Source organism: Brachyistius frenatus, unplaced genomic scaffold (assembly GCF_029030835.1).
Source record: "Brachyistius frenatus isolate BFR_SWC_R1_liver_20210118 unplaced genomic scaffold, ASM2903083v1 Contig_12, whole genome shotgun sequence".
Classification (NCBI taxonomy): Eukaryota; Metazoa; Chordata; class Actinopteri; family Embiotocidae; genus Brachyistius; species Brachyistius frenatus.
Genome location: NW_027210611.1, coordinates 5,310,637 through 5,598,994, shown reverse-complemented (window position 1 = coordinate 5,598,994; position 288,358 = coordinate 5,310,637). Strand labels below are relative to the sequence as shown.

The 288,358-nt window shown below is 42.1% G+C and overlaps 5 protein-coding genes across 32 annotated transcripts; 4 read left to right on the top strand and 1 right to left on the bottom strand.

The window, feature by feature from the left end:
- Positions 1–59,087: 59,087 nt before the first annotated feature.
- LOC138617419 (receptor-type tyrosine-protein phosphatase F) lies at positions 59,088–225,706 on the top strand. 22 transcript variants are annotated; one of them, XM_069692421.1, is made up of 35 exons: positions 59,088–59,710; positions 117,364–117,538; positions 129,881–130,026; positions 130,981–131,122; positions 153,369–153,557; positions 155,382–155,399; positions 157,801–157,911; positions 165,412–165,681; positions 166,510–167,091; positions 167,382–167,515; positions 168,260–168,404; positions 172,321–172,626; positions 173,418–173,611; positions 178,603–178,629; positions 181,862–181,979; positions 182,560–183,132; positions 183,894–183,994; positions 184,628–184,875; positions 186,236–186,314; positions 187,554–187,778; positions 194,695–194,849; positions 198,833–198,945; positions 201,901–201,933; positions 203,369–203,466; positions 206,857–206,980; positions 207,549–207,724; positions 213,079–213,198; positions 213,981–214,135; positions 214,770–215,055; positions 216,269–216,447; positions 219,779–219,905; positions 221,350–221,475; positions 222,779–222,933; positions 223,191–223,326; positions 223,850–225,706. In XM_069692421.1, exons 2-35 carry the CDS (start codon positions 117,439–117,441, stop codon positions 223,916–223,918), a joined length of 5,760 nt encoding a protein of 1,919 aa, XP_069548522.1. In that variant the 5' UTR covers positions 59,088–59,710; positions 117,364–117,438; the 3' UTR covers positions 223,919–225,706. The 22 variants fall into 22 exon arrangements, with proteins under 22 accessions (XP_069548522.1, XP_069548520.1, XP_069548526.1 ...); XM_069692419.1 differs by having other exon boundaries at positions 182,560–183,144; XM_069692420.1 differs by lacking the exon at positions 59,088–59,710 and adding an exon at positions 101,264–101,585 and having other exon boundaries at positions 182,560–183,144.
- A 950-nt stretch (positions 225,707–226,656) lies between these two features.
- LOC138617427 (la-related protein 6-like) lies at positions 226,657–232,181 on the top strand. The gene is made up of 2 exons (XM_069692460.1): positions 226,657–228,653; positions 228,782–232,181. Exons 1-2 carry the CDS (start codon positions 228,456–228,458, stop codon positions 229,778–229,780), a joined length of 1,197 nt encoding a protein of 398 aa, XP_069548561.1. The 5' UTR covers positions 226,657–228,455; the 3' UTR covers positions 229,781–232,181.
- A 419-nt stretch (positions 232,182–232,600) lies between these two features.
- Positions 232,601–244,152, top strand: LOC138617431 (neurturin). The gene is made up of 3 exons (XM_069692466.1): positions 232,601–232,997; positions 240,407–240,743; positions 241,280–244,152. The coding sequence occupies exons 2-3, from the start codon at positions 240,434–240,436 to the stop codon at positions 241,714–241,716; spliced, it is 747 nt and encodes a 248-aa protein (XP_069548567.1). The 5' UTR covers positions 232,601–232,997; positions 240,407–240,433; the 3' UTR covers positions 241,717–244,152.
- Positions 244,153–260,401: 16,249 nt separating this feature from the next.
- Positions 260,402–274,435, bottom strand: ranbp3b (RAN binding protein 3b). 7 transcript variants are annotated; one of them, XM_069692448.1, is made up of 17 exons: positions 274,342–274,434; positions 272,085–272,140; positions 271,734–271,770; positions 271,565–271,642; positions 271,385–271,456; positions 267,698–267,763; positions 267,422–267,514; positions 267,118–267,227; positions 266,036–266,155; positions 265,628–265,728; positions 265,455–265,530; positions 265,255–265,351; positions 264,439–264,563; positions 264,219–264,339; positions 263,330–263,472; positions 262,428–262,623; positions 260,402–261,629 (listed from the first exon to the last, which is right to left on the bottom strand). In XM_069692448.1, the coding sequence occupies exons 1-17, from the start codon at positions 274,361–274,363 to the stop codon at positions 261,586–261,588; spliced, it is 1,557 nt and encodes a 518-aa protein (XP_069548549.1). In that variant the 5' UTR covers positions 274,364–274,434; the 3' UTR covers positions 260,402–261,585. The 7 variants fall into 7 exon arrangements, with proteins under 7 accessions (XP_069548549.1, XP_069548550.1, XP_069548552.1 ...); XM_069692449.1 differs by having other exon boundaries at positions 272,085–272,098; positions 274,342–274,389; XM_069692451.1 differs by lacking the exon at positions 271,385–271,456 and having other exon boundaries at positions 274,342–274,435.
- Positions 274,436–283,578: 9,143 nt separating this feature from the next.
- Positions 283,579–285,620, top strand: ccl25a (chemokine (C-C motif) ligand 25a). Its single transcript, XM_069692469.1, is given in 6 exon segments — positions 283,579–283,592; positions 284,267–284,351; positions 284,622–284,703; positions 284,705–284,736; positions 284,869–284,989; positions 285,078–285,620. Coding segments are annotated over 5 exon segments (333 nt in total). The 5' UTR covers positions 283,579–283,592; positions 284,267–284,283; the 3' UTR covers positions 285,108–285,620.
- The last annotated feature ends 2,738 nt before the right edge of the window (positions 285,621–288,358 follow it).

Genomic DNA, 288,358 nt, shown 5'->3' with positions numbered 1-288,358 from the left:
TCATACTTTTTCCTGTGTAAACCACTACTTTGTTATACCCTTTTTAGGCTTGATTCCAAGGAAGGAAAGTTGTGTTAGGTACACTGGGGAGTTTTAGGCGTAGCAGCACTGTATTGACTTTTGTGTTGTTGGTCTTGTCTCAAGCTGCTTTCCTATTTTTGCATTTGCAGTGACAGAAAAACAGTTTATTGTTAAAGGAATGTTATCTCTTTCAGTCTGGTTTCATGTGGATTTAGCCAAATTTTTGAGCTGTGACTGGATATCCCAAAGCAGAAAGTAAAAGTGTATATATCTTAAAATTTTCATTTTTTTTGTTGTTGTTGTTCATTCAAAGGATAGCTCACTTCTATTTTTTTTTGTTTCGAAACAAAACTTTTGCAACTGTGAGATATGCACTTGTGTTGCTTCTGTGCCCCCATTTCTGGTTAAAGTCTTAATAATATATGATAAAGTAATTGCGTCATCGGAACAAGACTTACACTTTGTAAATCCGAGAAGATCAGTCTGGAGCCCCTTCCTTAAGTACATGGTATACTTTTATTCTTGAGCGTTTTCATTCTTGTTTGCATATTCCTTACTTGTTTTAGTGTCCAGCCTGTGCTCTTGCTCCCTCCCTGGAGCCCCCAGTCCTTCCCTGTAATGAGGACATTCTTACTGTTGGAAGGTTAATGGCAGACAGAGAGAGGTACCTGACGAATCTAAAACCTCATGACTCCTCAGGCAATTTCACACAGAATCTCTCTTTTTTTTTTCACTGGAAGGAGAGTCCATTCACTGTGTGAATGAGTCAGGTAAATCCAATTCCAAAAGGCAATGGGATTTGAGATGGGGAGCAAATTGCACCAAGGTGATGCTGGACTGGTCAAGAGACCCTTGAGGAAAAAAAAAAGTTAGCTCGTTCCTACACAATAGAGGACACTGCTGTTATCTTTGCTGTTAGTCGTGTTTTTATAATTGATTTCCCCCTTCGGCACAATGGCTGGGCAATAATGAAAAGCCTGTCATTCCTGTTCTTTTGTGTTGTACGTTGATGAGGTCATTGGCTGAAGGTGGCCAGATCTATGGACTGCATGGTCCGCACGGAAAGGTTGAGGGCACATAAGAAATCTAAATTCTGAAAATCTGGCAAAAGTAGAAATACTGTCAATTCAAAACAGGCAGTAGACTGAGGATTGTTCACTGTGTGGTCACTGGAATATAGTTAGAGAACTGTAGTCATGACCTTTATACAGTTACCATTGCATAGTAGTTATTTTTTTTCACCTGAAAAATTATCTTTTTTGAGTGGCTGCATTGCTTGCTTGCTGACTATGATCCTCAGCTAAATGTCTAAAATGCATAAGAAGATCCTTGTTTTCATCAGTGAAGTTTGGAAATAATTCAGAAAGTGACCCAGGCATGCTGTAGCATTGTCTGACACCTGAATCAAGGTGATAATGATAAGCTGTAGCTTGACTGAAGTAGCAATGATAATTAACATTTTTATTGTTAATAGTAGCTCAATTTATCTCACACGGAATGCATTGTAAACTCTGCCTATCTGACAGACTAATGCATTTGATCAGAATATAATAATTACCCAAGCAGTTCTATAGATGACAATTAGTAGTGTTTCATCTTCAACTCTCTGTAAAAGGTTTTGTGATGTACTTTTGTTGCGTAATTGCCTCAAAGCACCTCGAAGAATGGTGATTTAAGCAGTCATTCTGAGAATCTGTCAAGTTAATGCCCACCAGTTTGTCACATGCCAAATTACTTTAACAAGAGAAGCCATTTGGTCCTTTCACTAAAGTGAAGGTAAAGACAGACAGAGCACATTCAGTGGTTAATGTTGGTTAAAGGTTTATTTAAAGACTTTTTAGCAGTTTTTATTTTATTTGACAAGATGTCTAAACCACAGTTTCAGAGTTTAGGCCTTACACATTCCAGCTATTAAGACACTATTTAGCTTAAAATACAGGCTCTGTTGTGATTGAAATGGGATTCAAGTCTGGCCTTTGAATCAGCCAATCCATAACCCTCCATTTCTTTTTCAAACCTCTCCTTAGTGGATTTGCTGTATGCTTAGGATCATTATCCTCATGAAAGGTCCACTCCTGGTTCATCTTCCACTTTCAGACAGATGGCCTTACATTATCCTTGAGCGCTCTTCGATACAATGCAGAATTGTTGGAATCAATAGCCGCAGGCTGCCCATTTCATGAGGCAGCGAAGCAACTCCATCCCATAAAACTTCCACCACCGTGCTTCACAGTTGGAATGAGGTTGTTGTTCTAAAAATCTATGTTTGATCCTGCAGCCAAACAACTCTTTCAGAGCACATTATTCCAAAAGACCTGGTCTTTGCCTGCATATTCATTGGGAAACTGTGATTGTGTTCCAGTGTTTGTTTAGACAGTAAAGGCTTCAAATTTGGGCAATCTATTTCTGATTTCAGCTGCATGCATTTTGACTCCATCAGTTGCAAGAGTTACCTGACAACCTTGTGGTCAAATTTAGGTTTTTAAACAGTCTGCTTTTGAGCTGAATTTCTGGGGGGGGGGGCAGTCTTGGATAAATTGGCCGTTGTTTGATATCTACTGTATGCCACTTGTAGATTATTTTCCTGACTGGAATGAATAATTTCAAATAATTTGGAGATCTTTTTAAATCTCTTGCCAGCCAGGTATCCACAACCTTTTTTTTCTGAAGTCTTTAGAGAGCTCTTTAGATCCTGGCATGACATCACACACTTCAACAGCAAAGAGGACTCCAGAATTGAGATGTTAGATGTTTAAATGAGACCTGTTCTACTTGTCACTTAAGGAGGTTCTAATGTGATTAATCTGTTGACTGCAAAATATCCTTTTTTTTCTGCCATTTATTTGACATTATTGTCTTTGTTAATAGGCAGAAGAGGATCAAATATATTCTTGTCCAAATATGGAAAAAAGCAAGACAAATGAAGCAATTTCTATGAGATGTACTTACTTTTTCGCATAATCAGCCTCAACTAAAAGGAAACAGAGTTTTAAAACATGATCCTATAAATAAGGAGTCATGAACCTTCAAATTAGCTCATTTACTGGTGGCCCATTTTATTTCTAGTGGCATATTCAATGATGTCCATTTCCCTCTGCAAAAGAAATAATAATTTAGCATGAAAATTATAACGAATTGTATTTCTCTGTTACAAAGGTGCCAGATGCACTCTCTAATGCAGCGGTACTGCATGAAAGAAGTCATTTTAATTCCATTAGTAACCTTTAGCCTTAATAGCTGACATCCATGCTGGTGAAAAATGTTACATGAGCATGAAATTCTAAAACCACCTCCATGTAAATGATTTTTACACCTTTGGACTTTATCAAACTTTTGAAAATTATTATTATTTGTATTATTATTATATTGCCATACAGTAACAAGCTGTTGGCAAAAGATCTGATTGCAGTCAGCTGTCAAAGTCTTCAATGCATAAGTCAAACTTGAGAAACTTATAGCAGAATATTTAGACATCTATTTTGAGATTAAAACCTCATGTCCTTGAAATTATCTCCACACTACATTGCTTTCCCATTTATGTTACTGGTTGGATTATGTTCAGAGACAAAACCTTTTTGAGTAGCTAGGAGGTGGATGGTGGGCGTACAAAGTTTTCGCCGATAACACCAGAGACCTTACTTTGCATCCAAGGTTTCAGCAACCTTAAGGTCAGTTAAAGTCAGGGGGAGGTGGTGGAGTTTGTTGAAGTAGCACGCTACGTCTTACTATGTTGAGGACTTTAGTGAGTTAAACATCACAATAAATAAAGCGGAATAATGTCGTCTTACAAGTACATAATAAACTGCAAGCTCTGATTTTTTGCTATAAAAGAATTCTAATATATATTGTCAGTAAATATATTGGTGATGCATACTGTATTTGTCAACATATCTGTGACTTGCCAAATACATTGATTAACATAGTTTCCTCATTACATTGTTCAGAAAAGTAATCCGGTTCCAATCACATTTCCTTCAAAATGTGTTTTCTGTTCTAATCTAAATGGTAAATGGTCAGTCTAGAAGTGCTTTACAATTTGTGTCTCCCATTCAAACACACATAATCACACCAATGGTGACAGCGCTACCGTGCAAGGTGTTCGCCCTGCCATCAGGAGCAACTCAGGGTTCAGTGTCCTGCCAAGGACACTTCAGAATGTGGACCGGAGGACGCTGGGTTTAAATTGCCAACCCTGCAATTAGTGGGCAACCCTCTTCACCATCTGAGCCACCGCTGCCCAGGTTTAGTTGTATACAAATGCAGTTTCTTAGATTTGTAAAGATCTAAACTCAGCATGGTGGTAATATGTAGATATTTTGTTTCCACATAGAAAAAATAGTACTGTGACAACAAATGGTAGGATGCAATATCGTTGTTGGTTTAAGTGCGTTTCAGGGGTTCTATCTGCACTCTAACATTCAAAGGCAGGAAAACACAGTGCCTCGGCTCCTGTGTTAGTTCACCTCGTATTCACCTCTGGACCTGCAAATCTGAGACACATCACTGGGACTATCAGTGGAGTGAAATGATTGCAGCAGAACTCAATATAACACGACAAAAAAAAGTAAGCACAAAGTTTGCGGTGTACCTTTTTCCATCAGATGAACTGAGCTCATCTCATGAAAGCTGCAAGACTCGTGGTTGACAAACAGAAGAGTGGATGCGGCTCCGACTCCCCACAGAGATACATGGAACTGTGTGCAAAGTTCGCTCCCCTGCTGATAGAAAGTCGCAATATAAAGGTGAAAAAGACCAAGTCTAATTTAGTGAGAAATTCCATCGCCGGGAGGTTTTGATCCAAAGTCCAGCTTGTGATGCACAGGCGATGCAGAGATATGGGGAAGTGATAGGTTTTCCTTGAGGTTTATATCTCCCTCTACCCCCTGTCTAATCTTTGCACGTAATCACTCTCCCTGCTGAGCAACAGCACATTCAACACTACTGTACATGAAAAACGAGGAGGTAAAATCATCGTGACAGCTCGCGGCTCGCTTGTGAGCTTGGAGGCACTGTATACCCATGCAAGCTTGAACACTTACTATATTCATCTTTTTTCTCAGCTCACATCTTTCTTGCAAGCCCAACCGGGCCTTTCTGCAAACTCAGACCCAAGGTGACGGGGGACAAAAGTGGCTGACATGAGAGCAAACTCACTCATTCCCAACTGACTTCTGTAGCTCATTTGAATTCTGTTACACGTGTAGCATTAATGACTCAGTGGGATTTAGCTGATGACGGCTGTTTTACCCTCCCACATCTGCGGTTTGACCCACACAACACTTCCCTTCCTTCTGAATTAAATCCAGTTCTCGAAGCAGGTCAGTTCTCGGATTTTGTTGCGAGGGGGCGGGCTGGCATTCTTGTATACGTCCTGGTTTATGACTGCCTTGATTAATTGTGGGAGAACATAAGTCTTGTTGAAACAGAGCGTGTGTAATTAACTATCCACTCAGGCTCTGCCTTGAAATTAATAACTGTGATGTTTAATCAAGATTTACATCAAACAGCGGGAATACTGTATGAATATTTGTTCATACTGTGCCCTATCAGTTTGACGATAGGCTGTACTCTCTATTATTTTTGCCGTATTCCCAGTAGTGATATTACTCAAAATTATGGAAATAAGCCAAACTTGATCAGTTATATGTGGTATCAGCACCTGCCTCTGAGGTACCAGTTCTTTAATTAATTGAACAGTAATTAACAGTTAAAGTCAGGATCCTGAGAGAAAGTGAACTTGAAAGGCAAATCTAAACTAATGAGGTTCTACTTTGAAGTAATGAACTCTCTGGGTTTAGGGTAATCATAAGCTTCTGGGCTTTACTCAATTTATCGAGAAGACAGAGCTATATGGGGATGTACAGTTTTGTACTCTTCTTGACTTTTTGGGACTTCTTTAAGTTGCAAGTTCAGTCTTTTACTTACTGAGACATTAAAGTCTGACAGTATTATTTGTTTTATGGAGACACCGCTCATTGGTGAAAATAAATAACTTCAATGATTCCTTCTATTTCTCATACACTTCAGTGAAAATTTGCCCATTTAAAGAATAATGATTTGCCTTTTTTTTTTTTACAAAAAAAATATATTCACCCCCTGGAAATACTTTTATAACTGGGACCAATTAAATACAAGCCCCATTTACTATCAAAGGCGGTTATTTGGAAGTCTAAACAAACATTAAAAGTTATTTATTAGGATTTTTGTTTTTATGCAATGCAAAGCTACTTTGGAAGGGATGTGTCTCATATTTTTACTTGGGACATAGGACATGCCTAATAACTGACTGCAGACACTTGGATTCTTTTCTCACCATTTTACATTGTATTTTTTTTTATCTGACCTGCCTGAAATATGCAAATAGTTTTTGTTGATTTTACCATAAATTATATTAGCAAAGTTCCCAAAATATTATTTTTTTCAGAACATGATAAGTAAATGTTTTTCTGTACTGGTAAACAAAAATTGGTAAACATAACTTCAATCCTCTAAAAAGCGCTTTCATTGTGCTTTGTCGTCTTTTTGAATTCCTTTAGTTTCCATTGTTGTTGTATCAGAATATTCTGCGTCTACAGTACACTGATCAAACTTTTTGCCAATTTCTAAAATCCAGTTTTCCTAAAAATAAATTTGAGTAAGTTAAATTTCAATCCTTTGTAAACACATCTGGGATTATTAAAATGTTTCAGCCTCGTTTTAAAGGCCTTTACAGAACTGAATTTGCACTTTAAAGATTTGAATGATCTTTTGTTACCTACTGACTCTGGGGATTTCTTCATTCCTATATACATCTCAGCTGCATTCAACACAGTACAAAATATGTCTTGCCTAGAGCATTGTTAGCATTAAAGGTACTGTTCTGAAGTCATTCATGTCTAATTTGGTCGGAGATCATTTTTGCTGTCAGCTTGGGTTACTCTATCTTCCTGAGTGCTTATGCTTTGTGGAGTCCCTCAGGGTTCTATTCTTTTGACAATCCTGTTTTCCCTTTACATGTTCCACTGTTATGCAGATGACACTTAAATGTACCTGTCTTTGAAACAGAAAGATGCAAATTCTTTGAAATCATTGTTGGACTGTCTCAAGGACATCAAAGTTTAGATGCTCTATTTTTTTTTCAAACTTTAATGAGAATAAAACTGAAAATCCAGATATTTGGACCCAGTGGGAGGTGATGACTCTCATACGGACCTGCTTACCCTAGAACCATACACGAAACCCACTGCAAAAAAAAATCTGGGTGTGATTATGGACATGTTTTATGATGGATTCTTTTGCTTTAAAATCATTAAATGGGATAGCTCCAATCTGTCTCACTGACCTTTTACAACCACATGTCCAATCAATGTAATGCAGGTCTACTGATCAGCTGCTTCTGCCTGTCCTTAAATCACAGTTAAAGCAGGGAGATTGTGCCTTTGCAGTTGTAGCCCCCCAAACTCTGGAACAAGTTGTCTCTCCTTGTTAGGCTGGCCCATACACTGCCTGTTTGAAAATCTCATCTTTAAACACATCTTTATTCCTTGGCTTTTAACTCAGTGTGAGAGTTGCTTTTCATCACTCTGTTGTTTTAGTTTTATAGTGTTATTGGTTTTATTTTGTGTTTGTACTATGTTGTTTTATGCTTTTTTTGCTGTTTTGCTTGTACTGCACTTAGGTCAGCCATTGTTCTTCTTAAATGTGCTTCTTGAATCAATTTGACTTGGCTTGACTTAATTAAACAGTAAACTCACAGGCATGGTTAATGTTCTCTTAGCAAACAACAGCTTTGTCACTTTCCCTGGAGTTGTTGTCACTGTGAGGATGTCAGACAGCCAACAGAAATATTGCACCAAAGTGTCTGTTGTTCATCAAGAAATATTTACAGTATATTCTGTAACTCCCACTAAAACCATAAATTTACATTTTGCTGTTTATGTATAGAATAAACAAACTAAATGTGGCATATTCATTAATGAATTCCAGTCTTTATCCTTATTTAAACTAATTGCTTCCTGGCTATGGCTTCATAAAATAATGTACAGATATGAGTTTGGCATTCATCTTCTCATCTATGTCTCAAAAAGAAAGCATTTTCCCCAAAATGTCAAACTGTTCCTGTGATTTGTAACCTGCTTCAGCTCAGCAGTCCATTCCAGTGAATATTCTGCATCTTGTTTTTATTTTGGTGGAAGATGATGCAGTTGAAAATGCAAACTTAAACCTTAAGGTGTGATGTAATTGAGCTGGGAAATCAGATACTAGATGTAGATGCACAGCATTGTGCTAACAAGCTTAAAATAAATCTAAACAAAAAGACAGACAATAAGCAAACATTAACATGAGAAAATGTGAATTTGACAGCCAGCAGCTGTTGATTTGAACTGTCATACAAGGTGACTGATGTTGCATCAACAGCATCGGTGATCAATTTCTTTTCCGTCTAATACATCTTTTCTGTCCGAGGAATACATATCAATAGAAATAAAGAACAGCTTAGTGTGCTCGGTAGAAATGTGTATGCGGGTGACGCAGGTGCAGCCACACTCACATTTAGCACTCCCACCAGCAGCCTGTCCACCTGACTTTTTCAGCGACAGAGAAGAGAGTGAGGCAGCGTGGGTTATTATAGCTCTGCTGTCATTAATATCAGGTGTACTTTCTCAGCCATGCAGAGGTGCTGGTGGGGCTTAGTCATTGATGGTGGGGGTCATTACATCTCACTGGCTCTTGTCTACCTGTCTCTGCCTCCACAGGACACTAACAAACCCTGCTGCCTCCAGTGAACCATCCACCACAGGAGCACCCGGACAGAAAATAGGTGTGTTGCCAGTCACCTCAGTTCCCGACACGGTTCCAGAGGGAAAGAAAAAACTGCTCCCTCACCTCTCTAGCATATGAATAATGATTATTAGCCCTGCTACCACCATGGGATCTAAACTTCGCGGTCATTACGTCTAACGATATGACCATAAAAAAAATGCCAGCATGTTACTGGGCTAACTATGGCCAGTAAATATGAATGTACAGGAGCATTTGTATTGGTCTTTTGTTATGTGTCGAAGCTCCAGCAGTAGACAGGTCATTGAGCATAATGTTATAAAGAACATTTCAACAGGATAATATACGTTATAATTGAGATTTCAAGAAATACAATACCACTATACCAGCCAAAATTTTGCTTATGAACATAAAATCCTAACATAAAATGATTTGAGTCCTTTAGATTTGTGACCAATATTTTTACAGCACAGGGAGACATTTTAAAGTTGAAAAATATCCAGTGCTTTTGAATGGGCTAACTTTGCTTTTTTGTTTGTTTTGAAGTTTTATGCATTGAAAACTACTATTACTACAATATATCCAATATGTACACAAACACACATTTATACACACTTAATACATGTACACAGATATACATGAATACAAAGTAAGAGAGAATTTGTGTAGGTGAAGTAGGATGCTAAAATCTTATACGGAGACCTTTCCTAAAAAGTTATAACGAATTACACTTAATATGAAAAAAAAAAAAAAAAAAAAAAAGGATGGGAACTGAAAAATAGCACAATGAAACAGAAAAATAGATGGACAATCGGCTTAAACGACTGATCAGCTGATGTTCAGACTCGAGTGGTTAAATTCACGCAACACAAACAGTTTTACACTGGTTAAAAACAAATCATGGTTTAGTTGCTATTTGCAGATATGGTAGGAAAACCAGTGAAATAATATTGTCTGTGGAAAAACTTAGCAGATTCATTCAGTGTACATATGAACTCATTAAAATGGTAAAATAATACAAGTAACTGGGGGACTACTATCTGCAGGAGTGTCCAATGTTTCTGCCGTCTACTCACATTTTAGATTACAATTTGATTGAAAGTATTGTTTTTGACACCAAAGCTTTGCAAAATTATAACGCAATATGATCATACCATTACAATCTTAAAATTGATGCAGTATAATATGAAATCATACATTTGTGTCCTGGAATAGGGAGAAGTTGGGTCCCTTAAAAGGACAGAATAACTACAGCGAAAAGAAACGTTGCAATATCCTATTAACTTGACATTGTGAGAAGCTGGGAAGGATTTATTTTGGACCAGTCACCTTTTAAAGATCCGGGGGTGTCTCAAAGCAACGACGACAGAAAAACAAGCATAATGAAAAATTCATAAAAAAGACAGAAACAGGCGGAGAGGAAGGTGGTTGGCAGTATCGTAGCCCTAAAATAACATTTACATACGTGTTAATGCACATGCATATGTATTTTCGTGTTCCCTGCTACGGCTCATTTCCCTTTCCTTGTATTTTCTGCCTTACTGATACCTATGCATACATCAATACATAACACACAACACACTTTTTGTGTACAGAGCACAATGTGAAATGTAAATATGTAACTCTGCTATTAACATAACCGACCAAAACTTTGTATCCTCAGTTTATTTTCTGTGGAGTTTGTTGTACATCTAATTTGCCAGGTTTTTACCTAAATTGCATTAATGAAAAAAACCAAAATGATCACATTTCAATTTAAGGTGCTTTTGAATGGAAGTAACCATAAAATGACGCATCTTTAAAGTTGATTTATATTCCCTTGCCATTGGAAGAATTGCTCAAGGTTTGTGCACTGAAATTAGTATTGAACCCCTCAAACACATCTACTTAAACATGCAGCTGAGCACACACCCGCTTTTATGTTGATGTGCCTGTCATGATCATGTTTACATCCTCACGCGCACTGACTCACACAAACCCCACATAAAACCAGGTGGTGCAGCCCTCACCGTAGTTCATTGCAGGTGTAGCATTTTTATGGCCAGCAGACAGATTGCGTCGACTTGTGGTTTGCTGAGGAAGGTAGGGAACAGTATTAGTCTCCATCCCCTTACGTCAGTGGTCATAACATTTGCCATTACTTCCCCTGCAAGATTCAATCACAAGCGCACAAAGCCATGCTTCACGCACAATGAAAGGCGAGTGCTTTTTGTCAGGCATTCGGCAGAGTGAATTGCATATAGAGTGACTCCGAGATAGCATTGTTTCTGGCTGCCATAAAAAATCTATTTAAGGCAAATCTAATCTTCATAATCTTCTCCCTCAGAGGTGGTGAACGGCGATGGGAAAGATTTCCATCCAAGTCCTGGGTGTCTGGTTGGCAGCACACGGGGCTCGAGGATGTAGGAAATTGCTGGGAGCGGAGGATATTAAACTTCAATTTGAGAACACTGATAAGCACCGAATTGGTGATTTATTTAGGCATATTGTCAACTAAATCATCCTTAACCACTGGACACAAGTATATTCATAAACACAACCCTCCTGCTTGTTTTACAATTCTATTTTTTCCCCCCATATCTTCTATCTGAACTGCTGGGTAAATACTGTATGTCCCCACGCAAGTTAGAGATATGGTTTTGAATGGTGATAATTTTCCCGGTGATTAGTTGTGATGTAGCCTAGCAACCGTGAGAGTGTGTGAGAAAAGGAGATGGGGACAGAAAGCGAAATGGAACTTTCTGCCTGGTCCCTTTTCTTCCTCCTTTTCCTTTCTTTGAGCTCGAATGCTCGGGCCACTAAAGCGGCTCTGCACATTACTCCACCGTGCGTCATTTTGGGAGCGTGTAAATGGGCTAGTGTGGTGCAGTAAGGAGAAGCCGGCCCTCATAAGTCCACAGCAGTGAATGAATTATTAATGGGTATAAATCTCAAACAGAGGGATGCGGCCGATACTAATGTCCACTGGCATGAGTACCGTAGAGATGGGCAGCGTCTGAGGGATAGTCGGGCAGCCTGGTAGCTTCACACTGATGTCAGCTGAGGACACTGGAGCACTGCAGAGCCAGGGACAATCAACAAAGATCATCCTCACCTCCATGCCACATTGTAAACATTCACACCGGGGTGTGTGTGTGTGTGTGTGTGTGTGTGTGTGTGTGTGTGTGTGTGTGTGTGTGTGTGTGTGTGTGTGTGTGTGTGTTCGCTCTTTTATTTTTCTTCCTGAGAGCTTGGAGAGCTCTCTCAGGGATTCTTGGGATTCATTTATGCTCAAGATTTAGTTCTAAGGTTAACTTTAGAAGAAGGATTAAATTGAGTTTAGGAAGCGGTTAAGAGGTCAAGGAGTGAATCTAACAAATTAAGCCTCATAAGTATCGTAAAACAACTTATGAATGCAAACAGCTACTGCTCCTGGGTGTTGTTGTTTTTTTTACTGTCCACATGCAGCCATTTATATTTTCTTTATTCTTCCTGTGTGCTTCTTATTTTGTTTTTGTGTGAGAATGGTGGGATGTTGGAGGAGATTTTTTTTTTAATATATTTTCAAATCTGCTAAACTGAAGGAAAGAGAATTTTGCTCCACCCGCTGTTTCTATTAGCAGAAAAAAAAGCACTGCCATATACTCATGAATTGTCTGCACCTCAGGCAGCCAGAAACAACCATTTACAGCCCCTCGTCATGACTCATCATAATGAAAAATCTTCACACCAAAAAGTCTGCATTATTGAAAAGAGGAAAGTTTCATTACAGAGTGAAATAGCATTTAGGGGAGTGACACTCTTTTACAAAATAATTCCTGAAATAAAAGTAAAACTTAATATTGATTCTAACAAAGCAATCAGCCACCTCACAACCTTTGGTTGGAGCATAACGTTTGTAAGAATGGGATCATTCATCATCATCAGTTTTTAGGAAGGTCGGAAAATATAACTTCGGATTATATCCTTAAAATTATTTTATTTTATTGCAGTTTGTGGCTGCTGGCGCATTACGCAACTTAATGATGTAAGACATAAACTCCTTGTAATATAGATCTTAATTATGAGAGCAAATAGGGCAAATCAGGCATGCATATATACAACCCCGGTATATTTTAATGTAATAAATAAATATATTTGTAAAACAGCATTTTAAAGTGGAGGTGTTGATTCAAATCTGTTGTCACTTCGGAGACTGAATGTTGTCTTGGTGTTTTAATGCACAGCATTAAATCAGTTATTTTATTGACATCCAATACGACAATACAACAGAGTCCACGGGGAGTTGACTCAAGCTCTGCTTTTGTTTTTGCATTGCTGTGTCATAATGCAAGCTGCTGCATTGGCGATGGATAAAGAAACGATAAAATAGTTGCAAGAGTTAAAACTTTCCCCAGCTGCCAGTAAAACCACAAACCATTGTGAAGTGTTTCAGCATTTAATAGGCCTCACACATTTATCTGTTAGTCAGACTGGACTTCCTGTCTTGTATTTCATGCCATACTTTACACACCACGCCACAACCAACACAGCCTTCTGCAGTGTTGTAATGCAGGTCTGTTTTCAGTCGGAACCTCCAGTAAGAAGAGCCCCCCCTCCCCCTCCCCCCCCCCGATTATAAGACTTTCCCATAAAAGATAATGTTAATCAAGAAAACCATACCAGAAGCAAAGTACAAATAATAAACTTTGTAAAGTGAGTTAATTGCTCGTAAATATGGCAGACTTTGGTCTTCTGGTGTGTGTTTTACCACCGCAAAGAGAATGTTTTTCTGGTTTAGCTGTTTTGTGATTTCCAGACTTGCCAGCTTCTAACATCACATGCTGTGACAATGTTTCGCTGTGCTGTTTCTCTGGTCCACTGCTGCGCTAAAGATAATAGGAGCTGCTTGCCAGGGATTTTTAACAAGACCCAGAGGAAATCTGTAGTGGGTTAAACTGGGCATACTGGGCACTTTTGTAGGCTGACTAACTGTCAAAACCAGCTGGCCAGCTGACCAGTTGACAAAACCCTACTGTATAACACCTAAATCACCATATAGCTAATTTGGCCATTTCCACTGATATAACCATCTGGAACGTACTGGTGACAGGAAATTTGCTACTTTAACTGTTAAAAAACCCCTTTTGGAAATATAAATAATGAATCCTTTTATGATGTTGTGACAGTTTTATAGTGAAGGATTGGTTAGGTTTAAGTGTAATTTTGTTAGGGTTTGGCTTTAAGTTGAATACTTCTTTAAATTTAATCATCAGGGTTACAATACTAAAGCCGTGGTCGAGGTTATAGAATGGACAGGGTCAACAAAAAACAATGCTGGCTATCGGTTTGAACCAGGAAACATACAGCAGCGACCAATGTTTGGTTGACCCTTCCATCCACCCCGACCTCCTTCTCATGCAGACTTTGGCTCTCTATACCATTTTGCCTGATTTCCACCTCTAATCTTGTCATAATTACTGACGTCGCTATGGCTTTTTCACTTGAACATAAAGGGATGTTGTTTGGGGCATTTGCTGAAAGAACTGATGTGACCTCCAGAGGTTGCTTGACAGTAACATGTAATTGGCTGTAATAAGCTGGCTGGGTACAGTAGATATCTAATCCTCCAATATAAGATAAGATTTTAGGGATGACATTGTCAGGCGGATACTTTGTTCCAAGTAGTTCAACAAAGATTTGATGGATGGGCATGACATTTTTTACTGGCATACATGGTCCCCATTTATTCTTTTCCAAAGCAGAAAACTCAATGACTTTGGTGATCTTCTACTTTTTATCTACTCTTCAGATCCAGTCAGAATTTCTATCTGTCCATACTTTTGGTTTAAAACGAAGTATGTCGTCTACCAAGTGCTTATTAGCAAATATTAGCATGCCCAAATGCTAAACTAACTCAGAACATGGGAAACTTTACCAGGTAAACATCAGCATATTCACATTGAAAATGTTAGCATGTTACCATGTTGAAATTAACATTTAGCTCAAGGTCAGCCTCACAGAGCTGTTGTCCCTTTGCCACAAAGGGGAAATAGTATAAGACTTTATTGATCCTATAGGGGGAATTCACTGGAAGATGAATTCATAACCATTGTGTACATTGCAATAAATTGTATGTATATTCATATTTCCTAGGTGTCTCTTGTATAGTGTATTCACACTCCATATACATACATTCAATTGCACTGGGTTGAACTTTTTGCATCCTCGCCGCTCCATTAAATTTAGTATTAATGGGACAGACCTTGGTAACAAGGCAAACAGAGGAGCCAGCTGGGCCTTTGGGGAGGTTTGCTTATTAACAGACAGGGAGTCAGAACACACACTGAGACACAGAGACAGGTATCACTATTGAGCTGTCTGTCACCAGGGGAAATCTCTCCTGTCTGTGAGACTGTGAGAAAAAAAATGTCATCCCCAATAAGTGATTTATTTTATCCGGTTTTAAAATCACTTCCTAACAAGTGTGACCACCGGAGAGAGTCAGGGGGGGAGAGGGAGGGGGAAGTGTGTGTGTGTGTGTGTGTGTGTGTGTGTGTGTGTGTGTGTGTGTGTGTGTGTGTGTGTGTGTGTGTGTGTGTGTGTGTGTGTGTGTGTGTGCGCGCGCGCGGCATATTTGTTCTTGCCTTGTTTATTTTTGTGTTGACTCTTAATTAAACTTAACTTTTCTTACTTCAGTGTGCCACTCAATGCTCTTTCACATGCTAATTAATCTTCTCTCCTTTTAATTAAAAGTGTCTACAAATCGACTAGTTTACTCGATTGCCGAGATAATATCACGCTGTGGGGGAAAAAAAAAAAGCGTTTGAAACGAGTTGATGTACGTAACCGTTAATTTGTGCTTTTACTCATCTCGGCACCTTTTCGTGATCTCTCCACTTATTTGCGGTGGTTTTATGGATTCTCTACATTTGACTGAAGGATTCCAAAGGAAGAAGTTCATTGAACATCAGACCTCCTCTGCTCTCTCGCAGGCAGTCATCGCGCCGGACCAGCAGGAGAATAATGAAGCACATTGTTTGCTCTGAGAGGTCTGAGGAGATCTGTCACAGCAGGTGAGGCCCTTCCTTCCCAGCTGGTGCTAATGAAGCCTGTGAGTCCTCGCTGCGATTTCTTGTCTCTACTGTCAGAACGGGCTTTAGAGATTAAGTCACATCGAGATCCGGTTCTCATTTTGAAGCGAAGTTATATAAGAACACGAGAGCCAAACCACACATCATCTGCCCGCTTCTGCTCGCAGTCTGATGGAGATTTCCATGTGATTGCGTGGGATCTCTTGAAATGAGCCGTAACTTAACGTGGCATTGACTTTATGGAATGCTAATCAAAGTACAATGTAGGTAATAATTACAGTGAGAACATTTCCTCTCAAAAATAGAGAGGAAGAAGAATTTCAGGGTTTCAGCAGGTCATTAGTGGACCAGTCTTGTTCTCAGTTTAACATGCAGTACAGGGATGCAGTTCATGATTATTTCCATTTGTATTGTATAGAAATTGTCCAAAAATGTGATCACAATTTCCAACGAGCCTAAGGCGACATTTCCAAATTGTTATATCCATTCAAGAGTCCAAAATCCAAAGATCCATGGAGATTTAAAACAACTCTTCACGTTTGAAAAGCTGAATCCATTTTATTATTATTTTTTTTCTTGATAAACTACTGATAGCACTTTATTTTACAGGATCATTATTTCATAAGAGTGTCTTTGAAGATTTCACAGACAGAAAGAAAATCACATTTTTATCTAGTTTATTTTTCTTTCAAAGAAATGTTCTGTCTAAACCAGAGTAAATAATCCTTCCTTATTAATTTATCATCAAACCAGTCATTTTTCACATTTCGTATTAGTTTAATTCATTAAAATTAAATTATCAGAAGTGTATAATTGAACACTCCCTTTAATAAGAACTCGGTTACATACTTCTTTCCTTAAAAACGTTCCAGCATGTTGGAAATAATGAACCAGTAAAATAAATGATCAATTATCAAAATTGTTTTAAACCAACTTTTTTTTTTGGATCATTTCATTGTTTCAGGCCTTATACTGAATGACTCTTTACATCCTTTCTTATTGTCACTCTACAGTGTTCGGCTATCTTGCATAAGGTTATTGCATATATGAATTTGTCTTTTATCAAGAATATCTTCCGACTCAGGGGATCTCACTCTAGCCGTAAAGCTACATTGTCTAATGGAGGTCTTACTACATACAAATGGGGTGTGCTGATTATAGAATGACTTTCATATGCTCGAGGTTTAGATTAGTGAGGTTTTAGTGCCTGTGAAAACTGGTATAATGTCTTTAAAGGTTGACTTTTTTTTCTTTTTTTTATGTAGGTCTAGGTTTCACCAGCCTCTCAGCCCGAACAATGGGAGGCCCAGTTTTGTCACTCTCACGGTTTTGTGTGCTCCCAGCGAGGCTGAAGGTGCAGGGTGAAATGAATCTTGGGTAAAGGCTCAATTAAAAGGCGGGATCCCTCGGTATGCCGGAGGCGCTCTGCAGACTCCCTGGTCTGAATAGAAAGTGTCAGGAGGCGCTAAAGCGTTGAGCGGTGACCGTCAACTCAGACTGACAACATGTCATCTCTCCTCTTTCAGCTTCACCAAGCAGTTCGCCCTTCTCAACACCACCCCCACCCATTATACAAACACACTAGAATACACGTAATACACAGAGCACATCCATATCCTGCTCTGTACATACTGTACATACCAAACACACACAAGTAGAGCCTAACACGCTTTGGCTGTGAGGCTTTTAGTAACTCTGGTGAGTAAGTCATTGACTCAGGCAAATATTATCATATTCTCTCTTCTTTACTGCTGACACACACACACACACACACACACACACACACACACACACACACACACACACACACACACACACACACACACACACACACACACACACACACACACACACACACGTGCATGTAGCCATGTGCACATAAAAGTATGTTCACACATATAGAAAATACTCTCACAGAAGCATGTGTGCACACACTCACAAAGTAATTAGCGGGTAGGAGTTCAGAGTCCTGGTGGTTTGTGGTCTGGTCGCAATAAAAAAGAAACCTCGAGTTAGCCTCATTAATCTTGGTATCTGCACAGGGGAATTTAAAACCACCATCCTCTTCTTTCTCACCTGCAATGCTGTGCAAAACAGCATTCAAAGCACGAACTATCACATGTCCTTTGCAGACTTCAAGAAATATTGTCGTCATTGACGACTGCACAGCATGTGCAGAGATATAAATGTCCTTGTTTTGAAAAGGTTTTTATCAGCTTCTTTTGTCGGTTTGGGTGCCAGAAGAAACAGAAGCGCTTTGTTGACATGTGCATTCAAGGAGGTGAAAGCCTTTAAACGGTTGACCCAAATGTGCCCAACTAAAGCATCATTAGAAAGACAGCAGACTGGATTTTGTGGTGTAAATAGCACAATCGCTTCTAATACATGAATGTTGGGTGCAGTGGCACGCTGCCGAGCCAGTGCCGTTTCTATTCAAATGGCTGCAGTCACGTGTTTCGGGCAGTTTGCGCTTGGCTGAGCTCAGCTCCCTGGATTGGATCACCGATATAAGGCCCCCTGATTCGAATGTTGAAGTGGATCAGCAGATGATTCACCTTCCCTTTGCTCGAGCATAAAGATGCTCGTGTCTGCGGGCCATTCAACACACTGATCTCTACGCCATAGTTGACAGTACGGCATGTACATCTGAGTGTTTGTGTGCATTTTTGCCATCATGGCGACGTTTGACAGTAAGCCTGTTTTTGCACTGCACTGTGCAGAAATTACTCGAGATCATTTTTCAGTCACGTTTTCTTAAAACCAGCTTCAAGTGTCTGTAGATGATGTTCTGTTCTTGTCTGTCAATACACGTCAAGTAAAGTCAGTGTATTTATATACCATATTTATACATGACATTAAACAGAATTAGAAGAAAAAACTGAAAAGCTTAAAACATTTAGGCTATTGAAAAAAAAAAAAAAAAAGCAAGAAACATTTTTTTTTTTAAAGAAAACTAGAATTACCGCCGGGTGGTTGTATCCCTCCGCTTACCACTCAAGTTGTAGCGTACATGCAGTTCATGTACATGTTTGTGCCACATTTGTAGAGATTTCCTCAAGGTGTTTCTGAGATATTACCTTTATTGTGGCAAAAGGATGTGAACTCATCGTGACCTTGAGCTTTGACCACTAAAGTCTTGTCAGTTTTTGCTTGAGCGAAATTGAACATTTGTGACAAATTTGAATCAATTCCCCCCCCCCAGATGTTACCTCTATATCGCGTTCACGAGCGTAGGCCAACATGATGGGACAGTGATCTTCACCTTTGACCACCAAAATCATATCAGTACATCACTGGTACGAAGTACATTTGAAGAAATTCCCTCAAGGCGTTCTTGAAATATTGCGTTCAGGAGAACGTTACGGACAGATGAGGGAAACATGAGTTCACAGTGACCTTGAAATTTGACCTTTGACGACCAATCTCTAATCAGTTTATTCCTAATGTCACATTTGAATAAAATCCATCCAGGTGTTCCGGAGATATCATGTTCATGTGAATGTGTACAATTGAAGTCACAGTGACCTTGACATATGACCTTTGCCCCCCAAAATCTAATCAGTTCATTCTTTGTATCAAGTTAAGGTTTTTACCAAGTTTGGAGAAATTCCTTCAAGGCGTATTTGAGATGCAATATCTCAAATACGCCTTGAAGTTCACCGGACGGACAACCCGAAAATATACCCGAATGAAAGCCAAAACAGTAAACAAGAATACACCGTAATTTATACTGCAAAAAAGTATAATCAAAATTGGGCATAATCTGGAAATGTCAGTGAGAATAACTTTCGAGATTTGAACACTAGTGGTGAAGTTGACATCTAGATCTGGAGAGTGAGGCTGTTTCAAAGTTTTCTGAGCTGCCAATAAGAAAGTTTGGTCGGCCCTAAGAGCCCATTTGATTCTTGGAAGTCCTAAAAGCTGCTGGTTCAGTGACCTAAGTGAGCAACGAGGGGTAAAGGAGCGCAAGATAGGTAGACAGATAAACCGGGCTGTTCCATTTAGGCACTTATACACAAACACAAACATTTTTTATAAAACACCCCGTGCTGAACAGGTAGCCAATGTGAGCAGAAATGAATGTGCTCTCGCTTTGTGCACCAGTCAGGAGCCTCGCTGCAGCATTGTGCGCTGACTACCCATTACAGCGAGCAAAAGATTGCCTCTCAAGGTCTTCAAAAGAAAGGAAGGGCTTGACCTCAGGTAAAACGCTTAGCTGAAATAAGCTGGCTTTGACAACAGATTTAAACTTCAGGTCTAATTTAAAAGAAGAATCAGAAGTAACTCCCGGGATCTTTACAAGAGGTTTACGGTCGGGTACCAAAGACACAAGACAAGTTGAAATCTCATCAAGTAAAAGTCAGATGTTGACTTTGATAGTTTTTACTGATTCTGACTTGGGATGCATCGATTCCACCTTTTCCCTCAGAGATGTAGTTACCATTATGGACACTGCTCTATTTTGAAGTGTTCATTGTGGGACTTTTTGCAACCTTACACCCATTATTTTTCCAACCGAATTGTAATGCTGGCAGGGTGGAGAGGGTTTTGAAACAGGATTAAGACATTTATTTTTATTTAGTCTATAATTTTCGAGGCAGTTTCCTGGAACAAACAATGAAACCGGGTACTAATTAAAGACTCCAAAGAGTTCAATTTTAGTTCAAGTCTGTTTGGTTGTGTTGACTTCATAAGCAGTTCTTCCATATATCATTTTAAGTTTGAAATGTGAAAATGCCTGGGGAAATTTTCTAATGATATTGACCAAGAAATGGACTTTCAGACTAACTTTATGATGCACTAAAATTGATCCGCTGTGTGCAATATATGTGAGCCACATGTTGTTTCCAAGGAACTACCTGACTGGTGCTGGAATCAATAGTGTAACACTACTTGTGTATTATGTAAATAAGCATCAGAAAAAGAGTCAAATGTGCATTTATTCGTACCAAAATTTTGGTCAGGGCATCACTTCAATAAAGGTAGACCGCCTGAATTCGATTTCATAGTCCAATGAACTGGGAGAAGTTACACGAATCTATTCTGTCAAAGCTCAGAGCTGTGAAATGTGTTTTACTAAAAGAGAGAATGAATACATCCGCTCATGTTTTGTCAGTCATTTCCAGTTCGGCCCTGTAATTGTTGATGTGCATTCATCTGGTACTGACCCAAGCACAAAGGATGCATCATCAATAATTGATGCCTTCGGGCATAACTGGTCTTAAGATACTCACGGGCACCGTATTATTTTTTTACCCTAATATATTTAAAGCCATTACTTTTTTATATCACATTCTGAAATAGTTCAACATGTGTTAAACAGCTTGCAGATGGATGACTGCCCGAGTTGCTTCAACTCTCAGTTGGATAGTGCTGATTGGAAACTGGTTCACTGGTGCTGTGCTGCTGTTTATAAACCTAAACAGAACGTCGTTTCTGGAGATATTTAAACACAGATTCTCTTTTATAATGTAAAATATTGTGGCAAGTTATTCATTAACGAATGCTGAAGGTTCATTCACTAATGGATTTCACTAACAGCTGGGTAGCCGACATGTTTCTTCAACAGTAAAATAACGCATTTTAAATCAAATCAGAGAAGAGCAGGAGAAAAGACGACATATCAAAAAATGCTGTCAGGTGAAACCATACTTTGTCAGTATCTAGGTTTAATATCATTATCTGCACCAAGGGCTGAGGAGTTGTTGGTATTCAACTGATAATTTCTCTGACCCACAATCCTCTTTGGTTACCCGGCAACAGGCTGCCTGATGACGTCCCCCAGGAGGGAGATTTGGTTTAGGAAGGAAAGGAAACAGGAGGAGGCTGGCCCATGGCGGTAGACCGAGAGAAAAGGAGAGAGATGCTATCTTTTATCGAGTATAGTCGTATGAGCCAACCAGCAGCTACCTCTTGTTTCGACTTTATCTAATGCAGGTGCCACAGGATGCCTCCTGGTCAGCAGGCGCACGAGCGGGGGAAAAAAATAAAATAATAATAAAAAAAAAAAAAATAGAGACATTGAAGAAAAGCTTGTGCACTGTAGGTAACATGGGAAAATATATAGCACAGGCAGCTTGGCAAGAGGATGTCCACGGCCTTCAGCAGCGCTATAAACCTTCCACAGCTCAATATTCTTTGTGTAGGAATTTCATGTTGCTATGAAAAACTTTTTAACGCAATACCACTGTAATTTCTCTTCCCACTCCCAAGGTAATTTTGACAGCATAAATGCATCACCTGCTTGAGGGCTTTGTGTTGCACCACTAAATGAAAGTGAAAACAAATGGAGAAGCGTGATCCGGGGGGGCGGACGTCTACTCACTGCATACCTTCGCGTTCCTGTGAACGACGTGGCGCTGCTAAGCATCGATCCGCTCTGCGGCTTGTACAGCATCTGATCGATCAGCTGGACTTGTCGGGACAGTGCTCATCATGTGCGTCTGAGCAGAACAGGGAAGTCAAGAGGTGTTGTGGCTGCGTGAGTCAGCACTGACTTTTACCATGTTGTCCTCGGCTGAGAGGAAGCAGCACGCAGCGGTGGGAGACAAATGGTCGAGATCGTTTACTCAGTACTCTACTAATTGTCTTCCTTTAGTTACAGTACAAATGCTCCACAGTTGAGTGTACTTAAGGTTATAGTGTTTTTCAGTGTACTTACACTCTATAATGACCTCTCTCTGTACAGTAGCTTTTATTGTTAGTTGTGTGGTCCCTTATTGTCCTGCTGGATTCAGGTTACCTTCACTCACATAAGAGATTCTTAGGAAATGACGTATGTAATCCAACTTCACTGTCACATATTTCATTGATATGAGCCACCCTGTGTTCAATTCACTCTCATAACACCATATCTGAACTGTGTTAAGATGCTACTAATGGAAATCAATAATTTCCGACTAATGCTGCTGCTTCAACAGAACCTTGAACTGGCAAAAGAGTAAGACTTTACTTGAAGGGGTGATGACACCAAAAGGAATCTTTATGAATGTTTATGAGTGTCAATAGGTTTCATTCTATCAGTGAAAAATGTTGACTGTTTGGGATGCATTCGTTGCCCCAACTTGGCATTAACCGAGACGACATAACCCGTCGTAAACATCAAACCCTGATAGCCAAGTTGTTCGGCATTGCTGCTCCATACCTTGTCCATGAGCTTGATGTCTTTTCAATCAACTCGGATTGTCTGGACACAAACAATCAACATCATTGTTGAGATGTGATGTGACGTCTGTTTCTCTTCCTCACAGTGGGATTGGCTGATGCCTTTACTTGCAGCGCAAAAACAAACAAAAACATCAACCTCATTCTGAAAGAAAAAAAAAAAGACACTTTTTCTTTCTGTAATATTCACATTCTGTTTAAAAGTACTCACGACAAAATATTGACGTCAATTCATCAAGAAAAAAAACGTCCTCCATTGCGTAAAGACCTTGACTTTTACCAATGTATTTGTAACTGTTAAGCTATCATAACATGTTGTTTTGATAACTTATAATAGCTAAGACGTTCTTTACAGACATCCACATTTCTGAAAACTACTTCGTGTTGATGATTAGTGAAGTGCTGCCGGCAAACTCATTGAACAGCTCCTGTCAGGGTCACACTGCCGAACATTACTGGATTATTGTCACCGAGATTTAAATACTTGAAAATGTTATTGTTGTATATGTCGTCTTTGTTGGAGTTTATTGAAACTACTTCGTAATGCTGTTGGTTAGTTCAAACTATATATGTGTGTGTAGAATCATACGCAAAGTAACTGCAGCTTTCAGATAAATATGGTAGAGTAAAATGTAGTAGTATAGGTATAATTAGCTCAGAATTGTACTAGAGCATGTAATGATTGAGGTAAATGTACGTAGTTACATTGCACCACTGCTTGCTTGTATGATTTTGGCGGCAGCTTTAGGGAAATTGAAAACTGCCCTCTGTGTTTGTGCAATCACAACAATGATTGATTTCAAGTCATTTTACACACAGTCAGAAAACCCAAATATATTTGATGATGGCCGCATTCACGGGAATTCACAAGCAGACATTTATATTGATGCGAGCAGCTCTTCCATTGTTGCGCCTGCCCCAGAACAGACATTGATTCTGAATTCACCCTGCAGTATTGATCCCTTTTCTGTGTCGCCTAGATCTTCTGCCAAGTACAAAACTCGCAAATGTCTCCCTTTCAGCTGAGAGAAAACGACTTTGTGTTCTGAGAAAAAAAAAGACACACCAACAGTGAAAGCAATGTTGTTGTTTTTTTGTCTATGGTTCAGCACCCTAATTGAATTTTTTAATAACGCTCACCAAAAGGAGAGAACATAGTTTGCTTCCTCTCAACTCAGACTCACTTCTGGACTTACAAGGCATTAACATTCTGGAGAGAATGAGCCACTCTCCTTTGAGAGGAAGGAGAAAAAAAACAAAAAAAAACATTGTCAGGAAGCAATTGTCTGTAAATGAATGGCAGGGTCACCCACCACAGTAAAATGTTAATGAGGAACAGTACACTGGTTCAGAATGCACGAAGGCTTGAAAGAAGCAGGCTTGAATACAACACGCCGCAGTAATTGAGGCATACGCCGGAAGCGCTGCAAACAAACTATCAAACGATCTGGCAATGTGGTCACTGTTCGCAACTCTTTCCCTTAAGAAGCCACTTTTATAATAAGGTTCATGTGTCAGTGAAATAACATTTATATTCAGGCGTGGCTTGCTGGAGGCTGTAGTAGAAAAATCTTAAAATCTCAGATTAGCAACGCTGTCGCTAATAGAGTTTAGGGCAAAGGTCAATGCCACGACCCTGCAACAAAAGATGTACCCAGTCATTCTTCTGCACCCAGAACATGCGTATGACTGGAAATGCCAGAAAGGAACAGCCAGGTAGGAAATCTTTTCTCCCAGGAAATGAGACTTAGATTTGATCATTTGATTTACTTTTCTGTGAAATTGCACTTGCCAATTCTACAAGACGTAAACTCTGAAGGCTGTGTATTCTGAAGGACAAACATACTGAAATGCCACGTCATATCTGGCTAGCGGCGCAGTACAGGTAAGGAAGTGTCATTTCTAGTCGTTTGATCAACGCTTGATGGACACCTTGTACAAACTGCATGACCTTTCTGGAGCTTCTGCAGCTATCAGCAGTTTGTGGGAGCAACTGAGATGCGCTTGTCCGCTGTGCAGACACTGCCCTTTAAGAGAGAGATCCCCGAGCCTCTGCCACACAGCGTATTCGATTTTAGTTTCATACGTGGACAAAGTTAGACTTCTCTCTCTTGATTGATACAGACGATTGCCACCTGTCAGAGGGAATTCAAATGAACACGCGGATAGAATAACCACGGAATGCAAAAATCCAGAGCAACAAACACAGAGGACAGCGTTTTTCTGACCATGAAAATCATCAGGTAAGCTCGCAAACTTAAAAAAAGAGGAAAAAAAAACAAAAAAAGGACAAGGACGGAGATCAAACAGGACAGTTGAGACCAATTAGAATTACAAAGCACGAGAAAGGACTTGATTCAGAGGTACGGCAGTAACAGAAGGGCCTTCTTTTTTTTTTTTTTTTTAGGTTATAACACAGAAATAGAACATGTTGTAGGTGAACTCAGCGGCGGGTTTGGAGATTAAAATACCAAAACTAATACCAAAACCTGAGCTGTTAGCAATGACAGGAGAAATCAACAAGTAGGAACTCAGGGACAAAATAATATAGATCAAGCTCCTCAAGAATAGACTGTTACATATTAACCAGTAACTAATTATTACTTATTCTTACTATTAATACTAAGAATTACTAGATAGACAAACTATTTTTTTACATAAATTGTTCCTGATTAACTTTGAATTAGTTAATGGCACATAACTAATATTTAAACACTATGCCCTTGTTGCCATACATGTGCAGTATGTTATTTTCATGTTGTCTTTATATGTTTTGGCATCACAGTGAATTGTTTATTTGAAAACAGCCATTAATTATATACATAATCCGGAAACATTCAAGAAAAATAAAGTACTTCAAGTGCTCTTTGGCAGCGCAGTGAGAACAATGAGAGAAGTTATATTCATAACCTTTATTTAGTCGGGTATGTTGTTTGAGGGGCAGAGTCATACTCGACCTCACACGACTCCTCATCAGGGCAGAAATAGTGAAAACAGACCGACCACATCTACTGAATCTGAATTAATAGTATATTAATAAGACAGCTACATCTAAGTAACTATGTATTGTTCTTAATTATTCACTTCACATTGATTTGAGGCAAACATTGCGCTGAAATGTTGGCCTTCAGTTAAATCAGGACTTGTTCTTCCTTCAGCGTTATGCTAATCAGGATGAGGCAATCGTACCTGTGGAGGTTGTTCACTAACCCTGACTCATGGCTGCCTGAGAAGTGGCACATAGTTCACAAAGTCAAACTCTTGGAATGCATCAGAAGTCACTCCTGGCAAAATGTAACAGCTTCTATTTGTAGTTATCACGATGGTGTAAATACAGAGTCTATTGTTGTGTCTCTTGCAGAGATTCCTGCCACTGAGTAACAATATTTTCCACATGGCAGCTGAACTTCAAACTAAAAGCCCTCCATGTGAGACACTGTACCTGCAAAGCACTGTGCATATTGGTGAGGTCTGTGGAAGGGAAAAAAACCTCACAGGACTTCTTTAATCCCTGAACAGGCTTTTGTTTTTGCTTGGAGAATCAGATCGGTGAAATAATGAATCGTTTTCCAGGTCCCAACATCTTAGTACTAAACCAGCACTCTGCGTAATTATAGGCTCTCTGCTCACGAGGCTCATTGAGGATCAATTTGCCTTCAGCAGAAGCTCCTAAACTTTCCAGACCCTGTACCAGTATGGACCAGACCAAGTTTCCAACATATCACTTCCCACTGCAGATACCAACAATTCCCGTCACCTGCGGCAAGCTACCGTTAGCGTTATGCTGTGTCAGACATGACATCACGTCTAAGCAAATTTTATTTCTGAAATATTTAAATGATTAAAAACGTGTTTTTACGTCATTATAATGTGATGTGTCGATGTAATAACATTAGCCTGCAATGAGCTAAAATGACATGACTATTTCTTGGACTTGTCGCCTGTCGGAGTGCAGTTGTTTGGCCTTTTAGCAACTCTTGATGACCACCAGGTGGAACCTCGCGTACCACCAGTAGTACACCTACCACAGTTTGGGAATCACTGCCCTACAGCATTAACAGGATTTTTCAATTTAACTCGTTGACAGCAACCAGTGTTCTCAATCAGCAAAGGTAAAATATTCTTCAAGGTGCGAAGCATGTTAATTGTAAAAGCCCGAGGTGGTAGTTTTCTGAGCGAATTTTTTTTTTTTTTTTTTCAAAAACGAGTTATTCAAATGTGCTTGCTTTTAATGAACGTGTTATCTATCATCTGTGGCTCATTAGGTTTTACATAAGCGCAGTCCATCATGGACTCATATTCAGATGATTCATGTTCTCATAAAAGTGGGGAGGGCATCGTTATCTTCGCCGAATAGTTTTCTATACTTTGTAGCACAAATGATAATTTGATCCTTAATTAGATGAAACAAGTGGAAAAAAAAAAAAAAAAAGTGCGGGGCTGCGCTACTTGGCGTCTTCGTAAATCCTGCTCACTGCCGGAGTTGTAAAACGAAAACATTTGTCAGAAAGGTAGCTCAGCAGTCATTTCATAGTTGCATACTTACTTGTTTATCTTAATTTTCAGAAGAACAAATTAATTCACTTCAATCTTACAAACATAATCACTTGTGGCTGATGAAAATGTAGTCATCTTCATTATCCACAGCTGACTGAGTCCATTCTATCCATTTACATGGTCGCCTGAATCGATGCTTTCCATTTTTATAACGATGTATGCACAATGTTTCTGTCAATTGTATTGATATTCATCTTGTGAAATGTACATTCGTATTTATGTAATATGCATATTTTCTCATTCGTAAAACTGCTGTAATTAGTATCTTTATAGATGCACTAAAGATCCGTTTTGAATTGTCCAAATAAGGTTAGTTTGCTGGTTTGTTTGCTGCAATGATGAAATTGCCTCTATTTGATAGGAAGACGAGCTAATTGATTTAGTGGACAGGATGCTACAGTGACTCACTATCAACTCTTTAGGTGCGGAGGGCTATTACTAAAAATCATTCATATTGTACCATGAATGCAAAAAGAGTTGCTCATATTTATCAACTCATTTACAATTATCACCAAACTCGACCGTTCCTCAATTTGCATGCTTTTCGCCACACTGTGATCTGATGAACTCCCCGCCGACTACATATCCACCGTCGCCAAGCAAAGTTAGCAACTACTTGTCTGAACCTATAGCAACTATTTCCATAACGTGTTTGCCACGTCAACTTTACACGTCGATCCTCTTTACAATTTTCCTGAAACAAGAAAAATAGACCTCACTCTCAGAAAGACAGCAAATTTGCAGATTTCTCCAAACTGTTAAGTGCGGTTTAAATGCGGAGTACAGCTTTATTAACCGTAAAAACTCCGTTCTCTGTATAAAAGGTAGGTCAAGACAGTTTAGGTTTGGGTTTACACCCCCGCTACAACAACCTCGCTCCCGACATGTGAGACGGTGAGTATTGGAGGAGACACCGGAGAGCCGGTCAGGTTGTAAGTGCTTTGGTCTGTAGCGTATGCCATGACCCCTGGCAGGGCCTATTAGAGGAAATGTCCCTGTGGTCTACATGCCTCCAACCTCTCTGGCAGCCACCGAGCAACATCAATTACACCCACAGCAGCTCCAGCCTATAGCTACACGAGTATATTGCCATCACCACAGGGGTAATTGGTCCACTATATACTTCCAATTCCGAGCAAGTCGCAGCCTATTTTTCCAGTCAGTCGACATTGGTCCATGTTAAAATTGCTATTATAGCCTGCAGCTTCACTATGGGGGCCTGAGATTGAACAAGAAGCGGGGAGGAGCGAAATAGTGTACCAGCAGATATGTTAGTGATCAACTATTAGATATTTATGCATGTAGGATTGATGCAGTCTCTGCTGTGGCACATGACAACCATTAAAACAGCAGTGAATGACCACATGCAGCTCAGCACAATACAGTAATGAGGAGTTTTCTTTGCATATTCCTTTGAGATGGACGTACATGCATGATGCATTCTGCCCCCCCCCGCGGCGAGTCTGACTTAAATGTCCTCCTCTTCACTGATGCACACGTAAACGGCTGTTGCATTTGGACCTGTGACCTTTTCGGTTAGCTTTCACTTTCTCCCCCCACCAAGCCAATCCTACCACTTAAGGTCACCGGGTAGTGCCGTAACAGACGGGATGACAACAGTAATTAACTCCATTTATTAGAGCCCAGGATAATGTAAATGTCTCCAGTCATTTTTTTGTTTATTATCAATAACTTGACTGATATTTGCCATGACAGCAAGGGCACACACGCACACACACACACACACACACACACACACACACACACACACACACACACACACACACACACACACACACACACACACACACACACACACACGCTCAAATCGTAGCCACACGCTTGAGTACTTAATGGCACGCACGCTTTGAAATCATGCACGTGTGCATACACACTTAAGTTTAATGAACCTTTATTGGCATGACATTTTGATCACATTTTGTGCTGTAGGTGACTACAACATATGGCAACCCAATATAGTGAGGTGGTATATACACCACACGCATACAATAAAGGTACACAACATTTTTCCTTTGTGTGTGTGTGTGTGTGTGTGTGTGTGTGTGTGTGTGTGTGTGTGTGTGTGTGTGTGTGTGTGTGTGTGTGTGTGTGTGTGTGTGTGTGTGTGTGTGTGTCTAAACTCAGTGCAAATTCTGCGGATAAAAGGTCAGCGGAAGTACATCTCTGCCCAAAGCGCTGTATGTTGTGTACATTCAAAAAGACAAGAGTAGCAACAGTCGCACACACACACACACACACACACACACACACACACACACACACACACACACACACACACACACACACACACACACACACACACACACACACACACACACACACGCGCGCGCACACTTGAACACAAACAATCTCACGTACAAAAAGTGCAGAATGCAGATGTGTACGACACACAAACGGATGCACACGCAAGACAAAACATAAACACGGAGTTGTGCATCCGACACCGCGGGAAGACAAAGACAGACACATGCAGAGACACACATGGGTGCACACACACACACACACACACACACAGAAACATCATGTCCCCTGGCTGAGGCACTGGGGCCAATTAGGATGCCAAGGCCAATGCATCATCTGAGGGAGCCAGCTGTCTGTGGGCTGCCCTGATGTGGCTGTCCTCACTGCGCTCTGTAAGCCCTCTGCTCCTGGGGGCCTGGACCAGATCTGAGACACACAGGCAATCTCTCCCTCGCTTTGTCCTCTCGCTCAAGAAACAGGAGACACGCAACGAACAACAGGTCAGCCGGCTGGCTGGCTGGCTGGCTCGGTCGTGCAACCATTTTATTTCCATTTCCCCAGTTTCAATCATTCATGTTTCTACATTTTTAAACGTTAAAAACAAGACCGCAATCAAGACCGTCGGTTATCCTCTTCCCCGCTGCGGTGGTGTTGTTAGCCGGGATGTTTTTCCAAAACTCAGACCTCATTCCTCGTGAAAAATGTTGCTGCTTCCTCGAGGAAAGTGTCTGTCTGATAAGCAGGGCAGACATTTTCTTGTTTTTCCTGTCCTTTTTTTTTTCTTTCGATTTGCTGCTCTCTCGTACGCGCCATCTGCTGTTGTGAAATCTTTAAATTTGTAGCTTTGTTTGTGCTGGATAAACACCAGCGACCCACTGGCACACAAAATAGAAAGCTGTATATAGGCTGGTAGAATCTGAGAGTCCAACAGTTTCCTGTGCTTTTGGTAATTATGCTAATGTTCTCAAATGTGTCTCCAAGTACAGTATGTTAAAGTCACAGCATCACACATACTAAATTCAAGAAAAACCGTGTCAAAAACATGGAATACACAAACAGGAATACAGTCTTAATTATTCACTTCTACTCCCAGATGTAATTTTAGTCAGAAGGAGACTGCAATACATTTTACAGTGACTTCATGTTCGATTCAAAAACACAGTTTGATGTGCAGTTAAATCCAGTTAAGTGCTCAACCTTGACCATCTGCTGGGCAGAAGAAGAGCTGAAGTGTCCCAGGGGAGCGACAGAGGTGCTGCTGAGGGTGAAGGAGAAAGTGAAACCAAGCTGACTGACAAAAAGGAAGGGCAAGTGTGAGTTGATATTAAGGACAGTTTGATATGAAAAGTTGAAATATTTGATATAAAAAATGCATAAAATGATGAAACGGATTAATATGCAGCGGACCATGGTGCTAAAAAAATGTAAGATGAATGGGAGAAAAGTCATTCAAACCGTTAAGATATAGTCAATGAGAAGAAAATAACTTCAAACCTAACAGAAGTAAAAGGTACCCTGTGATGGTTTTTGACTACTAGTGGCCCTGTAGGCTGATGTTTTGATGTGACAAGACATTTCTGCCCAACGGTGTGATTGACAGGTGGCAGTGCGAACAAGGCTCTGTTTGGATTGTTTACTATATAGCGAGTCAGCAATTTTGCAGCACTGTTCAAAATGCAAATTCCATGTGCACTCAGAAATTGTCACGTGGCACAACAAAATGTAGTGAACAGAAGCTGTAGCTTACATCAAACGGCCCTGACCATCGTTCATCAAGGCCTGTTTCCTGAGCGTTGTTCCAGAAGAAGAAGACCCATCACAGCGGGTTAGGTGCTAATGTTAGCTGCTGGCTAATGGGATTTTGTTCCCTTGTTGAGAGTTCCTGGTGAGCATACTGCTCAGACATCTTGACTGTCTGAGCACAGTGGCTGGTCTCCTCCTCTGCCTGAGCAGCAGCTTCAGAAAATATAATTAAAACAGATATCAGAATCATATATGAGAAGCTTTGGGTCTTCAGTCTAAACTGGGAGAATTATTTTACATTGTTAAGTGGCTCGCTTATAAAATACTTGCACTTGAGGTATAACAGCTACTGTTGCATTAAAAACAAAAGGTTATTTTTTTTTTGTTTTGTATTTGATTGCTTGCATTGGAAATGTTTATTTACAATTGATATATTTGAAGATTAGTATATACCAGCACAGCTACAGTCCCCATCATGCTTGTGCAGGTAGATACAGTACAGCCAAGGCATGCTGTCATAAAGTTTTATTTCCACACTGCGAAGCGATCCAAAATCTTTATCTAAAAATATAATCATTGGTGTCCGTGGTGTCATGTGGTGCAGATGTTCTGGTATTTCTTTTGGCCACAAGAGTTAAATAACTGCATATATCTGCTGCATAATTATGTCTCAGCGTGACATATCACACGGTATTAAGTACATACAACTGCCCAGTTCTTGAAGTCTAGCCAACATGGATAACGAGAGCTGAAAGTGCTCAGAAGAAAGAACGGGGAAATTTCAGCATCTGCAATTTCAAGACAAAAGGAAAAACTCCAGTATACCTGAAAGCACTAATGACAGCTATCAAAAGGACCTCACGGTGGGATTGTTTACATCCACGTTTGCGGCCATGCAATCTTCCTCTTTGCAGCAAATGTTCCGGCGCGGAGCTTTGTTCCGCTCGCTATATACTATGTTGGTAAGAAGCTGCGGCAAACTGACCTCGTCGTAATTCATTTTTGTGACGATCAGCATTTTAAAATGGGATATTGAAATCATATCGCTTACTATTATGTCGTAGGAATACCACATGTATTTTAATACCCGGTGTTAAAGGTCACATGTTTTACACTTTTCTAAGTGTTTTACTTGCAATCTTGATTTCCATAAGAATAATTTTGTTTGACCTTTAAAAAATAAACTACTTACTGTTTATTACAAATAGTCTGGAAATATTTGATTTGTTTTAGAATAAGAATAGAGGCAGCACCGTACATACAACATGTTGCAGAGGTTCAATATACAACTAGCGGATCACAGTCGAATTGTATTAAATTATCCGTATGTCTGATGGTTGGTACTCAGTTTAAAGAGCAAGTTGAGACAGTCAACGTAAAATTATTTGAAACCAATTTGATAGGCCTCCATCCCACCAATCTCACCTGTCAACTCTGCCCGTTATCAGGAATTATTTTCAAAGACTTATTTCACTGGATCTGAATTAAACATGAAATGCAATACAGCTGGAAATGAGAGATCAGTCTGTTAATGACATTCACTCCTAAAATATATATATACATATATATATATATATATATATATATATTTTTAGTGGCCTTGGACAATTCAGTTCAATTGTCATTTGAGTTCCTCCTAGAAAAACGAAAAAAAAAAAAAAAGATTTTCTTCTTTATGTGCCAACAAAAGAAAAATACGTGGTCGTCTGATAGTGAGTGAAGGCGACTTTGCAGTTGCAATGATACCGACCAGGGTAGCTATGAGTGGATATGGGCACTTTTTCCTGTTAACAACTGTTCGCACTATGGTGAAATCATTTGGGTATAAAAGCTCAGACAAGCATTCTGTGAGCCAACAAAGCGCAGACACCAATCAAATGTCAATGGAGAGGCTCCAGGTTTGGTCACAGATCACAGGATCTCTTGCCCAGTTTCTTTATATGGTCGACACTTGTTCACTTTAATGATTTAACTGCATCAATTACACTATCACATAATTAATATACGTTGTTTTTAGCAAGCAGGATTCGCCTTTAAGACTGATTGTTAGGTGAAATGGGTCCTTAAGAGGGTTTGTTTCTGTTTCAGTTTACTTATGTGAATCACGGGACCGTGTGTGCAAACAGATGGATTTTAGTTGAGGTACAGCAAGAGAGCAGCACAGATAAAACACGCTGGCTACACTGGACGCGACACAACTTCCTCTTGAGGGCAAACAATGCAGGGGCCTGTTGCAGGGGATGATAATTGAATGAAATAGAGATTGGATTGGAAGCTCCTGTCAGTACCAGACATATCGGCAGGTTGATGACTCGTCGCCCCAGGCCCCCGAGGTCTGGCTAGTGAGAAAGAAACAGCCTGTTTGGATGGCTCTGTGCTTTGTTTTAGGTTTTTTTTTTTCCCTTTCAAAACGTCCTGCTCAGACCAAGTGGTTTATTACTGCACATAGACAAATCGTCTTCTTTTTTTTTTAACTCAGATATCTGTGTGTAATCTTGTCTGTTCCTTGAAAATATGCAGATACTCACACAAACTGGGAGCTTTCAGTGAAATACAATTACACACACACACACACACACACACACACACACACACACACACACACACACACACACACACACACACACACACACACACAAAACTTTCGAACTCACACACTGAGCAAAAACAAAGGAGGGAATGGGAACCCTTTCAGTTTTAATTAGTCGCTGCTGCTGTGTTTTGGAGGCGGTGCAGGGGTCAACAGTAATTGGGTTGTTTTTTTATATTGAGGCATTCAGAGCAGAACGGAGGGATATGGGTCACAGCGAAGTGATCCCAGAATCCCACTGCCTGCTTTCCACCCTCTCTTCCTGCACCCCCCCTCCCACCCCCTCAGTCCCCCCAGCACCCTCCAGCCCCCACCCACCATCCGCCCTGGCACCGGTGCGTTGACTGGAAAGACTTGTCGATCCTGGCATGCTTGGCAACTGGAGAGGGGCCACAGCACCACCCTCTCAGCGCAGCTCCAAGTCGGTTCTCACCAAGACCAAATGGAGGAATCTGGAGAGCTCAGCTGTGCCATGAAAGAACAGGCTTCTGGGAACATGTCTGGGAAAATAGAAGGCGGCGAGGACTCAGAATGAGGCGGAGGAATTGCAAAAGTGATGCCAGGATTTTTCTTCACCAGCAGAACCAAAGTGTGCGGTGCCAAGCCAAACGGAGGGAGGCCAGTTTAGGAATATAGAGAGGGAGATGATGGAAATGGTAAGACAGCGGAAATGGTTCAGTGAGAGCGTCGCCGCGGAGGATAGACACCATCCAGATGGTCAGCTCAGTAGCTTTCAATAAATTATTTATCAACTTCTTTCATTTTTATTTCGCCCGAAGCATAAAACTTTGTCTTTATTTAGCATTCGGGGATCAAACGCCAAGAATGAGTATTCCTATGACCACTTGTTTTGTGACAGTTGCATCACATTAATACAGAGAGTTAGCATAAATTACACTTAATGAATACACATAGGCTCTCCAAACAGTGAAGTGCCTCTGAGTGCTATTATGATACAGTAGGACAATGGCAGTGGACTTTTTTGAGCTGATTGCAATAGGCGAGTTGCAGTGCTATCAAAACGATGTGGAAAGGAGCACTTTGTGACAGACGTGCATCGAGATGAAATGGACTTGAAGGACTGACATTGCGTGGCTGGTCATAATCTATTATAAGGCTCTAAGAAGCTCTGCGGGGACGCCCTTCATGTGCAGCAGGTTATTGCAATTTGTCTTTTTGTCTTTTTTTATTTTTTTACATATACTTTTTAGAGGCTTATTGTTTTAGTGGTTATACCGATTTTTACAGAGAAATACCAAATTCTTCCCAAAAAGATCAACTTTGTTAAAATTGTATGTTTCCAGGCAGCCAAACTTTAGTGCGTTTTTAAGTCACTACCCTACACTGAATAAGGCCTATCACATTTCAGTTTTTTTTTCCACATGAAGTAGTGTTCATAGGGGCCGAGGACGAAAAATAAAAATATAACAATATGCAATAACGCGAGGAATGGTTTAAACAGTATGTTCGTCTGCAAGAGCCACTAATGTTAGCATTTCTTGCTAAACAAACAATCGTAGCATAACCCAGCAAACACGAGACGTCAGGGATCATTAAATGTTCAGATCATGTCTGTATAACATCGGCCAGTCCAGACCCACTTTTGTATATCTGGTGAATGTCCAAGATGGCTTCAATATCATTTTGACTCCTGACTGGACGTCATTTGAATGTCAGAAAAGATGTTAAACTCTTTTGGACATTTTTTTCAAGCCTAATTACTTGCAGATGGATGTGGTTACAAGTTACAGTAGACAATCTCCATTCGGGACTGACATATTGACTCTGTGTGTATCTGGTCTTTAGTCAACACAATGCTATGTGCAGTATCTATCATCAAAATCATATTTAGATCCTTTTGCTGATTTCTCATTTTCATACAAGCCAGCTGGAAACATTAGAGTCGTCTGGAGACGAGGTTTTAATCAACTCTCATCGGTTTTGTTGATACGCTTGTTACAGTTAATGAAATCTGCAAGTGACAGTTGTAATTTTTCTTTTTAAACTAAAGAGTGTTTTTCGAAATGACACATTTTGAGTGGTAAATCTGCAGCTGTAAACTGTTATACATGCAGCGCTATGAAAAGCTTGTTGTTGTTTCCACAGTTTTGTGTTTCTTTGTGGTGTGTTTGTGTTTCTGGTTCTCTTTGTAGTAATTTAGAAATGATTGGGTATGTCTGTGTGTTGGTTTGTGCCTTTTTGAAGTCCATTGCGTGTTTTTGTTGTGGTTTTGTGTCTCTTTGTTGTCATTTGTTGGGACTTTCCAACAAGAAATGGCAGGCTAAAAGTCACTTCAACCAGAGGCTCTGGGCCATGGGCCACTTGACCACGGGCTCATCTGCCTGTAACTCTTTAGTGCCCCAGAAGCCTTTTAGCTAATCCCTCCATGCAAATGTAGCAACAGTGAGGTGGTGGAGCTTAGCAGAGGGTCAACAGTGCAATCAGCAGCTTCAGGTTTTCAAAGTAAATTAGAAAATCAATGTTTAAACTACCGAATGACCTAATAGTTCTTATAAAATCAGCAATTGATGATTTCTAGTTACTAACTTTTACCGGCTGATATTCTATTAGGACCAAAAAAATACAATGTCCCTTTTTCAGAGACTTAGTTGTACAAAACACTGAACACGTGCTGAAAGCAACAAAACAGGGTTTGCCACAGCACAGCGGTCCTCCTCGCTGTCTTGCGGCTTGGCAGCATCCATCAGTTCATGCCGAGGATTTAACATCTTAGCATTTTTGATTGGTTCTCCTCTCTAATTCAAAGCCAAACTACCACCGCGATACTCTGACATTCCTCAAACAACACTTCCCTCTCCTGCCTGCTATCTGAGAGTCATGTTTGCAGAGTGCCACTCAAAGACGCCATGTTGCAGCCCGCCAGTTTTTCCGTTGCAGAGGAAACGAAAAAGCAAGAGGAGCAGAAGCGATTTTCGAATTCTGCCCGAGCTCACTCTTTGAATCATCATTAGTGTGATTAATTTTCCCTCCAGTCCTACAATCCTCATTGCTGATTCCCCTCCAACACTTTGGCCATGCTCCACAGAAGTGACAAATGTGTTCCCATGGAAACAGACCTGTCATGCCATTGTCACCGCTGGCCTGTAAAATGAAATCCAGCTCTGCCAGAGAGGAACCAGCTGGTGACCTGACTGATCTCACATCAGTACAACACTGTGACTTTTGACAACCAAGTTGGTATTAAACTACATATGAGCTCTCTCTGTCATTGTTAGACACATGCCTGTAACAGATTCTTTTTTTGTCCCTTTGTCTCAGCCCTTTTTGCCGCTTTGTCTCTGTCTATCTCATCATGCGTCTCTTTCCTTTTCCCTCCTATGGCCTGTCTTTTACAAAGGCTCAGCACCTCTCGGTTTGATGACACCGGCCGCTTGAAATGCAGCTGCCTTAAGGGAAGAAAAAGTTTTTCACCCCTGTTTGGTCAGAACGGTTAGGAAATGACTTTATGGCTCAAAAAGCTTAGAAAGTTCCCAATGAGCAGAAAGAAGTGGAACAAGGTTATAACACAGATAAATCTTTCACTTTGCAGGAGTGGCCTGACCCTACTCGCAAAAAGGTAATTCTGTTATAAATGAGCCCCTGTGGTAGCTGCACGTATTAATTATAAAGCAGGTGTAATTCACAAAAGTATACCCTGTAACTTAAACCTTTTCCCCTTCACAATGCGACTGAATAATTTAACTTCGGACTATTAAACACATTAGCGCACTTAAAGGAGGAAATAAAGCTGTTTCCATTAGGGATTTTTGAATAGTCAATGAAAAATTGAAGAGTTTATGCGACTATCATCTTGTCTTATTTCCCTTGCTTTTCCCTGCACCTGTTTATGTTATACCGCTCGAAAGAGGCGGTAATGCACCTAAAAGCAATTTTCCAACCAAATTTAAATATCAAAAGGACAACAGTGACCGAACAGTGACGTCACTTATTGGTTTCTGGACTGAACCGTTGAGTTCTGCATTTCATCCATTGCCATCTTGCTATTTTGAAAGCCAGAAGTGACCATATTTGGACGAGCTGATGAGGAGCCAGCAGTGGTTCTGACTCGATCTGATCGGCTCGCTCATTAGCAGAAACCTGACTGCACCACATGCCTGTCAATCAAATGGACACGCCCCCAAACATACCGCTTTTTTGAGGCCTAATATCTAATTAATGATGGGATGATTTTCAGATGGACCACCAGAAAACTTTTATATTTAGTCTGCGGTTACTACCAGGCTCTGGTAAAACATGTAGTGCTGTGAGATTAGATGTCACAGATAACAGTCAATTAGTTCCTAACATATATTGAATACTGTTTTGCCTTGAAATACCCGTCCATCATTTCTTTTGTGATATAACAATAAAGTGTTGCTTTGTGAAGGCAAGATTTTGTAAGTGATAGGTTCATTGGAACAATCATTACTTCAAAGAAAACATGTCTACACCTTTATACTGTACACCTATGTCACAAAATCTGCTCTTTCTGGTATGTATTTGTCAAGTGACAAATGGAGTGGCAGGTATTGAAATTTGGTACCGAACGACAAGGCATTTTTCAATGCTACGTACTATGGAACCAATTGGTCCGATAAAAGTGTTGAAGTTTGGTACCCAGAAGGAATTGAACTGAGGTCTAATACTCAATTTGCAGGTAAAAAATGACGCAGAAGGGTTTGTTTAACCACTCTATACAATGCAAGCTTTTACTACAATAAGTGGCATTGTGATGTGATAAAGTCATAATGAAAATTATTTGGTTTCTATAATGGTTTTACTGACACAGTGCATCATTTCCATACAGTATTTTCTTACCTTGTCACAGCGGCCGCAGGAAGCGGTTTAAACATTACCGAATGCCTGTTTGGAGATGAACAGCTCTTTCCATCTGCTACTGTTTTAATCAGCCTTATTGTGCAGTGTCTGTAGGCTGTTTATCTGCGGCTAACTGAGTCTACCCACAGCTCAGCTCAGTGAAATGCATCCAACATGTCGACCTCACTCCCCTCTCGTCTTAATCCAACCCTCGGCGAGTGTTCCCCTGATTAAACACGGATTTCAACATACGTGCCTTTGCTCTCAGAAGGTGGGAGGAGGCGAATCAATAGTCAAAAACTATCTCTGGATTCTAGAAATAAAGGCTCCCGTGACTGTGTGTGTGTGTGTGTGTGTGTGTGTGTGTGTGTGTGTGTGTGTGTGTGTGTGTGTGTGTGTGTGTGTGTGTGTGTGTGTGTGTGTGTGTCAGGTGCCCTTTGCTGTGAAATTGTTTTTCTCCAGAAAATAGTGAGAGGCTGAGAATGCGTAGAACAGCTTCACTTTCTGTTTTTGCATCTTTCAAAGAGACAAATATTGATGACAGCATTACATAACTCCTTCTTTTTTCCCCTCTCCCCAGCTCTCTGTTATCTTTTACTCTTTTCCCAAAACAGTTCATTAAAAAAGTACAAAGGAGGAAGGCAGCAATTTCTTCAACTAAACCGAGACTTACTGACATTGTTGAAATCCCAGTTTTTATTTTAATGCATGTTCTGTATGCACCAGCTTACGTCCTCCAGACCATTGCTATGCCTCAATGAATTGATTAGGGATATCGACTATGAATTATTAATGGGGCGTATTGAGAGGATTGTTCATATCTGAGGGGTCATAAAGCTCAAGGAGTGGTTTGACAACTAATTATGTGACACATTAAAATATGTTTCTTAAATTCGACTGCGGTATGCAGAGAAAATCTACTAATTAGGAAACCCGGATCCAAGTTAGACAACATAAATGAATACTTTTCTTGGTCTACATTGCCTCGTGGTGATGACTGTGTGGAGGTCATAGATTACACACCATTTTACTGCCTCTGCATGACTTGGAAAAAAATAGATATACGATGAGGGAGCTTGACAGTGGCTATCAGCGCTGTGTCTGCGGACTGCTGTGGACTTGGCCGCGGAGAGAGGACTCGGGACATATTGCTTTGGTTAATGACTGGTGACACTTGCAAGATTTGTGATCTTTGAAGGTCGTGCCCCTGCTGAAGTCACACAAGGAGGGGAATAAGTCGTGGGCTGATCCCCGCTGAAAGCTGCAGGAACGGACATCGTCGTGATTCATCTCCGTCTCATCGCTGCTGCTGCTGGGAGATTCCATGGACGGCTGCGCTCTGTGGCACTTTCTTCACCGGCCAGCTCTCAGCCAGTGACAGGAGCTCCGAGCTCAAATGTGGGCAGTATGGCAGAAATGGGGGCACTCTGTCTTTTTCTGTTCCAAGAAGTGTTTTCTAGTAAAGGGGAGCCTTAAAAGCAGCTTCACCATTGTGTTGAAAGTCAATTTCATCTTATTTTTCCATTCCCATAAATGACAACAACATTATACTCAGTTGTACTTTGTTGAATGAGACTGGTTGTATTTGACATGCAATGCATTTGATATGCAATCGACAGTACTCATGAGTTGCATGGAACTAATTAGCCTTTTTCAAATGAGACTAGATCAATACCAAGGTGGCAACGCATCCTGGCGTCACTCATTGGTTTGTGAGCTGCCGTTTTGTAGTGTCAAGTTTGGCATTTTGGACGTTGTCATCTTGTCTTTTTTTGGCAATATTTGGATGACATGGAGCAGAGTGAGGAGTAGATTTGACTGAGAGCCCAAGCACACTACGCCCGTCCACCTACCAGCAACCTGACTGCACCCCTGGCGTGTCAATCAAACCAGGTATGCTCCCAAACATACTTCACTTGAGGCGTGATATCTCATTAATTATGGAATTATTTTCATAAAGACCATCAGAACACTGATCAGAAGAAGTGAATTTTGTGAACACCGTCACGACCTGTGGAAACAAAGTATTCATATAGTATTTCCTTGAGGGAAGCAGACGCTTTTTGAATCCGAGTCTATTGAAGCTACATGTTTTTTGGATCCGGCCCCCAGTGGCCCTCAATGGTATTGCACTTTAAGGTTTCCAGAGACTGAGTCCATTTTTTTATATTCAGTCTATGGTCGATACGAAATATATGCCTGGGCTACGTATGAAACACTAGTGATTTGAAACAAGGGCTTTTCATTTAATCTCGCTGGGAAATGCGGCAGCAGTGATGCAGTCGCTGTACCTGACTGCGGTGATGAAGAGGAAGCTTATCCGTGAGGGAAAGCTCACGACTGGCTGATCTGCATTCCTACCCTCACCTATGGTCATGAGCTTTAGGTAATAATCAAAGGAATAAGATCACGGAGTCCCTCGGGATCACCCGGGATGAGCTGGCGGAAGTTACGGAAAACAGGGTTTTCTGGGCCTCTCTGTTTCACCTTTTGTCAAGGAGATTAGCTTTTCATTTGAAAGTGAACGTCGCAGCATTCGGGGGACCAGTAGTGAAAGTTTGATCACTAAATCAATCACTCAGTGACAGGCTTTTGCGTTTTTGGGCTGGCCCTGGTATTGCGGTTCAGCCAAATATGAAGTTATGTCCTTTTGACATGTCTTTAAGGATTTATCTTTTGTAGGAAGTTTGGCACTTCGGTTAATGCTTGCGTTATGTGTGGCTTTATGCTGTGTGCCACAAACAGGGTTGGGAAGTTGGAGAGACGTGTATACCAATTAGCATAACATGTAAAGGTCTGAAAGATACACAGTATGTTGATTCTCAGAGTCAATATGTCGGACGCAAGAGAAGTGAACAGGTGTTGAGATGTGAGCAATATGAGCAGAGTCCAAATCTTTATAGCCAGATGGTTGTGTCAGAGCAGTTTTGTACAAACCACAACTGTGGTTGTTTGCACACGGTTTAATTGTGCAATGATGAATTACTGCCAAACATTTCAGGTGCCCTCACCTTAGGTTTTACCTCTAAATAGGGAGGATTACAAACTGTCTATACAGTGTCTGCTTACAGTACTTACATCCTTCACATGACACATCACAATGCTTCTATATATCAGCAGTTACTTTGGTTGCGAGCACAGTTATCATTGCTGATTAAAAAATAAGTTCACAATCACAAAAATGAGACTCAACTTTTAACAATCTGGAATTATCTTTTAGTCCTACATTAGCTACACAAATTGAATTTACTCAGCAGCCTGTAACTTGACATCCTCTGATCAGGCCCTGTTAGCGTTTCTCTGGTGTGGTTTAAAGTCAAAGCTGTTTCTTTTTGGGTTTCAACCCTTTGGAATAACTGTAAAATTCTCTGAACTCTTTCAAATCATTTTCCTAATTATTTTCTCTTTTGCTTATTTTAGTTTCTACTTTTAATTGATACTTGTATCTATTATTTCTATCTTTAACTATTTTGTTTGTTATTTTGTGACTTTGTTCTGACTTGTTTTCCGGCTTTCATTTATTCTTCCTTGTTTGTGAAGCACTTTGTAACAACGTCTTAGGAAAGTGCTGTGTAAATACAATAATTTCCAATCCTATTGGATTCAAATCATTATCACAATGTGCCAGACACTTCTTCAGGTTTTCCCCACCGACAAAAGTTGTCTCTCTTTTCATATTTGTCATTCATCCAGTAAATGTATTAAGATTCCTGCTGGGATTCGGAGGAATTAACCACGGTAGATTTGAGCGCCCTATCTCTTGCGTGCTTTGTCTTCATTAACCCAAAGATCAATATGTTATCGGCTCAATTGCGACAGACATTGATGACATGGAGCCCACCATCCTATTTGTTCCGAGTCACTTCATCCCACCCTTAACCCCATCGCTGGCCGTTCATGTACTGGCTTCTGCATCCCCAACCATCTTTGGGTGTTGCCTCCTGCAAGACAATTTTCATAATAATGTTTGTGGAATAAACAAAGCTTGCTATGATTATGTGTACAAACCTCATGCACATGCCCCGTGGAGAATGGTTAGCTAATAGAGATTAAAATAAGGCAGGAGGAATACCAAACTATCAAGTAGAAGAAAAAGAAAAAAAAAAGACTGTGCAGGAAATAACAAAGCAAATGCAACCCCATCCTGCAACAGCAGGGCAGATGAAGTTATAGCTAATATCAACTGCGCTCATGAATCGGAGTCTAGAAAGCTTATTTGAATGCAAGTCATTTTATATGTACAAACTGAAAAAAGGAGGGTCTTCAAGGTTTTTTGTTCAGCAAAGTTGGTCTTGATAGAATTGTAAAGATCCAAAGCAGACTTCTTTAGAAAACACAGCAACAGACAAATCATGTTCTTAGAGGGTTTTTTTTTATTTATTTTTATTGCAGCTTTTGGACAGTTTCATGCATTTCAAAGCTTTTCTTTCCCTTCTTCTTTTTTCCCCAATGACGGGCCATTTCAGACCAGTTCTATAAAGAACCATTTCAAAAGGGCTTTACATTACCCCATTACGTTTTTCAATTTCATCATACAGAGGCAGGGAGAGAAATGCTCTGATGTGGGATCACAAAAGTGCAGACTAGTGCCCCTTGTGAAATACTGACTTTGGCTCTTCCGCGCTCCTTCAGTGCGTCACTTGATCCGCTCTTCATCTGCGGTACGACGATGTAAAAACACCAAAAAAAGAAAGAAAAAAAGAGGTGATTGAAGCTCATGTGATGAAGATACAGGTCAGGCAGATCCAGAGTGGGAGAGGAGCAGGTGTCACGAAGCCGTGTTAAATAGGATCTCCCCAAGCCTCTTGGATGTATTCCATGACTCCAGAGCTGTGTCCCACTTTTCTGGATGATATTACTTCTCATATCGTCGGCCCGTCTGCGTCGTTGCTATGTGATGAATGACCCAGTCGGCGGCAGTAAACTGTTTTATCTGCCGACTTTCATTTGCTCTAATAGCGCTGTAATTTCTATCACCTTTGGAGAATGCATTAAGTGTTTGGAAAACAAACAGGTCAGGTCTCAGCCGCAATAAAACATCTTTTTTTTTTTTTTTTTTTTTTTTACACACTTGCATAACAGGGATGTATTCAGTTACTGCTTTACATTTTAAATCTATTTAATTAAGAATTTTGAAGGCAAACACCTCCCACTTGTGCACGCTGACCTACTTTCTACCCATCAATTTGAAAATGCAACACAGCACGAGAGATTGTGCCACCGAATAAAATGGACGTGCCACATGTCCAGGGCTGGACCCTAAGAGCACACACAAAGACGCACACCACGCCTGCCCGGTTCATGACCCGCTCAGACAGCCCGGCATACCCGACCGTCTGTCGATTGTGTGGTCAGCTGCTCATCACAAAGCCTCTTGACAGCTTTTGTCTTTATTTAGTTCTGTCACCTAGCTGGCCGCGGTCCAGCTCTTGCTCGCAGAAGGGCTTATTTCTCTACTTAGGTTGCCGTGGCTTACACCCCTCGACAGACAAAGGCCACCGCAGTCTTTGTGTCGTCACTCACCGGACTCCCCGCCGTGTCCCGACTAAAGTGTGACGGTGGTTAAATTTAGATTTAAAAAGACACTGTGCATTTTTTTTTTTTTTTTTTTTTATTTCAAAGCTCGTCACGCGACCGTAGTGGTAGTAATATAATATCAAAACAAGAATCAAACCAAAACTTTTAAAGAGATTTAATTTTGGAAACACAGTCTGCCCTCCCGCATGTATGACGACAGCGTGGGAGCATGCAGTAATGAACATATGGGCTACCTATATACAGCAGATATGTAACTTAATATTTACACAACCCTGAGCAGCTCCATACAGCACTTACGAGTGTAGAGGTGCCTGACTGCTACATTAACCCCTGCTCTGCCGCCACACTGGTGAGCGGGAAGATGGATATTTTCAAGGCAAACACAATTAAAGCAGTGGGCTGAAACACATCAATAGAGTTGACGTGAGGGAGATGCAGGCATCTGTATCCTGACATGTTGTGCAGCTTCCTGCCTCCTCTCACATAATGCTGCACATTTGTCACCCCCAGTTCCCGCCTACATGCTCTGCTGCTGATGTGCAGGAGAGTTCATGCTCGTCGGAATAGCAGCCTCACTTTTATACCAACAAGATGGTGCTGGGCGGACAGGCTCGCTGGCTGACGTATTCATTATTCAATAAACATTTTACATATTCCCAGTTATGATAGCACAGTTCTGTCTCGGTGTGATTATCCTTTGTGGCTTTGCACCTCAGGCTATTGGGAGAGATAAACTCGGCATACCAATGATCAATGGCTCCCAGGAAGGGCAATAATGATGTATTAAGTAGGATTTAATGAAAGGGGGGACTTGGATATTCTTACAGTTGTTTAAAAGTCCAAAAGTTTTAATCGCCTGGATTTTATTGTGGACTGGAGCTCGAATGGTTTATTTCCTCTGAAGTGGATTTTTACCAGTTTTACACTTTGTTTAAAATGACCTTTTCTATTTTTTAAAAGAAATGAGTTACTGTCGACAACACATTGAAGCAGAAAGGCTAAAGACATAACAATTTGGTTTTTGTAATAGGCTATCTTCAGACTGCCAGCTGAAATCCGTTTTTTTTGTTGTCATATCCAGATTGTATCCAAAATGTATTTTTGAAAGTCTGAACGGCAAAAAAAAAAACATGTAAAAAGTGATTTTTGCAATCCGGATCCAAACCATATTTGGAGGTGGTTTGAAATGCGATTCCAATCGGTTTGCTGGAGTTCGGACGCTGTGCTGTTCAGGTCGGATTTTTTTTAAGTGCCTTGAAATAACGTGTTGTGATTTGGCGCTATGTAAATAAAAAATTAGCTGTGCATACGTTGTTACCACAGCAACCCGTGCAGATAGGTTGGTGATGTCAAATCCAATCTGTTCACTTGCAAATAACGGTGCAGACAAAGATCTCATTTGAGGAAAAAATCCGATTGGCCTGCAGTCTGAGCGTAACCTTAGACACAATCACGCCATTGCCGCTACAGGGATTACACAGCCTACAGTGTCGATGTTGTAAATTGAATCAGCCTGGGTGGTAAGGTAAAGGTTAAGTATAGGGATCTAATGTTGAGGGTTAGGGGTGAAGGAATGAATATGCCAATACAGTGTCTTCACATAGGCTGGCTGTGTGTGAATGTGCTCGGCTGATACTTTGTATACGTGCATCTGTGTCTGAATCCGCAACGCTGAGCTGTACTGAAAAGATAATCTGTGTTTTTGTGCCATTGCTGCCAAAAACAGCAGACTGATAACCTGATTTGCTGGTAACCTTACACTTGGGGGACACAGATGACAAATACCTTCCTGGGAGGCCTTGGCAGCCGCAGCCCATATATTACCGAGGGGTCACCTTGGCCCGGTCCCCATCTCATCACAAAATAGCATTCAGTACCTTCTCACTCTGGACAAGGCCATACGTCATGCTGCCATATATCTTACCTGCAGGAGCATCTCCGGGTGTATCAATATAAATAGTAGAAAACTGATAAACTCAGTGTGAATCCTTGCTGTGTTCTGCACAAACTATAATATTTTCTAAAGCGTTCCCAGAGATAAAAACTGCCTGCTCTCTGTTTCACATGAGAGATTGGACTCTGTCTACACCGCACACACAAACACTCAAACGCATGGAGTCGGGCGTACAAACAGACATGAAAACAGTCATGCAGACTATCCTCCAGGACAAGTATAATGTCAGATTAAGTATTGATGTGTCACAGGACCGTAGCCTGAGGTATGAAACTGTATCTGGCGTGTGTTACAGTAATTGCAAAAGACAATATTCCAAATGTAAAACAGGCATTTGAGCAATTGAAGGATGAAGCAACTTAAGACATGCAAGAAAAGTAGAAAAGTACAACAACAAAGAGTAGAGGTGGTGGATAAATGCCGGTTTCCTAGCAACAAGCGGCTTAGACAGAGGCTCAAACACTGGCCATGGCTCTCGTTCTGCGGCTACCATTTTTCATGATTAAGCTCAGGGAGACAAGTCAAATTCAGAGACAAACAATCATGGTGGTGTTAATAGCTCGACAGCTTCTGCCAAACCATCAGGACAAGCTAAAAGTGTGAGCCATTGTTTTGTGAGACCATTACGAGATTGACAATAATCGAAAATAGTTCCAAATTGTTGCTGATTTGTGGCATTAAGTGTGTTTGTTAAAGTGGCCCGAGGCAAAACGCGTCATTTTCAGAGTGCAGATCTAATGAATAGATATTTTGTCTGATTAGTTTAACACTGATGAATTGTGGTGTCTAGCACTGCTGCTGTGTATACGTGTGTGTGTGTGAGTGTGGTGTTGAGTAGGAGGAAAAGTTTGCGGCTTGGCTTGCATGCCAATAAGAGTGTGTATGTGTGTGTGTGCGTGTGCGTGTGTGCGTGTGTGTGCGTGTGCGTGTGTGTGTGTGTGTGTGTGTGCGTGCGTAACCGTTTGTTTTTTTAAGAGTAAACTTGGGTTTGAGTATGCGCTTGGATGTGTGTGGGTAGAATCTGATAGGTGCTCCCTTTTCCCTCAGTTTTTCACCTTCGATCAATGCTCTCCCACAGGAGACCCCATGACTTCACTCACAGAGGGATTCTGTTACCTCCTCCCCCTTCTCGAGGAAACAAGACCCTCTTCAAAAAAAGAGAGAGAAAAGACAGAAAGAGCTTCTTTTTTTTTTTTTTCCAACCATTTCCCTTTAGCGGAGCCTCCACTTCATTATTCACTCTTCTGTGCTACCTGCTTATCTGATTCAAGGGCCCTACTGGTATGTGCATGCACACAGCAGAAGAATAAGGAGACATACAGAAAATAACAATCAATGAAAGACTCAGTTGTCCCCTGAAATTGGTCTAAATCTGGTGGTGGTGAAGGTGGTAATCACACTGTTGACTTTTCTTTTTTTTTTAATCTAAATAAGTCTGTCTAACCTTGGATTTATATACACCCTGACTAATGGATTGATTGCATGTGTTTCTGCAAGTTATTTTTGCACATAACTTGCTCAATATGATGTTATTGAGGCTGATATGCAGGGAAATGATGGCTAAAACTACAAAAATAAGAGTGAAGTTTAACATCCTCCACTCTGGAGGTCCTTGTACTGATATCAGACCGTATCTGGCACCTTTTTTCCAAAGTTGCCAAAAATGACAATTTTATCGACGAGGAAGTCTGGTGCTAATATGACAAAAATGGATGTGGAAATCTTTGTGCTTCACTTCTGTTGCACTATATTTAGTGAGATTTGCAGTTGAGATCTATAGGTTCAATGACATCATTGCTGGCTGACTCTTATAGTTTTATTTAGGTAAGAGTAAAACAAAAAATGTATATTTAAAATCTCACACTGGCCTGTTGATGGGGAAAAAGAGACTTATTTAAAATTCTCCCAAGTGTTTCATATCCATAGAGCCCCAGGTTGCTCATTTGGCCTTTGCAGCCATTACTGATTAAATCTGGGAATGTTTTTTTTGGTTGAAGTTTAAAAAAAATTGTGGGCCAGGCTTAGTAGGTCAAAATAAACTACAATTATCCTTTAAACGTGACATCACGTGATTACTACCTGTGTGAATTCATTGCAGTATCCCTTATTATTGTCACATTTGTCCTCACCCATGCATGACAAGTAAGGTCCCCACGGTTTAGGCACCAAAAACTTTGTGGTTCGGTTTAGGAAAAGATCATGCATTGAGTTAAATGTCATACAGTCGCAATTTGGTTATGGTTCGGCACCGAAACTACTTGGTTGGAGTTTTGGAAAGGAGCATTGTTTGGATTAAAACAAGTCATTTTACGTGAGTAACGTTATTAACGTACGTTAAGTAAGTTCAATACGTTATGTTGTGCGAGTAACTTACTTTAAAGAAATCCACGTTGTCTTTTGCTCTCTCACAAACTCAAACACCTGTCGCCCAGGTGAAAGGCATGCGTTTGTTGCATTGAACCACCACTGATGTCTTTTATACGCTGTATCTCACATGACCTCCTTCTTCGAGCCTGGTCATACATGCGTGTACTTTTCACGCCTAGGCGAGGCAAAACGTGACACTGACACGACATCCTCAAATGGACTGATGTGTGTATTACACGCATTGCAGTGTTGAATCTCTACGTCATCCTGGAAATGACCTTTAGTGGGAGTCAACAGGCCACTTTGAATTTTTTTTTAGGGTTAGTTCATGTTGAAGCCGTTACTACAGTCGTAGTTGAGTGCAGTGCAGTGTGCAAAACAAAATATAAACAAAAATAAAAGTGGAAGACAAAGATTGGTAAAGACATTGTTTTTGAGACGGAATGAGTTGCAGGACAAAGGCCTTTGTTTCACCCCTTCAGTTAGGTATTCAAGCTGACTCTAAAAACTATGGTTCAACAAGTTTGTGCTGATGGTGGCATTTTAGGGACGCCTGAAAGTGGCTGCCGACTCATGCAGAAGGAGCAGGGTGACAGAATGATAATTCTCAGCCTCTCTGTGCTTAGCAAATACAGATGGTACAGTGTGTAAATGGAGCCTTATGGATGGAGACACAGAGGGGAACGAGAGGGGGAAGGATGCAATGAGACGTGTTCATCCAAATTGAGACAGCGAGCAGAACCAAATGAAAGCGGAGTGTGTCTGAATTAAAGGGGAAGATAATGGGACAGAAAGAGAGAACGAGATGAAGAGCAGCAATTGAGGTGGAGTGAGAGAGTGCGAGGAAGATGTACAGTGAATGGGCAGAGAGTGGGCTGAGCTGAGAGAAAGAGCTGTTTACCCGAGAGTGGAAGGCAGTGAACGAGAAAGAGACTGCAATAGAGGAGAGATAGATAATCGACGTGGGTGACAGGGAATGAGAGAGGGGGTGGTCGAGAGTGAAGCAGACAGTGACAGAGTGCGCAACGGTTAGGGAATAAGATAAAGGTAAGCTTTCCAACAAATGGGCGACAGTCGTAAAGAAAAAAGAAAAGAAAAAAAAAAGGGAAGGAGAGTTCCCGTCGTCGTTCCTCCGGGACGCAGTCCTTGAGCCGACCAGAGGGCAGCCAGAACGGATGCGGCCTTGGTTGGGGCTGCGGAGGGCATCGGGCAGGACAAGCACTTGCAATAGGGACATTAACAAAGCGTGAAATTAAAGCTGCCGTGCTTGCAAGGGACCCGGGGCCCTGCCTTAACCCGCCATCGTCATCACCATCATCCCTCCGAGGCCTGCTCGGAGGGACGGAGGGAGGTGGTAGTAGCAGTGGGGCATCGACGGGATGCTGAGGGGTAATAGAGCCTGGTGTATTACTGTAATGATGTGTGGAGAAAGGACAGCAAAGGGAGATTATAAAGGGAGGCTCTAATCACTCCTGCGTGACAGCGCAGCTCTATCTGGTACCACAGGCGGTGATGCTGCCACACACAGGTGTTCACGGACTGACAGCACTTCTCAGCCGTGTGTGTGTGTGTGTGTGTGTGTGTGTGTGTGTGTGTGTGTGTGTGTGTGTGTGTGTGTGTGTGTGCGCGTGTGTGAGTGAATTAAGAAATGCTGACGAGGCGTGTGTGTGTGTGTGTGTGTGTGTGTGTGTGTGTGTGTGTGTGTGTGTGTGTGTGTGTGTGTGTGTGTGTGTGTGTGTGTGTGTGTGTGTGTGTGTGTGTGTGTGTGTGTGTGCGTGTGTGTGTGCGTGTGTGTGTGTGTGTCTCTGCATGTTTCCCAATTTGAACAACTCTGCACCTTGTCAGTCACTGCGCCTGCACGTCTGTGTTCTCAAGTGGAGTTCAGCTGACAGGTTGAGGTGACATCCCGGTAAACACTCTATTAAGCATTCCGGTTTTTTTTTTTAACTGACGCTGTGACGTGAAACGGCGGTGGACATAACCACGGGCTTTCTCACAGTTAACCCCGGCTTTCTGGTTGTTTTCAGTTTGCCGAACGAGACTAAAGTGAAAGCGTGAAAACAAAGGACCCATCTCCCCAACATATATTTAAGCAATATTAATATTGCGGTTATATAACAGGTTAGCAACTAAATAAGATATGTAATGAAAATGTATTCATATTGTGGGGCAATTCGCTCTCAATGTACAAAACTTTTTGCTTGTGTGATTACCATTTCCATTGCAATAAATTGGCTATCACTAACAACTGGAATCAGTTGCGTCAGTAGACTCTTGTGTAATGCAGGCAGTATTTACTACGCCAGGAAGTAGGCCGAGCCTTAGCTACTTCCTAGCAACCGAGGCGATTTCTAGTCCGTTTTATTGTTTTCTAGAGATAATTTCTCAAACTGAATAAATACAGCACATAGAAACACAAAACTGCTTAGCTGTGCGCGACCATCCGTGGTGTTATGGTGTGGGTGATCGGATCCAAATGGGTCACATTAAACAGGCCTATAATAAGTAAAAACAACATGATATTGCATTTTATATGAAATTCAATTCCAATTATATATTGCCACTGAGAAGGCGGAGTGATATTTCTAGTGACGAGCAGAGTGTGCTGTCATGCTGATTTGAGCACGTTCCAAATGTACAGTTGACCAATCAGATCTTTAGGTCGGAACTACTTGTTGCATAATGTTTTTTATGCTGAAGAATAATGAAGAACATTCACTGATTCTAGCTTCTCAAATTTGAGCTGTACTTTCTTTGTCTTGTAACACCATATCTTTGGGTTTTGGCCACAACAACCAATTACACCTCGGGCTCTGGTACGCTGGACACTTTATGGATGACAATTAAAACATAATTTCCTCAGGCAAAATGTGCACAAAATTAGATGCTTTCAAGCCTTTGTATCACCAAATAAAATGATGTCGCAATTTGAACTCCCTTTCAAAAACACAGCGGATAACAACAGAACAGGCATGAACTATGCAACATGGATTTTGTGTTTGAACGCCTCAAGAAAAGAGGAAACTAATACACGTGCCCCTGACATCTTTCAGTTTATTTCCTTTTTTTAAACCTCGCCGAATCAAGAAAAAAAAAAAAAGGAGAAAAATACACCACCATCCCCATCCTGTTAGAGGAAACGGAGGGCAGCATTGTATTTTGCCCGTGTATGCATCACTGTCAAGGGAGCGCTGGTGCTCTGCTGCAGTGGCGGCCAGTTAATAACCCTAGTGTGAGGTCTAGTGACGGGGCATCATCAGCCGGCTCTGTGCTGCTGTCAGGACCCATTTACCCCAAGCAGCTCCCCGCCTAATGGAACATCTGAGTCAATAAAAACAATCATCACTGCCAATTCGACTGAAAGCAAGGAAATTATTTTAGGTCATCAAGGAAAACATGGCAGAGGTGTTTGAATCCGTCTGTCCAGGGAGCGGCTTTGACGTGCACTTAGCCAGACAGCCTATTACAGTCTCAGTCTTCTGCATTTGCCTTGTGTGAATACATTGATGATCGCAGCAGGGTTTTCTTCGCTGAATGGAGTCGGCTGTTGTTTGACCATGCAGATCCCTCATTTTGATCTCTCTTGGTGGGCCGGGACACTTGTTTGGTGGGAAACAGAAATCTATGTCTGGCTGTGTTGGATCGGCTACAGACCTTATCAACAGCTATGTTTTTACTCCCACCATGGCTTAATGAACCACTCTCAGCATCCACTCAATATCTCTTCAGCGAGGACCTCCATTGTGCTGCCAAAAGGTCAATAGCTGGACATTGTGTCTTTGAGAGGCTTTCTGCCTTACTTCAAGACTCTTAATGGTGTTCAATGGAGAGACCCACACAGGATTCCTTAGGGGCCGTTCCCAGATATCCGCCCGTGATACCTAATCCGGGCCCATTAGCTCTCCTTCCAGCCATGAAAGAGCGTGGCTCCCTTGCATCTCAGGAATTAAAAATTAACTAGCTAATATCCATTTGTCTGATGGGATGCTCTGCACGGTTGAAACAGCAGATTCCCCCAGCGAGGGTCTGTGAGGGATGACTCGTGGAACCCAATCTGCTGCAGGGAAAACGCTGACTGAGATGGCAGGAAGAAACAGAGGGGTAATGTCTGTCCATCACATCCATCAAGGCTTGAGTCGTGTCTGTAACAGCTGGCTACCGAGAGATGACCTCCTCCATAAAACCGGAGTCTATTCCTGAGCTGTCATGTAACACACATTACTCCGCGCTGCATCCTGCGCGACACTATATTATGACCTTGCTGTTGGTGTCTTTACATGTGCAACATGTCCCCTGCACTCGCAGTGAGGTGGAGCGGGAGCCGTACACGACACGCAACATGCAAAATACTGCACGTTCTGTCATATGCTACGGAAGATATGCAACATTTCCTGAATAATTAGCGTGTCATCGCTCGGGATGGCATGTTTGTTGCCGTGGGAAGTGCTGCACAGCAAAAGGGAAATACTGCGTATAGTGTCACCGTGTTCTTTCCTGCAAAAGCAGCGTTCAACACTCAGCACAATCCTCCAAATTGCAGAATAGAAAACAATTTGTGCTGTGTCGCCTCCTATTCCTTCTTAGATCCTTATGCTTAAGGGCCTTCGCCAACCTGCTGGCTGCCATGCATCTCTCCTCTATTGCTGAGTGGCTAACTACTCTAACCACAGTGGAAAAAAGAAGAAGAAGAAAAAAAAATGAAAAAAAACAAAACAAAGAAGAGGAGGACAGGCTTGTTTCTCTGCCCCCATCCCTCTGCAGGAATTTTCTGCCTTTGATTTCTTCTTTTTTCAATAACCAAGGGCTCTTTTCACTGTTGCCAACTCAATGAGAGCTTATGTGTCCTTCATCCAATTCCAACCCACCACTCTCTCCTCTCCGTCTCTTGCCGGTGCTGTCTCTTCCTCTTCGTTTCTCCGCGTTACGCCTTTTATATATAGCTTCTGTGAAAATGCTGCTGTGTGTTTCTTGTGGTTCCAGTCTTTGAAGGGGTGAGGAGGGGGGACGGGGGACGGGGTGGGTGGGGGGTTTAGATCATTCATGTATCTCTCTCTCGTGGTTTAAAAGGTGTGCTTATGATGGAGTAAAATGCTGTTTAGTTGATCACATAATATTTTCTTCAAAAAGACCCTTGAAGGGAATTCATATTTTCTTCAAACTGCGGCCGATAAATCATTATTATGGATACATCGAATGCGCCGTGCATCCTCAGTTTACCAGTTACATTGTGTTGTATATTTTAATGTTTATCTCAGTAGGTACTGCAGGAGTCCCTTTTGCTCACTCGTGGCATCACAGCTGCATGTCCCACGTACATTTTTATGCTTGAAATGGAACCAGATTCTGACAGGGTGTCTTTATTTCTTTCAAACATTTCCCCTTCAGATTTTCAGTGAGGTGTTGCAGTGCCTCAACAAATATCCTAAAATTGGGTCTTCATATGGTCCAAACCGTTGAGATAGTAACCGCAATCATTTACATGTTTCACTGCATGTTGGTTAATGATACAAGAGCTCTGTGTGTTCTCATCATTAACTTCCATTAACTGTTTTCCTGCCTCATTGAGTCCTGCATTAATTGTGCGACCGTTATAAGATGAAAGCATCCTGCCACAGAGTTGGCCAAAGGTCTCTTGATCGTCATGTATCAACTCTTTTTTTTTTGTCATTTTGTAACTGACCTTTTGGCCAAAGCATGTTTTCACGAAGCCGAAATGTGTTTTGGTCATTGTTATTTCTTTTGGATGTTTGAGCTTCACCGTACAGAGTTACATATATTTGAAATTTGACACGGGAGGAATGTTGTCAGTTTTCTCCGCTGGAAGCGGAAAGGTTTTCTGTGCTCAATCAAAATGTAAATTTTAAGGTGGATGGCTATGGCCAGAATTTGTGACATCACAAATAGTTTTGAGATCAATCCTGGTCCAATAGACTACAAGTGTAACATGGAAACCTTTATGTTGAGTGTGGTCTTCCAGTGAAGGAGAATACAGCTTGTCCTGTTAAAATTTTGTCATTAAAAATATTTGCATATTGATAGATTTCATATTTTTAAACGATGGAGGAGATGTGGACTTGATTTTAAGAATTTTCCTCCCAGCCCGCTATGACCACGTCAAAGCGTGTAATACACCCGTCACTCCACTTCAGGATATCGTGCAAGTGTCACGTTTTGCCTCGACTTGCTTTGAAAAGTACTCATGTGGTCGAAGACGGAGGTCATGTGATAGAGATCGTGTGATGAAGGTCAAACCAGGTTTCGAGTCCATGAGAGAGCAACGTGGATTTCTTTGAAGTGACATAAGGCAGTTACTTACAAAACACAACATACTTAGCACTTATGTAAAGTTAGTTGTTTTAACCCAAGTTACGACCTTTCCTTAAACCTAACTCACTGCAAGTTGTCGATTTGATCCCCGGCTTCTGTCCACGTCTAACGTTGGGCAAGACATTGAACCCCATGTTGCTCCTGATGGCAGGCGAGCACCTTTCATGGCAGCTCTGTCGCCTACGATGCTGGAATGTGTTTGTAAATGTGTGAATGAGTAAATTGCAGAGGTAAAAAGACAATATATCTTGTAAGAGTAGTCCATCCAAAAGTGCGGTCCATTTTCCTCGTTGAATTTCAATTAGTAACTACATTTTAGCATAAAAGTGCAATTTGATTCTAATCGCAAGATAGACTGATCAAATTGAAATTTTACAGCAGGGGACTTAAACCGACTATTGTATACAACTGTATGTTCAAGTCAAGGGACTGTGAGGGCCACCCAGAAAAATTCAGCATCCCTCGAAGGAGGCTAGTTCATACAGTAGATTTTGAGGTCTGCTTTGGATCATTGTTCTGTTGTATAAGCGAGCCTCTTTTTAGTTTCAGGCTCGTGACTGACTATTATTTATTGGAATCCACCCCTTCCTCCATGCGTGCAAAGTTTCCTCAGATGTCAATCCTTAATACCGTTCGCCGTAATGATCAGTCCAGGTGGATAATTCCTGTGTTTACTTTCTGTCCGTCTGAAATGACTCATGTTATAATGTGTTTATTTGGAAAACCGTAACACGTGTTTTCATTTTTCTCGATCTCCACAACAAAACTTGTTGAAGCCACTTTTTTGTTTTGTAAAAAACGACATGACGTGGCTTCTTCATTTGAGCGGTGCAATCGCGCTGCGTCCGTTATCGCTATCAGGTGAAACAGACACAGATGTGAGAGAGAGAAACGTCGAGCAGAAATAGCTTTTAAACTGCTGCAGTTAAGTTGTACAGCAATGAGTTGTTTTTTGCTTAGTATTTTTGAAAGACACTTTTGAATCCTTTGGTCTACAGTGGTTTTTGATGCATGCTTCCAACTTTGTTTATTGCAATTATCATAATGCACCCACACTCGCATGCACTTTAATACACACAGTTACTCATCTTTAATCAAGATCTTCAATCAACACAGCTAAACAAGTAGATGACTTTGAGGCTGTATGATCAATGAAACACGCTGAAGTCTGTCCTTAAGTGTCCATTAGGTTTGGAGCCAACATAAAGCCAGACAGAACTGGTTAGTGGAAAATTTGCATGGCAAATAGAGCCACCTTCGATATTCATAGGAAATATGCCAGGTTGAAATGCACTGAAATTTTCCTTTAGTTCTAAAAATTCTAAGAACTTTTGCACATGCCACATTTACTGCTTAATCTTTTTGATCAAAATAAAAGTAACAGCGCATTAACATATGAAGGGCGACTTGTTTTTTTAATTTCTGTTTGGGTTGCATTTATTTTTACTCTCTTCAAAAATGAACAAAATCACTCACATAACCTGCCAAGGGAAGTGAGTTTTGGTGCCACAAAATCAAAAGTTGAAATCCTTTCTGTGCAACTTTCTTTGTCACTGTTCAGTTTAAACTTACTCATAGTTTATATTCTATTTTTAACGACTCTTTGTAATATGGAGCACGGACAGGAAAGTGACTGCACCAGCATTAAATCAGACTTCAAACCATCAAGTACCAAGTGAGGGGCTTCTAGTTAGAAATGAATCTCTTTACAAGTAATTTCTCTTGACTAATTTCCCTATAGAGTTCAATAAAAAAAATTAATAAGGAGAAGCAGCTGATAAAGGGATCCATGTATGAAACTTCATTCGAGCAGTGTTATGGTTAGAGGCTGATATCGTACCTCAGACACTTTTTGATTTGCTCTAATTTAGCCAACCATTTATTCCAAATCACAGCAATAATTATGAGCAGGAAGTAGTTCAGAGTTGGAGTTTTGTTCCAATACCCTAATGGATATAAGTTGTTTAATTGACTGAAAAAAATGGGTTTAAGATTCTTTATGTCGAGCCTTAATTAATATAACGTTAATGTGCAAAAAGCTGGCGTTTCCCTGCTTTATGTTCAATAAAAAAATATAATTCTCTGAAACCTCACTGACTCAAACGGGGTTTATGTTGTGTGACTAAGCTGAAAACGGTCAAACGTTTACAGGATCACGGCATAAAAAAATTGTGTTACTCAGCAAATGTTTGGTGCCCAGTGGAGGAAATCTGGCAAAACAAAACCTCGTTGGCCTCTTAGGACTCTTTAGCAGTTTTGCTGCAACAAAAAAAATACAACAACCCAACTGGACATCTTTCCTGACCGTGGCAAATAAAGATTGTTTATAGGTCTCCGCCACTGTCCACATGAGATGTCTGCAGCAGGAAAGCAGGGTCGGTGCTGGCCACCAGAGATACTTAACAGCATTATTGAGCACATGCTCCAATCTATCTGTCTGGCACCTACATATTGATGGTCGTTGTATCAAAACAATGGCCTCCCTCTGAGCGTAATAATGCTGGCTGTGCCTCTTATTTGTCTAACAGGAACATTGTGCATTGAGCAAGGTTATCATTTGTGAGCCTGAAGGAACATAATTCCCTTCCAGCCGCTTCAAAATTGCATGGCAACTCACGTTACTTCGCGAAGCACAAGGTGTGCTTGTACGGGCGCCTGTTTGTGTGCGGTGACTGGACCAAGCCACTTGATTTCCCAAATGCGAGCAACATTTACAGCAGGGTGAAGCTTTGTCCAAACGTCATTTGCACCAGTTATTAGGAAGGTGTGGTGGATAGCCGGCCTGCAGTTCAGCGGGGGTTCTGCCACGCTAACGATTGATCATGGTAAGGTTAGAAGGCGGAGTAGATGGGTTGTCAGGATCCTGACGATATTCAGGCCCTCATTACTGGAGGTCACAGCATCCATGCCCTGCATGTTCAACCGAGTCGCTTGAGTGCCCACACACTAACAGCCAAGCTGCACTGTGAGCGGAGCCCATTTTCTGTCTCCACCCCTCCCCCACTCTTGCGAAGCTTCACCAGTGAATTCGGCTGTTCCCACCCAAAACCTGTCCTTGATTGCCATTTGGTTATTATGAAATCAGGAATTCTACATCTGGATTTGAAGTGTTTCGCATATATCCTCAAAGATCAAAAATAAATTCTGAATACCTGCAAGGACTGCGTGTGGTTTTTATAAATATCTTTCATAACGTGAACAACTTTAACGTCATCACGGTATTCCTCGCCAACGACAGCTCATTAACATTCCTCCGTGCCACTGAACAGTAGGGAATATTTCCTGCAGCCGTCTCCCAAGGCCGTCTTGAAAAAAAAAAAAAAAAAAAACTATTTCAGCTACTGGTGAAAGAGCCAGAAAGTTAGCCTCCACTTATAAATTATAAATGACACTCTTGTCCTGAGCCCTCACAAGGTGAGAGCAAGAATGTGAAGTGGGGCTGTAGATGCATTTTATTTGCTCAATAAAACGAGGATATAGGGCAGTATTTATAAATGTTCTATTCTCAGGCGTGATTCATGACTCCCAGAGTGAGATCTGGGGGGGGGGGGGCAACTGGATTAGCTGGAGGGGCTCCTCTGGAAAATGAGGAACAGGTTAATTCCACTGTTATGAGGAGCGAATGCATTAAGAAGTCTGTATTTATTCCGAGTAGTCTCTCCTACCTCCTGAACCGTAATTTACCCCACACCCCCCCCTCCCTCAAATTCCCCTTAGGCAGCGTTTCCTCGCGCAAAAAAACGTTGCAAAAATATATTTTAGCAGGTGCTTAAGAGTAAATAGAGAGAGAGAGAGAAAAAAAAAGAGTGGTTTGAGAGCCCCTTGTGTCTATAGTGCACGTTTTCAGAGGCTACGGGGACTTGAGGGGCAGGAATGAACGGACACGGAGGCGAGTGGAGCCGAGTGAATCCGAAAATCCCGTTGACCGACCTGCGTGTGTGTTTTCTCTACAGAGGCAGATAGAAGCGTGACTGAGAGGGGGAGAGACGGAACAAAGTCTCCCTGCCCTCCGCGCGGCTCCTTCCGTGGGGACTGTGCGCAGACTTGTTCTCACCGAATTAACTTAACAGGGAGAGGGAATTTTACTTCGGAAGAAAACCACAAAAAAAAAAAAAAAAGAGAGAAAAGAAATAGCATTTCTTTCTCGCCCCCTTCTTCGCATGTCGGCAGCGACACTGAAAACACTTGAGCGGAGCTGACGTTAACCCGTTCGCAAAGCGAGGCGCGGGGAGGCTGCCACGAATAGATCCGGTATCCACGACCCCGGTCGGCCAAACGCACCGGGATAGGACCTCTTCTCTCTGCCAGTGGACTCGTATCTTTCCTACCACCACCACCACCGCCACCACCCGCCCACCGCCGCCGCCACCACCACCCCCTCCTCCCCCCTCCCCTCCCCTCCCCTCCCTCGGGCTGGTTCTAACTCCTGCGTTTTGTGGCTGTAACATTACATGAAGTGGATTGTTGCGCTGGCTCCGAAAACTGAAGACGGGACTAAAACGTCGTGGTTCAGAGGAGGAGAAGACATGCCAACGGCGGTGACAAAGAGGAGATTCAGTAAGTGCACCGTTATCTTTTCTCGATGCCACCACCCCCCTCCACCTCCTCTCCACCTCCTCTCCGGGTGAACTTGAGACGCAGCTTTTGGCGTCGCCGTTTAAGTTACCCAACTCGCCAAAAAAAAAACACGTCAGTAACAACATGCACGACTCTTGTTTCCGTAGCGTGTTTGATTAAGCGGACGTACTTTTTTTTTTTTTTTTTTTTTTTTTAAAAGCTCTGTAAATAGTAGAAGTCAGCGCCGTCTGAGGAGGAGGAGGAGGAGGAGGGGGGGAATAGAAGAGGGCTCCGGCTAACGTCAGGGAGCCACGCATGCAGTTCGTGGCTTGTTTTATTTACCGCTAACTCCGAATGTATGGCTGACAGCAACTTTTTTTTAAATTTTTATTTCAGTGCCGAATGAGAGCAAATCATTATTAGTCTGAACCACAGATAAATGCAGCCTTCTTCTTTTTAAATTTTTTTTTTTTTTTTTTTAATGAGCTGTCCACGCAAATTCAGCTGAGTGGGGGGGGGGGGGAAGACGAGGCGTCTCTCAAATCACTTATTTATTAACAAGTGATTTTTTTTTTTTTTTTTTTTCGATGCACAGACCCGCGCGCAGTTTGGCAACGAGCTTGACCGCGTGCACTTTGCAGCGAGCGAATGCACGCGGCTGTCTGTGGTCTTTGCAGGGATGAAATCTCCAATCGAGGCAGGAAAATCTGTCGAGAATCACTAATGTAATAAATAATGAACGGGAGCTGCGGCGGTCTGTGGGGTGCGAGCCCTGTCGTCACCCTGGTTTTTTTGTTGTTGTTGGGGGGGTGACTAATTGCAATGTAATGATTTGATCCCGTTTATTGACCCATCGTATTGAAAACTGATTTGCCAAAAGGTCCTATAGGCTTTTTTTTCTTTTTTTTCCCACTTCGCGTGTGCGCGTGCAGGAGAGCGCGAGCACGTCCATGAATACCTCCCCTCCCTCCCTCCCTCCTCCTCCTCCTCCTCATCCCCCCCAGCATATGAAATCTTTGCTCTTTCTTAATTCATCTTCATCACAGACAGGTCTATGACTTCTCGTGTGCCCCTCAGTTGCAGAAGCTCCTGTCACGCATGTGCTATTCGTCTGCTTTTTTTTTTTTTTTTAATATAAATCACTACTGCTGCAGCACTGTCTGCAGAGTCTGGTTTGATGTCATGAATCTGCTCCCTTGCAGGTGAGGCAAAAGGAATAAATTCCAACAATCAGGCGTGAGACAAGTCAATCGTAAAACCGTTTTTTTTTGTGACAGCATTTACAGGTGTGCCACTTCGTATCATAAGAGGCCTGTTTGGGTTTTTGAACGTGTCTGAATTGGTGGGGTGTGTGTGTGTCTGTTTGTCTGTCTGTCTGTCTGTCTGTCTGTGTGTGTGTGTGTGTGGGGGGGGTGTTTTCACTGGGTGGATATACAGAAAGATTCTTAGCATTGCATCAAGCCCGCCGCTCCGTCGGGTTTATTTAAAGAAAGGAATTGGAAGCAATTTTGCAGGCTGACTGACATGCTGAAGTAGCCTCATGGCTACTCTTTATCAATACATGAATCCGATTAAAGCTGTCACAGACACAATGAAAAGCCCAAACCATGAGCCAAACTGAAACTGGATGATACAGGGTGGGTTAGTTTCTTGGAATTGCATCAGAGGCTTTCTTCTGTAACTGAATCCGAGGCCTTGCTGCATGTTTGGGTTTCTAACCCTCAGCTCCTGCCAGCTGAAAAGAAGGTGTCATGCTGTATTTCTATTCCAGATTTAGGGTAATTTTAAATTGAACTGTCCGACAGGTTGTAGTCTGCGTGGTGATTGTGCTGTATGTGGCTTCTGCGCGTATATTAGTTCGGCAGCGTACTGTATGTGCTGATTAATGGAGACTCTTTTTTTTCCATAAAAAACGTGACTCTCTGGCCGTGTTTGCCTCCAGGATTCAGTATTATGGGTTGTTATCTTGGTGGATAGCTGTGCTACCATGTAAACCCGTGTTGATAGGCCTCAAAGGTGCCATGCTGCTGAAGCCTTAACGTTTTCTTCAATCATGTTGGATAGATAGAGATTGTAGAGAGGCTATAGGTTTATTTGAATGTCTTTATCCTGGCTCGTGTTCATGTATATTCTCTCTTCTTTTCTTTTTTTTTTTTTTTTTTTTGGTGGGCTGTGAAAGCCACTATACAACAAATCTTGAACTTTATAATGCTTTCTCTCAAGCACTTTAATATTGTTTTGTACAATGTTGTTTATTTGCTGGAGGCTGTCACATTCCCTCAAGCTATTAAGCTTATTTTGTACTCAAACAAAGAGTGATTCAAGAGAAAACGTGTGACTTGTTTGACCATGACTCCTGAGGGATTAAACAGTGGCCCACAATGGATCACTGCAATGCTTTCTTCTTTTGTTTATTGCCAGAATACTGTCTCTGTTGAAATTTTTTTTATTTATTTATTTATTTTTTTATAAAGAGTGCCTGTGCAAGAAAATAAGTCAGGCCTTTCTGCTAGACACACATACTGGCAAAAGCTACAGTACAAAGAAGTAATTGGCAAAATAGTTTACAGGGACGGTGCCTTAATTGTAATGTCTGTTTTGGTGGTTCGACTTATGGCTAAAAGGACAGATACTGAAAGGGAAATTTAAGAGCCCTTCTTTATTTTTTTTTCATCATATAAATGGTACTTTGTTTGCAGTTACAACCGAATCGGATGCCGTAGAGGAGAATCAGCCTTTTGTTTGTTTCTCAACAGCTCATTGTTCAATATCTTGGCTGGTCTTACTCCAGTTTTCACTGCTTATAGTAAGCAGTGTCAGAAACCCTTCAGGTTGCCCTCCACAGGTTAAACTCCACTGTACATGATGATGTTTCAGAGTTTGACAGCGGGAGGCTGTTTTAAAATTCATCTGCTCAAAGTGGAACATATCTGCGAGCAGGATTTATGACATCACAACTGACTTGAAATCCTGGTCCAATGGGAAACCTACCGAGTGATGCAGAAACATGAAGTCTGCATTGCGCGTTGAGATTTGACTTCTTGGGGGACGTCTTGTTTCCAGTTGTTAAATGTTTGAAATTCAAAACATCTGCATGCTCACAGTGAAGGTGGATGTGTAGATGTTTTTTTTTTTTTTTTTTTTTAAGAACTACTAACAAGGTCGTTGTAATTTCGATGGCATCACAAACATTGTTGGGTATTCTACCTTACATGGGAAGACCTATATATATCCATTTGAGAGTGATGCCAGTAATCCGAGTTCATTTGTTTTGATATTCTGTTTTTTTCTGAAACGCTTGAATGACTGCTTTCTGAAGGATTTACCGTCATTTTTATGTTGTATTTATTGTGTTTGCTGGCCTAGGTAGAGCCTTGGCTAGTGTAAGCTTTCGCATGTTCTTGTGTTGGGTATTTCCTAGCGGTCCAGGGCTTGTAGCCAGAGCATCTGCCTCAGCCTCCTCGTATACCGCTCGTCCCTGGCAGGGCCCGGGCTGAATGGCACTGTTAAAGAGCTCCAGCTCCTCTGTGGCCACACGCTGCTGAAACCACTCGGCAGAACCCTCTCCCAGCTGACGCTTTCTCATGCTTTCCATATGGGTAAAATGTTGGTAATTTCAGGGCCTTGGAGTTCTAATGAGAGGTTTTGCCCATAGTGCGCTGGTCTGTGGTGGGCGGGATCAGCGTTTCTCGGGGTTTATAGGGGATTATAACCGCTCGGAGATGCCTCACTGTCAGGGCGTCGGCGCAGACAAACCGAGAAATCTTTTTTAACCGGGCGAACTGGTTCAAACTGGTTGTGATGGGCCTCTGGCGTGGTGTGTAAGTTAAAGTTTACATTCAGGGCTGAAAATCAGGTCAGTCGCTGTGGCAATGTAATGTAATGCTTCAGAAACAAGATGCAAAGTGTGCTGATTTTTCCGCTTAGAGGATGAGGATGTTTTGCTCTTGCATCTATTAGGAGGCTTCAAGCAACTTCTATTGTCCTGCGTAGCATCCCATCCCCACATAGAGACAGGGTGCTCTTAGCGGCATGCATGGTGGATTTTTAACAATGCCTGTTCCTTAATGTCAGCAGCATAGAGGCACAGAGTGATTTACTACCCTGTCTGCAAGGGTAATGTAGGAGCAATTTGACTGCTGATTGAAACCAGGTCTCCCATTTCAGAGTCCACTGGTGACATTATAAACCATTTACACCAATGTTTTACAGGGCACCCCTGCATTTGGGAAAGTGGAAACAGACACAAGGCCTAGAATTGGCCTGCGCTGCCACGAGCGCACCTCTTTTTTTTTAATCCGTGCCTCGTGTGATTTGTTGTTTTTACCTCAAAGTATGCGAGTGCCGTTGAGTGACGTAGTAAATATAGAAGACATCGAAAGGTCAAATGTTAGGTTAATCAGTTCTGTCTGTTTTTCATTTAGGCGGAAGGACCTCCTACATTTAAGAGGTCCGCCTGTTTTTGATCAGGCAGCCTTTTCTGCTTTTGTAGCCATTAAGTGTGGATCAGAACCGCGGTCCGCCGTCCGTGTCCAGACCTTTATTATTTATGCGCTTTGTCTGTCAACATATGTTAGAACGTAGCTGTTACGTAAATGGACCGAGCAGCCGTAATTAGGTTTCGACCATGTAAAACACACATTGACTCATTACGGAGTCAAAGTGTTGCTGGAGAGCAAGAGGAAGCAACTTCTTCCAGAGAAAGTGCAAAGATTAACGAGGGAGGGATGTTGGAATTTGATGGCTGAACTTTTAGGATGTCGGTGTTCTGCTAACTCCACTGCTAATGACTTAAACTCAACATGAACTTTTTACTTATGCTTATAAGTAAAAGTCTTATAAGCATAGATGACTGATTATGGTTTTATTGTAAAGTAACTGCAAGGTGTTTTGAGTTACAGTTAAATTGGGTTAGTGTTGTCCTTCCTGTAATTTTATTAGGCTTCGAAAAAGGTTAAAACTGGTCTAAATCTGCATTTGGATATTACAAGCATTTCTTTACCAATTCCCAAGCGACAAAGTCAAGATAAAACCAATAATTTAACACAGGTGACATCATCACCGAATGTTCATTTTACATCTGCCTATCTGAATTTGAGTTTTCATGCAAGCTTCCAGAATTTACACATCCCGTTTTTGAGATTTTATATCGTTAGTTTTTTTTTTTTTTACTTGCCAGCAGCCAAAAAGAGAAAAAAAAAGAAAAATCACTGCTCTTTTTTTGCTGTTGAGAGATTTTATGATGTGAGAAATGGAACTCTCGGAAAAACTGTCAAAAATCATACACACAATGTGCCAACCATTGGTATGCATAACAAAGTCTACAGTGAGATGTAGAAACTGTTGCTATTCATCTACAGTGTCTGTGATCTCAGATGGTCCCAGATGGCTTCGCATTCTCACCACACAGGCCATCTAATTAAAACCTTCAACCAACAACCACATAAAAGTGGATTGTTTTCAGTTATAATTGTTATATTATTTATCCTTGTTTCCCATATTAGGACACCTACCGATCTGTTTCTTTACTTTAACCCGCTTTACTGACATTTAAGTGGAATTATGTTAAGCTCGTCATTTTGCTGCTGCTGTTGGAACATACAAAAAGATCAATGTATTTGTTTCAATGACGACAACGTGTCTGCAATTTGTTCTGCGTTTGTTCTTTCCCCGACATAAGTAATTACAGGTTTGTGTGTGCTTGATGAGTTAGCTGCTTATTCATGACAATGTCACTGGTAGTGTGGGGAAAAAAAAAAGGCTTTTGATTGTTCAGAACCTGCGGGACATACTTCTTAATCACCTTGCTTTTTTTTTTTTTTTTTTATGACTGGAAAATGTAATTGTCGAGCTTTAAAAGTTGATTTAAAGTTGATCAACCGAAAAGATTATTAATTGACTTGTCGTCAGGCAAAAACAGTCAATATTTGTTGGTTGGGATGTGAGAATTCTCGACTTTTTCTGATTTATATAGCACTGTAAGCTGAATATTTTAGGGTTGTTTGGACAAAACAAGCAATTTCAGAGTTTGTGTCAGCCCCATAAGCTCCGTGGTGACATTGGTAAATGGAACTGACGGTGTGTGTGTGTGTGTGTGTGTGTGTGTGTGTGTGTGTGTGTGTGTGTGTGTGTGTGTGTGTGTGTGTGTGTGTGTGTGTGTGTGTGTGTGTGTGTGTGTGTGTGTGTGTCGATGGATTGCGGATATCATGTGCTGTTGGGGTATAACAATACAACTTAGCATCACTCAGTGCAGTGTGTTTGGTCGAACGAATGTGATGAATCAAAACAACTGACCGTGCAATTTACTCAATATTTGTTAAACAACGCAGCGATGCGGTTGTTCATCTGAAGTGATGTCTCCCGGTTTGACACTGCATGTGGTTGTGTTTGTTGTTTTGCACAGCGCTGCTTTTGTTTTGGGTCATCCCACAGAGAAACCACTAGAAATGAGACAAAACTCCTTTGTTGCATTTTGCGCTCTCACATATTACACTTTTATACTTTCATAGAGTTGAGTGTCAGAGTAAATTGAAAATGGAACCATGAGACTGACTCCCAGGCAGCCCTTGTTTTTTTTTTTTGCTGTGTGGAAAATATATTAAATCATAATGCCACTGTAATGCATCAAATCCAACTGTGAATTTTATGAATCATTAGAGTCCAAATAGCTTCATGTCCTCTACAGTTGCCGCTTGTGGGTTATTACCCCCTTTCAGTTGAGATGCTAACATAGATTTTGTGGATGCTCAGCCTAGGATGCGGCGCTGCAGACAGTTTTATCACATCTTGCGTATTGGTAAATGTACCGGGGAGCTGACAGGAACATGCGACATGCACGCAAGGCCTCAGTCCCTCGGCTTTTCATTTGCCCAGTCAGCAGAAGTGCACAGATGACGCACTCTTTCATTTCAGACAAACGCACGGACGGGGACAAATGGTGCAACGGTTCACCGGCTGGTGTCATTCGTTTTCCTTGTCATCGTCTGCCTAATTTTTTTTTTTGGCGGTTCCCATCTAATTAGAGCACACGCAGACCCACATACTCATAGGTTGGTACCTGAATTGATGCAGAACACTGCGTGAAGGTCAAACAGCCAGCCGTCTTATCAAGCTGGATTAAATGTCACATACATAGATTAAACCCCGACTGCGGTTAACAATGAGCCAGTTAGTCCCCCTGAGCGAGGTCTGGGTTTTCAGTTTTCATAAATAGTAGTTTATATTAGCTGGACAGGCTAAGATTGAAAACATGTCACTGTTTACAATGAACATGATGTAACGCAGTTGTACGACCGATGATGGGAAGCATTTGACAGTCATGATCCATTTATGTTAAGACTCATGACTCTGCAGGTTTCGTCTTGCATGCTTTCTCTCACTGGAAGGATGTCAGCACGCTATAGTTTTTTTTTTTTTTTTTGCTGAGCTATTTCTCTAAAAGCTCCTTTGCTCAAGGGAATATCTGTCCGAGCCATTACCAGTTTTTGGCGAGAATAAGGTCCTACAAGCGCACACAGGTTTTGCACGCAAAAATAATGCTGAAAAAAGGATTAGAAATCAGTATGAAGAGGTTTTGTTAGGACATTCACCAGGCTGCTGTTAACCTTATGGAAGTGGTGAGGACTGACATTTGGATGTATACTTTTTAGAAGCTTGATGATATGGTAATTACCATATCATCAAGCACCAAAAGGCTTCTTTTTTTTCTTCTTTTTTGCACACAGAAACAAAAACTCAGGAACCGACCATGTGTTGACGGTGGCAAGTGAAGATTGTGACACAGGAGCCCTCCTTGTCACTAGCTGGGCGTGCTAGAGCACAACAGTAAATGGCAGAAAAGTGCATGCCTTGCACGCCGTCTGCCCCGCTGATACGGCAGATGGATAGGATTTTAGGGGGTGGGGGCGGGGTTCTCTGGCAGTGAGGGACGGAGATGACAGCTCCTCGTCCGTGGAGAGCTACCAAGGGCCTTGGCTCTGAGCACCTACTGTGTCCCCCTGACAGAGCCTTGATGCCATCAGAGACCATTAGCGTTGACAGCATGTCACCATGTCACACTGGAGCTCATGGTGAAGTGATGAATAAGTAAGAGCAGTAAATAAAGATGGCACACTTGGAAATAAATAGGATTTTGCTAATGCTTTTCGGCAGACAGTTTTTGCCCTCCTGTCGGAACCAGTTTTTCATTAAGGCTCAGCAGGGCTTTTAGAAGCTGTTGGGACGAAGCTTCATTTGCAATCGAGGGATAGATAGATTACAGCATGAAAATCACTTCACATCAATCACAACACACACAAAAGGGAGAGATTGGTAAAACCAAAAAAAAAAAAAAAAGAAGCCAAAATCCAATATAAAGTAAATTATATGATGTCCAATTCTTGTTTGGGCTTTTGGCCTTTGCTTCGAGCACAGACTGTCTAGAAAGCTTCTGCAGCTCCCGTTGTGACACAAGTGAAGACAAGTGACTCTAATAAAGCCGTCTAATGCAATAATTCAGTGACTGAATTAAGGACTGAGCGATGCTTTAAAGAGTGCTGTTCCCACAGCAAGGTTTAAATCGCACAAACATTTTAAACGGTTAAGTGTGAGCTTACTGTAAATAATTTAGTCTCAGGGCTCTAGCTTGTGCTTGTGAAATGCTGAAGTGGGTGGAGGATGTTTCATTTGGTCAGACTATAAAGAATCATATCTTTTTTTAGGTCTCTGCAGTGAGTTTGGACAGCGAAAACCGTAGCTCGACCAATCTGCCTCCAACGTGAATGTTTACTTGCGAACAAACGCTTTTTGAGCATTGTAGGATTTTATTGGACTAAAAATAAATGAGCTACTACACGCTACGCAGGGGGAATGCACCTTCAACACTTGTCACGTGATTCTGCATGTTAATGCTGCAGTCATTATCACAAATAATTACAATTTATATATAGGAAACTGCCAACAGATAACGCTGCAACGAGCAGTATTTCCCACGAGGGACGGGCTTTACTGTTGCACTCCCATCTCTCTGCAGTGGAGTGGAGAAGCACTGGAACTTCTGAATTTGCTTTTAATGGAATGTCTTCGAAGTGACCGACATGATAAGTTGTTTCCTGTGTCCTGTTTATATATAAATATGGGCTTTGATAATATAAATGACCCAGTGCGCAGTTGCACATTACTAGCATTCATCAGACTCATAAGTACATTTCAAGGTTACACGCTGCCGTGCAGAGCTGAAATCGTGTTGAATTTCCCCAACTGTAGTCAGAAAGTAATGGAATATCACAGCATGAGGTTACAGATTGGTTTAGGTGGCGGAGGGAGGGCAACTCATTTGGCTCTGTCTCTACTAAATGGAATTTATTGTATATTTAATGTATATGGACATGGGATAAAAGGCTTTTTTTCCATTTCGGCAAGGTCTACAGGTTATTTTCCAATGAGGCGGATTCATGGGTGTGGTAGATCCTCCACATAAATACATATTTATTTGTTCATTTTCATGTCTCCTTTTATAGGGGGCAGATATACAAACGAAGGACATTTATCAAATACCGTATATCATAGCATTTCAAGCCGTGTTTATTGCGAGATGGATTTTTACTTTAAGAAAGACATGTATACAGTGTCATACAAAATAGATAGATAGATAGATAGATAGATAGATAGATAGATAGATAGATAGATAGATAGATAGATAGATAGATAGATAGATAGATAGATAGATAGATAGATAGATAGATAGATACTTTAAAACACATATCAAAACATATGTGCCATAAAAGTACATAAAATCCAGAGAGATGCCTCGTGATCGTGCAGGACGGTATGCCTGATCAGATTCAGAAGCTTGGATTTGAAGTGATCCTGGTTTTGATCCATTGCAAGTTATGGGGATAAGGAGTTTCACATATTGAACTCCTGAAGGAAGAAAACTGTCTATCCGAAGGATGTTTCACAAAAGAACATTTTAAATCCCTGTAGATCATCCCTGTATAAGTGAGACACAAGTCCCGCTCAGAGTTTGTATTTGTACATTTATTGATGGTGTTGAAATTTCACTTTGGCAACCGTGAGCTATTCCCAACTCCCAATCTAAACTCGTTATTGTGTGCTCATTTTAATCCACTATTTGAATCCACTTCTGGTAAGTTTTCTGGCAAATTCAAGTTTTCATTGTGCTATAAAGAGAGAAAATGCAATAAATCTTAACAATAATATGTATTGAGCAGGACATTTAAGTTGAAAACGTATTGGTGTTGCGAACAAAATATTACATTACATTTCATTTAGCTGACGCTTTTATCCAAGGCGACTTACAACACACCGATGGTACACCATCGGGAGCAACTTAAGGTTCAGTGTCTTGCTCGAGGACACTTAGGCATGTGGACAGGAGGAGCTGGGGATCGAACCACCAACCTTCCGATTAGTGTGCAACCCACTCTACCGACTGAGCTACAGCCTGCAAAATATAAAACTATACATACTGAACATATATTTGCTATTTATGTTCATACCTGGCAAAAAAATACATTGAAACCAAGACATTTCGGCTAGGCAGCCATATTAGCACAGTGCCAAAACGCTCAAGAGATGATGTCTCATGGTAATCAGACTTCACTAATGCGCAGATATCGGTGATTTACATGTTTCATTGAGTTAAGTGATACAAAAGTCTTCTATTCCATCCTGTCACTTTACTTTCCCATCCTTTGGGTATTTGGCAATGTCATATTCCTACCCAGCAGAGTAGCAATAGTATACTGTCACCTTTATCTTCTAAACCTTGTTATTGCCGGCGCCGCGTCATTATAACTTGATCTTTTTTGGATCTCTTGGCCACAATTCAAACATTCCCCCCCCCCCCCCCCCCCCCCCCCGCCCTTTGTATCTGCCTACCAGGAAGAGTCAAGAGGACCCTATGGACACAGCAAGGTGAGATCCATGCTGCAGCTCTTCTAAAAGGGCAATGATTCATGAGGCTGGCTCTCCTGTCCCTGGGGCAGGGAGGAATAGCTGGCATTATCTTCTGCAAATGGGTTTGAAAATGCTCTTGGCCAGGTTGACCAAAGCTGATTTATAGCTCAAGATGGGCTGAATGGTTCAGCTCTCTTTTCCAGCATAGGTATGAGCCCCTACCACCACTGCGTGCCCAAACACGCATACAAGTATACCCAGACCCCCCGCCCTCCCCCCACTTCACTGCTCACAATCAGTGCAGCTGAACAGTTTGCTCTAGCCATGTATTTAGAAGATAAACAGACAGAGAGAAGCAAAAACCATACGATACAGAAGTTGTAGAGTTGAAGAAATAGCTTATTGTTCTTAATATGTCAGCACAAGGATAAGCAGTTTCCCCACCTTTATCTTTCTTTGTCAAAGCTTATATATAGATATGAACCTTATCCTTGACTTAGAGTAGGAACCACTGTCAAAGAAATAAGAAATGGCCTCCTGAAAATTTTTATTTTTAATCTTCAATCTGAAAAGAGAGCTCCTTTCTCAGAAATAGTGTGAAATAATGTGGTTAAGCTCTTCTGGACAGTTAAGTCTTAAGAAAGCCTGCTGATTGCTTTGCAAGTTTTTCCAACCATAATAAGCTTTATTCCCATGTCGGAACTTCAGAGCCTCCCGGCACTTCTGCATTTCTTTCAGGCAGGTAATATTGCCTACAATATTTCAGATAATTAATTGACAAGAGTAAACTGGGAATATGTGGAAAAAGCTCAAGTCACTTGAAATGGTGCAGATTTATTTAAAGCCTTCAATTGTCAGAAAGCAATTAACGTGGCAAACAACTTCACTGAGCCTCTCAGAAGGGCTGAGAATTTCCGAGTCCTTTTTTTAAGTCAGACAAACTCCTGTCTCATTCCCACGCTGGTTTACACAGAGATGGTGTTATACTTCACTTGCAAACGGGCACCGTCTCATTGTTAAATCAACAGGGATTACATATAAAACTGACGGATTGTAAGTGATAGTCATGACGGAATAGCCGGTGTGTTTTCACATCAAGCATGTCCTTTGCTGCGGTTGTGTGCAGCCCTTTTCTCATCAGAATTGCAGCGCCGGGTGGAATCGGGCAGGGGGGGGGGGGGCAAGTCAGATCGCAAACGACAGTTGCACAAACTGGATTTGACTTACTTTGTGAAGCGTCCAAAATGCAAACTGACGGAGAAGGTTTTAGCCAACATCACCTGCTTCTAGTGTTTGAGTCCGCCCCATTAGGAAATTCCTTGCTCTGTCTCCCCATTGTTACATAAGATCTTCACGAAGGCAGAAAGGGGAGCTCGCGTCTCCCTCCTCTCTCCAAGGAGCTCCTGCAACCCTGCAAAGGATCAGCAGCAGCAGCAGCAGCAGCAGCAGCAGCAGCTTTGGGTTTTTAATGAGTGACATTTAAAGTCTGTGTGCTTTAGAGGTCTCCACATGATGTCTGTCCAAGCCATCATCCATCTTCTAAACCTCCTGCACCCCCCGCCCCCCCACCACCACCTCCCCCCCATCAGAAAACCATTTTTTTTTTTTCCAAGCTGGTTGTTAATGTTTCTAAATGGTGTACTTACAAGTGGATTATTTAAAAGACCCCGTGTCAGACAGATCTTTATCGGGCGGCTTGGCAGCTTGACTCGGACTCACTCGGCTTCCTGTCTCTGCATGTTGATTAGCTTGTTTTTTCCCCCTTTCCTCGCTTTGCTGTGAAGTCTTCTGCGCTAACTCACCTCATGTGATTTGGGCCAAGTTAGAAGAACTCCCAGGGACTGGTTAATCCTTATTCTCTTTCATGTAAGGAAGTGAATGGAACATTGTGGAGGTTGGCTGTACGGGTATTTTATTTGCATTGAATAGAGAAGAGTTTGGTGATTTTGTCATTCTTTAGCAGTGTTATAGACTTCATTTTGACTACATTGTACACATTTCTCTACAGTGGACTCCTTTAACCTTTTCCATATGAAAGCAGTTTGGTTAGAAATGTAAAAGGTAGTGTGGGTTTTGTTCACAGATTGTTTTAATGGCTGGTAAACTGATGGTGTGGCTTAATATGAAAAAAGGAAAATCTTGCTGAATGGAAAACAGACAGAAGTAGAATACATTTTGAAACCATTTGATAGTTTGGCATTTCCATTTAAGTACTCAGGCTGTCTTTCATTTCACTCAAATAAGGATGTTGAGCGCTTTTTAACCTTTTGGTCAACTTACTGATGCTTGGAAAGCATTGATTCACAACGTCACCTCTGAGTGTGGTGCTTTGGAGATTAGGCAAAGCAAAGGTAATATTTAACAGGCAAAAAAAACATCTATTCATTTATATTTGAGTACAGAAATTTAGCAGGCATATTACTCCAAGGTTAGAGTCCTTCAAATGAACCCCTGTGCTACATTTTGATATGTTTTCAGAGAACATTTTCAAAGTAAATGGGAAAGTAGATTGATGGTGGTAGTCACAATTGCTTTTCATGTATGAAACTCTGAAGTGACAGAGGAATGAGTTAAGACTTGCCCACCCATACAAAGCTTACGAGATGGGGTTTGAAGTGAAAAGCAAGAGACCTGCTGAGAGTCTGGCCCAATGTGTTTTTTTTTTTTTTTTTTTTGGGGGGGGGGGAGGGGGGGGGCAGGTTGGTTGGTTGGTGATGGTTGAAAAATATCATCAATCTTTGATTTAAGGAAGCCCCATGCAACATCTCGTCAGCCCTTACCACTCTTTTCTAGCATTTCATTCTTTTCTTTTCTCAGGCTGTAGTCACTGTCATGACACCATGCCTCGCTTTATAGTCCACTTTTTGTTCTAAAAACAGATAAGAACAAGGTTAAGGCGAGTACCATCACTTAGTAACAAGATATACACTAATATGAAGCTTCACGCCCCAAAAAAGGTATCTCTCACATTTGCTTGGTGCAAGTCTTATCTGCACTTTTGTACACGCACAAAGCTGAGGCACTTTGATCTGATCTGAAAGTAATGTTCAGGCATACTTTATCAGCCAAAGTACCACGACCAAACCAAACAAACATCAAAGTAAAGCCAAGCAAGTTGGGATATAAGTAAGATTATTTTAATAGAAACATGAATTGGAGTTCCAATTGACTGTGTCTGAAGGTAAACCTTTCGATGACTCATCTGATAGATGTTTAATCCAAATGTTGACGCTGCCATTTTCTTCAAGCAAAATTGGAACGCTTCATTATATTATATTATATTACTAAAAAAAAAAAGCTCCATGAGTGGGTTTGGAAGTGTGAAAGATGCTCAGACCTCGTACCTCTTATTTTGATGTGTGCGCTGGTCCTTTGATGTTGGGTTGAATCCAGTCTGATGACTATAATCACTTATATAATCCAACTCCCCAGTGCACGCAAAGTTCAAAGTGGATCTAATTTAAGATTAGCTCAATTGTATTGGATATCTTTGATCGCTTCACAGCGCTGCATTAACAAACTGAACCTTTTATTTTAAAGGCTTCATAAGGTCATATTTTAATCACTGTATGGTTTGTTATGAAGTTCAGTTCACTAACTATATAACTATTGTGGTAGTTATGGACAAGATTTGATCCTTTCTTCACAGCTGGCACGAACCAAACAGTTGAATTTATGTCGCAAAAGAGCAAAGTAGAGCAAAGCATGTTTCTCCACAAAACAATAAATACAGAAGCATTGAATGCCAGTAATTATCAGTAACTAACTACAGGCTTCTTCCTTTCGTCTTTGTGCGGTGGGTAAAAGTTGCAGTGTTTTAATTAAGAACAATTTCATATTCTTGACTTACATTGTACAAGAAACAAACAAAGTATTGGGACTGGATAGTGTTTTGTCCTGCTGGTATCAATCTATCAGAAAAACAGCCGATCCTGGCTCAGGGCATTCATATGACCACGCAGGACATGATGACTGCATCACAATGTGTCCGGTGGGTTTTGAACATATTGCGTTTTACAAATGAGTTTGCTGCTGTCCACTTGTGATTGGTTCGCCAGAGGAAAATTGAAGTCCTAAATGCCAGCAAAGTCGTACATACATTAAGGTCATGGATTAAGGTCCCTGGTTTTGTTTAGAATCAACAATGCAGAGTCCTCCTAAAAGCCAATGAAGAGAACATGATTTATAGGCTAAGCAAAAATAATTTGTGGTTGTCTGCATATTCATTGCTGACTTATCCCATTATTCAGAGGCTAATTTACATTTTAAGGAGCATATCATGGTCAAGGACTGTGTGTACTTTCTCCCATGGACCCCTGGAGCATTGCAATGAGTTTACTCTTTGAGGGAAAAGATGGGTCTATTGATTAGAGACAGCTTGACCTGTGTTGGTAGCAGATGAGCAGTCACTGTGTTCCAACTCTTCAAAGAACCACGGCAGTGATTGACCTTCGAACTGAATTAAGGCAACAACAACGTTTGCATTTAATTTGTAATCATTCTTAATATGCATTAATAACTTAATCGGGTTTGTCAGATCAACGTGTTTATTTTACTGTGAAGTCTTAAGAAAGGGAAGCCTTTCAACTTCCCATTTGTGCCTTGCCAATTATCTCCTCTCCTCAGGCTTTTATCTGCACCAATTTTTTTGTCACAGATGTTAAGTGCAAGTAAATGTTTGTCAATAATATGTCAGTCCATCTGGGCTGGTAAATATACAACGTGTGGTGCTTTGGATGTGTGACAACCTAAATATGAGCAACAACTATGACTGTCGGGGGTTGTAATGAATGATTATTGAGATCACATCCTCCTCCTTTCTTTTTTAGCTAATTAAAACAATGTGTCTTGCCGTTACGTACACTGACAAGCTAAACCCTTTTATCTTTACATCTCGAAAGAGGAACTGATGTGTTGGAGATAGGCTGGACATGCATATGTTTTGATAAGGCTGATAATGTATGCACTGATGAATTGGAAAATGTAATTTACAAGCCTATTGTTTTCCCAATTGTGGACTTTCAGCAGGTCATACAACCAATATTACATGTTGGACGGCACAGGGACATATTTTTGTTTTGTATTTTGAGCAAATTCTGCGATGGTAGAAACAGGCTGTATTTTTTTGTTTTTCCTCCGACTATGCAGAATGTAGTTGTGCGAGTGCGTTCCTCTCTGGTGCTTCTTTGCACCGCGGGCTACCGAATGATGAATTCATTGTTGCTTCTTCTTCATTGTTACATATTTTAGAACTATTTTTAAAGACCACACTGGCGTTTATGCATGTTTTAGCCCACTCTAATATGTGCTCGTGCTGCGCGATGTAGCAGCTCTGTAGTAGCTCTGTAGCAGCTCTGTAACAGCTGGACTTAGCTTCAGTCAACAGTGGGGGGCCCGCACTTGCTGTGACATGTGGCGAGTTCAAGTACTCTCGGGGAAACTCCCAACACCAGACTAAACAGAAGAAGTGACAAACATGAAGTAGACAATCATGACAAAGTTTTTTTTATTTTTTTAAATTTTTTTACTTAACTGCAGCTGGCGTTAATAATAATAATAATAATATTTATGACGCTCTGAACTGAATGTTTTATGGCTGTGGAACGATCTGTCCTGATGATCTTTCAGGGTCTCGTTGCTCAGGAAGTATGGATTCATTTAAACTAGTGTCAAAAGGCACAACAGCAGGTTTGTATCAGGTTTGACTTGGAAAAAGCATCAACACTCAGTTATAGTGTATTTTCTGTGCAAAAGCTAAACAGTCTAAATTGATAAGAACTATGTAATAATGTATTCCTACAATCATAAATTACCGCATTATCAAACTGCTGAGCAAATGAGAACACAGAGTGCGATGGTTTCATTGCATTAAAGTGTATTCAGAAATCATTTTATCTATTGTAGGCTGCTATTTAACTGAATATATCCAAATATGAGCTGAATACAAATTCTGGAAAGCTTGTTGAGTAACAGACAAATTACCCATATCCGAATTAAAGATGAAAAGCTCTGAAATTAAACAGTTTCTCACCCGTGTGATACATTTCAAGGTTATCTCCGTCATTAAACGACGGGAGAGGCTGACACTTCAGGGTTGATGCCGGATCCTGAAGAGCGCAGCGGCAGCCCCAGGGCCGGAGCTCAGTAGTCGCCTGTCCGGAGGCTCCCCCCAACCCCCCCCTTCCCTCTCACCTCCTCTGGTGCGCTTGCTCTAATGGGAGCACGTGCTTCTTTGAGTTAGCAAGAGGCAAGCCAGTGCGGCTGCCGTTCGACTGAGCTGTTTAACAGGCCGATGCAATGTTTGCGTCTGATGCTTGACACAGGAGGAGCAGTGAGTGTGTATGCACAAGACTGGGTCCTTTGGCACATGTCAATAAACAGCCTGGGAGGATGAGGATTATATTGCTTCTGTCAATCTCGACAGTCAGAAGTAAATGGCAGTCTTGCCAGAGGACAACGCCAAATAATACAGCATCTTGGCTGCTGTATATGTTATTAATCTTCATAACAAGGATTAAACCCACCAGCAGGGTTTGACAAAAACAATTGTCCTGTCACTCGGGGCCAGTTGCCCTCAAAAAAAACTTGATGGTCTTAATATTTGAACCTGGACCTGAATCCAGATCCATCATTCGTGTACTGTCCTCAGATTTGTTTTTTTTTTCTTTTTCCGTCTATGCACATTTATTATTTTACACCATGTTTGTTCTTTTGTGGCTTTTGTTATTCACAGCAGCCTGTATATCTTCACTGGAGCTTAATTATTCTCCATTTCATGATCTATAAAAGGTTTGTTGGCTTACAGGCTTATATCTTCAATGAAATGATAATATAACGAGACATAAACTCTTTGTGTTGCCTGAAAAGAAATTATTTTGATTTTGTGGATGAACCCACGCAAGCTGCTTCGGACTTTGTGGCCCTTAATTAGCAGTGAATTGCAGCAAGGCACAATGAATGTTATAAATGGAGCTGATTTCATACACTTGTCCTCTCAGTGTTTGTTTTCTTCAACGGTTTGAGTTTATATTTTTTGCCTTTCACACATGGGAATCAAAGTCTCATTACTTGTAGGAACTGGCAGTAAAGATCGCAAAAGAAAGATTTACAAGTCATGTGTGCATAAAAAAAAAAAACAACCAAGAGCTGTTTTTGTGAGATGGTTGAAATTGGAATTGGTTTTCACTTTGGACTCAAATTTGAATATTGAAATTTGTTCTGACAGCCTTGCTGGTTGCCACCTCAGAGTTTGTCAGAGTGGCACTGGGAGCAGATATGACATCATGCCATTCAGCAATTTCGGCAGGCAAAGAAATAACTGTGTTGTTTGTTTCATTGTGCAACCAAGACTAAGGTTGAAAATGATGACTACTGTGCCATGTGTAGGCGATGGCTTGTGTGCAGCAGATGTATTTGGCTGACTTTTTCGGAAAATTACCGCAAACACAGAGTAAATGGCCATACTGTAACAGCAGCCAGCAGCACCTTGTCTGTATGTTGGCATTGCAGCTTTCTCACACCCCCACATCAGGTCTCATTAACGTACTGGCAAAATGGATGTGTATGAATAGCCATTCTCTGTGATTTTCCATGTTACTGCTGATTGCATTTATACAGAAAGGCTTCTGTTAGGTAACGGGGCTTACTCATGAATGCAAATTTTGTGCAGCAAGGACCAATTCATATTATGGAGTTGTTAAAAATAATACATTTTAAATTATTCACAGTCAGTTAAAGTAACACTGAGGGATTTTCCCAAGGACTTTCCCTAAAGGCTCAGTCTTGCCCTGTAAAACAGCCGGAGTAACACCGCATGTTAATGATAGGATTAATCTGGCAAGTCAAGAATGATTAATTCAGTTCGTTGCTTGTCCAACGGAAAACAAAATCTTCACTGAAAGCATTTTGTCCGTCTTTGCAGTGTTCAGTCCACACAAATATTTGTCCTTGTTTATGGCTCTGACAGTCAAAGTTGGGTTCTTTTATTTTGAAAGACATTTGAAACGGATGATCCAACATTCAAATTCGCAATGTGTTTAACTGGATATATCTAGAGGTGAGAGGGGCTCTCTCCTCCTTCGTTTGTTACTGAGCTGTTTGTGGCTCTTTGTACATCTCCATCCCACGATAAGAGTCTCGCTGTAACTGCGCCCGTCTGAAGGTGTCCTCAGTTATCCCCAATTTTAAAGGATTTCCCGTCTCCTCCTTCTATATGACAGCCAGATTTCCACTCCGTCTTCCATCGTGCCCGTTATACAACTATAAACACCTTTTGATTTGATGTGGCACATCCTGATGGGCTTCTTGTGCTTAAATTGGAAAAAAGCACATCTTAGCAAAACGCTCATTCCGCAACACAAATACACAGAAGCGCAAGGTCCGGGGCCTGTTTCGTAGCGCTATACGGAGTCCGAGTTTTTATTGGTGTGTTCATTTTGATATTGGATGCCTCGTGAACTGCCCCAAGATTTGTCCCATCAATCTACTGTAGAGAGTGGGCTTCTTCACAGGCTGTCTGCCATTCTGTCATTGTGGCCCTGTAGGGCATGGTGATTGGATCCCAGTCAACCAGCAGTAGATGGATTGGCCCTCAACCAGGATGATGGAGAGGCGCTGCTGTCTATGCACGTGTACAAAAGCTTTGTGTGTGGCTGTTTGCGTTTATCCTGTATTCATGCTGCTCTCTCCGAACAACGGCACATCTGTTTCACTCCCTCTCAATCCGTGTGTCATTCATTCTTTTCATATTCAATTGAGAGTACAAATTCGGAAAATGAAAAAAAAACAAAAACAACAACCATGTGTTGTTTTGTTTTTCAGTTATGATTATTAAAACAAAAAGATAAATAACATTGATTTTATACTTGAGTCAAAAAAAGGAAATTCATTTGATTTTGTTATCTAAACTGTCCAATATGCGTGACGAGGAAGTTACTGAGTTTGCCGTGTGATGCACTGTAAAGCGTGCAGCAAATAGTCATCACTTTTAGTGAACAGTTACAAAACTTTTACAAGAAAGAGGAAGTACAGCATAACGTTGCCATGGATACAGTGGGTATGCCTGTAGGCAGTCAACCCGGTATGATTGCTGAGGATGCAATACACTTGTTAGTCCAGGACAACATAGTGTCAGTGTCACGTTTGGCCTCATTTAGGTGTAAAAGAAAAAGTGATTCGGTAGATTCAGGAAAAAAAAAACAACTCACAGACTCGAACCCTGGTCTCCTGGGTGAACACTTTAGGTTTAATCCATTCAACCACCCCGAGCCTACCTCTGTAATCAATTTAGCAGTTTTGTACCCAATCAAATGACCTATGTCACAGGTCCTTTTTGCTGCATACAATTTACTGTCATTGACTGACTTTGATACAGTAGAAATCATAAAAACTGCTGGATTCTTAGGCAAAGTTCTGAAGTGTTCCCTTTCCTGTCCGAGGACATAAAATACGTTACACTATTTACTGCCAGTTCACCCTCGTTCTTTAGCCTAAATGTTTACATTTTGTAATTTTAACTGTGACTACGAGATCCTGATGCGCATTTCCATTTCTGATCTGAAATCATCGATAGCATCTACTGTACATTAGTCCATTGGGGCAGGAACTTGCTTCAGAATCCTCCTGTTTTTAAGATTTCTTCAGAATCCAAGTAATTCAATGGTAGTTGTTAGGACAACGAATGATACATAGCAAAAATAAACTGTTAATAGTTAATTTGGGACATATGGCTTCATCTCCTCTCTCCCTCTTATTTGAATTTTGACTTCTCTGCTCTCTTTCGCTTGGGCGTGCAACGTAGGATGGTGTCCTTGTGCACAAGTATTCTTGATTTGGCCATCAAATTATTGCCAGGATACAACGGAATGTAAGCCCAGTGGAAATTAGCATTCATTCTGATGCCATTTGAGCGTCTGTACTATAAAATGAGCAAGCAGAACAAGATGTGAAGTAGCAGTCCAGCTATGTTTCGCATTCCTGAAACAAAGAGCAATTTCAATGCAAATGTGCAGATAATGACAATTCATTGAAACTAAATCCATCGTAGATTGCGCAAAAATGTAATCCCTAGAGTTCAACACAGCACATAGCCTGTACACACAAATATCATTTTAATTCAAGGAAACTTTCACACCGGCTGATCTCGAGGCACGTCACTCATACTTGTGTGCACCATGTTATATTGGTCTATTCCTTTTTTCTTTTTTTAATGACTTGGTAATTGCTTTGTCCCTGGTTATTGAGATGACTGCCATGCACTATTACACCAGTTTAATGGTCTGTAACTATTCCTCTTAACAAAGCCATCAATCACAGGTGTTACTATGGTAACAGCGTTAGCCATTATGCAGATGTTACAATCAAATGTATGTCACACCTAGTGAGGTAGCACAGGTACCGCATGCAACTTCCACTACCTGAGGAAGTCAAGCTTTATGAAGAACAAAAGAGCGGCTGTAGAAATGCTGTGAATGTTCTCCTTTCTATGGATGCTATTTATAGTTTTATTGAAACTGTCAGCGTTTTTTGTTTTTTTGTTTTTTGTTTTGTTCCACCACGCTTGAGCTTTGCTTTATGAAAATGTACTTGGCCAGCGGAGCAATCAGGAGAATTTCCATCATCTGTTTTTGTGTAGTAGGGCCAAGTTATTACAATCACAGCTGCTTAAACCTTGGACTCTCGAGCTGTTTGAAAGAGTTTATACTTCAGTGTTTCTATCGAAACCTGTGTTGCCAATTCTGGCCTTGCAGCTACATAAAACAGTACATGCCAATGCTAAAAAACACCGTGTACTTACCCTGTGGGCATGTGATTGAGTGTTGCAGATGAGTCGGATCTTTTGTTGTCAAAGGCCGTGGTTTAAGTGCTGTGCTGTAATGACCTTCTGTGATGACGGAGATGACAAAGGCCTCATGGTTCCTCCTACAGTAGAGGTTGATGAACATGCTTTCATTCAGAGGTATGAGTGCCAGTCAACAGGCTATTTACAGGCTTGACAACAAAAAAACTCTTTTAAATGTTATTGTTAGCCGCCATCATAGCTTTAGATTATGGTTATGATCTATTCACAGGGGCCTTCTGGTCTTGGCCAGTCCTGTCACTTTTCAGTGGCTTACTCATTAAGCTCCACCAACGCAGGGACAGCTTTTGCACCAAACATATTGCAACAATGTTTTTATAACTAGCCTTTCTCATAAATGTCCTAAAGGGAGTCCATAAAGACATTAATATACGCAAGTAACTGGATTTTTAGGAAAGAAAAGAATTGTTGACTATATGGCTGCAAACTGATTATCACAGATTTCTCATTCAGTTTTTCACTGCATGCTTTTGCCACGTTCACTGACTCTCCCGTCATTTCCCGTCCTACCACTCCCACCTGCCCTGCACTAACCCCGGCCTCTCCCGCCACTCCAGTCACCTGATTCCCCACTTCCACTCACTCACCCATTTCCACTCCTTCCCTGCAGTGTCGTACTCGCTGTAGCTTTTCCAGCCTTTGTTGCTCGATTGCTTCATTGTGTTTTTAGATTCCTTATCTGTGTTTGGACTTTGCCTCTTTTTTTTCTTTTTTTTTTCCTCTTCCCTTGGTGCCTTGTTTGCCTGTGATTTTTGACCCACCTGTTGCCAAATCAAACCTGCCTGCTGACTTCACATTTTGCAATTCTCTTTCGCCTGAGTCTGTCTGCCTGACTCTTTAGTAAAGGTGAATTGTTGGATTTGCATTTGACCTCTTTACCTAATCCATACATCTTTCCAATTCATTTGTGAAATGTCAAAAGTAATGGAAAATGCATGTTAGGAACTCCCCTCAAACTACAAAAAAAAAAAAAGAGTCTCTTTAGATTTAGTTTGAGCCGGAAACAAAAGCGAACGGTGTACACACACACACCGTTCGCTTTGTTGGTGTCGATGCTGAGATTTAGCAGCATGCCCTCTCGCTCTATTAACCGGTAAGCTCTGTTACACGTGGTGACAGTTTTAACAGTAGCTGAAAGAGTGAAATAGGCAGAGTCACTATGCAATTTTTGTTGCCCCACTCAGGAATCAAAAGCAAAAGATGAATATACATTGCATCAGATTATATTGTAACCTGTATGTTTATTGTTTATAACACATGCTACAGTGTGCCATTCGTCTGTTAGCCAGGCACAAATTCAAATCGACACAAGTCGGCAACTGATCCAAGGAGAACGTCACGATACCCAAGAAATCTGTTGCAGAGCTTCCAAAAATAGGACTGATGTTTGAAACAACAAATCTTGTTAGCGAGTAAAACCTCATGCCTCCCAGTGTAATGGGAATCCTGCGTGACCGACAAGCAGTCATACATCTCCTGCATCGCGGGGGTTACAGAATCAACTCTGCATCACGATGCAGAATTATATCAAAGATCCACCTGGGAAGCACGTAAAGCTGTAAACCGATTGCCTTCAGCCTTTATCACAGCTAAACCTTGTGATACCGACGAGCCAGGCCTGTACAATTAGCACAATCTCGACATCTCTGCTATTTTCTGTTCTTTCTATTTCACAGGTCTGTTTTTATTTCACTGTGTGCCTTTGTATAAATATTATGCCGTAGAAGCGGCAAGCATGTGTGCAGGTGTAAATCGTGAAAATAGAGGCAGCATTGAGTGAGCGTGAACCGAATGTGAATGAATTCAATGTCACTGCTGGCTCTTAATTTAATTTCGCTAAACTTGGCTGAGACATATTCTGGCCAGTTTTACGGCCAATGAGACACCATTTAATATATACTTTTTTTTTCTTCCAAAATACAGAAAAAAAACATGCTCTAATTCATTGATTCTGCAGCATTGAAAATAAATCAGTGGCCTCAAAACCGACACGCAAGCTGTGGATTTAGTTACACCCCTCTAACAAAGGCTTGCAGTGCTCTTATATGCAAGTAACCAAGTGACACTCAGCTTTCACCGGTAAGCTGATTTCTTTACTGCAATATAAACGAGAAAGCTGGTTTCTGTAATTTGTTGCGGGGGATTAGGGAAACATGATTTCCCCAGGTAGATTTCTCCTTGAGAATGCAGATTCCTCTGCCATGTCTGCCATTCCAATCGGTCGCGTGCATGACAAAAGTAAAGTAAAGGCACGCGGTGGCGAGGTGAAAGGAGAGGGCGCGACACGGAAATGCGATGTGCGTGCTCGTGTTTAAAAATGACCATCCCCAAAACGAGTCTGAAACCAAAACCAGCACAAATTGGCCGAAGTCAAAATACGTTGGTTTCCACCGGAGAGCATTTTTTGGGGTTATTTGTTGAATTCAGACACGGTGAAGAAGTGCTCCGTTCTGTCTGTCTGTCTGTCTGCATGCATGTCACACAGATACGCAGCGGATGAAAGAAGAAGTAATACGCTATACGGCTAAAAGTCAGCGAGGCGTGCTTCCAGAATAAGTCTGGGCTACAGGGGAAACCCGGTTACTGATCTGCTGCATGTACGCCGGGTCGGTCAAAGGAAACGTTGTTCCCCGATTCCCCAAATAACCCGATCGAATGACTCCCGTTACTTAAACACCTCCGTCCATTGAAAATCAAGTATTTTACCATGCTAACATATCCATGTGTTTTTTTTTTTTTTTTTTTTTTTTTCTGTTAGAAGACATGCGAGAGAAAAATAAGCAGTCATCGCCATTACTGATGTTTCTCTGCTTTGGAACTGGCGGTGCGGTCTCAAAATCGTGGGTTCACAAAGCCAGGCTTTCATACAGGGAAGGCCATTTCCGGCAAAATATAGTAGACAGCACTCACCAAAAACTCCGGTTTAATAAGGGCTGTAAAAACCCTCGCTTTATTGGACTAAACGGGTGGAAAACATGTTTTAGCTGTCATCTTTAAAATGAGGGATATTGTTTGCCGCGCACATCTAATATCATATTTACTTTGTTTGGCGGCAAAGCTAGCCATCGATTCTTTATTTGTGGGTTCATCGTCTGCGCGGTGCTTCACTCTGAATCGAATAAACTCAGCTACGGTAGAATATGCTAGCTTAACCTGGCAAAGTGTGCACTGCACCTAATTTATTTTTGTATTTCTTTTGAAGGAGGTATTCTGGTGATAGCGTGTTCTTCTTTTCCTCCTTTTTTTTTTTTTTTTTGTTTAACAGCAGCCGGCAAACAGCTTTCTGGTGCAATACCGCCACCTTCTGGCGGGAGTAGCACATTACTGCCAGGGGCCGACGATAACGAGGGAAAATGGACAAATAGTTACGCTATTTTATTTTCTGCTTTTTAATCAAAATTTAGAAATCATGACCCTATTTCATTCCTGACCTACCTTAGGAACTAATCCCATCAATTTGCAAGTTGGGACTTTCCATAAAGTTGCGAGTTTGAGCTGCAGAGCTTGCAAGTTTATAATGAATGAAGGCATAGGTTGTGGAAATACAGCTAAGCCACTGAGGTAAAAGGAGATTTTTTTTTTTTTTGTCTTGGAAAAACACTCTTAAATATGTAATTCAGATGAACGGAGGTGAGTTTTTAGGGGGCTAATCCACACCTGGACCGGGACTTTTCAGCGCATGTAAACTCACTGAAAGTTACAAGGAGAAAAGCAGCACGTTTTTTACAAAAGAACAACTTAAACCACAATTTATTTGTAGTTGATAAAATAGTCACCACTTGATTTTTTTTTTTTTTTTCTCAGTTAAATAAGTATAGAACAAGTTTTATTTGTAGATTGGAAGTTGTTTGGCTTAACGTCTGGGGTTCTGAGGGAGCGTATTATCTTGGCGTTATGTGGTTCTTCCATCCGTCATGACCTTCTAACTAACCATCTGGACATGAACATTTCTTGTGCTTCGTGATTGCCACGCTTTGCGACGGGTAAACTGGCTGCTTTAGGAATGAGTTGAAGCAAAACCGGTTCTTTGGCTATGCTCTACTTACTCCCCCCCACCCACCCCCCTTGACCTCTTCATTAGATAAATAGGGCAGTCTATTCTCTGGCCTTCACTTGTGATTGACAGCATCTGGCTGTTTCCGATACCCACCGTGAGAAATGTGGAGACAAAAGCCTCCATCTCCTCCCCTTTCTCACAGTTTCCTCTCTTTTCTTGCTTCCTTGTTTACGTCGCGCCGAAACTGAGCATGCACGATATCATATGTCTTTGAACGGCCCGCGCACATAACAGAGGGTAGGACTCAGCAGATGCGGATTTTCTCCACTCAGGGTGTTGTTTTTCAGGAGGAAGTGAAATTGATTGGTCACACTTTGCACAAAGATGGTGGTAAAATGTCCTCATGTGACAACAATGCTGTACTGGATGCCATTTTCTCAGGCATATCTTCATGCATTCCTCTGTGGATTTAGGCACATTAGGAGAATTATTTGGTGGGTCAAGTCACTGCACCAGCGCCGACTCCTCAGCTGATGTTCTCACATCTTTTGCTGTACGGCTTCTCCTTTGGTTTTATTTAAGTTATTACCGGAACTACTGCTTATCTGGAGGATGACTAATTTTAATGATCGGAAAACAGCTCAATAAGAACAAGCTTGGCGCCGGCCAGCAAAGTTGTTTCTACTTCTTCAAAAGTGGCAGCACTTAAAGGTGCTATGAGAGACTATGCATAGTAATGACAGGACGCTGAAGGGGTTTGTTTGAACCAGAAGGAGTCCGTGTCTGATTATTAAATTCTTGTTGGCGGTGGTGTGCACACGAATTAAATGTTGCTCATGATTCATTTCATGACTGTTTAATCTATTGATGGGTTTTACAGTTAATTCATAAACCGATAAAGTATTGATTCTGTGAAATGTCAAGAGACGCAGAAGTATACATGACTTGATTTGTTCAACCAACAGCACAAAGAGAATAAAAAAAGTAGCAAATCTATATTTATGATGCCTGAACCAGTAGATAAATGTTTTAATGTTTTATTGATAAATAATAACTTCTTATTGAGCAAAGTTATTGACTGTGGTTATTTGCTGTTGGAAAATCAATCGGTTAATGGGTCAATTGTTGCATCACCGATCTAATACGATATTGACTCTCATACTTTGTGGTGTCATGAAATTTTGAGATTGTGTTAGTGAATGTCAGAGCAGAGCTTCATATAGAGTTTATTCTGGCTTCCAGCAGGCAAGAGGGGGAAAAAAAAAAATAAACCCTGCCAGGCCAAATTAATTTCAAAAGTTTGAGCCTGTATCGGGAAAAAAAAAACAACTACTTAACTGTCTTGCTGAAATGTCACAGAAACTGCCAACCCAGGCCGGTATGTTGTGATGTGCTTGAAAGCTAAGCATTTTATCAGCACTTCTGTCTCCATACTGTATGTGCACGAGTTCAGGCAGACAGGCAATCTATCAGCGAGCAAAAATAGTACGTGTCACTGAGGAAAGTACTCCAACAGAGCGAGTGCCACACACATCCATATGTTTAACGTCTACATGTGATGTCTGGTCTCCTTGGCATGAAACTCAAAACCTTGGATCCTTCGAAGCATAATATTTAATTTGGCGAAAACTTTTTGCTCCACATAAGATTTTGCCATTACTGCATGCATTTAAAAAAAAAATAAAAACATTTATATTTCTTTTTCGATGTGTCTGATGGAAATACAACCTAAGCATACCTTTTACGATATATGGGGCAATAATTGCTGGTATGAGGCTTATTTTCCCTGAGATGTTTTTCTCAGCCGGATGAGAATTTACAGAAAACTGCATTGATCTTTCCATATTCCTCCAGCCTCGCTATGACGGTACATTACCAAATGAGGCTTGTGCTTATTGTTTGATTAGGAGTGCTTTCTGAAAGAATGTTTGCCCCCCCCCCCCCACCCCCGCCTTTGCAGCTCATTTGGTGCAGGGCAGGCTGACAGTTTTGAAAGTACAGGCCGCGGGGAATGCAGTGCACACGTCTGATGTCATATCTCCTTGGTCCAGCACTTGTTCTTTTGGAGCTCTGCTGAACCAATCCTGCTCCCCATACTTACCAGACCCCCGGGCCCCACTTTGATCTCCCTTAACAACCAGGACAGCAGTTCAAGCATCTTGTTATATTTGACTGTTTAATCCATCAAATGTGTTTGTCTCAGCAATAGGCTAATGAACATCTCTGTCTAGGCCTTGCTGCTGTTGAATGACTCCTGTGATAGCAACTTTGTGTAGGACAGACTTGCTTGACATTTTTAAAAGGGTGATGGCTTGTTTCTGCAAATTGCTCGTGTCCTAATATTTTCAAGTTCGACACTAGTTTCCACACCTTTGCTAAAATACCACGACTTAGCATGAAGGACAGTAAATTCGACCTGTCATATCATGTTCTGTGCTTCTGGTTGTTTGGCCTCTTTTTTTCTTTTTTTTTTTTCTTTTTTTTTTTTTAACAAAGTTTTAGTGGAACAAAGGATTTAGATTCCTGAATCAGCCTTTTAGGTTGAGTCCTTCTGCCACCATGTCCAATATAATCCACTGTATCAGCCCCCCTGTGGCTAAAATGCCAAGCCACTAAGCAAAATGTCTCAACTAATTAGGAGCTTTAGAGCAAAGCTGTAGAAATGCATCATATGACTACCTTTTCTTTCCTCTTTTCCGTTCTGTATTTTTTTTTCAGAACTATTGTATATGTCCTATATTTTTCACAATAACGGCAACGCAATTAGGACGTCGGAGTGACTGACGGGTCTTTATTAATCCTTGAATTCTTGAATACTTCCTCCTAAAGCTTGACATAAGACTTGCGATAGGATAAGTATCTTTAATTGGAGTCAACCGTATAAGAGTGCTGCTGTTTACAACGGTTTCCAGAATGATCAGCTGCTATGTAGAATAAGGCTTTCATCTGAAATGATGGATTTTACAGGGAAAAATGTTGAAATATCAGCGGGAAAAGACAAATCTTGAATTAATGTGTTTGAGCTCAAGGGAACCAATATCCTGCATGTATTTACCCGCATTCCTAATTTTTCCAATCTTACTAGTTAATATGCTGTTGGATGTGGTACTGCCAGTAGTGTCTTGCGGTTATGGCGGTTTGCTAATACCAGGTCTTTGTTCAGAATTTCTAGGGAAAAATCTCATACAAATTTGATTATTGTTACAGTTTAATGCATTTTTAGCACCCCCTTGTTCTTTCCCATGCGTCTGTTTTAAAATCCCACTGGGAGCCATACTTTGTTGCAACTAATACAATTGCTACGCTCTTCGAGGTCTGCTTTAACTCCTGACAGACATTTCACAAGTTCATGTGCTCAGTGCCGCTGCTCCCAGATGTTCAGTACATCTGATCTGTGTTTCGTAGCCGTTTTACAGAGCGCGCTCGCTGTCACTCGATGTCCCCCCCCCCCCCCCCCAGATTTTCCCACGAATCCTCAATTAACTCGTAATTATTTTTGTATCTTTGGGGAGGTGCTCCTTTTCGTCTCAGTAATATCTATTGTTGTGGAAAACAAAAGCCACCTGGATTCAGTGTAAAAATCCATAGGGGCTGGGCAGCGAAGACGAGGATGTGTCCTGTTCATGAGGATGTATGGACTATCACAAGGATTGTCAGTTCTCATTTGTTTATTTCACGGCAGGCACTCTGGCGACACGTACTGACTGGCTCTCCTTGAGAGTATCTTGTGCATGTCAGTCTGTATTATTGACGCAGAGAACCATGTGGAAAGGAGATGCCGCGAGGATGTCTGTGTCTGAAGTCAGAAAACCAACGTTGGCCCTATTTTCCAACCTTTGTGAACCCAACAAAGATTCACCAGCCAAGTACACACTTTTTTTTTTTTTTTTTTTAGCAATATATCAAGTTACAAACACGTTCACTGATATTGGAAATAGGGATCTTCATTCCGGTTTGTTCGACATGAGGCTTTAACTACTCACTCGTGCTACCAGACCCAACTATATGGATCCAGGCTAGGTGAAGACAATTATTTGCCAGCTTGTGCTAATTTCACTCCACGATTAGATCAACAATTATTTTTGCAAATAACTCATGATTTGATTGATTATTCAATGTATATAATACCAGAAAAGAGTGAAAAAAATTCCTGTCACGCCAACTCTATTGTAATGTTGTTTTTTTCACAGTTATTAGTTCAAAATTAAATTATTGCCGGTTGAAGTCTTCTCTGCTGGCGGCAGACTTCCCCATTTGGCATTCAACCCCGGCTTGGCTGTTGCCGTCCTCTAATATACAGCATATACTCTGTTAGCAGCTTTCACTGTGTGTCAAGTGCCAATTAAATTTAGGGCTGACACCGAGCTTGCTAAAGCTGGTTTGCGTGCATATAATCCTGCTACTTGTAATTTTTATGTAGAAGCTTGTATCTTTTGTCTACACACGGTCCTGAAATTATGTTACGATACATAATATTTCAAGTAAGCAGAGGAAACCGCAGGGTACGAGCTAAGTGAGCACGTGCACTTTGATGCACTGGATTTTTGTGCACCTTAAGTGAAGACATCTCTATCCTTGCTTGGGCTCCTTGCACAACTGTGATCCTTCTCCCCCCCCCCCCCCTTTTTTTTTTTTTTTTCCACCTTTGCAGTTTTGCATAGAACTTTGATAAACATGACACCAGGAGATGGATTTCCCAGCCAACCTAGCTCTGAAGTAATGGGAATCTAGAGCGTAACAAATGGTGGTGCCAGTACAGAGCAGGCTCCGCTGGGTGTGCAGGTGGTCCTCCATTCCCCTTGTCAAACCCCCCACTTCTCCCCCAAAGTGGCCATGGAGACTCGAGCAAGATTATTTTGGAGTTCAGGTTACAGACCAGCTCTTTCACCATCCATTAGTTACACTCCAATTTCTGCGATGGGAATTTTCTTTTTTTTTTTTTTTTTTACTGTCCCCTCTCATTTTGTAAATGTATACACAGCCTTTCCCCTTCAGACTTGAAAGGTCACAGCATGTTTTTGTAATTTGTTGTCTGCTGTGATTATTTTCATCTTAACCAGGGTGCTGTGCCTGTGGAAAGCTGATGTCATTTAGCCTTTGCATCTGGAAATTTCAGTGCGGTCTCCATTTGACATAAATTATGAATAAAAGGTTCGGAGTAGAGTTAACGGGAAATGTTCATTTCAGATTTCAGAGCGTTCAGAGGATCTCCCCTCTTTCAGATCCTGGCCCTCACTGAGCCAATAATGCGTACTGATTGGACTTTTCTGGCGTGTTTGCACTCGCAAATGGAGCCCTGCGTTATTGTATCCAAAATCCAGAAACATCTACAAGACTTATTGTGGATATTTTACAGTCCGTAAGCGCTATGAGATAAATAATGAATGCAAAACAAAAACCCATAAATCTAGATTGTAAGCACTCCTGACCCAATCTGCTGAACAATTTTTTAATAACCTATCAAACAACACACCAAACTGGATAAGATAATAGTTGACTTGTATTTAGATTATGTTGAAGCCCTTGTCAGTTTTAATTGTTAAGATTTGATGTGGCTGACGAACTTGCTACTTAAAATTTGAGTCATATTTTGCCCCAGAGACTACTCTCATTTCCCTACTTGTATTATTTAGTTAATGTTTAGCTGCTTGATTTAAATTGCCAATTTAGTTTAGGGTATTTGACACGTAGACTAATTTGCATAGTCACTTAAGGGAGGCAGGGTTAGTTTAATTCAGCAGTGAACATATTTTTTTCTGCCATGGTGGCTTGTCCGCCCACAAGTATTGGCCATCTGGTGACACAATTTTCAAAGCCTCTCCCCAGGAAAATTAGGCGTAGGGTTTCCTGAAGACTTATTTTCCCCGAGAATACATTTTTATGTACGGTAATATCCATGGTAATGTTCGGGGGTGGGACAAATAGCATAAACACCTGTGCGGTGTAATTGAATTTGATACAGTGGGTTTGGAATAAGCACTGTCCATGTGAAGGTTAGGATATTTCGCTTTAGCAGCGGGTTTCAAGGCTGTATGTCTGTGGTGGGTTTTTTTTTACATTATCTTCGAGGATATTGGTGCTTTGTTATGTGCGGGGCTTTTGTTTTTGTCTGTGGAATACCATTATATACGTGGGAATACTTCTAGAAACTACACCCCGATGCAAAGTAGTTCTGTCAACCGAGCCAACAAGCGTAAACCCAGGAAGATACGCCATCATTTAAAAGCATAAATCACGCTGTCTGACAAGTGAGACCTAAATAGGAACAATAATTTATTGATGATAATGTTGTTAGTGAATTCACCTTTTGTTCTAAAAATCTTCAAAAGTGCGTCTTAAAATTGAGTTTGAAAAAAAAAGAAGAAAAATATAAACTGGCTGTGATACTAACTGTTATTTATTCATAGATGTGAAATGCAAAGGGATGTTGAATATGTTAAGATATTACAGGCAGCTATTGGTCACACCTGTGTTTTTTTTAATACAGACCATAAAACATGGCTACATAACTGTCAGCTGTACACACCTGAAACCTGAGATTCTGTTAAAAAACAGACATTTCGCCACGGCCTTCCTGTTGGACCTCATTAACAGGCGGACATCATTTTTACTACAGCTCATATATTGCAAGGATCTGTATTAACAATATCTTGAAATTACAGTTATAGACCCATGTTCACATTTAAAAGGTGGGGGTGGGGTTACATCACGGTTCACCTCCCATTTCAATTTGGGGTTGTCCGATGGGATCAGCTGCGCCGCTCGGAGCAGAGATCAAATTGTGGAACAAGCAGTGGCTGTACCTTTTTCAACGGTCTAACTTTAAGCCACGCTGCACCTCGTGAAGTCCAAACTGTGATCCTGATGGCATGCTGTGTTTACCGGGTCGCAACACCCACTGTGACCCACGGTATAGGTTTGACCTCTCCCTGAAACATTGGATTCCGGGCAGGGAAGGCGGGCTTGTTCACGAGCGCTCCAGCGTTACCAACATGGTGGCCCACATAATGTGCGTCAGACAGTAGGGAGCCTTGACGGAATTTAGTAGCTCGAGGAACGCTGATCCCGTTGCCGCGCCCAGCGTGAACACGAGCGCAAAAAAAAAACCCACGATAAGAACAAATCCTTCTAATTCAATTTTAAACGTAACGTCTTGACTTGTGCTGAAGGTCTTTGAGAAAACCCCCAAAAAAGCTGTTAAATTGTTCCGGGGTTTGACATTATTTCAGTCCTGTGTTGTAATGAGATTCAGTTCATTCAAATGGAAGTGCATCTACTGTTATTCTAATATTAGGCAACCTCAAAGGGGAGAGGGGTTCTGAAAGGGAAATAAAGGAGTGAAATATAAGGTCATAAATCATTTAAAGAGCAAGAACATGGTCTTGAGTCCTGCTTTTGATGTTAAATGCATGAAAAGTATCATTCATTCTAATTTCTGAATCCCATCTTTGAAGTCACTGCTGGGTTTTTCCCTCACATGATCCACTGATGTCTGAGAGTAACCTGACAGTAGGCCTGACTTGACTGTCAATGTCCCAGAGGTCTTAGTAAAGTTAGACATTATGCTGAAGGCAAAAGTACAAGTAAGACATTGGAGGGAAATGTTTTTTTTGTTGTTTTGTTTTTTTTCAGCTTTTTAATACTTTTACAAATTTGCCAATGGAATGATGTAAAACCCGTCAAATATTAGTAGATGGTTGTGCGTGAGGTGTGTTTAGAAATGGAAGTCTTTATAAAGGTGTAGATTTTTTTTTTAATGTTCTGTGAACTTAGGATAAGATGTGCAGGTTTTCCCCTGTCTGCAGGCATTACTGTCTCTAAGGTACAGTGTGGTGGGGTTTTTTTGTGTGTGTGCGTGTTCCCTCCTCAGCTTTGCACTTTAGCACTTCTACATTAAGTAAAACTCCCCCATCGAAATGTAAAAACGGCACAGAGAGCTGTGGACACTTTGGAAAAAAAAAAAAAAAAAAAACACTCTCCCCCTGGAGCACTTAAGCTCACATCTTTGTCATTATTAGCTCGCTCTTTTAGCCGCAGACTCCTATTTTATAACTATAGAGACCAATGCCCTGAGCCCGGTTTGCCTGAGCTGCTGTGTGCCAGAAATCCCAGAGATAGAAGGTGTAGTTCTTAAAAGGGCTAAATGAAGTTGAATTGAAAGGAATGGAAATGACTAGCTTTCCTCTCCATTAGCACTCAAATTAATCCACTCATTTATTCTCTTTAAATTTATGAGATACTGATGCTATAATAAGAAGTTTTATGTTGAATATTTTATTTCCTTAATTATTTTAGGATAGCTTTCTAGTCAGTTGAAGTCCATTTGTTACTCCCAGCTATGAATGGTTAATGAAGAGAAAGGCACTGAGATTTCCTGCTAGCTGTGGTATGCTCAGATTACTGTTTAGCTCTGGTCACTTATTTAGTTATTTATTGAGTGTGTTGAAAAGCACAAGGTATTCATTTGCCAGGCATTTATCATCTCGTTTTTATCGTTTGATATAAAATGAAATATAAAGGATTTAGTCTTACCTTTAATTCTAGACAAATTGTACTTAAATAGATCATATGTTTAATATATAATACAATACTTTTATGAGCGTTACTATAGCAGTAAGAAACCACTTTGAAAAAACCCATTATTTGTTTGAATCTGTCATTTCCCACCAGTAGTTATTATAATCATGGATGCTAAATACTTATTTCCATACAAAACATCGTATGAGTTTTGTTTCTTTAAGCCGTGGAGTGATGACGTCGCCATTGCTTCACCATTTTGCTGTTTTGGTCAACAGAGGGCCCTATCCTTCCCTGTCAGTCAAGCCATTGTTGAAGAGAGCGACCCAGCAAATGCAAAATGGCACAAGTGATGGATTACTCTTTCATTTGACAGGCTTTTCATCTGTTGAAACTGTGTGTGTGTGTGTGTGTGTGTGTGTGTGTGTGTGTGTGTGTGTGTGTGTGTGTGTGTGTGTGTGTGTGTGTGTGTGTGTGTGTGTGTGTGTGTGTGTGTGTGTGTGTGGGGGGGGGGGTGTTCACGCATAGTCAGTCAGTGGATGAATTGGATAGGTTTTTTTTCCTTCACGCTTGCGATCCCCTTAACTAATGCCGATGTTGCGAAAGACATCTTCAATGTCTTCTGTTCATATTTAAACTTAAACATAATTAAGGAGTATTTGTGGAGAGTAAATCGCCTAATGATGTTATGTTATTGTCTTGCCGAAAATCAGAAGCTTTGCAATATTTTTGATATCCAGTTTATCCAGACAGTTTAATCGGCTATTTAAATATTTATTTACATAGCCGACGCCACAAGCTCTCATTCCATTATCAGATCATGCAAGAAGCTAGCTCATAATTTGTGTTTCATTTCCTTTTAGCAGTGGATAGCAGCCTTCTCCAACGGAGGGGATAATTTCATGTCCCCCTCCTTTTTTTTTTTTTTTTTTATCCAGCAAAGTGAAGCACTCTGGTGCAAAGCCAGCTTGGAGAGATTTCCTAATGAGTGCTATTAACGAGGCTATATTTGATTTGTGTTTTTGAATGCGTCCATTTGTGTCCAAGTTGTTTTCCGGCATGCCAATGGCAAATTATTAGAATGATAACAAAACAAACCAAAAAAAAAAAACGCTTTATTAGAACACCGCCGGTTCGTTCTGTGGAAAGTCCCCTTGAAATGTGAGAAGCGTGGCGCTGCATCGCGGGTTTGTGTTGTTGCGAGGTTGAGGTCGAATGCATGCTGAACGGAGGCTCAGAGTGCATTTGAGCAGCAATTAACACTTTTCACTGTTGGTGACTTACTTATTTTCTTGAGTGCCGGCACCTTGTCCTCTGCTTGAGGTAGACATGTGTTGAGTGAAAGCGTGTGGAAGGCGGTCCTGTCGGAGACAAAGTGTAGCCTCCTCTGGTAGTGAGAGACTTCTCTGTGGGGCTTTTATTAGGAGCCTCTCACTGAAAGCTTTTCAGATTCATCAAAGTGTCCTCGGTGAATACCTTGTCCATCTGAGCTCCTGCAGAAACTACTCTTCCGTTCACTACGTGCATGCGTGCGGGTTTTTAAACTTGTTTTGAGGCTGCTTTTTAAACCCTTTCTCCATTTAGTTTTCATCTCAATGGGAATGACTGCTTTAAACATACAAATGCATCAGACATGCTTTAAAGAGGAAAGCATTTGGCATTTCACAGTTAATGATGATTTACAAACTGCCGTGCAAACATTATTGTAGTTTGTGGCATACGGTTTGAAACGCGAGCTGAAAAATATAATTTAGGAGGAAGCATACTGTGAGAGGGAGCGATATCCATCCCGCCACTTGACAATAGTGCCACAAAATAGGATGCCTTGTAGAAGCAGCTTGCATCTTTGTGGCTCCATTGACTATAGCTTGTGAAATGTAACATCACTGAACAGCTGGTCACGGCACACCACAGCATTGCTCTTTCTCCACACTGATGTTTTTCTTTATCGGAGAATGAAGCAGGCTTCTTTTGGTTTCACTCTCTCTCCTCCTACACAGAAGGTGAGACATCTTCCGATATCCTGGTCTCGTGACCTTTTAGTATACTGAAAAAAAGTCTGATCAATGGGATTTCTTTTTTTTTGTGTGTGTGTGTGTGTGTGTGTGTGTGTGTGTGTGTGTGTGTGTGTGTGTGTGTGTGTGTGTGTGTGTGTGTGTGTGTGTGTGTGTGTGTGTGTGTGTGTGTGTGTGTGTGTGTGTGTGTGTGTGTGTGTGTGTGTGTGTGTGCGCGCCAGCGCTGAGATTTCCTTCCCCCCTCCCCCCAAAAAATGCACCCGACTGTAATCTCAGTGGAATGATCATTGATCAAAAAGACAAATAGAGGTCTGAAAATTAGACCAGAGGGAGTCCTATTCAGGTGAGGAACAAAGTGAATTATGCCGTGTAGGCACGAGTGTAGGAAGTGGATGACAGTGAAGGTCGCCTGCTGAGACACGTTTGGATAAATGGAGCCAACATCCATATCATTGATTGCCAATTTACCCTTTGAAGTTTCAGAGATGCGTCGAGTTCCTTGTCGTGCACGCTGTTCTTGACCCCGCTGTGTGCCTCGTCGCCCGTCGAGGATCCTCCTGAAAGCAGCTACTGTTACTTTCCGAGCGCGCCGTGCAAAAAATGAGGCACGCGAAGGTGAAACAATGCGATGATGATGATGATGATGATGATGATGATGATGATGATGATGATGTCACCCGGGCTCCCATTTCTGCCTCCCATGTTTCATACTTCACGTCGAAGCGACTTCTCTGCTTCTTTCTTTGCTTTCACCGCCACCGTACCCCTTAAGTGATTGCAATATGCAAGGAAGTCAGTCTCCGGAGAGGGAGCGCGCGGGAGGTGGGCGAGGGGGGGGGGGGGGCAGAGGGTAGAGAGGGGGCACGGTGCTGTAAAGTGCCTCAATGTCGCTTTATTTCCCCATTTTAATTGGGCTATCTAAATGCATCCCTGGTTTGTCAATACCCGACGGGGTCCCAGATAAAAATGATTTGTCTCATGCATTCGGCGGCATGCTCTGCTGTTCCCCTCAGAGAGCGTGCCCCGACAGTTGTCAGCAACAGAGTGTAATGGAGAGCGCTCGTTGTTTTTTTTGTTTTTGTTTTATTTTCAAGGAGTAGCAGGAAAAGACGTGCCTTCCTCTATCCGTTCCACCGCCCGTCTTTCTTCTCCTTTTGTTTTTGTTCCCTCATTCTGTCTGTAACTTAACAAGCCAAAACAGGCGCGCCCGCCTCCTATGGACGCTTATAGAGACACAACCGGAACACGTGCCCAAATTCACACGCTCCCCGCACACGGACCCGTATCTGCACAGGCATGTACGCATGCCTGCACTCGCTGAAGGTCAGCACCATGAAGCCAATCTTATCGCCGTTCTTATGTGCTCCGTTTTCCACTGCCCTTGTCTTTTTCACACCACCTGTCGCCATGTACCATCACCTTCCCTCTCAGTGCTGGAGCCAGTGTTATCTGCAGACGGTCCAGAGAGAAAAATCAGGGCCAAAAGTGTGTCCTTGGTGTTTTGGAGTGTTGAGTACAAGTGTGATGCTCAGAAGTCCATTTAAAAAAAAAATAAATAAAAAATAAAAAAAACGTTGTTTTTTTTTGCCGGAAAGAATACATTTGTCTGCATTTTAAAGATAACCATTACGCGTTTGACTGGATATTCAGTGCAAGTGCTGACATTCCGAATCACAGATGAATTATAATTTGACGTTTTGCATCAAGAAGATGACATATGGTTAGATATAATTGAATGTTTACTGACACATGCGCCCTGCACACCCTAAGCTATTCCTGTAACCCACCTCGTCCCCGAGCTCAGTGTGAGGTTAAATGTCACACTGATGTGTTACGCTTGACCCGTGTTTTTAAATTATAGCGGGATCCGTGTATGTTATATACATCCCGCTAATTGCAATCCGGAGGTGAATCAGCGAGCGAACTGACTGCAGCAGCCGAGCCCCGGTAAATTGTGAATTGGGCTGGGAGTTCTACGCCAGCAGGTGTTTGCCCAGCTGTGCTTCCGGACGCGATGACATGGTGCTAGTCTTAAGAGCCCATCAGCAGCAACACACTGACTTTCACAGCTCAGTGTTTACGACACGGGTCAGCATTTTTTTTTTTTTTTTTTTCACTGGCACGCAGCCAAAACTGTGTCGATCAGTGACCCCTCCGGATGGGAAAGTAAAGCGCGTCTATCCGGATTCCTCTTAAAGGATTTAAATGATTATTTTTTTTTAATTATTATTATCTTTAGCTCATACGTGCAGATTTTTGTTCGTCAACGGCAATGTTTCAAAATGCAGCAAATACAGCCTGGTTTTTTTGGGGTTTTTTTTCTTTTCTTTGCGATGCGATGATCACTCATTCAGTTAGAGTGCTCTGCTGAACCTCCACCGAGGAACTTATTTCCTTACCTCGAAGGCTGAACCTTGTTAAAATGTTTTGGCAGACTTGTTAGATGGTGCAGACGGTTATATTGATAAAGCCCAGGGCCGGTGTGATTCATCCCATCCCGCAGCAGCCGGCACATTATACCGTCGGGTGATGACTGGAGCTCCCACCGAGGAAGCTTGAGTTTGTTTGAGTCGCGTGTTCCTGTCCTGCAAACAACCCCCGGAGCCGCACAACAGGCTCCGCACATGCTCACGAAACAAAACCATGGAAAACAATGATGGTAAAAAAAAAAAAAAAATCAATAAATAAAAAAAAAAATCAATATTTGAGCAGAATCTATTAGTGGGGTATTGTCAGCGGACTAGCTTAAATCAAGAGGGGGGGGGGCTCCTTCAGATTGAAGAGGTTGTCAACCTTTTTCAGTCTAATGAAATGAGCGGGGGGAGGGAGGGTGGGGGGGGTAGTTGTCACAATGTTATAAATTCTCCGACTTGGTGTGGAGGGGGTGTTTCCAACTCCATTCAGGCTCCTTGGAGGAGGATGAGGGAGGGGGAGGGGGCGGGGTGGGGTAACATAAGTCCAGAAAACTGCCTGAGCTACGAAACCTCACTGGAGGCAACAGTTTCAATGTTGCGAAGGGATTTACTGCTCAAGTTCCATCTGTGTTTTGAGTTTAACATCGCTCAAAGATGAGATTAGACCGAAAAATGAAATGGCTCATGTTGTGCAGCGGACACGCGACACTACATTACCGTAGCTTACAATTCATTTTCTCTCCCACTCTGCTGTTAGGACCACCAGCCAACCATCTTTACTTCTACCCTTTTTTTTTTTTTTTTTTTACTGCAGTGCGGTTTGTTTTAACGAGTTCAGCACAGATTCATGTGACATTTGATTTGGCACAAAGTGTTCACACCCACAAATATACTTTTTCTCCTCTCCTTTGGGGTGTGTGGGTGCAATAATTATTCTCCAGAAGGTCCCCTCAAACTCTCATGAGTTTCTAAGGAAATGAGAGAGTTCCAACATGTCCAGATTGGCTGTTCTCCTTTTCTTTTGCAGATAGCTGTGTTGCCCAGATTTTAGTAAGTTTTTTTTTTTTTTTCGTGTGGCACGCTTGATATCCCGTTTTCTTCGAGTAAAATTATTGCAGCACATACAGCTGGAATATATTTATATTTTAGACTGTTCAAATTGAATTACTTTTTAATCAGATGACCCACATCCCGTTTGTTCTGAACTAGAAAGAAAGTTAAAGATGAAACAATTCTTTCTCTTTTCTTGCGGAAAAGTCTGTTGTGTTCACAGATCTGCAGCCTCCAGTAAAATCAGACTGTCTCCCATTGTTAACAACAAAGAGAAATGTAGAACACATTGCAGTTTGCCATTTCCCTCAGCAGAGCTTAAGCCGGGAACAGCTTCAGCACTGCTGCTGCTCTTAGTGGAAACCTTTCTAAGTGATTTTTACATCCTCATTTTGAGTATTTCTTGGTATATTAGTTTTTTTTTTTTTTTTTTAAATGACTCTACAGCCCTGTTATGGTTGATGGCAATTGCATCAGCCGACAGTAATGCAGATAGTTTATTTTCTCATTCAGTAAATACTAACTCTGTGATATAGTTATGTACTGTGTAATTTAATTGACACCGCAAACATGATGTTATGCACGGCCTCATCGAAAAACGTTTGTCTCGGTCCAGGTTATGGCTTTGCAACGTCAGCAATGTCACTGATATATAAAGAAAACATCATTATGTGGAGGGCGAAACACTGTTGAAGCATTGCTGGATGAGTCGAGTTACAGTCCACGCAGTATTATTGGGATAGATGAGCAAACCTCTCCCCAAGGTCCCGAGGCTCTGTGATCTATTAAGGCACAGTCGTCTCGGATGGTGAATCTCAGAGAGAGAGTGAAATTTTTTTTTTGAGTGGGGGGGGGGAGGAAGAGAATGTTTGTGCTGACATCCTCTCTCGGTGCAATCCCTTGTCCTTGTAGGACGGAAGAGAAAAACAGCACCAGGGGCTGACTTGGCTGTTCCTCTGAGCGCCGTCATAAATCCGACTGAACATTTCTGAACATCTGTTGTGGATGATTAGCTCCGTGGCTAGCAGTGTTTGACCAGAGGGAGTGAGAACCAGTGTGTTTGAGAGTCGTGTATGTGTGTGCTCAACGCCTTGCAGATTTAAGAATGAGGATTTTGCATATTTATCCCCCCCGCCCCCCCTGCCCCCGCCCTCCTCCTCCTCCCACACCCCCCCCCTTGTTTTTTTTTTTTTTTTTATTTTTTTTTAAACAGTTTCATTACCCACACAACATGTTACAGGACACATCTTATCTCATTCCCCCGGGGACTGTTTGCATGTTTCAAGGTCACACTTTGTTAACCCCTTAAGTTCTGTCAATAACTGCTCTCGCAAATAGATTTGGAAATACATGCAGGACTTTTATTCTGAAGCAGGAGTGCAGGCGTTTTTAGTCAGGTTTATGATTAGCCTACACAAGCTGACATTAGGTCACAGTCTCTCCCTGGAAGGCGGTCAACAGATAAAATATAATGGAGTCTCTAAGCCGGCAGGAATACATAACGTCACGTGTGTGTGTGTGTGTGTGTGTGTGTGTGTGTGTGTGTGTGTGTGTGTGTGTGTGTGTGTGTGTGTGTGTGTGTGTGTGTGTGTGTGTGTGTGTGTGTGTACCTCGCTCTTTTGTCCGCATGCAGGTGAACCGCAAAACGGACTCTTATTGGTCAGCGTTCAAAAAGGTAAGGCCCCTGCAACCTCCTCCTTCTTCCCACTGAAATTTGACACCAGTGACATCACACGGTGGGCTTGGCTTCTCTCAGGCAGTCCTGGAGTGTTGAGAGCTCAGTGTGTGAACAAGCCTTGCCTCTGAAGGATCTCTCTCCCGAGCCACTCTTGCTCTATAACCACAGCTGGAAACCTATTGCCGGAGAGCCAAAAGACAAGTTCCTCCTGTTTAATGAAACGCTGTGAATGGAATAACTGCACAGGAACTGGAGACTACTTTCTCTCTGGCACAGTTTTTCATAAGGCATCGTTCGGGATAATCTTTTTGTGGATACTGCTGGATTTTCTTTTGTAGGATTTGGATACTCTCTGTCTCTCTCTCTCTTTCTTTCTGGAATAAGTGCCTCACAATAAAAAGGAATCAAAAGGATTTCTTTATAAGTGGACCTACTTGACATGCATGGGTGAGTGAAGTGAATTTTGCGCCGCAGAATTTGTACGACTTGTGAAGAAAGTAGAAAGTTCTGATTTCTTAAAAAAGTAAAAACAAATGAGGCACAGGTGCATTTTTTTTTTTTTTTTGAAAGTGACTGAGCTTTGTCAGACTGTCTGAGCTGTGTTTGCCTACGTGTTCCCCCGGATCCTTGTTTTTCTCTCTCGGGACGTACCTTTAACAATTCGCCTCTTATGATAAAAGTAACAAAATAAGTTGATGTGTCACACTTCACTGGTCAGGTATTTTCTTACTACTCTTTTGTCCCCTTTACCTTTGTCCCTGCTCACTCTTGCTTGTTAAGCCAAAACAATAGTTTAACCTCGTCTTGGCTTAAGTCTATTGGCTGGCTCTCTGGCAAATTGCCCTGTCTGGTGCAAGTCCTCCCCTACGTATTCAGAGGACTTTGAATAGAAGGGCCATAGAATGTCCCCTAGCTACCGCTGCTAAGGTGAGCCACCCTGCCGTTCTACTGCATTAGGCCTCCTCCGCTGAGGCCAAACAACCTGTTTTTCCAGTTGTCCTTATCTCCCTGGGCAATCTGGAGGGTAAAGTTTCAGAGACAAGAATTCCTGAGAGAAGGAGACACCGAAAAAGGCTTTGAAATCCCAGATAATTGCAGAGGAGAACTTTTCGAAGTCACAAATTATGATTTTTAGGAAAATGCTTGGGCTTTGTTTCAACAAAGCATCTCCTGCAATGCATGTTTCTTTGTGTGATTTAGACGTTTAAAGTGTGTCTTGCTTTTACGATGCTTATTAGCTGAAGCGGTGTTGAAAGAATTTTTTTTTTTCGAGGAATAACCAGCTCTAAATGTTCCCGTTATAGTTGTGTCATAAATAAAAACTTTTTGTTTTTTTGTTGCAACATAAAACTTTGATGACCTTGTATGAGAAACTTTTGATCTGAGTTTTCATTCTTGGTCAGGAGAAATGTGGCAATTGTTACACAGCAAGTTTGTTGCTCCATACAAGGAGCTGATTTCTGAGAAAAATCAATTTTGTATCTTGGCAATTTCCATCATAGCTTGTCTTAAGCTTTGAGAAAGTGTAGTGTAGACAACCTGTACGTCTCCTTTTTGTTTGGCCTTTGAAATGGTCAGACCTCCCCACAGGTCTGTTTAATTGCAATGGGAACTTGGTGTTTTTTTTTTTTTCTCTCACTTGTACAAAAAGAAAATAAGTTTGTGCGTTTCTTTATTGCATTGTTTATTTGTTATATTCAGTTAATGATTGTTCAGCTTCTTCCCCAGTAGTCTTAAATTGGACTGGTGAACCCAGACTTGATTAAAAAAAAACAAATGACCTTGAGGGGAAAAATCAAGATGGGCACTACTGTTAAAATGTCCGTTCAGCTGCTCGGTAGCATAAACAGACAAGACAAAGAAACTGTCAGCTGGGGTCATATGTTCAAACAAAGCCAGCCCCGGTGCACACTGGGTGACCTGTAAGGTTGTCCTTCTTCACTGCCGCCGTGCAGGCCACTGACCCTTCATTCTACTTTTACGCCTGTGCCTCAGTCACTTCATCACAGGCAATGTTCCAGAGGAGCATTAAGTGATGTCTAGGATGTGACCTGAGGAAATAACTGCGGCCATTTGTGCGCCGCTGCTCTTTATTAGATTCCCTGACCAAACATACATAATATCCTTTGCTTTAAATGGCCGCCTTGGCTGAAGTCTTTCCGTCTGAATAAATTACCCTGCGAGGAACAGTCAGTCACTCAATCTTTCTCTCCCCATTGGATTCCTCAGAAGTAATTATGGGCTGGAGCATATGGATTTTTCCATATAACTTGATTTCTCATCATCGGTGAATTGGGTGATGTGTAATGGCCTGTTAACGCATGATGGATTTGCTTAATCACGCTCGTCCCAGTTGGAACATGAAAGAAGTTGCTTTCAATCACAGATCAATGTCTTGTGAAGTCAATTGTGTCAGTGGAGTCAGACATTTGTCCGTGACGGGTGCTGTAAGTCGACAGACGACCTGGTAGCTTCTGTTGGGTTATTAAAGCTCAAACCGTTGATGCAGAAGCTGAAGCGTAGACTTATTTATAATGCGGTCTCGGACTTTGAAATGCCAGCAGAGGGGGTGGGTTATTCACGTCGGCCGGTATTGACGAGGTCACAGGTGGTTTGTTGCCTTATGATGACGAGGCCTGATTTGCCAACCCTCCGCTTCCACGGCTAAATGTTTACGAGTGAGACGGACACGTCCCCGCGTAACGTGCGACGTCAATCAGTGGCCGCCGGCTGCGTGATGTGTTCGCCGTGCTGATCGTCGCTTTCCGATTTCAGTCGTGACAATTCCCCGCAGACAGTCGCTCATTCACTGTGACGGGTGCTGAGGAGGAAGGTTCAGGAAAAAAAAAAGGGCGTCTTTACCACCGAAATCGCCAGTGTTTTGACAGGAGCGCTTTTTCCGAGCTGCCCCAAGCGAAGAGCTCGTTTGACTAAACTCGGTCTGCGCCCGTCCTTTGACTTCCTGCTAAACACACATTAGGGTTTTGACACGAGATCACATCGGAGTAAGAAGACAGGTCTATTTTGGGGAAGGTGATGTTATTTTTGTTGATGAATGGAACTTGTTCTGTAAAAACCCCGCTGCGTCTGTGGCAGGGCAGCTAGCTTTAGCTCATTGTCTCTTTAAAGTGAAATGAAGTGGATCAAGAGTGCTCACCGCTCAGATTATATTCAGCTCTTTTCTTTTTTGCTTAAGTCCCTTTCTCTACCCTATTTTTTGTCTTCTTTTTTTTTTTTTTATCTTTTACATTATATAGTTTATTGTGCATTTTAAACATGCCTTTTATGACCAGTGATAGCTAGCCATCAGAGGCTTGTTTAGTGCTCATAGCCTTGCACCTTTCATTTAAACCGTAGCTCTGCGCATTACAGCCATGGCTTTCTCAATGGGAACACAAATCCGCTTTGTCAGAGAGGACATTTCCCTCCTTGCACAAAACTCATTTCAATTCCACATCATCCCATTACGCCTCCACATTGATTGAAACAGCCTCCATTTCCTTGGGCAGCTCCATTTTTTTTTTTTTTTCTGCACTCTGCATGTATGACAAGGCCAAAGCTTATACTTGGATATGTGAGCTGTGCAGCGGTGCAGGTGGGAGACGTACAGTGATTGTGGAAAATATGAATTCTGCCTTGGCTTAAACTATTTTCTCAAAAGCGGAAAAGTTTAGGCTCCACCGCTGTTGTTTCCCTGTTGTATGACACCAATCATTTACTTGACATTACATCACTGAACTATTGGACGATACACTGCTGCTATCTGATATCCAATATAGTTTCTTTTATTGAAGGAAGGCAGGGTCAGACCGGTGGCTCGTGGACTGCCATTAAAGGGAATTAAAGTTTGCAGTGTTACCTTCCTCTCGAGTGCGAGGGGGTATGTGTGTTGCTAAACTGCAGTAAAGCAAATAAAAGTGAATGTTGGCTTGATTTATTTGGTGCTTGGTTCTGGAATTATAATCATGTGGCTGATTTATCCCTCCGCCTCCACCAGCACCCTTGTTTGCTCAGCCTCACAATTTCTTCAAATGCCTTGCTTCAACCCGACATTCTACTTCATTACTTTATCAGCCCTCCTGTCACTTCCTTTATCAGCCCACTCCTGTCACTTCTAATGGAATAATAAGTCTTCACGGTCTTGGCTACTCGCACGCAGACGTGGCCGCACTCGTACTTGTATCTGGGAGTTTTCACAGTGGGAAGTATTTACCATCAAAACATTTTTGCCTTTGTTGCGTCCTCAAACACAGGCAATGACTCTTCCTCCCGCAGACCTCTGAGGTCCCCGACTTGTTTTGGGAAGATGGATGGAGATTCATTTGGTTTCATTATAACGCCTGACTTATTTATAGCCTGCCTGCGCAGCGCCTCTTGGCCCACTGTGGCCCGGTATGGCTGCAGGGGGGGCTGAGGCGTTGATGAAACATTCCTGTGTCCAGGGGATATTCTCTGAGGAGAGCACTGCTTGTTTAAGGGAGGGCGGCGGGATGACAATACAAGAAGCGCGGGCAAGGCCACTGAAATCGAATTCCACCAGCCCTGCCTAGCTACAGCATTCCTGTGTGAAAGCTTTCCCCTGTCAAAAGTCTTGCACTGAGGGCTGTTGGAGCAATGATGCCACAGAGCCCAACAACAGGAAGCAAAGTAATCTGATCCTACATAAGTAGTTTTGATAAATAAATACAAAAATAACAAGAATAAAGTGAACTTGCACAGAAAAGAATAGATCCAACTGAAACACACTTTCATATTTAAGTTATGCACAGTTTGGAGTTCTGAGTTCAACAACACCAAACCCAAACCTTTATCTGGATCTCCCCCTTCAGCCTCCGAGATTACTGCTGCACAACCGTGGAGCAGGGATGCCGTCTGCCTGGTAATTTGATGGCTAATCCCCTGCCTCTTCCCTACAAATCTCTTCCCTGATAAAGGGGTTGCTTCTACATTAGTAAACATGGGAGACTTGGCTGCTCTGGCTGACAGTTAGACAAGAAGAGTGGTTGACGGGAAAAAGGAGAAGTAGATGGTTCTCTCTTTATGCATTATAGGAAATACCCCCCTTTCCATATCCGGCTGGGAAATTCAATTTAATATTTAGACCAAGGAAATGCTTTTAAACTTGCTGGTAAGGCAGTCAAATTTCATGAGGTAAATAATGCATTGTACATTTTTGCATATGTTGGTCGAAGCATTAAAAAAATTCCCCCCCTGGCTCAGTATCTCTAGAGGTTAGTGGTTTTAATGGTTTGATGGTGAGCTGCGAATGTCGAGAGATTCCATACAGTCTATTGTTAATGCACCTTCATTAGCTTTTTGACCCGAATATGTTATTCTAATGATTACTGTGCTACTGCCACGACTAGACATGATGGCTCACTTAAAAGGAATCCACTTCCTCAGATCTTACTTCACAGGCAGACTCCGAACCGTACGCACCGACTACGTGACCGTTCATTACCGGATGGTCCTCATAACAGTTTTATTAGGTGTTACCCTGTGCCTCCCGCATGATTCCTGCTTCCTTCGCCTCCTGCGACGGGGCATCAACAAAGCACGCAGCCGGGGAATCAAAGCTGACGCCTTCAGCCCAAACATGTTCAAGCCATTTTAACAGGATCTGGCAAGATAGCATTTAACCAGTCTATGGAATGACTTCAGCTTGATGACTCCAACATTGGCCGTGATGGCTTTTCATTTGTTGACCTGACAGAGGCACTTTAGGCGTCAGCGTGGATCTGGTGGGGTGAGTGACAGGCTGCGTGTCTTCCTGTATGTGGAACGGCCTGGTGTTCAGTCTCATCGTTGTCAGACAGCGAGATGACATGTCAGGAGGAATTTGGCGAGATCTCTGTTTTCAGCACATTGCAGACCAGTCAAACATCAGGACTATACAAATGAGCTGCAGTGAAGGCTCCAACTTGTACGTTTGTGTTTTTTTTTTGTTAAACTTAGCAAGCGCTGTACTTTTGCCTCGTCCCGCATGTCTTTGAACAGCGAGTCAGAAGTTTCGTTATTGCTCTTCCTCTGCTGTTATTTCAGGTTTTTAATTCATTTTTCAAGATGTTATATCAGAAGTGACCTATTTCTTTGATGAGTTGCTGTTTTTTTTGGTCATGAGTGGTAATAATTCATTTTCTAAAAAATTATATATATGGCATCTTCACTGGTAATTTCTGCCCTACTTTGATAGAACGCTTCTCAGATCTAAATACCAGTTTGCTTGATTGGATGCATTCGTACTCGTGCTGAACCTCTGGAGAAGAAGCTCTTGTCTAGATTTTATTTTTCATTTTCAAGTGGATTTTCACAGAACTATTTGATTAGTCATTAAAATCCTATGACTCACCGTCAAACCAGAATATTCTCTTAACTGGATGTGTCCAACAGATCTGTGTGTGAGAGCACACCAGTTGTATGTGTTGTGTGTGTGTGTGTGTGTGTGTGTGTGTGTGTGTGTGTGTGTGTGTGTGTGTGTGTGTACTTACGTCTTGTTAGTGAGGCTGCAGAACAGTGACTACACTGCTGGTAATTGATAGTCTGGGGGCTGTCTCAGCTGCAGGTAAATCCTATCTGTGTGGAAGAGGGTGGGGTGGAAGAGAAGAGGGCATAAATAAGTCTTCCAAAGACCAGGGATTTCAGTATAACTAGAGGGAAAGGGTAATGGCGGAGAGATGTTTAATACGGAAGAGGGTTTTTTTTTTGTGCTCACAGGCAGTTAAAAATTTCTTCACGGTACCGCCGGCTCAAATGTACATTTTTCCTGCATTTTCCTCCAGAACACTGCTCTGAAGAACACTGTATTACCCCGTGTTGTTTTTGTCCCGCGTCCAATCCCGGCGTGACACAAAGTGCAGTGGCTTAGGTGCGGCTTTTGCCTCTTTTGAAACACTTCCGTCAGACCGACGGAGTGAAATTCACTTCTATGCTTTGCCCAGCGAGATGTACAGCAAGATGGAGCAATAAGGGGGGTAGAGGGCTAGAGAGATTGGTCCCAGAGAGAGATTCATAGATAGTAATGAGGACTTTGGTGAAGTGCAGGTCATCGCGTTGTGGCTCCGGCATGTCAGTATAATGGACCTTGCTAGTCAGCTGGCAATCGATTGTACTGCTCACGACCTCGTCCGCCTGTTGTTCTTCACTCCCGCTGTCTGTCAACCTGCCACCCCGAGATGGAGGACGGAGCAGAATCTTCTCCCAGACGACAGATGCAGTGTCCAGATACTTTCTCATTACCTGAAAGGTGGCCCGAGGTGATGCGTGGAGGAAGGCAGGGCTGACTCCACATTTTTATGGCTCACGCAACCTCGAGAGGAAACCACACAAACATCCGAATTAATGGTTTATTTTGGCCTGTGGCTAGTAACCACTAATCAGTATTGAGTTCATTTTGGGCTGCAACTAATTATCTATGTTTATTGTGTATGGAATTCTAAATCAAATGTCTGATAACAATGAAAAGCATTTTTGGGAACAGTTGAAAACTCAAAGATTTTCAATTTGCAGTTATACGTTACATAGAAAAGCATGTTAACACATTTGAGAAGCTGGAAGGAGAGAATAGTTTGTTTAAATCAATTTTATCATTTATAAAATGTGTACATCTTAATTTTCTGTCCATTGATGAATCAATTAATCATATCATATTTTGGTTGTCTTACTTTTTGGGCTACAACCAGTAAATAATTGTGTTTTTTCCTCGATAAAGGACATGCTGAAAGTAACTAATGGTCAAATTAGTCTTGATTGATTTTCTAGCACAAGAGAATTGCATCTGCTACCAACTGATATCATATGCTTGTATCATGTAGGACAAAGCGTTGGATTACACACTAATCAAGGGAAGACGTGCCAGGTTAGTTTAAGAGTCTACATCTTTGTAATATATCGCTCTCCAGCACCGTCATAGTTTTTTTTAGTAGTATTGCTCCCGTTTGATGAACACGGTGGAAGCTCAGAGTCCCTGATTCTCTTGCCCTTTATCGACTGGCCCCTGCCTATTCCACACACATCTCTTTTACATTTTAAATCCTCGAGCCTCTGGAGAGCGATGGGGATATATGGTTCCATCTGCTCCTCCAGGCTGGCTCACGACTCAGACAGAGAAGGAGACAGAGACGGAGGCTCGGTCAGGGAGAGAGCTAGGAGGAGAGCGGGAGGTGGGGGAAGGGGGTGGAAGGAAACACAGACTGACAGAACGACAGAACGGCTTATTAGAATCTGCCTCTTTTCACTAGTTAGATGGGCTGAGAGGATCACCGTCTCCAATAGGAGGCAGGACAGGAGTTGGATTAGGACCTTGGGGAGCTTCTTCTTTTTCTTCATTTGCAATAGCATCTAACCCATGTTAAATCTGTTTGGTCTTAACCGCTTCAGGTAGACCAGGAGTCTCGGCTTTTTCTTTGTGTAACACGTGGACTCTTTTTGTTTCAAGATGGAGCTCAGAATAGCATGTGTTTGTGTGCCTTTTAGATTCATGCAAACACATTTCTCATCAAGGGGCCACCCTTTTCTAAACAGAACCTTATGCTTAGCCCCAGACACCATAAGGTGCAATGTTTTTGTTTCCCACCGCAAATGCCTGATTATATAGGAGGTGCTTTTCCCAGCCTTCCCTGAGTTAGTCTAACCCTTCCCTGTGTCAACACTGGGTTTGTTCTTCTGTGCCTCAGGCCACAGAGGATCTCTCCCCCTGTGTCTTTTACGTACTCTGTTGTAAGGTGAAATAATAAATTGTATCAATGCACCGTTTCCTCTGTGTGTTTCAGCTCTGACTGAAGACTAACAGACCTTTCCAGTTTAGTATGAAAAATGCTGGATGTTCTCGTCACCGCTGTGTCTAGTAGTTGTGTTTTCTGAGGGGAATAATTTGGCTGACATAGCACTTCCTTTTCGCATTTGCATTTAAACGGATGTAGTGAGAAGGAGCCGCTTTCAAGCACAGACCATCCACCCAGAGCACATAAATGAATGAATGACCACTTTTTTTTTTTTGATTAATAGTCAGTGGAAGCAGGCTGGTTAATCCATCCAAAGGCAGTTTTTTTTTAATTTTGCCCGAATGAGTAGGCGAATCCAAGTTTCTGTAGAAAAGTGTTTACACGGAGTTGGAGTGTTCAGCACAGATAAAGTAAGAAGAACTACACAGGAGTATCTATTTTGTCAAACCTGCTTAATGAAGTACTTGACAAATGGTATTTTGTCGCACCGATGAAAATTTCTGCAAATCCAACTCTGCATTAAAGCAGTCCTGCATCATTTTCTGCATTTAGACACATTGTAATGAGGGAAAGGGTCCCACAGCATACATCCTCATATAGCCCCACCTTAACAAGCATTGTGGGTAACAATTCCCAGAGTTGCTGCTCTGTCACTGAGCACTGAGGCCACAGCTTCTTTCTCATGTCTTCCTCGGGAGGGTCCACGCGGGCCAAAGAACTTCATTCCCAGATCTTTACAGTCACTAATGTGGCCTGACACCAAGCTGATTTACAATACCCCCTACCCTAAGCACTGACTGCCTAGAGGTAATTGATTTAGAACAGTGGCGACACCTGCTGAATAGTATGAAGCCCTCGTAACCCCCCCGCCGCCCCCCCCACGCTCTTATACAAAGTTTTGTCCAATATTCCCACCTCAGTGGCACCTGTAGAAAATAATAGACCTAAAAGGAGGAAAAATGCTCATAAAGTGTATTTTCAGTTGTTGTGGTACTTCACAAATACACAATTGCTTAATTCTTCTAATATATCTGCTCTCTGGCTGCTAAAATCCATCCATGTTATATCCACAGATCGAGCTGAGCCCTGAACAACTGCCTCTGTTTGGCCAGCTATTGATCTGTGGAGCTCCGTATCTGCCAGTCTTTCTGCTCACATGCCTTCACTCTGTTTGTCTTTTTTTTTTTTTTGTACTGGCGGAGACAAGGCTTTCTACCCAGGGGGTGATGGGGGTGTGGGTGGGAGGAGGTTTGAAGTCCTCGGCGTGGTGCGATGAGGGGGAGTCTGTGCCTTCTGTGCTGCCTGCCTCGTCATTTTATGGCACCATCTGTCCACAAGCAAACCGTCGAGTGGTGACGTCTTAGCTCATCTTTCTTGCTTATTTACCTTGCGTGCGAATTTCCTTTTGATATATATATATGCACATCTGCTGTTGAGCATGTGTCTCAGTTTATATTGCTAATTTAATGTTTGGCCACAAAACAGAATCCCTGTTAGTTATTCTGTAATTCATTTGTAGAACTCTCTAAAATGAAAACAAAGAGAAAATGTGAAATCGTCTTTCAGCCTTTGAACTGGGGCAAGGCTGTTTGGCTTCATAGAGATCCTGAGCTGAAAACAAAGCTCTGCTATTTCATCATTCTCTGTTTATTTGTTTTAGGTGCTCACTTTGAGCAATTACTGTACAGGTTGGCCCAAGTGATACCACTTTTAAAAACAAAGATGTCTCGCAGTGAACAGGGACAAAAAGCAAAGGGCAAATCATCAAGAGAATGATTTATAATGAGGAGTTATTAATGCTAATCATGTTAACACCCATGACAGAAATGTCAAATTAATCTAAGATGTTTGGAGGTCAACAAACATTTAAAAAATGGTAATATTGAGAGTGAGTTTGCAATACAAACGCTGTTAGAGGAGGAGATTAAAGAAGAAGCGAAAGAAAACAAGTCTTTGCATTTGAGACTCTTTTTATAATTTCGTTTTATGGTTTTATTCTTATTTCATTGTATTTTTCAAACTGAAGTGGTTTATATTCTTGAAATAAGGCTTTACAGAATGCTGTTTCATAGACTCTGTGGTTCCAGGTACACACCGCATTTCTGTTATTTGATGAATGTGTTTTTTTTTTACAATGAGCCAGCTTTTTTGATTTATTGCCGGCCTTTTGCCTGGCACTTTGTAGTGCAAGCCATTTTCTCCTTGCTCTGCAGCTCGACAACGCCAATAATCACTCCTCAATAAATTCAAATGGAGGTGGCACAGTGGTATGTCTCTCCTACTCTGTGTAATACATATCAGTGTAATACACATCACCTTTCATTCCCAGATTGATTTGCGGCTGAAAAAGATTGGAAGCCCCCCCACCACCACCCCAGAGGTGATTGTAAATCCCCTCTTCAGTGGAAACGTGCGGAGGTGCTCGAGCTTTGTTAAACGTTCATTCAACCAGATTAAACGCCGATCGACATTGTACCACATGGGCGAAGCCAACATGCGACGGTCTTTGTAATCTGTTGAGAGGCAAGTCGGCGCCTGCGTCAGACACCGTCAGCAGCGTGAGGCGTTGGGTTCGGCTCTCGCACGTCACAGATGACGCCGCGGTGCGTCATGGAGACTCTGAAACACGTTGTAAACGTCCGCATTCATTTTACATGGCAGTAATGGTTAAACTGTGGGAAATAAAGTTGTGCACGCGGGCGAGACCCTTTGCTCATATGATTTATTGCACGAGTGCTTTCATTGTAGGTCAGCATTATCAGTGCTGCGTACTTTCTATTGCTCAACTTAAGGAAGGGCACTCATCTGTTGCAGGTGTCTCGCGGTCTCTCAATCTCGTGCTCGGCAGTAAAGCGTTAACAATTAACTTTGCGGAATACGCTTGTAAACAGAAGTGCTGTAAAACTCGATAGGTTACAGGACATTACCCTTCGTCGGGTGAAATTCAATGCGAGGTCTTGTTGCAGCCCTGTAAAAGAAGACACGCACCATCAAGTCTGTGGATACAGCGAGGCTTTCAGAGTTGAAGGGAAAACCTAATTTGGTTACTTTACACTTTTCATTTTACAATACGGGCAACACCAGCTCGCAGGAATTCTCCCAGGATCGTGCGATATGTATTCACCGCTGAGGTAAAACAAACAAAAAAAAAGTAAAAAAAAAAAAAAACCAACAGGAGTTCAGACTTGTGAGGGTGAGCCTTTCCAGGGCATGGAAAACTAATCAGGAGCCAAAACACTGCTGTTGAAATTCAGCTTGTAACTGTGTTTATGGAGCCGTTGCGGGCTTAGCCAATACAAACCTCTCCGGCCCCGGGTTTATCACCCCCAGAGACGGCCATGATTAGCTCCCCACACCGCCAGCCATATATCTCAGCTGTCCCACCTACCCGCGCTCAGGATGACCCATTAAATAGAGCCGGAGAAAGAGAGAGAACATGAGTAGGAGGGATGGAAACGATGGAGAGCAGAAATGCTACCTGTAGTTAGTGTAATAGTAGTGTTTACTCAGACTCAGCGCTCTCTCTCTCTCTCTCTCTCTCTCTCTCTCTCTCTCTGCGCAGCTGTGACTTGCATTGTCTGTCTGTATAGACGACCCTTTCTGTAATTGGCGGCCACTCCCTTGCCACGCACAGAGGTGGGAGGGGGGGGGGTAATAACTTGAATGACAGGCACCTCATGTGGGCGGCAAACAGGACAGGTGTGTGTCAGGTGTGTACATTGAGCTCGCTCAGAAGCTCTTTCTGTCCTCCACGGTTTACCGTTCGAGACGTTCCCATCCCATTGTTCTCCAGTTAATTACTTCACTAAACCTCTTATTCTTCTGCCGGTCGCACAGTGTGTTTACAGTAGACCGTGTTTGTCCAAAGCTTCTTCCTAAAGGACGCAGGGAGCGGTTGCCCTATTGAGTGAATTATCCTCGGGGTTATTTCCAATTCTCGATCAATTCAATAACCTTGTCGTCTCTTTCATGGTGTCTTTGTGTTGGTGCCACTACACAATCATCTCTCTATATAGGATACGCGACCCTGACATATTGACAAATTGGGGGGGGGACCCAGTTCTACACCGTAAATTGTGTTCAGGCTTGGCTGCAGACGTCAGAATCACCACCCACATTCTCAAGTGATTAAAGAAAAAAAAAAGGTCCATAGTTGTTGTGACTGTCTGTTGCAGTTGATGATGAGGTGGAGGATACGCCCCAATCTTTTATTTTTTTTCCTCCCATCAGGACGTGTTGTCATAGGTAGTCGGCTAATTGTAACACAATACGTTTACAGTAACAAATTCTTCTCTCCATGAATTCACGTAACTCGACTGCAGACGGGCAAATAGTAACGTCAGAAGGTAATGACAGTCCAAATTGTGCTCGCTAAAATGCTATAATTTTAATATTCGCAATTTTAAGACAAAAGTAGCGCTTCAAGATATGCTGCGGCACACTGGTTTATTAAACATTAGCTCAGTTTGCGCACCTCAGTTTCAAACGATTAATTTACCGGAGCTGTGAAAATAATTTACCCCTGACTAATTATTGTGGATATTAATTTAGATCTCAGTTTGTGGTGAAGTAATCTGGGTGATCATTTTAGCCATAATTATTCGCTGCTCACTCAGTCTATCTCACGCATGCTAACCAGGCTTTGGAATTAAATCATTACCATGACAGAAAGATTCTCATTCACGCTCACAAGGGCAGACGTCCACCCCTACATCTTCCCACTGTTCCTCTCTCTCTCTCTCTCTCTCTCTCTCTCTCTCTCTCTCTCTCTCTCTCTCTCTCTCTCTCTCTCTCTCTCTCCCCCACATAGTTGCAAACAATGTCCTCCTGTGTTGCCGAGCCCCCTCGCTCAGATTTTGGATCTCACTGCACCATTTTCCCCGTGTCGGTGCCCTGTCCTTCTCCCCGTTCGCCCGTAGTGTTTGCGCGCAGCTGGTGGAGGGGGACCGAGCAGCACCGGGGGTAAATAAGTCGCTAAATAAATAAAGAACGAGCCTCGCTCTAGGAATTTGTTTCATTGAAGATGAAAAGCATCTGCCTCTCCCTGGCATCTGCTGTGAAAGATATCCCTCCACCGCCAAGGGTTCGGAGCACCGGCGAGTAGCCAACTCCATCAGCTCCACTCGCTCTCCGCGCACACCGACACCAACCAGCGCAACGCTGGCGCGCGCAGAAACGGGTGTCAAAACAGATTTGTCAGCCAACAAACTTGATAGGAGTTACACTCCTTTTGCGAAAGCTAACTTGGGGTATTAAGTTCAGATAAAAACGGGGCCTAAATGTCTTTTAATTCTGGTTGCAGAGGAGGAGGAGGGGGGTGTGTGTGATCCACTTCTCTGGCATCCTGGGAAGTGTATTTGTGTATTTTGTTTTTGCTTCTCCAGGCTGCTACAGCTTAACACAACAACAATAAACTGCGTTGTCATTACCAGTTAAGGTGAGGACGCAGAAATATATATATATATATATATATATATATTTTTTTTTTTTTTTTTTTTTTTTCTTCAGACATTTGAAATGATTTTAGCTGCACTTGTTGGTATTTCTCCAGATCTCTACACACAGGGAGGGGTGTCGTACAGTTTGATGCGATCACAGCTTGAACCTTCACTGACGATAGATGGTGTTTGGAAATTCCTTGGATGTGAGGTGTGTACGGAATTGGAAATTGGTTTAGCAGACATGAGAGCCTGGAGGCACATTCCTGTAAGTGACAAACGGTGATGAAGAGCGAGCTGTCAATGATACCTGTCTGCTTCTGTGCCCATAGGTGAGGCGCCTGCTCTGACTCGCCATTTCTTCACATAGTTTTACTCAACCATGCGTATTGTTTTTGGGTTTTTTTGTTGCTTTTGCCAAATGACTTGTCAGAAGAGGTTAAAGCGAAGCTCAGATGAAGAAAAGAAGCTATAGAAATTTTGCTTTGCTGAGACCTCTGCCTAACAGTGTTTTCCTTGGTCTTGATTAACAAAGAGGCTGGTCGAAGAGTTGCCCGGTGTGTGCGTTTTTCTCTGTTTCCACCCGCATTGAAATGGCCACATGAGTAATGGGCTGCTCAACACCTCCACAGGCTTAAGAATGTTTTTTTTTTTTTTTCCCACAAGATAGTGGAGACATTGTGTTCCCGACACTCTAACTTATTTAGCTGAACTGAATAGACTAAAGCTGACCGACCACCCAGCGAGCTTCAAGATATTCCACATTGTGAGTTCTTCTCTTTCTCTCTTCACAAATATCAGCAATCAGTATTGTTCAGTCACTACTGTAAACTGGGCAGTGAGATTGAACAGACGAACTGAGAAAGTTTTCAATTCAATTCCAATAGGCCTGTAAAGCCTTTGTACAGAAGCATTGTCAGTGAGCCCTTGAAGACAAAAGTAGGCTTACTTTAAAACTTTTAAAAGTTTTCTCATTTTAGTTTTTTTTTTTTTTTTTTTTTTTTTCCAAAGTCCTCTGGAGATACCGCTTTAATTCCATCAAGAGAGCGAGAGATATCTATCCTTACCATATTGTGGTCTCCTTTACAGCATTATGATTACTCATCAGAGATGGCCATGGGCTAGAGAGTAGGGATAAGAAAATGTAGTTAGTTCAATTCATGGGAATACATTACTTTGTTTATAATAGTATTAGACGTTGAAACTGGAGGCTGTAACAAACTTAAGGTCATATATCAAAATCTTTATCAATTGACTTTGTTGTTTCCTTCTCTAAATCTAATTCCTAAAAATACAAAGTGTCAGTGTTTGTCAGTGCGGTTTCATTTGAGGGACAGCCTTTGTTTGACTTCTTCTGCTTGAGACGACCGAGCAACGCTTTCTGTTTTCCAGCTTGGTTAATTACAGTTCATTTGTGGTCCACCTGCTGCTGTTTTGTTGACCGGCCAGGCTCCCCCGTGGGATATGTTGCGTATTAATTGTTTACGTATGCATACATGTTGTCGTTCTATGAGATCATGGCACTTTGTGTGATTTGAGACCATCTGGAAGATGGGACAGTTTCAATTTCCTAATGGGGAACATTAAGTGGCCGGTGGTCCTGGGGGAGCCGTATTTAGGAGGTCCTCTGGGTTTTTAACTGATCCTCATTGTAAGAGGGTGTCTGAGGAGCTTAAAGCCTGTGTCTTGACCTCCCCTCTGTTCTTGTTATTTTTTTTTGTCCAATAATTTCCCTCTGTAGAACTGCACCGCTTGTTTCGACAGCTCTTCTGCTGATGTTGTTTGCGTGTTGCGCTCACTTCACTTGTATTTTCCTCTGCCCCGAGCAGGATTTTGTTGTGGGTATTAGGTGCTTTGTTGATCGCGACCAAAGATCTCCAGCGTTGTCTGCTGTTGTTTTCTTACAAGTATACAAACATTTCTGTCTGTTTCGGTGCTGCTCTGCGACTCCCTTTTGATATTTCTGCTTTACTGTGTTATTATGCTCATTCAAATATATGCAAATGTACGGTGAGTTTGAATACTAATGTTTCTGTACCACTGTTCTGCATGTGTTTGCTCTCCCAGGTGTTAGTCTTTGATCCTGTCAGAGTGGGACGTGTCTAGCAGGGGACCGAGGAGGGAGCAGTGCCAACTTGGAACATGGTGCCTAATATTCACCTGGCAGTGCCCCTCCTGCCCAGAGGGGCGTTGCCATTCCTGCTTCTACTCAGCTGCATGGTGTTCTCCTCTCTGGCAGACAGTAAGTAACCCCATTCACGTGTGAAGTACCTTCCCCGCAATCTGATGTCACAGCTTTACTGTATGTTGCGGCGTCATTTGCTGAACACATTACGAAAATTGCACTTAATGGGAGGATAAATAGCAAATTCTTTAAGAATAATTTCAGGTTTTCGTTCGATCTGGTGATCATTTGAACAATTCCGAAGCCTGATGCGAGATGTTCTCTACGTTTAAAAGGACTGACATTTATTATCTGAAGTTGAATTAAACACACTGCATTGCCGCACATATATATTTGAAGAACAAGCTTTCATGTTGTGCCGTGTTGAGCTTCATTTAAAATAGAATATAGATTCCTTTTACATTTCATGTCTTCGGTGGATTGCGGCAAACAGAAATAGCTGCTCGTCTAACGGACGTCCCCAAGTATAGAGAGCTTCAGCATCGCAGCTAAAAATAAGCACACAATGCAGACGGTGACGATCCGTCGGCCTGCGTTGCCCGGTTGTCAATCTGAATGATAGTTTTGGCTGGAAAAAAGGCACTCCGAAAGATGTGTCGCTGCCGCCGCACCTTTGGGTCTACGGGGGCAGCAAAGAGGGACTCCCCTGCCAAAGACTGGGTCAGGGACAGAATTAATTCAACACATGACTTCACCTACAGTGCTGTCACAGGGTCACTGTAATTCAATTATAACCCACCCCCGTCCTGCCCCCCCCCCCAACCGACCACGCCAACTGCTCTGTCCTTTCAAACATGCATCGAATAGGACATGCCCCCCCGCCCCCGCCGTACCCGTTGGCTTTTCTCACTCAGCCCTGTGTTACCATCTCTGGCTCTCGTGGTGTGTTTACTTTTTGCACAGAATCACTGCGAACTTGACCTCGCAGAAAAGTTTTGCAGTCCTGTCCTTTTTCTTGTGGTCTGGCAAGACTGTCTTTGCTCTGCTTGTAATTTGATCAGACCAAGTCAAACCGTGACTGGAGCAGTAGTGCTTGAGTAAGATATTAAACATGCGCCCCACTGCACTGGATCCATCCCCACACATGGATTTGACTCAAGTCTTGTTAGTTTTTTTTCCCTTTGCAAGCAAACCCATTGCATCCTGCTATAAAATAACACACTCTGAATATGAACAGCCCCTTAAGAATTTAAATAAAGCATGAATAGCTTGTGATTAATTATATCTGAAAGAAGTTAATTGAATAAGTGAAAGACAGTTTGTGTTCGGTCTATTAATAATTGGTTAGTACGCCTCTTCACAAAGCAAATGAGATCTGCTATATGAGTCATCTATTTACTGGTTGTGGAACTTGTTTACTGTCATGGTATGTTGTGTGCTTGTGCTTTTTCTCTGGCTGCATTTTAATCAGCAAAATTGCTTCAATTGCATAGGCTTTTTTTTTTTTTTTTTTTTTTTTTGAGATTAGGAATAAAAGACTATGTTAGGGCCTTTGAAGGTGCCAAGATATTGTTTGAATATGCTGAGTCTGTCAGAAGCCTTGTGCAGCCCAGAGTTTGGATGGAGCCCTTGATTACAAAGCTGTGCTATCTTTAATCTATATTGTGCATATAGGTACATGCAAATGTGCATAATAAGCAAAGTGGGCTGGCTGGTGAAAGTGATTTAAAAATCGTATTTTGTCATAGTTGCATCCGTTATAATTTTTTGAATTAAGGATGCAAGTTTTTGGTTTTATAGATAGTGTTCAATTCGAGAAAAATGTGCAATGTAAAGTAACTTTTGTAAATCCTGTATCTTTGCTCTGTGCTTCTGTCTCCGAGAGAGCAAGATCGCTCCGGTCTCTAATTTCAGTAATTATATCATTTACAGATAAAAACACAGATCCCAGCATTTTAATTAAAAGACAAAGATACTCTGATGTGACAAGCTGGCACAAGTGTTTTTTATTGAGGATACACCCAGACACAGATACATGAATACAGGTGAGCGAGAATAAAGGTGGAATTTCAGCTTAAAAGGTAAAACATGAAATAACTTAGAAAAAAGGGAGGCCTTCCTCCGCTCTGGGGTTTACCTATGGTTGTAGTTTAATGTAAGCTCACATGGGAAAAGGCCGAGAACTGTTATTACCCCAACTGTAAAGCAAACAGACGTAGAATTAAAATAAAACAGTTGGGGGGCAAAAATAACACCTACCACTAATAGCAGGGTTGCGTTCATGCGGTGCCTTTAATTTCTATGCAACTTAGTTATGTGAACTTGATAGTTCTGGTTTGGATTTCCTGTATTACAGGGCAGACACCAGACAGATATTATGGGCGGGGTGCCTGGCAAGTTTCTGATTACATGGGTTCAGCCTGGTGTCCTTGTCTCCCCCTTGAAAAAGTTGAGCAGGCAAAGGAACCACAAACATGTGTGAGCAGTGTTCGGCTATGCCTTTCTAAAAAAAAAAAAACGAAAAAAAAAAAAAAAACGGTCTGTTCTGCTATTTACAGTTCATTGTTTGATGTTTTCAGGTGGCCTCATTTCAATGTGCTTGTTTGTTTGGCGTAAGATGGTACAATTCATCATAATTTTAGCCGCACAAATAACTACAAGAAAACACTCCAGCAGCGCGATCCGTGTTCGAGCCTCGTGACATCATTCATCTTATATCATCATTGAGTAGGCACACAATACAGTGTGATTACTCTGAGTGCTGATCACAGACGCCCCATCGATCCCCGGGGAGCCCAGCCTAATCAACTAGCCCTCCATACCGCCTCCTTGTACACAATAGGCCACTGGCCCCACAAGGTCAGCCTCAAAGTCACACATACCCAGCACTTAAATGTAATGGTTATCTTTTTGTAGCGCTGTCATTGTGAGTTATTTCATGGGCTTTAATAAGCTTTTGATGTATGTGTCTCCTCTCCTTCCTCCCATGTTATAATCTCGGGCTTGCTTTTCATGGGAGGTACAGCGGGATCACCAAGGCCTCCTTTGTGCCCAAGTCTGCTCTTTTCACTCCCAGCAGTAGGGAGATTACAGTGGTACCATGATTATCTTAATAAGTTGAAAATGACTTCTTTTTTTTATATATATATCAAATCACTGTCTCATGCTGCAAATGTTTAGTGTCCTATTCGTGATCTTATGTGTAACATCAGTAAAATAACTTTAAATCATTGGTTTTTAAGACAATTTCTTTGCCATCGTATTTCTGTATTGTCGAATGGCTTTACCATAAGCAAGAAGTTCCCAATGGGGCCACGTTGCTAAATATACAGTATATATATGCTATTAGCTTTGAAACAGACACTTCTCCAAGGAGCCTGTAATACAGCACAGAATTTCATGAATGTTTGAAAAGCCCTGAAATCCACATAACTTTGCTATGTACCCCACGAAACTGCATGATAATCATCGTAGATTGATTTGGCAAATTTCAAAGCTCACAAAAGAGTGAAGCAATGAAAGTGCCAAAGTGGTTTGGAGATGAGCGGCCAGATGGGGGGCTGCATGGCTGGAAATTGGATTGTATTTTTTAGTGTCCATATGGTCGCCTAGTTCAAAAACTGACGGGGACAGAAATTGATTCTTTTTTAATTAAAAGTAACCATATCCACCTTGGAGAGCCACTCGGAGAGTAATGCAGTTAGCACACAGCTGTGGTCCACACTCATTGTACAGACAGGCACACTGCGAGGGAGAGACTGAGGTGGTGGTGGAGGGGCTGGGGGTGGGGTCGGGGGTGTGGGGGGGGGGGGCAGCTGAACAATAGAAAATTCACTCTGAGGAAGCAGTGGGTGTGAGAGCAACATCTTCAACATAAACACGTCTTAGAGGTTTGAAGAGATTTGATGGGAAGTTGTTTTCATAAGCCAGTGCAGCAATGTCAGAGTGGAGGCAGGAGAGGGTCATCGGAGGTTAATGACGTGAGATTAATAGTTTAATTAGGGAGCTCGATAGCAGGGCCAGAGGCAGTCACCCAAACCCGCTGCTGCGTCCCGGTTTCGGTGGTGCCACAGCATGACAGGAACCGGCAGTGTCCTTCCAGAAAAAGGGCAGACGGAGAGAGACAATTCAATTCTGTGCTCGTCGTCGTGTCATTATTGACAAAACAAATCTCCACCCACGACTGTCCCTCACTACGTTGCACTTGTTACACTCTCACTTAATCTCAGTCTGCGTTGAATCGAAATGATCAACTATTACCAGACGTTTAAGTGATAATATGGATTTGTATGGAGTGATACTATGTGAGAAGTGTTTGAGGCGTTAAAGGATGCACATTCAGCTATTTTGGCACTTCCTGATCAGATGGCGAGACGGGAGAAATTCAGGATAGCTGGCACTAAATTGGACATAATCAAGTAACTCACAGCCACATCACCACTCACTTGGGATAGGAGATGATTTTCGAATAGTGTTGGGGGCGGGAGGGGGGGGGGGTATTGTTTAGTTTTGGTGCATCCTCTAAGGTGCTTTTAAAGGCATTTAACTCAGCCCAAACAGCCTGTGGCCATGGAGCAGAATAAAAATGTGTTTGGATCTCAAGTGGGATCTTTTTCCATGGATAAATGGTCACACCTTTCAAGCCAGAATCTCGTTGTTGTTCCATGTACCATCCGTTACATAATTTAATTTCCCTCCTCAAATTCGGGCTAGTGGAGAGCTGATTTACTTAAGACCTCCAGGCCGTGTGGGTGAGACGACGAGAACAATGGTAGGGGCTCTTTGTGGTCTCTGAGGGAAGGCTAATCTAAGGGAGGCAAATTAATGAGGTTAGTGAGGTCGCAGAGGGGGCGTGTGGTGATGGATGATGAGCAAACCCCAAAATGGGATCTCTGAAGAAGCTAGGAGCCATCTCAGCAGCTGCCCCCACGTCCCAGCACCTCCCGGGATCACTTAACATACTTAACATTTTCCCCACGTTGGTTTATTAACGTCGGGGTCCGAGACAAGGTTGGACTTTACCTAGCAGCACAACCCCCCCCCCCCACCGCCCACCCACAAGTCGCCAGAATCTCCTTTTGTGATCCCACAGCCACTTTAGAGGCTAGTTTGGATTTCCATTACAAAGATGGCACGCTCTATACTTTATTACATATTCAAGCTGCATTCAAAATGTACTCTTCCCTTCTCGTATTTTGTTTAGCATGCGAGTATCCCCGGGTTGACGCCCACACACGCCTCCAAATGCAGCAGTCCCTCATAGTTCCAAAGTAGCGAAACCACTCCGTTTCATGAAAAATGAGCACATTTCATCAAGTGAAACTAAATGAACATCGAAGGTGATGTTGCCGGAGGTTTATGCTGATGAGCTGCGCAGTTCAGCCGACACATTAGCAGAGTTGTCGCGCGAGTTAGGAACACGTACAAAGACAACTTGTTCTTTAGCGACAGGGAACTGCTTTGAATTTTGCATTTGTACTGTCCAAACGCGTGCTTGTTTTTAGTTAATGACACGGCGAGACCACGACCGGGATGTTAGCACCGAGGAAAAGGAAACCGTGAAACAGTTCTGTAACCATAATTTTCCTTAAAACAGCATCCGAAACAAAAACAGTTTTATCTTAAGGAAGCACAACAAAGGAACCGTGGCAGAGTGTCTGCCTTTTTGTCTGTGCAAACTTTCCCTTAAGGAATCGGGTGGGTTGAAAGAAGTCACATATTGTGAGTCATCTTAGCCTCGATCTAGGTTGGGCGCCAGTTTGAATACCACAGGTAATATAACACCTCAGACTCCCAATCGTGTGATACCAGGAACACCCACGTTCTCACCATCAAAAAGTCCACAATGAAGCATTTATCCTCTGATGTTTTTTAAACAGTTGCTTTAAATGCCCAGTCTACGCACCAGTCACCAAAGCCCATTCTGTCTTTCTTTTAGTTTTTGCAAATGTCATACGCTGACTGACAGTCAAGACGAGAGAGAGAGAGAGAGAGAGAGAGCGAGAGACACACAGAGAGAGAGAGACAGAGACAGAGAGAGAGAGAGAGAGAGACTTGAGAGATTCCTCCCTCCCTTCATAATCGGCTTGAGAAGATGAAAGCCATTACATTAATGTTGCTCACACTGTGAAGAGAGGAGTGAAGGGTAATTGCACTTAGAGTTCTTTCTGTTCTCCACTGTCTTGAATAATTCAGGGAAGGCTGGAAGGCCTGATAGAGAGCCAGTCTTTGTGGTCCACGGCCATATTGAAAGTTTTTTTTTTCTTTTTTTCCCCCCCTTTTCTCTTCTATAGGTTTAGACATTTTCTTTTAAGTACAGTATCTCTGTTGATGAATCGCATTAGTCTTCCGATTTCACTGAAGTTCCGATAACACTTATAAGGCTCCATCAATCTTCGGCCACTGCACTCCATTCCAAGAAGAGAAATGTAAAAATAGTTTCTGGTCTCTGTGTTATCATAAGAGAATGCAGTGTGAGCTGACTGCGAGTGAGTTGGAGAGGGAAGTGCATGGAAACTGAACCGTCCAGAAAAATCCTAGAACAACATGGGGAGGAATTTGTGGAGTTTGATTCCAGGAATTTCTTAATGAAGGGGTGACATTGAACACTGAAACTTTAAATTCAGGTAAAGACATAAAGGCCAATTCACAAGGACTAAAAAAAAAAAAACATTCGTAAAGTGTCTCGCTCGTCTTACCGTCGAAGGTGAAGGGAAGTCCATTGTGTGATTGACACCTGCAGCTGCAACAATAAGTTGATTCATTGATTTGTCAATCAACAGAAAATGAATCAGTTAGTGCCAAAACATTTGCTTTTCTAGTCTCGCGTGACAGTAAATTTAATATTTTGGGGTTCTGCATGGTCGGTCAGATAAAATGTTGCATTGGGCTGTTGCATTATATCGACATTTTTCACAATTTTCTGGAATTTAGAGACAAAATGAAGAACAAATTAAATACCCTGCAGAATAATTGGCAATCCAGAAAATCTTAAACGGAAGAGCTGTTAAACTACTGCACTGTTGACAGCACTGTGAAAAACATGCTCATTGTGAGCTGTTAGCTGTTAGCTTTTTTTTTTTTTTCTTCTTCTTTTTAAATAAATCATCTTGAGCAGGAGGATATCTTATGAGACAAATGACACAATGTTCCTTGGTGTTCAGCTGTAAAACAGAAGTGCAGATAGAAAACATGATGTTTATTGGTTTAAACAAACAGCCTGAAATGCAGTTGACTTTATAGGGGTAAATAACTTGGAGGTGTGGCAGCTTTATACGGAATTAATTGCAAACAAGTTGGCTGCTAATGGCCTCAAAAGACCTTAATGGAAGTATTCCATTAAAACAACCAGTGCTGATGCCATCAGACAAATGTCCACTAAGTGTCGCCCCATGAAAATGATAACTTGCTAATCCATTATTAATAAGAATTAATGGTGTTCTCTCTGGCGTGTGCGAATCGATCCCTGATACTCTACACTGCAGAGTAGCTCTCGTTGGGCACTCTGGCAGGTTTGGGAATACACTAATTGTTAGCCACACAAGTGCCATTTACGCGACTCTCCCTGCTGTCTCTGCATTTATTACAGGCCGTACACCGAGGCCCCCGACGAGGGAAAGAAAAGAGAAAACTGTATAGCTGCTTGGGAAAGTATCAAATAATAGCACGTATTTTTGTATCTCAGAATAGTGAGCAGCTCCGAGTAATTTCCCATTCATTCAGCCCTACATATAGTTCACCCCTGCTCTCGTCGTTAGTCCGTATTTCAGACCCGTTTACGGTGCAGGTCTTGACAGGCGATCATCCATCTCAACACGTGGAGATCTGTCCAGTGAATACTCACACATGTATCTCTATTGGACTTCAGACAAGCGCGCACCTTTCATCTCTTTAATGACCTCAGACCCCACAAATACTGCTGCAGGCGTCAGGTTAACAGAGAGAAGCTGTTTAATCCCCCCCTCCCCCCGCCCCCCCCACAGCAATCAGCAGCTTTTAGGCTCCTCCGCTGCTCCAGGATCTATTCAGATTTGTCAATAGCCTGCACTCAGGGTTAGAGTGTAGATGTCACCGCGCTAAATCACCACACTGCATCATAAGTGCTAAATTCAGTGAATTACTACTAATGACTGCTAGTAGATCAAGCTAGCACTTTATATTAAGTTTTTGAACAAGGCGTTAAAAGGGTTTGCATTCATTTCCCTAATAACCCCACGATGTGTTCGATAATGAGGTTAATGTCTCTCGTGTAGCAGCGAAGAAGAAACACCTATTAAGTCCCGCAGAATAAGAGTAGGGAAGTTTTCACATGTGTGCATTGTTTTTGTGCTTTGATGAATTCATTTATTCCATTCATTAGTCATAACATGAAAGGCTCTTTGCTCCAGCAACCAAAAGCTGTGTTTTTCTTTTCCCCCCCTCCACCACCACCAGCCACGCTGCCGTTTGTGCACGCCAATGCTGTTTTTCATGGAGATCACTTTCTCATCTGTCTGGTGCGTTCATTTGGTAATTAAAACCAGTAGCTTGAATGATTGAGTGGTAATCCAGATGTGTTCATCTGCTTTGCATTTGACTAAACTCATTCAGTTCAGCGTTCGCGTGACAGTAATTACAGCGTCGTTGTAATTTGGCCAAAAATGTTGGAAATATGAGGTATTCATTAGCCAATAACCTCGAACCCGAAGATTCTGGTCGCTCGCAGCGAGAAGTCTGCCTGACAGCTGCGGCAGCGCTTCCCCTGCATTGGCAGAGAGAAGAGGGAGCGCGCGTTAAAGCCTTGTCAAAGAAAGGAGTTTTCAATGTGATGTATCAAAGCATAGGAAGAGTGCGGCTCAAAGGTTGCAGTCAGTGGCTGAGTGAAGGATTTGCATAGGTAGGCTTATGTGTTTTCCACCTCGCCCTTGCCATTGTTTTCATGTGACAACCGCCTGACAGCAAAGAAAATGGGACACGGGGAAGGAGAAAGAAAAAATAAATAAATAAATAAATAAATAAAAAAGTCTAGATTTTGTCTGGAAGAAAAGAAGTGACAAACCCAACAGTTTCGTATCCTCATCCGGCAGCGGTGCAGGAACACCCAACTCTTTCAGTTCGGTCTTAAATGCCTCCGGCCTTTTGGTTGGTGTTAGGACCACTGTTAACTCCGTGTGGAAGTCAGAGGTTTAGGATCTACTGGCAGTCATAACATGAAAGGCTCTTTGCTCCAGCAACCAAAAGCTGTGTTTTTCTTTTTCCCCCCTCCACCACCAGCCACGCTGCTGTTTGTGCACGCCAATGCTGTTTTTCATGCAGATCACTTTCTCATCTGTCTGGCCACCCAGACCTTTTGGAGATTTGGGGTTCGAACGCCCGGCGAGATCTGGATGAACGATGGACAGCTCGGAATTTGCCGTCGTTTCGTCTTTTGAGTCAACTATCGAAAATTCAGGGGAAGCTTGTTCAAGAGGATTCATATAGGAAAAGATCAGAGAGGCCAGTTTACTCCGTTCTTCTGTTTATCCCTAACAAAAAAACAAAACAAAACAAAAAAAATCCCTTATCATTTCTAAGATCCAGCAGTTCCTGACTTGGATGTTTGTGCCAATACACGAGCTGCCATCCTTTAATTTGAAGCACGTGCAGAGGACTGTTTTAATACTTGCCCGATCTCCGTCCGAGCAACAAAATGGAAAAAAAAAAAAAAAAAAAGCCCCTCCCGTCAATTTATGACGGACAGATGTTAAGAGCAAACTCCTGGAAGTCAGATTGGTGCTAATCAGGTTTTGAGGATTCCAACTCACCCGGCCACGCACGCACCGACGCGTGCTCAGGCACGCTCTTAATGCCCATCTGGTTAGAATCGTTAGCGCGGCTCCCACCGACGCTATGGGGAAGGATTTATTGCTGCGCTGCCGCAGTCTTTTAAGTCTCATCTCCGGAAGATCCGGGACGAATATATCATTCAAATGTCGCGTGGATTTAGGGATTGCGACGGGGTCGCAGGTTGCAGTTGGATAGATGCATGTTGAGACTGCTGTGCTTTGCCAAGTGTGCTTCGCTGCCTGTTGACGCACTACGCCGCGCTGCAGTACATCTCCATTGTTGGCCTTTGTCAGCTCGTCGTGGTTGTTGTTTATTTTTTTTTTTTTTTAAAGATCAAATTGGCTTCAGTCTGTTAGACTTATTGCAGTTATATCACAGTTGCATACTCTTCAGAAGACCAGTTGAAAACACTTGATTTTCAACAACAAATATAATCAAACTGATAGCTGCATTTTACTTTTTGAAGTTGATTTATATGGTTATATTTTTCACTTGTGGCTCCCTGCCTTGTCACGTACCACGTGTGCAGTTGATTTGGTATAAATAGCAGGTAAACTTGTTGAAAATATTTAGACAAGAAGCCACATTCTCTTATTTCTGCACTGTAAAATACAGCTTCCTGTTTGAGCTTAAAATATGAATTTTTGTTGTTGTTGTTGTTACCAATCAAAAACTACAAATCGTTCCTCTAACTTTGTTAAATGTTAGCTCGAATAAATATGGCCTCATTTTAAAACCTCTGTCTCAGTCTATTTAGATTTGTTAATACATTGAACTGATCAGGAAGTTGTTTGAACTAAAATATATATTTCAGCTTAATTAAGATGGTCTGTTGTTTATTTGTTTCAAATTTGTTAATTCATCATTTCACATCAGTATAATTAAAGTCAGGATGAATCATGCTCAAAAGCTCTGAAAATAAAAAGGTTTTTTTTTTTTTTTTTTTGAAGTTGATTTAACTTAACATTAATACAATTTCCATTGAGTTTACGAGATAAGATTAGTCGACTCCAGTAAATTTGTTTGCGGTGTTTCACGGCTCGATTGTACCTCTCCTCCTCCTCCGACCGGCTTCATTTGAATGTGCGTAAACCACCTCACATCAAAGTGTCGCGTACGCACGCGCACATCGCTGCCTGCAGGCTCGCAGTATCACTTTTACTGCAGATTGTAGGGCTGCGCTCGACTCGGGATTTCTGTCAGTCCAATCAGATTTGGCTTCTGAACATGAAGATTCACTCTGTTCGGTCCTCTTTGTTTTCCATTTTGCAATGGAATGACTGAGGGGGTTGGAGGGGGGGGGGCCCTCCGGGTGACGACTGGACGTTCGGAGGGGCGGCCCGAGTCTATCGCTGTACGTTGTTCGTATGAACGCTCCTGTGCAGCAACGTCCTCCCAACGAGGACGGCCAGCACCGACGGTGCGGTCTCTCTTTCTCCGGCCGAGTGAGGGCAGAGAGCGACGACGTAACAGGTGGACCTGCAGAACGTGCGGGGCAGACACCCCCGTCCGCATCCGAAGTAGGCACAATGTTATGCTAACTGCAAGTTGAACCCCTCCCCTCCACCACCTTCCACTAATGTTATATCAGAGCACATAAAAAAAAAAAAAAAAAAAGAAGAAGAGAAGAATGGTGGCAGCCATTGCTGGATTTTCCCCAGTGTGTGCTCAGTGAGGGAAGGCTGGCGGCTCCTCTGTGTACGCAGCATAATGATTTACTCCTTTGTGCGCGTCTCCACGGGACGGTCTCCTTGTCTGTGGTTTAGGTGTTCCCCCCCCCCCCCTTAATGACTCTGGAGATGAAACACGAGCTGACGAAACCGGTAATAAGGACATTGTGTCACGTTGCTGCAGCCAGGATTATGCACGTCTGAGGCTGTAAATACAGCAGAAAGCGCGGCGGCCGTAGCGCGCAGCTAAGGTGCGCTCATTGTGGCTTCGTGTCAGCTTTGACAGGCCGTCGACGAAAACACACACTCCATTGTTCGTGCGCACAATGACGCTGGGCGCGGTGCTCCGTGGAAACCCGAAAGGCAAACAGCGGAAACTCCAGCTCGGAGTTGCTCTCCGAGGCAGTCCGCGGTTTGTTTGTAAACACGCGCGATCCAGGAAGTCGTGATGCAGAATCAAAACAAATAGTAAGACACAGTCGTCGCCTCCTTCGGATTTTGGCAAAGTGTCCAGCGCTTTGAAGGCCTCGTCAGACAATTGAGGCCGTTTGAATGCGAAACAAAACGACCAGATTAACTCCCAACGTCGTATTTGCTCTGGGTGACGAACTCTGCCCCGTTTCAGATTACGTGTCAAAGCACAAGGTTGAAGAATTCAACCTGCTACAGTGGCAGACAGACACACAAAGACTCCATGTTCCTCCCATGACCGAGCTGCAGGTGTGCGCGGCAACAATGCCTCCGTGGGGGTTTTCTCTCGTGGTTGCCTTTGTGTGGAGAAAGTGACACCCACCGATGACCAGCTCTTACCTGCCGACGTGGCGGACGCACGGACGTCCCCCTTCGCTTCGCCTCCTCCCACTCCCTCCCGCTCTCTCCTTTACCTCGACTCTCCGACTCCTTCCCTGTCATTAACTTTTTTTTTTTTTCTCTCTCTCTCCCCCTCCCCTCCCCCTCGCACCCCCCTTCACTCCGTCTTCCTCAGGCCTGCCGAGTTTTGTCAAATCCCCCGAGGACCAGACGGGCATCTCGGGCGGGGTTGCGTCGTTTGTGTGCCAGGCCGCCGGGGAGCCCAAGCCCAGGATCACCTGGATGAAGAAAGGCAAGAAAGTCAGCTCCCAGCGCTTCGAGGTGGGCAGCCGTGCGCGGCTTTCACAAATCCCAACACTCGCACACGCGCGCGCACGCACGCACGCGCACACACAACACGGGCAGCCGCAAACACACAACGCGCGTGACAAAAAAAAAAACAACAACATTACAGGCGCGGATCTTCAGACGCTTCTCGCAGCCCTCTTTCATTAAGACCGACACTTCCACACATGCGCGCACACTTGCGGCACAAATCACACACTGACACACAATGAATCGCGCCTGTTATTGAAGCATCACACCAACTCCTCTCCACTCCGAGCCAAACCAGACAGGCTTCCCTTCTCTTTAATCCCCCCCCCCCCCATCTTGATTTATAAAGTCCGCTTCATCTCTCTCTGTCTTTTTCACACCCTCGCCCTTCCCCTTCTGTTCCTCGGCTACCCCATCTCTGACCATACACCCCCTTGATCTGTTACTTGATGTGATTCCCCTCCCTCTTTTCAACCCGCATGAACAGAAAGAAACGGCTTAGCCGGGAACTATCACTTGTTTTCTGACTAGTCTTACCTCGCCACCAAAACTGCGGCAGCTGGGGAGTTTGTGCTCCTCGGCTGGTATTCCTTACCGCCGTGTTCATGCTGCGCATCGGTGTTGTTGTTTTTTTTTAATACGACTTCATATTCATATTCACTCTGAACACCCTAATTGAGTCCCACTTGTCTTTAAGAGGACATTTTGGCCCTTTTTTTTTTTTTTCATTAGTTTTACTTTTGTAGTGAGAATGAAAAACACAAGAAACTCCCAGAGTCTCGAGAAACACATCAGAAACACACAAAAAAAAAATTAAAAAAAATCAAGAAAACTGTAATCTGCAAGTGGAAATGGATTCATTTATAATCTTGCATTGAAGTTGTATCTTTGGATTGAAAAAGAGGCCCCTAAAAAAAAAAAAATCACCGCCGCCCTTCTGCTTTGCCGTGGCTCTCGCAGGTGATTGAGTTTGATGACGGTTCGGGCTCCGTGCTGCGGATCCAGCCGCTGCGCACACACAGAGACGAAGCCATTTACGAGTGCACAGCCGCTAACAGCGCTGGCGAGATCAACACCAGCGCCAAGCTTACAGTGCTTGAAGGTAAGATAAGTCTCTCTCCTTTTTTTTTTTTTTTTTTTCTTTCTCCGCTTCGTTGCTCGCTCCATCTTGCTTTCGCACCCTCTCTTTTCTTTACACTCCCCTCCTTTTCCTGCTGCTAGTGGTTTTGGAAGCTTTTATTTCCAATATATCCAAAAGCAAATATGAGTATTTGCCTTAAAAAAAAAAAAAATCATACATAAACATTTGCAAAAAAAAAAAAAATCTCTGGATCCTTCGTTCTGGTACCGTCATGGAAAAGCAGATAGTGTGCATCTTAATGTAAACTCCACAAGGTGGGAAAAAAAAAAAAATGTGTGGATTGAGATTTTTGTTTTTTATAAAAGATAGCATACAGTTCAGCAATTCGTCAAATGTATGACCTGAAATGGAGTTACACTTGAATAAATATGTGCTATATATTGTCTACAACCCAATGTTTATACATGTCTTCTTCTCTCGCCGAGTCACTTAGCCCCGTCTGAATCCTCTACCGTAGCAAATCACTGCCATGCTCAATTAATGAAGATGAGCTGTTGTTGTGAATACCGGCTGGCGGCCGATACATCTGACTTGAATGAACATTTACAAAACAATAATTCCCTTCCCGTCCACACAACTTGAAGAAAAAGGCCTCACGCGGACACATTTAACATTTCGTCTGTGCTACGAGTGTCTTCCGTATGTAAGGGCAGCCGCCGTTGCTGCAGGCCAGTTTGACCTCCGTGGACCCTCCTTTCCCTTCTCGTCCATGGAGTTTTAATGCTTGTGATTTATGTGGACAGAGGCTCTGCACCTCTCCCCGCGCGCTCTTCCATATCACTGAGCTGTGAGCACGAATTTCCTCTTTAATTGATTGTAATTTTGTCATGTGAGTGCGGGTCACCACAGGAGTTTATTTCATTGGAAACTTTGAATGGAAAAAAAAAAAAAAAAAAAGCTTCAGAGCTAGCCAGAGGGAGGATTAAAGCCGTCCACAGCCATTACAGTGGCATTATAGCGGATCCCCTCTCATTCAAATACAGCCTTTTCCACCCCCTTTTTGAATCCCATCTTCCTTCCACCCTCCCTTCCTTTTTTTGCCCGTCCACACTGATTTGGTGATATCATCGACTGGGCTTGCGTAATCTTCCCGAAGGGACTTTTTCTTCAGTGCAAAGAAAGGTTGTTGTTGTTGTTTTTTTTTTTTTACCCTTCTTTTGCATCGTATCATGAAGAATGCTTTCGCCCTGCACAAACAAACAGCTCCAACATGACAGGAAGCTCACATGAAATGAGATGATATTAATCACAGTGTTAGTGTTGGAGGGCCAAACAGGACACGAAGTTCGGATTCCCTCAGTTCCTGATGTAAACACGGACGACAGTCTTGCTCAACAGCGAGCAACTTTTCCCATCAGCGGACGTACTTTGCACGAAGTGGTCTTCTCTCTGCGATCCTGTGGTAGCTGCGAACTCCGGGGTCACGTAGCGCGACAGAAAAATGCAATACGATGCTTTTATCTGCAGGGCTTTACTCATACATACACTCTCTGCATGTTCAGCGTGCGAGAGTAATCAGATCTTCAACCGTGACAGTGTTAACAACACAGTCTTTGTCCTGGTTACTCTAAAGTTACCTTCTAAATTTTCACAGGACGCACCTACTTCAGGCTACAATTAGGAATAATATTTACAGTAATATTAAACTGGCACGACACAAAAGAGTTGCAACAGCGTTGAGCGCTCCACCAAAATATCCACACCTGTGTGTCGTAGAAGGGAGACACTTTCCGCTCATTGTTTTTGGTCTCACAAACCAAAACAATAAAAGGCTCCTGAAGAAAAACAAAAACAAAACTGCCTACAAACTCCGGCAAGCCTCATCTGCGTTAGCTGCCCGGGGTGAAATGGCAGACAGCCAAAGCAAACAAGTTGCCGGTGAAGTCGACGTCTTCGTCGAACCCTTGGCAAGGCCAACAGAGAGATATTTATTTCCAAATCTGGACTCCAGCAGTACGTTTCCAACTCGTTTTGTACGCGTTAGAAGTGAGTCGCGGCCAAAACGGCTACGGACGACCTTATCGACTGATGTAGTGTGACGCTTGTAGCCGTCATATTGTTTTTCAATCTTTCAGCCCGTTATTGTTGAAAACCAATTGAACAGTAAATGTAAATAATTGGAACTTCATGCAGTTTACAATTTATTTGACAGCGAATTTGAATCTCTCAGCATTTATTATCAAACAAAAACAAGCAACAGTTTGGAGAAAAAAATAGTAAGATTTGTGATATTTTTTTTTTTCTTTTTTCTTTTTTTTCTTTTTTTTTTTACTTAATGCAGTCCCAGAGGCGGAACCAGAGAACAAAACCCCACATCATGTTAAATCAAAATAACCCCTTCAATCTGCCCGTCCGCAACCCCGGGGACGAGCGAGACGCAGAGCATCTCCGTACACGCACACAAACACACACAAACCACACACACAATCATGCATATTCAATGACACAAACACACTCAGCGCACACACACACACACACACACACACACACACACACACACACACACACACCCTTACAGAGCAATGACGTCAGCTCTCGCTCTATTTTTGGACTATTGTTTGTAGCCGAGTGATACATCAAATTCATATCAGCGACAGTTCACAAGAAAACACTGGGGCAGCACCAAACAGATGGAGACTAATGATCCTCCTCCCTAATGGTAGCCTGAAGGTTTGAGGAGTCGGCGTCACGTCGGAACGTTTTCCTTTTCACATCTCGGACCGAATGATACCGTCTCGGAGAAAGTGACTCGGAAACCTGCTGAGACTCTGTGAACTTAAATCGCTGCGGTGTTCTTGAGCAAGGCAGTGGATGGAGCTCTGCCCGATGTGGATGTGTAAGAGGGGGGGGGGGGGAAATGAAGCCCAGCATTGCTGAAAAAACATGTCACGTCTCAGTCAACCTTCACTGAATAAATAAAGGTTAAAAAAAAAAAAAAAAGGACTTCATAAGCAAAAGCGTCCTCTTTTTGCATTCCAAAAGAAAAACTCCCGACTCCCAACATGAATTAAAAGACATGTGACTTTGCATCCACATGAAGTTGTCATAATGCACTGAGTGCCTCATCCAGAGAGGCAGTGAGAATGCTGAAGTCATTATAGCGCTAAGTCGATCTGGATTATAGGTTTTAGCAGAGCAAAGGAAGGTCGAGCATTAATTATGATTATTTCATATACTGGCTCTTTATTTTGTAATGCCAATCCTGCAAAATATGGATTATGACAGTCGTACCAGTGCAGCTTTGCACGTGCTTCCAGCGCTCTGTGAGGAAGGCTGTACCGTGTGAAAGGAAAGTAGCAGGAGGGCATGAAAGTGTTGGGGTAGACTTGCTTGTGATTTTTTTGCGCCCAATGCAACAGGTGCACGTTTATTTTTGTGTGCCCAACGCCAACTTCTTATGTAACACCGGTAATATACAATAAAAATAAATAAATAAATAAAAAAAAGTCATATTGTGATTTTTGCAATATTCGGACTTGTCGACGTCATGACGTGCGTTATGCGCTGTACTTATACGCGGTGAGCGTGGCAGAAAGTGGCTCCATGGTGGAAGAGTTAGTTCCCAAAAGAGAAGTGACTTCGGTTGTGTGGAAGTGTTTTGGGTCCGAAGCATCTGATCTTCAACAAACCACGATAATATGTTCGTTAGTTCTGAACGTTTGAAGAAACGCAACTTTGTGTAGAAAATTCAGGTTGTCTCATGTTAAATATTATTCTGTTCTTGAAGATCTGTCCACTTGATATTCTGTCATGGGTCGCTCACCTGTGGGGAGTTGCGAAGGCATCTTTTCACAGTAGCCAAGTCGGGCTTTAGCACATTTGCAGTCATGAGTCTTGAGTCACTCTGTAATTCTGTCACGCTGTAACAGCCACGCTCTTTGTTCCACGCCGTTCTCACGCCCCTGCCCGAGAGGTCACACCGCTGAGACTTACATACGGTCCCAAAGTCAGCTCAGCCATTCCTCATTGTGTGTATGAGAGGCACACACAGGCACACACACACGCACACACACACACACACACACACACACACACACACACACACACACACACACACACACACACACACACACACACACACACACACACACACACACACACACACACAGTGAGGCAGAATATAAAAGTGAAGTTGCGTTCTTTTATTGTTGCCACGCTGTCATAAGTCATCTTTTGAGGATTCTTAGTAACAACCTTTTTTTTTTTTCCACTGTGTGTTGTATACATACCAGAATAAAGAAAATTAAAAACCTGGTCGATGTAGACAAAACTTACATGCAAAATTAATTGTGTGTGTGTGTGTGTGTGTGAGAGAGAGAGAGAGAGAGAGAGAGAGAGCGAGAGAGAGAGAGAAACAGAGGGAGTGAATTGTGTGCAGGTCTGACCTGTATGGATAAATAATGATGCAGACGTTGCTGAGAGCAGAAGGGGGAGGCGTGATTGAGAGATATTGTTGCAGTCTTTCATTCCCCTCTCGGTCACCCTTTTCTTTCATTTCTGTCTGCCATCTTGCCTCTCTAATGTCGGTCTCTTCTTATCTACCCTCTTCTTTGTTCTATTTGTCTGCCTCATCTCTGTGTTGACTACAGTGGACAGTGTGATGACGCTTTGCATCTGTGTCGGGTAACATAGAGAGATGACCAGAGGGAACAATGACTCATTACATGGGTAACGATGCCAATGCTCTGACCTTGAGCCCCCCACCCACCCCGAATTGAACCGCCTCAGTAAATGTCCAGGTAAATGGTGCTTGTCTCTACGATCTATGAAATAAACTACCGCTGGCCAGAAAAGACATCTCGGCTCACAACGTCGGTCTTAAATGCAGTGCGCCGCCACTTCTCCGTGTCAAGGGAATATTTCACGTCTTCATCGGCGTTAACATTTGATGAGCACGTAAAATGTGAAACGCAATGACTCAGATCGCAAAATGCCTAAAGGTGGTGTTAAAACCACATCAGGACAATAATGGTGATGGTAGAGCTGATGCGGCTCCGCGACTCCAGTGACTACGAGTTTTCCCCGAAACCTGCAACAGATTCTGATAGAACCGCCTCGAGCAAAAGCCTGGTAAGTACTCGCAAGTAGTTTTAATTGGTTTCTATCGGCAGCCAGGGGATTGCAGAATTGACACATTCTGGGAAAGACCCACAACGATGGAGACTTACTTAGATATAATCACATTTCCAAAGTGAACACAAATCAGAAAGATTCTGAGCGAAGAGATTTGACGCAGACGTCTAATTAGAGTTCAAATATCAAGGGGAAAAAAAAAAAAATCACTGCACAAACACGAATGCTGCTTTTATTTCCTCCTGTGAGAATGAAACCCCATTTAATGTTTGCTTAGCATTAGTTCTGCATTTCCAAAATTAGAATACAAATGAGTGTTGAAAGTTTTAAATATTGAGTACAGCCAGTGGTTGTAGTCATGTGTAATAATTAAATATCATATCAAATCCAAGGAAAAGTATCAACACCTATCTGCTTCGACGCACCCATCATAAAGAGCTAAAACAAAATGAAAATGTCAAACTGATGTATGCAGAGTTCCCTGTGACTTGAGAAGATTCCTCAAATATGAGCTGAAACTCTGGCATATTCTGCACCTTTTCTGTTTTGTTTTTTTCCGTGTGGGAGAAGATTCTCTTGTTCTGTGCGAGACAGCGGACCTGTCTCTAGAAAGGCAGGAACGTTATCTAATGGTACCAGATCAAAAGCTCCATCATTACCAGAATCCTCCACTGCCAGAGTGCGCATTGGAAAGGGTCTCTTTCAGACCAGAAGTTTTTTGAAGTTGCCTGGCAACTCATTTCTAAACTTGTACCATCAAGAAAAAATAAATGTAATTTTTTGGAAAGGTCAAGCGAGAAATATGCAAGGACTGTTAAGGACTGAAAGCTTCTGCAGTTGATACAAAAAAATAGTCCCTTACTGAGTGAAAACATGCCAACTCTGGAGTGATATAGCTCCTTGTGATATAAAGAGAGCTCTGCCCTATGAGTCAATTTTATGCCTCTAATTTTAAGATGGGGAAAGGAGGCCATAATTAAGGCCACTGTTGAAAATTCATCCATTTTCTGTGCACGGTTAGAACATTTACAAGAACGGAAGGCAGCACAGTGTCTCAGCTTTACTGCATTCACTGTGTTTAGTGGTCCTGTGTTTGGTAACAGTAAACAAATTACAGCCTCACCGGTGAGAAAAGGCCTTTATTTGCTTGCCATGCATTCTAGTCCCTGGTGCAAAGGCAGAAAATGACTGCGACACAATGCCAGTAATAAATATCTCAGGAGCCAGGCAAGTGCGGACAACAAACCTGACTGGATAAACAGCATAGAAATCTCATTGCGCCTCTTTGCAGGCGAGATAAATACATACACAGGCTATATCGAAATGATTTAATACCGAACCCTGCTCCTCCGACAACTTAATCCCCTCCTTTCCTTCGCGCTATTCAAATCATCCACAATGACCAAAATAAGGTCTGTTGTGTAACTGCTATTACCCACATTACTTTTTCCCCTCTGTGATTCTCTTTTTCAATACTGGTGGGTTTCTCAACCGTTGAAATAGTTGTCTGCTTATATTGTTGTCGAGGGCGGTTGGTCAGTTCATATTTACTGTAAGTTGTTGATGAAAGCGATGCGGGGTAGGAAAGTTTCGTGACAACGGGTTTGGCGTCCATTTTTGCCAGGGCTGTTATTTGTCAAAACAGGCTTGAAGAAATGCAGTAGCATAGAACTCTCTGCACACAATACCTTTCAGGGACACACACACACACACACACACACACACACACACACACACACACACACACACACACACACACACACACACACACACACACACACACACACACACACACACACCGACCGATCTACAGGTGTACCCCTCACACTATATTTTTGAGCTCCATTGTGACAGTCTGTGTCACTGATTTAATTTCTCCCACCATCTGCTGGCTGGAAGCCCAACGTCGTAGATCATATCCAGCCTGGCAGATACAAACTGCATCTGTCTATGCATGCTTCTCCCAAGGACTCACACAATATGGCAGGGTAGAATCACTCTCCCGGCCACCCAATCTGCATCCTTGCTTCCAAGGACTGGGACATTCTAAGTAGGACAGGTTGATTTTTTTTTGTTTTGTTTTTTGTTTTCCTCGAGTTACACCCTGTTTATTGCGCTTGCATTTAAACAGAAGACACAGGAAATTAAGAAGGAACACAAACAGAAGCCTGTTTTCCTGGAAAATTGCCCCGCAATACATAATTAAAGTGAGCCAGAACATAAAAAATAAAAAAAAAACACACAAACCCGTCATTACATTCTCCACTTTTTTGCCGGCTCAATCAGTCAATTGTTCCACGCACAGAAATAGACATGTAGACTTAGTACAGATATTATTAGTATACAAGTCACAAACTATGTAACCTTCTGCAAACTGAATCACAGCATCCTCACACAAAGACTGTAACACTGCTGCGCTGCTGTTTCATAGCATGGCTTTTAATCAGCAACAGCCAACCTGTGGAAGTGTCCTTGACGAAGATGTTAAAACTCCACCAAACTCCCTGCCAGCTTGTTGTGCATTTCATCTTGTGTTTCAGTGTTTTTGTGATCGATAAATTATAATTAAAAACCCAAATCAACTAGGAAGCAGATTTTTAATTTGAATAATTTCGAATAAAAGTGGCATGATCAATAACTTACTATTAAATTTGACCCCGGTTGATTCATCTGTCCCTTGAGATTTGTTGGACACCGGACTACATTTTTCATGCTATATGTAAGACATCTGGATGGAGCCGTGTATGCTGTAGGCAACAGTTTATCATCTGTACTCGTCCATCAATAGCTCTGTGCTTTTGGCAGGCTGTATCTGCAATGTCTGGTATGTCTGCGCCGTCAGTGCCGATCCTGTCTATGGCCTCAGGGGACAGAGGGTGAGAGAAGGGGGAGCGAAAGAGGGTAATATAAGGAAAGTGCTTGATACTAGAGAGAATAGTAGAACCAGGCGACTCAGGCACTTAATTATTACTGCAAAAGTTACGAGTTTTTATTTTGTTATTTTGGCGCAGGTAGTGAATTAGACCCGCTTTTTTCTTTTTAAGTCACTTTTGCCTGGTTCCCCTCCACTTTCTAAATGGTCGAAAAAGCATGTAATTCGGTGTTAAAACTTCAAAACACATTTGCAGACTGTCCTAATGACTCAAGAGCAGATTTCCATTTCTCTTAATTTATCCCATAACTTCAACCACTTTGCTAAAAATTCTACATCCTGAACGATGTTCATAAAAAGGTTAATGCTGGGGATTTATTTATCCTTTTTGTTTTTTTTGGAGTGGGCCAGTGATTTTCAAAGAGTGTTTTAACACGTATGAGCTCTCCGACTGTTTGCTCATTTGCACATTTGCTCAACATCCGAGCCCATCAAGAAGGAAAAAGGAAGAAGAATGTAGATGAAATTTTTCCTGTTTGTATTGTTTAGTTCATTTGAGATGTTGATATAAACTTTTTCCTTTGGGGAAGACAGCAATACTTTTCCTTTTTCTACACTGAAACCAATTATTGCAACAACAACAAAAGGAAATCGTCTTTGTTGTTTCTACTCAACAATTGCAGAGTCACTTCTCTGTAGTAAACACTGTCTTTGTTTAGAGACGATAGTGAGGCAAAAAACAGGATCATCTCATAAAATGCTGTGTGTATGCATACAGCACAAACAACAAGCCATAAAATAATCACAAAGTTCAATATTCAACCATTTTTTTTTTAACATCATTAGCTTCCCAGTGAAATGATTTATTCCTGAACTGTTCTACTTAGGTATAGTGTTCCTATTATTGTGTCCACGCTCCACGTGGGTTTGTCCAGTGAAACTTTGTTGCTTCAGGCTGCTGTCAGACACGTTGTGAGACCGGAGCTGCAGCCTGTCACCGTTTTCAACCTGGAGTAATGGCCTCTATTGATCGTCAGGGCGTCTTGCGCTCCTTATCTGGACATTGTCTTTGGATTTTCAGGAGACATTGGAGATGTGACAAGACATGCACATCCGTTAATATCTGCACATTGTCAGGAACAGACAGGGATATCCGCAAATCGACGTCGGCTATTAAATATCTGCCCCAACCAGCTGCAACAAGCTTTTATTATTCAATTACAGATTTTACTATGGACTTGTTTGTCAGTGGTCAGTGGGATCGACAGTTTCTCCTGATGCATGAATTCAGTCTGACTGCTTCCTCCATCCTTCATCAGAGTATTAAACAAGTTGCTACGTCATTTTCTTTGCCGAAGTTTTTGTTGGTCCCCAATTTTGTATTACTTTTAGCCCAAAATACTTTTAATTCACATCTCACTCTAAACCAGACAGGACCCCAGCAGGGGGAATGAGTTAGCCATCAAAATATAAAGATCTAATTACATTTTTCCAGAATTACAAGCAGTGTCACTGAATATAAACACCAGAGGATGATGGAGACTGTCACTCACAGATGTGCTCCTGAATCAAATTGATATTTGAAGGGTCAAATATAAGTCAATGCATACTTCCACCTCAGTGCTCCGAGCCCTGCAGACAGCCGCAGTGTAATTCTGCATCAAATCAATTTGCTCATTGCTTCACGCTCTTCTTCTTGCTTTTAGTTAAAAGTGTTTTATGCACAGCGAAGGTTCAACCTCTCGGCCAAGTTTGGTGGCATCCTGCATTTGACCAATTCATCATTTGTAAATAAAGACGTCGGATATATTTGATATCCGCTCTGTGGCACAGAAAGGTCATGACAATATGAATGTTAAATTAAATGAGATTTCATTTGGTTTATTGACATTATGTAGACCAAAGACTAAAATGACTTTTGATATCATATATAGCTAACAAATGCCTCATATTAGTAGTTCTGTATATTCTATCGGTTAGTTCAGTGTAAATGATTCCATCCAAGTGCTTTGATGTTGTTAACAGTGAAAGCTGTCTATCTTTGTCTGTGAGTCATGCAAAACCAATGATTAAGAAACAGCAGAAAAAATAAATCCCTGCACACAATGGAAAACAATCAACAATCTAATATATATATATATATATATATATATATATATATAACTTGCTAATGGATTTACTTCTATGGTCTATTTTAGCCTGCAGTTGTTGGACATATTATGTTGAAGTGCATTTGTTTTAAGTAGTGTGTCTAATGTTTTTCCAACCCACATTCTTTTAGTATGATCTCAATAAAAAAAATGTGACATTATAAGTTTGTTCTATTTACTGCATCTCATTGTGCCAAAATAATAAAAAAAAAACATAACACCCGGCATACTTTTTTTTTCTTCTTGAATTTGTTAAAAAACGACCCTATGGGCCTTTATGGTTGCAGGTGAAGAGTGAGGTCCACCTCACAGCTCTGTAGGCCAATGAGTCAACAGCTCCCCAGGCACTGACTGGCTATGGATGGATGGTCCTGCTTTATGTCAGGGGGGGGGTTCTAATACCTACACTCAATGAGCTGGCTAATGGGAGTCCTTTCACCCTGACCCCTTTTCCTCACACATTTACACATCAAGCCCTCTCGGCTTATCCACTGGGCCACACAAGGCAGAGGGAGGAACGGCTTGACTCACTATCAGCCCAACAGCTCGCCTGTAAAGCCTCCCATTTTTCTCATGTTTAAGAGGCATGGTTGCCATTTTCTCTAAGCTACTAAGCTATGTTTTTCAAGGTTGGGGCTGATCGGTCTGCCTGCAGCTGTCAAAGGCACTGTTGATTTTGCATGCAGCACGTCTCCATCTGTATTTTGCACCTGTTTTGCACGGGACGGCTGACTGAGCAAGCATGCTCCGATTCAGGCCTGCCTGCTTCAACACTCACGGTGTGTTTAGGAGAACTTGTTGTTTAATTAGGGAAACCTCCATGTTGATCCAATTACTGACTTGATGAAGTTGTTGTGAGGTCAGAACTGATATTAAACCAACCTCACGAAATGGTAAATGCTTAGTTTTAAGTAGTAGAATAAGGTTTGTTTTGACTCGAGGCATGATAATGAAATAGTCAGTCCGAAAAACACTGTTTGCTGCAGGCTGATTTACTATACCCACATAATGGTTACAGTAGGTCATGTTTGCCCGGCCTCTCTGCTAATGTTGACCATTGATGACATTATTTAGCCTCTTCTGTGTTGAGCAGCAGTTAGCAGGTCATGCCACAATGTGATATTTTGGAACACCCATCACTTCTGCAAACCTCGACATAATCAAAGTTGAGACTGTCGACATTGACTCACAGTCTCTGTGTATTATTCATTATCTCTGACTGAGAGAATAAGTAAAGGCTGTCACAGGAGCCCCGTCAGTGAGGATTTAATTAACAGAACCTGCCACATTCCACTACATCCACTGCCTTTCTCAGAACTCATAAAAGCCATCCGTATCTGCCGTAATTACACTAAACGCGTCACAATAAAGCTCTGCCGATGATTAATTTGAGTTGTGGAGAGGATCAATTAATTCATTTATTTGCGAACCCCCGCTCCGCTTCTTTCTGTAGACCGATTTCATTAACCGTCACGCTTTCTGATTTTTGGTCCCGTCCTTGTTCTTCTTTTCTTTTCTTTTCTTTTTTACAAGACACCTGCAGGAATAGCCTGTCTTATTAGCCACATCACATTACCACAGAAATCTACCATGAGCCCTGAAGTGTTTTTATTTTATTTTTTTCCATCTAAGAGGCAGTTACATTAAAATGAGGAGTAAACCACAAACCGTGGACTCTGTAATACCATAATCTCAAGGGTCTTCAATCAAACTCCTGTTAGTGGGACCACAAGGCAAGAAGTAGAGCTGTAATCTTAAAATGAAAGCCTACAGCTGTGCGACTCGCCGAGCGTAGTTAATGGAGGATGTGATTCTGTGCAGCAGCGCTTGTCCCACAAGGTGAATCGGTCAGCATAACCATGTGAATTCAGAAGACCACCCTTGGGTAGCAGTAATGGGTCAGAGGCCAGGGTGATGTACTAACTGGTGCGCCGCGGCATAAATAACAGGCGCAGGGGCATCTGGCAGGGCTGTAGATCACACCGACGACAGTGGAAGTATGATATCAGATAGGAGAAAAGAGGGAGAAGTAGAGATAAATAGGAAAGTGGAGGGAGAGATGATAAAAAATAAAAAAAAAAGAGGGAGGGGAGGAAGGGGAGAACAGAGTTTGGGGGGAATTAGATGACTGTTATTGATTATCTGCCTGAAGCCGAGGAAGTGAGGCCAAATGTTCTGCTCAGCCAGACAAAAAAGTGTATTATTTCAAAGGTCATGGCATGCATTACAGTCTTTTTACTCCAAGTGCACTTGGATAAACAGCCGAATAACTGCACGGCGATACCAACACGAGTCTGCAGTGAGTGAGTGTGTATTAACAACCGCATTAGCAGTGTTTTTGTTATGGCTGTGTTCTCGTGATGGTCCGTTGCGTGCAGGTGTGTCTGTGCGTGCGGATCACATGTCCTCGGGACTATTTGTTTGATGTACTTCTATCGCCATAGCAACTGCCATAACACCCGGTCGAGGAGACCGGGTGCCAGAGACAACAGGCTTGAAAAAAATGATCTTCAGATCTGTGTCAGTGCACTTTCAATGCACACTGCGAATTTGCATTCATTTCCCTGCCGCCTCATCCTAACTGTAGCGAACAGACTTATCAGCCAACTATTAACGCTGTTGTGTAATCACCCACCACGTCGCTATTCACACCGACTTCAGGTGGCATCGCCGAGGATAATTTGTTTGGTTAGAATTAGCATCTTGTTGTCTTTGTTTTTTTCCGCTCTCGCCTCTCTTTTCCACGGAGATTTTTCACATCGTTACAACAGTATTACATCGTTGGCCCTCCTCGCCGGGTCTTTGATGTCGGGGTGTGCCGTGTCATCCCTGCTGAGGAGACCTCTGCAGTGGGAGCTCTGCCAGCGAGTATTTCTCTGGAGAGCAGGAGAGTCCCACTCACATGCCCTTCATGGCAAAACATGTGAGAAAACTCTTTGCCCTCTGATGTTTGGCAAGTAAAACAGCACAAAGGCAGTGCATGAATACCGGTCAGGTCAGTGTGCCTTTTGCGAGGGGGCCTATTAGTCGCTGCCTTCTTCTCACAAGATTTAAGAGCAAAACCAAGAGGAAGTATTAAGTAGTCCTACAAGGGGGAAAGTTGACTGAATTAAAGGAGATTTTAATAAGCAACCGCTGTAAGAGTGTAGTGCTACTGTAGCTGGCGTAATCCCCATATTTGTATCTATTATTTCCGTCCAGCAGAGTGCAATACAAACATTACGTCTGCAGTTAAATGGTAAACCTGCCGAATGTTTTCCACGCCATCAGCAACCCAACTTATTGACGGAGCTCTTTCAGTTGAACTCATGTCAGCTCTGGCTTTTGTGTTTGCACCTCATGCTGCCGCTGACACCTCTCACACACTTCCGTGTCTCCGACAGATGCAAATGTCTGTCTCGACAATGTTCTTGGCGAGAAGCAGCTGCAGGGCACGTGCTTTGTTTTCTGCAGACTGCTCATCTGCTCTCTAATGATAAATTGACTCAAGTCCAGTTGAGACGTAGACGAGACACACAGCGCTAGATTTAGTTTCCCTTTACAGGTCGGGCTGGCAGAAAGGTGAACAATTAAAAATGTATTAGCCAAACAAAGTGGAAACACTGAGACGGTAATCTCATGCACTGCAAAATATAATGAAACAGATTCCTTTTTTTTAAACATTTAGCCATCAGTCAAGCTCCAAATGCCACACATTCTCAGAGACAAATTAAATCCGGAAATGGCCTTCATATTCTTTCTAGAAGCGCGTAAACCTTTTTTTTTTTTAACCCGCGGAGACAGTGCAGTGATGTATGTTTTAAAAGGGTAGATTTTAGAGCAGTAATATTTCATGAGGCAAGTGGCTGTGTTGCTGCCACTGTGGTCCTTTGGTTCACACTATCAAAGGGGACACCACCTTTAATTGTTGTCATCCATCACTTGGCAACAGGCACATGTGGAGATCATAAGGGGCTTTTATTTTATTTTTTTAGTTGAAATGAGATCAGCTCAGATGTCGGGGACTTAATTTTTGAAGGCAAACAGTGAGGCTGAATTAGATGAATTATTGAAACGTACAGTATTGACACGACTCCCGTTCGTGTTGTAGCTGTATTTCCCGCCATGTGCTGCCTCATCGCTGTATGTTATTCCTCCCTTAGAACATTTATAACAGCATGTGACAGTCGCCCCTTCTTGCGCTTAAGACGATAAGGAGGATGGAGATACCGCCGCATATGGAAATGGGAATGGAAATGAGGCAGAAGTCTTGTATCTGGTGCCACTATGTTAGGACTCCCATGTTACGAAGGAAGTGGGGTGTCTGGAGTGTTTTCCCCCATCGAGATGAGTGTGTTTGGGCTGTGGGAGAAACGCGGGTTGACGCCACTGTGGGATTGAGCTCCAGCAGCCTCCCAGTGGGACAGGAGGACAGGGATGGGTCTCTTTCAGCAGGGCTCTGATTAGACCCATCGCCCTAGCTGCCACGCTCCACTCCCACTGGTAATTGGAGCTGGCAGGAGGTTGGCATGCACCCCTCCCCTTCCCCCTCCTCCTCTCCTCCCTTCCGTCTCTCCTTTTTACTTTTTTTTTTTTTTTTCTTTTTCTCTCCCTCGTCTCTCATCTAAATCTTACCTCACCTGCCTGTGGCTGCCACCGAGTCACAATAGTTTATGATTACTGTATCGTGTGTTTTTTTTGTTTTTTTTCTCAGTTCCACGAATTACCATAGTGCTTACTAGTGCCTTCTTCTCTTTACAATTGATGTTGCCAGTGTTTCCCCCATGCCTTTTGTGTATAATCAAGGCTCCCACTGCTATTCTAATTGAGTAGCACAACCATAAAACCACATTAAGCCTCCTCTTTCTGCCCTTTCTATTCTCCCGAACTGCTATAACCACTGTAAACTGGAAGTTCGTCTGCTAAGCTGCTCGTATCGCAGTTGAACTGTGCGTTTTAAGCGGCTGTCGAGAGAACAATGGTCCTATTTGTTTGACACAACACAGAAGAACCAGTTCATGCGCACCTCGCTTTTACGTCTTATGTCCTGTGACTTTCTAGCGCTGCCTCTGGCCTCACTGGTTTTGCTAATGCAGGGCGTTTCACCTGCTTTTGGTTGTAACAACTTTGTCATAGAAGCTCTTTACAAATGGCACAAAGTTCAAGCGGTTTAAGACAGATTGGTCTCCTCAGTATGAGACATCTACAGTGCAACATTATGTTAGATCAGCGGCAGAATAAAGGTTTGCATGCTGCATGCATAATTGAAGATTGTGTAGTCTGCATACAAACTGAATAAAATTACCAAAGCAGCAGTTAGATTGGAAAGTAGAACACATTCATCTCCTTACAAGTGTAGCTCATGACATTAGTATTTTTGTTTTGATCTTTCTTTTTTTCTGCAGCAGTGTTCATCATATTCATTGGGGCACCTACGTGATACCTATCACAGGATATGGATTTTTTTTTTTTTTTTTTTTTTGCCTTACTTGTATTTTCCTGCTCGGACTAGAAATGAGAGTGGAGTTTTTTGTTTTTTGTTTTTTTGAGGAATTACAGCACAACAGAGCCTTTATATCAAGAATTCCCTCTATCTTGACAAACATCAACCTACATCGCCCGCAACATTTCATTGGATCCTCTCCAAATTTCCCCATCCCTTTTCTTTTCCCTTCAAATTAAAGAGGACTGAACAAAGGCATGTCTTTGTCTTCCCAGGATGACAAGTTGGCAGACAAGGCCAGCCTGCAGGACTTGCAATAGTTGAAATAGACAGAGAGGGCTCAAATCTTACCCAATAGCTCGACATGATTTGTGTATAGAAAGATCTTTCTGTTATTCTTTTTCACCAAATGTCAGGGACATGGCAGCTCTCTACATTAGATGTGGGCTGAGTGCTCGTAATTACAGAAATGATATCTTTTAGACTTATGTTTTAATCAAATTAAAATAATCAACTGTGACACATTTTGCAAGACCTCTTCTACAATTGGAAAATTCAAATGGGTTTTTACAGAACACAGCATTAATCAACTTTTTTTGTTTAAGTCTATCGTGACATTTTTTCACATTTGTACAGTTTTACTACTTGAGAGCATAAAAGAATGGGACTTTTATTTGATTTTAGAATCAAATCATAATGGTTTCATAAGCATAAACTCTGGAGGCAGAGAGGCCCACATCTCAAATATTGATCCTCAGTCTGAAATTTAGCTAAAAACATTTTAGATTAAAAATTTGCACTTTATATTCATTCATAAAATTTCCTAACATCACATTCTGCTTTTCTGTACAGTAAGTTTCTCTAAAAACGGTTGATATTGGCAAATCAAAATCAATTTTGATTGCTGAAGAAACTGGTTTCACAGGTTACACAACGTTAAAGTAACTAACCTTAAATATTTCCTGCTTCTGTAACAACGCCCACTATGGAAGCAGCACTGAAGCTGAGCATTGCTCTGCCTCCTTCATATGTATAACATGTACTGTACACGCAGCCCAGTCAGTCTTCCGTTTATACAATTTGTCATGTTGGAATTGACACACTACAGTGCACTTTCCACTAATCAGACTGACTGTGGCGAAATATACACCAGGAGTAATAACAGTTCACCTGCAATGCAAACATGAAGCAGGAGTCAGGGATAGATTCGTATGTAGGCTTTGCAGCAGCATTTAAATTATTCCCTGTTTGTGCTTCCCGATATGACAGAGCCGCTGACTCGTGTAATAACTCTTTTGGGGTCTTTCACCCTGTTTTACCAATGGTTTGCATTTTTCACAGCTGAGGAACGTTTGCCAATAAGTTTAATCATAAATATTCTATATGCAGCAATGCAAGCGGGTTGGATGGGAAATATCTGAAGGCATAGTTACAGGAAATACTACTGAAAATAGTTTTTCCTCCAAGTAAGGCAAGATGTGTTTTTCAGTGGGAAACTGTATATTACAGCCTTTAATTTTGCTGTAGGTGTATGTTGGAGGCAATAGATCAAACTTCACTTCAAAATAAGGTATGACAGACTCCTGCTGTACAACCCCTGGGGTGACTGGCAGGGTGTAATTGACACCACGGTGTCATGTCTCATTGAATCGATTGGTTTCCACTGTGTAGAGAGAAGCTACACAATTTTCTGGCTGAGATAGAGTGCTTTTGGAGGTTTAATCATGTGCTGCATGTAGAAACAGCATGCGTGACATGACATGATGGATGAACATTGGAAATCAGTGGCGAATCGATTTTAATGTAAAGAGTATGTGTCGTATCCGCGCTTGATTGAAAATTCAAATTTTGTAGAAAGATTGTTTGTCAGCAATAAAACTGATACTTTTAATTGATTAAATATATGTTTGCAAAAATAATCTGTGAACTGTATTTATGGGGATGCCAGTTTTTGTTTTTTTTAGGCCAAAATTTAGTATGGAATAGTTTCGCTGCCAACAACACCTAATTTAGTCCTCAAAAACAGCCTATTGTCCTGCACGCAACCTCCGGAGCCCACACCGACTGGCCAATCCGGGGAGTCCATATATTAAGGAAAATGGGGTCCATGTCAGCAGCCACAATGGGACTTCCTCTGCGGTGATCCATTATGAACATATTCGAAGCGATTTGTAAGTAGGTGAGACTGGAGTTCAGCCCCCTCTGGGTTTAGCATAATTCAGTGGTTTCCCACATTTCATCTTAAAAAGGAGAATAGCAGAGGGATCTCTTATCATCTTTTACAACCAAACTGTCCATTTTTAAGATTTCCTTCTAAATAAACCCTCGTTCGGAAAATTACTGCAGCCTCAACGTTATGTAAGTTGTATTTCTACCAGGCAATTTTCTCCCTTATTCTGTTGCTGTCGTTGTCTCCGTCTCTCTCTACCGTTGCCCTTCTCTTTCACTTTGAAGGTTAGCGAGAGAAAACCACAGAGGAACACTACAATGCTGTTGCCATTATTCATACAATGACAAACTGTGCAGTATTATTTCATTATGCTGTATTGGTTTTACGGAGGTATCCTCTTTTGTAGAGGTATCGGTTGGGATGTCTGAAAACTAATTCTTTATCGTCAGACAGGAAGTAAGCCTCGCCGCAAAGATAAGCGGTCACGCAGAGATCTGTCAGCTACATCTGAATATGAGACGATCCGGGCTACGGGCCAAACACAAGGGTGAAAGGAGGAGCAACTGCTCTGCTGAGGATCAGAACAAAAAACAAAACCCGTGCTCCTATTCACGCTGAGGCCATATAAGTTTACATATGGATTTTTGCCTCAGACAAGCCAAGTGAGGGGTGGGGGTGTTGGGTTGTGAGAAAAACCTATTCGGAGCATCGTTTAGGTTACAAAGCCTTTTTGCTAACATGGTTTTAGAGGGTCAGATTGAAACGACAACGTAGGTATACGTTATAAATCCACCGGCTTAAAGTGGAGCAAGTATTGTTAGTTATGGGTGTATCAGCTGTAGAGTGTTTTTTTGTTGTTGTTGTTTTTTTTAAATGGCAGCTGGTCATCATTTCTGTTAAACAAATATCCACTTTTTGGGCAGGTATATAGTTAAACATCTAATATCTAATGAGTGATGCAAGAAAACCTTATGAAACTATTATTTGTGGCATTTCCTAAAATCCTAAAAGAAAGTGTTTTTCTCTAATAATCAGTAAATTAGAAGTTTGCAGTTGGCTTTTTTTTATTTGACTATATTTGACTTTATTTTTTGCCTCTTCCCCCTCAAAAAAAAATTAAGGTTTACTTAATTGATTAAGTAAACCTTTCCAGCCCCAGTCTTGTACGGGTGACTGTTCTGAAGGGGTTTACTTAGGCTATGTTTAATCAGATTTTTTTTCTCCAATCAGGTCTTTCAGACGGACTGTCCGCTCTGTTATTTGCAAGTGAACAGACTGGGTTTGGTGTGTCCAGACATCGCCAGTCTATCTGCATGGGTTGCTTTGGTAACGGCGTACGCACAGCTATGCTGGTGACGCAGTTTACCAATACGGAAGCTTCCGGCACAGAAGTGCCAGCAGACAGTTCATTTCAGCTTCTGTTCGTGGACTGTTGTTATCGTTGTCCTCCGCAGTGCTCTGCTGGCGGTATCATAAGTTCTGGCTCACTATGTCTCTCCGAAAATGACGTTGTTACTGTGTGTCGCATTGCGTGTGACGCAAGAAATCCCCAAGCGGAGCGTCCGGACTGAGATGTATCTGCAGAAATCCGATTGGAATCGCATTTCAAAACACTTCCAAATTTGTTTTGGGACCAGCTTGAAATAACCTTATTTCAAGTAGTGTTTTGCTGTTCAGACTTTCAAAAATAAAAAATAAAAATCAGATAAGGGCTGGCAGTAAGTACCTTGTGCCAAGACAACCTGGTGAAAGTTTCTTTCCAATTACTCTCCTCACCTACAGTAACTGTTTTTCAGAAATCCTTTGCTCACTTTTAGCTTTTCACTTTAACTCTTGGGACATTGTATTCCTGCTCTGTGACACTGGCAACCTGTCCAGGTCCCAGCCTGCCTCTCACCCACTGTGAGCTGGGATAGGCTCCAGCCCCCTGGGTCCCTGGGCACGATGTGTGGGTATGGATGGACGAATAGATGAATCCAGATTGCAGTTCCATTCTGGACTCTTATTTCCTTCCACTTCTTGTATTAATTTAGTTAATCCCTGCACTTAAGCTGTCCTTCGCTTTTATTGTTAGAAAACCTGGAGTCAGGTGTCTTTTCATGGTGAACCAAAGGTAGAAGTTACAATCACAAGCAAATTTTTTTTCACACTTAACACTTTGCCCCCAATGACAAAGTACACATGAGAATAAAGATGAAATAGATTAAGAGTTCAAGAGCAAGCTGATAATAACACTTCTCAAGGGCTATCATGTTTCCTCTTTATTACTGAGTCACAGAGATTAAACAAGGATTTATTATGAGCGCTGTGTTGGGGGCTCTCATTTTGGTTTGGCAGCACAGTGAGGTCTTTTCATCGAGTGTTTGTGACAAAAGCAGCTTCATAATTTCAATTTCACAATATAATGTACGGCCCATTTTTGTTTTAACATTAACACATTTGTTACAAATTTAACAGTAAAATATTACATTGTTTAATCTGAAGACGGGAGAGAGTAAGGAACTGAACAATTGCCTAAGAATTCCTAGTTCGTTTGCCCTTGTAAGGTTGAAAACATGCGACTGGACACAACTCACTAGAGCAGGGGTGTCAAACATACGGCCCGCCGGATGACTTTGCCAAGTGTGAAAATTACAGAAAGACATACATTGCATTTCTATGAGAATATGAAGGTTTATGAGTACAAACGTTTTGTGATTTTTTTTTATTTTTATTTATTTTATTTTTTTTATCGATCCAGTAATTGCTTCAGAAACAGCGTAAATGCGACATCTGCTCCGGAGGGAGAAGCTGCTGCTCGCTTTGTGACCCGTTAAATCTGCAGAGGAGAGCCCAGGCAGATAAACAGTGGGCTGATGTCTGAGTTTTTGCTCTTTATGTTTCTAGTTTATTGTAGAAAGACCTTTAAAATAGGGTTTATCATCCAAAAACCTTCACCAATGATTTAAACATAGAGAAATGTTGTCGTTATGTATGCGTTATTATGCTATGATTTTACTGGTCAGGCCCACTTGAGATGAAAGTGGGCAGTATGTGGCCCCTTAACTAAAGTGAGTTTGACACCCTTGCACTAAGTGAGTAGACAAGTGGAAAAATGAGCTAAAAAAAAAAAAAGTAAATAGTTCACTCTCAAAACTAGACTGCATGCTTTCCACAGAAAAACATGCTACAAGTGTTTAATATGTGTTAATGCTGGGATGCACCTCTTCCTGATGACATTTGGAATCCCACATGCCAAGGCTGGGTCGTCTAAGACTATAAACTGGCCTATTTTGATCATCATAATGTCAGTATAAATTTACGATTTCCTTTTACTTTGAAATCTGAAATTTTGCCTCAAGGATTATACTTCCACAATGCTACGTGTTGTCATGGATATGCCGTTACTTTCAATATGATGAGTTGGATTATTCAAATAGGTTTGTTTAGTTCGCTAAGCCTACGGTGACTCATCTACGCATAGGTACACAGGCATATTGCAACTATCCTTCTTCTGTCTAAACCTGAGACTCCCTCTGCGAGATAATAAGCCTGCGATGATAATCAATCACAAACAGGACTCTTTGTTTTTTTTGTTTTGTTTTTTCAACCAAATTTAAATCAGCACCATGTTCTCCAGTACTCTCTTCTGCTCTTGCACTCATTTTGTGTGTGTCTTTGTATTCTCAGATGACTGTTTGGGCCTATAACAGCTGAAATGTATTTGTTTTTTTTAACCTCTTCTCTGTCCTTCCCAGCGCAACAAAAAAAGGATTAATTCAAATCAGAAACATCTGCAGTTGAACTAGAACAATTCAATTGTTTTGAGATTTTTATTTCTGCTCTCGAAGGTAACAGTCAGGCCACGTAAAATATATTTTATAAAAGTATATTCTGTTACTACCAACTTTTTATGAGGACGGTAAGATAATTAAATTAAAAGGAAGGTTTTATATATTTCACAGTTGAATGGGGGATTTATCCTTTCAGATTTAGAACTTCATCAACTTGCTACTCAAGGATCTGACCTACGTCACATATCCAAAAACACAATAGAGGAGCAATGGATTAATTTCTCTTGTATACAATTTCAAAGGATTAAAAACATCAGTTCTGTCAATTTTATAGCAAGTAGTGTCTTTTGTCGTGTAATATCTTCTCGTGCGCTAATTTCGATGTGTGTGTGTGTGTGTGTGTGTGTGTGTGTGTGTGTGTGTGTGTGTGTGTGTGTGTGTGTGTGTGTGTGTGTGTGTGTGTGTGTGTGTGTGTGTGTGTGTGTATATACTCGGATTACTGTTTGGCCTGTAGCACCTGAAATATATTTGCTCTCTTTCATCCTCTTCTCTGTCCTTGCCAGCTCAACAGCTTTGATGCACTCAACTCCTCTCACAGCAATTGAAAGCCTACTCTGTCACAATCTTTTTGTAAACACATTTTTATTCTTCTTTTTCATTTTATTTAATTTTTTTTTTTAATTATTTCTAGCTCTTTGTGTCTGGAGCTGCACTAAAATCTGGCTTTGCTAATTTAACATTTTTCAGAGAACCAGATCCCTCATGGCTTCCCCATCATTGATATGGGCCCCCAGCTGAAAGTGGTTGAGAAGACCAGAACTGCCACGATGCTGTGCGCCGCCAGCGGAAACCCAGACCCAGAGATCTCGTGGTTCAAGGACATGCTTCCTGTGGACATCAGCAGCAGCAACGGGCGTATCAAGCAACTACGCTCAGGTAAACTTTGATTTCGTTTCCTTAAGTTTACACTGTCCATGACAGATTGATAATATAAATACAGCAAAGGCAAGTCGCAATGTGGAAGATGTCTCTGCATACCAACAGACATGAGTAAAGTTAGACAGGAGGATAATGTGAGAAAACAAAAGGCCTTTGTTGTCATGTATGAGTTCAATGTATTCACTCTCTTCGCAAAAAGACATGAACGTTTTATATAGCTCGTCGTTGTCACCTGGTTTACTTGATTTCCTCACAAAAAGCACCGGAGCCACTGACAAAGTAACAGAAGTTAGCATTGTTCCTGCAATCTTTGATAGCTTGTAACTTTTTAAAGTACAAACAGAGAATTTTTTTCACCATATTAAATAATCCTTAATCCCCTCTTGAACGTGCAGCTGGGTCACATTGAGGCCAGCCGATGATACAGTAGTGAGAAAAAAAAAATATCTATGATACTCTGTGTTCACAGTTGAAGCCCTGTTGATAAATAAACAGCACTTGCCTGACCTGGATCAGATTGCAAAGGTGCAAGGTGGAAAGATTAGCGGCTTTTGACCAGGTTAAGTGTTTCGCTCCGTCCTAAATCTACCTCACTTAGTGAGGATCCTGTAGTGAACCTCACTGAGTGAGGTAGATTTCAACTTGTGAGGCTCCTGTGGTGGAAAGCAGCTTATAGAGTGTCAGACTGCAGGTGTAAGGACCCAAACATTAAAGATGAGAGCTATACTCTCGAAAAAAGCCTGACACAAAAGCTGCCCAGTGGAAGCTGAGTCCGGGTCACTTGAGCATCTTCGCTCTGACTGTCCCTGTTCTTGCAATATTAAAATGCGGCTCTACTGCAAGAAGAACCCAAAATAGGTACAGATTTCAACAAATTGGATACTAATGGACCTCCTTAACTGTTTGATAGTGTTTTTTTTCATGCAAGAATAAAATTGTACATAAACCCACGATTTAGTTTTTCTTCCAGCAACAAACTTTTAATTAGTTTTCTTTCTCACGTACATTGAGAGTGCCTGAAAATGTGCTGATATGTAATACCCTCAGACTAACAATCCTTTTTACCCCCCACCCCATTTCTTGACATCTGCTGCTGTATCAGGTTTTACATTACTGCATATGACCTGAAATGAGGCCAATGTTGCGACGACAGAGAAGAAAAGCATGTTATTTTGCTGCCACAGTTTAACAGAGAAGTGCAGACCCGGTCCTTATTGCATCACACTTGCTCGTTTTTTTAAAAAAATTTTATTGAGCTCACAGACGCATTTATTCTATCTCTTCACATCATCCAAATCAATCACTCAGTAGAGATACTAACCTCTTTTCAGTTTAATACCTCTGACGTGAATCCTTCTTGCTGTCCGTCACTCTGTTTACTCTGTATGACTTTCATTAATTTCTCTTGCTCATTTTACTAACTGCTGTCTGCACAGAGTGGGGGCCATCTTAAATTAGAAAGCTTCATTGAGCTATCTCCTTAAACTGCACACTACTTTAATGCCGCTATGAAGCAACGGTAAATGTGGTTGTAGCTGTTGTCTGCAAATGCAAAATGTTGGCCTGACGGAGAGGATCCTTCTCAAAGGCTTCTCGTCTTCCACAGACAACACGTGCAGTCCAGAATTAATATTTGCTTCAAAGCATTTAATTGAGTGCACTGAACTTTGTCACATTGCATTTAAGTGGCTTCTACTCTTTATCAGTTGTTTTTTCTTTCTAACTGTGGCCTGTCAGAAGCCATGTTTTTTCTCCCACTGTTGTAAGTAGATTACTAACTAATCTCTCAACCCTGTTTGCATCGAAATTACTTCCACCTAGGTGGTACACCAATTAGAGGTAAGATTGATGAATAAAGTGTATTGGAAAATATCACGTCCGCAACATTTCCTCACACCCACCTCCAGACCCCTGCATTCTCCCCGACGCCGCATCACCAGGTTCAACCCACATCCTCTCACTTTCCCTTTCGTCTCCTCTCAACATGTTCTGTCTGCTCCTTAACAAACAACAAAATCACCAACCGTGATGTCATGAGAATGGGAAGGCAGAAGTGCAAAAGTCTTAGCCTGTAAATTAGCTTTTTCAAGGCTCTTTCTTCACTGAAAGAAACAAAGCACGTTCACAAGGAAACACACATCCGCATAGAAAAGAAGCATCTTTCGGCTTCAGGCTCCTCTTTTTCAGCAAGAAAAGGGGAGAAGCAGTTGCATTTTAAACTAAAGCCCAGCATCACCACGAGATGATCTACCTGCTTCCTCTACGCATCTTCAATGCAAATTGAAATGGCTGCATTAGCATAAAGCCAATGCAGCACTGCCCCGCAGCACGGGAACAGGTTGAGATTGTTAAGGTGGACGCTTCGACCCCCTTTTCATGGAAATCATCTGTTTTCCTGCTCAGACAGAATGCAGGATTTTTTTTTTCCCCCCCACAACAGCAGTGAGGAAAACTGTGGCGGTATGGAGCAAGCTGGATACATTTCAAACTGCCGGCGCTCCTAATAAAACCCATTTTAAATTAGGTGTTTAACTCTTTAGGAGCTAAGGGAACCTTATGGCAGCCTCTGTGCCCCCTGAGGTAATTTCTGCTCTTGTAGAAGATCCACCAGCGTTCGAATAGTAATTGAAGAGGTTCAGTGTTGCAGGCTGACAACTGCCACAGCAGAAACCGTCTACGTTTCTGTAGTACTCGCGCTGTTTTCTCCCATAGGAGAGCAGGCAGATTGGCAGATTGGTGACACTGACATTAGTATGCGGGTGCATGTCAGTGCTGAATCAGACAGCGATGAGCTCAGCAAGCCGAGCAAACACCTTGGAGGGATGTGTTGTCATGAGATGGTATTATCACATGTCACTGCCCCGCCCTGTTTCACATCTGGGATTTTATCATTGTTACTATTTTTATTTTTTTGGGGGTCTCAATGATCCAAGTCCCCTATGGTTGGTGGTGAACCTGTTTGTTACATTCATCTCATACTGCATGATGTGAAAAATTTACCCTGACATCATCTTCTGCTGAGTATTTCTGTCGTTCTCAAACTGCATGGTTGCTGGCTGCCTTTCATGCTAGTACCATGCTGCTTTGGAGACGTGTCAACTGTAATCACTCACTTGTGACATGCGTACATTTATAAACTGCTGACAGAAGTAGTTTTATTTTTAAACTTGTATCTAAGTGTGTATCTTAAACCGTGCGGTGCAGGTAAGTTTGCTGTTGCTCTTCTTTTTCTTTTTTTCTTTTTTTTCCATTTGTCAAATCATAACGTGCTTCATCTGTCAGCCATTTGCAATTCAGTAGCAATGATTACATGATGGCTGCGGACATGGCGTGTCAAAATGACCACACCAAGACAGATCTCCCGGGATTTTATGGTTTGTTAGAAACAGCATGTTAGCCTTCACTCTGATGACTACAGCTACTTGGGATTGTGAATACTAATCTAAGCCATCTGGCAGAGGTGAGACACGGTCAGTAATGACCCCACTGCTAAATGCAGACTCAAACATGGCTGAAGAAAAGATGCCCTCCACTGGAACTTGTTGACTTCATAAAAAAAAAAAAAGACTTCAGTCATAAATTACATTCAGTCAATCCTTTAGTTTAAATATGGTTGTATTTTATTTGATTTCAACAGAATATCCAAAAACCTAGTTTTCTCTCTGCTCAATACTTAAAAGTACTCTTAAGGCTTTAAATCATGTTTTTTGGTTAAAGTATAAAACAGATCTACGTGATATTTAAACAGCAATTACAACTGTAGATGATTTATTTATGTTACATTTATTCATCTGCTTTTGATGTGGTTATTCTGCAGCATAGTTTAGCTGCATGCTAACATCTGGCTGAGACAGATAACCTCTCCATGACACAAACACTTAGGTCTGTCAGCTGTTTCCACAAGCAGAAGGCCTAATCAGACTGTGATGGTTTTGACATGTTATTCGAATGATTAATTGACTCTCAGTCATGGTCTTTTTTATTTTTTATTTTTATCTCTAACGTGACTAGGCATATATTCAATTAGCAGTTCCTTAAACTTGCCACATCTACTAAATGCTTGTGTTGCCTCAAGTATTTTCTTGACAAAACTCCGTCCATGTCTGAGCATGAACTGGGTTAGTTAACTACGGGCTCCCCGGCGAGTCACTCGTGCTGATATCTGCTGTGGTTTCATGCCAAGTTCCATCTCATATTCCACAACTGTCAAGACTGCTAAATTTGTTAATCCTCTATGCAGGAGCTCTGCAAATTGAGAGCAGCGAGGAGTCGGACCAGGGGAAATATGAATGTGTTGCCATGAACAGCGCTGGGACCCGTTACTCTGCTCCTGCCAATCTCTACGTACGAGGTAAAGTCAAATGTCTCTCTCAATTGTGGCTTTCATCAATCATGAGATTCATTTCTGTTGACTCAAGCATTTTGAAATCACGTGCATGCCTTTAAAGTGTCTCCTCTTAAACATGTACATATGTACACATATGAAACGGTGCAATTCCAGCTCTTCTCAGGAGTGTGCAGACTGTTGCTGTGTTCCAAAGGACATACTTCCCTTAGGACACTATCAAGTACTGCTCTTACATATTAGGACTCATAGTTGTGTAGTGCAGGAATTTTTGACATAGTAGTGCTGTTTCAATCTGCTCATTGCTGTTCTGCATTGATCCGAAATGACCTCAGCATGTGGACACATCACCCGCCAAAATATCTTTTAATTATTTTACCCCGAAATGAAGGTGCCAAACACAGAGGTTCTTCTGTCCAGCAGTCAATGTGAAAAACAAACCCTTTTGTGCCGTCCTCCCTCAGACGCCTTAATTTGAAGATTTTTAACGCAGGTGGCCCCGCCCCTTCCTCCACGGAGCCAAAATGGTAACCATTTAGGATGGAAAGTGTCCAGAGTTTCACACGTGTTTTGTGGGGCGTTTTGAGTGCGTCCTCCTGGTACTTGTAGCGCACTGCATGTTTCTGTACTTGACAGTGTGAACGCACTCATGCACTCACAATAGTGAAAGTCAGTCCATAAGTACGCCATTTGGAACACAGCATGTGTTTCACCGTCTTATCAGCTGTATGTTGCACCTGATAAAATGGGACAATTTACACCTTATGAAGGTTTCTTAATTCTTATTAATAATTGGAGTGATTTCCAACATGGCTGCGCTCACCTCCAACATGAGAAAAGTTATAATCAGCCACGATAAGTGTACATGTGTGGAAAACACGTACAGCAACTTTAATTGTGGTGTTATTTTCAATATACCACTATTTCTGTCTCTTTGTCTTTCCTCCACTCATCATTATAAACCGATACCTCACATGAGCTGAACTAACCCCGACTCCGTGTTTGGCTGTGAACCCGACCAGGTGCGGCCTCTGTGAAAGCAGCTGCATTGAAATCGTTTCCTCTGCTGGCACCGATGCCAGGCCCTCCTTTCTTTTATATTTTGACTGTATCCAAAGGCTCCATTATTACCCCCCGCCCCTCCCGCACAACCCAGAGCTCCTGGAGGCATGCAGGGGGTCTGGAGTTTCAGGGTTTGTTTTTTGTTGTGGTGTCTCCGTGAGCAGACTAATGCAGGGCCAGGGGAGCGTCGCACCCATCCTGGGAAAAAAAAAAAAAAGCTGTTACATAGGGGAGAGAGAGAAGTGTAGGAGGTCAGCCCCTGCGGATAACACCACCATGTCTGATGTACATGAAACAGAATATCTACTCCAGTTGTTAGTGTGGGTGGAGGAGGGAGAGAGGGAGTCAAAGTGTCACCGCAAGAAAAAGACACGCTTGGCTATCATTTCCAAATTTTGTTAAAAGCATACGCTAGTGTATTATACAGGCTATTTTATGGCTGACTAATTCCACTGTCTCTTTTTACATTTATCAAGCTAAAATAAGTAAATTAAAGTCTGTTGTTTCCCATCTAGCTTGTGAAATTACAAACCACTGTTTAGGAAATGTAAAATTGAATCGAGTGTACTTTTTAAAACAAAATTCCCCCTCACTCAGACAAGCTCTATTATTATTGAGCATCAATTTATTCCTCACAGGCAGGTATCCAAAATAAATGTTTTTGCAGAACCTCGTCGTGGATCAGGGGAATCAGAGGTAAAATCATTCTCAAGGACCACAGTGGAATCAGATTTACAGATTAAACACTGGGCTCCACAAGGTTTAGATCTTAAATCTTGACAGGGGGGAGGTAGTCAGCCAGCCAGCGAAGGGATGTAAGTCTCGTCTATTAATCAGGACATGTCTGTCACAGGTGCAGACGCTGCCTCCCCTCCCTCCCCCTTCCCCCCAGAGGTAATTACAGTAGTTGTGTGGCGTGGCGCCAGCAGTGGCCCCCAGGCCCAGCTAGTCGGTAACACCACCCAGGTAGCTGTCAACCCATTGGTCTTAACACCAAATGTCCCCCCTCAGCCTCACCACACCAGCGGCGAGATAGAAATCAAACCAACCGTAACCTTTTAAAAGTGTACTTGTCTGGAATGGAGAACAAAGGCTGGAGCCATGCTTTCACTCCGTCTTTGTTACCGCTGCAGGGAATGAGGAGATGGGACCTTGAGCTGTGCTATCACTCGGCTGCTAGATTGGGTTTAAAACATGAGGGACTCGAGACAAGCGGCCTTTGACATGCCTTTCCTGTTGTTATACTCTTGACTTTTTTTGGATTCTGAGGCACAAGAGTGGAGATCTTACTGCTTTTAACATCTGCTGCGAAAATAATTCAATGAATGTTGTATTTTACAGTGTTTAACGCTGAGACTTTAGTATTTTCGCATTATTATTTTTTTTTTACTTTTGAGTACATTTTAAGACTCTTGAATAAATTCTGCGTTTTCTTGCATTTTCATCCTCCCTGGGTAGAGCAGTAATTTGTAGTCTTGAAATGTCAATACAGTTAGTGCTATTTGAAGGTGACATATGAAAGGATTACCATGAGAGAAAGAACTGTGGTATTATTCTCTATCAACACCCTTCTAACACCCGCCCACATGCACAAACACACTCCTGTCAGACTTGCTTTAAATGGGCTTGTTATGGGTTGGTGTTTTGTGTCTGCGAATGCGTTTCTGTTTTTCTTTCTTTCCTTTTTTTTTTTTTTTTCCACTCACCGTCGCCACCTGATCCAATTCCTGTCTGCAGGTACACATTCTGCCGGCACCACCGTCTCCACCCTTGTCTTGACATTTTAGAACCACCAGAGAGTGATGTCCTCATATTTCTGTGTAGGTGGGGGGGAGGAGGTGGTATTTTTAATTTTTTTTTTTGGTGGATGAAGGGGGTCTTCTCATGGATTGTTTCTTCCCTTCCTGTCTGTGTATCTATTTATGTCCTTCCACTTCTCATCCATTAAGAATGCGTGCGCGTCTGTAGGTGTGAAGGTGCGCGCGTGCCCCTGTTTGCCGCGGGTTGCTTTCGGTGACCCTCCTCTGAAGGAGGACTCCATCAACGTGGGCAGCATCACAAGCGTGCTGTGATTGTGCATGAGCGCTCGTTTGTCAAGTGCTTATCCCACGACGGAGGAGGGGATGTCAGCTTCTGTCTGCTGGCACTCCTTCATATATCCATGTGACATGTCAATATGTCACAGAGGATAAAGTGCTGCAGCTGGGCTTTTCTTTTACCAAAGTGTCTTCATGCTGTTCTATGTGTGTATATTTGTGTGTCAAGGAGAGAAACGGGGAAAGTGTTCAATTCAGGTCAGTTTTATGACGGGTTTTTTGAAGGTACACGAGTATATCGAGCATAGCCAAGTTCAACAAGTGCTCGTGAAGTGGAAAAAATTGTTCTAAACAAACAAAACAAAAAAAAAGGCATGACAAGTCCAATACCTTGTACCTAAAGAGATGGAAAATTGTGCTACAGTTTACCATTCCTAATGATTAATAAGACGTTAAATTTCACTGTACAGTCATAACTGTCTGAAATGTCACTCCTGGTTTCTTTGAGTGCTTAAATTTAAATGATATGAGTAATTTTGAAAAAAACAATTTTTTTTTAAATTGGAATATTAATCATCCAAATGAAAAAGATGCAGAATAATATGGAGTCACTTTTAATAGTTTAGTTTCTCTCCTTGGACCCGTATCTATGCATTACTCTGCCTCTCTGTGCCATGTCACTAACCTCCACTGTGTCTCTGGAAACACTGGTCTGTTTCACTGTGTTGTCTTCCTCTTCACTTTTCATTCCATCGCTCACCTCCATCAAATCACTTCATCCGCAAACAGATCAGCGTGAAGGTTGGTCATTTTCACTTTCTGTCACTTCCCTTCCATTTGATGCAAATTTTGCAGTGAGGTCAACCATCCTCTCCACCCTCCCCCTCATGATGAAGACGTTACACATCCGTCCCTGACAAAACAAAAATAATAGTAGTAGCTCCCTAATCCCCTGTAGTGTAAATGTGTACTGGTGTCTACTTGTTTGCATGAAGCCCTGAATAGCTCTTGCATGTCTTCCGTGCCACTCCCTCAAAATCGTGTTTCGATAAGTCTTGCCAAAGCACACAAAGGAGTCCCCGAGCAGTTAGCTTAGGTCATTAGATCTCTGTTGTGTTATGTTGCCGTGCATTCTTCCTATGCGCACCCATGTTGCCATCCCTGTCAGCTGCATCCATCTAAAACTATAGCCGCTTTCACACTCCGACTTTCCATCCGCCTCTGTAGGCCTCATCAGAGGGGTGTGTGATGGATTACTCCGGTATTCAGGTGGCAACCGGATTTGTCAGGTATTTAGGCAGCAACACCCCTGCTCTCCCACTGAGGGACATGGGTATCAGAACTGACAAAGCCATTCTCAGGGGATTATGTCTGTTTTACAGCCATGGGCATTCCTACACCCAGAGCCTGAAGGATGTGATAGGCACATGTTAGTCTAATGAGAAGACAGACATTCCCCCAGTCTCAGTGTGATGCTGCAGCAGGTCCTGCAGAAGAAAAAAAGGTTGTTGCAAGACCCTTAGAGAAATGCATACACTGTTGGGGAGGGGAGGGGAAGGGAGGGGAGGGGAAGGGGGTTACTGTGAGATAGATAGATAAGATACTGCGTAAGAACCAGGCATTAATACGTTTATGAAAGTAATTTTCTGACTACTGGACCCTGATCCTCATATTTAAAGACTGACCTCTGTTTTATAGCAGATCGTAATCACATTGTCCATGCCAGAGGTAATGTCTTGGAAACCTTCTTTTCTTCTGAACCATTTGGAAAGCACTGCCATGCAAAGAGCTGACCTGTAGAATATTTAAGAATGAGCTGGCAGCGTGCTGACAGGGGGGATGATCAGCCATCATGGTAGCCCAGCATTGCGTGCCAGGAAGCCCGGGAGCCTGCTGACTCTGTGCCAGTTTGTGCCAGATATTGATTGACTGAACAGGTTCTGCTATCCTTGGGCACTTTGTCAAGGCAGTTAAATTTATAGGTATCCAGCAAGCAGGCAGGCAGAGTGGAGACAGGGCTTATTTTGTAGTTTTGATAGAGTCCCGGAGCCCATCTCTCCACGCCGCTCTCAACAGGAGAGAGGCTTCGGGGGAATCGATAACAATTACCTGCCCTCTAGTCATTTTGTTCCACAGCACCTCTCCAAACTTAACCGCACGCCATGAATTATTCACAACATTAAGTGTTCAATATACACAGGCCCCATTGACTGACTGCTCTTAGCACTGTTTAGTCTTTGGAATCGCAAAAGAATAACAGACACTTTGAGCTTAATGGTTTTACATTAGGCCTGCTTCGCTCAGGTTTCTCTTTTTCATAAGCATGTGTTGTGAAAAATAGGTTCGCTGTTGTGCAAGAAGACACAGGTGGCCGCCAACAGGAAGGCAGTGAAGGGAACACTGACATCACTTTCTCGAAGTACACAAAGCGAAGTGTGTTGTGGCATTAGTTCATACTGGAAATCAGATGTTCAGTCATTCATATGAGAAAATTGGACCGAGTTCTTCCTTTATCTTCCTTCCCCGGCGTACTCAGACTTGCTATCCTGTCCCACATCTTTCCTCAACTCCTGTGCATGCTTTTGCTTGAGAATGTCGTCCCAGTCCCGTTCCCAGGCTCGGTAACCCTACTCAGCCTGTCCGGTCTTTGCATGTAAAAAAAAATCAGCCATATTCCCATGATCCTCGGAGATCAGATGTTATGGTTTATGTAAATCTGTAGAACTTTTAATGTGTCGCTTCCTGTCTTTTTCCAGCATGAAACCCTTAATCTTGTACCTTCTCAATCACTCATTTTGTAAGCATAATGTTGTTATTAATATCAGACAGTCATCATCACTCTGTCCTGAAGCTTGGCTGACCTCTCTGTTCGTGCTGTTATCTGGGAAATTGTGTAAAGCAAAAAAACATGCACGATGGGGTTTTGGGGCTCAGACCTGGATACTTCATATTTTTATGATCCTAAGCCAAGTAGTTTAGGTCCACATGATTGTGTTGATTAAAACAGCAGAGGGTCTATATGCGGCACCTCGATTATTACGGTAAAATTCAAATGAATGTCAACCAGGTCCCCCTTATTATAGTGTGGGTCCAGGGTCAGCCTTTTTCCTGACTGGAATCTCAAAAGGTGCTTTTGTGTTTTTCCATTTCACCACATAATGAGGGGAATAACAAGCATGGCTGTAACGACGTTCCGGTTCAAATTAGATCGGGGAGGGAGGGGTGAAGGGGGGAGGGAGGGGGGACTCATATTTGAAAATCCATTTTCATGTAGACCTGTGCAAAAGAGCAATTACAGTCAAGGGCTTTTTTTTTTCTTTTTTTTTTCTTTTTTTTTTACAAGAGATACACAGAGATGTTGTAAGGCATTAGGGGAAACAAGCGGTATGTATTCTGCAAGCACGGTTTCACACCCAGTGTCTTGAAAACATATGACCAGCAGTAGTTGGATAGCAATAATGGGTCCTCAGTGGGGAGCTAAATGTTTGGCTTGGCTTCAGTTTCTCCACAATCAAGGTTGGAGAAGTCAGAGCGCCCCTCCTCCCCCCCCTTTCTCACACTTAGCACATGGTAAAATGAAACGTGTCATAAATGTAACAGGTTTGACACTGATGGATGTTCACATGTCAAGCTTTCTTTGCCATGTCAAATGGATAAGTTTGTTTCGGTTGCCAAAAGTTGCCCCAAAAAGATCTAAAATGTGTAAATTTGGAAGGCATCTTTATTTAGATAGCAAGCAAGTCATATGTAAATGCTGGCTGCCTGTTTATTCTGGGCGAGCCTTTCAGTAGCGTATGGAGCCGCTGCATTGGTGTTTGCCTTGTCCCTGGCGACGTCAACAGGCCCTTCTTGTCTCCATGGGAACCCCTTTTTAATGTCAGCCTATCTGCATATCAGAACAGCACAAAAAGAGGGAGGAGAGAGAGAGAGAGAGAGAGAGAAGGAGAAAGACAGACTGAGCAGAAGGAGCCAGAGAGAGGGAGCGGGAGGAGAAATCAAACAATAGCATCTCCACAGGGTCCCTCAATGATGCAACTCTCGCCACCATTTGACACCCTGACAAAAGAGGGCCAGACATAGTCTCCAGCAAAAACTGGGCTATTTTTTGATTATATTCCCCTTTGTAAGCAAGAGGATAAAACATCCCCTCAAAGATTTCTTGTGAATTTCCAGAGCCATTTTGTGACAGTCCTATTATTCACATTGTGCTCGCCTGTACATTTGGACAAAAGCGATCATCCCTCCATTCTATTAGCTTCTCTGAGTTAGCTTTTAGTCTTGTGGTGTTATGGGGGCAAGACCATTCGGGAAATCCGTGTCCCCCCCCCCCAAAAAAAAAGCATCATACTCATCTTACATATCCTACTTATTCACTCCCCTCTCTTGCCTCTTCTCTTCACCCCTTCAGTGCGAAGAGTCCCACCCAGATTCTCCATTCCACCCACCAACCAGGAGGTGATGCCGGGCGGCAGCGTCAACTTGACGTGCGTGGCGGTGGGCTCACCGATGCCCTACGTCAAGTGGACCACGGGCGTGGTGGAGCTGACCAAGGAGGAGGAGATGCCGATGGGACGCAACGTGCTGGAGGTCACCAACATCCGCGAATCGGCCAACTACACCTGCGTGGCCATCTCTTCTCTGGGCATGATCGAAGCCACAGCTCAGGTTACTGTCAAAGGTGAGAGCCGAGAGCGGTGCGGACTTGTTGCTTCCGTATGTGAGGTTGTTGCCGTAAGCGATGTGAACTCTGTTGATTTGAGTCACCCGCATACAGATAATGAAATGTTTTAAAGCAAAATAAGCCTCTTTCAAAAACTTCTTACATAATCACAGCTTTCATTGTGCAGCAGATTGTGCTTTTATTGACATATTATAGTCTCTTTGTTAGCCAATAATGTCAGCCTTGTATGTATTTCTTCCAGCATGTCCTTATTTGTCTGCCACCAAGTGTTTGTATCAATGTGGTTCTCCTCACACTCACCTGTGTGTATGTGACTTTGTTGCAGCCTCCATTATCAGTTTTTGTTTGTAATGATTTCACTCTCCACTCAATGATCGATGCACAAAATGTCACTGCCATTAGAGGGACCGCAGCAGCACAGACCCCTTTCTTCAAGGAAGCCCTAATACAGACCCTCTGTTTAGTTTGCATCTGTCACAACAGGATCCACTCCTGCAATTTTCCCGTATTGTCAGTGATGGCCAGGCCGGTTATTAAACGCAAAATTGGGACTTCATTTGAGCTTTTCTATTCATTTTGGAATAATGGCTGCTGACAGCACAATAAGAATTAGCTTATGAAGCAATCACTTCAGTGCGGTGAATTACAGAATAGAGAATCGCATGACTAGTTATGTCTTTTCTCCATATGTGCTGTGTTTAGCCGTATTCTGTCTGCATTTTGAGAACTGTGTTATCGAATGTGTCAGAAGTCCAATTTTTTTCAAATTACCCACCTGTCCTGAAAGTGATAGTGAAAGCTAATACCTTGCTTCTCCCTCCTCAGCCTTACCGAAGCCCCCCACCTCGCTCATCGTGACTGAGACCACAGCCACCAGTGTGACTCTCACATGGGACTCTGGGAACCCAGAACCCGTCTCCTACTACATGATCCAGTACAGAGCCAAGACCTCTGACAACGGCTTTCAGGAAGTGGAAGGTGTGGCCACCACCCGTTACAGCATCGGTGGACTTAGCCCGTACTCCGAGTACGAGTTTCGCGTCATGGCTGTCAACAACATTGGCCGGGGGCCTCCCAGCGACCCCGTGGAGACGCGCACCGGCGAACAGGCCCCCTCCTCGCCACCTCTGCATGTCCAAGCCCGAATGCTGAGCGCCAGCACAATGCTGGTCCAGTGGGGACCGCCCGAGGAACCCAATGGGCAAATCAGGGGCTACCGGGTCTACTACAGCTCCGACATGACGGCTCCGCTGAGCGCCTGGCAGAAACACAACACGGACGACAGCAGCCTGACGACCATCTCAGGCCTGACTCCCGATATCACCTACAGCCTCCGGGTGCTGGGCTTTACCTCTGTAGGTGACGGGCCACCTTCTGACATCTTGCAGGTCAAAACCCAGCAGGGAGGTGAGCAGCCAAACACTGTGTGTGGCTCTGAGTGTTTGTAAATGTGTGTATGCTCATGTTTAATGGCGTGAATAGTGAGTTAAAAGTCCTATATTTTACTGGTGAGTCTGCAGTGTTTGTGAAATGGCTCATAAGGCTATTTGTGTGTTAGTTTCTCTTTGCCATGCAGTCACAGTTGGTGAAGAGGTAATTGCTGCTGACACTGTGGAGAACATTTAGCTTCACTAATGTCCTCTTTTTGTTCCTTCTATTCTTCAAAAAAATCTCTCCTCCGGCCTGCTCTTCACCAGTCCCTGCTCAGCCGTCCAGCTTTGAGGCTGAGGCCGAGCTCGACACACGCATCATACTAACATGGCTGTGGCCAGTGCAGGACCCCATCACTAAGTATGAGCTGCAGTACTGGGAGACCGGCTCAGACATCAAGGTTAGAATAATAACATGAAGTTATAACTATTTTATGACCTGATTTTCTCTCCTACGCTGCATCTCATCTCGTCCTGTCTCATCTCATCTCATCTCATCTCATCCACCTATCTGTCTGTCTGTCTGTCTGTCTATCTATCTATCTATCTATCTATCTATCTATCTATCTATCTATCTATCTATCTATCTATCTATCTATCTATCTATCTATCTATCTATCTATCTATCTATCTATCTATCTATCTATCTTTCTTTCTTTCTAGCCGTCTTTCTATATATTTCCCTGTCTGTCTGTTGTCTGTCTCTGCTTTTGTCTCATTCTACTGTGAGACTGCAGACGGATGAATCTTAGTTTTTTTATGATACAATTTCTCTGAATTGGAAGCTTCGATTCAAGCCGTGTTGTTGTTGTGTTTGCAGTCAGCTCCCCGGCTGATGAGAAAGATTCACTGTAGTAACACGTAGCACAGTGGTTCAATTCTCTCTCGTGGTGTTGTGGCCCTTCATTCAACTCTGTTGGACCACTGCACTAGTTGTAAACCAGAGGACAAATTGTGTTTGGAACAAGCTGCTTTCGCATTTGGCTGTATTCTCCACTTTGTATGCATGTACGTAGGAGAGATCAGGCTCCAGGATTTCAGTGGAAGCTAAAGCAATAAAGCTCAACACATTAAAAAAAAAAGAGTTTGTGATTGTCTTTGAATTAATATTTCTTGCATTTTCCGTCCAACTCTTTACCTTCCAGATACATGTGCCCTTCGACCCAGCAGGCTCCTACGCTGTGGATGGTTTAAAGCCCGACACCTTGTACCGTTTCTCCCTGGCAGCCCGTTCTGAAATGGGTTTAGGTGTCTACACTCAGCCCATCGAAGTCCGCACCGCCCAGTCCAGTAAGTACACCCTCCTTCCCCTCTCGCGCTGTCTCGGTCGTCTGTCTTATCTACGTTTGTCCACTAACAAATTATTTCAGAGAGTCGCCCACCACCAGCTGCAGCAGGTTTAGTTCGTTCGGTAGTGGATTTTTTTATTTTTATTTTGCAGCTTAAATCAGAGAATGTGGGCAACTTGAATGTCAAGTGACTTTCAGCACAACATAAAAAAAATGCTGACACTGCAGCCATCCTGGTCAGCTTTACGCTTCCACAGTCCCCCCCCCACTCCCTCCCGCTCCCTCTGTCACCAAAAATTAACCCTCCTGTCTGTATATCTGAGGGCAGACTCCGTGTCAAAGGTAGGTTTAATGTGTCTTGTTCCCACATGTGTGAGCTGTGCTGTGTTGTTTCGTCTCATATCATTATGTGCTTTTACAGTGCCAGCACTCAAAATGTCACTCTGCCAGCTGACTGTGTTTATTATTTATTTATTTTTTGCTGCAGTGGCACAATGCTTGTACTCTCTCGCTCAGAGAGATTGCAGTATGTGCAGTACACGTTTGCCTTTGCACATAAGATTATAAACAACAGAATGAATTTCACTTAACTCGGAGGATACGACTCCTAAAACTGATGCAGTCGACGAGAGAGAATCACGGAAACACACAGTACAGTCATGGTGTTACACAGTGGAGATTTGTTCCCTCACAAAAGATCTTTGGCTGAGTAGACATCAGCTCGCAGAGTGCGCACAAACCCAACAATAGACTTGTTTAATTTTGGAATGCAATCAGAATACGATGAATGATTAAAGTTAATCATGGACTTAACGTTAATTAGTGACAGCTGATTTGTCTGCATTTGCATCAGTGCACACAGTCAGACTAACTTTCACTTGCATATGCCGCATGCTGTAATACCAGCAGGATCCAGTGGACAAAACACACTGGAGTACAGTGAAGGAAGAGTCACATGATGATTGGCTTTATTTTAGCTGATACAGAGTCTTTAAAATATGACCAGATTGTCCTTGTACCAATCTTAAGGGCTTGTTTGTGTTAGTACACATTGTGTTTTACTTTGATCACCTCAGATCACAAGCCAGTAATCTCACTACAATTATAATGCTTCATTTTTGACCTTTTCAAATCAGTCAATGAAATTCCAAAATGAACATCAGATGAACACTAACACTTAAAATTTCTGTTCACTTAGTAACAGGATCACTGTGGCATCACAGTAAAATATAGACTGGACAGTCTGTACTGTTTCCTCCCCGCCCGTGACGGCAGGTAAAATGAATAAAACACACAACCGCAGATCACTCTTAGTTGAGAATACGAGTGGCGATGAGTTTGTGTTCTTGAGACGCAAAATATGGTGAAAAGAATTTGGATTTCATGCAGTGGTTGGATGGGGTGCATGAAAAAAAAAGCAACAACAGTCTCGGGAAGGCCCGGAGGCAAACAGACGGCGGGAAAGTGTGACATTTTCTAGTGCTGCATTTCAATGTTTAGAATCATATATTTTTAAGAGTCAGAGCAATGAACAGATTGGAGTTCTAGTCATATACTGTGGCAGGCTATGTACAAAACTACTCAGCTAAAGACTTGACAGTCTGTAAGAGCTGCAGGATACTTCACCTACTAATGGAATGGGAATTGATATGTATAAGTAACAATAGTTAAGATAGCTGACAATCTTTAGTGAAAGGTGCAGTCAGATTTTTTTTCTAACTCTAATAAAGTACATAAGTTGGACAACAGCTAAACGTTTAGCTTTGAGTGATTTGTTTTAACCATTAATGTTAAAAACAGGAATAAAAAAGGTCTATCTTTTGAATTATGATTGGTTAAGAAACAGTCAAAATAATAATTTTAACATCTATGACTCTTCACTTACGTTTGTGAATATACCTTAAATCCAGTTCCATTATCTACACCCGCTTTATCCTGTTTAGGGTCACTGGAGCCTTTCCAAGCTGACATTAGGTGAAAAGCCTCCATTTTAAGCCCACTTGTTACCTCCCTGTTTTTGTTTTTTTTTACTCTGAGGCGTTTTATACAGTATTTCTTGTTGTGTTGTCCAATTTCACTTTGATGTAGCAGATTTTGCATCCCGAGCTCAATACAACAATGTTTTCTGCAAATGATTAGTGCTTTTTTGATTCAGTCTGCCAACTTCTTTTTTAGAGATACATTTGGTGTTTTCAAGTCCTTGTAGTTTCCTGTCTCCTCTCTTGTGGATCAGGGGACCACCTGATGAGACTCACTACTCTTTTGTTAAGCCCTAATGTTTGATAGAGGTGGAGTTTCATGTTCTGGCATTAGTTTATTGGATTCATATTTGAGCTCGCTGCTCATTGCTCTGCTTATTAAAAATTACATTTCATGGGCATGCCTTGTAAGAACACTTTGTTTTGAATTTTCTTTCCCTTAGTTCATTTTATTCTCCTTTGACAATTTTTTTGTTGTTGAATAAGTTCAAGATTCAGTAAGGCGCATGAAATATATGAATGCAATTGGGTTTGTTTTCAGTTTTGTACTTCTTCTCCATTTTGAAGTTGTTTATTAGTTTTCTGTTTTTACCTCTAGACTTGAGAGTTTATATATTTTATACTGAAGCTGTTGTAAATAATTTAATCTTATTTATTGCAGTAATCTAACTATTTCACACTGGAGGTGTAGGCGGAAATTTCCAACCTTGTAGACATGTTAATACTGTAGATGTTTGTGTTTCTACAATTACACGGGCACGAAAGTCAGATTTGTATTTATAAAACATAACAGGGTGAAGTGGACTCAATCTGCCACGTCAGCATTATGCCTCGACATTAAATTAAAAGGCATGTTTATGTTGAGGCAGAAGTTTTAAAACTAAAATCTAAAAGTTGCAACATCGCTGGTTTGATTCTAGCCATTTAAATCTAAGAGTTAATGACAGAGCAGCATTTGTCCCATCTGATGAAAATAAAAATGCTGTTTTCCATGGCAGTGACTAGAAAACCAGATGTTGACAATGGCTGGAAATGTCCGTACCTGTTATTGATTATGAAATTATTGCTTCATGTATAGCTGCCCAGCGCATCTCAGCTGCAGCCAACCACTTTAATTAAGCTCAGAGCGTCTCTGCATCAATGTGCGAACACTAGTCAACACTGTCAAGCACTTGTTCACACGCTCACACATCTCTGGCCACTTTATTACGGCAAGAGGCAGCACAGAGGGCAGTTAGGAACAAATTACATCTTTATAAAAACATTGCCTCGTAAAATTTTTGGCGTATTTTATATTCCGTTCGCCTCACCCTGTCGTTTCATGGCCTCGTGCATAAATGTAGTGCCAAACGCAGCTTCAGCAGAGGCCTAGTAATGTGTTTTTGCATCCAATCTCTCAGTCTGGAGTCTGCATCCTGTTTAGTATGGAAGCTTTTTGTATTCAGTATAAAAAAAATTGAAAATTCATATTCAAACTTGCAATGTTATATTAGTAAATTTATCACCTGCAGTTTGAGTGCAAAAAACAGCTTTGGTTATTTACAGGGGCGGTACAGAAGCATGCACATTGATAGCCACACAGGTTCTTATTTTACGACATTTATTTACAATGACTGTCCATACTTGGGCTTTAATTTCAAAATACCACATACACAGTGCAATAGGAAATACCAGATTCAAAAATGTGCTCCACAGGGAAATATGACAGATGATCAGGATATCATAAGTATCTTAATTTTATGTACATAATGTTAAACGTAAATTCAAAAATATTATCTTGCTATTTTGTCTATGACATTTTGATTTTATACTGACCACAGTACGAAAAGCTTCCTCAGTTTTGACGTATTTGTGTTTGTGTTTTAGTTTGGTTTTTTTTGTTTGCTTGATCCGTGCCCTTCCCTCCGTGTGGTTTTTTGCTCCCCTCCCCACCTGCAGCCCCATCTGCCCCTCCGCAAGAGGTACACCTGGTCAGCCTGAGCTCCACCAGCCTCAAGGTGAGTTGGGTGGCGCCGCCCGCCGCTAGCCGCCACGGCGCCATTGTGCGCTACACAGTCAGCTACCAGGCCCTGGCTGGAGAGGAAACGGAGCGGCACGAGGTGACGGGCATCGGTGCGGACGCCACCAGCTGTGTGCTGGATGGCCTGGAGAAGTGGACTGAGTATCAGGTGTGGGTGAGGGCACACACTGATGTGGGCCCGGGCCCTGAGAGTTCCCCGGTGAGGATGAGAACCAAAGAAGATGGTAGGTTGACATCGCGCTTGAAGCAGAGTGCTCTCCGACTATTTAAATCTCTGTTTCTTGCATCAGCCCGTCCGCTGTTTTCTTCTCCCTCTTCAGCTTTTACTGCACAATTTTCTCCATACTGTTGATGAGTGGTAGCAGAGGGCGGTCAATTCTTCTTTTTTCCTCTTTCCAGCTCGTTCTTTTAAGCTCTAACACTTAACATCAGTGGCAGGTTGAGGCTCATCAATCCGAGGCCTCGCTTCTGCACCACTTTCCTCTGCTTTCACTGTGTAAATGCCTTCTTGTTTTTCCTTTTTTCTGTTGTGAGGAACGGAAGTGGAACAGATCTCCCCTTCGCCTGTTCTATCGCTCTCGCCTCTTTTTCTCACTCGTTTCTCGTTTTGTTTGCAGTGTGATAGAGGGCAGCTTCTCCTAAGAGAGAGTCGTCTATAATTAATGTGTTTGAAGTTTGCTGCAACACAGCTAATTTCATACTGGAATTAAGGGCATTACAGACATCACGAGACCACATGCTGTCCTGCATAGGGTGTTTAGGGAATCCAGTAGTCTCGATTGAGTGGAGATGATTTGATTCATGGCCAGTTCTAGTATCACTTCCTTCTACGCAGCACTCTACTCTATAAAAAAAAAACTCAGAAGTCATTATTTTGATAGTTGTTGGCTCCTCATCACAAAACACAGCGAGCTGTGGAACATCACTAGCTCAGCATATTTTGACTCTTAACTCTCCCTTTCCTTTCTGGCTGTCTCCTCCTCTCTCTTTCTTATTCCTTCGTTCTTCCCTCCAGTGCCAGGAGCACCCCCCAGGAAGCTGGAGGTAGAGGCCATAAACTCCACAGCCATCCGAGTCACCTGGAAACCACCTCTGCAGGTGAAGCAACACGGTCAAATCCGAGGCTACCAAGTCATCTTCTCCCGGCTTGAAAACGGCGAACCGCGAGGCCAGCCCAACATCATGGACGTCGCTTTGCCAGAGGCACAGGTACTGGATGATGTCTTACTCTTGTAAAGTCTTTTCTCTGTCTCTTTTTTTTTTACTGTCTATAACTGTTCTATGTTCACTTCCCATTATTTTCATTCTCCACCGCTCCCCTATTGCCTTCCATCGTCTGAGTTCACACTTCATTTCCCCAGTACCGGGTGACACACATGGAATTTTCTATCTGTCTGACTGCAGTCTCCTCCCTCCTTCCTTTTTTATCTTTCTCCACATGTGACATTTGACTCTAAATTGGTACCCTGCTCCCACAGCTTTGGATTAGCTGTCGTTACAAGATCCACTTTAATTCTACAGTAATAGCTATTAAATATTTTATATGTGTTACAGCAGGATGTGGCTTAGTGGAATCAATGCACCTCTCTTTGCGGTTTTAGCAGTAATACATATGCACTGCCTTGTTACCCTGTTTATAAATTAGAGGTATTTTCCTGACACCACCCTTTACACATTAATGCAGGCTGCTCTGAATTGCCCAAAGCTCTGCGACACCAAGAGATGGATGACAGATTGTAATCCTTAAGAGGGATTCAGAGATTCATGAATATCTTAAAACCTAAAACCCCACTCTCACTTTTTCCCTCTGTTTGAGAGGAGAGACCGGCTTAAGAACCTCCTTGTGATTGTTTGCCGGGAGTAACATTTGCACGAACACGCGCTCGCTCCCACCCGCGATGGCCTTCAACAAAAGCCTCTAATTTGAACCAGTAAGTGCTCCCCGGCCACGAGAGCCCCGGCAAAACAATCCGAGCGGCCTTCCATGTGTCTCTGAGCTGTGTTTGCTGATAAATGGTAGCAGCAGCAGCGTTCGGGGAGATCAGCAGGTTGCTGGTTCGGTTCCCAGGCAGCGCGTGCTGCTGTACCCTCGTTTGCTTCGGCACAACACCCTGCAGTCTTAAGTCTTATGATTAGAGCAGAGGATGCACTGGTAAAGTCACCTTGATGTGATGCAGCCGATGTGATATAGCCCAAGTGATGATAAGTAGAAGCTTGTGTGTACCAGGGCGTTCTGTGATAAGTACATAATGAATAATCTTGATGTGGTTGTCAAACAAGCCAAGTGGATCATCTCACATGGGAGTCCAGCAATTTCTTTCCATTAAATTAACATTAAGTTAATTCTGGCCACAGAGCTCAGGTTATACTTTAACCTGACCGTGTTTCTATGCCTGGTCAAAGAGCGAGCTCCCCCAGCACAGTCCAGCCTTTGTTTTACCACAGGAGTTCCTGGCAGCTGCTGCATACAGTTCATTGTTATCTGATTGTGTACTAGAGTGGTTGACAGCCAGGACAGCAGATCGTTTGGTCTGGAAGAGAAGAAAAACCCGGTGGCTGCTCGTCTTCCTGGAAGAGCTTTCTTCGATGTCGACATTTTTCTGCGAGATTTAGTTTTTTCCGTTTGTGAAAACTGAACTGAACATGACCCCTAATTGTTATGCAGACAACACTCCCCGCCATGTCTCATTTGTGCCATTTTCACACAATAAACACAAAGACACACCGTAATTTGGCGCTCAGGGTAGCTCTCATGTTCCAAATTTGTGTCCAGGACACCTCTCAAACACACGGTCCCCTCCCTGGCAGACACCTGGATTTCTTCTCCTTGTGTTTTTTTTGTCCTCTCCCTCCCTTCGGTTCCCTCCCTTTTTTCTACCGTGGCCTCCTTTTGCACTCTCCCGGCTTTAAAAAGCCAGTTGAGTAATTACCAGAGGATTGCGTGCAAGTTGGTTACCCTTGATTGAGTCATCTCAACGGATTGTTTTCTATCAGACGGCGCTGAGTAGCCAACCTGCAAGGACCTGCCCAGACATCATTAAAGACCACACAGTCAGCCAACAGTCCCTCATCCAGGTTCGCCCGACTGGTTTTCAGACAATCCTCTCCTTTTTCACACATATTTCCATTCATGTACCACAACAGCAAGCAGGAAAAAAACAACCAGGATAACGTGAGCGAACATGCTTGCTGCTCATATCAACCTCCTAGTAGGCGTTCCAGCTGGCTGAGAAGAGTTCATGACTCATCCTAGAGTCATGCAAATCCCTCAAACGCACACCTGTAATTGATGATGAATAAATTGGGGGGGGGGGGGGACAATTTTCTTCTATCTTGGCACATCCCGAAGTGTTTCTCTCAAGAATTTCCCTAATCTATTGTGAAATCAGTTCCATAGCCACCCTTTCACCTGAATTGGATGCACAGTAAGCTCGCCAGGAGGAAAACCAAAATCGAAATTTTCCAGGGCTCTTACAACATACAACAGCCTCACCTTCAATCACAATTCTAAGCCAACTGATTGAATTGCAGATCCTGTCATAACCGCTGACACCTTTCCCCTTCTCTTTGTTTCCGCGTTGCCGGCTCCTTCTCTCCTTTTCACCCTCTCTCAGGGTTAGCTGAAAATGCTGGGAGGAGAGCTAGGAGAGCTTGCATGTGCGTGGGCGGTTTAAGCGCCTCTTTTCTTTTCAAGCAGGAGCCCACACAGCGCCCTCATTTCCCTGCTAAATTTAAACCAGAGGCCATGTTAGCAGTGTGATGTTATCGACCCCTTTGCATCCATACTTCTGTTGAAAAAGTGGCCTGAACCTGAGTTGGCAGCTCCATCATTGTGTTCTCGCAGCAACCTCTAGGCTCATGTTTTTCAAAAACACATCCATAGACGTTTGCAGAAAAAGGTGCGTTTCAGTTTGAAGCCATTAGCCGCCGTCTGTGCATTTTCTGCACAAGTTTGCCCTCCTGCACAAGTTTGCCTTTATTCAGCACTACTTTCCAAGTTCATTTTGTTTGACCACTCATGCGTTTTTGTAGTTTGTGTGAGCGAGGCGATGCTTCACTGCGTCTGCGGCCTTCACTGCCTCAGATTGGAGTTGAATGGGAATTGAAAAAAAAAAAAAAAAAAAAAAAGAGAGAAAAGAAGCACCTCAGCCCGTTTCACTCCATCAATCATGACAGCTCCTTCTCTTCCACATCACTCGTTTCCCCCTCGTTCCCATTTTTATAGCCACACATCTCAGCCCATGTCATCACATTTGCATTCACCCGCCTGCAAATTATACCGCTCCGTTTCCACAAACGACGCTTATCAGCAATGATGTGTTTTCAGCTTGCGTCGGCATTCGAAATATAAATGGAGGATAATTTATAATTCTCCCATGGATTTAAGCAGAAAGCAGAGGCAGTTGCGATAGAAAGGGATTAAGCCCAAGATGAGATAGGAACTCTTGCAAACCTTAATGTGTTCGCTGCTCTGTTGACATACTGAGTGGAATTGACGGTAAACAAATTAAGCAATTATGAACATTGCAAACTGTTATTCAAGGAGTTAAAGCAGCAGCTGTTCTTAAATGCCACCCTTCAGTGCCCCGCCATGTCAGGGGAGCATGAGGCAGCAGATTTTGATGTGCCACGTGTCCCCACCACTCACAACTGGGACCTTACGGAGGCCCTAGCTCATTCTTTACTTTGCTGCTTATTAACGAAGACCATCCACACGGAGGAGGGCGGAGAAGTTGAGTCTTTTGTCTTTTCATATGCCAACAGTCAATAGTGGATGATGAACACTGTCTCCCCGCTGCACAATGAATCAGCAGTGTTTGAGGCTCCCTCCCTTTGTTTGTGAAAGCCAAGAGAAGCGAGAAGGGAAAGACGGGTGATCAGGCAGGCAGGCACCACAGCCACCATTGGTCTCAAAGGAATGTGTTTGCTGTGTAAACGTCTTGACAGGTTCACCCAAATTACAAAAAAGATATATTTTCTTGTTTAGGTTGTTGGTATCGAGGAAAATATATAGATTTGGTTATATTTTCTCAAGTTTTGAGATGCTTGTCTCCCTCTAGGGCTGAGCAATTTGATGCAAAAATAATTGTATTTTTACTGACCACCTTCTGTTCAAACTTTTTAGCTGCAGAAGTAACTGAGCTAATAACCGACCTGAAAACATACCTATTGAGCAGTTAGAAATATATTACTTAAACTAAACTATTAACCACACAACTATATTGACTAGGTAGCACAAAAGTTAAAGCTAGGAAATATATATTTTCGGTGCACTGGGACTTAAGCCTCATAACTTGCCAATCCCCTCCATCTCTTCTCCCCAGTTGGTACAGTCCACTGGCAGCCGCTGCAAGAGTTGTGCACCCCAACCATCACCCTCCTCACCCACCCGTTCTCCCTGCTCTTCGCCCACACCCCTCCCCTTTTTCTGTTCTCACTTTGTCCCTCATCAGTGTCACCAGGGTCTCCCTTGGCCCTTGTCAGCCAGGCAACCCATCAGTGAACTCCTCTGCAGTAACTGAGCTATGCCGCGCGTTGCTGGTAAACGCCGGCAGTTGCGTTCTGCATCGATGGGGTTTGATGTCACAGGGCTAGCATCGCGGTACTGGTAATAGGATTTCATGCTCTGCACTGACGGAGCCCTGCGGCACGAAATGGGCTTTCACTTCCCCCCAGGAATCACTTGGCCAAGCACAGCGAGCAAGGAGAACATTTTGAAAACATATTGAAATATAATGAATAAAAGGCCCTCCCCTCCATTTCTGTAAGGGAAGAGGAAACGCTCCACAGACTCTGCGTGGTTTATGGTTTATGTCCACAGCGAGGTAGTTATCACATCAAATAGAGGTGTTCTGATTAAGAAATAGTTTTTTTTTATTATTGGATTTATAGGCAAATGAGAAAGCAAGGCAGTGTATCAAACAAACAATTGAATCTCTCAACCATTGCTCTGCTCGGTTACACAATTTGTTTAATGCCACTCAACTTGTCTTAATTTCTTTTCTTTCCTTTGTGGTTTATTTTTCCTCCATGGCTTCCATCACACTTTATCACAGTTTCTTTCTACCGCACGACTCTGTTGACACCTACATTCATCTGTCTGCGAAAAAAAGACAAGTGCTTTTTTTCCCTCGTCTGTTGTGTTGTTTCTGACTCATTTCTCTCCCCGCCCTGTGTCCTGTGTCTTCTCTCCCCATCAGTGGAATATTGAGGAATCCACCGAGCATGTGAGTAACCCTGATGTGTGCTGCTGGGGTGTCTTGCAGGGCAAGCTCTTCCCCCTCTGCAATTTAATGGGTGCTGTGTGTGTTTGGACTGAGTTATGAGTGTGTGTGTGTGTGTGTGTGTGTGTGTGTGTGTGTGTGTGTGTGTGTGTGTGTGTGTGTGTGTGTGTGTGTGTGTGTGTGTGTGTGTGTGTGTGTGTGTGTGTGTTTTTTTGTGTAAGCCATGCCTGTAATCCACTCGGTGTGAATCCTCATGAAAGATCATAACCCCATCATAACTGCAGCAAGAAACGTGTGTTCAAATGATTTCTGGTTTTTATGTGTGTGATTTTACCTCAGAGCTCCTACAGCCACAGAGTATGAGTGTTATTTCCACTGATGATTGCATACAGGTCTAATATCTCAACATTTTACCGTAAGTCAAACTCATAGTAACAGCTGGGCACTCGCATGTGATCTGTGGCACTTAGTACAGTGTGCGTGGAGTGCTTTCCCCCCCATTGAGCGTACTGTGCAGTCAAAGGCTGTGTGTCACCATTCCAGGGTGATGCTGACATTAATCAGGCTCGCCGAACCTGCTGTCTCCCCTACTGTTCCAGATGACATATCTATCTGAGGGGAGGAGCTGTGTGTTTTATCAGCTCCACACATCTCCGAGATTGCCACCAGCCTTTCATGTTCTTTTCATTTGCCTGGATGGCAGCTCGCTGCTCCATGCCTGTCATGCAGCCCTTTGTTATGGCTTATTACCAAATGTCATATTGTAAGAACATAAAAACGGAGCCACTTACTGTTCCTGGTCAGATTTTTTTTTTTTTTTTTTTTAAAGCCTGCCAGATTAACAGATGTTGTGATTTTAGGATTAAAATAAGAACAAGGGACTCTTTTTAAACGTGGCTTTACAGCTCTTAAGAAACCATATGAAAGAATTATTGATAGCAATTTTCAGTGCTCATCTTCTTTGGCATTTACCTTAGAAAACTCTTACATCAATCCATTGACCACCCGCAAAGGCTGAGGGAGGCATATTTATTTTCTCTGTTTATGTATCAACACTCGACTTTTTTTTTTCTCTCTCTCGCTATATTTACATAAATGAGGCAGCCCGATGTGTGCAGACTGTATTTATCCGATAGCACTAAACACAAATGTGGTTGCACAGCACACCGACTCCTCCAGCTCCACCCACATGGCATGAATCAGACTCGCCTCCTCTCCCTCTGCTCTTAATGTGTTGATTAACACCTGACAGATAGAGCTTGACGTTGTCAGAGGAAGACATCTGTTCGCACATCTATATTATTTCTTTAGCAGCCATGTTTAGGCAGTCGGTAACTAATATAGTGTGACCGGCCACAGACAGATGTCATCAGCAACAACATTAGCATGTCCCACTGACCCTTGGCTTTTTCGCGGGGATTACGATTTTTAAGCAGTTTTTAATTTGTCAGATGATTATGACCCTTTTAAAGCAAACAATAGACACAATACAAACAAAACAAACAAAAACTTATCTCAAGCGATTATATTTGTATTAACGATGCTGCCCATTTTTTCTATTGGCATTTTCCACTCTAGTGAGGATAGTGGCGTAGGGAGGCTTGTAGAGAAGAATCCATTTCTATAACTAGTCGACTTGATAATCTCTGTAATGCCCTTTGGTGCTGCTCTAAGCATTTGCTCTGAAGGAAACTTTGAAGCCGGGCTTTTTCTATTTTCTGCTGAGTTTCAGAAGTGTTACTAGACCTGAATCGACCTTGCCAGAATAGAGGGAAGAACGATCTCTGCAGCTGCCACTGCTGAGACTGTTAAAGCCATTTTGTATGATTAAAGTAATGAGACTTCCTCCATAAAGTTAAAATGGTTTTATAATACAGTAATTTAGCATTCTTTCCCCCCCCCCTCACCCCAATCTCTCTTTAAATGCTAGTATGGGAGCACCAAATGCCCCTTAAAGAGAGAGGCAGTAAAAAGCATTGTCAAACAGAGCTGGCTTATATAGACTGTTAAATGCTCTTCTATGGTTGGGAAATTAAAACTTCATTAGTTAGAGAAACAGCATTAGGGGCAGAGCCATATAATATTCCGAGAGCCTGAGAAGTTTGCGAGGAGATCCGGCAGGAAGGCTGGTAGGCATCTGTGTGTTCGTCCTCTCAGTGGCCCCAGTCAGAAACAGACAACTCCAGCATGTGTGCTCGAGCCGCAGGCGTTAATTTGTTCTCGAGTGTGTGCTCATGTCAGTGTGTATCATTGTGTTTGTGCACATTTACGTATGTGTGTCTGTACATGCATGCATACTCTTGTGTATATGTTTATATTGACTGTATAAATTTATATACAATGGTGAGTATGTGCATTTACCTATGTGTGTGTCTGTCTGTTTACATATGGGCTTTGTTCAAGCTCCGAGTGTTTAATTCCAGTGTGTGGGTGTGTTTTTTTTGTGTGTTTTTTTATTCAGACTGATGCAGTCTGGTGAAGTGAGTGCCAGCACTGCAGCAGGTTACCAATAACAGTGTGTTATCTCAGTTGTTTTTCTGTCTGTTCTGTTCCTGACTGCTGAGTTACTGATTTGTACACCACCTCAGTGTGTCTGTGTTTTTGGATGCAGACTGTTTGGACATTCAGCTACTCCAGAGAACAATAAATACCAAAATTTTAATTTCCCTATTGAAAGAAAAAAAAAAAAAAAAAAAAAAAAGCTACGTGTAATATCAAGTCTGATGTTTATTTATCTGAAGGATTTATTTCAAAGAGTTTTACTAACAGTCCCATGGTCAACAGTGTACTATTCTGTGGGCTTTAACAGACTGCAGTGTAGTGATGATCCTAAACTCCTCTGGGTATAATCTCATGCTTATCCATGCAGCAGGCATGAACACTGACACACTGGTGATGCTGTGGTTCATTTGGTTGGTTAATGGGTTCAGCGTGTGACTTATAGTTGGACGCGGGAGTTTTTCTTGAATAAGAAAAGTTTCTAGTCTTGGCTTGTGTGCCTTTTTTTTTTTTTTGGTTTTTAATATTTTGTTTATAGGCAAATCGTTTGAGGAACTACGTGGATGGAGAAGGGGGTTTCGTGTTATTACGGTTTCTTTTGGTGCTGTGTGTTTGGCTTGTGTGAGGGGGGTTTGCGTTTTTTTTGTTTGTTTTTTTCTACTGCTGAGAAGGTTTCGCTCAAACCCGCTGATTCCTTTTAACGTCTGACCTTCTGATTCTTTTTCCCGCTTTACAGGAGGCTGTCATTGGTGGACTCCATTCTGAAACCACCTACTCTGTCACTGTGGCAGCGTACACCACGAAGGGAGATGGAGCTCGAAGCAAAGCCAAAGTCATCACCACAACTGGAGCAGGTCAGAGCTGTGTTTTTATCAGGGTGTTCATGTAAAACAGAGAACATTTGAGATATAAAATATGTGTTTACAGTGAATACTATCATCTTTAAGGTTTAAAACTGATAACCTCCGTCTTCCTCATTCATGGGTGTACCAGGATTAGAGGACTGCCGTGGTAGTATTAGTGGGATACTACATATATGTCAGTTTCCAGCCAAAATGAACATTCCCTTTTTTTAAGCAAGAGTTGTCAAAATGCTTTGAACCAGGCGTGTAACCTTCAGTCTGAGCAGTCTGTTGGACAACGGTTGTTTTACCAGGTGATTTTCAAGAGTGATTTGATTTTCTGTGTCCATAGAAATCTCAAGGTTGAGTGAAATTGATACTAAGAAGAACAAAATCTCAGTTAGTCACCATAACTTGAAGTGGTATGATCGAGGCGTGTAACCTTCACGTTCCACAAGGAAGTGAATATGTAATTATGTCATCTGACTGTTTTACTGTACAATATGACAGTAAACTATCTGTATATCTACATATATTATATGCATTTTTTTATAAAGTTTTTATTTTTGTCTCTACTTGTATCTTTTTTCAGTACCTGGGAAACCCACTATGATGATCAGCACCACCATGGGCAACACAGCTCTGATCCAGTGGCAGCCGCCAAAGGAAATGGTGGGCGAGCTCATGGGCTACCAGCTGCAGTACAAGCGTACAGACGAGGAACCCTACACCTCCCGCGAGCTGAGAAAGACCGACGACCACTACACTGTCACCGGTCTGCACAAAGGTGCCACCTACGTGTTCCGCCTCAGCGCCCGTAACCGCGCGGGCATCGGCGAGGCCTACGTGAAGGAGATCAGCACCACCGAAGACGTGCCCTCCGGCTTCCCGTTCAACCTCCAGGTGACGGGACTGACCCAGTCCAGCACCCAGCTCACCTGGGAGCCCCCGCTGCTGGCGGAAAGGAACGGCAAGATTGTGCACTACGTGGTGGTGTACAGGGACATCAACAGTCAGCAGAACACCACCAACCGCACGGCCGACACGCACATGACCATCCAGGGCCTTAATCCTGACACCACGTACGACATCCGCGTGCAGGCGTTCACCAGCAAGGGCGGGGGACCCCTCAGCCCCAGCATCCAGAGCAGGACCATGTCGAATGGTAGGATAAGTGGTAGGGCACCTGACTAACATTTACACGACATTAGGGTTTAATACGCGATTACAGAAACACGTTGGACGCTTCTGTACGTCTACACACACTGCTGCCCAAAACATACATGAGCATCGACATGAACTCTATACCACTTGGTTATTTTTTAAACTCACTGACTTTATCTGCGCCATGTCTTTCTCATCTACCACTCAGTCTCGTACATGACTGTGTTTATTGATTTATAGAGTACTAATCTCATTACACGCTACAGTCACATTACCATGCATCCTCATCCTCCCTCCCATTACACACAAATCTAAAGCGTACCCAGCATGTACCTTCTCGTGTATTTTTCTAATCTTGTAAATGTTAGATTCCTTAGTTATAACCGTGCGCGATGCCTATTTTTAAGGCACATGTTGCCACTCCCACTGTCACATACATTTCCTGGTAATCACAGAGCTCTCGGCCTGTTGCGTATGTCTCGCTGCAAATGGGGTGTAATAAACTGAGCAGGCTTAGGGAGATGAAGGCTATTTTTGTGGGAGCTGTAATCAAGCGTGAATGCGATTGTTGATGTTCTTTGAACAGCCCCTTGGTTTGTCAAGTTTGGTCATAAGGTATCACCGTGGAATATGTTCACATTATTTACTGAGGGGGTTACTGGCTTTAACAGAAGTGTGAAATTAAATTACGCACAGAGATTACATTTTGTGGTGTACAAGATGTCTTACTCAAGATATTAATCAAAGGATTTCCCATCCTAGATTTTCCCACCCTGAACTTTGGTGTCAAAGCAGTCATGAAGACATCCGTCCTGCTCACCTGGGATTTACCGCCAAACTACAAATCCCAAGCAACTTTTAAGGTAAGTTAATGCTGAAGTCAGATACAAAGAATTTCACTATGAAAACAAATTGCATCGATAAAGATGAAATTATCATATTTCAGTAGCTTTATAAGATATAATAGTTTTTAATAGTGCTTATTTCTATATTTTTTTCTTTGGAAAGCCATTATAATTGTTACTTCAGCCCAGTACTGTAACATGTATTACACACACATTTGTAATATAATTGTATGGCAGTGCAACAATATTAACTGGTAACACTTTCAACAGGCTGCAATCCAGTGGCTTTCCCTATTTGCACAAAAGAAATATGAAAATCTTGATTCATGCTCATTTATGAGGTGTAATAATCTGTCCAAAGGATATATATCAATTCCCACCCCGTGGTAGAGGAGCAAATTACTATTTGAAGTGTAATAAAGCTATTGGATATGGACTCAGGGTGACAGTGAAGCACATGAGCGGAGGTGTCAGATAAAGATGTGAACCTCCTTTGGGACCATACAGATTTCTCTTTTTCCTTTTCTATGTGCGCATTTGGGAGAGTGGGAAGAGCGAGTTGTGCATTTGTATCGAGCAATATACAGTACATGCTGTATATGTATCCTGCCATAAAGCGTAACTCCAAGTTTTTCCCTTGCGTGCTTGCAGATTTTGTATAATCAGCAAAGCGTGGAAGTGCTGGGAAACCTGAAGAGAAAGCTGATCACACAGCTGCAGCCAGACACCGACTACTCGTTTGTACTGACAAGCAAGGGCAACATTGCTGGAGGGCTGCAGCAGCAGGTATCCATTCGCACTGCCCCTGACCTGATCAAGACCAAGCCCAGCACACATCAGGCTCAAGGTGGCAAGATGACTATCAACCTGCCCAAGGTCCAGACCACCACGCGTGTCAGGTCAGTACTGAGTCAAATGGGACTGATCCGACAGATTTGAAATGGCACTTACTGATAGCACTTTGTAGTTTGGCTTTCTTGAAGAAATGGTATTTTCTTGATTCCTGTTGTTCTGGGTTTTGTACCCTCATGGTTGAAATGCACTTATTGTAAGTCGCTTTGGATAAAAGCGTCAGCTAAATGAAATGTAATGTTTGCTCCACCTAAGTCCAGCACTAGCTGATGATTGCTGGGAACCAATAGGTTTGATGAGCAAAACTGAACCGCCTTCTCAGACAGGACAAGACAGGAACAGTAGTGCATATGGCACAGTTGTAACTGATCAATACTAATTCTGAAACTTGAAAATGCAACGTTTACTCTCAGCCATCTTTATGACACAGCAGCTGATGATAACTGAGACTCAACATCAGGCCGAGCTGTGTTATCTGTTAACTTGGTGGGGAGCAGGACTGAGCCTGACCCTCGCGTGTTAAGCGTTTCCTTCGGACCGACACACATCTGTGTTGGGGAGAGTGCACAAGGTTGATTGGTAAAAAAATATTACAGGGCTGTCAGGGCTGACCGAGGTCCCGGCACAGATTGACAGGTAAAGAATGCAGGTGATTGAGGATGGGGAGAGCTGAGACGTGTGTACGCGCAGGTCTCGTTATACATGTCTTCCTCCAATCCCAGACCTGAGTGACTGTTGAATCACAGTCGAGGTGTGGAGAGAGGCAGCTGCTTTCACTGTCAGCAGCAGCTGATTTTACAAGCAGCTGAATGGGGGGGGGGGGTTGAGAGAAGCCTGTGAGAAAACAGAGTGGGGGAGTGCACGAGACAGACAGCAAGGGAGAGCCAACACATAAATAAACACACACACACACATGTTTGTACATTGTGTACTCACAAGCAGGCTCCATCATTCATAACCACGTGTCTTAGTTTGACCCTTAACTCTTAAATGTCTTTCTAAAGTCTTTCTTTTCCTTCTATTTTAGTCTTTATAATGATAGTAGGAAAAGAACACACAGGCGAGTGGTCACATAGCTGGTCCTATTAACCTAAGGAATCCTTTGGGGATCTCTATTAGCTGAAGGCTCCCCTCACCGGGATAGTGTTTGTTCCAGTCTACATGGCAGATGTTCTTAGTGATTAGCCATTAATTGGTGAATGCAGTGCCAATCTGCTGGTGTTCGACCTTCGTTGGACCCGCATGTGTAGTACAAAAATTTTGAATTCAGCCCAACAGGTCTCACAGTGAAAGTATGTCTTTCTAAATGTTTTGACTGTTATTAATGCGCTTGGCCCACTTTGATCGCAGCGTGTTCTGCTGCTTCAGTCAGTCTGTCTTTAACACAGGCTGCATTTTTCTTGGCAGGTGGTACTACATCGTGGTGGTGCCCGTGTCCCAGTCCACACGGCGGTGGAAGAATCCAGACGAGATGGACCTGGATGAGGTGAGCGCCAGCCGGTGGCTGATTGGCTAATGCACCGGGTCAGGGGTCACAAATAGCATCTTCCGCTCCAACTGGGTAGGAAGCGGCTGGTTGTAGCTAATTAGCCCTACCCTCCTGGGCTTAGGAAAGAAGAGGTGGCGGGGCAGAGAGATTTTAAACAATGACTCACTCGGGTAGGTGGGGAGTGTCCTGATTGGGTGCCAGCTCTGCAGACAGGGCCCATCTGTTGAATCTAACAGTTTGCATCCACAAAGAATAATCTTAACTGTTACTGTAAATGTTAAGGAATTCAACTTTTCAAAACAATTGTGATAATTTATTGCATTACCTCCATATTTTTTTTTTTTAAGTCTTTCCGGTTATTGTGTGGCAACTCCAGACAAAGTTTTATAAGAGGTATTCAAATGACAATAAAGATTTATGACTGCTTTATTATTCTAGTGAGTAAAGGTCCTCCTTATCCATGTGGGAATTTAAGCTAAATGACATGCCTAAATATTAATAGCATAATTTTTAAGCAAACTGCAAGGCTCGTTGGTTTGAATTGCTATTGTTCAATCTCCCTGTAGTAATAACAGAGAAGACTGAGAGGGAGAGAGATGGGACTCCCTGAGTCATTAAACACTGAGCAGGCCATTGTCTCCTCCCTCCAACATAATGATTTAATAAAGCTACATCTGGAGCAGCACATGAGACATCACTGACAGAAAACAAAATTCTGCTGAAAACACAATGCCGCAGTGCTCTGTGCTCCTGCTCGTTTATTAACCAGGCTGGCAGTCATGCTGAGAATGTCTGCTGGAGGAAGCACTAATTGCTCACTTCGTAGCTTGGCTGCATTGTTTGCAGTGATATCAGTGTGCAAAGGGCATTTTAGCTGTGTGGAATCATTATCTCTTATTTGGATGCATGCTAGAGACCAGACCTAGATGTGCAGTTTAGTGTCCATGGAAATGGTTTTCCTTTTTGAGATTTTAATTCTGGGAGTTGAGTTTTTTGGTTTTTTTTTAATATGAATATTTTTTTTTCACTCAAACCGCTCAAAAATACTTTTTGTAAAGCCTTCTTTGACCTCCATTTTACAATACGATGCAGTAAAGTTTTTCTCTTCATCATTAAGGAAAATTCTTCTTCCTCACTCCTTCTCTGATTAGATGTCAGAGGTCACTTTGACTATTAATACAAGCTAATGATAAGCTAATTTTGGCCGTAACCTTTGCACTCTTCCTTTTCCCCCAGCTGCTCAAGTCAAGTGAAGGTCCTGTCCTGAGGCGCCGACGTCACCTGGATTCTTCCAAGTCTTATATTACTGCCAAGTTGGCGTCACTGCCGACCACCTTCACAGTGGGCGATGAGAAGATGTACAACGGCTTCTACAACAAGCCCCTGACCAGTCCGCAGGAGTATCTCTGCTTCGTGCTGGCCGTACTGCGATACGATGGGACAGACACCACTGCTAATTACGTAAGACACATATTTTCTTTTTTTAATTTCATAGTAAAGACTTTGGATTTTTTTTTTTTTTTTTTATGTTAAAGCTGAATCTATCTATGTCTGTTGTGTATATTTGTACACCTTTTCTTTTTTGGAAGAGACTGTTTAAGTTTATCACCCATCCTGAAGCTCTAACTAGCCTGAACCCCGAGCGTTTCCTAAAATGGCAGCGGCAGGCCAAATTGTTGTTTTTACTGCTACTTACCCTTTAATACGGCCGCCTCTAAAAGTCATTGCAGCTTGTCCTGATAACTCCCTTATCAGCTGACAATGACATCAGAGATCCAGCTTTGCCATTTTGTCAGCCAGCAGGGCCCCGCCCGCGCGCATCTCTTTACAGTGCTAATATGAGGCTCTTGGCTTTTTAAGTGGAGGCCCCGTGCACTCGTCAAACAGCACTAACACAGAGGCCCAGCTCTCCACGGGATGGTCTGGAGTAAACTTCACTGCAAGAAGAATAAGAGTCTGCGATTGCTCTGGGCTCCTCAACTACCCGGGACATGCATATTCAGTAGCTGGGCCCTGGGCGACTGCAGAGAGGGAGAGAGCGAGTGCCTCATGTCCGAAACCAAATCCTAGACTTTTCACCTATTTCTTTCTCTTCACTTCTCTCCCCTCAGCTCTTATTTTCTTTCGCTCACTCGCTCTGCTTCTCTTCGACTCTCTGGCTCTCCACATCTTTCTCCACCGTGAAGACAGCACAGGAGATTGATTAGTGCGGCTGGAGTTAAGCGGGAGACGAGGGCCCGGTCACAGGGCCTAGGGAGTCTGTAAAGCAGGCCTGATTCCCTTGAAATGCTGCTTTACATGTCCCTGAAGCCCTCCCTCCTCCAGTAATCCCCCACTCCTTCACTCAGAGAAGGGACATGCAAAGGAGAGTATAGCGGCCAGCCATGATATACTTTGCTTCAAAGGAAATGCTTAAATCCCGTCGCTGCACAACACTCCCGCCGTACTTGCGTGACACACCACGTTGGATCAGTGGCGCTCAAGATTTGTCTGTTTCTGTCTACTCTCCCTCCTTAAACTGTGTAGCACCCACCTACGTTTAAACTTAATCACTTGGACTAATCAGACTTCACTTCACAGGGTGAGTCAGGTGGGGTGTTTACAGTCACTTCAGTAACATGGTTATTGACTAGTTCCTGCAGTAACCTAGTTTCTGAAACTTCATTCAAATGAGATGCCTCATTTCATGAATTGTCAAAAGAGTTGGTTATTAAGGGGACAGTGGATTTTAGACACAGTGTTGCTGTGATGAGGATGAAAGGAAAGTGAGTTAGTTGTAGTGCATTCTTGTATGCAGAATGAGTATCCCAGTGTGGCTAAAACTGAAACTGAGAAACTAAATCTAAATAAGTTGACAACCGCTGCTGAACATTAAAGCTTTTATTTAAAAAAAAAAAAAAAAAAAAAAAAAAAAAAAAATCTGAGTGGTGTGCACACAGAGGAAAAGCTGACAGGTTTTTTTTTTTTTTTTTTTTTTTTTTTTACCGTCGTGTGTCCTCTCACTGAACTGTCAAACTGTTCTGACAAAAAGGAAAAAAAAAAAACTCTTCATGATGCTGCAGTATCATGCTGTCTCACAAATTCACTTCAAATAGTTCTTCGCTTGGTTAAAAAATACAATATGGGATTAAAAACAAAATCCAGTAAATGACCTGCTGTATATAATACACAAAATATTTACAGTAACACAATTATCACTGGCTTCTTATGTGCATTTTAAACACACTCAATTATGATGTAGCTGTTAAAGGGTAGGCTGTCATTGATTGCCTCTCAAATCCCCAAACCGCACTCTTTGGGAAACTCAGATACCATAGCAGTGTTTGTTTTTGTCACCCCCGACGCGGCACTTGCAAACATTTATTACCAAACACACGGGTGCAGAAGGTAAAGCGGGCTGCGAGATCGAGCAGTTGGCAGAAGCTGCCTCAAGCAGGATCTTCAGCAGACCCAGGAGAATGAGACAACAAGTACTGGAATAAATGACTTGTGTCTTTACTACACTTCCTCGCCACCACCCAAAATCCCCCAGCGCAGATCAAACAAGACCGCCAGGGTTTAATAAGCCCTCGTATATCAATGGCCACAAGCAGCCAGCAGTGGTTGGAGGGAAGGAAGGGAGGGAAGGAAGGCGAAGGGGGGATGAGAGGGAGAGAGAAGGAGAGCGTGTGCCTTCATGTCTCCCCAGCACCCAAAGGCAGATAAACAAGCCTGGGGAAGTGTGAAATGGGATGATAGATGCTGGGTGTGTATAAACAGTATCATTTAATGCGAGAAGAGAGCGAATGAGGGAGGTAGCATGAAATATTGTGTGATGTGAGGCGGGGGGGGTGCTAAAAAAAAATGTTTGTCTTGTGTCCTGTCCAGCCTGTGAAGCTCGGATGACAGAAAGTGAACCGTGGTGGCGGATGGGAGGAGATAGTTTTAATGTGTGCTTTTCTTTAGCGAACGGTGAGCTCCTGGCACAGACAGAAACCAAAACACAGAGTGCTCAAATGTGTTTACCTCAGCTTGCCATTTCCAAAGCTGTCCAGGCATTTTATATTCTACTCACTCTCAGAAAGAATTGGCTTTGTAGCACTAATTCTGTTGATGCTCTGGGCTCAAATCACCTTTAACATGGAAGAGTGATTGCTTTCAAAATGTAAAAGGTTTTGACAGACAATATCAAGAGAGAATTATAAAAACAAAATGTTTTCTCCCTTTCTTAGTCGAGAACATAACCATATTCAAGTCCAATTTTTCACCCATGGATTTGTAGGAATCTGGGCAACATCATTGGGGTTCTCTGCTCAACTGTGCACTGTCACCTCCGCTCCTGGAGGCGTTTCCCTCTAGCGATGCCTCCAGATATCTGGATGCTTGGTATTCAGACGGCTAGAGAGGAGGAATAAGTGCAGTTTCTAGTGCTGAATGGGGAAGGAGGCATGTGAGGAAGAAAAGAAAGTACGAGGGGAGAAATACAGGACGAAAGAGAGAGGGGGTCATCGTGCAGGGTGGACTACACCCTGCAGCCACATTTCTGCTCCTCATAGATAAAGGCATGCTCACACGTACTCTCATCTTTCTTTCTCACTTTTTGTACCTTCATTTATTTATTTATTTATTTTTCTGTCTCTATAGCTCTTCCCACTCCCTCTCTCTGTCTTTCCGTGTGTCATGCAGCGATGAGGAGCGTGTGGGCTCCTCAGCCTCCCTGGGGACGCAGAGAGAGCGGCAGATACATAATAGGCGTCTTTGCATGTTTGTTTGTTTGTCTGGCACACCCCGCGGCTTATTTAAGCCACTTTTGGAGAGCCAGGGAGCTCGCGGAGTCAACGGCGAGTTGAAACAAATGTGCCTGTGCTGCACGTAGCAGATTCTGTGCTCGGGGGATGGCAGAGCAGCGGTTGACTGGGGAAGCAGTGTAGCCCACGGGCCAGATAGCAGACTCGATATAATGCTACTACCATAACACCTCTGCCTCAGTCTCTCCCTCTATCTCTCTCTCTTTCTCTCTCTGTCTCTGCGCTCTCTGCCATCTCTCATCACCCACTCCCTCTCTTGTTCACTTTACTCCATCTCAGACAAACACTGACAATCGCGCGCGCGCACACACACACACACACACACACACACACACACACACACACACACACACGTTCTCAGCGGCTGCGACCTAGACAAACACATTCACTTGTGGAAGCTCAGAGGAGTTTCACAAAAGGCTCAGAAAAACTGATGCCTCACGGATGCTCACACACATACACATACACACACACACACACACTTACACACATTTGTAACTGTTACATACGTACACACAGTCACACACTTTCTCTTACTGACAGTTACACACGCTTTTAGACACAGCCAAATACTTTTTACATTCATCCACTCATAAGGCTGGCAGAGGTATGCACAGTGTCCACAGCCAACATCTGTATTGGGTGCAAACATACATCACCGTGTACTTACTACCTCTTTTCTTCTCAGTCGGAATGGGGCTCGGTGGAATTTTATCCAATGTGAATCTAATATCACGTTTTTTTTTATCTATTTTTTTTTAATTATTTTTTTTTAGTGAAGCACGTGAGACAGGACTTGACGTGACATGGGTAATGCAACGAGAAAGTACAGTACAGATAAGTAAACAGACAAACACGACCAGGCAGGAGTAACTAAAAAATTAAACAAGCAATAACTACATTGTTGTGAAAAATGGGTAGATTTAAATTGATATAATTGATAATAGTAGTAGTGCAAGAACATTGGCTTTATTAGTGATAACAGAAAACTCACTCACAAACTCACTTTCTGAATTTGATGGCCTTATGAGATATATATATATATATATATACATATATGTATATGACTTTTTGTTGATGGAGTTTATATGAGTAGCATACAATATAAAAAAGTAATGTAATATCTATCACACAGAAAAGAAAACTTAACTACTTCCACTTTGGCACACAAGCTCCAAATGCTTATGATGAGATGATACAAATTATGATAATGATATGATCTGGTACTGTATCTGATGCTGGAGGTACTGTATGTAAAGTTAACAGGAGGAGGGGGGTTTCTGAAGTGCAGTGACACACAGTCCACTCCGGGCCCTTGACTTGTGTTAGCCTTTACTGTTTGTTTTTTTCCATCTAATCTCCCCTTTGGTCTTCGTACAAATATCTTATCCCTCAATTTTAATTAGCCAAAGTTAAGACATTTTAAATGACATGATGCTAATGAGTAAAGATTATAAGTAAACGATTTTGTACCTTTTAACATACCCAAACTCACATATGTCCATACTGTACACAGAAAAAAAAACACTGATCCAGAGCTGTAAGAGATGCACTTATGTCTCTCGCTGTCTCTGACTCACTACTCAACACGTTCCTTCGTTGCACCATCGCTCCATTGTGATACAGCTCTGCGACGGCAGAAGCATTAGGAGCTGCGTGACTGAGCTTTTATCAGATATTAGGCCCGTTCAAATGGATGATCCCACTACTTCGCCGTGACCAACAGACAAAAAGCCTTCTCTTTTTGTTCAGCCTTCTCCTCTGCTCTTGCGCTTCCTCCCTTATCCTTCTCTGAAAGCACAGCTGCAGTCATTTGTTACACCAGTAAGAAAAAAAAAAGTTTTTCCCAGGATTCCCTGCAGGGCTATATCCTACAGCCTTTTTTTTTGTTTGTTTGGGGGGCCCTCCCCAAAGAACAGGAAGCCTTGTGGTGTCGTCACATTGGAGGCGTCCCATCGCTGTGTCGTTTTCTCTTTCTCTTCTCGGATAATAGGTTCCTCCCAAAGGCACACAGAGTGGGAGAGAACTGGTTGCATGTCCCTGTGGTGTGCATCTGCGTGTGTGCATGACAAAGACGAATGGAAAACATTGCTGCTGTAAACTACCGCTGTTCTATGAAAATGTGAATCTTTCACTTTCCTGCTTGAGTTATCTCCTGTCTGTGCCTAATATCAGAGGTTCGCATGTACACGATTGAGACATGCTGTAGCGCACACACCCATAGTGTAAATTTCTCCGGCAGTTGCCCATGAGTGTGAGCGATAACAGAACTATATGACAGAGCGCGGGACTCTTTGAGCTCATCTCAGCTTATCTTTCCAATTAATATCTGCCTGTGCGCCGAAGAGCAGGCTGCTGTGTGGCTAATGATCCGGATTACTGCTGCCTGCTGCCCCGCCACTCCCGCTGCATGCTGGGAGCCCAATTCCCTTCGAGGTCTGCGATCTGTCACCCATGCCCGCACAACTCCGCACACCCGCTCCCTTCCCCGACCTGCATCTCCTATCCTCATTCAATAGGAGGCATGCTGCGCTCTAATGACAGATGCCTCGCACCTCCCTCTTTCTCTTTTTCATCCGTCAGCTTGCTCTGCCGCAGTTGGACTCCCTCGTCTTAAGACACTTTTTTAAACACGATACTGCAACGCTTCGTGCACCCACTCCTCAGATATACACACACACACACACACACACACACACACACACACACACACACACACACACACACACACACACACACACACACACACACACACACACACACACAGACACCTACATTCCTCTCTCCCCTTTGTCATTTGGAGTCGTGGAGTGGAAAAATGTCTCATTTACAACCGAGGTGGAAACACACCGTCACCTCCTCCTCCTCCTCCTCCTCCTCCTCCTCTTCCGTCACGGTGTGAACACTAATGAAGAAGAGATGAGTCCTCTCCTGTGCCCCCATTTATCTCAGCGACTGAGGGACATGCACACTTATTCCTACCTCTCCTCACTCGTGTCTCAAACTCGCTCTGTCATCAGCTGTCCCAGTTTTTTGAGACAGAAACTGAAAGCAGTGATTTGATGGAAAGATAAGAACTTCATTACGCTAGATGTTTATTGTTGTTGAAAAAGTGTCAATTGAGTTCGGTCAATAGCTTTAAGGCTTGTCCTGATGCATCCTTGAACTGTGGCCTTTTACTAGCATGACATAGCTTGATTGTCAGGGTGCAGAACAAAAAATCTGCAGTCATTATTTTGATATCTTACGAGGATCAAAGTAGACTTAGCTAACACTTTATTTTCAGTGTTTCATTGTTTCCAACATTGCTACTTTGACCACAGAAAGTAATGCATAATGAATGTTGGTGATTTTCTTTTTTTTGACCATGTCCTTTATTTTTGCTCTTGATTTGAGTATGTAAGACTCTGATCTTGACTAAGAATCTGTGTAGATTTGTAAATTCCTGTTAGCAACAGGCTCGCATGCTTGTTCTCTCCCATTTCAGCACTTTTTGAGATGAGAAGGGCAGCCCTTGCAAAGATATTATAAGTATGAAGTTGCTTGGCTCTCATGCACTTTCTCTTTTCTTTTTCTTTTTTTCCTTGCAGATGACATTTTCAGCGAGTCCCTACTCCGACCCGATCCAGGTCAAGGCAAGAATGGCTCACGGGATGGAGCAGCCCGAAATGTTGTGGGTCATGGGCCCAGTGCTGGCTGTGGTCCTCATCATAATCATTGTCATCGCCATCCTCCTCTTTAAGAAGTAAGAGGCTGTGCTTCGGTTTATCAGTCGTTCATTGCTGTTTGTTTGAGGTTGAACTGCAGTGACACTCGTGTTTGTAGGTTTCTTTTGGTTGCATCAGGAATGGTAATGAGACATGCTCCCTTCTGCCACTTGCACCAGGCTGCTCACACACCAAACTATAACATCCCATTTCCTTACCCTGATCTACAGTGTAATGGGAGAGGAACCGAAGGCAGTTTGATTTGTGTTTCACACAAAAGATTTTGGCCCAGTTGGCCGTTTTCAACAATACTGAGTGTCAAAAGTGTCAGTTGAAATGGCAGCTGACATTGCCTGCCCAATAAAAAGCACAGCTTGGCTGTCAAAAGCTCTTAGTTAGGAGTGAGAAATGGGTTTTGGCCAACTCCACTGGTCATTTAAAATAAGAAACAGAAGGCTGCAGCAAAGGGCTTAACTAAAAGCTCAGTCAATATCTCCTTAAAGCACTTCAGCTGTCCCTGTGCAGCACACCGTGATTACACACAGACCGAAAAGATGCCCGGGAGGAACAGCTGAACGGGGATGATACAACTCATGCTAAAACCATTAACTGATGAACAATTAATTTGATGATATAATTTTCGGTGATTCATTTAAAAAAAAATATTTGTAACATGTAGGAAGAGGCAGTTTTGTTTTTGTATCTCTGTTAATTGAGGACCTTTAAGGTGGGCTATAGGTCAAATGTAAATTTATGTCACCTCTGGTCCTTGGGTGGTGTTTCTCTTTATTTTATGTACAAAATGACGAATTAATCAATCATACAAACATTAGAAAGAAAGAAAGAAAAAAGAAATGGCATTAACAAGTAACAAAATAATGAGGATTTGTTTTTTTCAATTAATTTAAAAACAGTTGCATTTTTTTCCCCTCTTGATTAACTTACTAATTGATTCATCTACTAATTGTTTCAGCTCTACAAAGCAATTATTAGTAGATAAAAGCAGCCTTTCTTTAAACTCGTTAGTATGACACTATAATTTGTATGTTAGCAGAGTGGAAAGTAATTATAACAATAAAGCGGTTTGGACATTATAAAGACACCATTTTGAGAAGGAATCGATTACCTACGAGGCATTATTTACCTCACTTGACTTCCTCATGATAAAGTCCCACCTCCTATGTTTTCCCGATTGCTCGTTACAACTTCTCCATTACTCATCATACCTGTTCTCCAACCTACCATCCACAGCCTTGCTGGCTGTGTCTGCCATCTCGAGCAGACTCAGGAAGTTGACTGGTTAATAATAGGCCTCAAGACGGCTCACTGCAGAGTTGCACCTCATCTGTCTGGAAGCCCTTTCTCCGTGTAGACAAGGATTGACAAGAGGGACTGTGGGGAGGTGGCTGCGTGCCCTTTTCACTGCGTAATGGCAGTAAATGTGCAAAGGAATAATCGTACCATTGGCTGAGGTTGTTATTGCTACCTGCAGAGTCGCCAAGACCAACACCAGCCGCGAACAATGACCAAGTTATTCTCAAAAGTCTCCAGTGATTCTTAAGATAACTTTTTTTTTATCCTGCGCTTTCAACATTTGGCTTAAATCTTTGGCTTTCTGGAAATACAGAAAATTTGAGTAAAAAAAACAACAACACATTAACCTCCATCCCCTACCCCCCCCTCCCTCCTCCTTCTTTTTTGCCCCATGTGAATGCAGCAAACAGGAGAGGTGGGTACTGTCACTGTTACATTGATCACGACTTCATCTCCCACTACCCAAGTCCTCTTCATTTGTGATGTGAAAGTGGTGGTAGTCATCAACTCTTTAGGGTTGCAGAGTTAGCTGTCTCTCAGCTGCAATTGGCATTACACAGACAGAAAATGTCGACTCAAATAGGATTAAACATCTTTAAAGTGCCGTGTCTTATTTGGTCAGTTTTACAAAACTCTGAAGACATGAGAAGCAGCAGACTCTGCAGCCCTTAAACACTGAGGTCAAAGGAACTCCCGGGTCACGTCCATTCACCAGTGCATGTTCCACATCTCGTGCCAGTGTTCCTCCTCAGATCGTCCTGTCCGCCATGGTTTGTCTCCGTGCTGTGTTTCATTATCCAGCTGGTGTCAGCGCACCCCCTTCAAGATTGGCCCCTATCTGAATATGCCAAGGCATCACCTGCTGCTGAATGGGCCATTGTGAAGTAAATTCCAGACAGAGAGACTGCTGAAAAAAGAAATGCCCCCATCCTTTAAGCTGACATTTTCCACCGAGACTCATTCCTCCACTTTTAGCCTTTTTTTTTTTCTTCTTCTTCTTCTTTCCTTGCTTCCTCGTGGCAGGAGTCTCAACAAAGGACCCTGTTCTACCCTCATTAAGCACACCCTGTACTGCACACACACTCTCACACTCAAACACTGAGTGTACATTCTCACACGTCTTAACCCTCACTTTGAGCCTGAGATGAATAGCCCCATAGAAATCCCTGCCATGTTTATTTTAGGCCAGCACTGAAGTGTCATGTAGACTGGCATCTGATTGGGTCAGAGGAATAGATGAGGTGTGCCGAGAACAGATCACAGATGCCCAACCACCCGCCCGCCTCCCTCCCTCAGGACGACCCAACCCCCAGCAGTGATCTCTTGGAAAACCGGATACGGTCTGGCTCAGCTCTCGGCTGGAGAGGAAGAGATGCTTGTCATAGATTGGCCGTCATGCAGCTAGCATTAGCTTAAGTCCCTGCAGCGTAAGATAACAGGTGGCTGCGAGGCCCGGGGCCCCAGCGGCTGAGACAAACCGGGTTATGGCCTGCGTTTTGTGTATTCTCACCACGCTGGTCTTCAACAGAAGGGCCTTTTCCTTCCCAAAACCCACGCTCGCCACTTGCAAATGGAGTGCAATGAGATGTGAAATTTCCACAGGGCGCCCTGATGCTTCCTTCCGCCCATTTCCATTTGCTGTCAGAAGGCTTGTGAGTCTGCAGCTGTATCTGAGCAGAGTGTGTGTGTGTGTGTGTGTGTGTGTGTGTGTGTGTGTGTGTGTGTGTGTGTGTGTGTGTGTGTGTGTGTGTGTGTGTGTGTGTGTGTGTGTGTGTGTGTGTGTGTAGTTGTAGTTGTAAAAGTGAGAGACATTGGAAAGCGTACATCTGTGTGCCTGTTTGTGCGTCAACAGATGCTGGCTGTCTGAATACAGGCAGGCTGCGCTTTCTTTTCCTCTCCCCGCCTGATGGACGAATCAACGGTCGACTGAGCTGAGCCAGTCCGAGCCGTGCCGCTCCGTCCTGTGCTATGCTAGACTCGGCTAGGCCTGGCCTGGCAGCACAGGTGCTGCAGAACTGGTCTAATTACCCAGTGTTGTGCCACCCAGCTGATGAGCTAATTACAGCATCCGCTTGTTTTCCTCTCAATCTGGAAAGCCAGTAAACACAATGTGTTGTTAGCACACACACACACACACACACACACACACACACACACACACACACACACACACACACACACACACACACACACACACACACACACACACACACACACACACAGAGAGAGCAGCGAAAACACACATTTAAATCTTTGCTGCACACAAACACATGTTCATGTACACATTCCCACACAGCAGCTGTCACCTATCCAGTAGCAAACAAACCCAACCTAGGCCACTCCAAGAAAATTATGGTGTTTCTTCAAAGACATTAAACTCCAGTTTTTCAAACTAATGGGGGTAATGCCCCGGTACGTACCGTCTCGTGTATTGCTGGTCCTCAGAACTAGTTTTGAGAACCATTAACTATGCCATTAACCTCATCAAGTGTGCAACAGTTGGAAGTCTGTGCATTTCCTTCAGTTTTTTGTTTTTTTCGAACCCTATAAAGAAATCATTGATGTTTTTTTTTGTTGTTGTTTTTTTTAAATCATCCTGTAATTTCTACTTTCAGTTAGCTTGAGGAATTGATGTCTAAGTTCGAAGCATGTAGGTGCTCTAAGCGAGATGCGGTCAATGCCTTACTGTACGTTTCTGCCACCTCAGGAAGCGGGCGTCACCCTTACCCAAAGACGAGCACTCAGGCGGGGTGAAAGACTCCCTGCTGGCCAACTCCTCCGACCCCGTGGAGATGAGAAGACTCAACTACCAGACCCCAGGTACATAAACAGCAGCCTCACGCTCGTCCATTTAACGACATAAAGTTTAAGTATATTTTGCGCTGCTTTCTCTCAGCCACTGCCCTTGAGAAATTAACTTATGATGGATGGTAGAGAAGACACGGGCATTCATACCATGAAGACAGTAAGCTCACAGAGTGGGTGTGAGGATTAAAATACTGCGTAATAAAGTATTCAGAGCTTTCCCTGGTGAAAGTTACGACTTGGATGCCGACGCGAACCCAATTTACAAGTGGGAAACTCACAATCACAATAACTGTGAAGTGACATGAACATGGCAGCAGCCTCCTCTCGCTGTCATGGATTCGTTTTTACAGGTAATCTGAGGAACGTGTGTGTGCTCGGTTCTTATATTGTGTGGATTTTAATCAGGCCGTAGCTGGGAAAGAGTACAGATCCTATCAGTGCTTCTTCCATAACAACAAGAAAAGAAAAAAAAGTATATTCTGCCCGTGTGACTGGGGATTTAAAGAAGCTTCATTCCAAAATGAAAATCCTCCTGAAATTCATCAGTCAGTTATTCAAAAACACAGATTCTATCTTCACTGCTGAAAGAAAATATGTGAAAGTGACTCATAACTTCAATAGTGTTCCCTAATATCTTTTATTTTCAAGCTCAATGATAGATATTACATTTTGGAATGAGTTTTTTTTATTTATTTTTATCAACCAAACTCTAAAGAGCCTCCCCAGAAGCAATCTACTTTTGCATTGAATGCCTGCCTCACTTGTTCTTTTGATGGAGTGCTTGTTTACTAGTGCTTTGTAGCAGGTGTTACTGTATGAAACTCTCATGTCCTGCTTATTTTCATATTAATCTTCAGGCTGTAAATCTTAGCAGTTCTCCAAAAAAGAAAAATGGTCACAATAAGAACAAAAAAAAGATTATGTTTGCCATCATACTCAGCTGACTGTATCAGTGTAGTGAAGCAGAGTGACTTCAGATTCAGTCCTCACACCGGTGAAGAGGAGAGTTAGTTGCTTGGTTGCTTGGTTGTATAAGGGTGCCCTCTTCCTTTTTTCCTCGTGATCTTCTTCCTCCTCCCCTGGTCAGCGCTCCTCCTCCCTCCATGAGCTCCTTTCATCCCCCCCTCCTTCCCTCCCTCCCTCCCCCAGCTGGTAATGAGTCCTGCTGCCTCTGATGTCAAGGTGAGCCAGGCTGAGGGAACAATGCAGCTGAGAGAAAATGTCAACCCCCGGCTCACGTGCGCCTGTTTCTGTGTGTTTTTCTTTGTGTGTGTGTGTGTGTGTGTGTGTGTGTGTGTGTGTGTGTGTGTGTGTGTGTGTGTGTGTGTGTGTGTGTGTGTGTGTGTGTGTGTGTCGGTACGTGTGTATCGTTATTAAAGATCCTATTCGCCATATATGCGCGCACACGCACGTGCACATACACACACACACACACACACACACACACACACACACAGGACACACACACACACACACACACAAACACATTCACATACACATGCACAAACACATACACATACACATACACACACAGCCCCTTTGAACCCCTGCAGAGGAATTAAGCAGCGCTGCCATCCTCCCACTCCACCTCTTTCGTCTTTTGTCTTCCATTTCCCCCTACAGGGTAATGTCTTTCTTTTTCTCTCTGTCTCCAACCTCTCTCTTTCTTACTCTCTCTCTCTCTCTCTCTCTCTCTCTCTCTCTTCTCTCTCTCTCTCTCTCCTTCAACATTTATCTCCTTCTTTCCCCTCCCTTTCCACCTCACCGCTTTGCTTCAAGAGGGGTGATGATCAAAAATCACCAAGGCTGTGTGTTGCTAGTGAAATCATATGAGACTCCAAACCTCAGTTGAGTGAATATTGAACAGCCTCGTTCTTCTGTCCTCTCGCTCTTTCTCTCTTTGATTCGCCCCCAGCAGGTGAACATTCCTGCTCTGATTCTGATTGTTGTCGAGTGGTCCGACCCATAGCAGCTCAAAGTCTCCAGCATGTTGGTTTGCTCAACAGACCTCGGCTGTACCTACCTCGTGGCACTCCAGCAGCAGGCGTGTGATTCTATGAATAACTGACCTGGTTTTGTCCTTCACAGACCTGGTTCAGATAGTATTTGCAAATACTTAATTTGGATCACTTGTGTTTGACTTTAAGGGAAATTTTAATTTCATACAATGTGGATTGTAGTTTTTGGCAGCCATTTTATTAGTAATAACAACATTGTACTTGCCAAGTTAATAACTGATATCTGGGAATGTGGTCATATTGCTAAAAAGAAGTTAAATGGCGCAAAACACAGACAGTCATTCAAGGTTTAAGCCAATGTCCAGGTTAAGCATACTCATTTGAAAGAGAAAACAAAATGGCAAAAAGTTTAATTATTACCTTAATGGTCCATTGTAAACATTCATCATAGTGTACAGGCTGACTTCCTGTTTCAACTTGACCAACAGTCAAGTGGTTAGTTTACTTATGCATGCAAACAGTTCATATAAGGGGACATTACCAAATTTTCATCTTCAGATCAATTTGGTTCAGATAATCTGGCAGAAACATCGACTTGTTTACAACCTGTCTGATTGGGTGACCACTTGCATTTCATGTTCCCAGATCTCAATATTTACCTTGAGGTAACATCATCATATTCAGTGACCAATAACAACAATCAAGTTGTCATAAAATAAAAAAAATTTGCTTCAAGACAAGATGAAACAAGTAGTGCCCTTGACTCTGTGGTGCAGCACACTGAGTTTACACACGCCGTCACAGAAGAGTCCTTTGAAGTCACTTTAGTGTTTAACAATCTAAACTGCACGACTTGAATTGCCCTCAGACGAACATCACCTGCTGCTGCATACTCCAACCGGCTCTAAAGGTTACTTGCAGATACTGTTTGGCCCTGAGTCTGCTCCTGAGCCACCTCCATTGATTCAGTGTTCTTCTTCCTCCCTCCTTCAATCTCCTCTCTCCGCAGGTCCCAGCTCTCATCGCTGCCCCAACACTCCAAGTTAGTCTGCTTTCTCTCACCTACTGTGTGTTTCCCACACATTCAGCCTCTCTCCCTCTCTCCCTCGCACCTGAACCCATTCCCCTGTTCCAACCCCGACAGACATCACAAGCCTGCACAGGCCTGTAGCCTCTGGCGTTCCTATGGCAGCAATGACCTCTTTTTGGCTGCCAACTTCCCACAACACTGTTGTGATGCAAAAGCAGAGGACGAGATGGTTTCATGGGTAGTTGAGCAGTGCGGACAGCTACACTTGCTGTGCATTAGCCTTGTTATCTATGGCTTCACTCTCCATTTAACCAACAACATGGCTGTAAAAAAAACGACCTGGCTGAACATGCACAAACACACACACACACACACACACACACACACACACACACACACACACACACACACACACACACACACACACACGCTGACGGTAATGAGTTCATAGGTCCCTCTGTGTGGTAGTATTAAATTTGTGTAATTGGTCAGGTCTCATTTTGTACAGTGGCCATAGTTACCAGTTGTTAGCCATTAGCATTACAGCCATAATAAGCTTGCAGCGGTCTCTCATTTGAAAGCATGACCTATGCCCGAACAGATGTGCTCAGTTAATATGTGTACCTTTTTTAAGCGTCCGAGCTATGCGTCTTCCAGGCTCGGTGTAAGGTTAATGATGCTCCGCGTACGACTTTAAAGCATCTTCATGCATGGTATACAGTTAACTTTTAACACATAAGGCAAGTTCCCAGCAATCCGTTTAAGTACACAGGCTTGCCAAGTTCAGAGGCACAGGGGGAATTTGTGTCGGTAGATTAGCAATAAATCATCCAATAACCCAGCGATGAGAAATCTAGAGAGCGGCAGGGGGGTTGTTTGAAATTAATCCAGCTCAAGCGCTCCAGGCTGGGCCGAAAGATAGTCTATTGTAGGGAAAGGGATTTTCAAAGAAATGAGTTTTGGCCGGTGACCAGACAGTTTCTTTCCTTGGTAGGGAAGTGACAGTGTGACTGATTTGTAAAGACTTGTGGGCTCCTTCTCCGGTCCCACCTCTACCCGCCGATGGAGCTTCGGGGAGTCAGAGAGATGTCTGCTTCCTTCAAGGAGCATGCTCACCAAGTCACTCATGTGCATCTCTGTGCCAGCCCCACCTCTGTCCTCCACACTTAGCATGACGATGTCACCAAATGTCACCAAATGTCACCAGCCTGTTTCAACGTGCGCTCTCTCTCTCTCTCTCTCTCTCTCTCTCTCTCTCTCTCTCTCTCTCTCTGGTCATGCATTGTTGAACAAAGTGCACTCTCCTCACCGTTACACAGCCACCTCATGGTCCCCACTGGCAGCCTCACTCACCCTGTGGTCCAACCAGTGTTTGTGTACGTCGGCGTGCATGTTTCATGTAGCCAACAGCCAGGTCTCACTCTTTTCCCCTCTTCCTCTCTCCCAGGAATGAGGGAGCACCCACCCATTCCTGTCGTCGACCTGGCGGATCACATAGAGCGACTTAAGGCCAACGACGGCCTCCGATTCTCCCAGGAGTATGAGGTAAGAGTGATGTCCTAATGCTGCGTCAGTGATTCCTGCTCTTTCAAGCATGTAAATGTGTTTCTTTGTTATCGTGTCTGCAAGGAAGTTTCTCTCTTTGATCCCATATGCATGGATTCTAATGGATTACGGCAGACTGCTTTCACGGACATTCTTCAGTCATTTTTACAACTCTATTATGAATCCCACCAGGAAACTCCACACTTACATTAAATGCTGCAAGATGCGTTTTTCCACAAAACTAGCAGGTGGTGAGTTGCTTAAGCAATCTGTGCGCGTCTTGATGTTTCCCCGAAGAATGTTATTTTGCAGGCGGTCTCTCCAGTGCAACTCGGTGAGGGATTATCTCTTGTCAGTGTTCTTCCTCACAAAAAAAAAGGGAGCAAATTTGCATTTAAAGTGGCCATATAGTTGTTTTGGGGACTAAGCAAGGCCAGAAAAACAAGACCTGCCTTTTATTTATTTGGTCGGATTGTTTGACCTGTTTTGTCTAATCAGCTCTCCTCTATTGATGGATGCAACAAGCCAGTTGAAATGATAGTGGATCGTTGCTTTTACATTGATCTCGAAGGTTATGATCTTGCCTTTGTCTCTTGTATATGACGACAATCAATTTTTTTTTTACACCCCCGAAAGAAGCCTTCGATTTATTTTGCTGACCTCATAACATTTTCCCGAGTAACACCACAAACTTTAGCCAACATTTTGTTGTAACTCCTCTATTATCTTCCTTGTCCAGATATTACAGTGAAAATAGCATCTATTTGATGGTTTTATACATGTATTCCAACATATACCCTCTGTCTGGCAAGCACGAAGTAAAAATAAACATTTAGAGCTAAAAAAAAAAAAAACACACTTTCAAATATGATGTTTGTGTATTTAGTTTTAGAATAAACTTGTATTCTTTCAGATATAATGCAGGATTGTCTCTCAATAAGAGTGCTCCCAGATAACACTAATGCAGTATAGTAGAGCAGCCATGTATTGAATCCTTTCTTCAGTAAAAGTTAGTATTACGTTTAGATGAAAATGACTTTATGGTCATTTTGGAGCCTGTAGTTTGTGGTGCCGTTGAATTGTGTTGCATTATACTGAGAGGTGTTTCAAATATTTTGTCCCACCATTAACATGAATGAGGGTAGACTGAAACATACAGGAATACAGTCTTGTCTGTAAAAAGGAGCAATTTTAATGTTTGACAAAATGTACACAAGTTCAACATATTATAACGTACAGTATATGATTCCAAAGGATCCATTCCATTTCTAGATATGTGTGACATTAACGAATAACTGGGGACATAATTAGGCCTTGGTAAAAATCTGCACTCAATTAAGAGCTTCCTTGTGACGCCCAGTGCTTCTCCAGCCCATCGGTCTCCCGGCCTGTTGAGTTAGTGTAAACGAATCAAGCCAGAGAAGTGGCTTGTGCGACTGCAGGCAACCAGCCCGGCCCTGCTCCCTTCCTGCACCAGTCATTCTCAGCCAGGGAAGACCCCCCCTCCATCGCCTGGCAGATGGGCATTCTTCTCTGTGCCAGCCGAGGCGCTGTGGCAGAGCTCGAAGCGCTTTGTCACAGTCACGTTCGCCGGCTGCTCCCGTCGCGCCTTACCCCAAGGCGCAAAAATTTGTAGAGGCTTCACCACTTCCTCCCTCCCTGATGTTTTAGGCTGCATGACACTTCCTTTTCCACCAACGCCAGTCCGCATCACACTGAGCAATGAGCACGCTGGGTAATGAGCAGAATTTGTCGATCAGGCGTGCTATAGCGCCCCGACAGTCTTTTTTATATCACACTGCAGTCGACATAGCACTATTATACATTCATTGGAAAATATTTCCAATGTGTCGTTGAGAACACCCAGGGCATTTGCTTCTCACCTCTCTCTACCTTCTTCACCTAACTTGTTTGGTAGTTGTCATCGACATAGTATGCCCGCTGTGTTCACTGAGCTCTCAAATGGATCTGACATGTTTTGACTGCAAATGAAATCTTTCTTTTCACACTGGTGGGCATGGGCAGAGCAATTGGCAGTGCTGAGCTCATCAGCGGCAATAGGCCTATGCCTCCATGACTCTAACTGGTGAGCAATTTGGAGTTGTGGTGGAAGATGTTTTTTGCAAATGAGCGCTCCCCATTTTCATATCTTGTTCAGAACGAAACGACATGCACGTCAGTGTCGCTCTACTCCATCGGACAGCACAGTGAGAGCTAGAAAGTGATTGTATGTAGGAAAGAAGTTGAATATCAATTTGCTGTATGTTTGATTTATAAATTAGCTGACTCATCTACAGTTTGGTGCCACACAACAACTTTTAGAACTGCTATTTTGCTGCATTTTTATCATTTTATAGCCCAGGACATTTTATCCATGGCCTTATAATTCTTCCTGTTAATAATGTTAAATTTGAGTTTTAAAGTTTTGACCTGAAATAATAAATCCATGCTACAGCGACATCAAGTAAGTGAAGGATTGTGAAGGTGTCGCTCTAACTCCTGCTGGATTTGCGAGGTAAAAGGCCCAAGGAATTACTGGACATGGTTCCGGTGTGAGCTGACGGGGATCGATACGGAATAACAAGAAACTCTGTGACATTATCTTGCGAGGGATAGGAGGCCATCACATATCTAACCAGATCAATATGTATGCAGTCTGCTGTCGTCTTGGCCCGAGAGACAAATGACGTAAGGAGGAAAGGAGGTTAGAAACAAAGAGAGGCTGAGATGGAAAATGGTGAAACAACAGACAGGTAAAAGGCAGCAGAAATAGACGATGAGACAAGAAAGAAAGAGGGAAAAAAACAAGATGAATCATGATTACTGCAAGAAATCATTACGGTAACTTCTCAGAATAAGACAATGTAATTGGTAAATCAAAAAAGGAGAGGGAGTGTTTGTGGCCTTCATGCTTCAGCGAAAACAAACCTTCTCATCATGTAGGGTGTAGAAATTTAACTGTTGGCTCTTTCTATGGATGATGGCCTAATTTGGGTTGATTTAAACCACTAAAACAAGTGTGTTTGGATTTCTACTTCATTAGCATTTAACACATCAAATCTCATACAACTAACTAACCTTTTAATCTACCAACAGTCCATGCAGTGAAACCACCAGTACAGGGTTCTGTTGACTTTGTAACCTCGGTCCTTTGAGACTACCTCAGAGACCTGATGTGAACATATGTTCCATTTAAAGCCTTTTGTTGACCATGCTGCTGAATGAGTGACAACAGGGTAATTTCCTATGCCTTTACCTGTGTAATACTCAAGAGGCTCTTTCTGTGCTTCTTCTTGCTTTCCTCTGTTCTGTGTCTCTCCTTATATAATCATTTCCTCTCCGTCTTTCTGTCATTTGCTTTCTCTTTTTCCTCTCTCCTGCCTGTCACAGTCCATTGATCCGGGCCAGCAGTTTACCTGGGAAAACTCCAACATGGAAGTCAACAAGCCAAAGAACCGCTACGCAAACGTCATCGCCTACGACCACTCCAGAGTGGTGCTCACCTCTGTTGACTGTAAGCTCTCTTGTAACCATTTAACCCCTCAGATAGTCATTGACTGAGTCTGCCATTGATTGAGGCCTCTTTCAGATTTACCAAGGACATTTTGTGCACCTGCAGCTGCTGCTTTAAGAAACTGACACTTTTATCCACAAAGCCAGAGCGCTTCAATAAAAAGTGGTAACATATAACATTTAAATGAGGAAGTTACGTGCATCGTGCATCATAGGTGACTGAGGTGGATTGTCTGCACACGACGATGAAAATGATTCTGATTAACTCTCGTGTTGTCCTTGGATCAAAATGACCCGCAGCTGTGTTCAACCAAGTTCTATTTAATTTTCATAATTTTTTTGGGATCATTGGTGACAAGGAGGCTGTGAGGGTTTCTTTAAAGAATGATGACCAATGATCCCTAAAAGTATAAAAAAAAATATAGAAATAAAATAGAACTTGGTTGAACACAGCTGCGGGTCATTTTGACCCGAGGACAACACGAGGGTTACAATGATTTTAATCTGACTTCTGCGTCTGAGCAATATTATGAGCGCAAATAACTCTTCACTACTTCTCTTTATTACAGCTGTTCCTGGCAGCGACTACATTAATGCCAACTACATCGACGGCTACAGGAAGCAGAATGCCTACATCGCCACTCAGGGCCCTCTGCCGGAGACTCTGAGCGACTTCTGGAGGATGGTGTGGGAGCAGAGGTCCAACACCATCGTCATGATGACCAGGCTGGAGGAGAAGTCACGGGTAAGGAGTGTTATTTACTGTAAAACACTGAAAAACAAGGCAATCCATCACACGGCTAATTCCTGCATAATGCATCATGAATGCATTGATTTATTGACATGTGCATACTCAAATCATTATTCACAGTACATATGATTTATTAATAATAAACATCAAACTCGATTACAGTGAATTATTAACTATGAATAATACAAAAATAAATGGAAAATAAGGATTATTTTAACATTATTTGTTTAACACCTTTCACACACGAAATACAGCTCAAACTGCTTTCCAGAAAGAAAATGGCATGCAGTGTTTCACATAAAAACAGATATTAAGGAATATTAAAAAATCTAGAAAAAGAAAAATGCGTAAGAACAGATCAAATGCATAAAATTCAACACAACACAAAACATGAATATTAAAGAATAGGGTAATATGCATTTTAAAGGCACCGTAGTGCAAAGTGAAAGAGAGCTTCAAGAGTAGCTACTTAAAGGCTAAACTAAAGAGACATGTTTTAAGCTTTGTTTTCAAAGTATTTACTGAGCTGAAAAATGGAAATATCTATTTTTTTTATTTTCATGTTTTGAAGTGTTTAAAATTATGGCAGAATTGAAGGTTTGGATCAATGTCACTTTGTTTGTGTGATACCACACCCTTCACCACGACTGAGTAACCAAACAAACAAACCAACCAACCAGTAGCTGCTATGAGTGCGGGGAGGTGCGATACTCGGAGAAAAAACAAATGACTGTTTTGTGAAACTTTAAACCATTGAAGTTGACAATTCAACAACCTCCCCGACAGCTGGCTTTCAGAGAGGTGAGAGGTGTCCTGAAATGGAGTTTCCTGTCATATACATGTACAGTATATATTTATGTAGCTCGACACTGAGGAAATTTACACCCAACAAAGCCCGAAGGCATATAGACACCCGGTCCTACTTTAAAGCAGGATTTGTCAGCCTGATCAAAGTCACAAGGACTTCAAAGGATATTGTGGTTGTCTCTGGACAGTATCGCTTCATGTTGCTTCTCTTCCTCCTGCTCTTCAGCAATCTCTAAAAACTTCTGCCTGAATTCTGTCTAAATCTGTTTGCCAAGTAACACTGCACAACACCTTTTTACCATTTTTCACAATTTCCCCCCTGTTGTTTTTGTTTGCCACTTGTGATGGAGTTACCGTGGCAACTTTGCATATGATAACAAACCCACCATTGAAAGTAAGAGAATTTTTTTTAGACAAATTATGCACAAGTACATTGCAGTTATATTAGGATTTTGGTAACAATCCAAACTCTCTTTCATCATTTAGAAACTGCTCAGAGAGTTCAATACATATTTATTTTTGTCACACCAAACCGAGGTTTCATAAACACAGAGTCTCATTTGTGTTTGCGCTTTCTGAATTTGGCCCGCAAAGCATTATAATGAAAGAAGTTAGAGTTTAAAAGGGTTGTCACCCAACAACATTTGTGTGCTCCTAAAATACATCCGAGCAAATATATAGCCCAAAATAGGGGCACATAGGCAACTTGAGATTCAAAAATTTAAATGGGTTTATTTAATTAACCGTCACAAAATCACGCTCATGAATTCCTTGGAGAAAGAAAATCAGCGTGAAGCCCTGCCAGTATGTGGTGCTTTATTAGTGTGAGCATACTGGGCCCTAATGAAAGAGAGTCCCCTGACTGAGAAGTGGAGGTAATAGGAAATGTAAATGAAAGAGTTCATTTAGAAAAACCCGAGACATTGATGTTTTCTAGGGAGAGGATCATTACCTGAAGCTCAGTTTATCTATACTAAGTCTGTGAGGAAGTAATTGTTTCCTCACCATCATTCAAATATCATCTGTTTTAATTTTGAGACATTGGCGCAATCAATCACTTCGGTAAACCGTGAGCACGCTGTCTTCTTGGAAGAGAGCTAGTTTTTATTGTTCCTCGGCGAATATCTTCTGCGGGGATGTTTGATAAGATGATTTTCATTACACATTGACTTGATGGCGAGTACGTACATACATTCATAAATACTTGTCTGTATATTTATCGTGTCGAGTGGCAATTTCAAAACTCTGTGACAGATGAACAGGCTTTCCTGCTTTGATACCAGAGTCGCAGCTGCACATACATTCTGAGGAATAAAAAAAACAAAAACAAAAATTTGAAAAACTTAAACACAGCAACATAAGGAACTTAAAGAGAAATGAAACGGGCTCTCAGCCAATCCCTACATCCTACACACGTTTTAAAATCAGCCGGCTTGCCAACACTGGAAAGAGACACAAAGAAGCAAACCAGCCTTCCACAAGCTGCAGATGGAAAGTTTTTTTTCTACACTTATATGAGACTGTGTTCCAATATCCATACTAGCATAATATTCAGTATGTCGAGCATGTCATAGGTAGCAGGATGTCATACTACATCCGTCGTATTTTGCAGTATGCCGGCCTAAGTGCTACTCCGCCCGCAAAAGGAAGAAGGAGGAGAAGAAGAAGAAGAAACATTCAAACGAAGCATGCTCGTTCCAAATCACAATCTTTTTCTTTTTACTTCAAATGTCGCGCTACGGATCGGGACGGATACGTCCAAGAGGGTCAAAGTTCAAGATGCATTTTTATGATGAAGTAATATGTTCCAATTGTACACAGTCTATATTTTTAAAAGGTTAGCTGCGGTCCGTACTAAAAGTAAAAAGAAATAGTTTTGCGATCAGGAAGGCAGTGTACATGAAAATCTTTGGTGTGACATCACAAGCTTTAGGGCAGCAGTTTTATTTCCAAACCAGGAGATGAGTAACACCAGTCGTAACTCTCAGAAACAGTTTTATCTGCATTGCTGACTTTAATGCTATTCATTGATTTCTCCATGCAGTGTAAAGTGTTTTTACTGTAATATTATACAATATGTATGTTACTGTAATCTTTAAACGGTGGTGCATATAAATCACAGTTACATCCTTCACTATACAGAAGAGTGAATGTTGTGTTAAATGACAGTTGGTGGGAATGTGACATAATCAACTTTCCAATGCAGTAGGAGACTGCTAACAGTCAATTCAGCTGAGTAAATTGGCATTAGAAACAATTGTATTCAATAAGTGGAACCATCCTGAACAATCAGACTGCTAACTGCATCAAACAAATAGTGTTTTCAGCTCGATGATGGATAGAAAAGTATTAATATGGTGGCAGAAGATCACAAAATGCTGCCTGGACTGCAACACATATGCTATTGCGCCACATTCAGGGCTTACTATTATTTTGTCCACTCCCTTTACATAAATACACAGCCAGCCTTTATTTGTCTGTTTCTCTCTCGCAAACGCACCCAGAGACATATGGTGAGTGAGTCAACCTCCCACCACCCAGCTAGACTGACGATGTCTAATGCCAAACAGAGCAGGAGCTTGACAAATGTGATGAGATCCAGCAGCAGGCAAATTTCCACTTCCGCTCGCACGATTCTTCCCAGCGAGTAAAACCCTAAAAGTTCAGGGCTTGACATGAGACCAGAGGTACATTATTACTCACTCGTGTGTGTGTGTGTGTGTGTGTGTGTGTGTGTGTGTGTGTGTGTGTGTGTGTGTGTGTGTGTGTGTGTGTGTGTGTGTGTGTGTGTGTGTGTGTGTGTGTGTCTGTGTCTGTGTCTGTGTGTGTGTGTCTAGATAAGAGGTAAAAGGCCAGGTGACAACGCGTGAGAAGCAAGGTTCAAAGCAGAAGCAGATGATAGTGAAACCTGCAGCCTCTGTGTGTGTGTGTGTGTGTGTGTGTGTGTGTGTGTGTGTGTGTGTGTGTGTGTGTGTGTGTGTGTGTGTGTGTGTGTGTGTGTGTGTGTGTGTGTGTGTGTGTGTGTCGCTGTCTGTGCGTGTCTTTGCGAGGGACAATATGCCACCCAACTTCAGACAGCACAGAGATATTCAATACAGTGGTGACTGCTAATCCATACGTTTGTACTGCAGGCAGTTCGGCATCAGTCAATTGAGTTTCTCCAGCAAGGTCTGCCTGTGCCTCTGAAAGGGAGCTGTCACCAGCAGAGGTGAAATGTGAGGGGGTGAATTTTAGCGTGTTTTGTTTGTCAATTTGTACCAGCTATTAGAGACAGCCAAAGTGCTTCCAAATGTCAGCACTCTGCTGCAGTATCAATATGATTAGCTTACTCGTGCCACATCTCTTCCACTTATGTTCTCCAAATCAATAGCAGCAGGTTCCAATCCAAGCAGTTCTGACATTAAAATAGTTTCCTTCAGTTTCTTCATGGAAAATTTTAGCTTGTGGAGTGTCTGCTCCTCCCTGAAATGAGCGATTTTTACAAGTGTTTAGTTTCTTCAGGCAGGCTCGGCAGAGTGCCTTGAACTGACTGAACATTTGTTGGGCTTCTTGTTAAAGACACTCAGTCAGCAGACTGAGCCTGAAGTGTTTCACAACAAAATTTTTAGTCTTTAGAAAAACATTGACTGAGAATCAACGGAGCCCAAAGGTGAGACAAGATCAGCTGGTTATGCATTGCCTCTCGAAACTCAGACCTTGTGAGCAGCTATTAAAAAGTGTTATAAAAAATCAAATGAAGCCTGCTTGTGCAATGACATGGCCTATTTTTGACTCCAAATTCTTGTAAATGTAGAAGCTATCTGACTTGAGTAGACCCCTTGTTATTGCTATTTTAAAACTGCGTTTTATTAATCTGATGAAAAAAAAAAGGGTTCTTGATGATATCTGAGTTAAGAAGATGACTGTCAACAAGTGTTCAATCTAATGCCAGGTGCATCTCACTGACACACAAGGAGCAAAGTAAAAAGGATGGCAAAGGCCAGTCTGTCATTTTCAGAGATACAAAGTGAAGCACCGCCGCTGTGTTTGGACAATCTTTAGTCTCATCCACAGCGAAGGTTATACTGCGCACACATGGAAGCAGGTGGCCGGACCTGCTGTCCCTTCGCGTCAGGCCAGAACAGGCTTTTTAGACACAGCTCCCTCCACCACGCAATGCTCAATCATGACAAATGCGCCAAAAGCACGCATGACAAAGAGGTTGCAAACCACCCGACAATTAGCTAATTGAAAATGATCACGGGCTTGTAACAGACAAAGTGGGCTTTTTAAATGCCCTTTTTGAAGCCTGCTTCAAATGCAGACACACATGAATGCACATGCAAAAAGGCTGATTCATTTTTAGCAGATACAGGAGCTGACTCTGAGTCTTCAGATTTTAATTGGACAGTGTACAAAGCCTTTGATCTGACCTCTTTAATGTTCCCTCCTTGTTAATCAGTGTGATCCTACAAGCCTCTCAGTAGCCTTGTGGTGGATGTTAGCAGCGGTTCGCTCCTGACAGCCTGCCCTCTCCCTCGCTCTCTCTTTTGCCCTGCCAGGTGAAGTGTGACCAGTACTGGCCGTCACGAGGAACAGAGACCTACGGGATGATCCAGGTCACCATGTTGGACACTGTGGAGTTGGCCACTTACAGCGTCCGTACTTTTGCCCTTTACAAGGTAGAGTTCTGCCGGATTTTTTTTAATTATTTGTGGCGCACCATATTCTGAGGCACACTGATGAAAGACATGTTCCCAGCAGGTGATTGCAATTCATGTGCCGGGGTCACATTTTCAAATTTAATTTCAGATTTTTTTTTGATGCCAGATAGAGGCTCTTATCACTGGAATCATTATTTCACTGACGTAATTGTTTTTTAACTTCCAAGACTTATCTCTTGTTCGCTAAGAGGCAGCGAAAGATTTCATTTTTTTCACTTTGATTCAATATACTTCACTGCAATGATGGTGTGTCTGATGGTTTGTCCTTTATTTCTCCTCTTGCATTACTTTCTTTATAATTTCTGACATTATTATAATTTCTAATTAAATGCAAGTGTCTAGCCGGATCGATTACTTGAGTTGCTGAAAATGCCAAGAAACTGTTTCAGAGAACTCATCACAGTTCACTTCCAAAAATATGCATGTTATTTCCACCTACACTTGCAGAATGATCACAGCCTTTAAAGCTGTGCACATTTTACACTGCTGTCAAAGTTATGAGTTTACTTGTGACAGCTACATTTTTGACAATTAAATAAATATTTTACTGTAGATTTCAACTCCCTTTAATCACAACCCCATGACCCTTTCTTGTTTAAAAACAATTGCCCCAGCATGAGAAGTTTTTCTTTGAAATGCAGCCAATTGCAAATCAGCATGTCTGTTGGTTAAGAACATGGTCGCTCTAAGCTCCAGCCGACACCTTTTCTACTTTACTGACTCGACTGATTCTCCTGCAGAATGGCTCCAGTGAGAAGAGAGAGGTGAGGCAGTTCCAGTTCATGGCGTGGCCCGACCACGGGGTCCCTGAATATCCCACCCCCATCCTGGCCTTCCTTCGGCGGGTAAAGGCCTGCAATCCTTCAGACGCGGGACCCATGGTGGTCCACTGCAGGTGGGTACATGAGGGAACAGGCTGCGCATGCTGGGAAAGTCCCCTATTTCCTCTTCATTCAACCAGTTCTACATAATGTAGCAGGAACTGCTCAGTGCAGATTTTATGATTTCAGTTGTTTCCGTCAGTATCCTGACAGGTGAGAAAAACGTATTAATGAGGCATTATAGAAAATACATACTGAAGTAACATTTAAGCATAATAAATGGTAAAGCTTATGAGAATAGGCGTAAGAAAAGGGACGTTTTACATTATAAAGGTCATCGTTTCCAACAGAGACGCTGAAATCTTGTTGATGGTGCCACCACCTTTTTTTTTTTTCCCTGTTGACTTGCCTCACTGATGTGTTACTGTGTCGCATATGTTAGAGGCAGCCGAGACCAGAACGTCTCTCAGGATGCCTCGACAAGCACAATCTGTGGCCACACTTTCTTTATGGTGCAGCTTTAGTGCTGTCAGGTGCTAATTAGCCAACCTGGAAGGCATACTGTTCAGTTTTCAGCTGTGAAGTATAGAGCGGGAGAACGTAAGAGGACTGTGGACTTCGCCTTTGAAGACCTCTTTTGAAACACATCACGGCGATTGAAAAGATGTAACTCGGTTATTAACTTTTCTCCGGCACTCTCTCCGTTAGCGCGGGCGTGGGCAGGACCGGCTGCTTCATCGTGATCGACGCCATGCTGGAGCGCATGAAGCACGAGAAGTCTGTGGACATCTACGGCCACGTGACGTGCATGCGCGCCCAGAGGAACTACATGGTCCAGACCGAGGACCAGTACATCTTCATCCACGAGGCCCTGCTGGAGGCCGCCACCTGCGGCAACACCGAGGTGCCGGCGCGCAACCTGTACGCCCACATCCAGAAACTCACGCAGCCCCCGCCCGGCGAGACCGTCACCGCGATGGAGCTGGAGTTCAAGGTGAGGGAAGCACACGTACCAGACAGATACAGATGCATTGTGGGATGGAAAATGTAGCTTCTGATATTTTTCCCTTTCCGTCCTGCTGACGTTGATTTTAACAAAAGACCTTCAAGAATACATTTTTCTGATTTGTAGCGTGCTTTGTAGTTCACAGGGGTGATACTGTAACAGGAAGTTGTTGTTTTTTCATTGTAACTAAGCAGTCTGTCTGTGTTTCTTAAATCGCTGTGATTTGCAGTTCCCCCCCCCCAAAAAAAAAAAAAAAAAAACAGTCCGCTCTGACTCTTTTATTGTTGAACATTGTTAAAAGTGCAGCAGAGTCCGTCCAGAGTGTCTCATGTCAGTGTCAGAAATAATTATTTCAGCCAATGCACCGAAATTTCTCTGTGACATTGTTGCTGAGACATCACAGCAGCCTGCGCAGCAGCATCACTACGTACAGACGCACACATGTTTCAGGGACAAATGGACCAGAACAAACACACATAAACACACAAACTCCTCAACACACCCACACGTGGACTATTACAAAATGACTGACACTCGCACATACACACAGCTGTTGTTCAAGGTCGCAGTCACACGCGCGCACACACACACACACACACACACACACACACACACACACACACACACACACACACACACACACACACACACACACACACACACACCTTCTGTCAATAGCCATCGACTGTGATGTTATTACACTTTCCTCCCAGCATGGCTCTGCCATTAGCCCTCTTATGACCATGATCCATTCTGTTTGAAGTGATAATAGCATCTACACTCCTGCCAACAACGGAGAATGAAAGAGTAAGAGAATGATTGCGGCGTACGTGGGGGCCGCAGCCTCCATGCCCACACAGTCTGGCCAGGACACACACACAAATTCTCCTGGAGTACCGTGACTGTCCATACACACTCCTGTGCTGTCCATCTGTGCTCCGTCCACTGCCAGCACAGAGCCTGTCACGCTTACAGTCCTCCAAGCAAGCTCTGGGAGTCCACTCCTCCTTGTTTGTACCTATCAGATGTTATCTAAAAGATCCAGTCTTCTCTCATCCGAATTTTTCTTTATCGTGACAGCAAACCCAAAGTCTGAATGAGGACTTGTCAGGGAAATGTTTCAGCCTTCCTCGCTTGTTTACTTTCAAGGTCAGTCCATTTCTTTGTCACCCATCTCCCTGTCTGCTTTCTTATTAAACAGAGACTGGCCAACTCCAAAGCCCACACGTCACGCTTCATCAGCGCCAACTTGCCCTGCAACAAGTTCAAGAACCGCCTGGTCAACATCATGCCTTTTGAGTCCACACGTGTCTGCCTGCAGCCCATCCGTGGCGTCGAGGGCTCCGACTACATCAACGCCAGCTGCATCGACGGCTACAGGTCAGCAAAGCACTTCATCGCCGAGATCTGAGCTCAATTTAGGGACTGTGAAGTTGAAGAGCTGACGCTGTATGTCATTATTCTGTTTTTGTCTTTTCAACAAACACTGAAAACCATGAATATATTAGTTTAACTACAGTGAAACCAGGACATTTAATGCTTAACTGGTTCTTTCAATGGATTCATTGACATTGAAATACAGAAGAACACCAGTTCTAGTCATTTATGGTGTGTTTATATCCATTTTGTGGTTACAGTTAAGGACTTTAAGCTCTTTTTATACATTGAGCCAGACTGAAGGCAAAAACTGAAGATGGATGCCGTTCAGGCCATGGCAGAGCATCACCGGGGAAGATTCCTGGAGTCTGCTGATGTTAATGAGTCAGAGACTTCAGGCAGACATTGATTGAGCACAACTTGCAACTATATATTAAATACATTAACTTTAATTTGTTTTATGTTAACCTTTCCAATTACACTCTATCTCCAGAGGTAGAAGTCTTTCAATCCCATATGGTTCATATAATATAGAGGTAAACATCCTTAAATCTAATTTGAGGATCTGCTTTTTAACATCACATTCATTGATTTATTCTGGAGTACAGAGCCAGCTGAAGCTCCTTCCTGATTCTTTTCCTGACTGCACTGAATCTTAATAGTTGTTTTCTGGCGTCAGAAATTGATTGGAAATTCCAGGTATGAAAAAATACTGCAGGTGTTCAGAGTGGACTGGATAAAAATGTATGGAAGGGGGATTGAAAATGAGACCGCAGTGGGCGGTATCCGGTTGTAAGAATTACTCCGGGCTCTTGTCAACGGGGCTTTCATTCGCTGAGCCACTGCCGCTTTTTTATCGGAGCTCCTTGCATGTCCTCGTGTGCTCTGCGAGCCCAAATTGCTTCCTAGAGGGAGGAAGATGAAAAAGCCTCTCTGTTTTATATCTGTATAAGTATGGGCAGTGACAGAGGGAGCGGACTCTTCTGCAGTTTTTAAGTGAAGGGATGGGTTTACCGAGTGTGAAATGCCATTTAGTCCGTGCGGGGCTGTGACACAGATAACACCTTCATTCTCACCTCCTTCCCCCCTCCCCCCCCCCCCCCCCGTCTTTCTCCGGTCCCGTTGTTAATGAGAACGTGCTCCGCAGAGGCCGACCCGCCGCCGTCGCTATGTAAATACCGTAATTGCTGCAAGAGAGTGTTGTAATGAAGTGTGTTTTCCACAAAAAAAAACCTCCCTGCCTCTCTCTCTGCCATTTATTCCTCTCTCCTCCATATTTTCTCTTTTTCTTTCTTTCTTTCTTTTTTTTTTTACCCTTCTCTATCTCCGTCTCTCCCTGTTCCCCTCCTTAATCTGTCTCCTTTGCACTTCTCTCTCTCTCTCTCTCTCTCCTCCCACCCTCCTCCTCCTCCTCCTCCTCTCCACTCGCCATCTTAATTTTCCATCCAAACATCATGGCAGAGACAGGCATCCGGGTGGGGACCTGTTGTGTGCACCAGCGGCACTGTGTAATTAAGCCGCTTTTAAAACGCGGGCATAAATAAAAACTAAACATTGGCCTCCAGTGCCCTTCACCCCAGCGCCTTCAAGAAAAGCCAATAATATGCTAAGCTAATGAGGGGCGAACCATTGATTCCAGCTACGCTATCAGGGGCGCGAGCCCTGGATATGCTCCGATGCAGGCCGGCGTTTTAGCATTGTAATGAGGTTGAAATGAAACACTATGTCCTCGAGCACTGCAGTCATGTGGGATGATGCAGAGAGTGCTTTGTGCCGTTTGGCAGCGCGCTCATTGGGACACTGTGTGCAGGGAAGTCGGTATTGTGTGATACGGTTTGAATTGTTTTTGTTTTGGCTAGAGGCCATTTTATGGGCACGTTAGAGGGGTCCTCCCTATCAATTTGAAATGTAGCATCCATCCCCTACTTAGCTTTCCGCTCCTTCACTTCCCTTCCCTCCCTGGGCTCTCAAATTTCCTTCTCCTGTATTTCGTTCTCCTGCTTTCTCCCTCTCTCCTCGTGTCTCCTTCTCCTCTCCTCTCTCTTCACTTCCCTCCTCCCGTCTCATCCTCAGAGTCCTACATTGCGCGCTGATGACCAGCTGGAGAGAGCAGTGCTCACTCTTTTCATCTCCTCTCTACATCCTTCTCTGTACTTTGCGCATCTCTGCTCCGTAGTTTGCCTTTTTTTTTTTTTTTTTTTTTTTTTTTTTTTTTTGCCTTCCCCGTTTTCATCTTTTTAATTTGATTCTTCACTCTGTTGCCTCCCCCCTCCGCGTATGTCATCTCCACTTCTCTCCACCATTCCGTTGTTTCTGTATTTGTGCGAGCGAGGCCCTGAGCCTATTCTAATCTCCCGGTTCCACATTAGTGCCTCGCCTGCAGCACCTTCATTAGTTGTTCAGCCGCGGCTCCGTGTGTGTGTGTGTGTGTGTGTGTGTGTGTGTGTGTGTGTGTGTGTGTGTGTGTGTGTGTGTGTGTGTGTGTGTGTGTGTGTGTGTGTGTGTGTGTGTGTGTGTGTGTGTGTGTGTGAGACCGAGCGTGTGCAATGCGAGCGAGCAGCGGCGTGTTTGAATATACATGCGAAACTGCTGCGCACGTAAAAGCCGACACCTGGATGCAAGTTCACATGTGCAGCAAACATGTGAATGTGTGTGTGCGCATGTGCGTTACTCAGCTCTCTGCCTCTCTGCCTCTCTGCTGTTGATCGGCGTGCTGCTGCCACCTGCTGTTTGACAACGGAACCGCCCCGACTGGACCAAAGTCACGTAGGACACCAGCACAGCTCTGGCAGCTCAGTGGATGAGCTCATCTTTAGAGGAAGGAGGCAGAAGGAGAGGATCTATATAGGCTGGAATAGCTCGAGGATGAAGATATTTGCCATGGATTATTTACCATGTACATTAAACCTGCACCAATTTGTCTCGCTGGCATTGTCACATTTTCAATATATACAAAGAATACAAAGACAACAGAGTCTCAAATACGCTGAATGCGTTTGAACAGCAGGGCTTTGTGGGTTTTGTTTGTCTTTACTGCAAATCATGTTACTGCGCGTTTCTTTATAAAAACAAAATATGTGCCCCAAATGTGCAAATCTTCCTTTTGCCTTTCAATTTCATTTGAATACTTTGTGTCTGAATGTGTTTGAAGGCTTTTATATAACATACGTTTTGGAGTAACAGTGTTTGCTTGTCAGTCTACTACAACAACAACAACAACGCTCCTTTCAATCCTTTTCTGGTTGTTGTTTTGTGATGTGCCAGTTCTAAAAGTGCCACGTGGTTAATGATTATTAAACGTAATGCTTAATCTCTTCCTCCTCTGTGTGAACAGACAGCAGAAAGCCTACCTGGCCACACAGGGGCCCCTGGCCGAGACCACTGAGGACTTCTGGAGGATGCTGTGGGAGCACAACTCCACCATCGTTGTCATGCTCACCAAGCTACGAGAGATGGGACGGGTACGTCACCAACACACTCGCAACGACCCGTCTGGTCTTTGGGACATTTCAGGGCAGAAGAACGACCTTCGTACGCCGGGTCGGTTGCGCTGAAGCTTCTGCGTCACTTTGCTTGAATATGAATTCATTCCACACCTGAACAATAACCCCAGCAAAAAGTGAACTTCCTTATCACCATGACTGGAATGCACCCGGGTTACAACTGGCGCGCTACCGTGCCACATTTGTCAATAAGCGGTTGCATACCGAAGCGTGCTGATAATCCCCAAACAGCATGAGGGCATTACAGTTTATGAAAAATAAGATCAGCTGTGGTAACAAGGGAGCTAAAAAATATATATATATATATATATATTTTTTGTTTTGTTTTGTTTTTTAGTCACACTCCAAATGTTTTAACAACCCCCCTCCCCCCCACCCCTTTGACGGTAACGTTTAGATTTTAGTTCCAAGATATCAAACTGAGGTGAGAGGCACCATAACAAAGTCAGGGAGTAAATCTTTGATATGATAGTTCGACATTTTGGGAAATACACAGACAGATAGCTTAGCATAAAGACTGACAACAAGGGGAAACAGTTAGCCTAGCTTAGCATAATAACTGGAAACAAAGTCTGACAGGCAGCGAAGGAGGAAAGGAGAGTTGCAATGCTCAGGCGAGCATCTCCGTTCGTTGCATTTGTTCAATACTGTGAACGGTATTATAACTATCAAGTTTAAAACACCGGTACGCCCCTGCAACCCTATTCTCCAGTCATACCCCCCTCTCTCTCTGCTTCCACCCCACAGAGAGCTGTTAGGAGACCGATTCTTTACAAGCCAGGCTGCTTGTTTCCTCTCCCTGTGTAATGTCTTAACATCACACTAAAATAACCAGCTTTTGGCTGCAGCTTGATGTGATATCGATCCTTTCATCTAACTTTCAGCAAGATATCAAAGAAAAGCGTCTCCTAAAACTTCCAAGTACGCCGATAAGTAAAAAAAAAAAAAATCAGTACACTCATCTTCGTGCCATTTTGATTAAATCCATAATATCTTAGTCTGAGCGGTTTAATGCAGGTGATTCTGACAGCACTCAGCTGCATTTCACTGCTTTTATCACCCTCTCAGCCGTAATCACAGCTGATGAATAAAAGCTCTTGTGCACATCATCGCCGTAGTTAAGCACACAAACAAATTATGTAAATATTTTGCCACCTGAGATGAATCAGACAATATTTCAAAACCATAGATTAGTCTGTCGGGATTTTCTTTTGTAAGCAGAGACCTTCTCGTCACTCAAAATGACTAATAATTTACAGTAACCCGGACTAAATATATCATGCACTCGTACGCCAGGCAGTCATTATGTAAAAGTCATTCTTTTTTTGTTTTCCCCCCTCTGAATGTGTTTGGAAAACGATTCTTCAACTTTAAGTGCTGAAAAAAAATATTTCTCTTGCAGGAGAAGTGCCATCAGTACTGGCCAGCAGAGCGTTCAGCCAGGTACCAGTACTTTGTGGTGGATCCAATGGCCGAGTACAACATGCCTCAGTACATCCTCAGAGAGTTCAAAGTCACAGATGCCAGGGTACGTCGGGTTCACTCTGTGTGAAAGTCTGCCGGTTTGCCCTTGTGTGTGTGTGTGTGTGTGTGTGTGTGTGTGTGTGTGTGTGTGTGTGTGTGTGTGTGTGTGTGTGTGTGTGCGTGTGCGAGGAGTGATTGGCATTTTACACAAATATAACCATCCAACCCAAATCCAACTTAATTTTAGGTATTTGATACAAATACCAAGAGTCGCGGGTTAAGAATTATCCCGTCTTGATTTCAAGGTACAGATGATCAGAACGCGTCCCGTGTTATTTTTCCTGACAGGCTGACATCAAGTGAATGCGTCAACAAACATGTTTACCTGGATTTTAGAAACAGTATGCCAGCTCCATGGAGTGTGTGTGTGAGTGTGAGTGTGAGTGTGAGAGAGTGTGTGTGTGTGTGTGTGTGTGTGTGTGTGTGTGTGTGTGTGTGTGTGTGTGTGTGTGTGTGTGTGTGTGTGTGTGTGTGTGTGTGTGTGTGAGTGTCTTTAGATCACTGTGAAAATACATGAAAAGCATAGCCTTCAATCCCCGAGGGCCAGTACTGGAACTCCCTGTGATGCAGTAGTTTCAATGTGCTATAAATATACTTTACTGTCATCTGAAGGCTCACGGCACAGCGGCACTCTAATCCCACATCCACTCTTTCTTTTTTTATATATATCTATATGTGTGTGTGTGTGTGTGTGTGTGCGCGTATCTATCGCTCTCTATACATGTGTGTAGTTATTTGCAGTTTGCGGGCCTGAATGTTTGTCTAAACGTATGTTCTTTGCTCTGTGAACGATGTTTGATGGTGGCGTTTGTGCGCACGGCGCTCATGCAGAAGGCAAGTGAAACCGCTCTCATCGGGGTCACCTTGTATTAATAGAGGTTGAATAAATGGCTGAGTGATGTGTTTAGATCTCTAAGTATGCACACCAAAACATTTATTTCGCACATGCTGACACCACAGAACCGTCTGCGTGACTCCATGTTGAGTATTTGTCAGTCCTGGTTACACGAGCGCTGCAGCCCCGCTGCTTTTTCTCTTATCCAGGTCGTCTTCTGTATTCATATCGCATCCCAGGTATAAATTAGATGATTAGATGTCTGCAGTGACAACCAGCAGGGTTATTGGTACTCGTAGCGCTCAACCTGAGACCCTCTGCTGTGGCGGGTTTTTTTTGTATTTTTTTTCTAAATTCAGAGCACAGAGAGATTTGTGGAAGCACAAACTGCACCGTACAGCAAGAGGTGTTATCTGGTCGTAGACTGGGCTTCTTAAATGGACTTCAACTCCTTTATTTGCTGCCCCTCTAGGATGGACAGTCCAGAACAATCCGCCAGTTCCAGTTCACTGACTGGCCCGAGCAAGGAGTGCCAAAAACCGGAGAGGGCTTCATTGATTTCATCGGACAAGTGCACAAAACCAAGGAACAGTTTGGACAGGACGGACCAATCACTGTACACTGCAGGTAAAAGAGGAACATCAGCATAGATTTTACTTTTCGGATTGTGCTTTTAAAAGTTAAATAAAGCAAAAGGTAATACGTGCATGTTTATTGTACAATGAGACGGTCGAAAGTTTACATTCCGGGTGCGTCCTCCTCCAGAGATACTTGAAATCAGTTGTCAGCGAGATTTAATTTGGGGCGGTAAATTCAGAAAATGTCCACGAGTCAGAGCCTGAACGTCCCGACAGGAGGTGTAACAATGAATGTGTGTGTTTCAGTGCCGGGGTGGGCAGGACCGGAGTCTTCATCACCCTCAGCATCGTGCTGGAGAGGATGCGGTACGAAGGTGTGGTCGACCTCTTCCAGACAGTGAAGACACTTCGCACCCAGCGGCCCGCCATGGTGCAGACCGAGGTGAGGGCGACACGCCGACATCAGCACTGCTCACACTTAAATCCCCCACAGTGACAGGGTGGTATTTGAAAGTCAATATTGTAGTTTTTTTTTTTTTTTATGTGTGATTTAAACTTGATGTTATCTGAAGCGTTTCTGTCTGCCGAGGGCTCCGCGAAAACAAAGACTTAGTGACAAATCCTGCTTTAATAGAGGTTTTAGAGGTGCATCAGAAATCCCACAGCAAACTCATCCGGTGGCATCGCGCTGGCCCGGTGTCATTATACAGCAGGCAAAGCACAGACAGCCGTGGTGTGAATTTAAATGAGTTCATAAACATTGTCGAAGATTACAGTTGTCACAAGTTTAGAAACTGAAAGCGTCACGAGTTTAAGAAGTGACTCAGTACTGCAGCGAGTTATAAGTTATGGAGAAGAGTCACAATCACTCGGATTCACGTGAACAAACTGTTTATTGAGCAACAATTGCTTTAAGAAGAGGGGAATTACAAGGGTTCATTTGGACTTTCTCTCTTTCTCTTCAGGACCAGTACCAGCTGTGCTACAGGGCAGCGCTGGAGTACCTGGGGAGCTTTGACCACTATGCAACGTAACCACTCCCACCTGAGCAGCCTCTCCCCCCCCACCCCCGGTCAAACCTCTCAGGAGTGTGCCAAGTGATCCCATCTCAGCAGCCATCCACTCACTTGACCCCCCCACCGCCCCCGCCCACCCCTCTTAAAATAACCCCGACCCCCTCGCAGCTACCGGGAGGGGTGGAGAAAGGGACGAGCTTGCAGACCCCGGTCTTAAACAATCACAGAGATATACGCCGAGTTTAATCAACCAACCACCTGAGATTTTGCTTTAAAAAAAAAAAATAACAAACAGAAACGTTACAGTGACAATGACAAACGTGACAAGTCTTGTACAGATCCGACAGCGCAGAGCGGCAGCTCGCCTCTCTGCTCTGTCGAAGCCAAACCTCCCTGATTGTCAAAGGCTACTGGTAGCACTAAGAGAGCATTTTCTCTGTTTTCTCTTTTTTTTTGTGTGCGTGTGTGTGTGTGTTAATTTTATTGTCAATATTATGATTCATTATGTCAAATGTTATTGTTTAGTATACTTTTTGTTGTTGTTGTTTTTAATAATCATTTAAATATCGGACATTTCTTCCGTCTTAAACGGCCCCGCCTCGGGCACGCATTATTTTCATAATGATTTCTAGGGTACTTTAGCACAAGGGACATGTATTTTTATCATGTTCCTAGATACTAATACAGGAGGACCACTGTTCTCTGAGCTGCTGTCAGATTTCTTTTTGTCACATTACATTATTGTTTTTACTCATTTTAATGTGTCATAAATGTTTTTGTTTTTTTTGGTCTTACTCAGTTCAATATCTCAAATTGCCTTTTTCACTTGCCGTCTCGCTAAAAAAAAAAAAAAAAAAAATCAACTTTGAGAAAACTGATTTCAGAGCACAGACTTGCTGTAGTTGTCCTTCTGTAAACGTGGTAGCTAGCTAAAACACAAGAGAATTACCTTAACAAGAGACTAAATCCGAGGTGTACAGAAAATGGAGGGCACATTATTTCTCTGTTATTCTTCTTCTGTTTTTATTTTCGTTTTTCATCAGAAGCCTATGGCATTGAGGCCTTCATACTCCACAGCGGAGAACTTACCTGAGGAAAACAGACTTTTATACCCGAAGGGTAGGTGACGGAAAAATAAAACTCCCGATCTCTGAATATAGATGCTCTTCCAAGCCCCTCCCATCTCCTCGCTCACCATCGGCCTCGGCTGGCTCGCTTGGAGTGGAACCACGCGGACCGAAAGGGAGCGGAAGTGGTTCGACATGGGCTGAGGAGCAGAGCCATCAACGTTGGTACCTGTACAGAATCAACCATTCCTACCAGAGGGACAGAGACTCAGCCCTTTGGACTGAAACCTGATATTATTTTATACAGAAATAGAACTATAAATATATATATAATTATGATTGATTATATATATGTACAATTACACATAGATATATACACAGCTTCAAAAGTATATTGTTAAAAAGGATTCATTCTGCTGATCTACCTAGAGACACTGCAGAGAGCCTGCTGTCCTAGAGTGTGTATTAATGGAAACACCGTTGTATCTACTGTACTACCATAGTAACTTCGACAGCTGGTTGTCCGTCTGAATGAGGAGAAAAAAACAGCACAACCCCCCCCCACCCACCCACCCACCCACCCACCTCCACCCCAACCCCCCCACCCATCCAAATGGACGACTCCTCACTCGGCACGAGCCATCGCACCACTCAAGCACACATCACATCTTCTCCCACGCCAACCGCAGGGAGAAAGGGGGGGGGGGCGTCTAATCCGAGAGGCCTACAGCGTGGCCGTGGCGGTGGGAGGGAGGGAGGGAGGGAGGGACGGGGGACTTGAGAAACGCTGGCAAAAAAAACATGTTCATTTTTACCTTGTGAATGCTTAGTGCTGTAGGGGTTCGATCTGTTGTACACACAGTCTGTTTTCTATTTGTTGATAAAGAACTGGAATTTAAAAAGAAACTGTTGATGAAAAAGAAAAAACATTGATGTTAATAAAGTTAAATAATTGGGTTTTTGTACAAAGACCGCCTTGTGACGCTTCCTTTTATTTGTCACCCAGAGGGTCACCTGGAAATATGTCTGCTTCATGTCCCGCTGAGAACGTTGCTGCTGTTGGTGGCCAGAGGCTTTTCCTGGTGCACGACTGCTGTAGTCTGCTGATTATGGAGTTTTCTTTGTTTCAGGGCATTTCTAACAGCTTGTTCAGGTACTTTAAAGTTTGTTTATGCAGAAGTGTAGCTATGAATCGTGAAAGATGTCCACTTCCCCCTATTTTCTTAGCCACACCCACCCGTTCTTATTTATAAGCAGTCTGTCTGTATTTGCCCACGTATAGACAAAATGCTTTCAACTCAGGGACTTTTTACCAACTTTTTCCGAGGCTTTCAATCACATCTCGGGAGATAAGAATTTGCTCAGTTGTCATGGTGATGGGTCACTAATCGCTTTCTAATTGTTTCTTTTATAATGTGTTTGTTTATTTCACACAAGGGACATATTTGTGTTTCTTTCATTGCTGTTGTCACCGGGTCGAAGTGGGCGGGGCTCTGCTGAAGAAAGGGGATGTCACTCATTTCCAACGACTAATCACAACTTGATAGTTTAAGATGTTAGATGTTGTTAGGTGTGTCGTGGTGCAGCGGTTTAGCTCACAGCAAGGAGGTTCTGGGTTCGAGCTTCGGCCGGGGGCCTTTCTGTGTTTTCCCTGTGCCCCCCCCCCCCCCCCCAATCCAAAGACATGTCTGGTTAATTGGTGATTCTGAAAATTGCCCAGAGGTGTGAAATAGAGCGTTGACCCTGGCGATAGACTGGCGATCTGTCCAGGGTCCAGGGATGGTCATGTCGCCATGGAGACATAAAACCACAAGAAAAATTAATCATTTTTGAGATTGGCCCCCAAAGCTAATTTCATAATGAGCTTCTTACTGTGAGCAGTGGGGTCTTACATGGACACATTATTAAGACAAATATGAAGTCATCATCTGACAAAATAACCCTTCTTCAAGGTCCACTACCTACATGGGTTTCTCATAGTCTTCTAAAACAGATGGAATTTGCTCTGTTGTCAAGGCGATGCGTTTGTTATCATCACTAATCATTTCCCGAAGGTAATTTAAACCGAGATGTTTGATTCTCGGACAGTTTTTGCGGTGTTTTGTCTGTGGTTTTCCGGCTGGTTTGAAGTGGGCGGAGCTCTTTTGGAAAAAAGATGGTCATTTATTTCCACGGACCCATCAACTCCATGTTAAATGAGATATCGGTGTCTATATTTACTGTGTAGCGCACCATTTTTTTTTATTTTTTTTTACTATATTCACTTTTTTGAGCGACCGCATCTTAGAAAAATACCACAGTGGAGTAAGAAGTAGTATTCGTGGCATATACGCAAGCATCTGCTAACAATCCGCAATGCATCTCAATGACAGCGATGATGCAAAGTAATGCTGGGTGTCTGAAAGCTCAACTTACTGCTCACCTCAGAGGGAGATACGGGATGAGTCACCGAGAGAGGAGTGGTTCCTTACACTGCAATCTAATAGCAGTTGTTTGGGTGTTTGCTTACGTTGCCACGGAGACACTGCTGTCACTCAAATCCGATCAAACTCGCCAGCATTAGTTTGGGTGTGCAAACATTAAACCCTCACCATCTCCAGTAACTCTCTCGGTCTCCCTTCTAATCAGCGACCCACGGAGAGTGTTAAATCACCGCCTGCTGATGTCACTTAATAGCAACACGGATAGAAAGACGAGGACGACTGCAAATTGTGTTTATCTTACATGTACTGGTTGTAAAACCCGGTAAAAGGATGTTGACTAAAATCTGACGGACACAAACCGTCTCATGCTAAGCGACGGATTTGTTGCTGCTTTCAGCAGTTTCGTGCGAAGAGCGTGAATTATCTGAAGACCACAACAACACAAACAGGATGTAAAGCTGGATTTAAATGGTTGCTTTTAATCGTAAGTGCCACTGTATATTATGCGTGTGGGAGTCAAGTATCATCCATTTCATTTGATTTCCCTCAGCTGCGCTGCAGAAAATTCACAACTATAATGATGCTCTTCTGTGTCGAAGGGGATATTGATGCATTGTTGGTATTTCTGTTGTGCAGACTGGACCTTACTCTTGATAATATCTTGTTTGTGACCGTTAATAGTCCGTCGACATGACGCTCGTGCACAGCACAGTAAATTGTTTCGAGAGGAAGTTCTAATTGTTGTTGGAGGCGCATCGTGTAATGTGGAATTTTGGTTACAGCATTTTACAAAATATTGTTTTGGATCCCACAAAACCAACTGACATCATTGTTGCCATATGAACGGTCTCCAGGTGCATTTTATTTTCTCCATTCAGAGGTATCAACTCTATCTAGTTTGCTGGATATTTTTTGGGGGGAAACAGCCTTAAACAACAGTACAGTTCAGTGTACTGTGATCACTATAGGTGACACCATGAGTAATCCAACTGGGTAAGGACATTTAAAAACATATGGCTGACTAATCTACGATGCTGTTTTCAGACTATATCATGATGCTGAGTTATGTGTTGTAGAGATTATGCACAATCTGTCCAAGATGGAGAAGACTGTCAGAATGAGTCGCTCTGCTTGAAGATTAAAGCCCGGTTGGAGGATTTGTTCTCCGACAGTCACCTGGTAGAGGACGGCTTCCTGCTGAAACATATGCAGAAAAACAGGCAGGGTTACGTCAGCCTCAAACTTCTCACCAGTTTGAGAAAGGTAAATAATAAGTGTTTGGTTTTAGCAAGATTGTGTGTGCTTTCTGAGGATGTTTACATTGCAGCTGTTTGACTGAAAGCAATCCAGTAAAATGTGAACACAGCTGTGGTTGCCAATATTTGTTACAGATGAAGGCCCTGAGCACAAACTGGCACATGACTCTAGCAGCAGCAGAGTGCTCCAACCTGCTGGAGGTGAACGACGAATGCACCAAAGTGAGACGCGTGGAGCCGCTTCCCAAGTGGCTGCTGTGTTCCCCCACCAGCCGGCTCCTCCTCGCCTGGAACATTTCTGAGGAGCAGAGCGGAAAAGACGGAGCAGCCCGGGGCCCGGAGCCTCTTCCGCTCTCAGACAGGATCCTCCAAAAGTTCAGCGTTCACAGCAACGTTATTTCCTTCTGGATCCTGCCTCCGGGCAAAGAGCTTCCCAAGGAGCTGCAGTGCTACGTCAAACGTCACAAAGAGCTCGGTCAACACTGGTGTGCCGTGGCCAAGTTCGCCAGCTTGGAGGCGGTTCGGAAGGCCTACAATGCTCTGAAAGCAGAAGAGGAGAAGCTTGATGGGAAGGGCATGTGTGTGGTGCCTTTGGGATTCCAGTCGATGCATCACGTCACCAAGGACGAATTTTCGGAACAAAAAAACAGGGACCAGTCTGGAGAGGAGACACATTCTCAGGAAAACCCGCTAGAAATCTCCACGGACTTCGTCCAGCAGGTACCTCCTTCACCGCTCAAGGTTCCTAGTGAATCTCCAGAAACATATCCTCCCCAAACATTCTTGGATAACTCCAACGAAGGGTCCTTTAGTGAGATTTTCACCAAGAGCAACGTCCAGTCCGTCTCCGGTTTGAATCAGAGGTCCACTCAGACGAACTGGAGCTCTGGAGACTGCGACAAAGGGAGTTCTCCGAGCCCGTGGGTGCTGCGGCGCAAATTTGCAGCCATTGCGTTGAACTCAAAGGTATCTGGGCACCTGAACGCACCCTGCTTGATGCAAAGAGTGCTGCGGCAGCCCTTGGGCCCCGATGGCACCAAAGGTTTTCAAGGCAGAGGCCTCCAGTGCAGCAGGAAGAGCTCCCTCGGGTGGGGCATCAGATTTATGCAGCCAGACTGCACAATAACGGTTTAAGAAGAGAAAATAAAATATGTTTTACATTTAACAACAAAAGCTTTTCACGTCTTGGCATCTCTGTGTGGCGAGAGGGTGGTTCCTGAGGGCGATGTGTAGTTATAATCAACTGACAGATGGGGGCAGCATTTAGCTGTGTTCACAAATGTGTAATTCTAAACACCGGTTTGTTTATCTAGCTGCATAGTAGTCTGGTTGCACTGGAAATAAGTACATTACATACAAACTGGAAGTACAAATTGTACCGAGGCGTTTAGAAGCTGAAGAAAACGTGTGTGAGAGTCTCTGCATGGCTCTTTTCAAACTGAAATGGCCTCTGCGTCCCCGGGGCCTCATCTCGTCCGGTCACAAAGGCAATTTGCAATGTATATTTGTTCTTTGGCCGGGATGGATTTACCTTGTTACCACTTTTCTCGTGGAGGGGAGGGCCGTCTTTCAACATGAAATGCTCAGAAAAAGCTCTCATTGTCCCACTGCATCTTTTTCACAAATGCCTGTTTAGACTGCCTGTTCTCTAAAAAGTAGTTTTCCACTCGCCGGGATGACATTTGGTGAAAGGCTACTTGTCCAATCATCAAACCGCGACTTGTGCAAGACGAGCGTAGTAGCAACATTTGTGCCTTATTTCCAGCCTTTCTAATGACACCTCGACTGGAACGGTCTGTTTATAGTGTTACTGATTGAGGGCTTCCTTAAAATCTTGCCCAAACCTAAACAGAATGTGTTTCTTCACTTATCCACACCCAGTGGAAAAGATTCAATCCAACGTGTACGGGATTCTATCACATTGAAATTGGAAACACACTTTGTTGTATTCTTTTCTTTTGTGTATGCTCACATGTCAGACTGTCTTCATGACTAATGTAATCGTAGCTGTTGAGTGAAACTTTTCATTGTATACAGATCAAGTGTTTCACTCCCGCTGTCTCTGACTTGACTTAGCAATTAACAGCTGTTGGACATTTATTGCAGAGGAGGCTGGCCTACGAAAACTTTACACATCTGCGAACAATATGTATGGAGTAGAAATGTTCCTGCCCGATGTCAGGAAATGTCTCTGGGCCGATGGTTCCTTTTCAAGGCTACAAAAAGCACAACATCTCCTGCTAACTGGAAGTCATTATGTATTTACACGGGCTCCTTCGGCCAGTAATTGAGGTGTATGTCAAGGAAGGTAGTTGTAAGTTTTCTTTAAAGTGGCACTTGGATGATTTTGCACCTGTTGACTGTCACCAAAATATTCTCAGTGCGCAGACTATTTGGCATCTTTTCTTGATTTGCGGCCCAGCGGTATTCCCCATGTTTCAAAAGGACTAAAAGAAATCCACTCTTGAGGTCACTGTGATAACAACCTCAGAATATCCATCAATACACGTCGCTGGTATGACACTAAGCTTGTGTAAAGATTCCTTTGGTCTTTTCCTTTTTCTCTCGGTCAACATCGAAGGAATTTTAAGTCCTAGAAAGTTAGCACTTGGCCAACATCTCTGCCTCACAAGCGGAACCTCTGCAAAGAGTCATTTGTATATAATTTGGCTGAAGGATATCAGAATGACTCATGTTGTTAGAATGAGATATTTGTTAGCAAATAATTTGTTTCCTGTTGTAACGCTGGCTTCACTTCTCGAGGCCGGACACCGCTGCTTAACTTCACCGTCTTTTGGCTCCAGTCCCAATTCTAAAGGATCAGTTCTGTTTGGATCCACACTGAACCTGTTGTTTCGTTTGAATGCATGCTCCCAACAAAAACAGCACCTGTGAGGCTTTGTGGTAACTCCCCCACCTCTCCCTCGTGCATCAGTTCACTTAAGTCTCCATACTGGTTGGCCTTTGTTTATATATTCCTGACCCCACACACCTGACGCATTTCCTCCGTAGATGGGGTATTTATTTAGATTGCAGTCTGGAGAGCTTGATACCTTCCAAAAGCACAACCATCTGCTCCTCATTTGCAGCTTGAGGCTCAAGGGCTAAAATACCGGTTTGCATTGGAGGAGACGTGAATGTGAGATCCTCAACAACAACACCCCTGGTTTTTTTTTTTTTTTATCTCCGGCCAACTGCAGATTGAACCATCATGAAATACCTCCGCTGTGATAAGTCTATTTAACCGGGGTTAATGTTGTCTTAGTGCCGTTTAAACCAATTGTGAACTTTTTTAATTCCCCCTAAAAGATTGGAAGACACTAGCTTTAGCAGAGACCCTTCGTACGGCACTTATCTGCCCAATTGGGGCTTTTACCAATTGCCTGCTTAAGATGGTAGACTTTCCTGTGGCAGAAGGTGAATGTAAGCCCTTTGCCCAGGCCAAAGCATCCTTTAGTGCTCCCAGAGTTAGAGCCAGGGAGATTATAATGTCAGGAGTAATCCGACTCGGCCCACAAGCACAACTATGGAGGAGGAGGAGCAACAGTTGAGGGGTGGGGGGGGTGCGGTAGGGGGGGAGGCAGGCAGAGGCATCAGAGAAGCTCTGTGCTCCACTTACGGTAACCACGCTCTCCCTCTTCACCCTAAACCCATCTTCTCGACCCGCAGAGTTCCCCTCCCTGGGGCTGAAGAGAAGACCTGCTGCTGGAAAAGAGGGTAAGGAGGTGTACTATTATCTTTCCATCATTGCGTTTCTGTTGGGGTAAAATGTTCAGAAGGGATGTGAGTTTCGCAACAGATGGGATAAAAGTTAAGGCATCTGTCAGATGTTGTTTTTTTTTTTGTTGTTTTTTTTTTTTACTGCATGCCTCTGCTCAGCTCTGCTCTGTTCTTCTGTTTTAGGTTAAAGTTTGTGCACAAAAAAAAAAAAAAAAAAGAGGACGGGAAGTTCTGTGTGTGGAGAAGCATGATCAGAAGAGCTTTTCTGAAGTGAACCCGACTGTGAAGTCAAGTGACAAGTCCAAGCATCTATCTCTCCACCTCCGACCTGATTGCCATGAAGTGCATGCTTACTTTTGGAGGAATGTTGATGTTGATCTTAGCAATATGAAAACATTCTATGGAAGTGCAAATATGATAAAAGAATAAGATAACCCTGGACCCGAATCAAGTCAGGACACCTCCCCTACTTGCAGGCGCAGGGAGCTGTGATGATTTCCACGGGAACACGCAGGAGTCCTGCCCTCACTCCTCGCCTGTGATGGTGATGGACTTACCCAGCCAGCACTTGCCTGTGGAGGTCAGCTGAAGACGACGCCACGCAGCTAAGTCTGGATTAGCCGGCCGAACGGTAAGGACACCACATCTCCTTTTGTTGGTTTAAGCCGGCAGCTTATGAGGAAGGTGTTAGGTGCTGCTGACAGAGATGCTTTCCCAAGTGCTTGAGTGGCAGAAAACACACGTTGGATTATCTGTATCAACAAGCAGCCCTTGCGGCAACCGCATGACAATAGTGCCCCGCTGCCTGTCATGAAATGTTTGCAGAGCGGTTACCATTGATTACGATGGGCACGCCATTATGTTGGCAGAGAAATTATTTTTGCGATTTCAGTGCAGAAGTTGAACCACATCTCATCACACAGACAAGTTTACTTTGTGAGCGAGGGATACATTTCTCCTGCTGCCACTTCTCCAACATGGTGGTTTGCCTCAGTCTCATACGTAATTGCGCTCCCAAATACTCGCTGGTTTTCGTTTGCCAAAAGTTGCTCCACTTCTAAAACGTCTTACGAAATAGTGATTTCAGATAAGAATTTGTCTCTGTATTCATTATTTCAGGATTGATTCTTTTGTTCTTTTTTTTTTTTTTTTGCAGAGCTGCACTTTTGATTGTTTAAATAATTAAGAAGATGAGGATATAACGGAGGTACAGAGAGAGGTGAACTTCTGATACTCATTTTACTGAAGTAATGATCCCCTTTGCACTAATCCCATATCATACGTAGAGATTATACTGTATCTAGCTGCTCCCCGAGAGGCCGGATAGAGGTTAAGCCTAAAGTCAATTGAGCTGTTCAACTTTCATAACCTGAAAGTCATAACTGGAGGAAACTGAAGTGATGCTTCACTCCGCTGCATTTTCTTTCCTTTTTTTTTGACATATTATTGCGACAAACAATATGGCAAAAAATATTATGTGCATTTAAACAATGAAGATGTTCATTTGAAGAAGCCAATACCGATGTAATAACTCATATTTCACATGTTTGTGCTTGCTTGTGCTTGCTGGTGTGGGTCATATTTGAAAGTGGTATTCAGCATGTGCCAGATGGCCGTCAACCTTTTGTAACAACAGCATCAACATGTTTAACGTGGGTTTAGAGGCGATGCTGTTGTGCTAAAAGAGGATCTGGCAGTAACAGATTAACAGCCAGAATAGCAGCTCAGAGACTCTTCTTTAGAAAGTAGCCGAGATAACATCAAACTCACTGACGTGGAAAAAAAGAAAAGAAGATGAGACGAGGTTTCCCTGCTGAGTCTCATGGAAGCCTTCCCTGTCTGAAGTCACAATTAAACCTTGACTCAAGTCTTCCCGTTTTAGCAAACGGCAGACAAATTAGGAAGGTGCATTTATAAATGTGTCCTCCCCTCACACCTCATTAATGCAGCCTGGACAGCAACAGGTTTGAGTTGTGCGATGTCGTGCAAGGCTGTTGGGTCACTGGATTAATCTGCATTAATCCAGGCGACATGATAGTAGGCCTTCCAAAATAAAATCGAAGCTTAATAAGCCATTTACGCGCACACAGTAGATTAAAAGGAGGTGAGAATCCTGTTTAGAATTTGTAAAATGTGTGTACAAATAATTGCTATTTTTCTGGCATCACACACAGTTGTTTTTCCCTTCATTTATTTTGTCCTCAATAATGAACGGCAGTTTTCTCACTAACAAGAACCAGGCTTGTTTTAATTATGCGATGGTTACTGAGTGACAGAGCTGGAGCCAAGCAATGTGGCTGCCCAGAAAAATTACAGCGCAGTCTAACCTGAGCCTTTTTCAGTTGCATTTGAACCCAGGCTGGATTTAGAATAGCCAATCCTGGCCCAGAACATCCACTTTTCTTTTTTTTTTTTTTTTCTTCTTTTCTTTTTTTGTACAGCCTTTTGGCCAAACATGGTGCCAACACAACAGATCCAACTCACCAATGTGGTCACTTTCCTTCACTATTCTGACACGCAGACGGCAGGACAGATTTTTAGACGAAGGAGCGCCTGCTCGTGCTCTTTCTCGGCTGATCCTGCATGCCAGCCTAACCCCGGAGCGGGAGGTGTCTGATGGATTAACGCAGACACACACACACACACACACACACACACACACGGCAAGGCCCGGCCTCCGCCACCAACACTGCAGCCAGGTGTTAACCCACGTGACTGCAGATAAAGCCCGCAGGCATTAGTGCTAATCCCGCCCTGATCTTTGGAATATGTCCCTATTACCTCCCCAAGCGCTCTCTAGCTGTCCCCAGGTCCATCAGGAGATGCTCACTTAAGAGGGAAAAGACAAGACAAGGCCTCCTTAAAGCACGTTGTTTCCTTGGAACAACACAGTAGGTGATTTTCCCACTGTTTTGTTATGCTGCTGTTCAGTTCAGTGCAAGTATTTATGGGGTGTGTTCCGAGACAGCCAGTCACATGGGTGGTGCAGGGCTGAAACACACAGCGTGGTAATAATATTCTGTGCGTAGCCTCAGGTTGCACAGCAGCCAACACACAATGGGTAGACCTGTGGACATTTGTAGACATCAAGAAGCAGCAGTATTATGTAAACCGGATTATCTCGCGTTATGTGACGCCAGGAGCGTGCGTTCAATCTGGAAGTAAAGAGGGTGTCTGGCCAACAGTGGAAGGTTGGACTTTGTCTAAATTTCGACACGAGTCTGCGTCAGATGATTTGGCAAAAGTGAAACAACACAAGTGCTGTGTGTGTTTATGGTATGTGTGAGTCACAGCGAGAAAGGGAGAGTGGAACAGAGCCGGCTTTATTTAGGAGAACATATAGGAAGAAATCTTACTGCGTGGTGAGACATAAAAAGTTCTACTTTTTTTCCAGCACAAAGACGCTCTTCTTTCCACGGCTTTCTGTGATCTTCAGTCGCTGTAATCATGTCACATTGGTCCGGATCCAAGGAAACTGACAAGAAGCCCCCCCCCCCCCCTCTCCCTCCTCCTCTGTCTGCTGGGCTTCATTCAGAAGTGATAACCACAGATGCCCCTTATCCGCACTTTGACAGATCTTTAGTTCATCTTCCATAGGCTGCGGCATTCTGTGGAGTTTCTCCTTCTGGCACGGGAGGGAGTGGAGGACACGAGTGGAGGGAGTGGAGGACACGAGTGCCATGCTGCTGTAATTACATTACCGCCAGCTTAGTGGCACCATGGCCACTGACCCAATTATTCCTTGAAAACATGAATTTGATTGTGTCATTTGAGATAATGCGATCTTTGAGGCGCAACAAGAGCTCGGTTGATAGTTGAGGATCAGGCTTCGACTGCGATGCATGCGTCGGAGAATACATAATGTCTCAGGAATGGCTTTGACACACTTGGAGGATCCTCTGCCAAACACGGTTTGCTTCAAACATGTTAATGACCTTCTGGGACTGCTTTCTCTCTGTTGGTTGCTCCTCAGGTGACTTATGGCTGACAGCAAACATCAGGTGTGCTATTTCTCACATACCTCATATTCACGCCGACTTATGTCTAGAAACACAAAGTCCTAATGGGGACGTCCCTGCCTGCAGAGTCTTTTCTCCTTAATTCTCGTGAATGGATGATTTTCTCTTGTTTGTTTTGGGCCTCACGTTTGATTGGCCTTCACATCTGCACACACGGGAGCGTGCATGGGCACATCAGCGTCCGATGCTCTGTGTGGGCCAGGCATGTTGCGGATGTGTGGGAGCTGGTTAGGTTGTTTTTGCGATTCATCTGCACTTTTATGTCCCTGTTTGAGGATGAGTTTTCCTTCTGCTGAAAGAGTCCTCCGGGGGTTTCGCTATATCCTCTGCATTGTTGCTCTTCTCCATTCGCTGGAAAGCTGCTGCATTTGTCCTTTCAGGAAGTCAGCTGCTCATTCATTTCTTTCCATTGCTGTCCTAAGAAAACACCAGTGCCCCATCTCCTCATCGAGAGCTGTATATTTATGTCCATACCAGCGGGGGGGGGGGGGGGGGGGGGTCCGTGGTAAATGTCAAATGGCTCTGCTGATTCATCATCCGTGACCATCTGAACAAGCTGCGGACTGTTCCTTGGCACTTTTATTGCTGCCAATCGACTGCAGATGGGACTAATGTCTTTCTGAGTGGGGCAATTATGACAATCAAAGTGTCTTCAGGGATGTGAGATCAGTGTTTGATGACCAGACTTGGTCCGGTGTTGGCTAGTGAGGCATTGGAAGACTCATCTGTGCTTCACGAGGTAATTGTTTTATCAAGATGAGACACGGAGCTAGCGGGCCGAGGACGCTGATGCATCGCTGCCGTGCGAAACGGCTAACTTCGAGGATGAGTAACTCTCCCAAACTGACCTAGTAATAGCAAAAGAAAACAATGATCTCATCCTGAGCTGTACATCATAGCAAACCGGCTCTTTTGAAATTGACAATTTATCATATCTAGATTAGGAGCAGTACGATTTCTGGTGTTGAACCAACAGAAACAAAGACAAAATTTCCACTGAGGCTTTTATATACCATGTCTCAGTGAATACGAAACATCAAACGTATAGCCAGACACCGAGGGACGCTCTGCAGCAGCTCCACGTTTGATTTACTTTTTGTGTGTCAAATGAGGTTGTTAGCTGAAATGTTTGACTTTCAAATGAATACCATTCTACCCCTTCATTGTGCCGAAGCTGCTTACCACGTCAAACCCATCTGGAATGATGAGGGATGAGTCAAGCTTTGACTGATAGGACTGGTTGTACCTGTTTATATGCTGTTTATACCGCTGCAACTCGTGTGTTCTTTATATTTTTCCTCTGCGGTGTCCAAAAACTCCGAGATGCAGCGAAGTTCTGTCTGAATCTGCCTATAGTACTTTTTGTTTTGTTTTACTTAACTAAAATGTTCCAACTTTCTCTATTGTTCCACAAACAGTCGTGTTTAATGTGATCTACAGGAGCTAACCACTTACTTACAAATATTCATTTTTGGATTTTTGTTCTTATAATAAACCAGACAAAAATATGTGACATTGTAAACAATCCAGCAGCCTGTATATGTACACTACAGAATCCAGTCTGGCAAAACGCTTTGTAAGGCTGGTCTGGATTTGCTGTTAGTCACTGCCAGTGTATCATTTCTGACTCTGGGGGGAATGTTTTGCTCACTGGTGAGATGATATGAAAAATACGAAGGAGTGTTCGTGTCAAACGTCTCAAATACCAGCGGCTTGACAATAACAAAAAGGAAAACAAAAGTCGTAAAATTTGAGATTTGTGGCTGCTGTGGTTCTGTGTCTGCTGGAAGGGAGGGGCTGTCTCAGATAAAGGGATGTATACATGTTTAGGGAGCCTTCATCATACATAGCATTGCAAATACAGTGCTGTGAAAAAGTGTTTGCCCCCTTCCTGATTTCTTATTTTTTTGCATGTCTGTCACACTTAAATGTTTCAGATCATCAAACTAATTTACATATTAGTCAAAGATAACACAAGTAAACACAAAATGCAGTTTTTAAATGAAGATTTGTCTTATTAAGGGAGAGAAAAAATAATCCAAACCCACATGGCCCTGTGTGAAAAAGTGTTTGCCCCCTCCTGTTAAAACATAACTTAACTGTGGTTTATCACACCTGAGTTCAATTTCTCCAGCCACACCCAGGCCTGATTACTGACACACCTGCTCTCAATCAAGAAATCACTTCAACAGGACCTGCCTGACAAAGTGAAGCAGAGCAAAAGATCCTCAGAAGCTAGACATCATGCCGAGATCCAAAGAAATTCAGGAACAAATGAGAAAGAAAGTAATTGAGATCTATCAGTCTGGAAAAGGTTATAAAGCCATTTCTAAAGCTTTGGGACTCCAGCGAACCACAGTGAGAGCCATTATCCACAAATGGAGAAAACATGGAACACTGGTGAACCTTCCCAGGAGCGGCCGGCCGACCAAAATTACCCCGAGAGCGCAGCGACGACTCATCCGAGAGGTCACAAAAGACCCCACGACAACATCCAGAGAACTGCAGGCCTCACTTGCCTCAGTTAAGGTCAGTGTTCATGACTCCACCATAAGAAAGAGACTGGGCAAAAATGGCCTGCATGGCAGAGTTCCAAGACCAAAACCACCGCTGAGCAAAAAGAACATTAAGGCTCGTCTCATTTTTGCCAGAAAACATCTCGATGATCCCCGAGACTTTTGGGAAAATACTCTGTGGACTGACGAGACAAAAGTTGAACTTTTTGGAAGGTGTGTGTCCCGTTACATCTGGCGTAAAAGTAACACCGCATTTCAGAACAAGAACCATACCAACAGTAAAATATGGTGGTGGTAGTGTGATGGTCTGGGGCTGTTTTGCTGCTTCAGGACCTGGAAGACTTGCTGTGATAAATGGAACCATGAATTCTACCGTCTACCAAAACATCCTGAAGGAGAATGTCTGGCCGTCTGTTCGTGACCTCAAGCTGAAGCCAACTTGAGTTCTGCAGCAGGACAATGATCCAAAACACACCAGCAAGTCCACCTCTGAATGGCTGAAGAAAAACAAAATGAAGACTTTGGAGTGGCCCAGTCAAAGTCCTGACCTGAATCCTATTGAGATGCTGTGGCGTGACCTTAAAAAGGAGGTTCATGCTGGAAAACCCTCCAATGTGGCTGAATTACAACAACTCTGCAAAGATGAGTCGGCCAAAATTCCTCCACAGCTGTAAAAGACTCATTGCAAGTTATCGCAAACGCTTGATTGCAGTTGTTGCTGCTAAGGGTGGCCCAACCAGTTATTAGGTTTAGGGGGCAAACACTTTTTCACGCAGGGCCATGTGGGTTTGGATTTTTTTTTTCTCCGTTAATAATAAAAACCTTCATTTAAAAACTGCAATTTGTGTTTACTTGTGTTACCTTTGACTAATATTTAAATTTGTTTGATGATCTGAAACATTTAAGTGTGACAAACATGCAAAAAAAATAAGAAATCAGGAAGGGGGCAAACACTTTTTCACAGCACTGTAGGTGTGGTTAGGTGATTCTTGCAAAGGAAGGGATGTATTTCCCCACAGAAATCAAGAAAGGAAGCTTATATTCTCATTCACATCAGGTATTTCTGGTATGATATGTGAATTTTTAACAGGGTTCAAGGGGTGAGGGGTTGCAGAACTCATCCAGTCTGCCTTCAGCTCAAATTAAAAATTGCAGTCATGTTATTTTCCTTCCTCAGGCTGCGGCAATACGGCTTTAAACACACTGCATTCTCAGGTGTCAGCAAGTGATGTCGGGCTCGCGGATCATGAACCCACTTAAAAGTGAAATGAACTGACAGCAGAACCAGAAAAAGTAAACCGCTGGTAAAATAAAAGCCCTGTTAGAGAAAACCCTCGTTGGGAGAAGTGGATTTATGGAAAAGGTCACAGAAATGTTAATGGCATAAAAGATTAGCATTGTTCCGCCCGGGCCTTAATGTGACAGGTTGAGAAGATGGTTTACATGATTGAAGGTGTGACTGTTTAAACACGTCTGACGTTTTGTACATTTCTCTCTCTCCGCAGAGTTTCAATGCTCCTCCACGTTCTAAGATGAAGTTATGGAAATGTGCTACTTTTGCCTTCATGCTCTGCGGTGCAGCTCTGTCAACCATCCTCGTTAGAAAGATGGCCACCATCGGACAGTTCAAACTCAGGACTAAAAATCCACACGCATCTTCACACTCGTCAAGACCGTCTTCATCGTTAGAGGAAACATCCAGAACCTCACCCCCAACATCCTCCTCCTCCTCGTCGTCATCCTCAAACTCCTCAGCAGAATCGAGAGCGCCGCCCCAACAGACGGGCGGTCTTCATCGGAGGATCCGCTCGACCGACAACGTGAACTCTGTCCTGTCGGAGTGTAAGATAAACTGTCTTCTCTTTACATGTCTGCACTGAGATAAGGTGTCATGGGAAAGGGCTGCCAGGGTTCAGACAGAACACTTAGTACCCGACTCCGTTGTTTATAGAGCAGGTATTAATGTATCACAATACCCAGCAGTCAATTAGCACCTCATAGTTCACTGGCTCTCCATAGATCCACTATAACCAGCACGAGAGGATGACGTATCACATCTTCTCTTCTTTACTTTTCTTTTCACACGGCCTTCGACAGGCATTCATCAACAAAATTGGATCCATGGAGCTAGAGCACTTTCTGTCATGCTGCTGGTGATAAGATCAGTTTGTAGCCGTCATGGTGTTAAGATCAAATAAGCCACTGTTCCTCTGTTTGCACCTGACTTTCATTGTCCTGCCAGTGTGCTATCTCTTCGAACAATCTGTTCTGTTGACATTTCTGATTGTTGAAAATGTTAGTCACAAAATTACACAGGCGATCCCTTCCTCTTGCCTGTCATTAACGTCGCTAATTGATTTATCTCCTACTCCCATCAGTTTCCATGATGTTCCAGAGCTTCACGGAGGGCGAGCTTCAGCATGTGGTCGGGAATTTGCTAGACAGGAAACGAAGGAAGAGCTGGCGCCTGGGCGACAACCAGGCCCGGAGGACTAAAAGAGCCCGTCGGCCGAAGCCCTGCTCTGTGCGGGAGCTGGAGCTGACGGTGAGCGAATTGGGTCTCGGCTACGAGAGCGACGAGACGGTGCTCCTGCGCTACTGCAGCGGCAAGTGCACGGCTCACCGGCACAACTACGACATCACCATGGAGCACATGACGCGGACGGGCTTCAGGCAGAAGGGCCGCAAGGACAAAGTTAGCAACGGGCCCTGCTGCCGGCCGACCGCATTCGAAAAGGAATTTTCCTTCCTGGACAACAAGAGCCGCTATCACACGATACAGAATGTGTCTGCAAAGAATTGTGGGTGTGTATGACCCAGAGAAATGGACCTATCACTTCTTCATGCTGCTCTATTGGAAAAGGCAAACACGGATGGTGTCTAATCACAAGCTACGGAATATGAACTCAAAGGAGACGAGGACAGGATGGGAATATTTATGGCTGCTGCACAGCTGCAGCCTTTTTGACTGATTGACTTTTGGGAGTCTGTCACCACAAGTTGGGACTGAATCACGTGGACAGCAAGTGTTTGGTTTCCATGTAAAAAGACAGAAACTGACTGTTCATACCAAAAAGTTGTTATCTTTTCTATCTGTGTAGTAACACTGTAAACTGGTGTGTAACAACAATTTAGCAACATCGTGTTTGTGATATTATATTTGAGTAGTAGTACGTGTGATGGACTCGTGATGAAGAGCCACGTTGGGCTTTAGATCATTGCTGTTCCTGCACTTCATACAGTGGTGTTAACTTCAGTGAGTCCAGATCTTGGAAGTTTAAATGACGGGATTCACCTTTCATGCAGAAATGTGCAGACAATCGAAATTCAAAGCCATAAATGAAACACAAATAAAATACACCAGTGTTTTGTCTAAGTTCTGCAGAGGACAGTTTGGCCTACTGACCTGATTGTAATGTCTCGTGATCAGATATTGACTCAAAGGTGTGTTGAATTGTTGTTATCTCAGGCCATGACTCTTTCTGTGACCTCTTTCCTTGCTTGTGTGCATTACTGTTACTGATTGCAGTGTTATTACACAGGTAAAAGTGTTATTGATAAGAATTTGACTATGAAAGGAATTCATTTTCTAGTGCTCCAGGTTTGATACCCACCTTTAATAATTGTGTTTTATATGTTGTTGTTTTTGTAGATGAACAGTCAGGACCTGCTTCAGAACACATAAATACACTCTCCCTTTAGCGATAGCACAATTTCTCCCATCTCCTCTCCATAATGCATCATTTTTTTTTGTACTTTCCCCAAATAACCCAGTATGTGACACATAATTACCCATAATGCTCCGGAATTATTTTTTCCTCAAATAATTGCCAAAACACACCAAGTCAAACCGACACACATGATAAAGTCACAAAGTTAGATTCATAAACATCTCACATTTCTATTTCCAGGTATTATAATCTGTTTAATTCTTATCTCTGAATGTAATTTGTAAATGTTTACACGTACACAGAGTTTAGCGAATCTCACAGCCTGGTGTGACACCAAAGCATGTGATACACCCATCAGTCCACTGGAGGATACCGTGTCAGGGTCAGGTTCTGCCTTACCTGGGTGTAGAAAATGAATGCACGTATGAGCAGGGTCAAAGAAGGAGGTCATGTGACAAAGTACAACGATGGAAGAGGGCCTGGGTGCTTTGATAAAACATACACAGGACTATCATCCGAACAACAGGGTTCGAGCCCTTGGGAATGGTAAATGATCTGCACTTGTACAGCGCTTTATCACCTTGTCGGTCTCAGCGCTTTTTACACTGTTTTCCATTCACCCGTTCATGAGCTGCCGTGCGAGGTGCTCGCTATTAGGACTACATTCACACACCGACGGTACGCCATCAGGAGCAACTTAAGGTTCAGTGTCTTGCCCAAGGACACTCAGGCGTGTGGCCAGGAGTCAGGGATCGAACCAACAATCTTCCGACTAGTGGGCAAATGCTGTACCAGCTGAGCCACAGCCTCCCACAAGAGAGCAAGTGGTTGCATTGTAACCTTGGTTCTCCGTATGTAACGGAGTGGAGAGATAGTCTCAAGACAGGAACGCAAAAGTCAACATAGACTTCGGCGCCCCGACCTAAGGAAGCTTATTTTTCACGCCAAGGTGAAGCAAAACGTGACGCTGACACAGTATCATCTAGCGGACCGATGTGCATATTACACTCACTGGCGTAATACCGGGTTGACTCTCATATCTCAAGTGTAAAAGAGACAAGTGAAAAGTAGTTACATGTTTTTTGTTTTTGTCGGTGACTGAAAACTAAAGTAGACATTGGGATCTGAAGTTGTGTTTGCACCCATCCATAAATCCATGTAACTTTTTCTAATCCAAACCCACAGTACAGCCTTCTACAGGCCCTGCAAATGCCTCCTTGTTGTATTGCCTGGTAGACTTTTAGGAGAAAGATAAACTGTTGAAAGGAACTAAGAAGCATCTTTTTCACCTTCAATGACCTTTATTTGGTTTGAACTCATTGTAACTGCCTGAAGTATAACAAATTATGCTTTTATTCTTTTGTTTTTTTTTTCCTGAGGACGTGAAGTGTTGGGTGCAGATGCGGTGCATCTTCATTGTAGTTTATATTGTATTTATTTGGGAAATAAATTATGGTTTTGCATATTTATTTAGATTACCACACAGAAACGGGACAGCTTATTATCATTAAGCAACTGTGCCAAAAATGTTTTATCTAACACTCTATACTGACTGCTGAATAAACATAATTTCAGAGGTATGGATGCTCATTATTTCTCCCAAGTCTTCGATTTTGGGGATGTCAAATATGCTGTACTCAGATTGTATTTAAACAAGTAAAATAATGAACTCTAACACTGCATTATGCTGTTGATGATGATGCAGATTACAAATAAAGGGGGTCCCTGTGGTAAAAGTCAAGAGGAGGATTTTCTGACAATCAGATTACAATGAATAAATATGGCAGATTAGAAACACAGTGCCGTTGTCATTCTAACATATTATTCTGAGATTATCAGAGATCATTGGTTATACATCAGCTCAGCAGCTACTGTACTGAACAGCAGTGGTGAAATAAGCAAATATACCATTGACACGGAGTAACAGATCAGCAGACACTGAGGACTGTGACTGTAACAACTACTCATTTCAAATAAATAGTTTTTGACAGGAAGATTCTTATTTATGGATAAAAATATGTCACTCAAAACTTTGAATAAATTATATTGAAATCTGAAAGCCGTCCAAAATGTCATAAAAAAATGTCATACCTTAGTATGTGGTCCAAAATGTCAAAAACAAATTGATAAAAATTGATATGTAGTCTAAAATGTCGTAAAAATTTCATACGATAGTATGTCATCTAAAATGTCATAAATATTTGATACGATGGTATGTCGTCCAAAATATTATAAAAAAATGGTTTTGGAGATAGCATGAAGTCCGAAATGTCCAAAACATTTTACTGACCATCCTCACCAGGATAAACTTGGAATTCTTTATTCTCTCCACTTGGGAAACCTACAGACTTAAAGCATCACTGATAAATATCACTGATAGTTGTCTGTATTATGGATGCCAGGCTACATACCCATAGTCCCATATCGCTCTGTTCAAAGCCACAAAACTCAACTACAGGGCCCGAGCATCGAATGGTGCGAAAGCCCTATTGCTCAAGTAATTATTATTCCGCTTTTTCTTACAAAAGAATTGCCTTTTTGTCGCCTTTAACATACTAACAAACTCATGAAAATTGGTACACGCATCCCTCCCAGTGAAAAATTACGTATTTTAGTGGTGTCCAAAGTGGGCGTGGCTAAATGGCTCGCAAGCGCCCCCTAAACTGATGACGGTATGAGTTTTTTTTATCATGTTTTGGACGGCATGCTATATAATTACTTTTTTTTCCTAATTTGGACGACATGCTATAATATAGCTTTTTTTTCATATTTTTTTGACGACATGCTATAGTATGACTTTTTTCATATTTTAGAAGATATGCTATAGTCTGACTTTTTTTTCATAATTTGGACAAAATGCAATAGTATGACTTTTTTCTCATATTTTAAACGATGTGCTGTAGTATGACCTTTTTGTCATAGTTGGGATGATATACTATAGTATGAATCTTTTTCATAAATTTGGACTTTTTTTATTATATTTCGGACGACATGCTATAGTATGACTTTTTTAATTAAGAAGACGTGCTATAGTATGACTTTTTACATATTTTGGACAACATGCTATATAGTATGACTTAGTTTTCATATTTTGGACTACATGCTATGGTATGACTTTTTTGTCATAATTGGGATGATATACTATAGTATAAATCTTTTTCATAAATTTGGATGACATGTATGGCTATTTTTATCATATTTCGACCGACATATGAATCTTTTTCATAAATTTGGACGACATGCTATAGTATGACTTTTTTTCATATTTTGGATGGCATACTGTAGTATGACATTTTTTTCGGACGGTTTTATTCCCACTCAAAAAAAGAGTGAGATCAATCCCTGCTTTACCCATGCAAGGTAGGGGAAAAAACAGTTGTGCTATCTTGTCAAAATTATAAAAAAAAAATAAAAAAAATAACAGTATAATTTTTATTCATATTTTCAAAAACATGTGATTTTTTTTAATTTTTTTTTTTATATATATGTCCAACAACTTGACTTTTTTTTAAACTGACATGGCTGTCTCCAGCAGGAATCGAACCAAAGAAGCACCAGCACTAACCACCACACCATTGCACCTGTGATACTGTGATTTTCCTTTGTGCTTTTGAGGATATACTATAGCATGACTTACTTTTCATAATTTAGAAGACAAGCTATAGTATTACCTTTATTTCATAATTTGAACATGCTATACTATGAATTTTTTTTATCATATTTTGGATGCCATGTAATGTATGACATTTTTTTTCATATTTTGAAAGACATGCTATAGTATGACTTTATTTATCATATTTTGGATGGCATGCTATAGTATGAAATTTTTTTCAGACAGTTTTATTCCCACTCAAAAAAAGTCATAATATTGCATTTGGCACAGTGGTGCAGTGGTTAGAACAGTTGCCTCACAGTGAGATGTTCCTGGGTTTTATTCCCACTTGAGACATGCATGTCAGTTCAAAAAAAGTCATAATATTGTATCTTGTGCAAATACTTAATACAAAGTCATACTATAGTATGTCATCCAAAATGTGCATAGCAGTTGTACCATCAGTGGCACAGTGGTTAGCGCTTGACGCCTAACAGCTAGAAGATCGTGCGATCAATCCCAGCCTGACCCATGCAAGACAGAGGGAAAAACAGGTGTGCCATGATGTTGAAATAATGAAATAATAGTATACCTTTTATTCATATTTTCAAAAACATGATACGTGATTGAATTTTTTTTATATTTCCAACAAATTAGCCCTTTTTTTGGACCCGATAGGCTGTCTCCAGGCAGAATCGAACCAATGATCTTCCCACTGTGAGGCACCAGCACTAACCATTACACCATTGCACCTGTGATACTGTGGTTTTTCTTTGTGCTTTTGAAGACATACTATAGCATGACTTAATCTTCATATTTTAGATGACATGCTATCATATGAGTATTTTTCATACATTTTGGATTACTTTTTTTTTTATCATATTTTCGACGACATGTTATAGTATGACTTTGTTTTCATATTTCGGAGCACATGCTATAGTATAACGTTTTTGTCATATTTTGGTATGACTTTTTTCATATTTAGAACGACATGCTATTGTACGACTTTTTTTCATTTTTTTTAAGTATGCCCCGACCCGCTGGCTCCCCGATGTTCAGCATGTTAGGTCCCACTTATCACTGCTTGCAGTTTTAATTAGTGTAAGTATTGTTAATAATGGAGTCCGGTGGTTTCAAGCAGAGCAATATTACAGCTGTTGTCTGATCAAACAGAGAGGTCTAACATTGTAGGAATTCTTTCCATAAAACTGTCAGACACTCAACTCTATATTGGGGGGGACAGATCGGTATTTTCTTAGTATCGTGGGGGACACCATCCCTCCCAAAAGACTCTGGTTACACCCATGAATATAATGAAATTGCATAAATTTACCTTAAAATTAATCGCCACAGAAAATTAAAATCTCTGTATACTTTCACTATGGTGGTGTGAACAAATTACGTTTGTTAATGCAACTATTCAAGTTTTGCTTTTCAAATTCAAATATAAATGCTTTAAACTCAAACAAATAGCTTTAAGTTACATTAATGAACACCAAAGCATTCACTCAAGAACCAAATTATTGTAATACTTTAGACCCGTGATTGCCATCGTATGTCGCAAGCTTGCATTCTCTTTCTTTCGTAGGGAAGCACATGTCCACTTACATGACTACTTAGCTTGAAAATTGAGTCAGTCGTTTTCTGCCTTTTGCATTTGTGCATTTAATAAAAAGTACAAAAATATCAAACTGTTTTGATGTTGCAATCAAACTATCCCAAGCGTGCGAGAGATGTCCCCAAAAGAGAGGAGGGTGAAGTTTGTTTGCTACCTGGCTTGTATTTAGAATGATTGATGTAGCTAGCCGATAACGTATTTCATTTTTTGCTCTATGACTAATGTTAGCTGATACATCGCATAACAAGACAAAGTTCCAAATAAAAAAATGTATATTACTAACCAGTTAAATAGCAGTTTGATAAATCTGATCTGTTATTTTATAATCTGTCAGCACAGCCAGCGGCGAGTCTTTATGAACGCCCGCATGTAATTTGACTGTAGGCTTCCTCGTCCGCTCCTCATGGCTTAGTCAAATGGCTGTGATTGGCTGGATGGCCGTTCAATCAATCTAACTTGTCCAATTGGCTTTCATGTGACCTCAGTTTTGTTTCATTAATGACCACCAAACCATGTTCATTCTTTTGTCCCCAAAATGTTCATTGTTTTCCAAAAACTATTAAAAACAAGTTAATGAACCACACCATTGTATTGTTCCTTCGTTACAAAAAAAAAAAAGGTTCCTGCAGTTTATCTTGAGTCAATTCCACGACCACTGTCCTCCGACCAGAAAATAGTCACTAGTTTCTAACATGCATTAATCCAAGGCAGACAATCATGTCCGAAATGCCCATTACTCCATTTTGAGAAACTTCTTTCACACAGCAGTCACAAAGTGCTTCACAAAAAAATTAAATTGTATAAAAACGGTTGTAAAAAATAAAACTGTGAAAAACCAACACAGCAGCACATCTTTGATTTTATGACATAAACCTTTGCTGTGGAGTAACTCTGTGTAGGATTAAGGTTAGCAGACATTTTCACATAACAAAGCAGGTAAAGTACAAGTGTGATTAATGCCAGTAGCTTAATGTGATTTACCAACATGACTCACCGGGATGGCTGAATGGAACAAAGCCAACGCTAATTTATTTTGTTACACCTGAGTTGTCAACATGTCGCTGTGAAAAAGGTGTGGGATCACAGTACATAAAGCGGAAACGGAAGCAGAATATGCAGGTTTTGGGAATGTGGTTATAGTCAGAAAAGCTCAAATGACAACTCCACTCAGTGGTGTTTAAATATCTGAGCAGGAATTTGGATTTAAATGAAAGTCAGAGGGTTTTTCATGAGGCAGCGGCATCACAGTATTTACAGTATTGTTTGGAATATAAACTTTTCATGTGGTGGTAATTCAAGAGCAATATTTGTATGAGGTATCTGCACACCCAGCCGATGCCAGCTCGGACTTGGAGTTGATAGGACAAACAGTATATTTAATATCTAGTGGACAGAAATCATGGTTCTGTATGTAGGATAAAGGGTGTGCTTGCTATGCTAAAAAAAAAAAAAAAAAAAATCTGTACTCTAGATTGCACTTAGACTGCAAGTTATCTCAAATTTAATATGTTATCACCATATTTCATCCCCCAAGTATCTGTTAAATTAAGCACGAAAGGCTCTTCCTGAGTTAAACATGCATGAAGACATAGTGCTTTTTATCCCCAGGAGACACAAATTCCAGTAAATTTCAGACAACACAACTTATACAACTTCCTGCTCGCTTTCAATGCGGCAACACCACATCTCCGAGTTTAAATCATGGCTGCAGGCATTTGAAGGTAACACAGAAGTCAGCTCGAGTTATCTGAGATTAGAGCCCATCAGAGACACGTCACACAGAACAATGTGGCTGATGTATGGTGAGGAGAAATTTTGTATATCTGGGAATACAAAAATAATCTTTCTCCCTTTGGGGGTTGTATTTGGCAGAGTGGAGCACATGTTTCAGCTTGACTGTGGCTCACTGTACTACAGCTGTGGGGGTGAAATGATTTCAATAGTTTATATTTTGAGCAATTTCATATTTTGAGGCCAACTTCAGGAATAACAGAGAAGTTCGTGGCTCCATCACATCAAAGGGACGTCACTCTCAAACATTTGTGTGCAATTAAAACTAAAATATCAGGAATTTCCCCCCTGAAATGACAACTTTCATTCTACTTCGAGGAAAGAGGAAAAACTTGGATGGCCTTCCTCCAGCGTGTTGTATTTACATTATTTTCTTTGTGTAATTCCCTGCTAGTTTTAAATACACTAAGCATTCAAAATATGCTGTTAGATGTTTATAACTACAATGATAAAGGAACCACTTTACTTCTGATATAAACAGATATTTCCGCCACTTGCAACTGCAACAAAGGGCCTTCAACCGCAACGTCTGCACATGCACAGCAGAGAGCTGGAAGACCTGCAGGAGAGAGAAGTCGATAGCCCCTTAATCAAAGAACACTGGTGAGAAAATCAAACTGCAAAATAACACATGGCATCCATTTGATCACAAAGTATGATTTATCTATGGGAATTTGCACCACTTTTGGACCATGGTTTGTTTGACATTTTCAAAGAAATAATCATTACAAGTATTTGTTTTTTCTGAGGTCCTTTGCATGGCATGGTTATAGCATGTTAGACCTTGGACCGGTGGAAGTTAATGAAGTTCAAGTTGAAAAGATAAGAAACTTCTTGCCAAAAAAGTAACTTAAACTGAACCGAGAAGATGCTCAGCAAGACAAAATAAACTCATTTCGCCAAATTAACCTCTTCTTTATGAGTTTTTTTCTGCAGGTTTCTTGGTTAAGTTATGCCTACATTGTGCTGACAGTTATCCTCAGGTTGGTGTTTGAGAATGACACATTTTAGCTAAAACATTTGCAGATTTAAAAGGAATTAAAGGAAAATCCCCTCAATATTCATGCCAACATCAGTGTATTGGAGGATAATGGTCTTAGTGTATACAAGACATCTGTTGTTGGTAACAGGACTGACAAGATCTACAATGAACATGCCAAAGTTTTATAGCCCCCTCCCATGTCCAGCTGCAGCGTGTTGGTGCGTTCAGACATCTTTAGAGGCAGCTAGCGGGACGGAGGATGCAGTGGTGACTCTGGAGAATCCAAACAGCCCGAACAACTGCAGCGAGCAGGTGTTTCTCCTTTTCCTGAGCAAACCCTGAACTCTCCAAAGATGAATTAACACAATCCATCTTGGCTGTGTTTTTTTTTTAAACGATAAAATTATCAGATTAGGGCGTTACCGTTTTAATTACATTCTGAGATTTGTATTCCGGGGGTGAAATGTTAGATCTCGGATAAATCATTTTATAATAGAGATGGATGGGTGCAAGTCATAGAGATGACTCCTTGTTTTCATTCATAATTCATGATCATTTCGCTATCCAAAGCCATAAATATTTAAAACCTTCAAACTTAAATAATCATTAATAATTCACTGAATTCATAGAAGGGATAGCTGAATGCATTTGTACAATTTGTGTTTCAAAAAAGATCTATTCAATGGACAATTCAGCTTGGCACGCAGGACTTATAAACGGTGCTGATTTGGACTGTGGACTACAGTATAGGATCAGGTTTGTTATCTGAAAGTGTCCAGTTGGACTGCAGCAGTGGCACAGCTCTCTGTTTGGGTGCAAAGGGTACTTAAATTAGCAGCGTCGTCTCTAAATAGATCTCAGATGGCACCATTTCTGCTGCTGAGGATAATGACGGCTATTCTGCGAGCGTGCTGGCGGGAGTTCTGCTAAACAGAGGATCTTCTCTTTTACTGGCTGTGATGTCCTCCAGTCGGAGTCAGTTGTCTTTTACAGTCTCTGCAAACAGTAGTCGCTTTGGTCCTCCTGAGGTGAGTGTGGTTGTAGAGATCCGGCAGATAGCCGTGTTTGTGGACAGCTGTTTGCGCACTTTGCTGACGGGAACATTGTTCAACAATCAGCATTAATGTTATCGATAGTATGCAGAGATATGCCAGGCCTCTGTAGTAAAGCTGACAGTTATCTCAGCCTCAGGATATTCCTTTTACACTTTGTGTGCTGTTTGCTGCGCTGCTGTTGTTAGTTATTTTTTGCTATTAGGTCACTGGTTCCCATGTGAAGGAGAATACATGCTCCGCACCTTGAACAAGCTTCTCATTGGCTTTCTTTCTATCAGGGCTCTGCAGTTCAAACACTGTATGGGCAGGGAAGAGGCGTTTTAAGTTAAAATGCTTTTGATTTGAGTCAGATATAAAAAATAAAAAAAAATGGGTGTGCGTGCTTGAATTGTTTATTTTCCAATGGTGGTGGGTGTGTGAGTGTTTGTAATGTGCATGAGTGTTTTGTAGGGGCTTTGGGGTGGGTTGATCACTGGGAGTGGCAGGATAGGGGGGGATTAAAGGGAGGGGAGGAGAAAATGGGGCAAGGTGTAGAACTGGAAGGCGGTAAGGAAGTAATGATCCTGCAGCCGCTACCGCATAAATCATATATGTGGTTCAGGATCTGTATTACGTGTCATAATTAGATTGCTTACTTTGATAAATCCCTTGTTTTACACCACAGTCTGTTTCCTTTTCTATTCAGGAAGTGTCTTGTAAAATAAAATGTGTTTATGTGTAACTGTTGATCTGATAACAAGATCCAGAGTAAGGCATCGGAAGAAAGAGTTAACTTTTACCTGCTAGATCAATCATATTCAATTTTTGGACTTTTTCATGCTAATTAAATGTATCATAATAGTTTAATATAAGGGTTTTGTAGTTGACACATGAATTAAAGATGCAAATCATAAAATGTTACTATATCAAACATTAATATTAATGATCAAAAGGCTTGAGTGATTATAAAGTACTTACACTGGATAAGTTTACAGAATCTTCGGATTCTTCTCACAAGATAACATCATCTAAAAACATTTTAAGGCAATCCAGGATTTACAGACACCCTGTTGTTCCCATAAATTTAGAATACAAATAAAATTCATGAATAAATCCCGCAGTATTAGAAAATGCAGTGTTAGTGAATTTGAGATATCTCTCTCACCTCACAGCTCCGCCTTGTGGAATAACAGAAGAATGACAGAAGAGAGTGAAAAAAAACACCTTACTGTGGGTCACAGTCGGGAATACCAGCATCAATGTAGTCGTCTCTTGTGACACCTACCGACAAACTGAATAAAGAATCCAATTAAAACATTAAATGATAACCAAATAAATCCCATTTATGTCCATTCGTCATCCATACCCGCTTTATCCTGAACAGGGTCACGGGGAGGGGGGGGGGGGGGGGGGCTATCTCAGCCGGCTTTTGGACGGAGGCAGGGTACACCCTGGACAGATCGCCAGTCTATCACAGGGCCAACTCACAGACACAGACAGAAACAAATACCATTCACGCTCTCATTCACACCTAAGGGCAATTTTCAGAATCACCAATGAACCTGACATGCATGTCTTTGGATGGTGGGAGGAAGCCGGAGTACCCGAAGAGAACCCACGCAGAACATGCAAACTCCACACAGAAAGGGCCCCCGGCCCCCGGATCGAACTCAGAACATCCTTGCTGTGAGGCGACAGTGCTACATGAGTGAAGTATTTATAATGTATGTCAATCTTCCAAAACAACCACTAAATAGACTTTCTGGTGTTATTGTATCAGCTGCTGTTTCCAAAGTCAAGAATGAACTTTCATTCTCAACTTTGAAAGCAATTTGAACAAGGAAGTGCTCTGAAAAATGAAAATTTGAACATCAATTGTAGAAGATGTGGCTGTAGTTACAGTATAGGTCAAGGGGAAGCAGACAAAATCTAAAGCAGCTGATACATAATTAAACATTTCTGACATGCATGACTGATGCTATCTGTTGTTTTGTCTGAGTAATAAAAAAGCGGATTTTCTAGGCATTAGACATTTTTGTCATCAGACAAATATTCACAGGATATTAGTGAGGAAAAAAAGTCAAAACATTTTGTTTCCGGTGTCCATAAACAATGTGACTGTCCCCAGACTTACAGTGGGTACGGAAAGTATTCAGACCCCTTTAAATTTTTCACTCTTTGTTTCATTGCAGCCATTTGCTAAAATCAAAAAAGTTCATTTTATTTCTCATTAATGTACACTCAGCACCCCATCTTGACAGAAAAAAACAGAAATGTAGAAATTTGTGCAAATTTATTAAAAAAGAAAAACTGAAATATCACAGTCATAAGTATTCAGACCCTTTGCTGTGACACTCATATTTAACTCACATGCTGTCCATTTCTTCTGATCCTCCTTGAGATGGTTCTACTCCTTCATTGGAGTCCAGCTGTGTTTAATTAAACTGATTGGACTTGATTAGGAAAGGCACACACCTATCTATATAAGACCTTACAGCGCATGTCAGAGCAAATGAGAATCATGAGGTCGAAGGAACTGTCCAAGGAGCTCAGAGACAGAATTGTGGCAAGGCACAGATGATGAGCAGTGCCTGGTTTTCTCCACATATACCGCTTAGAATTAACGCCAAAAAGTTCAATCTTGGTCTCATCAGACCAGAGAATCTTATTTCTCATAGTCTGGGAGTCCTTCATGTGTTTTTTGGCAAACTCTATGCGGGCTTTCATATGTCTTGCACTGAGGAGAGGCTTCCGTCGGGCCACTCTGCCATAAAGCCCCAACTGGTGGAGGGCTGCAGTGATAGTTGACTTTGTGGAACTTTCTCCCATCTCCCTACTGCATCTCTGGAGCTCAGCCACAGTGATCTTTGGGTTCTTCTTTACCTCTCTCACCAAGGCTCTTCTCCCACGATTGCTCAGTTTGGCTGGACGGCCAGGTCCAGGAAGAGTTCTGGTCGTCCTAAACTTCTTCCATTTAAGGGTTATGGAGGCCACTGTGCTCTTAGGAACCTTGAGTGCTGCAGACATTATTTTGTAACCTTGGCCAGATCTGTGCCTTGCCACAATTCTGTCTCTGAGCTCCTTGGACAGTTCCTTCGACCTCATGATTCTCATTTGCTCTGACATGCACTGTGAGCTGTAAGGTCTTACATAGACAGGTGTGTGCCTTTCCTAATCAAGTCCAATCAGTTTAATTAAACACAGCTGGACTCCAATGAAGGAGTAGAACCATCTCAAGGAGAATCAGAAGAAATGGACAGCATGTGAGTTAAATATGAGTGTCACAGCAAAGGGTCTGAATACTTATGACCATGTGATATTTCAGTTTTTCTTTTTTAATAAATTTGCACAAATTTCTACATTTCTGTTTTTTTCTGTCAAGATGGGGTGCTGAGTGTACATTAATGAGAAATAAAATGAACTTTTTTGATTTTAGCAAATGGCTGCAATGAAACAAAGAGTGAAAAATTTAAAGGGGTCTGAATACTTTCCGTACCCACTGTGTAAAGATAGCTATTTATAAAACTTTTCCATCCTGGAGGAGCATGCCTCTTGAAGTACTTTACCACAGAAATTGTCATGTTGAAGTGATTTTTTTATTTTCCCAGCCTACTGAGGAATGTCTAGATTCCTTGTAAGGAGATAAATGACATGAGTAAAGAATCATCAGGGCCTCTGTAGGGGAGATCACATAAATGTTACTCTACTCTGATAACTGTTTTTTACGTGGCACCTGCTGTTTGGCTAGGCTGCTCTGAAGGAAGAAAATAATATCACTTTGATGAATATTTACCTCCGTTCACTGATTTAAACGCACTGCTCCCCCTTCTCCATCACAGCGTTCCTTGAATTATAATTCTAAGCATATTCATCACAGTATTTCATCAGCTTCCCCCCCTCTGAACTGAACCCTCCCTGACATGATTGTCTTTAAAGCCTTGCCAAAACTTCCCAGGTCAATCAGAAGTACATGACTCACTTACAGTTTTGCCTTTTGTAAACAAGCTGCAGCTCACAGGTGATAACAGGTCTCAAAAATGTGGCTTCCTTTTCAAAGCTTAGTGAGTTATAACACTAGCGCCGACTGTGTGAAGAAGAGCAATGGGAGAAGTGTTAACAGGTGTAATTTGTTTTCTTTAAGGAATTCTTAAGAAGAGGCTCTTTGAACAATGACATAAGAGGTTAATTGAGGAGCTTTTATTTTTTTTCCACGATGCATATTCAATTATACTGCTTCTTATTCTGACATCATGACATGTTTAGGCTTGAAAGTGTTCCAGGTCTACAGAAATACAGGAGCTGCACTGCAACTGAGAGGTATCACTTTACGACAGCTTCCACCTGGTCTGAAGTAATGCGTCCTTTGCATTTAATGGGCAGAAAAACGTCATCTGCATATTAATTTGATCCAAAAACAATGTAAATTCATTCAGTGTAGTAACAGAGGAGAACATTTTATCTTAACAGACACATCAAAGAAAGGCAGTCATACTTTTAGCTCTGGCGGATAACCAAATATGTGGGAGGTTTGGATGGTTTCCAACCTCAGGTTAGGGACCACTCGAGGGGTCTCCAGATTATTTTGATAAATCATGAAATAAAAGATTTCTTTTCCATAAAAATGTGTAAATTTTTCCACTGACTTTTGCTTTCTTTTCTCTTTTTAAAATAGTTTCTACAAAATAAAACAATCTGAAAAGTTTTATGAGACTGAACAGTAACACAATGTCCAAAGTACAGCTGAAAGATGATGGGAACATCAGTTACTATGCAGGTAATTAGTCATAAAGCAAAATACTCACAGTTGCAATATGAAAAGGCAGGGATCAACAGAATTATTACAACTCATTTTGAGCGGGACATTAATGTCTGAACTAATTTAACAGTAATTCATCCAATAGTTGTTGACACATCTCACTCAAAACCACAAACTCACAGTGACACAAAATAAAAGTCAGAGGATGGATGAAATCTTTATGATTTATCATCTGTAGGAACCACAAATTTCTGTTTTCAGTAGCTGCTTAGACATTCAGCTGAGACTAAAGTGGTAGACTCACTGATTGACTGATGACTAACTTGTCCATGCTGAGGCCATAAAATGTGGCAAAGAGCCAGATGAAGTTATTGCCTCATTTCGAAGAAACTCCAATTTCCGCATGACAAAATGTCGGTAACTGCTGCTATATACCATCAATATTTAAAGTGTTGCTCTGTACTCCTGGCAACTCATCGTGATTGTACCTTCACTGGGATGTTTACTATCCCTGTATGATAATACAGGGTAATAAAAAGGTGAAAGCACAATTCAGTTATGTTGCAACATGTTTTTGCTGAACAGGTATTGCCTCTCAAAATTAACTCCACATTTTCCCCTGTGAATCAGTGTTTGTTTATTTTGCAAAAACCTTGAGGGAGAAAATGTCTCCAAGGCTCACTCATCAACATAGGTCGAAAGAGAAGAGGAGTGTTTCTTTTTCTGTTCTATGAAAACAGAAAAATACAAATTTGATCCTAATATGAAAAGCATGATGAACTACATTTAAAGACACTTCTCGGAACAAAGCCTCACCCTTCACCCCAAAGCTTGTAAGAGAAATTTGCGGAAAGCTCTTGAGCCCATTTCATCACCTGGGATCTAGTATTTTGGTGGATGCTATTGTTTTTTTTGTCTCGCACCGTATATACAAGTGGATGTAGCTTCTTCTGGGTCTGAAAAATAAGGTGACCACAGAAGAGCAAGACAGAGCAATACCTCTGAGTACCACTAAGGGTTGGTTCCAAAAAGGGTCTGGCTCAATAGACTTCCATTCAACTTCTTTTATGAAATACAAAGTCTTTTTCCTTTTTTCCAGATGTCATTACTGTTATCACTAAAGTCACTCCTTCTCGTTAGTTTTCTGTTGGTCAACTTGAAAATAATTCAACCAATAATTAGATATTAGGCCTAAAAAAAAAAAAAAGCTATATTTTCCGGGTCGTGTCTGTTTCGTTGACAGGTCTGTGGTGGTCAGGTTTCCACGATTGGTGGGAAGGGCATAGTGTCGTCATGCTTCCATTCAAATCGAGTCAGATCCACCGCTCATCCAAATATGGTCACTTGTGCCTCCAAACCACTTCGAGCTAGCAAAATGGCGCCGGCCGAAAAGTAAAACTCAAGGCTTCATGACGGCAGTTCACGAACCAATAGGTGACGTTAGTGTTGGTTGCTGCTTACTGAGAACCTGATTACGTAATGCCAATGCCTGCCCACTTATAGCTTAAAATTCACTTCAACCCAGGCACATCAATCAAACCAAACACGTCCCCAAACATACTTCTCTTTGAGGCCTAACACCGAATTTAATCATGGAAATATTTTCAGAAAGACCTCCAGACCTCTGATCAGAAGGAGTGAATTTAGCAAGACACTATAATGACTTGTGGAAACTAACTTTATGATTCATGAGAAGAGTTTAATAGGAGTCTATAAAGCCGGACGCTTTTTGGAGTTAGCCATCAGTGGTATTGCACTTTAAGGCACTTCGGCAGTCGATTCACTTCTGAGACTACGCCCATTTATAAATAAAGTCTCGGCTAATAATTTCTTTGTGCCTTCGGGGCTATGGTAGAAAAATGAGCGCAGTGTGAAACATGGTACAACTTCATGGACCTGCTCCTTGTATAGATATTAAGGGTTTATTCTAAGGTAACCAAAACATAATAATTCTTAGTATCAGGTAATTGCAAACTGATAAAAAAAAAAACATAATTATGAGTGTTAAATTCAACCTCTGTCAATAGATACCCCTAAATCCTGCACACTAAACCTTTAATTAAGCTGATGACAAGTTGTGGACGTGCACCCTGAGTGCAAAAAAAAAAAAAGAGTTTTTAATTGAGAGTTTTTAATCAAGGTGTCGCAAGCTTACAGTATATCAACTCATCCACTTGACTTGTAAACATCAACAGAGTAACAGAGAAAATGAAGCTTGATGGAACATAAACCTAGTTGGTACATGTGGAGGAACAGTTTTCCATGAGGAACAGATGCTGGGCCAAAACAAGGTATTACGAGGTGTGCTTTTCAGGAAATATTCTATTTCTGCAATAACAGAAAACAGGAAATCAGATTTTCATGTTTTATTTATGTACTCATGTTCCCATGTATTGACTGGAGAAAATGTTCTAACCTTGTGTCATGATTTATCAATGCCAGTAAAAAAACAAAAAAAAAACAAATCTGTTCTCCCTGCTTTACGTAGTCTCATCAGTTCCTCCATTTGTCATTCTGTCCCTGTGTTTGTGAAGATGGGCGAATCTTACCTTCCCCTAAATATGACTGATGGTCTGTCAGTCAGTTTTAACCTTGCCATAGACAGCACAATGTTAAATGCACCCTGGGAAAAACTTCAGGTCTTGTTAACACTGACAGGGCATGTCAGTAGACGCAATAAAAACATTTGGGGATTATAATCTTGATTTTAAGCACCATGTGAAATCACATGCTCAGTTATGCTTTTTGGACGTAGAAGCGTTGTCAAAATCTGAGCCTTTCTTCAGATTTAACGAGTCATTTCTGCTTTTTTTGGATCGCAACTCAACTATCCCTAAAGCCTTGTTCATTTGTCTCGACACCGGATCCAGACCAGTGAGGCATTAAGGAAAAATTAATCACATGTTGCACCTGTTTTTGCTTCTCTGTTCTTGACATACAGTACTATGCATCACACAGTGAGGTGTCTGTACGTGGCTCTGGCAGGAGCAACAACATCCGTTTCAAAATCAAGGATGAAAACTAATTGAAAAGAATGTATTTGCCCGTGACCGTCTCTTGATTTAACACCTGGCGTTCTTTTACTTGGTTTGCTTTTTATATTTTCTCTTATCCTTTTCTTCTTCCTGTAAAGTACATTGTATCTTGAGAAAACGTACAAATGAAGCTTGCCCGCCCATTGGTTATTTGTTTTTCTATCCCGATCAGAACTTCAAATCGAAGGTGTGTTTGTGACACCAGTTAGGTGAGGATCTTTGCTGATGATACTCGCTGTATTTGACAGTAACAACTGTTTACAAAACTGTCATGCTTGCAAATGTACTGTTTTGTACAATGTAAGCATATACTTTGTTGTACTGAGGTGACCCTGTCATTATAGGAAGATGCGCCTCATCAATTTTGAATCAGTATTTCATCAAAGTTAAAAGAAAGACATAATGAGGAGTCCCAGTTTGGGAGAATGAAGGAGAATTTGTTCTCCGGCAGATCTACAGTCGGTTATGCAGATGGACTTGCATTTTTTTTTTTTTTTTTTTTTACTGTCCGAACATTTTAAGGTCAGAACGAGTTCGGTTTTGACTTTCACTACACAGCCACAATCATTTACAGGAAGCGCTGTAGAAAAAAATGCTTCCTTGCCCAGTCACCGCAGAAAGGCAGATAAGGCGAAGAGTTTGCGAGCGGTGGCAGTTATGTTTCTAGTTTCGATGCATATGACGGCGTCGGGCAGTTATGATAGGTACATGCATCAAATATTCATGACCTTGCGCCTGATAAATGCCGTTTATAAACAAGATTTAGTCCGATTCCTGCTCAGTGCAGTCAGAGCACAGCATACATCAACCTGTGGGCCAGATGCAACGCATGAATACAAAACAGATGAACCACTTTCATTCCATGTGTTCTGGTATGTCCAAGGTTGAAACCTCTCTTCAGATATGCTCATTATTATAGTGTTACCATACAGCCACTACATAACACCACTAAAGAAAATGTTAACCACTCTGCTGACGATTGTCTCATGCAGAAAATCAAGTTTCAGAAGGAAAATTTGCAGTCAGTCCAAAATGGTTTATTTTGTAAAGGGGGCAGTTGGAGGAGATGAAAAAAACATGGTGCGCTACTAAATGATGATATATTCAAATGTACATGACATTCAAAGGGCTTTACAGTTATCACTCAATTTTTCCACACATGAAGTTAACTCTTCATTCCAACATGTTTTCCAAACGCAAATGGATAAAAAGTTTGTATATTTTCAACATAAAAATATGTATCAACACAATAAACCCTTGGGATGCTGAAAAGAAAAACAAACAAAAAAGTAAGTTACATGCAGAATGTAAACTGATGAGTTAATTTTTTTTTTTTTGATTTGGATAAAATAAAATAAAATTTAAAAAAAACAAAAACAAGGTGAATGACTAACACATCTTATTAATTTAGAGAAAAAAATTGGATGTGAATCCTTCTGCCCTTTGTCCTCACATCATAACTCACATTAGCAGAAGCTGCATTGTTTCAGACTTTTATTCACTATAATATAGGTCAATAGGAAATATAAGAAACTGCTATTAATGATGACAACTTGAGTGGTCTTGGCTAGCCATTACAAACAGCACATATGTGTTGAGATGCCTCATGAAAATGATGGCCCAAAATAAATTACATTTGCCAAAACCTAATGCACAAACTGGTCGGGATGGAAAGGGGGGGGGGGGGTAGGAGGGTTGGACTTGATGTAGGAACAACCGACTGGAGGACTAGTCAAATACACTGTGAGTGAAGCTCCTCTGGATGTGTGGCGTCCAGAGGTACGGCTGTAGAGTGAGTATAAAGGTCCCAAAGTAGAAACTGCAGTCTTAACATGTGCCATACTTTAAAATGTAGAGGAAAACACCCTTACACTCATCAATATGATGAGCAGAAAAGTCCCAAACCAAAGCTTTGAAGTCTTTATTTTTGCTATCGGGGAGAGGAAAAAATACTCGAAAACAAAAATAAAACACAAAACAGGAGAGGGAGGGAAGAAACAACTCCAGATATTACGCTGAATGCAGAGAAGATGAACTGCACGAGTTGGGTGAGACACTCCGGCACAGGGGGTTATTTCCTGGAGCTAGACTTCTAATATCCAAAAGTACTGGTCTGGAGGACCCATGTTGGTCAACGGGTGTCCATGAGATGCCTACAGCAAATACCGCAACAGCGGCATCTTTGCAGGCTGTCCAAGAATGACGCTATGTGCTTCCTGCTGCCTGGCTCTCTCCTCCCTCTGAATTACCTGCAGGAACAGAGTGGCAGCAGGTTGACAAAGGCACTGTAGGCAAGTGGTCCCAACATATCACCGTACGAGGTGCCGATCAAAAAGTTCAGAGACTGCATCTGTCACAACCAAAAATCCTGCCCGACCTAAAGCTGGCCGAGATCTCCTAAATGGTCTTTGCACAGCGATACGGTGCTCCTGCCATGCTTGGAACGCTTCCCTTTAGCTTGAACTTCATTTTTGGGGAACGGAAAGAAGTCGCAGGGAGCCAAATCCGGCGAATTGTGGAGGAACTATTGTGTTGTTACGCACGACTAACTCACACTTTTCAATGCACTGTGAAGCGGGGGCGCTTTGTCATGTTGGAGAACCCAAAAACCACCCCATGCTCATGGACTCCTGACCTGGCGTGACTTCTTCGGTCTTGGACAGTCACGTTCTGCCCCTTGACGGTCTTCAAATATCAATGGCACTCAAAACACGTCACCCGGCTCGTTGCTAGTTTCAGGTCCATGGTGAAATCAAAAATGTGCAAGTACCACTGGTCATGAAAATGTGTGCAACTCGGGCTGACGTTGATCAAACGATGCAACTTGAAATTCTTACTTAGGACAGTTTATTTCTTCATTTGTATGCAACAGAACCAGTCTCGGAATGTTTTGATTGCACCTCGTACAAGCCAGAACTAGTAAAAAAAAGCGGCTAGAGCAGCAATACAACTTCAACCCCCAAATCGCGACGTTTGTTTGGTTTACAAGAAAGTCGGCCATGGAAGATGGAAACGTACATTGAAACCAAGTAATACAAATCACTGACTTGTAGCTGGAGTGGAGGCTGAAGCGGAGGCCGAGGCGTTATCTTCCTCGTCGCTGTCGTCCTCGTTTGACTGTGGTACCTCGGCTTCGGGGATGGTTGTTTCTGGGGCCTCGGGCTCCTGCTCCGCCCTGCTCTTCAGGGCTAAGATACGATGATGTAACGCTGCAGCCAGCTGACCTATGTCTTTAGAGCTACCCTGAAGAAGTGAACGAGAAAATGTAGACAACAGTTCAGCCACACTGACGGTACGCTGCCATCTGCAGACGTTTCATATTAAATGTCTTGCCTGGAAAGAAAGAGCTTCTGCCCTTTAAACCACTGGAAGGCTTTTAAGGTGAAACATCTGGACAGAAAGTTATGACCTTTTGTTAGCAGTAGCTTATCACTTACTGAAAGTAAAATGGAGATGAAAACGGTGCTTGTGTTAAAACTGTGATCACCAAAGGGTTGAATGTGTTTGGACTATATTGTTGTACTGCTTAAAGTGGTGGGGTGGAAATGTATTGATCCTGAACTGCACCAAAAGGAAATAGATACGTTAAAATAGGAGCATATCGGGAATCTGGGATGTCTCTTACTAAAATATTATTAAAAAAAAATACAAACAGGAAAATCACTAACCAGCCAGTTGTCTGCAGCTGGAGGTACCCACGGTGGAAGCAAGTGAATTAAAGTAAAACCTTTCAGTTTCTCCCATTTGTCCAGAAACTGAGATATTTGAAGTGTATGTGTGCTCTACTTATTAAAACATCTGGAGGGGACATTATGTAGCTACTAAGAGTAACCCAAATTTGTATGCAAGGACTTGGTTTAGACTTTCATCAGGAAAAGAATCATTAAAAAAAAAGAAATCTTGAATATAAATACTGCGCAGCCTCGGTATAATGTTTGGTAATACGTACTGATATTAGGAAGACTTTGACCCCCTGGTCCTCTGTGTCCATGGCAGTGATTCTTACACTCTTCTCGCTGGCCTTGTCCACCTGCATCTGGGGCCAAAGTTTAGTGTTGAGGATCAACCGGAGGCTGCCCTGGGTCCTCATCACTGGAAGGGTTAAACCACAAACGCACACGACAGCATTGAACAACGAGTCGAAGAAGTCACTCGTCATACTGTTTCTTTAGTTCATGGTATTCTACCCGACTCGGTGCTGTGACATTGTGTCATAAAAGATTAAAAAAAAAAAAAGTACAATAAATATTAGTAGTAACTGCGGAACTATACTCCTTAAAAACTGCCCTTTCCTGAGGATGTGATGGGTACCAAGATTTCATAATGCAAGTACGTTATTTACCATAAACCTAAAGTCAAAAATGAAGTGCAACATAAAGCATGTGCATGTATGAAATAGACATACTTCTTTTTTTGAAATGGATAAAAAGAAACATCAATCAAATTTCTTTGGTTTTTTTTTTGGATAAAATCAACTTTTTATATCTTATTCCACCATCATGCATATAAACAGTGCTGTGGTGTCTAGTGGTAAGAATCATATAGTAGAGGAATGGGCTCCCCCTTGTGTTCAGTGTCAGGTATTGTAATGATAATAATAATGGTGATGAAAACAAAGACGGCAAATGTACGTTTTAGTTTTTTTTCTTTTACCAAGATAAATGTTGTCTATTTTCATCCAATATCTATCTGGCACAGCATTCAGCTCGTAACTACAACTATTGAATTTTTCCGATCACTGAACCATAAAAATTGAAGTCATGCACGTTCCTAACTGTAAGTTGTTCATTTCCTTTTTACATTTTTTTTTTTAAAGAAGTGTCTGCAGGTGTGTTTACCTAGACGGGACTGTAGCGTGCCGTCGTCTGTCGATGCCATGTCGTTGAGCCTCAGCAAACCTCGACCTCTCTCTATCCACGACTGAGCGGTCTTCTCAAAAACATACAACTTGCACTGCATCTGAAGTAAAAGACCGCAAACAAACAAAAGCCCGTATTACTTTCTGCCACATCGATTCACGGCACGTCTTGAATCCAGCGAGGCTGCCTCGTCTTTTACCTGTAAAACATTGCTTTCTGATTCCTCTCCGGTTTTCACATCGACTTTCTCTAAGATGCACTTCTTGGCTGTGGCTTTGGTGTACGCTGCTGCAGACTCCTCCAAAGACTCCGACACGCTGTTCGCTGCCGAGATAAAACACAATGGTGAGAAATCTGCTCAGAGACTCCGCTCTCGCTCCCATGACTGATCTTGTAATGACACAAAAACAGCGTTCCCTGCTAAATTTTTGGAGTAGCCAGTGCTGGAGGGTGATCAACCAAAGATCCCGGCTGACACTCCGTCACTTCACACAAATGCTGAACAGGCTGCTGCGGATCATTTGCAGGGTCACCTGAGCTCTCCGCCCACATTAGTGAATGCAGGAGCTATAAAAACGCTCAATTTCTTTTCAATGTCGTCGGACAAAGTACTCACTGAAACATGTCCACCTGCCAGTCCCCTAACTGTATGGACAGTATTCACTCGCAAAGCTTTTTTTTCTGTGCTAAACAATAAAAAGGTATAACTGACCTCTATGTACTGTGTTAACACAAAAACTTTGATGACAAAGTAGGAGTTTGTGATTGGCTTAAATAAGAAAACAAATAAAGTCTCTCGAAAACAATCTAACTAAAAGCAGTACAGTCAAAGCCTCACGTGTCTATCGTCATCCATCATTAATCTCACAGATACATTACAGTGCTTCTTTAACCACCACACGCTATTGTTGTTGCGTTTGTCACCAGAGTCCAGCCGAGTGTCTCGCTTACAGCTGTCGGTAGCAAAGACAAAAAGCAATCATATTTTCAATAATCAGTGGGACTGTATTCTTACCCTTCTCTGGGGTGGTTTCCTGTGATGAAGGCTCTGAAGGAGGGGCAGCTGGAACCTCTTTATTCTCCTCACTTGATAATTCGCCCTTCGGGGGACTCTGGAAACACGACAAGGCTGATCATTGGAACTTGTTCAATTCGCAAATCATTGTGAGTTTTCAGCGATGGTGATTATCTATTCAGTTAACCGCAGCAACTCACCAGAACTCTTTCAGACATATTCTGCCCAAAAACAAATTTTGCTCCACTGTCGGCACTGTTTGTGGCATTTTTTGAACTGAAAAGGGAGGAAAGAAAACATGCAGTGAGTTCCAGTTAATATCGACTGAAAATGAGCTGCTAAAAATAATTAAATCAGGACACAATTTCATTACCTTGGGGTAGAGATGTATTGTAAGAAATAATTAGTGCCCTCTGTTTGAGAGTCCAGCGGCACACCATCCTTTGAGTTGTCTTCTGTATTGTTCTCCTCCAACTACAGGGAAAAAAAACAACAAAAAAACAGGAAAGCATCTAATTACAGGATCTGGAGTCACAAACTACAACAAACAGTTCCTTAACAATAACCAGCCCGACATTCTTAATGTAATGCAAGCAAAGAAACGCATCAAAGTGTCATAAAATGTGGGCTATATTAAGCCGACTCACTATTCTGAGTGAAATCTCAAAGCAAGTGTTCAAGTCTCTATGAATGTCACTTCTAACCGTTTATATCTCATTTTGTTTGTCACACCTTCTCTGTAATTCACAGACAGGTGTGAGACCGACAGAAAACAACCCACCTTTGCTCTGTCTTTGATATTCTGACCAAACACAAAAGATATTGCTACATCTGTCTCCTTCTTCTCTCTTCTGTCTCCATCTTTGTTACCACTTGCTCCATCTTCCTCATTTTCATGTTTCTGAAATAGGAAACAAAAAAACACCACCAGGGTCAACTCTGACTCATTTGTCTTTTACCATCTAACGCCAATCCTACAACATCACTGTTTACGCCGCTTTTCCTCAAATCAAAAAAAAAAGAGGAACCTTTACGAACAATTTCCCCGTGTATTACAGTCATTTTTAATATCTCGGTTTCACCTGCACGTGGCGAACCGTAACCATCGCAGGTTACGCTGGATGTGTGGACCTCAACACACACAAACAAATACATGAACGCCCCCCTGCCCAACATACGTGGTTCTCGAGTGCATCCAGCAGCCAGCCAATTCACTCAAGAAGTGGCGTACAGCGAAGGTGAACAATCAATGAACGTTTCTGAAGTTGAAATAATTGTTACAAGCCAAGCAAAACTGTTCCTATTTAGTCGTGTTCGGCTACACATTAATGCTGTTTTTCAGCCAATTCCGTGCACTTCCGTTATACCTGGACATCTCGCACGATTTACTCCATAGATTAACTGGTGAAGCTTTGTCCTGTACAACCGACTTGTTCATTAAATAATATTTGCCATTTTCAGACGGGTCTGAAAAATGGGCAAATTAAAAAAATGGAGGGTGAGCTGAGGTTTCTGAAGCAAAACAGGTCCACAGTGTTAGTAGTTGTTGAATGTTTTCTATGTTGAAGAATTTCATTCTACGACATTTATTAACGGGTTTTTTTTTTTTACTATCTCTGTCCCTAAAGCTCCACTTTTGCCACTTTGAAGCTTACAATGAAATAACATGCACGACAAGGTGAACACAGATACCCGCATCCATGACAATTCTAACATCGGCTAAAGCTTTTTCTCCACTCACACTTAAACACGGGTTTAAGAGTTGTACATACGTAGACGTGCAAGCAAAAGCGCTGCTGGAAAAAAACAAAACATTTGAGGCCTTGATTATTTAACAGGCCGAGATTCAGATTCATTACTCACCGATGATTTGGCCAGCGTGGCTGAGTGCTCTGTGTTGTTCAGGAAGAGGGACTGTGCCACAGAATCCCCATCTGATGACTTTTTCACACCATTTGTTCCACAACTGGAATCTAAGTGTACAAACACAAAAGGCACAAATAAAATGTACTGTTTCCGTTTCCTCTCCTTTTGGAAATGTAACCTGCAAAAAAAGCAAGAAGAAAACACAGAATGCACTGGAAAGGACTCCTAAGATTTTAGTGACGTTTGAAAATGTTCTACAGTTAATAACTAATGAGTTCAGGTGACGCTACGCTGTACTCACTGGACTCTATATGTGATTTAGAGGGCGGTGCCTGGAGAACTGCAGGGCGGAGGACACTGCGTTGCTGCTCCTTGGGTTTCTGACTTGGGACACCTGCAAGAGAGTTAACTTGTCTCATTCTTCTTTAAACTCTTCTTTAAAAAAAAATATCCTGCATCCAATTGTTCAAGTCTAGATGGGTCTAGGGGCTTCATGTGGGTGCAAGTTCAAATCTTTTTTTTCTCATACGTAAACTCGGTGTGAGACAATACAACGCGAGTAATGCAAACCACTTACCTGAACTTGGTGCCTGTCCATGTATGAGAGTTGGTGGCTTTAAACGGAACCCTACAGGCTTCTCCTCTGGTGAAACAAGAGGAAGTACAGATTTTTTAGAAAATATTTGAGACTTATGCAGCAACCTGAAATGGCTTTGTTCCTTCTGTCTTTGCACTTCTCTAACTACCGGGCCAGTTACCGCAGCAACCCTCAAGAGTTGTGTTGCAATCCAACTCTTGTGCAGTAACATGGCGGGCTCTAGGGCTTCCAATCTATTTCTACCGCTGTCTCTCCATCTCAGTAGCTTTATTAGCCTGCCATGACCTGGCCCTAATCAGTGCTACAGCAGAAAGCCAAAAGCACTTGAAAAAAACCCGCATCGTCTTTGTCATCAGCATTTAAGAGATCAATCCAGACTTTAATATTTAAACCTGGGTTCGGTCATTCAATACCAAGCGTATGTGAAGCCTGCATTGCACAAACATTGAGAATGGTCTTCCAGTGAAGTGAGAGGCATTTTGTATCCAGGTGTTAAAATTTTGGAATGAAAAAAAAAATAACTGTATATTAATAGATTCTGGCTTATTCAGTAAGAGCAGAGGAGTAGATGTCGTTTCAAGAGTTTTTAAACAGGTAAAGTAATTTTTGACACCAATTATATAGTTGTTGTTTTGTTTTTTTTAACAAATCTTTAAACATGCCAGGAAAAGATCTTTAAACACATTTTTTTTTTTTTTTTTTTTAAACCTGCGTTGGGCCTCATTTTCATTTTACTACCCAGCAACTCTCAGTACATAAAAAGGCAGACCAGACAGTTATGTGACAGAAACAAGCACACAAGCAACACAATGATTTAAACCACGACTGCTATGACCATCTTTCAACAGTTACTGTATCCAGTTCTGCATCAAAGTCACTTTACATCCAATCAGTGGTTTATTTCTGGTGTGTTCATCACTGATTATACTTTCAAATAAGTGCATTATGTAATATGCTTCAAGTGGTTATTAACAAAATCCTGTTTTCTTGTTAAAGTGGAAGTCCTGTCTGTGAAGCTGTTAACATCAGCCTTCACCTCATCTCAACTGAGCTTGTGATTAAAATTCAACGCATTAAATCGAAAGTGTATTGAAACACTTCAATTTTTGATGAGACATCAGATGAATAAAAATGTAATTTAAAAAAAAAACCCACATGCATTCCTCCGTATCAATGTTTAAATCCCACTGCAGTAATAATTTTAACAAGAATTAGACTTTATTCTGTATAATTTAATGATGATTTTAACATTTTTGCTCTACTTGGAAATTGTAAAAATGATTCAACGATTGTCAAGTTACATATTATTGACCGAATGCCTAAAATGCAAATAACTGATCAGTTTTGCATGCCCCCTCCAACAAAATACATTTAGTGAACCATAATGGGTCTAAAAATATTATCAAAATACTTTTCATACTGATCGATATCAATAATCATCACAATATTCATATAAACAAAGAAGTTGTTTGTTTACAAGAAAACTCAACAGGATACCTTCAAATTGTAATTTCAAAGTGTAACATTATATTCAGTGTAAAACTGACTCCTAAATAAATCAAATAATGTTTATTAATGTTAGTTTCTCAAATAACTTGATACTTTCCGCATGCAACATTTCAAAACATGTCCGCCTTACCAAGGCAACCACAACAATGCCCTTACATAAACATCACGGAGAGAAAAATCAATATGCTATGGTACATGTATTGGCTGCTGCCCATTGGTTATCTTTAAGTTTATATAACAGTAACAACAAAAAATATCTATATTAGATTAGTTAGTTTTCACTCTCTCTCCCCCCCCACACACACACACACACACATTCTCTGAGTCTATCAAGGATGTGATACAAGCAGACACAAGCGCCTGCTGCTGAGGTTTGAAGCAAAGGTACTTGGGTGTTCTTGCTAGCAACTGGGGACTATAGACTTTCAGCAAATGCCACATTTTGACATGGCGGAAAATGTTTGTTGTGGGTGCAGGTCTTATAACAGATATCAGTCACAGCTTCAGAAATCTGGCCCACTTCCAAATCACAGATGCTATGTTACTTCGCTTCACCACAATTTCCTCATGTTGCGGGGACGATCGACTCTCCTCGAGGTTTCTAATTTTTTACTTTTCCAACATACATACATGCATGTTTTGTTTTTGTTTTTTATTGCTTTGAAATCAAATAACTGACCCAAGTACAGAACAGACACATTTATTGTAAACTAGTCATCAAATCATCGATATTGAGGGAATTTGTCTTCTAATATTTATTGAGATTCTCATATTACCCAGACCTAAACAACATCATAAATCCTGTCGTACATGGGGAGCACTTTGCTGAAAAATGCATTCAATTCTGAGTTTGATCCAAGCAGGATCTCGAAGAGCAGCATAGAGCCTGCACAAGCAAGGACATGAGACCCGGATGTATTCTGTTTATGCATGTCTAAGACCTCATTTAACCTAACCTACCAACGTGTGCTGCAGATGATTTGAGAAGCAAATTATTTCATGGCTGTTTAGCGAGAAAGAAAAGCTTTTTCCACAAATGTAATACAACTAATCTGGGAACAGTCATTAGATATAGGCATAATCGCCCACCAGTACTAAACAAAGCAGCTTATAATAGAGAATAAACTACTCCTCTGAAATGGTCAGTGGCACAACACAAACTGCAGCCAACTACCAGCACATGACACAAAGACATCTAATAATAATAATAGACCTTCTGCGCCTTTACCAATGTCACACTTAACTCTGCTTTTCTCAAATACAGGCATCATAGATTTGTTTCCTGGCATTTCAAACAGTCTTAATCCAGAACAGAAACAGAAATTGGCAAGATCACAGGCCACTGGGGGTCATAATGTTCCCACAATGAAAGTGTTCTTGGAATTACTGGGACTTAAGATCCTCTTTAGCAAGTTGTTTCATTTAATACAAATAACTAGCCTGGAAGGCAAATGCAACCAGAAGGCTTCACTTCCAATAGATCTATTACGTGATATCTTTGTATCAGATGACACGCACCATTGGAGCAGAGATAAAGAGAATGATATGAAACCAAATTCTTTCAAAATGAGAAAGCCACAATACAAACATGTCCAACTCTACGTGCACTGATCCGGCACAGTGAATCTCTTCTGACTTTATAATGTTTAGTACTGTAAAGATTATTTATTTGAACACTTGCGTGTGTCTTTAGTGCCTATTCACTTACTTTTAAAATCATTCCAAAAAAAAAAATCCAATTGTGCCTGTGGAAATGGGGCTTTATACTCTGAGACTGCACATATTCCTCTACCCATGAATAATGCCAGACCTCCACAGCAGATAGTTGAGGGGTAAGCTCAGAAATAAAATTACCACGAGAGTTGACTAGACCTGGTCAGAGTGGGGGATGGTATCATTTGCAGGCAGGGAACATGCAAAACATCACTGGTTTCATTGTCAATCATGACTTTAGACAAATAAACATTCTCAAAAAATTACTTCTGACATTTAATCCTCAGTCTAGCAAAAGTTATTGTTTACCAATCTCAGTCAACTTAGTTTGTTTGTTACTTTAAACTGTTGAAAAATGACATGTTCAATCCATGAAACGAAGATTTTCACTGCAGGGGGCCTTTAAGCGGTGAAATAAAACTAATGGTGATCTAGATGCCTCACCTGGCTCAGAGTCAGAGTTCCCAGTCGGAGACTGGCAGAAACTTGAGGGCATGAATACATTGTTCTTGGGAACTGCAAAGTAGCAGACAGGCATTGCACTCAGCATACAAATCAATCTGTACACCACAAGCAAGAACCAAGAAAGAAGAAATGCTCTGCTTAGTCACCACGTGCCCTTACCAGAATGTGGGGGTGGGAATGATGAGGTCCTTTCCCGTTTCACAGGGGGGCAATAGCTTCCCTCGTCTTTATCTGAATCTGAAAGTGGTAACGAAACGTTAATAAAACTCCAGTTCAAGACAAAGACAATATGGATAAAGAAGGTGGACAGTTTGGACATTTTATTTACCGTCTCCATCCTCTGCACTCGAGCCATCTGCAGATCGCTGCAAGAGAGCGGAACAAGTCTTACTACAGAGCGACAATGGACATCAAAATCATTCAAAATTTAGGACACATTAAAAATAACAAAACTAGTTTGCTTAACCTCAGTGGTATCCAGACTTTACCTGCTATAATGAATAAAAGTGACAATTTGTATCAAATCAAGCAAGATGTGGTTTGACTGTGATAACTTTTCTGGAATGAATACTTTTAAGAAATCCGGTTCCGACTGAACAGAGGTGTAAATAAAGTCTGAAGGATCTGAGAATATGGCTCTAGCATTGATAAACAAATAAAACAACATGCAGGAACTTACCTTCTGTGCTTTATCTTTTTGGAAAACAAACACAGGAGGCGCTATGGCAGGCTTGTCTGTTAAGAGAAGATGTAGGCTGGTCATCCACGCACTAACTTCAGGTGTACAGAAAATCTGTTTGATTCTTCTTCATCATCATCATCATCATCATTACAATTGAAATCAAAATAGTTGAGGCTATGGCCTTGTCATTGTATGGACCGAAAGTTCCCTTTAAAAGCAGTAGCAGCGTGACTCATGATGAGGCTTAGACAGCTTTGTAAATTAAACTTATCAGCACCCTGATCGAGCACTTAAACACCAAACTTACAATGATGCCAAAAGTCATCCAAAATATGGGGTATAATCAAAGATATCTTCTAGATATCCTTTTCCATACAGAGTGTAGGGAAGGTAAAACATTTTTATTCTCAAACTAACAGTCTGTTTTTGAAACTTTCTTCAGGTGAATCTTCCAGTGAGTCAAACAGCAGTTTACAGTCGATTTAAATGTCATATTAATTAAAAGACGGGCGTGTTAAAACAAGCCCACAAAGGTGACATAAGAAAATACATTTCTATGACGATGTCTAATTACACTCAACCAGTCGAGAGAAGTTAAATTCCAAACAGACCATATCAAACCTAATTATGCAATCCTATTAAGAGTCCCTGGAAGAAAAAAAAAATGTGGATCCCATTATGTTGACCCTAAACTGAACAATCAAAATATACTAAAACAATACGGCCTAATGCAGGAAACATTCATGCAAATGCACATGCATCAGACATCAAACTCTCAAATCTACATGAACAAACAGCAACCACAGCCACGTCTGTAACGAAAAAGGGGATTTTTTTTTTTTTTTTTTTATACAAAGCTCACCTCCAAGATGTTGTTGCTTCTCTCAGCTATTACCATAACCAACAAGAATAGCAATCGACATGCAAAGTGATCGTTTGGACGTCACCTCAGGCCACTTTAGCACCTCCACCTCCACACTGTAACCTCTTGGTTAAGATGTGTAATCCTATAACGTTAGCCAGACAAAGGTTTTCCTCCTGTCTGGGCTGGGCCTTATTACACCGAGCAGGTGTAGCATCGCTGTCGTTGCATCCAATGCATCCGATAACAGCCCAAATAGCCGGCAGCACGCAAAGCCGGGACTGTTTACAGGACCGATATGCACCGTCCTGACACCAAAGCCCTCGTGGCTAAATACCGGTCGTTTGTGCATGAAGCCCCGTTTATTGCCAAAGAAACCACCGTGACCTATATTTAACATTTTCTTTTTTTGGTATCTACACCGCGGCTTGCGATCAGCTGAGCTTTGCCAGATCAATGTTAAGAATCCCGACATGAAACTGATGTTCACTTCAGAAATGTGAGAAACCCACCACCACCCTCCTCCTCCTCCTCCTCCTCCTCCCTCCTCCTACCAAGATGTTCCCGGCTTATGTTAACCAGCTAGCACGTCAACTATCTGACCCTTTCCAGCAAATAGTCGGCGCCGCCGGTTGTTCCGCTAAAGCCGAACGTAGTTGAGGGTTTTTTTCTTTTCTTTAGCTCCCCTTGCTAACGCGCTCCATCCCGCATGAGTCATCTCGACAGACCCCGAGATTTCGTATGGTAGTCTTGTTGTAAGTAAATCGACGATGTAGGATATATATATAAAAAAAAATAATAATAATAATAAAAAAAAAAAAAAAGAGGAAAACAGTGAAATAAACCAAAGCATCGTCTCTTAGCTGACGGGTTTTTTTTTTTTTTTTCCCAACTCTACGCGCCTAAATGAACGACGAGCGACCCCGCAGCCGAACCAAACAACACGGACCCACGTCGCCCCCCCCCCGCCGCCGCCCCGCTCTCCCCTTTTCAGTTTGAGCGGACTATCCAGCTTACGTTTCCTCGCCTTCGAGCGGCGAGAGAACCCACCCCGCCGGGTCCCCCGACTATAAATAAGCCGGGTGCTGGCGTGAGGAGGCGAAGCCCGGAGACGGCGGCGGGGGGCAAGGCGAAGCGTTTTTACGAGGGCGTTGCGAAGCGCTCCGGGTATTAGCCGCGGCCCGGCCGTTAGCATTGCTAGCCTGCTTGCTAACGTTGTAGTTCTTTGTAAAAAAAAAACGCCGCGGAGCTCGCGATTCGCCCGAAGCTCGCGGCCGGACACCCCGCCGACTCGCTTTCGCTTCGCGTGTTCAAATGTGCGGACGGCGTCGCGGGTGCGGCTCACGCCGCCGCGGTCGCTGTATTGTTTTTCTTATGCTGCCACTTACTCACCTTCGTTTGCCAAGTCCGCCATTTTACTTCGACGCTCAACACACCCACAACCCACCGCGCAGATAACACGAGTCGAGGCAGAAATGTTGTCGGTGCCACAGAGCACGTTGCCGCCGTTTACTGATGCGGCCAAAGGGGGGGGGGGGAGGGGGGGGAGGGGAGGTCCCCCCCCCCCTCCTGCCATCCCCGGTGCCCTTCAATAGGCCACCAAAAAAATAAATAAATAAATAAATAAAGTGTCGGTCCATTGCTGTCATTGTGTTTGTGTTGTTTTAATTAAATACATTTATCCAGCCCTGAAGGACAGCTTAAAGTTTTGATTGGATAGCCTCACCTACTACTACTACTACTACTACTACTACTACTAACAGTAGCTGCGGGCCTCTTATGTGACAACACAGGTTTTAAGGGTATTATCTGCAGTGATAAATTACACACACACAAAATAAACCACTCTAAATGAGAACGTCGGTGAGGCAGGTGTCTTCTTGACCTTGGGGGAGGAAAAAAGTATTTTGTCCAAAATATATTCTCTGGGGATTGAAACCACACTTCGACCCTCTTTGGCCTATATTTGTTGCACGCTGTAATCGCAACAATTATTGGCCAAATGGACGATATTTTCATCTTACACGTGCATTTAATGAATGATATCTTTCTTGACCCACTGGTATAATTGTTTATTTACCTCTCGGGTTTCAGCTGCAGTTCTGCATCCTTCTTCAGAAGTGTTCCTACAGGTGCTGGCATTTAATATAACAACCAATAATGTGGTAAACAATCAAGGCATCTGTTTACATATTATACATTGACATTTTTGTGTATCCTTATGTGCAAAGAGATGGGCCTTTCTTATATATATATATATATATATATATATATATATACAATGTTCACTGATTCATTGCCAGATAAGTTTTATACAGTATGTAATGACTTTGTCAAGGTGTCATTATGCATAAAAAGAAAAATACAACTAACACATCAGACAAGTGGTATGTGAATAACATTTCCTGGTAAGGAATAAGTACATAATATGTACGAGTGCAAATATGTAAGATAGTCTATGTGTCGTGTGTGTGTGTGTGTGTGTGTGTGTGTGTGTGTGTGTGTGTGTGTGTGTGTGTGTGTGTGTGTGTGTGTGTGTGTGTGACATCATACTTTAATAGGTACATTTAATGAATATTTATCTACCCTATGTAAATTATTTAATGGAAGTAAAGTCAAAACAAAACCTCGTGCTTTTTTGCAAATGTTTTGCTCAAGAAAAGAAAGTCTTAAGAAGTCTAACATGTTGAATGCATTTGCTGGCTCATAAAACATTTGCAAAGCATTTTTGAATGTTTTAAAACTAGGGTTGTTTACACCCACTTGTAGTCTCCTCCTCTGCTTTTATTGGTGCACTGGTAGCTTTTTTTTTTATGGAGGTCACATGCTGTGAGGCAAACACAAAACTATCATGGACTTTTCCTGCAGTGCTGTTTGGTTCCCAGAACTGTGAACAAAGCCCCTCTTCTCCGATCCAATCCAGGAGTGCCCCATATTTTGGGATTTGGGGACCCAAGATGGTATTATTCTGAATTATGACCGTTTTCAGTCTGTCTTTTTGAACATTAAAACTGTTTAATTCACAGCTTTGTATCGTGCACAGAATCTGAGTCAATTGTGTCCTTTTCCAATGGTAAAGTCAATGCAGTTCACAGAGCAGCCACCAGAGGGCAAACTGTCATAATAACTGAATGATGCTGAAGACGCAGACAGATATCATCTATTCTGTCCCGGCTCATTCAGACGGTCAGGAATCATCCAAAACAAAGATGCAGTGTTTGTTTTTTTATAGTTGGATTATTTCATAAAATCTAAAATATTTTAAATGTGCTGTTACAGGGTGCCTTGGCGGTGCAGTGGTTTGTCACCTCACAGCAAGAGGGTTCTGGGTTGCAGTCTGTTAGTCGGCTGGCGACTTTCTCTGTTAAAAGTTTGTAAGATCTCCCTGGCCCTGTTTGTGTTTTCTCGGGGGGCTCCAGCTTTATGCTAGGTTGATTGATTATTCTAAATTTGCCATAAGTGTGAATGGTTGTCTGTCTGTCTGTGTTGTCCCTGTGATGGACTGCTGACATGTCCAAGGTGGACACTACCTTCACCCAAAGTCAGCTGAGACAGACTCCAACCCCCTTGTGACCCTGTTTGAAATAAAGCAAGTACAGATATTGCATGGTTGGATGTGCTGTTATATATAAATACATATTCCACAACATTTAATCCAGTATATTATTTAAACTTGTTTTGAAACTTTATCCAGGTCTTTTCAAAATAGTTTTCATTAAATAGAGGGCAATGGTTTCATAATTAAATCAGTGATCAGATGCCTTGTAAATTAACACATTCATATTTGCTTCGTATCTAAAATCTTAAAACTGCTGTATTTCACATACCTCTTGTAAAACTCCCCAGAACACCGTTAATCATAGAGAACAACATTGTTCCCTCAGCTAATGAGACAATTATCCTGTTATCATTGAAATGTCATTGTCATCTGGATTTAGTGAGATAATTGTTTCATTATCTTCAGATAATGGGATTAAACAATAATTACAACTGTAGCTGCTCTCTGCTCAGAAATGAAACATGCTTTTATCATACGCTCTCTCCCCACTGCCTCGTCGCTTGCTCTCGCTCTCACATTTTTTGCATAAAATCTCTCTTCTTTGTAGAAAAAGGGTCAAATAAACAGCTCCTATTCAAACATGTAATTAGTAAGTGACCAAGTGCCAGATAAAACCAGATAAAGAAACAAGAGTTAGCCAGAAAACACTGGACAAATGCAGCATAGACATATACATATACCAGTTGTTTGCCTTCTTAGTTCAAAGTATGGTTGAAGAATGCTGAATAAAGCACATTTCATAAGAGTTCGTACAGAACAATGTTGACCAAATGTTTTCAGAAAGAATCATGCTTCAGATTTCCCTTCAGGCTCAACTCAAACAAGCCCCTGCATGTGTTTATGCTGTTTGCCACAGAGGGCTCTCATTTGTCAGACGAGCTTGGCTTGTGCTTTGGGCCATAACAGTTTCACTTCTTTTCTTATCCATCAGTGTAACCGTGTCCATTGTACATCACAGTCAACATATATTTATTGTGAGCAGGTCAGGGAACTCAAGTCTCACTAAACTCTTATTATACTACAGCTAAATGTTTGCACATTGTTGTCGGGCCTTGTCGATGGCAGGCTCCTTTACATTGTTAAACTGGTAAAAATAGCTACTTAACTTCAAAAGCCATTAGAGATTTCAATAGTTGTCCTCCTGCCCTCCTGATGTGTGTTACGTCGCTGTTATAATATGTACTTCTCTGAAGAATTCCTAGACTTCAGACACACTGTTATACATAACAGGCTTCTTGATTTTCCGATTGTTGTAACTACCACCTAAAAATAAAACCCAGGGGATTTCACTTGAATAAAAAAGAAACGGGTAATTATGATTATGTAACTTTCTCCCACAAATTTCAAAACCTTCTTAATATAACATATTTGATATTGTCTTCTGAGAGGTGTCATTTGAGAAGCACGGCTTTTGGAATGTATGAAATACAGCTGACTAAAATAAAAATGCTCGCTTGAAAACTGCATGCACCAAGGTCCAGTAAAACAGATCTAAAAACAGTCAATTTAAAAACATTTGGTGCAGAAGTTTAAAAATGTATATACCGCTAGGAATTTCATGTGAAAAAAAAAACATGTTAAACCATGGCAGTTTAGCAGAGGCCTTGTATTTAGTTTACTTAGACACTTGTATAGCACTTTACAGTTAAATGCAAATTAACAGTGATGCTCGACAGACAATAATTTTGTGTGAAATGAAGATATTAAGCAGTTATATTTGTTAACTTTAAGTGCATTTGATGTTTGAAGTTAGGGAAAAATCTAAGTTCAGAAAAGCTAATCAACTGCAGCACAATGGTGCAGTGATTAGCACACCTTCCTGTGTGGAGTCTGCTTGTTCTCCTTGAGCCTTTGTGAGTTTTCTCAAGACCTCCACAGTCCACTGACATGTGACAGGTGACTTTAGTTGCTTGTAGGCATGAATGTGAATGTGAATGTTCATCTTCCTCTAAGCTTCAGGCCTGCGATTGACTGACAGTCTGTTCAGGCTGTAGCCTGCCTCACGATCAGTGTCAACTCGGAGATGCTTCGGACTCTCAACAAAAAGTGGATAAACATGAAAAGAATATGGATGAATATAATTAATTGCAGCTCTATGACCATGGAGGAACTCTTGTCTGCCATGCAAAGGCCTGATGTACTGTAATATACACCTATGAAGCAGTCTTTACTTTCCACTTTACATAATATGCATCCATCATTCTGCCCTGGCTCTGAACATAAAAAGATTTGTTTAGTATCAACTTCATTTTTAGGAAGCATGCTGATATCAGGTATTTTGTCCCACAAACATATTTGTAAACAATCATACATTTGTTCCAAATGTCTCAAATCAAACTGCCTTTAACAACATCATGACTCCAGACACTTATTAACTCTTAAGATTGATCACTCAGGTGCTAAACTCGGAACTTTAACATCCCGTGACAAAAGAAAATATATCTCATTGCAGAACTAATGATACCATTTCATGGTACACATATCAAATAGATGTATCTACTGATACATTTGACTTTAACATAGATTTGTTTTGCTTTGCACATTTCACAAAAAAAATATGAAAAAAAGAGAAAATCTTATACTCTTAACCTTTGTGTTTCTGTCATCATCACACGCCAAAATCATCTTCTTCTGATGCTTTAAAAGAAAAAAGAAAAATAAATATGACAATCGTTAGAGACAAAATTCTTTTTGATTATTTTACAGGAAATTTGCTTTCATTTTCACTTTTTCAGGTATACTTTGCACTTTATGAATGGATGGTTTCAACAGAAGTACATGTCAAATCAGTATCATTATTCAGCCAGCAGCATGTGAAGCAGTTCTGTCCTCATCTCGACTCCAGCTTTTTTGTACTGTGTGCCAAAATAAATATTCTCATGCTGATCTCAGAGATGTGTTCTTTCAAATATATTCTAAATGACAGCACCAATGATGGGATAAAACAACATATCATATTGTCGAGAAGAAATGCTGACAACACAGCGTATCATTGTACAGACTGCGTCCAAGTACCCATGGCAGTGGACCATCATCCTCTGAAAAATATTCAATGTCATTAATCCAGCAGAATTTTTCAAACATGCAATCACAACCAGGAATTGCAATCATCGCAGCCAACAAGCTTCTTTTTTTTTTGCTCGTAAAGTTACAGCGAGCTTTGCCAACAAACGTTCTCTTCATTTGTACTGAGATCAAACCCACACAACTAGCAGGAAACATTCACAGCAAGACCAGATTTGCACACAAAAATTACTGAGGAAACTTGCAATAAATCACAGCTAATCAAATGTATATTAAATGCTTTTGAGCCTGGGTGGCATCTGGGAAGAAGTAGGTAATACTCAAATTCTCTCTGTGTGACATTATGCACATTTGTAAACACCTAAAGTGAGCATCAGCATCCTGCAGGCAAAGGAAATGAAAAGAGCAGGCGAGTGAAACACCTCACTGGAGTTTAGCAGGGTTGATGTACGCACTGGTAAGAGCATAAACAGTGAGCAGTGCTATCAGATGTCCACTCGGGCATTCAAGGCTCATTAATATCTGTCACAAAACATTCAACAAAAATCCCTCTGAATAAAACACGGCTGTCTTTTTTAAGAGACTAACAGGAAAAGCTTTGGGTGGATACGCGATATGCCAACGAGTGTTTTTAATGCAAAGTTCCTCCACCGTCACAACTCAACATGACCGACAGGAGGAGATGTCTTGTCTGATTCTGTACAACTGATGTTTCACACAGCAGAGTCAAGCTTCTCTGAGAATACTGATAGAGAAAGTAAACAAGCTTTTACTTTTGAACAGGTGTATTTACACACAACAATACTGTTGACTGTGTTTTTTAGTTGTTTGTATATGATATATATAGATATATACTGTACTGTATACACTGTATATACTGTGCATTTTATATTTTATATTTATATTTTATAATTTTACTGCTATTTTATTGATTTCTATTGTTCTATTATGATCTTGTTGCTTCTGTATGCTGCTGTAGCGAAACAATTTCCCCTCGGGGATTAATAAAGTAACTACCTAACCTAACCTAACCTAACAAACCTTTTGGGTGTGAGTAGACTACAGAAACATACAGCTACTCAAAGAGCCTGGAATGGCACAAAATAGTGACATTAAACTATTACACATGCTGCAGCAGAATAATTTAATTCAATGAATCAAATCCTAAAAGGAATCAGTCATCATTTCACTTTACATAACTATGCCATTAACATTATACATTTCTGACTTAAATAAACAATGACATATTTAATGTGATATTTGCTCTTTTTCATCAGCTCCAAGGGTCAAAATGTATTTCTTATATTTTTTAATTGTCAGGCAATGTGAATTGATCCTTAGATATAGCCTTTATGACCGGATAAACCTTTGCGTATCACCTGTCGGGAACTTCCACACAATTAAAAGTAAATGAGCAACAGAAATACTTTGCCCCTGATATGCAGCGTTTATGCTTTAAACTTAAAAGGCCAACCAATGGAACGTAATTCATCTTGGCATAACAATAATGTACAGTAGCCTGTAGAATAAAATATTGTTGATTTAAGTTTGTGAAAGAAACAAACTCAAAGAATGTCTACTCACTGTGTTCCAGTAAAACAGAGGTGGGATGCCATGTGCTTGGTGGTCATGCTGCAGATTACCGAGTGAAGCGCAAAATGATTTCACAGCAGGTTTACAGACAGAAAGTGCAATGAAGTCAGATCTCTCTGCAGAAGACAAAAAAGACAAATGAGTATGTTGTTTGTATGTATAGGCTGCATTATTGCATAAAAGTTTCTCAAAGTGCAGCTTTACATCAGTTTTCTAACAGTTTTTCAAACTTAAGAGGGAGCAATAGCTAAACTTTTAGTATTTAAATAGAATTTGAACTTTGCAATTTTAAAATTCTATGATATAAAATAAATTATCATTTGACTGATTTTTTTTGGTAGATAGATAGTTACTTTATAAATCCCGCAAGGTGAATTTTTTTTTTTTTTTTTTTTGCTACAGCAGCATTTATAAATACAGGCAAAGCAATAAAAATAACAGTAAAAAATATTAAATATAACAATGCACAATATATACAATAAATAGAATAATATTAAATTAACTAGCTAAACAGTAGTGCTAAGATTTAACCAAACAAACAAACAACAGTGTAACGGTGTTATAGTTGTGAGATTGATTTGGCCAGAGGTGATTTATTGTGTAGTCTTATTGCAGTGGGCAGGAATAATGTCCTGTATCTGTCCTTAATTTGATTTGATTTTTTTTTTTGATTTTATACACTTTATTAATCCCCGAGGGGAAATTTCTTCACTACAGCAGGGGGGCTCTCAGGGGGGAGCTGCTGCAGCAGGCTGCCACTAGCGCGGCGCCAGGTAACCTGACCTGAGGTGCATGTTTTTGGATGATGGGAGGAAGCCGGAGAACCCGGAGAGAACTCACGCAAGCACAGGGAGAACATGCAAACTCCGCACAGAAAGGCCCAGGACCGGATTCGAACCCGGAACCTTTTTTACTGTGAGGTGACAGTGCTAACCACTGCACCACCGTGCCGCCCAATGCAACCATTAAGGAAATATCATTCTCACTTTTCAAGCAAACCTCATAATATCAAATGGTTGCTGAAAAGTATTTGAAAATGTAAATGGGATGCATGTACACAACACTTTATCCAAAATGCTTTACAATTTGTGTCTCATTCATTCACACTCTCCCACCCCAGTGGCAGTGACCGAACCAGCCATCAGCCCAGAGGAAAGGAGGACTGAAATGTGCAGTGATTTCAGATTGTGACAATAGAGACACATAGAAATGTGTTTTTAGAAATCCAAACTAATAATATCAAGTGAGTATCATATCAAATGTAATACATTTATAAAAGTAATACCTGTGGTACAAACAGTTCATTAATAATTGCCCTAATAACTATTACAGAGGCTTATGTGTGCGTGTTGATTCTGTAATTTATACATGTATGTACATTGCATGTAATATAGATGTATAGTATGTATTATTAGATGTATTATAAGGGGAAGGAGGGTCTACTAGGAGATATTGATTATGCATTTAGATAACATCAATACTCATATACCAATAAATAGTCAATGTGTTGTATTGTTATAATTGCTATATTGACATATGTAGCATAATATTTACTTTAATATCTACCCCATTTAGTAGAAACAATAAAAACATTTAAATTGAATCCTTTAAAATGACAGACTGGTACAATGTGAGCTTGCATTCAAAATGAAACACATCTTTGACACTCACAGAATGAAATACTCTGAACTCATTATGTCCATGAAACAGTTAAGCCGACTTTAGCGTTAAATGACATCTGTTCGTGGATGATAGAAGTAGAATCCAGCATATCATTCATCTGAGTTTAATTGTCTTAGTCTGCTATCCCTTCCATTTAGTTAAATCCTATTCTTAAGTGCAAAGATTTTCTCAGCCAATCTTTTTGGGTAAGATTTGAAAACAAGTTACGCAAGAGTGAGCGTACTTAATACCTTCATCCAACAGCCATTGTAGAAGACAGACTATTTCTCAATATGTATCTGTCAGTGTGAAGGGGCAGTTATTATCTAATACCAGATTCCAATTTCAACAACCTCAGGCTACAAGGGCAGTAAATTCTATGGTGAAATACTGTATGTATATTTCCGATTGCTTAATTGAAATGTAGACGAATAAAGACATGTGCGATCGCCTTCGCCTACACACATGCATGCTGTTTGTATGCAACTGCCAATGCAAGTTTTTGACAACATCCAACACTCTCTCTACCTGCACATAAAGAAGGGGGGCAGATGCTGAGACTAATTTTGAACTCAGTAAAACACAATTCTTCCTAGGTTGATCAAAAACTTCATGTGGCAAGCTTAAAAACACATTAACGTTGACTGAAAATGAAATGGAAACATGAGCTGAGGTGCAAAGGTGAACTGCGTTTATGGAAATATGATCTTGGCAAAATGCCAATGAGTGCTTTATAAGAGTGCCTCGCCTTCGCAGACTGACAGACACAAGAAAAGGGAGCTACAAATCATCTGCAGTCTTGGAGGTGAGTAACCTGTGATTTTAACAGAAACTGTCTACTTTGTTTTTACAAAATAAATGTGTCTACACTAATTTGTACTGATCATTAGTATTCTATCGGATTAGTTTCAATCAGTTTTATACAAATTCTTGCACTTTTTTTTTCACCAGACTTTACTTAATCAATGAAAGCACACAATAATAGACATCGCTGTGATTTAATTGCGCCAGATTTAGCCAGGTTTATGTTAATAATTTGAATTTATGCCCTAAAGCAAGCACATTTTGGTGTAAAAGTAAGTCTTCAGAGTGGATGATTATCTACCCTGAGGCAATACAATTGTATTTTGCACTGACAAAAGCATAAAAACAACAAAAGTAAAATTCATTTATGGACCTTACATGTACATTTCTTAATGTTTTAAAGTCATGACTGCCTTAATCAACAAGGGCCAAAATGTCCTGTATTGTAAAAGATTAGGTTTGTTTAGTAGCCAGAGCTGTTGAGTTAAAAAAGATTAAAGTTGTGAGTTACATGTCGGCGCTCAAAGACAGCTGTATACGCTGTGTAATATATTTGTTCAAAGTTCAGGTTTTCATATGTGAATGGTGAAGGCATGGGAGGAGCTGAAGTTATGGCAGACTGATAAGGCTAATTGCAGGTACAAAATTACAGTGATTCTTACTGGTGTTTTTCAGAGCTGAAAGACTTCGCCATGCGGTTCAACACACTGTTCTTCCTGCTGACCCTTTCTTGTCTCTGTCTGGCATTGGCACAAGGTAAGAAAAGAACAGCTGGTGTTTGGAAATAGTGTCACAGACACAGCGCACAATAAAGAGCTGTGATCACAAGATAAAATGAGATTCAATGACATTGGTTTATTACCTAACAACCTGCGTGGGATGATGTGGTCTTATCATGCACTTATTGTACGATTGTAGCAGTTGTCATGATTGATTTACTTTGTGTGTGTTACACATGATTCACAAATTATATTGTGTTGTTTAGAATATAGTGGCACTGAATTGTACTGGATTTGTGATCTTCCAGTTTCTATGATGACTGCTGTTTGAAATATGTGCGAGAACTGAACCACAAAACTCAGAGACATGCAGTGATGTACAGACTCCAGAAGGGCAGATGGAGGCTGCAACATCCCTGCTGTCATGTAAGTACACAAATACAGACAATAACAACATCCACTTTAAGAATGAACTGAATAATACACTTTAAATCTTTCTTATTTGGACAGAAGTTTTCTATTGTTGTTTCCAATGTTAATGCTTCGTTTGTCCTTTAGACTTACCATGAAGAGGGGGCGGAGGTTTTGCGCAGACCCCAGGGAGCAATGGGTCAAAGAACTGATGATGAAGATTGACAGAAAGGCACCCAAAATTGACCACAGGAAGGACACCAAGAAGGTAATTATTGAAGACAGTTTTTGACATAAGGATTTGAATTTTCAAAAGTGTGAACTGAAGTTTAAATGGATTTCTTTGTTCTTCGTAGACTCATCCACAACACTGGAGAAGAGAGTGAGGGTGACTGTCTGCTACATTGGCACCCGTTCATCTTTCTGCTATCTTATTATTAAGCAACCCGCAGTTCTATGGTGGTTTTATGGCATATTCTTGGAAGGGAAGCAAGAAGGCTGCCCTAAAAAGTCTTAGCATTACTTTTTGGTTTCACTCTGCACGAAGTTAAAGTTCAACAGCTGCAGCAAGATTTAGTTCTTTAGAGTTGGACTTGTGAATTCAAATAAATGCCTTTAAATACATGGCTGCTTAATGAAAACCAGTAACTTTTTTCTCGCCTTTTCTGTCATCAGGTGTGCAATAAGCTGATTAATTTTGTAAATGGTGATGGAATGCAAATGCTGTATGCAATATTTAGAATGTTCTCGGTTATTTGACAGTCATATGGAAATTAATTTTTGAAATGAGTGTTATAAAAGAGCCACAGCTGTCTTAATTTCTTCTAAACTTCTTGTATGTCTTTCTTTTCATATATTTTGTGTACAGAGGTTTTATTATAGAATATGTGTTTCAATAAAAGCATTATTATAATAAACTTTGTCATCACGTCCTTTCAGTGTTGTTTAAAAGTTTATAGTTATATTTACATAAATGTTTTGATTTATTTTTTTTAATGGCAGACTCATAGTTTTTGACTGTGTGAAAAAGGGAACACATTCTTTACCTTTCTTGTACAAATTCATGACTTTCGAGATAATAAAGAATATCATTCATTTGACGTGCACAGATTGTTTTGATAGAAAGCTATAACACTAGTAACAATCTAAATATTTACCATCCTGAAGTGTCTGCATTTGTTTTTTTGACAGGTTTCCTGAGGCTGCTTTAATGCTTCTTCATCACCTAATTCTAATTAAACATAGTTAAGTCTAGTTGCACTATCCTTGGTTTAATTGCATTAAGATAAAACATAATTCTGTGTATCAGTAGATATGTAACTAGTGTCACCTTAAAAGACATTTGAAATATTATATATATATTACTACAGATCACTGCAATAAAACACTACCAACACAGTCCTTTATAGTAAAGTGTGTTAAAGTGATACAATGTGCTTTAAAAGCTGTAATGTTTTTAATTGTTGAGACCAGAGAGTGTGCTCTATCACACTACTCAGCCTCCCGGGCAAAACTTATGCCAGAGTGCTGGAAAGGAGGCGCCGACTGTTTGTTGAACCTTGGATTCAAGAGGAGCAGTGCGGATTCAGTCCTCGTCGTGGAACAGTGGACCAGCTCTTTACCCTCGCAAGACTACTGGAGGGGGCCTGGGAGTTTGCCCATCCAGTCTATATGTGCTTTGTGGACTTGGAGAAGGCTTTTGACCAGGTCCCCCAGGTGTTTTTGTGGAGGGTGCTGCGGGAGTATGGGGTGCTGGACCCGTTGCAACGGGCCATCCGGACACTGTACAACCGCAGTAGGAGCTGTGTTCGTATTCTCTGCAATAAGTCAGACTCGTTTCCAGTGGGTGTTGGCCTCCGCCAGGGCTGTCCTTTGTCACCGATCCTGTTCATGACCTTCATGGACAGGATATCTAGGCGCAGCCGGGGGGATGAGCACGTCGGGGTTCGGGGGTCTCCGGATCGCATCTCTGCTGTTTGCAGACGATGTGGTCCTGTTGGCTTCTTCGGACCGCGACCTCCAGCACTCACTGGGGCGGTTTGCAGCCGAGTGTGAAGCGGCGGGGATGAGGTTTAGCACCTCCAAATCTGAGGCCATGGTTCTCTGCCGGAAACCGATGGATTGCTCCCTCCAGGTGGGGATGGAGTGCCTGCCTCGAGCGAAGGAGTTTAAGTATCTCAGGGTCTTGTTCACGAGTGAGGGGAGGATGGAGTGGGAGATCGACCGCCGGATTATTGCTGTTCTTGATTTTTATGTTCTAGTCTTGCAATGCAACTTTAAATTCGACCAGCTATTTGGGCTTTGACAGCTCATTAATTGTGTAGTTTTGAACAGGAGATTTAAATATTGTAGTGGCGTGCACAAAACTCTGCCAGAAGGAGAGCAGGCACAGGTAAAACTTCAATGAGTCCATTTGTAACAGTTAAGATTTACAGCAGTATCTGATCTGATAGTGTTAAATTTAGTCATTGATATATGCGTGTTACTCTCCCATCTCCATGGGCACTCACAAGAACTGCTGGGGCTTGCAAACTGATAAAATCTCACTGTGACTAATGCAGCGTGGTTGACTTTGCTGTCTGTGGAGATTGATGACTTACATACATTGGTGTCTTGCAAACTTTGTCCTGCAAACACCAAGACAAAATAAAACGAAATGTTTGTTAAAAAATAAGCCTCAATAGAATCATGATTCACCCTCACAGGCCTGTGCACTATACTGTATATTTGTTCAAGGTGTGAACACCTCTCAGCTTCTGTCAGCTCTTCTCAGCTATACACGTAAGACAGAGGTGAGAGTTTTGTTGTTAAAAAACACTTTAAAGTAGGGAAATCAAAGATTTAAAAGCAGACAATCCTCAGTGCATGCAGTTGATATATTTGTTTGAATAGGTTGCCAACTTAGCTCGAAGGCAAAGATGATGGATAGCCTGGCAAATACATAATAATTACCAAGACATTAATGCACATAGAGCATTGATGGGCATCTAAAATTGCCTTGAGTATGACTAATAGGTATACCAACTTCAGAGGTCAAAGAATTGGGTTGCAGCTTGAAAAGGCTTTTTGCTGTTGAGATTTTGTTTCTTCTTGTTTATATCACAACAACACTGACAAATGCGCTGCGCTCTTTGTTTTTGCATGCTGGGGCAGAAAGAATTGGCGGTTAGAAAGAAACGGGCAGTAATTCCAGACTTTTTTTTTTTTTTTATCAAAGGGAAAAACCGTGAATGGAGAGTATGAAAACAATATGTGAGAAAAAAATCTCTTTACACTGAAACAAAAGTGATAAATTACAGGAAATAAGATGTTCGGACACATAGAAGTTGAGCAGAGAAAATTAAGTAATACAATATTACAGGGGGCTTGAAAAATAGAAATAACAAAGTCACAGCAAAGACTCGGTTCTTGTTGCATCTTTCCCACCCTTAGAGCCTAATTTTCTGAATGTGCTGGTTTGAAGCCAAAGATTGACATGTAGTTTATGATGAAATTATAAATCACATATGAAAGTGGAAAAAAAGGGAGATGACTAAAAAGAAAGTTGAAAGCAGCTGTAAAACACTGCATGCCACAGTTATTTGGAAATGGCATTATATTTATTGCCATAATACTCTGTACCAACTTCAAAACCTGT

Bases quoted from the DNA above. Each gene is read 5' to 3' on its own strand.
- LOC138617419 (XM_069692419.1), top strand. From the start codon at position 117,439: ATGGTGCCTAATATTCACCTGGCAGTGCCCCTCCTGCCCAGAGGGGCG. The intron at 131,123-153,368 runs GTAAGATAAGTC...AACATTTTTCAG, and splicing joins CAAGCTTACAGTGCTTGAAG to AGAACCAGATCCCTCATGGC. The intron at 181,980-182,559 runs GTCAGAGCTGTG...ATCTTTTTTCAG, and splicing joins CATCACCACAACTGGAGCAG to TACCTGGGAAACCCACTATG.
- LOC138617427 (XM_069692460.1), top strand. From the start codon at position 228,456: ATGTGTTGTAGAGATTATGCACAATCTGTCCAAGATGGAGAAGACTGT. The intron at 228,654-228,781 runs GTAAATAATAAG...TATTTGTTACAG, and splicing joins TTCTCACCAGTTTGAGAAAG to ATGAAGGCCCTGAGCACAAA.
- LOC138617431 (XM_069692466.1), top strand. From the start codon at position 240,434: ATGAAGTTATGGAAATGTGCTACTTTTGCCTTCATGCTCTGCGGTGCA. The intron at 240,744-241,279 runs GTAAGATAAACT...TACTCCCATCAG, and splicing joins GAACTCTGTCCTGTCGGAGT to TTTCCATGATGTTCCAGAGC.
- ranbp3b (XM_069692447.1), bottom strand. From the start codon at position 272,168: ATGACCAGCCTACATCTTCTCTTAACAGACAAGCCTGCCATAGCGCCT. The intron at 271,771-272,084 runs GTAAGTTCCTGC...GCTCTCTTGCAG, and splicing joins AAAAAGATAAAGCACAGAAG to CGATCTGCAGATGGCTCGAG. The intron at 267,764-271,384 runs GTGAGGCATCTA...TTGTTTCACCAG, and splicing joins GAACTCTGACTCTGAGCCAG to AGGAGAAGCCTGTAGGGTTC.